The 272,213-nt window shown below is 40.5% G+C and overlaps 1 protein-coding gene and 1 long non-coding RNA gene across 7 annotated transcripts; one reads left to right on the top strand and one right to left on the bottom strand.

The window, feature by feature from the left end:
• Window positions 1-8,188: 8,188 nt before the first annotated feature.
• On the bottom strand, window positions 8,189-17,609 carry LOC113660878. 3 transcript variants are annotated; one of them, XR_007144697.1, is made up of 5 exons: window positions 17,539-17,609; window positions 14,328-14,484; window positions 9,325-10,011; window positions 8,876-9,174; window positions 8,189-8,715 (listed from the first exon to the last, which is right to left on the bottom strand). It is a non-coding gene; the product is annotated as an uncharacterized LOC113660878 (long non-coding RNA). The 3 variants fall into 3 exon arrangements; XR_007144698.1 differs by lacking the exon at window positions 17,539-17,609 and adding an exon at window positions 13,912-13,953 and having other exon boundaries at window positions 14,328-15,349; XR_003444935.2 differs by lacking the exon at window positions 14,328-14,484 and having other exon boundaries at window positions 17,539-17,597.
• A 12,334-nt stretch (window positions 17,610-29,943) lies between these two features.
• rasgrf1 (Ras protein specific guanine nucleotide releasing factor 1) lies at window positions 29,944-236,295 on the top strand. Of its 4 annotated transcripts, none has more exons than XM_047822462.1 (27): window positions 29,944-30,608; window positions 96,913-97,019; window positions 97,631-97,778; window positions 114,954-115,046; window positions 123,049-123,302; window positions 150,750-150,829; window positions 150,953-151,146; window positions 153,147-153,256; window positions 163,252-163,370; window positions 163,897-164,057; window positions 170,483-170,546; window positions 182,136-182,278; window positions 182,390-182,472; window positions 183,871-184,119; window positions 190,364-190,734; window positions 208,864-208,983; window positions 211,424-211,594; window positions 211,694-211,800; window positions 212,505-212,617; window positions 212,728-212,788; window positions 212,892-212,995; window positions 213,871-213,955; window positions 218,401-218,598; window positions 230,337-230,416; window positions 230,522-230,650; window positions 231,269-231,337; window positions 231,828-232,719. In XM_047822462.1, exons 1-27 carry the CDS (start codon window positions 30,333-30,335, stop codon window positions 231,976-231,978), a joined length of 3,840 nt encoding a protein of 1,279 aa, XP_047678418.1. In that variant the 5' UTR covers window positions 29,944-30,332; the 3' UTR covers window positions 231,979-232,719. The 4 variants fall into 4 exon arrangements, with proteins under 4 accessions (XP_047678418.1, XP_047678419.1, XP_047678417.1 ...); XM_047822463.1 differs by lacking the exon at window positions 231,828-232,719 and adding an exon at window positions 233,116-236,295 and having other exon boundaries at window positions 29,945-30,608; XM_047822461.1 differs by having other exon boundaries at window positions 29,945-30,608; window positions 230,522-230,639; window positions 231,828-232,718.
• The last annotated feature ends 35,918 nt before the right edge of the window (window positions 236,296-272,213 follow it).

The following is a 272,213-nucleotide window of genomic DNA, read 5'->3' as shown; positions in this document are numbered from 1 at the left end:
TTCACTGAACACTGTCTAAAAGTCCTCTTTCTCTAGTAGGCAAAAGCAGCAACAGTACCTAGCACTAAAGGATTCCACTAAACCAAATATGAAATGGACACCATGGTTGTCACCAGTAACTTGGACAATGGCTCCATAAACTGTATGCTCAAATAGGCAAGGCAAGGCAAGGCAAGGCAAGTTTATTTGTATAGCACATTTCATACAAAGAGGTCATTCAAAGTGCTTTACATAGAAATTAGAAAACAGTTTATAAAAGAGAAAAAGAAATATATATGTAAAATAAGAAACACGATAAAATCATAACAAAAACAAATAACAATCAAAGAAAATAAATGTGATTTTAATAAAAACAGTTTAAAATGTGTTAAAAAGAATAAAAGTGATTTGGATAAAAAGTGCAGTCAGTGTGAAGCAGCACAGTGTTCATTCAGTAAATGCAGAGTTAAACAGATGTGTTTTTAATCTTGATTTAAAAGTGTCTACTGTTGAAGCACATCTGATCTCTTCTGGAAGCTGATTCCAGCTATAGGTGGCATAATAACTAAATGCTGATGCACCTTGTTTTGAGTGAACCCTTGGTATCTCTAACTGACCTGATCCTAATGATCTGAGTAGTCTGCTTGGTTTATATTCAATTAGCATATCTGTAATGTATTTCGTCCTAAGCCATGAAGTGATTTATAAACCAGTAACAATACTTTAAAATCTATTCTAAATGTAACTGGAAGCCAGTGTAAGGACCTGAGGACTGGAGTAATGTGCTCAGATTTTTTGGTTCTGGTCAGAATTCTGGCAGCAGAGTTCTGTATGAGCTGCAGCTGTCTAATGGTCTTTTTGGGGATCCCAGTAAGGAGTCCATTGCAATAATCCACCCTGCTGGTGATGAAAGCATGAACAAGTTTCTCTAATTCCTGTCTTGAGACAAAGCATCTTATTCTGGCTATATTTCTGAGATGGTAGTAAGCTGATTTGCTTATCGCTTTCACATGACTACTGAAATTAAGGTCAGACTCTAAAATTACACAAAGATTTCTGACTTTATTTTGTGTCTTTAGACCCCTAGAGTCAAGGTGTGTGTTAACCTTGAGAGTTTCATCTTTATTTCCGAATACAATGACTTCGGTTTTGTCTTTGTTTAACTGGAGGAAGTTTTGACACAATCAACTGTTAATTTCATCAATGCACTTACATAGAGAGTCAATGGGGCTGTAGTCATTAGGGGACAGGGCTAAGTATATCTGGGTGTCATCTGCATAGCTGTGGTAAGCAATTTGGTTCTTTTTCATTATTTGACCAATTGGGAGCATATACAAATTAAAGCGAAGCGGTGCAAGAATTGAGCCCTGTGGGACTCCACATGTCATGGATGTCCACTCTGATTTATGGTTACCTATGTTCACATAGTAACCTCTCCCTTTTAGGTATGATTTAAACCATTTGAGGACCATCCCAGAAAGCCCTACCCAGTTTTCCAGTCTATGTAAAAGTATGGTGTGATCTACTGTGTCAAAGGCAGCACTAAGATCTAGTAGCACCAGCACTGATATTTTACCCGAATCAGAGTTTAAGCGAATATCATTTATTATCTTTATGAGCACTGTCTCTGTGCTGTGATGCTGGCGGAAACCAGATTGAAAATTGTTCAGGTAGCCATTTGAATTTAAGAATTTGTTCAGCTGATTGAAAACAAGCTTTTCAATGATCTTGCCTATAAAAGGAAGATTTGAGATTGGTCTGTAGTTGCTAAGTATGGTTTTGTCTAGGTTACTCTTTTTTAGGAGAGGCTTAACAACTGCCGTTTTTAGGGATTCTGGAAAAGTGCCTGTGAGCAGAGAGGTATTTACTATTTTTAAGAGGTCAGTTTCTAAGCAGTTAAGTACCTTTTTGAGAAAGGATGTGGGGAGAGTGTCAAGGCTGCAAGTTGATGCTTTAAGATGTTGTACTGTTTCTTCCAGGGTTTTTATATCAATTATGTCAAATTCTGAGAAAATGACAAATTTTTGAGGTTGTTGTAGTGAGGTCTGACTGATTGATTGCCATTCTGATAAATAAAGGAATCTGAATTCCATTGGTTTCCAGTGTTGAAATATCCTGGACAAGCGGCTCTAGTATTTTATCAAACCCATATATTTTGATATCTTGTGCATGAAATAAAGCGACTAAATGGATATTTAGTAAACTGGAGTTGTATTTTGGGGAAATATTTCTAAAGGTAAAATAGATAGCTCCTAACTTATGTATTCCTTGTTTTGATCCAAGGGGGTTTACGCATTCAAATTCATCAAAAAAAGTTGGATCTGAACTGCATGCCTTTGTTTTGAGAAGAGTTCATGATTCTCTCCATCGTGTATGTCATAAAGAAAATTTGATTTTTGTTGTGAGTCTCTCTCGCCATCATATCTTTAATTTTAGGGTGCTTATAAATGGACTGTGATGTCTCTAGAATGGGTATATATACATTTTTGTTCTTAACAATGATTTGGGAAAAAGTTCCAGTTGTTCGGTTATACCTTGTGGCAAATCTTGTTCTGAGAACATATTCAACAGGATCTATTTTTCCCCATTTCTCTTGATCTCAATGTTCATTGCCACAAAAGGATTTAGCATTTAATCAAAACACTGGTCAATTTGTGACTCAACAATACTTTAAAGATAAGCTGTTTTTTGGGCTCCTCTAAAGATAAGCTGTTTCTCACAGATTCTCGAATTTCACTATGATTGTCTCCAATCACTTCTTTTAAAGCACTAACAACATAGTCAATAGTTGTCTCTTCTACGCCATCAGCTTTAAATTCAGCTACCACTGTTGCACAACTGTCTACTATATTTGTTTTTAGGGGTACAGACTCACAGTTTGAATTTGTGTGATTCAACATCAGCTCTACGCCAAAGCTGAGAAATGCGATTTCCACAAGACCTCCACATCGTTCCTGGGGTATGTCATCTCAGCCGTGGGGGTCCCATGGATGACTCAAAGGTGGAGGCAGTGACCAAAATGCTCTACCATGCAAGGCCTCTAATTCACTTGCCTGTGTTGATGGGCTTGTCAAAGCTCACTTTGTCTTTGGCACCTCATACTGTCAGCAATTGACCAATGTGTATAGCTTTCTGCAAACCACTGTTTATGATCTAGATGTTGAAGTCACCAAGGTGAATCCCAGAGTGGCTGAGTTGAGAGCTAGAATGCTCCAGTAGTCAGATGATTTGTTTCATTTGTAAAAGGGGGCATGCCGATGCCAATTCCTTTATAAGGCACTATAAGTTAGTCCATGGCCTTTGTTCAGGTAAAAAGACTTTAAAGAGGTTGTTCACATGTTTACCATAGTTTTTCTGGATTACGAAAGCACCTCAGAAAATGTTGTGCAATTGACAGTTCATGCCTTGATTCTGGTGAAAGCTCATCCACTGCCAACTCCATTTTATTAGGGGATGTAAGTGATTTACCAAACACAAATTCAAACTGTGAGTCTGTACCCCTAAAAACAAATATAGTAGACAGTTGTGCAACAGTGGTAGCTGAATTTAAAGTCAAGTAAAGAATTTACACCGTCAAGTGTACCGGGCGCAGCTCTGAGTTCTAGCGGCGAAAGTGGTCACACTCACGAGCGTGCTCTGCTTCCTGTGTGGTATAACAGGGCTAGGATGACAGCAGGTGTCCGGGGTTGCCGCAATATAAGCAAAGCTGGAGATGCATATGACACGCTCTCTCTCTCCTCCACGGTGAGATGAGTGGAGGCGGGGCACCTGGGGCCGGGCGACCGCCGTGCTCTGATCAGATTGTCTATTCGAATGGACAGGTCCATGAATTCCGACAGGTCCCTCCCCTCGTCACGATACGCGAGTTCAGCTTGCACATCGCGATTCAGGCCCTTGCGATAGAGTAGCTTGAGGGGTCTCTCCCCCCAGCCCGCCTGGGCTGCGAGTGTGTGAAATGCTAATGCGTAATCCACGTTGCTGTGTCTGCCCTGGGAAATGCTCAGCCGGCGATCTTCGGCACTCTCCCCTCCGGCGGAATGTTCAAACACGCTGCGGAACTGGGTGAGGAAATGATTGAAGGAGGCGAACGCGGTGTCCTCCTCCTTCCACACTGCAGTAGCCCACTGTAGAGCCCTTCCGGTGAGTAGTGTGCATACGAGGGTTATGCGGCTGCCATGCGTGGGGTAGAGAGAAGGTTGTTGTGTCACGAACAGCAAACACTGCATCAGGAAACCTCTGCACCCCGCTGGGCCTTCCTCGAACTTCTCCAGGAAGGGGAGTCGTGGACCTGTAGCTGCGAAGATATTCTGTAGACCTCAAAGGGCTGAAACGAGTTCACCTGTGAGCCCGGTGAGCAGCTCCGTCGCAATCGGCGAGACAGCGGCTGGATCACTTTGTGGCGAAGTCTTCTGTAATGATAGGCCATGAGACGAAGGATCCATTTGCACGCTTTAATGAGAACTTGTGGTACAACAGGCTTGGGTCAGAATCAGCAAACACAACAACGTAGGCGAGACAGAAATCAGAATCAATAACACGGGCAGAAGATCAGGGCAGGCGGCAGACAATCGTAAAAAAGAGCAAAACAGAACATAGTTAAAAAAAAACAGGAAGCCACAGGAAAACAAACGCTCACACCGACAGCAGAGGCAAATCGATACTTCGCAGTGAAATGGAGTTCAAGTTCATGTTTTATAGGAAACAGGTGATTGAAAGCAGCTGGTGGTGCAATCATGACAGGAGCGGTGGTTTGTGGGAGATCTGGAAGTCTGGAAGCCGCTAGAACTCGGGCGAAGTTTCCCTCTGGTGGCGGTCGGGAGACGTGGCAGATGCTTCGTTCATAACAGTAAGGTATATAATGTAGTCGGAAACATTGCGAGATTTATTTTTCGAAAGTGCAGGAACTAAATTTACCTTCGTGAACATAGTTGCATAGCAACGGTGATGCTGGGTAATATCTCTTCACATTACCGCTTAACTAAAAAAACAAACAAACAACTTAATATAACATATATATATATATATATATATATATATATATATATATATATATATATATATATATATATATATATATATACGTATATATTCTGTATATCATTCTGTATGATTTATGATTTATATGCTTCCCTCATGGAGCCCGGGAAGTCAACGTTTGTTGGTATTACTATATTCAAAAGAGGGGGCAAAAGAAATAACACACATATAATTAAATATATCCCAATATATTGTGTTTTAATCTTATATTAATGTGTTACATAGAAACATACACAAGCAAAAATAAAGGTTGTTCCCATAAAGCTCATTCCAGAAAGATCATACTGGTTAACCGGCTAGACCAGCCCAGTTTTGCTTGATAACACCATGACTATCCTGGCCACTCATCTATACCAGCATGAACCAGTAAAAACCAGCCTGGACCAGCATGGAATTCATGCTGGTTTATGCTGGATTTTTCAGCAGGGTCCTGACACTGAAGTTCATCATTTAACAAACTATCTCCTTTGCAGGGATACCTTTCAGCAGTTGGCCCTCCTGAAATTAAGACAAAATGAAAACCACATTTGTAATTCTTTTTTATTTTTAAAGCACAACATGTCAACATCAAAGAAGATAAATGACAGAAAATAACATGGAAAACATTAATATATCCCAGAATGACATTTAAATTTGCCAAACATTAGAGATTATGAAAAACATGTTCACATTCAAAAAGAAAAGCAATTTTGTAGAGATACTAAAACAATTTACCATCAGAACGTTCTTTGCCTGGGATCAAAATTTCTAGGACACCAAGGTCTGGTCATGTCAACAGATATTCAAATGCTTCCTCATTAACCTCTGTCTTTGAGTCATCAAAGACTTTCACATCCATTGTAGGAAGATCAAATTTCTTTGACAAACCATTGCGCAAATTAACAAAAACCAGCAATGACAGGAAGTTAGAGTTATTTTTATACCCCATAAGATACAACCATAAACTTAGTGTTAAACTATTAAAATTTTTAGTAGGAAAAGTATTAATGATATTAACAATGTAAAAGGTGCATTGAATGCGTCTTAACACTCATTCGGGCAACAAAATTTGGCAGGACTCTTTTTGGTCAGATCAGTCAGAGGTGTAGTCAGTGATGCAAAGTTGGGAATAAATCGGCAGTACCAGACGATTTAACCGTGAAAAGATCTCACCTGCTTTTTAGTTTGTGGACGAGTAATGTCTTGGATAGCCTTAAGCTGTTCCACTTGGGGCCTGATCTGTCCATGTCCTAGTAAGTAACCCAAGTATCTCACCTCTGTCTGAGCCCATAAACATTTTGTGGTGTTGGTGAGCCCTGCTTCCTGAGGCTGATTTAGAATGTCCACAAGATGCCGTATATGTTCTTGCCAGGACACACTGTATATCACCGCATCATCAAGATATGCAGCTGCCGTAAAAGGTTTTGAAGAAAAAATATATTTTTTGATATATTTGAACTTCACTCTGACAACGTTGTTGGTTTGCATCCTGAAGGAGGCAAAAAGACGAACACAAGGCAATAATGAAGATGACATTCAACATGAATTATTTTTTCTTCACTGGTGTGTTTTTAATTTGTAATAACTGTTCAACAAAGTGCTAGTATGCTAGCCCTATTCAGACACCCTGGATCAAATTTTAAAGTCATCTAAAAGTTTGATAGCTAAACCACGCCCACAGACACCTGAAACAAAGGGAGTTTTCCCTTCAAAATCCTGACCGAAGTATTGGTCATCTTCCCAAAGATGGGTGGAGTTCGCGACCTTTAAATTGTCACAAACACCACTAATCCATGGTCAGACTTCTGGAACAGCTTGGAGACGATTCCATCTTCCTTCAAAGAAGTTCCAGCAAGCTTCACTTCCAAGAACGACAACTGCTCTGATCTTCAGGAGAACTTGGAAGAACGTCTGACCCCACCCTAACTGACTTTTCAGAGATTTCTCTGTTGCATCCGGACTCTTGTTCAGTAAGCCAATGCAAGTAACCGTTTCCTTTACCAACCAATTTTGATGCGTAATTTTAAGTAGGAATCTTTCATTGAATCTTAAGGTGAATTTAAGTTTCTGTGACGATTACCCAGTTAGGGTGTGATTAATTTTTGAGTCTAAGCTTGCCATTTCCTTTCCTTCCTTTCTCTAGTTTCTTCTTTCCAATCTCTTCCTCCCTTTCCCCAATTTTAATTTCTTTTGTTTTATTTTATTTTTCATTTTCGTTTTCCCTATTTGTTTTGTTTGTTTGTGTAGTTAGTTTTATGTTGTGTTTGTCTCATTCATTAAATGTCATAATTTTGAGCCACAGGTGATTTGTCTCTGAGTCTCGCTCACAAATTAAGGTACCTGCAACATCGGGTCTGAACTACATGCTCTATTGAGTTAATTTAATTTACGGTATACAGTAAAAGGAAAGCGAATCTTTCTTGGCCGGGAAGATACCGCTTTCATAGAATTAATAAAGGTACGCGGCCTGTTCGCCGGACTAACAGACCAAATAAGCGTAACCTTAATTCCAGTACCGTTAACTTCAACTTAGGTTAAGATATTTAGAAGCCACTATAACACGTTATAGTTACTTATAAATATTTACCTTGCTTCGCGAGCCAAAATCGCTACAAAGCTCAGGAGACATAGTTGTGATTCTCCTATGGTTCTTGATTAAGTGTCAGCTGTTTATCAGATGTTTCTCCTAAAATTCCTTAGGAGAAACAAATATAGACGTAAATGAGAAATGTCTGAGAGTCAAAACTGAGATTGTGGTGAGAGAAGCTTGAATTATCTCTTTATTGCCTAAATTACGTGTCAGCTTTGTCTTCCCATGTTTCTCCTAAAATCCATTAGGAGAAATAAGAGTAGACAACTGAGATATGAGAAATATCTGAGACTTAATTGAGATTCTTATTTAGCTCTTGTTGTAGTATCAGCAGTGTCTCAGATGTTTCTCCTAAAACTCTCTTTATTGTCTTGCTGTAATCTCTTTTAAGACTAATTAGAGAAAGTGTTTTCACTCAGAGATTGCTTTTACTAAGCTCAGCATTTATGGTTGTGATTCTCATCTTTAGGTTTCAGATTTGACTTCACATTTTCCTCATAAAATTGCCCAAGGAACATACAAATAAATGAGACTAAAGTAAATTTGGAGAAGACAAGACATCCATGAGACTGTATTAAAATGAAGATGGGAGAGCTCTTTAGTGTCTTGCAGAAAGTTTTATTGCTCAGACGTTAGGCTGCTTTTACTGTGCTCAGTATGAGGTTAACATTTTCTTTACTCATGTAGGTTTCAAGATTCATTTTACATGCTTAATACAATGGCAAGAAAATACAATATGGAAATCTTTTACTAGGCACTTCAAATAAAAAAAATTAAAAGAAATTAAAGTGTTAGATACTGCACATGAGTTATGTTTATACTTTGCAATCTCTGTAAAGACAGATTTTAATCTTAGAGGAACAAGTTTTCTACAATATCAAACTAAGATATTTAGATATTACACTTTATAAGCAACATTTCCAAAAAAAAGTGCAGCACAGCTACATATAGATACTTAAATACAGAAACAGCAAAATAAAAGACCAGTAAATGACAACATCATTGATGTAACACTACAATTACATAAACATTTAAGTTGATCTCATGCGACACTTGTTTAAGGGCTTTCTTCAGCTTTGACTTTTCAACTGGTTTCCATCCATGACATTTGCCGCAGCTCATGACATAAGCTACAATTGGGGAAAAAGGAAAAATGTTACATGAACTGGTCAAGGAAAATACTGTAACTATACTTTTAAAACCCATTGTTCCTATAACATGACCAAACATTAGATAAATGTATGGAACATGAAGTTGACAAATTTGATAAAAAAGGATTTAGGAACTTACTTAGTATTCCATTTACTTTACTTTTATCCAAAATTGTCTTGCCTTCAGGGACTTTGCCATGCTTTCCAAACACTACAGAGTTTGAACATTCTTCATGAGTAGGTGGAAAAGATGAAGACAGTCCTTCTTTGACTCTTAGTGAATAGCTGCTAGTTTGGTAGAGGACAAGAGCAGACCACTGTCTGGGTAAAGTTCTTGTTGGCCAGGTCTGGTTTGAGGCATCAGCACTCCACTTTCACATGATTTGTAGTCTTCCATCTTATCTATAAAGTCTCCGAGTGCCTGTAGGTGTTCAAGATCTGAAACAGAAAAGGTAGGAGTAAAAGCTTTTCCAGTGGATGAGGAATTATAAATGAATCAGAAATGTCCCTTTACATACAATCATTTTACTTAATCATGCCTGACAGCACATCTTTCATAATCTTATTCTCTTCAAGTAATGCCTGTACCTCCAGCTTGCATGTTTCAAATGGCTCCCATTGTTCATTTTCATAGGATGCGTTCTGTGATCTGACTGTGGGTTCTTCATACTCCTCCTCAGGCTCTAATCCAAGCTGGCCATCCTGAATTGTAACTTCAGCTGAGGGGTGAGGTATAGACGGGTTATACAGAAGCCCCAAAAATGTTTCTTTTGGGGTTGAATTATGTGTAATGGTTTGTCTTTGATGCTCATCTAAATCTAGTAAACCTGGCTGGTCTAGATTACAATACTCAGATGGTGTCATGGTCTGTGGATTAAAAGGCTTAACAGGGCATGGTAATTGCACAGATTGATGTTGGGTTGGTGGCAATCCTGGAGACGGAGGCTGGGTTAGTGCAGAGAAAGGACCATGTTCAGCAGGTGCAGAAGCGACCCGATTCTGGTTATAAAATGATTCAGCAGGTGCATAATTTCTTTTTATGTCCTTCTTTGCATCCTTTCTCGGGTCCAGCTTTTGGTCACAGTACCCAATGTGATCTACAGTGGCATCATAAAATTTGTTGTCTGACCATCTTGCAAGAACTCGAGTTCCTGGAATGAGTCCCTCAAAGCTACAGTAGTAATTGGCAACTCCAGGCAAATCCTGTAAGTATGTCGCAGGTCTTACAAATTCTTGCAGTATATCCATCTTCAAATGTTAGAAAAACATAAAGTCCTGTAATTGTAAGAATAAATCCAAAATCAATAAACAATCACTAGGAATACAACATTGAAGCTTTTTGATTCATAATAAAACCCAGTACATATTTGCACATTACATTTAACATCCAACCACCAAAAATTTCCCAAACACTGTAAACAAGCATATAGCTTAATTGGCAGAGTGTCAGTAATTCAAAAAGTCATGGGTTCAAGGCAAGCCTAAGGGACACACAAAGACCTATTGATGTACAGACTTAATTTAAATGAAGACTTTAATACAATTGACTGTCAAAACTATTAAACTTATTTACCCTCTTGTTCTTCATTTTGTAGGGCAGTGGCTGGCCCACTGACCTTTGTTTTTTTGATTGGGTTACGGATTCTTTTAGGTATCTCCTTCCCACTGATCTCTGTTCTCTGGACAAGACCAAATTATAATAAACAAATTCTCAGTACCATAAACTATGCCTACTAAAAAGATCTTTGTGGGCTACTTACCTTATCTTTCTGCTTCCCTCACTGTTTAGTGCTATTACACTTGGTGGTAAAGTGCCAGTTTTTATAATGGGCAATATAAATGTTGTGTTTATGGTTATTTGTATCTATGGTTTGAACCGTCTCCTACTTGTTTAAGTGCACCATGACATTCATCGCTCACAGGTGAACTGCACACCTGATGTAATCAGTGCAACACCTATACTGCCATGTGAGGCAAAATACTTTAGCTAACAATGTCAGATGTGTTTGGCTAATTTATAAAAGAAGCAGTGCAAATAAAATTGCCACAGTATTGTTTTTCATTTTTTAAGCAAGTAATTTGGTTGAGTAGTACAGTATATACTCTTGAGTCACAAGAGAAAGGATGGCACAAATAACCATTAATCAGTCTAGCTAGAGAAGGAAAATTAAGGACCGATCAAAAATCAAAAGATATAGAAGAAAAATCATCAAAGTGAGAATTTACCCTGCTGAAAAATCCAGCATAAACCAGCATGCTGGTCCAGGCTGGTTTTTACTTGTTCAAGCTGGTATAGTGCTGGTAATAGTTTTGTGGCCAGCATAGTCATGGTTTTATCAAGCAAAACAGGGCTGGTGTAGCTCGTTAACTAGTATGATGTTGCTGGAATGAGCTTTATGGGAACAACCTTTATTTTTGCTTGTGTATGTTTCTATGTAACACATTAATATAAGATTAAAACACAATATATTGGAATATATTTAATTATAAATGTTATTTCTTTTGCTCTCTCTTTTGAACAAAGAACTGAAATAACCAAACTCAAAAAGCTTTGAATAACAAAGAATAAAAAACATTTAAAAATCGTTCGTTATGGATTAAAGTGTCTCCACAAATTAAATATAGTAATACCAACAAATGGTGACTTCCCGGTCTCCATGAGGGAAGCAGCATATAAATCATACAGAATGATGGTTTTTTGAAAGATATATATATATACATCAATTAAGAGGTAGTTGTTTGTTTAAAGCGGTAATGTGAAGAGATATTACCCAGCATTAGCGTTGCTATGCAACCATTAAAGCAACTATGTTCAAGAAGGTAAATGTAGTTCCTGCACTTTCCAAAAATAGATCTCGCAGTGTTTTCGACTACATTATATACCTTACAGTGTTTATAGAAATTAGTATAAGTGTACGTGTTCCAGATCATCATGTTTTTGCCACCGTAATTAGGATTTTGTTTTGGGGTAAATAAAAAGCTTCCGGCGAATCTGCTGATCACTGGGAATCAGAATGTTTACATACGTGAGGTACCTGAATGACGGCTGCATGGCAGTTGTTTCAACTAGCGAAATTAACGACTTTAACTATGACATGTTTGACCAAACTCAGGTTTACTGGGTATGATGGAAGCAATACTTCTTCAGGGCACAAATACTAATGCTTAAAGGTCTGTAACTTAAGCAGTAGCTGTTTTATCGTAATCCTGCCTTGATGCCCGATGACGCCTGAGATAGGCACAGGCTCCCCATGACCCGAGGTAGTTCGGATAAGCGGTAGAAAATGAGTGAAATCATGAGTGAGAGTGTTTTATTGTAACTCGTTCACTGCACAATATAAAAAAATGAGGGATACATAGTTTTGTTTCTTATTTTGTTTCTATAAATTTTCAGTGAATAAAGAAGACATAGAGCAGGAGTTGTCTAAAGGCAAACGACTCCGGGTAGCACCTCTTAAAAAACATGGTCATCGCCACCACATACTACTTGCGCTAAAAGAGAGAGCGGAAGCTAAGACCGAAAATGTGTGTTGTAAAGGTTATATTGTGCAACATTATTTGTGCACGTGTGTGTATATTATGTCATTGTCCAACAAATATTTTAAACAAACTTATACATATATGTACATATACAATATGTGTATGTGTGTGTGTGTGTGTAATGTTTTTCTTTATTAAAAAGTGAATTGCAATTCTCTAGAAAATGGTCTTGGTCTTTATTTACCTATGAATATCCACTAAGTAGTGTGATATGTAACAAATGGGTTTTGTTGTGGTCTTGCTGGGATATATACTAGCATCCAAAAGACAACATGTTGACCAGCACACCAGCATCCCAGGCTGGTCGGCCCGCACACCAGCACCTAATGCTGGACCAGCATACCACCATCCCAAGCTGGTTCCAGCATGCAAAACATACCTTATGCTGGACCAGCAATGCTGTTTTTTTAGCAGGGTGGGAAATCTAAAAAAAAATTAAACAAATCTTTGATAATGCAGGTTCCTCATGAGCACAGTGAGTGATGTAGCTGAGATCTCTTATGAAGTTTAGAGGACATAAATGTGAGAGTGTGAGTGTCTCTATCTAAGGAGAATAATCTGAGCACAGTGAGTGATGTAGCTGAGATCTCTTATGAAGCTTTAGAGGAGATAAATGTAAGAATGTGAGTGTCTCTGTTTAAGGAGAATAATCTGAGCACAGTGAGTGATGTAGCTGAGATCTCTTATGAAGCTTTAGAGGAGATAAATGTAAGAATGTGAGTGTCTCTGTTTAAGGAGAATAATCTGAGCACAGTGAGTGATGTAGCTGAGATCTCTTATGAAGCTTTAGAGGAGACAAACATGAAAGAATGTCATTTTTTGTCTCAGGAAAACATGTGAGAAGCAGGAGACTTAGCCTTATGTCTCAGTTTGATGTTCACTTGATCTCATTTCTGTCTAGGAGAAAGATGTGAGTTTAGAAGGAGATCTCATGTTTGATTTTCCTTTCCTCTGGGTAAAAATATAATCCTAATGGCGACTCAGTGATAAAACTCATGCATTCAGATGGCGATTTATTCATGATTTAGGAGTGGGTTTTGTACGAATAAACGTGTCCATATAAAAAAAAGCGCAAGGTCATTGCACGGTGTTCCACAATAATGGCAAAATTGCACATTTGCTGAGGAGTATGCAAATTCAATGTGAGCGCCCTAACACTTGCAAAAAATATTCTTTAATCAATGTCAAAAGCCCAACAATGAGCTTGTGAATGAAAGGGTACAATATTCTGGATTGAGATGGCAAAAAAAATAACGAATAGCCCCTGTAAATATCGATAATATCTTACGTTACCGTGAGAAATTAGAGTCCGAATAGGGCTAATGCCCATCAAAATGGCCTCCAGCAATCCAGTTAAGGCTGTTAACTCTTCATCGAGTCAAGTACATATGGTGCACTCGATCCTCGCCACAATAATTTAGCTTACAAACATTAAATAAACAGTTTGCAATTTCACCGGTGTCATTTAAGGTTCCTTACATTTGTAATGTATATATTAACTATTTGCTTTCAAGATTAGTCGGACTTCTAAATTAAGCAAAGTTCTAAAATTAAAATCGATCCGGATATTGATATACAAAACAGAGGCTCAAAACTAAAATAAAAATAATTTTACTTAAAAATGTAGTTACTTACATCTCATAGAAATGCGCCTTCTGGGTTCCACAATCTGCAACGCTGGATGACCGTGTACAGTAATGGAGAATAAATTAAACTTTGTGATGAGACAATAGGGAGGAGTCTGTAATTACTCTGTAATTTTGCTCTCACTCTACTGACACATTTTACTCTGTACACTCAAAATATTTTTGAGGAAAAGAATATTGTCTCCAGAAAAATTACTCTGCCATTTTTCCTGTGTATATTATTATATCTCTGTTGTACTTCCCTACATGACCTTTATTCATATATCTACACTCCCACACCCAGTTACACTTACAGTTTTACACCCTGGACGGAGTGCCAACCTATCACAGGGCACACACACACTCATTCACTCACACACACACACACACTACGGACAATTTTTCCAGAGATGCCAATCAACCTACCATGCATGTCTTTGGACCGGGTGAGGAAACCGGAGTACCCTGTTCCCTGAAGCGGAGGAAGCTCTTGTTGAAGCTCAAGTAGGTGATGTGGAATTGGAAGCTATGATAGCGGTGGAGGCTGTGATGGACCTGTTTTATATGAGGGACGTGTCATATCCTGTGGTGAGAGCCAAGAGCAGTAAGGTGAGTACACTTTGGTGGTCCATTGGTGAAGAGTAGTTCGGGTCACCGATTTGCATTGGTGATCTGTGTCTATGCTACTCAATATCCAGAGGTCTACCCCTTGCATTCACTCCAAGTTAAACACATTGTGAGATGTTTGGTTGACTTGATTTCATGGGTGGGAGTTCCATCTGAAATTATCACTGATCATGGAACAAACTTTATGGCTAAAGTGATGAAGCTGTTGTATAAACATCTAGGCATTAAGGAAATCAGAACTACACAATTTCACCCTAAAACTTATAGTCTTGTAGAACGGTTTAATGCTACCTTGAAAACATGATTAAAAAGTTTGTTCATGAATCTGGGAGGGATTGGGATAAATGGATCCCTTTTCTTCTTTTCACCTACAGAGAGGTCCCTCAGTGTTCAACCAGTTCCTCACCTTCTGAACTTTTGTTTGGCAGGCAAGTTCGTGGCCCCCTGGACATGCTCAAGGAAGGGTGGATAGCAGAGGAACTAGCCCATCTTACAGATGTGGGACAAGTTGGAAAACTTTAGGACTCTGGCTAAAGAAAACCTATCTGCTGCCCAGCAAAGACAACACATGTACAACACACATGCCAGGGAAAGGGACTTCAAACCAGGACAGAACTTTCTACTACTACCACCATCAGGTACAAGCAAGTTGTTGGCCAAATGGCAGGGTCCATATGTCCTGACCAGAAAACTGGGTCCAGTAATATATGAGAGTTTGTGTCCCGAAAGAAAACAGCCTAAGCAGGTTCTACATGTTAATATTCTGATAGAATTCAAGGAGAATGTGTCTAATGTTACCTGTCGCCCCCCTTTTTCATGATTTTCGCCTAGATGACATACCCACCTAAAAAGTGGTACAGCTCCCATATACTTTGATACACAGAGGTGAGCTAGGTCTCATTGGAAAGAAGAGAGTCTCTAGTTTCCGACACAAGTGTCAGCTTGATTCTATGCCTTACTGACACAGAGTTATAGAGGCTAGAATGGAGGATTTTTATTTCCGTCTGAGTTGTTTACCTGATAAACTGATTACATACATTGCTGTATTTAATGATGGTTGGTAAACAACAACTGAGGGCCATAGCCACATGTCTTGGCTTTCACCAAAAAAAAAATGAAGTCAAAAGACTCAAAAATGGATTTTATATGAATATTTTTCTATGGACATGTCCGCCTGTTCAGGTTTTTCTTGTTTATTTTTTTTACTGTATAACTTTGTATAAAAGGACTGCATGCTTAGTTCAAAAGTCCTATAACAAAGAGAACCCCTCTGCCTATAACTCTGTTTTGAAAAAATGCCTGTAAACTGACACCCTGAGGTGTGAGAGTGTGAAACGTTCGAGAATTGCGCAATAAAGCTGAAAAAAATTAATATGCGCACGCTTATTGCACAGCCTGCCCTCACCAGATGTATCATGTTGCATCTCGTTGGAATCGTCTCCTTATTGGCTAAAGAGCTATGATGCTCGTGAAACATCAAATCGCTACTGGACGGAGCAAATGTCAGTCAAAGGGAGGGTCACCCACATAGCATGGAGAGACCTCATTGGTTTCTTAGCTGCCTATCTCGGCCGCACAGGCACTGGTTGGCTCATGCGAGGGCTTGTTTGATTCGTCAGATCCTCGACTACAAATGTGACGCGTTTTGAAATTTTGGTATGTGTCCAATGAGACGTAGGAGTCCAACAATGGGCGGAAGTGAAGCTTCATGTTCAGTTTCCGGTCAAACACATAATTCTTGTGAAGCGAGCAAAGCGTTTTGGATTAAAAGGATTACATTTTCAAGTTTTTTGGACTCTCGGGGATTTTTACAAGCATTTGTTTTGGAAAATACATTAACATTAGTGACAATGTGAAGAAAGGGAAATTTAAAGACCAGCGTTAAAGGTGACTAAACAGATCGAACTAGCGCCACCTAGTTCAATTTTCTATCAAATGGTTAAATTACTATAAATCATATTATGCTTTGTGTGTGCGCTTAATAAAATCCTGAGAGTCTAAGCTTTCAAACAATATATAATTTAACCGTGTATTTAGAGGATTTAATGCTTAAAAGTTACAATGAAGTTACAATGAATTTGATGCACTTTCGCCTCCTAGCGGTGGTGGCTCGGTACCGAGACGTAGACATGTAAAAGGTTAAGTTAATCTCAAAGGTCCCATGAATGCTAAAGACCAAGTGATGATAGTGAGGGCCATAGTGGGGGAGGAGGATGAACCAGATATGGAACCAATTCGGTCAGTACAGGATGCCTCAAAATGTTATTCACATTTGAATAACCAACAACAATGGCAGCTAACTGAGGTACTTCAATCTTTTCCCTCTCTTTTCCAGGAAAGACCAGATCAGACTGAGGTTCTCACACACAATTTCATCCCGAAAGACTCTACCTCTACAAACCTGTATTAAGGACTGTAAAAAGATGGACTAAGGAAGCGGAGTAGATTTACAAGACTGTTTTTCTCTCACTGACTGGTCTGTTTTTGTAGATGCTGCCACTGAACTGGATGAGCTCCTACCAGGACTCACTTTACTTACAACAATGATAAACCATGGTTGCAAAACTCAGCCAGCTCCGTCAGGCCAAAATCAATGCTCACACGAATGGGAATAGAGTCTTGTACAAACAGGCCAAATACACACTGGAAAAGGAGATCAGAGTGGCAAAGAAAAATTATTCTGAAAAGCTACAGACTCAGTTTTCCTCTAACGACTCAGCTTCAGTGTGGAAAGGTCTGAAAGCCCTGAAATCACTGGACCCTAACTGGACCCAGCAAACAGGTCTGTGAATGATGCAGTTAATATGGGACTGCATTATTTGGACACACAGTGGAGATGATCGTGGACTTCAGGAGAAACCCCCTGCTCTCCCTCTACTCACCATCATGGACAGCATTGTTACAACAGTGTAGTCATTCACTTTCCTGGGAACCACAATCTCGCAGGACCTGAAGTGGGACATTCACATTGACTCCATTGTGAAAAAGGCTCAGCAGAGGTTGTACTTACTTTGCCAGCTGAGGAAGTTCAACCTGCCACAGGATCTGCTGAAACAGTTCTATACTGCCATCATTGAATCCATCCTCTGCACCTCAGTGACTGTTTGGTTCAGCTCAGCCACCCAATCCGACCTCAGAAGACTACAGAGGGTAGTCCGGACTGCTGAGCGAATCATTGGCACAACTCTCCCCACTCTCCAAGAGCTGTACTTCTCCAGAGTGAGTAAAAGGGCAAAGTCAATCACTTTGGACCCCTCACATCCAGCACACTCCCTCTTTGAACTGTTCCCATCTGGTCGACATTACAGAGACCTGAGCACCAGAACGACCAGACATAGGAACAGTTTCTTCCCTCAGGCAATCCATCTGATGAACACTTAACATACATCTGATGAACACCTAACATACACAGAACAAACCCTATTCTTACATTGTTTACACATACTTTTATATTTGAATTTGCACATATATTTTTGAATTTGCACATCTATACTTCAATTTGCACATTTAGATTTCAATTTGCACATTTTTTTCCACTGTACATACAACTGTCTATTATATATGTGTTCATTTCTTATCATTGCCATTCTGTTTACACTGTGGAGCTACTGTATTACAACAAATTCCTCGTATGTGAAAACATACTTGGCAATAAAGACCTTTCTGATTCTGATTCTGATTCTTCCTCCCCCCATTCTGATTACATTATACAGATGGACCATTGAGAGCATTCTGAGCAGCTGCATCACTGTCTGGTTTGGGAACTTCACAGTTCTGGATCACAAGTCCCTGCAGTGTATACTGAGGACTGCTGAGAAGATCATTGGAGTTTCTCTTCTCTCTATCATGGACATTTATACAACAAGCTGTATCCACAAGGCCAACAGCATTGTGGATGTCCCCACACACCCCTCACACACACCTTTCACCCTCCTGCTGTCTGGAAAAAGGCACCGAAGCATTCGGGCCATCACGACCAGACTGTGTAACAGTTTTTTTCCACAAGCCATCAGACTCCTCAATAACTGAACTGTACCGAGCACAATACAAACACACACACATATGCACAATCAACTGTATGAACTGCAAATGACCCACACCAAATACACACTCTTCCAAATTTACATCCATGTCTACAGCACCATCATATAAAACTGATTACATGCTGTTTTGCACAATACATTTCAATACCTCATGTAACTGCTGCTTTAACACTAGTGTTAATTCTAGTATTTCTAGACACATAAAATTGATTGAACATACAGTATTTGCACAGGTCTGTGCTGTTTTTGTATATTGTTTTGTATTTTTTTTGTTTACATTGTCTTTTGTCCTGCACTGTCTTTTTTGTCTTTTGTCCTGTACTGTTTTCACCAGGTTGCACAGATGCAATTCATATGGCTAGGACTACTTGCAGTACTAAGTCCTTAGCTCTGTCTTTGTTTTATGTAGCACCATGGTCCGGGAGAAACATCTCATTTCACTGTGTACTGCAACAGCTATATATGGTTGAAATGACAATAAAAGGTTCTTGACTTGAAATATAATTACCAAGTTTAATATATTTGTCTGATTTGTTTGATTAAGTTCACTTAGGTTCAAAATCCTACTGGGAAAGGACTTTAGGACTAATGTTGGACTTTACTTTGACATAATGTATGTATTTGGTGTGATGAATTAGATTTGCTCTTTCTTTTAATGATATAAGGCAGGATGTGGTGGTTTTGTGAGGATTGGTAGAATGAGAGAGGGACACCACATTTGTTTTCCTCAGTGTAGAAATGTTTTTGATGAAGACATCATACAACTTTGATGTTTTAGGACATTTTAGGACAAGTTTTTAAGAATCTGTTTTTAAGAATCTGTGGATGGTTTGGGGCACAATTGATTCAGCCCAATAAACTTTGAAATTGAGGTTGAGTACACAGATAATTCCAAAAAGAAGGCAACATGCCTTTACCTTTGATGACTTGTTGGCCATCTACCACAATGCAGATGGGCTCTTGTTCACATACATACATCTTCAATGGGCAAGTGCTAAGCTTACTGATAAGCTTCGTTTCCTCACAGCTCTAATTTTGGGAACAAAGACAAATTTATAGTTTGCTTGACATTTAAAAACCTTTAAGAACTGTGCAAGCTATGGGTGGGAAATACAGCAGTACTGTAGGTATGGTACCTGCTAATCATATAATTTCTTCTTGCCTCTCCCCCAAGTACTCAATCATGCATATCAGGACCAGGTCTTTCCTCCTTATAACTGTGGTAGATAGATACTATAAAAATAAAAAAATCTGTTCAAAACATGTGCCAATATAAACTATAAAGCACCCATATTCAATATCCTTTAAAGCATCTAACCATTTAGTGTAAACCAATTAGTCAGGTCAACAATTGTAAGTAATATGATACTCATTTAGAATAGCATATTCATTTAAACAGACACTTGGAGCAGTTCTTTTTCTAGGTTGTTACATATCTTTGAATTTGAGGGATAAAGCTCTTAAATCTTAAATCTGTGAAAATTATTATGAAGATAAAGCTAGAATGTGCTTCAACAAATCACTGAGGCACCTCGATCTTATTAAATTCATATTTTTATGTGAACTATTTGCATGGTTATGGGCTTGATTCTTTGACAGAGAGCTCCACCTTTTGCATTGAATAGTTACAACATTTGTGGTGTGTGCTTGTCCAACTATCCAATTAATTTTGGCTCAAGAGATATGCTATTAAGACTGATTAAGACTTATGTGCTCTAAAGAGTCTCCCCTGTTGGAATAAGTGGTAGGTAAGGGTAAGATTCTTATTGTATAAGACTTGATGTTTAACATAATAGGTGACAATTCTATTAAAATATCTTCTACATTGTATACCATAAAAATGTAGTTCAATCTCCTACCTGAATCTGTAGCTATCTTTAGCAGTCAGTTAATCCCACAAAAATGCTTAGTATTGAAAACCTAAATGAGAAAAAGAAATAAAAACTATTACAATTTACTGTTGACATCAATATACAATATCCTTATATCCAATAATTATTTTATACCATGTTAGATAGTTCGAGGTCTAAGGACAAAAGTAGAGAGTAAACTGTATCAAATACACACCAAATATGTAAAATTTGTAAAAGTATTTGTCTACTCTGTCTACTGACAGAGAAAACAAGACTACTACCTTTCAATAATCATTACATTTGGAATCATAGTTGCCTATTCTGCTTATAATCCGCAACTTTGGGCTTCTTTTTCTTTGAAAAGAAATATGGTTGATTGGTATCTGACAAGCAACTTTAGGGTCTCCCTTCCCCAAAATAAATTGACTAACAATGTCTACTGTGTAGACACAGTCTTGCACTAATCAGCATTGTATTGCATAATTGGGTGGAATTGGGTGCAATTGGGTGCAAAAGTGCTATTTCAGGGAAGACCTTGTGTATTTCAGCACGACAATGCAAAACCACATACTCCAAATATTACAACAGCATGGCTTGGTCGTAGAAGAGGAAGATTTATACAGCTTTTAGGCAGGAGCTGGATCTCTGTTTATGTCTGCTGTGTTTGTGTATTGGGACAGTGAGACGAGCTAAAGTTGCATTTACAAATGTCCAAAGTTGAAACCTATGTCATGATGCTATAGTGCTCTACAAGCACTTTAAGCACTTATGTATGTCGCTCTGGATAAGGGCGTCTGCCCAAATGCTGTAAGTGTACATGTAAATGTACAAGATCCAGGGAACCGAACTGTACCTGCAGTTTCTTATACCCATCTTGCCTGAGTTATCTTATCTTATCAATTTATTTCACCTCAAAACTTTCAAAATGCTGGAAGTTTTAGTCATTTTTTCGTATGCTGGTCTCAAGAGTAATCACACTCAGTGATGCATCCGTTGTTGAGGAGGCAAAGCTTAACAGTATTTATGAAACAAACATGAAGAATAGATGCTGGGACTTTCTACTAGAAACAGCAAAGCAGATGCAGAGTAGCCTTTACATTTAGCCTTTCTGTGAATTTATCACAGAGCAAACCACAGTTAGTTACTATAACCATGTAGAAAATACACAAGTGATCTTGGGGTCATGGATGCACAGTATCAGGCAATCAACTTCCAGAAGTGGAAAACTAAAGATGAGGGTCAAGCAGAACAGTTCTGGGCTAAAGTTCTAAACTATAAGGACAGCATTTGGGAGCAGTGTTTTAAAGATCTGACTCTTTTTGTGTTATCCCTTATGGCAATACTTCTGAGTAATGCTGATGTTGAAAGGGTTTTTTTGCAGATAAACCATGTGAAATCAAAACTGCAGAACAGAATGGCCCAGAAGACTCTTGGTAGCATACTGCATTTGCTACAGCCTTGGAAGGCTGGGGATTTGCTCTAAGGTCGTCATTCCAAGAAAGGACATGTTGCAGCGATTTAATGTTGGGTTGTACAGAGATGGGAAGGAGAAACAGTGTATGGTGCATGGTGAAGGGGAGGAAGGGATGACTCCTTTTATAAGGTAAATATGTAATGGATATGTGCCTGCCCTTTCACAAATCAATTTGTAGCTGTTTGATTTTTCATAAAACTAAATAAATCTGTTTTGGTTTTGAAATGCTTAGTGGTTATAATTTAATATGTTGTTAATGTTTTAATATTAACTTTCTGGCTGCAAAAATACTATAGAAATATTGTGCTTGTTTTAGGCTTGTTTATGAAGCTGTAGTTGCTTATGTTTGGAATCTGTGGTGATCATGCTGTACTATAGTCTTATGCCAAAGAGCCAGCCAACATTAATTTTCAATAAAAATCACCTGTCCGAGTCATATCCAAAATTATGTTCAACATGTTAAAAGTGACAACATTCATTTCCTCTGCTGCTAACCTGGCTATTTAAATATTTCAGAGCTCAGACAGTATTAAAACAGTAATAGCACATGGCACTTTGGTTTTCCCAAATATTTTATTGAAGCACATAAACAGCATACTTGCAACTTCTGCTGCTTAAGAAGCTAGCTTGACAGCAAAATGTCTGCAGCTAACACAATAGCATACTGTATACTATAGAGCTCTGGCGAAAGGTGTAGCCACCACTACCCAGACTTAAATTTGAATCCTCAAAAGCACAAAAATATAACAAACCTTCCTTTTACTCCCCTGACAAGAGTCCAGTCCACAAGTCAAGCTGGCTGGTCATGACCGGTCTAAACCAAGGTTTTTTCCGTTTTTTTAGATTTTTTAAACACACTTTTATTGCATTTTATTTAAACGGCAACCTCAGGGACAAAAAAAAATTGTGTTTATTTAAAGTAAAAAAAAAAATTAAGGTATATATGGCAATGTTAATAATGTAAAGTGTTTTCCTATTTTTAATTATATAACAATTAAAATAAATTATACTATAATTGCTTAAAGTGTGTTAGATCTACTTTGTGAATGCAACACATTTTGAAGTTTATGCAGAAATATAGAAAATTCTAAAGAGTTAACAAGCTTTCAAGCGACACTGTATATGTGATTTTTGTATATGCAACTTGTTGTATCTTGCTAAAATTGACTTGTGTCATTTGCAATTTTTAGTAAGATAATTAAATGATTATTATAATCTATATATTGTATTTACCAATCCAGAGAAGAAATTCAGAATACATAGACATTAGTGTTTTGTACAGTATGTATTTTCAAATGTCAAAAAAGTACAGTGTTAAAGATGTCATGAAATGAAAAAGTCATAAAAAGGTTCCAGTTGGGAAAAAGAAAATTTGAAACGTTCCAAATGGAATAATCAGCTTTGTTTTTGTTATAAAATAAAACATTTAGTTGTCAGTAAATTGCCATGAATGCCTGATGTATCAAATATGATCCAAAACTATATTACATTTGACAAATCCAATAATATTATTGATTTAAACATTGGCTTATCATGTCAAATAAAATGTATTCATTTACTTTTTAATTAATGCCTACTTGTTTAGCCCAAATTAAAATGAATTTTAATAAATGTAAAGATGTGTCAAAAAATGCGGCAATAATTATGAAACATCATCTGATATCCAATGAACAATGAACATTTATTTTTTGTTTGTTTGTAAAAGATGGAATACTATATGTTCAAATTGATTTAATTCTGATTTAATTACTTATATGCAGTTATGTATTCATCAGTTTTTTTTAGATGTCGGTTAACTTTACATGTTTCAAGAATTATTTCTTGTAATTTGGTGATGTTTCTCCATGTTCAAGTCTACCATCAAAAATGGATTTAGGTCTTTGGTGTAGAAAACAACATATGAATCTGTCCATATCATCTGCCACCATCTGTCATTTGATTAGGTGATGGTGATGGATGTTTGCCTATGCACCAATTCCACAAATGTTGATAACTATTTTTAAAAACCCTAGCCCAGAGGTATTCAACTAAAATTTAAAGAGGTCCAGTAAGAGAAAATTTCTTGAAGCAAAGGTCTGGAAGATCATAATGTCTAACTAATTAATGTGATATATATTTAAGTAGCCTAGTAGTTGTATCAACATCTCCAAGCAATTAATACCTGACTGTCAAATCAAATAAATTCAGTACAATTCAAAAACATTTTGACAATATTTATTTTCACGTAACATAGAACTGAACATATGTATGATTATAGATATGTATAAAGTTCTCTCATTAAATAAAGTAGGGCTACATTTCAAAATAAGAGAAAATAAATAAAATGTTAAAATTGTGTATGTTTAAATAAAGTTCTTAACTTTCCCCTTTATATCTCAGTGAGAGAACTGAGCTGTACCTTGACTTGGCAAGATTTTAAACCTGGGATTGAATGGAGTCAGAGCCATTCTCATACACATGTGGAGGTGCTCATTAGTGACCCTGGAACGATATTTAGTTTTGATTATGTTAATTGTAGAGAAAGCTGCCTCGCAGTTGTATGTAGAGCCAAACATGGTCAGGATATATAGGGCTACTTCACTCAGACCTGGGAAAGCTGTCTCAGGGACATTGTCTTCAGATTTGAGTGGATATGTTTGTTCAAAACCTTTGTGTTTTGTCTCATAATGCCACTTTTAATAAGTGCCATGGTTTCTGAACATATGAGACACACTGGTTTAGTGCTCCGAGTGGGATGTTTGAACAGAAGTGAGTCTGTCCATTCTGGATTAAAAGCTCTATTTTCGCTGTCCACTTTTCTTCTTTTGGAGAGCGCCATTTGTTCTTTATTCTCCCTTTCTCCATCTCACTCATCTGTTCCTCTCCCTTTCTCCGTCTCACTCGTCTGTTTCTCTCCCTTTCTCCCTCTCACTCGACTGTTTCTCTCCCTTTCTCCGTCTCACTCGACTGTTTCTCTCCCTTTCTCCGTCTCACTCGTCTGTTTCTATCCTCGTTTTCTACATGTATCGCTATCTTTCTTTCATGTGTAACTTTACTCTAATTCTCTCTCTGTCTTGCACTGTTGAGTCACAGTAATGCACAGACTTGGCTGAGTGGTATCACGTGGGATGTCTTAACTCGCATGCAATTGGTCTGTGCGTTTCCACTAACACCATTGTAAAGATTGCAAAAGCTGCGCCGGATAAAATAGAAGCACCTCGTCAAGTTTTACATCATAACCTTTTGTTTTGGCTGTAGGCCCAGGTCCGTATTGGACAGCTTCTGGGTCCGGACCCGGACCGTGGTCCGCCTGTTAGTGACCTATGCCCTAGCCCCCCAAGCAGAATAAAGTTGGGTATACCTTCATAGTATTTGCTTTGATATCAAAGATGGATTATACATTTATGAGAACATGTACACATGTTTTATTTAACAAGGTTTACATTAATTTAAATTATTGTGTGGTCCTCAATACTGTAGAAATTATACTGCATGTGGAATCAGGATGCAGTCCCGAATGTTACACATTTAAGTCTGGTGATAAGTTCACCAGCCTCCCTGTGGTGTGAAGATGCAGGTCCTGTGAGGACTAATTTAACTAATGCCACTTTTACCCCTTTTCCACCAAAAAGAACCGGGTGCTGGTTCAGAGCTAGTGCTGGTGCTGGTTCAAAGTCCATCGCTTAGATAGCCATCACAGAGCCGAGTCTGACGTCACTGTATACGTGTCAACTTACACAGCAAGGTTAGCGAAGCAGCGGCAAACACAAACACATCAACAATGGCGGATGTTGCTTTACAGCTCATGGCTTTGTGAACCTACATTAGCATCCAAAGGTGGCGAATCCAATGTGTATGTGCAGCTTCATGTAAATTGTATTAATGGAGGTTTAATCGAGAAAGTACATAACGTTATTTTATCATTAACACAGAAAAAAGTTAGCCTTAACATGTAGCTACCTACTATCATGTGTGCCGATAATGTATCATACTGCGGTAAAGTAAAAATTTATTAAACATTAGTATACTTAAGGTACATTATCAAATGCGCTAACAGTAGCCCCGCCCACAGCACCTAACGCAAGCGGTTATTAAGTCTAGACCAGCAAAGTTTTGGTGCTACTTAAGAACCACTTTTCCTGGTTCAGAGCCGGTGCTTTGGCTGTCGAAAAAGAAAGAATTGGTTCTAAATTAGGCTCTGGCTCCAAACCAGCACTCAAACTGCCTCAGTGGAAAAGGGGCATATGTGTCTACTGACTCTAATGCATGTATTGCAACGAACACTCAAGGTAAATCAAACAAGAGTTAACACATTTCTTGCACAGCCTCCTCCTAAATTAAACTACACACACTGTTTTGTAGGAACAGGGAACATACCATTAGGTAATATCGTCAGACTTAGGTGCGCTCAATTATATTACCCGTATTCAGATGACGGGATCTGCCCACAGGCAGAGTGTTCCCCTTATTCATTGGTATACACTGTTTGGACAGTGGACTCCCTATCTATCAATGCTAATTCCAGTGAGTGTTAATTAATCTTATTATGTTTGTTTGGCCCTTGCCTTTACAAATGCGTTCATTACATTATAATGTCCAATCTAACGTCCAAACATTCGACGAAGACTGATTCAGAAACAGACTGTGACTTGTAGAGATGTAACAATGAGATTAATGCTTTGCCTTTAACTGCATTTTTAATGTATGAGTCCTGTCCCCACAAAAAAAAAAAGGCATATTGTCCACCGAAGATCAGGCATTTATGAAAACCCTATGGGGGAAATGATACACTGATGTGAGATTGTAAATGATTAAGCTTAGCTCAAAGCATACGTGAATATATTCGTAACTGATTAATTGATACTGATTAAGTAATCGATTAACAATGCTGTGGATTATTAATGCTGTGGTTGATTAATAATACAGCTGTGCAGACTGTTTAGAGTTCAGATTTTGTTACTGATTAATGATTAGTAAAATTTTGTGTATTGTCCCAGGGAAAAAAAAGGAGTGAACTGTGGTGGAAATCTTTACTGAAGCGATGTTTGTAAGGCCCTGTCCTTCTGTTTCTCGTGACTGTTAGTTGTTGTGACTAGAAATTGTTATTGCCTGTGCTTGTTTTTTTTTTGCCAGTGGACTGGAGACAAGTTGGCAGGGGACTTTGTAAGGACAAGAGACCTTAGTAAGGACAAGATTAGCTTGCTCAGGAGGTGAGCAGGCTTTGTGCATCTAAGCCAATGATTGATGATGTTATATGGTACATGTATTTTTGTTTGAATCATTGATGAAATTAATGATCAGGGCAATGCCTTACTCATGCTACACGAATAGTGTTGGGTCCTGTTGTGCAGCAGAACACAATAAAATGTGAAACATTTTTTCTGTTATTTTTTTTTTTGTATTTTTTTTATTGTAAGGGCGTCTCCTGTGCACAGTCTGTTGCATAGTATATTGATCAAAACATTGATTTTGATGTTCTTCTTTTAATTTAGCCATTCCTCTGTTGATTTTTTATGTTTGCTTTGGGCAATTGCTGAGATAAAAGGTGAAATCTTCAGTTACTAGCACACACAAATGTCTTGCAGTATGACTGAATTGCTTTTTTGCAGAGAGTAATAAATATTTGTATTTGTATAATACTTTTTATAAATTTTAGAGGGGATGTCATTCTTGGCGGTATCACTGTGGTGCTCAATTGTCTCTATCTTTTTTTTTCAGTGCTCTATAATACATATAATGTTTTGGAAACTCTTTTATACTCCTCTCTTGATCTATACCTTATAAGAAGTGAGATACTATGGATGCTTAATAACCTATTTGCCGTCTTTGATGGCTTCAACAGTCAGATGAAACCAAGATGTGAAAAAAATCTTACAGAAACAGCTGTTCTTTATTTGGTACATTCTGAGTTTGAGTTTGGTACATCCTGAATTGGGTTATTGTACTACTATTGTAACACTGTAATTTTCCACTTTTGGATTCACATTAAGGCTGGAAAAAATCCTATCTTGGATTCTCCTTTCTTTCCTTTTTACACCACAAAACCTGACATTTAGCAGGGGTGTGTAGACTTTTATATCCATTCTATCTGTTGCGTAGCACCTTGTGAGATGAATTATATTTGCTGTTGTCTGAATGCTAAAACTGTGTATGCTGTTGTAACCTACTGGACTGTATTATTTTGAACATACAGTGCCTCGGGTAAGTATTCACTATGCTTCACTTTTTCCACATTTTGTTATGTTACAGCCTCATTCCAAAATAGATTAAATTCATTATTTTCCTAAAGATTCTAAAAACAATACCTCATAATGACCATGTGAAAGACATTTGCATGAAAACTTTGCAAATGTATTACCAATAAATAATAAAAAAAAAATTTCATGTACAGAAGTATTCACAGCCTTTGCCATGACATTCTAAATTGTGCTCAGGTACATTCTGTTTCCACTGATTGTAATTGAGAGGTTTCTACAACCAGATTAGAGTCCACTTGTGGTAACTTCAATTAATTGGACATGATTTGGAAAGGCAACCACCTGTCTATATAAGGTCCCACAGTTAACAGTGCATGTCAGAACATGCACAATCCAAGCTATGAAGTCCAAGGAATTATCTGCAGACCTCCACTTCCTAGAGTGGACTGTCCGGGCAAACTGAGCAATCGGGGAGAAGTGCCTTGTTTAGGGAGGTGACCAAGACCCTGATGGTCACTGACAAAACTCATGCATTTCGCTGTGTAGAAAGGACAACCTTCCAGAAGAGCAACCATCACTGCAGCACTCCACCAATCAGGTCTGTATGGTAGAGTGGCCTGATGGAAGCCACTCCTCAGTAAAAGCATGTGATGGCCCACCTGGAGTTTACCAAAATGCACCTGAAGGATTCTCTGATCTGAGGAAAAAAATATGAACTCTTTGGCCTGAATAGCAAGCGTTATATCTGTATATGTACAATGCTCCATGCCTTTTTGCACCTCCCTTTCTTCATGCCTGTTTGCACCTCCCTTTCTTCATGTGTTCAATACTTTTTCCCTGTGTCATTTAACATTATTAAACATAACTTAATTTACGGACAACTATGGTTTGATTTCTTTGCATGTGTGGATTGAATGGGTTGTTAACAACATCTGGTGAAAATTTCATGTCAATAGCACCTTTAGAAATAAATCTACTGAGAAAAATGGTGACGTGTTCAATACTTATTTTACCCTCTGTAAGTATCAGTTACATTCTCAATTAGTGTGATATGGCTCTCCGATTAACTCTTTTATTTATTTATTTTTATTTTTATACAGTATATTTACATTGGAACAGGTATCTCATTGTGGCATATACAATCACCCATCATACAATCATCAGCTGGTAAGTCAAAAGATCAGTGAAGGGCAGAATAAACAGTAATCATAAAGTAAAGATAATCAGTGTACGTTCTCAAGAAAATTCCAAAGCAGGGACCAGATATGCCAGAAATAGATCTCTGACATAAGTCACAAGTCAATTGTTCCAAAGGATAAAGAGCTAGATAACTGGCAAAGGTTTTACTGATCTTCTGACCATTTTATGTACTTCTTTGGGATGCTTTTCGTGAACATGTGCCATAACAAACTAATTGAATAGCCATAATTTAATGAATTATTCTAATTATTAGAATTATTATAATAATTTAATTATTCTAATATTTTTTTCATTGCAAGTGTTATTTTTAACACTACACAGTGTTATATTAACACAAATATTTAACATTATAGACAGTATATTTTTTATTCTGTGTAGAGTTGGACCATATATGCTCACAAAGTGTTAAATGAACACTTATTGATTTTATGGCACAGTAACAGGACCTTGGTGAAGAATTCACTTATATGCAGTGTAATATTGATCCAAACGGGTAGAGGGGTGCTTTAGTTAAGCAGACCAGGCGACTCATGAGTTGACCAGGAAACTTTATAAAATCTACCCTGCCCCTTAGAGACGTTTTCAGTATTATAATATCATGAGTCCAGTTAACTGTTCTTGATGCTAGTCATTAACTTGTCAAACGACCTCTCTAACAGAAAATCTTCATAGATATGAAATAGAGCACTAATGCAAACTTCTTCGTTCGAAGGTTTTGAAACGCATGGAATCACGTGACACTTTCGTCAATCCCCTGTTATCGCTCAGGCGCAAGGTAATTTCTGGACAATTTCACGTTAGAACACCGCTAACCTTTATTTAATCAATAGCCTGACTCTCACATTAACGAGGTCGCACGCGTCCTCGCGTCAGTTCAGACGGCGCTCACGGCTAGGATGCTAATACACTTGGGTTTCTCATATTTCGCCGTGCTTTATCCCTCCGTGACGCCAACAAGCAGGCTGCGGTTTATCGCTCCTTAATCGTGTGGATCTCTCGCTCGAATAATAAAATGTAAGGAACCCGCCGAACCTGCATTTTGCATTTTGTCCGCGAAAATGCAGAAGGGAATGAGACTCAATGATGGCCACATCACATACCTGGGTCTTTTGGCAAAAAAGGACGGCACGAGGCGGGGCTGCCTAAGTAAGAAGAGCTCGGACAACACGAAATGGCACACCAAATGGTTTGCGCTGCTGCAAAACATGCTGTTTTATTTCGAGGGTGAGTCAAGCTCGCGGCCCTCAGGATTGTACCTGTTGGAGGGTTGCGTGTGTGACCGGTCGCCATCGCCTAAGCCATCGCTCTCCGCCAAGGAGTGCTTAGAAAAACAGGTATGTCTAAAAAGAGGACAATTTGCTGTTTTGCGTTTTTATCACTTTTTAATATCAATTCTGGATCCATGGTCAGGTAAAAATAAAATGGCTTTATTTCTAAACATCCTTTTTAGAGACCTTGTAAGAACGATAAGCAATTAGGACTGCTTTTTTATGTATGCAGTTTATTCAAACGCCACGTCTGGTTTTGTTACATCTCCCCTAACGTGGGGGTTGGGAGGGGGAACTATATTGCATTGGAGGTTACATAATAAGCACACAATATCTTAGATAAACTCTGTTATTTTTTATATTAAACAATTGAAAACAAAGATTGAAAACAAATTTGGTGGATGTATGTTTAAATTGTTGTATCAGATTAATTACTGTCAAGTTCTGACTATTTCCTGACCAAAATGTCCAAGAGTAAGCTTGATGCTGTTTTTTCCAAGAGAGAGACTGATGATAAGGAAGGCACTTGATAAATCCCAGAGTCGCCATCATGCGGAAAAGTGGTGTCGAATTAGTGTATGTTTGAGGGAGTAATTTTATTCCGGCACGGTTATTAATAGCAGCATACCTTGGCAACCGCATCTAACAAACCTTTCTGATATTGGGGTTTAAGACACACTCTTGGTCAGCATTTCTTCATTCTCACTAAAGCTTTGCTAATTTTTTATATATTTTTTTTTCTCAGTTGACAGACATACTTTATAAAACCCTAACCCTTTAAACCATTTTATGAAATTCATGCAATTCAGTTCAATTCTATTTATACAGTGCTTTTGACAATGAATTAAATTTATTAAATATAGATATTGAATTTAGATCCTGCAATGGTGCCAGTTCCATAGGGGCAGGGGACCAGGACCAGTCCCTAATTAACCATTCAACAAATGTTAATCTCCTCCTGATTCATAACTCTATTAATTTTAAATTCCATTGGAATGCAAATGCAAGCCACATCCCACTTTTGAGTGTGTGTGTGTGTGTGTGTGTGTGTGTGTGTGTGTGTGTGTGTGTGTGTGTGTGTGTACACATTCAGTTTCCAGTTTATTTGCTATTAGTTAACCTAACACTTAGGGCTGGGCGATAAGGCTGAAAACTGTATCACGATATCAGTGTTTCATATCGGTCGATATCGATAATTATTGACATTGTTTATGACCTATTTAAAATAAGGACCAGGAGAAAAATATTACATTTAAACATTTTTATTTTAAACTTAACCTTCCTCTGATCATAATCCCCTCAGTTATTAAGACAGAAATGTCAACAACCATGGAAAACAAATAATTAAAATGTAAACATAAGTTTAAAGTCACAATGAACACAACAATTATCTCAACATTTAAGGTGCAAATTGAAAGAAAATGTAAGAAATGGTTAATAAAGTGTAATAAAATAGGGCAAAGTGTTAAATATAAACATAGAGAAACCTGAGAATTTAGTGCAAGTTCAGTGCTAGGAAATTCACTAGCTGTTCACCTTCTGGTGAATAAAGTGTTTTAAAATATGTGCTTTGTAAACATAAATAAAACTGAGGTAGACTGAGATGCATCTGTAATATAAAAAAACAAACCTGATACAGTACAGTAACATTGTTTGAAATATAAAACCAGCAGAAATTTGAAAAAGTAGCTGACTTTTCGTCTTTTTATTTACAATTTCCTCGCTCGCTGCGGCGCTCATTTTCTGTTACTGAAGAGGAATGCACCAGCACGAGACAACGATATGGCACAACCAAACATGATACTGTTACATGATTGGCTGTTAGCGTTTCACTCCCTATGTTGCTAGGTTACTGGAGAGTGAGTGTTTTGTTAATGCAACCAAACTTGCTTCCGAACCTCTGTTTTCTTCTGACGAAGAATAAAAAATATCGAACGTTTTATCGAACACATTTTTTGTTGATATCTATCACTTGTCTATCGTGATACATATCGTTATCATTTTATCGCCCAGCCCTACTAACACTATATACATAACAGTATACGGTCAAATCTGGACACCTGACCATCATATCTACACATGGGCCTTTTTACAAACAGTGACAATGCCCTTGGCACAAAGTGGTCCCTAAAGACTCAAAGGTGAGGTGGAAATCCTTACTAATGCGCTTACAAAGTGCTCGTGCTTATGAAAAGGCACAATCTTTTCAGTCATATTTAAAAATCTACTGGAAAGCTTTCCCAGTGGAAGCAGTTATATCAGCTATGAGGAGACCAACTTTGTATTATTGACCATAGATTTGGAATGGCATGATCAATGAGCAAAATAGGTTTTGATTATCAGGTGTCCACAGACATTTGGCTATATGATGTAGATTCACTTTCTTGGTATACAGACAGTTTAAAGAGAAAAAAACAGTTCCATCATTTCCAATCTATTGGGGTAATAACATTACAGGAGGTTCAGAACACATAGCAAGAGCAATAGCAAAAACTCAGCTGGGTGGTAGATGTTTAAATATTTACCATGTAATGCACAGTAAGTAGTTACAAAAATGTGCAATTTGAGACCATTTTTCTAGAAATCAGAGACCTTATGTTCTCCTAGTCAACATTTTCACTGTTGTTGCTGATGATGAAAGCAAGAAAGCACACTACAAATATGAGAAACTGCATTTCTTTTTGTGTCTCACTCACATTTACAGCCTTCAACCCAACCCCAAAGTACAATATCCATTATGTAATGCATCTATATATTAATCCTTTATAACATTAGTGTATGCCAATGTTATTATTTCACTTTTTTTCTTTTTAGATTTTTTGGTTATTCAATGGTTTGAAAAAAATGTTCTTTGCAATGGTTTTGTGAATCTATTTTGCATTCCTCTTGCAGCTTCAATTTAGCACAAACTGTGTTGCATATAGATGTTAACATAAAAACTGTACATATTTGTGCATGCAAAAATTACAGAAATGCATTTCCCATAAAAGAAACAAAATAAACCAATGTTATATTTAACATATAAATGTTGGATCTAAAAATATTCATCCTCTTGATAATTGTCCTGCCAGGGTTCATTATCTGTTGTTTATACAGATCAACAAGCCTGTTCTATCCATTTAATGTCCCTATTTATTAGTATCTGCATTTGCACAACTTCTGGTTCCTATGGCAACTCCTATTTGCATTTGAAAAGGAAAACCATTCTGTTGATTCCTTCTCAATGATATTAACACTGCTTATGCCAAATTTGTTTTGTTAAGTAACTTGGAAAAGTTATGCTTCATTTTGGGCAGGTAAATATCTCTGTCTTGTTTATTTTTTGCATTTTTATGCATATTTGAATAGGTAGAGCTGCCTTTCTGTGAGTGCATACTGGAATCATATTAACATCTAGCCCTGTTTTAAGGCAGGTGAAACTATATATAAATCTGTATTAAAGCTTTGCTGTCGGTATAGCAAAAGCCAATGCACTGATAACTACAAATTTACTAGTACATCGCACTGTCTCATTGGCTGTTCTAGCATAGGTCTAACTCAAAAACAAGGTGTTATGGGTGTTGAGACTTTTTTTTTACCTTTGTCATATAGCCAAATTATGCATTTAGAAAAGTATTGTGTGAGTTGTGGAGTACAGTGATCCCTCGTTTATCGCGGTTAATGGGGACCGGAACCCCTTGTGATAGGTGAAACTCCACAAAGTGGATTTTCCATATATGTGTGTGTGGGTACCAGAATGTTTAAAATATGTATATTTATACTTTATTAATATATTTTACTTAAATCTACTTAATTATAAAATGTTAATTTTAATTTCAAAACCTAACTTCTGCCCTGTTTTAACATATCTAAAAGTTTGACCTTTTCAATTATGGTCATAATCATCCTCTTCCTCTTGGGCTCACTAGTGGAATCTGTTGCAAGCGCATGGCACTTAGGAGGCATTGAAAGGGCTTAACGAAAACACAATACGTGAGACACAGTTGACAACGTGAATGAGAGTGGCGAGATACAACAAGGGAAGAAGGTGGGAGAATGTGATGATGTGCAGCCAATCAGATCTTGCACCGGGAGCCAATCACGTGCCTTGTTTGATTGCCCGTGGGTATGTACAAAGCCTCTGAGAGAGTTTCTCTCTTTGTCTGGTATCCTGGGTTATTATTTTTATTTTTCGCTGAATAATCTTTAAAAAAAAATCACTGATGCACTGAGGCCGCGAAACTTGAACCACGAAACTTGAACCGCGAAGTGGCGAGGGATTACTGTAATGTATTATGAGTATTTTAATTAAGTTCAGGACGTATTTGCTTATAATGAAAATGACAATTGACTTTCTGGTTCATGAAAATGTAGCTTATAGCATTACAGAAAATGTTATAGATGGCAGGTGGCTGTCGTGACTCAGCCTGGACTTTGGCAACGTGCAGTTGTTTGTTTACGTTTCTCGTCACGTGTCTGCCCCGCCTTCGTCTGCTCCTCCCTGTGTACACACTTGTTATCCATTGTTATTAACCTGTCTATTTAACTGTGCTATATATCTACCTCTATCCCTAATGAGCCGGAGGTGACGATGGCAAGGAAAAACTCCCTAGGATGATATGAGGAAGAAACCTTTAGAGGAACCAGGCTCAGAAAGGAACCCATCCTCATTTGGGTGACACTGGACAGTAAATAATGTACATGTAAATAATGTCCTTTCTACAACAGTTTATAATTGTGCAACTGAGAGCTCCTGAGGAACTAATGGGCTAGCACAAAATCTTTGAGTTCAGCACAGACCTGATTGCTGATAAAGACTAACCCATACAGCTGACTGACAACATTGGTTCAAAGTAGGCATGACAGTCTCGGGTTGGCTCCATCCACAACAATCCCATGAGTCAGTCGCTGGCTGACCATGCAAATCAATCCGGTGGCAGGGTGACCCACGGGCATCAGGATTGACGAAGTATCGCCGTAAGAAGAGACGTTCAGCCTAAGAATTCAGAACACTGAGAGCTCGGGAGTTTCATAAATAGCTTGACAGAGAGAGAGAGAGAGAGAGAGAGAGAGAGAGAGAGAGAGAGAGAGAGAGAGAGATGGACTAGAGCCAGAAGGTGACAAAGACACGAGGGCTTCCTGGGAAGTAAAGCATTCCACCACTCCAGAGTCTGCAAACCTGAGCGACTTGCGAGGGTGCTAAGCCGACAGCAACCAAACATCCCAATTCACCAAACACTCATTACCCCATCCAGATCTGCTCTTTTACCTAAGAAAAGCTGTTCATAAAAAGCAAGGCTAAACAAATGTGTTTTTATGCTGGACTTAAACACTGAGACTATGTTTGAGTCCTGAACACTAATTGGAAATCTGTTCCATAACTGTGGGGCTGTCAGGACTCAGCCTGGACTTTTGGCCATGTGCTTTTGTTTTTGTTCTTTGTCATGTGTCTGCCCCACCTTTGTTTACTCCTGCCCATCTCTGCACACCTGTTCTTCCTGCATTTGGGTCTGATTTTACCACCGCACCACTGACAGAAGGATTCCGCCAGACCAAGACCCAGCAGGATAGCGTCAGCCTGGACCAGCTTTCTGTGGGAGTTTTTATTTTTTTTTCTCTCTCTTTCGGAATGTTTTTTGCTTTGGTTTTTGTTTTGTGTGTGACATGGGTCCGCATTTTTTCCGGTGAGGGACACCACTCTGCTTCCGGAATTCCGCGGGCCCTTCAGCTCGGCTGTGGAAGTCGTTCGGCCATTCAGCTCATTTATTTCTGCGCTATCCTGCATTTGAGTCTGATTTTACCCCCCGCGCCACTGACAGGGCTCTGTGAGAAAAACTCTGCCTCCTGCTGTATCCTTTTGTACTTGAGGTACTACCAAATAGCCTGCACCTTTCGATCAAAGTAGGCATGATGGATCATAAAAATCTACGTTTTATCGAACACAGCTACGTTTTATCGAACACAAGAACGAAGGTACTGTGGCGTGAGACTATTACATGCTTTATAGGTTAGTAATAGTATTTTATAATCAAGACAAAACTTGACTGGGAGCCAATACAATGAGGATAAGATAGGTGTGATATGTTCATATCTTTTAGTTCTAGCTATGGCTAACTGGAGCTTGTTTATGCTGAACTACAACCCTTTCTAGGATATTGGAGATAAAGGGGAGGTTTCATATTGGCCTATAGTTGGACAGCTGCCTTGGGTCAAGATCAGGTTTTTTTAATCAAAGGTTTGATAACCACTAGCTAAAAAAATGTCGGCACATAGCCAGTGCTAAGGGTTGGATAGCTGCTTGTAGTATCTGTTGTAGGGCACTCTAGGGAATCAGACACAGAAAAAGGCAAACAGAGATGGGAGATATTTGAAAAAAACTCAGTATTAAGGTTTTATTGAAACAAATTGGTGGTGTAGGATGTGGGAGGGGGAGTGACGGATACAGTGCAGTCCCCAAAAGAAAGGCGAACATGCAGATATCTCCAAAGCGTAGAGGGAGAGTAGGATTTCCACCCAGGAGCATGGCTCAGCAGGCAGGCGGCATGTCCTCTTCTGGCAAATCTGTGGGGAAAAATAAGGGACGCAAAGACAGCACATTAGTAGTCCTACTCTATCTTACCTACCTCTAGCTGCTGAGCCTGGCTCTCTGCTGTGTCTCCTAGCCAGAGTGTGAGTGCCACAAAGGGGCTGCTGATTCGGTGGGAATTCAGCCGCCCCACCTTGCACTCTGAACGGATAATATAAATTTAGGACTATTTTTGTTATCTTCAATAAGGCCGGAGAACTACACTGATCTAGCAGCACTAAGATCATTTTTGTAGCTATGAAGGCTTTCCTTCCATGCTAATCGAAATACTGATAATTTAGTTTGATGCCATTTATGTTCTAATTTCTTAGCTGATAATGTTTGTATGTTGTCAATGTATCAGGGTGCAAGTATTTTCTCTCTAATTACTTTCCTTTAAAGTAGAGCTACAATATCTAGGTTGTAGCGAAACACTAAACAGTCAGTCACCCGATCAAGTTCTGTGGGGACAGATGATTATCCAATCATATCCGATAATTATGGGAGACTGTTGGTAAATCTCTCTGCAGTAGTAGATGTACGTTTAACACAGTGACATGGCGAGTAAGCTCAATTTAAATGAAATGAGAGAGCTTCTGATTGAGGCAATGGGACTTTATTTTTTATATTTAATCCAAGGGTTAGAACGAGATCAAGAATGTGACCTCCATTTTGAGTGGGTCTGATTACATTCTGGTTAACCCCTACCGAAGCTAAGATGGAAACAATTGCTGTTCTCAGAGGATCTTTTAACTTATCAAAATGAAAAATAAAGTCTCTAACAATTACTGCTTTGTCTAACGAAACATTTGGGTTTGAAATTAAATCTGAAAATTCAAAGAGGAATTCAGAATATGGTCCAGGAATTCTGTATATAACAATTATAGTTACTGACTCAGTAGACTTTTTTTTTTATGGCTACGTATGTTATGTTAATATGAAGAACTTCAAATGAGTTTAACATATGTCTAGATTCTTGCTTGATGCCTAGCTTATCATTATGAATAACTGCAACACCTCCTCCCCTGCCTGTTAGGTGTGGCTGATCTATATAACTATAACTGGGTGGACAAGCTTTGTTTATTGCGACAAACCATTTTGACCCATGTTTCTGTTAAACACAGAACACTAAACTTCTGATCAGTAATCATTTCATTAGCCATAAGATCTCTAGATGCAAGAGATCTTATATTTAACAGTCCTAGCTTCAGATTAATGGTGCCGGCTGTGCATTCACTATGATCTAATTTTATGCTAATGAGGTTACTAAAACAAATTTTTCGAGTGTTTATAGTTTTTTGTTTTTTTGTCCTATTTGCACTAGATAGGTGTGTCAATGTCCAAACATTGGGTGCTTTGTGCATTTGGTGGTTCATCAGTGGCATTTTGGTGGATGACCTTATCCAGAGCAACTTAGATTTCAACCTCATTTAATTTCATTTTTATACAACAAAGCATTTGTGGTTTAAGGGCCTTGCTCAATGCCCAGCAGTGACAGCTGGGTGGACCTTGGGATTCAAACATTTTGAGTAATAATTCAACACCTTAACCGCTAAGCCACAACATCCCAAACATCCCTGAAAGTGGAGACATGTATCAGGATGATAATGCACTAATATACACAGCAGAACTGGTGACAGAGTGGTTTCATGAACATGGCAGTAAGGTTAAACATCTTCCCATAAAGATCTGCAAGTATGATTTTATTGTCCTGATTTTTACCCTATAATAGGAAGGTGATTGACAGGACATGTAATTGTTAGAGTATGGATGTGGTAGTTCTCAGAGGCATGTTTATAGACCACACTGGATTCTGAGATGTGTATTTGAATACCTATTCTGGTGTCAACATTAGGGTTGGGTGATATAGCTTCTAAATTTTATCATGATATTTCAAGAACATTTGTGATAATTATATTTATTATAGTATAGAAAAAGAAATATGGAGCAATTGCAGCTGGCAGGCAGCAGCATGTATTAGTGCAAACAAAATGAAGGGCATTTTCCATCCAATGAGCCATCACTGATGACAAACTACCTAATTTGAAGTGTAAATCTATTGTCGTAAAGTGGCAGCAGCAGCATTGTAGTTCAATAGTAGTGACAGTCACACAGCATGAGTCAAATTTAAACACAGTACAAACGTATCCTTGGTACGGGTTGGTAGTGTTTTCCCTATGTAACGTAACTCCTTAACACTAGTTTAACAGTAACTAAAGTAATTTAACCTTGTAACTTATCAGGAGCCTGTACAATATTGTCACCTAATAAAATTGAATTGCTAAAATTTTAAGTATAAATGTAAACAAACAGCAGCAAAATGTAAAACCTTCAAAATGTAATACACTTACTGCCTATAAAAATAAAATAAAAATGCTATCAAAACTTAAGTAACAGTTAAATCAAGTAAGGTAGAATGTCAGTGCTGAAACTGTTGCATTGCTTCTAATTCTTTGTGCAAACATAAAATGAAAGTCTGGTTAGAATGTCAGTGCTGGAACTGTACATGTAAACAATTTAAGAGTTAACTAGCCATCCATGTGGCATATACATTACAGTCAGAGCTTTAGATTCTTTGTCACGGACACCAGATATTCACTGATGTTGGCTTAAGAGCAGATCTTTAACAAGTTACTGTATTCACGTTAGTGCTGAATAGCCTCTCTGGGGCAGCGCTGGTGGCAGGGATGCAGAAGTATTTCTTGGCTAAACAGCTGATGTGAAGAAAGTTCACCTCATGTGTCTTCCACCACATAAGGGGATCACTCTCTCTGTCTGCTGGTGAACAGTTCAAGTAGCTGTTATTCAGCTGTGATTTTCTCTATCTCAGGCATGGCTGTTTTCTCTGTTGCTTCATTTGTGGTTGAGGCAAAATAAATCTATTGAAGATAGCATAGCGGCTAATTTGTCACGCATATCACAGGCAAAATTTGAGTCATTTGTTTACTTTTGGGCTGCACGTCACCAGCTGCTAGTATCTCCTCCTCGCGTACCTTCATAGCCTGTTTGTACTCGACCGTGTGTTTTTGTTTCAAGTGTTGAAACAAATTCCTTGAGTTTCCTCCTTTAGCGGTAACACTTGAATTTTTTGCAAAAAATTATGCTTTGTTGGAGGTCTGACCTCTTGTAACCAAACCACCTCCATACTATTGAAATAGCTTCCTTTTTCGGTACAAAATCTTCGTCATCGGAGGCTGACATGCTGCTCTTTTTTTTAAGTGTTGTTGCTGTGTGTGCAAGGGAACGTAAATGCACCATATGTCATTGCATCGCAGCCGTTGATATATCATTGATATCGTGAGAGGACACTTTTTTATCATGTAAAACATTACACCGATGTTATCATGGATGGTATGATATGGCACACCCCTAGTCAACATGGCAGGTGGCGTATTAATCAGAGACATTGTGTATTAGTATATGATACTACTGTACTATGCTATTACTGTTGACCATATACTAATTATACGCTACATGTATCATTAGTTTAAAAGATAACAGATCAAAAATATGCAGTTATATGAGGTTGGATGCTTGCAGCACTGCTCGGCTCATGTGCCTCTGTCTGACTTTCTGCTGCCTTGTTGGGGTGGAAAGACAATAGGTGAGGAGGTGTAAGACAACTTTTTTTAAAAAAAAAAAAAGCCATATCTTTTTCTGCCACTTTGCCACCCACAGTGTAGAACCCAAAATACTTCCAGAAGCTGCTTTTTATATTACTTGGGGTAGTAATTGTCTGCTCCTCTGGTTGCTGTTATCTTCCATTTTTGTATTTTCTGGATCACTGCATCCAGATCCCAGAAAATTGACCTAAGTGTGGACAAAGTCAAATTCCCCCACATAAATTAACAATAACTCAAACTCAAATTTAAGTTGGCAAAAAACTTTTACTACAGGAAAGTACTAAATGAGAACATTTCATTTCATTGTCAATTTTGACAGTTGACATATTACTGCTGTGTTTTAGTTCCCCAAAATTGGTTTGTGTGAATGTGACTCCATTTTTTAAATTCTAATATTCATTTGTAAAAAAAAAAAAAATGAATGAAACTAAAGAGGAGATTTGAAAATCTCCCTCCATCTTGGCAACCTCTGTGATTTTGAAGGGGTGAGAGGTGGTCTCCACAAGTACCCAGGCTGGTTTGAGCCACTGTATAGATTTGCACCGATTCAAACCTACAATCCTATATGACCATCCAGGCATTAATAGAACCACCAAAACTGTAGGTGCCAGGCAAACTAGTTAACCGCTAAAGCCACTGGGTTCTTATTCTTGGTTGCTCGTTGTGTTCATAGACTTTTTGACTGTTAAATATTTTTATTTACATGTTGATTGTGTGCAAAAAAAATGTACAAAGATGTAGGTTGTTCGTACAGCATTTTTTTTTCGTTTGTTGGAATAGAGCCTCCAGGTTTTAAGGGCGCAGGTATTGCAGGTTTGGTGTAGGCTGAAACAGTTATGGGGATGAAAATTGGAACTTCTGTACGTGTGTAAGTGAAGTATAGGAGAGGACTCTAGACTGCAGTTGAAGGTTCACTGCAGGGCATGAGAGGCATTGCTGCTTTTGTAGCATGTGTTTTTTTTTTTTGCATGAGTGCTGGCTTATTCTAACTGCTGCCATCAGCGATTGTTCAGAATTCCAGACCAAACGCAGTGGCGCTGTGTTTTTCCTTTGCTTGCTTGACAGAAGCTATGACTTTCATATACATTTTATTACCCTCGGGTGAGTGATCTAAAACATACAAAATGAGCTAGATGAAGCAGTCATAATATGTGCCTGTTGCCAGCCAAGCATTCATTTGCATTTATACTGACAGCAAAGTGTTGAAGTAAAACACTTTATTGCAAAAACTGAAAAACTGAAAAATGTTAGGCAATGTCAGGCTAACAGAAAAAAACCCACATTGTTAAGCATTTCAAGTGAAAAACAAGTCAATAGCTTTCCTTGAGCAACGCTGTTGTTCCTATGTGCTTCAAGACAACCATCATTGTCCCGTCCCAAAGAAGTCTACAGTGTCCTACCTCAATGACTATCGTCCCGTCACACTACACATTGTTATGAAGTGCTTCAAGAAGCTTGTCATGAGGCACATCAAGACCCAGTTCCTCTGCACATGATTGGGAAGCTGTGACTGAACACCTCCCTTTGCAACTGGATCCTGGACTTCCTGACTGGGAGACCTCAGTCAGTCAGGATTGGGAACATCATCTCCAGCACCACCACACTGAACACAGGAGCCCCTCAGGGCTGCATGCTCAGTCCACTGCTGTTCACCTTGCTGACTCACGACTGTGTAGCAATGCACAGTTCGAACCATATTATCAAGTTCTCTGATTACACGACTGTGGTGGATCTTATCAGCAAGAACGACGAGTCAGCATACAGAGAGGCAGTGCAACAGCTAACTGCCTGGTGTAGAGCCAACAACCTGTCTCTGAATGTTGATAAAACCAAAGAGATTGATGTTAACTTCCGGAGAGCACAGAGCAACCACTCTCCACTGAACAAGACCCTGCAGTGGATAGTGAGGACAGCTGAGAAGATCATTGGAGTTTCATTGGAATTTACACCACACGCTGCATCCGCAAAGCCAACAGCATTGTAGATGACCCCACACACCCCTTACACACACTCTTCACCCTCCTGCCATCTGGAAAATGGTACCGAAGCATTCAGGTCCTCACAACCAGACTGTGTAACAGTTTCTTTCCACAAGCCATCAGACTCCTTAATAACTGAACTGAACTGAACTGAACTGTACTGAGCACAACTCACACATGCACATCATCTGTATGGACTGCACAGACCTACATCAAATACACACACTTCCAAAATATATTCATACAACTTTTTACATGCTGTTTTTGCACACTAACTTTTCCTCTTTGCATATGTTGTCTCACATTTTATTCGTTTGCTGTTTTGCACAACACTGCAATATCTCAGGTAGCTGCTGCTATGATACTGTGTTTATTCCAGTATTTCTGCACATGCAATATTGTTGAACATACAGTATTTACACTGGTTGGCGCTGTTTCTGTTTATTGTCCTTTGTGTATTGACTTTTGTGTATTGTCTTGTATTTTTTGTTTGCCCTGTCTTTTGTCCTGCACTGTCTTTCTGTTTTGTCTGTCTTGTCCTTTGCACCAGGTTGCACAGTTGCACCTTATGTGACTAGGACTACGTACTAAGTCCTTAGCTCTGTCTTTGTTTTATGTAGCACCATGTCAGCAACACGGGGAGGAAAACAGACCCAAATGCAGGATAGTGTCATGATGTGACACGGTGAGACAAAGGCGATTGAGGATCCAAATGCAGTTTTAAGGTTTTAATAAACAAAACACAAACAAACAGTAGGCAGGCAAAACAGATCGGGACACTGAACAGGAACAGAGAACGGCACAGACCAGATACAAACACAAACAACGACCAACAACAGGGAAGTGAACAGACAGAGTAAATATAGTGGACAGGAGCCAATAACAAAGCAGAGACGATTAGAGACAAAGACAAGACACCTGGGGAAGAGATGGAATGTCTTCCCCCCCCCCACGAGCGGCTTCCAGATGCTCCCAAGTCCACAAAACCCAGTTCAGGCGGGTGGAGCGAAGGCGCAACCAGGGTGGGAGGGCGGGTCGGGTTCGTGTAGTGGTGGCGCCCGCTGAGCAGGAGGCCGGGGTGGCGCCAGCCGAGCCGGAGGCCAGGGCGGCGCCGGCAGAGCAGGAGGCCAGGGCGGCGCCGGCAGAGCAGGAGGCCAGGGCGGCGCCGGCAGAGCAGGAGGCCAGGGCGGAGCCGGGTGAACAGGAGGCCAGGGCGGAGCCGACAAAGCAGGAGGCCAGGGCGGAGCCGGTAGAACAGGAGGCCAGGGTGGTGCCGGAGGCAGAGCCAGAGACCAGAGCAGGACCGGAGACCAGGGCGGTGCCGGAGGAGGAGCCAGAGACCAGAGCAGGACCGGAGACCAGGGTGGTGCTGGAGGCGGAGCCAGAGACCAGAGTAGGACCAGAGACCAGGGTGGTGCTGGAGGCGGAGCCAGAGACCAGAGCGGGACCGAGGAGCAGGGTGGTGCTGGAGGCGGAGCCAGAGACCAGAGCAGGACCGGGGACCAGGGTGGTGCTGGAGGCGGAGCCAGAGACCAGAGCAGGACCGGAGACCAGGGTGGTGCTGGAGGCCTATGAACAGGGACAGGAGGTAGAAGGGCTGGCAAGTCCAGCGAAGCAAAACACAGGAAAACAGAAACATGCATAGGTTCAGGCCAGGCAGAGAGTTCAGGTAGTTTGGGTGTCATGATGTCGACCGCGTTCTCTGACTCAGTCATTTCGGTCGACCCGGCTGAGTCGGCTGGTTCCGTCAGCTCGGCCGGTTCCTTCGACCCGGTCGGTTCGGGCGAACCGGTCGGTTCGGCAGGTTCCGTCGACCCGGTCGTTTCCGTCGGCCCGGTCGGTTCCGCAGGTTCCGTCGACCCGGTCGGTTCCGTTGGCCCGGTCGGTTCCGTCGACCCGGTCGGTTCGGCAGGTTCCGTCGACCCGGCCGGTTCCGTCGACCCGGTCGGTTCGGCAGGTTCCATCGACCCGGTCGGTTCCGGCGACCCAGTCGGTTCCGTCGACCCGGCTGGTCCAGCTGGCGGCTTAGGGATGCCGGCCGCCCGAGCCGACCTCATCGGGGTATCCGCCAGTTTGGAGACCAGCCGGTCAGCACGGACCTCAGCCGAGCTCGCCGGTACGGTAGCCATGGGAACTGGCTCAATCACGGGTGTGCACGGGACTGGTCTGGGCGGAGGCACTGTGGAGCATTCGGGCGTCCGTGGCTGATTCCACTCTGTGGCCCACGGACCTCGATGCTTGCTGCCCCCCCCAAAAAATACTTACGGCCGGCTTCCGTCTCTACACTGCTCACGCTCAGCGTGGACCCGTCCAGGAGCAACGCCAAGTTGACGAACTCTGAGAATGTTTTTATCTCTCGAGTAGACGGCATCAGATACCGCAGGATGTCCTTTAGTCCGTACTTAAAAATGTCCTTGAGAGCCTTCTCCCCAAAGTTGACCTCGTTGCACAGGTCCAAGAATACCTCCGTGTATTCCTCAACTGGGGCGTCCTCCTGACGTAGACAAAACAGGATTTCTGCTGGATCCATGTGGTTGGTCGTTCTGTCACGATGTGACACGGTGAGACAAAGGCGATTGAGGATCCAAATGCAGTTTTAAGGTTTTAATAAACAAAACACAAACAAACAGTAGGCAGGCAAAACAGATCGGGACACTGAACAGGAACAGAGAACGGCACAGACCAGATACAAACACAAACACAAACAACGACCAACAACAGGGAAGTGAACAGACAGAGTAAATATAGTGGACAGGAGCCAATAACAAAGCAGAGACGATTAGAGACAAAGACAAGACACCTGGGGAAGAGATGGAATGTGATTAGTGTCCATGGTGAGCAATGAGTGGGCGGAGCAAAACAATAAACATCAGGGAGAGACGGCAGACAGAAACAAGGGGAAAACACAGACAGACACATTACAGATAGCATAAAATAAACTGAATTTATTAACTAAGAAACACGAAACAGGGACAAGGACTCGACAAAACATGGCATGACCAGACTACAAAGGACGACAAGGATTTCAGGCCGCTGTTGGCAATTGTTAAATATACAACACAATTAACACATCGGGAACAGGTGTGCAGTGGCGGGGAGGAAGAGACAAGGCACATGGCGAGGCAGGAAGGGGAAAGCAAGGCACATGGCGAGGCAGCGGGGGGGAAGCAAGGCACATGGCGAGGCAGGTGTGTGGAAGCAAAGCACACGGCGAGTGAGGCGGTATCCCCTGCGGAAACCGGAATTGGGGCGGTGTCCCCCCTGGAATAAATGTGGGGCGATGTCACACACACACAAAAAACAAAAGTCGAGGAGAAAGAAAAAAGGCAGGAAAAAACATGCTCCCACAATAAGCCGGTGTAGCGATTTTGGCTCGCGAAGCAAGGTAAATATTTATAAGTAACTATAACGTGTTATAGTGACTTCTAAATACTTTAACCTAAGTTGAAATTAACGGTAATGCAATTAAGGTTACGCTTATTTGGTCTGTTCGTCCGGCGAACAGGCCGTGTACATTTATTAATTCTATGAAGGCGGTATCTTCCCGGCCAAGAAAGATTTGCTTTCCTTTTACTGTATACCGTAATTAAAATTAAATTAACTCAATAGAGCATGTAGTTCAGACCCGATGTTGCAGGTACCTTAATTTGTGAGCGACACTAAGAGACAAATCACCTGTGGCTCAAAATTATGACATTTAATGAATGAGACAAACACAACATAAATCTAACTACACAAACAAAGGAAAGAAATAGGGAAAACGAAAATGAAAATAAAATAAAACAAAAGAAATTAAAATTGGGGAAAGAGAGAAAGAGACTGGAAAGAAGAAACTAGAGAAAGGAAGGAAAGCTATGGCAAGCTTAGACTCAAAAATTAATCACACCCTAACTGGGAAATCGTCACAGAAACTTAAATTCACCTTAAGATTCAATGAAAGATTCCTACTTAAAATTACGCATCTAAATTGGTTGGTAAAGGAAACGGTTACTTGCATTGGCTTACTGCACAAGAGTCCGGATGCAACAGGGAAATCTCTGAAAAGTCAGTTAGGGTGGGGTCAGACGTTCTTCCAAGTTTTCCTGAAGATCAGAGCAGTTGTCGTTCTTGGAAGTGAAGCTTGCTGGAACTTCTTTGAAGGAAGATGGAGTCGTCTTGAAGCTGTTCCGGAAGTCTGACCACGGATTAGTGGTGTTTCTGACAATTTAAAGGTCGCGAACTCCACCCATCTTTGGGGAGATGACCAATACTTCAGTCATGATTTTGGAGGGAAAAACTCCCTTTGTTTCAGGTGTCTGTGGGCGTGGTTTAGCTATCAAACTTTTAGATGACTTTAAAGTTTGATCCAGGGTGTATTAAGATGGTATGGTGCCTTTCATGCTCACATAAAATACACCAGTGCTTGAAAAATGAGTAACCGATAATTTTGTGGTCATTTGGATACAAAACATGAAGGGTAATGACGGTATGAAGGCAGCGGTACATTACATACATAGATCATTAATCAAAGGGTAACCGAGGTTAATACGATATTGTGTTCTTATAAAGGCAAAGAAACAAAAATGAAACATAAAACAAGATGCACTTTCATTAGGGAAGTAAAAAGAAAACGATAGCTTCGTATACATTCTAACATCAGACCTTAAAGGGGCATACGGCATTAGAACAGGTATACATTAACATGCCATGATCAGTAAGATATGATGATAGAGTATAACAGATTTTAAAATACAATGTTGTTTTCTGACACATGAATAAAATACACCCTTGTCAGGAAATTAAGGAGCAAATAATTTTAAGTCAGGCAAGTCTTAAAAGAAGAAACACATTCCAAAAAGGGTTATAAGAATGAGAACCTTAGAGTACCTTATCTTGGGTTTTATTAGTAAAAGGAATGTCTCATTGTGTTGTGTGTGTGTGTGTGTGTGTGTGTGTGTGTTCTGTTTGCGGGCCCCAATGAGCCGCATGGGGTTATCTGGTCTTTGTGATGACTCCAGACATTCTGGAGCCAGGTGTGGGTGTGTGACGCTATGGAGTGTAGCCCTCAATAAAATCGTAAAACGGAGTGGTCATCGGTTAATTGAGGAGTAGATGTTGAGATTTAGGGTGCCTGGGACATGAAATCTGAAATGACCGGTGCCAGACGCTACACCGGTCCAGGCTGACGCTATCCTGCTGGGTCTTGGTCTGGCGGAATCCTTCTGTCAGCGACTCTGGGATAAAAACAGACCCAAATGCAGGATAGCGTAAAATAAACTGAATTTATTAACTAAAAAAACATGAAACCGGGACAAGGACTTGACAAAACATGACATGACCAGACTACATAGGACGAAAAGTATTCCACGCCACCATAGGCAATGCGGCACGGTTAAATATACAACAAAATTAACACATCAGAAACAGGTTTGCAGAGTCGGGGAGGAAGAGACACGTAAAACAGAACATAAACAACATAAGCAAAAGCACGTGGCCAAAATCCAGGCTGGATCCTGACACACCATTGTCCTGTTGAAATGTTGTGTACTGCAGGAGCTATATATGGTTGAAACTTCAATAAAAGCTTCTTGACTTAACTTGAGATATGTTTGAAGAAGCTGGTTTTTAAAATATGTTTGACATATGTGTGCTTACAATCAAATCAAATCAATAAGGAATCTTAAATACCCTATCTGGACAGCTGAAATCGTTGGTGCCACAATTTCTCTCAGTTGTAACACTTTTGTGTTACACACAATTGTAAGCAATGAGATTTCATTTTTTTTTCTCGAAGGGGAGTACTGTCAGGATCATACCCAAACTTTTTGCCTGTTGGAACATTTGGGGCATTCCGGTAGATCGCTCTTTTGCCATTTGTTTTTGTTTACGTTTCTTGTTCACGTATTTACCCTGCCTTTGTCTTAATTTCTTCCCATGTGTACAGACCTGTTTCTCATGTGTCTAATTGTCTCCCTAATTATGCCTGCTGCAGTGCAGAATTCTTTTTATTGTATTTTCTGCGAGTTTTACTTTCAAATCAAGTTAATTCAAGAATCTTTTATTGTTATTTAAACTATTTGAAAAGTGATGTAACATACGGCTAAGTATGATGACCCATACTCAGAATTTGTTGTCTGCATTTAACGCATCCAATGTGCTCACATACAGCAGTGAACACAGACGCACCGTGAACACACACCCAGAGCAGTGGGCAGCCATTTATGCTGCGGCGCTCCTGTATCCTGCTTTGCACTGTATTTCTTTGCAAATTCCAATCAGGCTATAGGGTTCTTACTGCTCTGTGATTTGCATTTTATAGAGTTGCCACTTGCCAAGGTTGTGTCTTTTGTTTTTGGGTTTTTCTTTATAGCTCACAGTGTTTTCCTTTAACTGTTTTGTTTTTCTTGGCCTACCTGTTTGATGTTTGGTTGTTAGTAGTTGTATTGTCCATTGTGCAATGTCACAGATTTTTCCCTCTTTTCTCACTTTCAATGATCTTAGATAATTGCTTGGTCTTTGGGTTGGTTTTCCCTTTTTAAGCAATCAGTCTAAAATGACAACAAGAAACAACTGTTAGTCACAAATTCTAATATTTTGCACACTTAAAAATGGGTTGGTTTAAACAAAACATGGCGTGTTCGAAGTTGTTTAACACATTAAGATATAGATCAGGGTACTCTGTCACCTGAGCACAGATATTACCAGAGTGGTTGACTTGACTGCAGTATCAATAGGTATATACAAGGATGAAGTGTGCACTTGTACGTCCATTTAATAAAGATGCAGCACTTCCATGTGGTCAAGTAGTGTGAAACTGTACAAAGATGTTTGACATTATGAAAATCTATGAAATGCAATTAAAAATGAAAAGAAATCTAAAAACAGATGGGGAAGATTAAAATAGGTTTTGAGTCATGCTGTGCTCCTCTGATCATGTGACTAACAATGTATCTTTAAACAGCAAATGAGAATGAACACCTCAATGTCACTAATTCTTAAAATAACAGGAATTCGTGAAATTCACTTAATGGCCTATTGAGAATTGCTTGTAACATAAAACTGGGTTTCTGTTGGCTGGTAAATAATATTATTTGACCTGTAAAAGTCAAGTCAGATTTTATTTTCATTTTGTCTATATATAGCTGATGGAGTACATAGAGAAATGAGACAACATCCAGGCATCTATGCATCTTACAGGTGTCTGATGGCTTGAGGAAAGAAGCAGCTACACAGTCTGGTTTGGAGGGATCAGATGCTTCAGTACCTTTTTCCAAATTGCAGGAGGGTGAAGAATGTGTGTGATGGATGTGTGGGGTATTCCAAAATAATTATGGTTTTACAGATGCAACATGTATTGTAAATGTCCAGGACAGAGGGAAGAAGAAATTTATTGATCTTCCCAGCCTTCTTTGCCCCTCTCTTGTTGCAGATGACCTGATTCTAGGTTTCTTCCCCTGCCAGATAAACAATTGTTTCCTTAAGTGTTTCTTCCTGAAAGAATTGCTCATTTTTCTCATCATTGTTTGTTGTTTGTGTATTTAAAAAACAACTGAACAGTTTTAGGTTGATGGTATCCTAAGTCTGTGACCCAGTGAACCAGTGTTAATGCATCCATCAATAGAGACTTAAAAGCACTTTTGTACGTCACTTTGGACGTACAAAAAAAAGGGCATCTACCAAATGCCATAAATGTAAACAAGAAATCCTCTTGTGCCAGTCTTGAAATGTATAATAAGATATTTTAGCTTGAAGGCTTAATTAAGTATAATATAAAAAAGTATATTTGTTTCAACAGTTCTGAAAAAAAACATGTATAAAATTATTTTACCCTTTAAGGTAATGTAACATCAAAATATTTAATAGTGGTTGCCTCAGAGCTGATACTGTATGTGGCTTAAAACTATTAGAAATAGTGCGGGCATTACCTGGGTTTACTGTATATTGACTTTACATAGCACTTTGCTTCTTCCACATTTTGTTATGTTACAGCCTTTTTCCAAAATGGATTCAGTTCATTGCAACAATTCCCTATAATGACAATGTGTAAGAAGTTTGTTTTAAATCTCTGAAAATTTATTAAAAATAAAAACTAAAGAAATCACATGTACATAACTATTTACAGCCTTGGCTCAATACTTTGTTGAAGCACCTTTGGCAGCAATTACAGCCTCAAGTCTATTTCAGTGTAATGCTACCAGCTTGGCACACTTATTTTTGGGCAGGTTCTCCCATTCTATTTTGAAGGACCTTTCAAGATACACCAGGCTAGATAGGGAGCCTCTGTGCACAGCCATTTTTATATCTCTCCAGAAATGTTTAATCTGGCTTATCTCTGGGCTCTGGCTGGGCCCCTCAAGGACATTCATGGAGTTGTCCCATAGCCACTCCTTTGTTATCTTGCCTGTGTACTTGGTCATTGTCGTTTTGGAAGATGAACCTTTGCCCCAGACTGAGTTTCAGAGCTCTCTGAAGCAGGATTTCATTGAGGATGTCTCTGTACATAGTTGCATTCATTGTTTCCTTGATCCTGACTAGTCTTCTAGTTCCTGCCTCTGAAAAACATCCCTACAGCATGATGCTGCCACCAGCATGCTTCATTGTAGGGATAGTATAAATGTCAGTTACATAAAAAAAACATACAAACCTATTTATATACTGTAGCAACTCACACTGCAAGGTGGGATGCAAAGACAAGTCGGGAAGGCACTGGAAAATTCAGTTCAGAAAATTGGAAGCAGGTAAGGTGAGAGCAGGCTAGGGAGCAGTGCTGGTGGTCCATGTCCATAGCAGAGTGGAGGAGGTACAGCTGCAGTCAGTCAACCCAGGAAGCCTCTGGCTGGTGGCTGGAGAGGCTTCACTACAGTCAGGCCAGAGATTCTGGTGAAACACAGGGTAGGAGAGAGAGATATAAGGGGCGGTTTTCGTTAACTTGTCAGTTTTGAGCCCATATTTCTCTATCAGATCATATCAGCTGATATGACAGCTGTCATTAGCGATAATAAAATAGGTCAAAGTTTTTTAATTATTTTTTTTTTTTAATTATGATTTATTTATTTATTTGTTTGTTTGTTTGTTTGTTTGTTTGTTTGAAATTAGCTGTTGAATTTAATAAAAGGTTATACCTTTTGATCTGGTATATTTAAACTCACATGTTTGATCCGGGGGTGTAAAAGAAAATAATCTAGTTTTATTGCCCTGACAAGAAATAAGAATAAGAGAATAATAAAGAAAATGAATTAAGAAATTAATAAAAGGTTATACCTTTTGATTTGGTATATTTAAACTCACATGTTTGATCCGGGGTGTAAAAGAAAATAATCTAGTTTTATTGCCCTGACAAGAAATAAGAATAAGAGAATAATAAAGAAAATGAATTAAGAAATTAATAAAAGGTTATACCTTTTGATCTGGTATATTTAAACTCACATGTTTGATCCGGGGTGTAAAAGAAAAGAATCTAGTTTTATTGCCCTGACAAGAAATAAGAATAACAGAATAATAAAGAAAATGAATTAAAAAATTTGTAAAAGGTTATTCCTTTTGATCCATCATATGTATGTCTTAGTTCCAAATGAGCTAGGAGAGAAGTACTTAAAACTCACACGTTTGATCCGGGGGTTGGATTGTGGAGATCCCTTTTCCCCTCCTACTACACAATCTTTCATATTGTTTAACACCAGTTTATTTATTTATTTGTTTGTTTGTTTATTTATTTATTTATTCATTCATTCATTCATTCATTCATTTATTTATTTGAAATTAGTTGTTGAAAATGAATAAAAGGTTATAACTTTGATCTGTCATATGTATGACTTTATTCCAAAATGAGTTAGGAGAAGAACTTAAAACTCACATGTTTGTGAGAAGGGTTACACCCTACCCTCATTAGCCAACGGTGTTATCTACAACGTCACACACACACACCCCACACACCCAACCACATACACACACCCACACACGTGCCCCTCGGTTTTAGTTAACCAACAGTGTTATCTATAACGTCACACAAGCACACACGCCCCTGAGCACACACACACACACACACACACCCACAATCCCTTCGGTTTTAGTCTTTAAATAGCCTATCATATCACCCTACACATATAACTTGTATGATTCATAGAGCATAGCTATGGCTGTTTGTCCTGATGCACCAAAGAAAATGAAAAAATATACTAAGTCAAGATTTGCAGAGCTTTTAGTAGTCAGTATTGAATGATGTCAAATGGATGTACAGACGGCTTTTACTTCAATGCTGAATCAAACAACGTACCTGATCACAAACACTGGAGCGAAGCTACCGAGGCCATAACTTTTGATCGGGGTGAATGGAACAAATTTCATAAATGGTGTAAGGATTTTGACTACATTCTTCGAGATGATTTTTCACCAGTGGACTACAAATATAAATGATGGAGCAAATGCATCCCTAAGCAAGTATACAGCATAGAAGCAAGAAACCTTTCAAAGGATGATTTATCACTGTATGTTTCAACAATGATTAACGGTGACTTCACGTCTTATAAAAAAGAGCAATGCGAAGTGAGGTTTGAACCATTCAACAGGCACGATCTACATCACTACTTTAATCAAATCGATTTATTCCGGAAAAAAGTTGAATTCGATGGCGGAGTTAGAGTACAACTAAACTTTGATGCAGAGTGAGATCCGCCTTGTTTAGAGGATTGTTTAGAATGGCAATTTCGTTCCTCAAAAAGGGATTTGCTATAGTCAAGCCTCATTTAAAAACTGCGGCCAAAGGGGTTGCAGGCTATGTCATGAGCAGCATTATCAGTAAAACTCAAAGTCGAAATCAGGACGGGACAGGACTTGCATTGATTTCACGTGGAAAATCCAAAAGACCCCCAGGACAGCGACACGTGATTCCTAATAAAAGGCGTGGGGTAAGTAAAACAAAGCGTCAACCTGTCTCTCAAAAAAGAAAGCTGTTGAACATTTTCTAAAATCATGGCTTACTTACACGGGCTATCCGCGGAGTGTACAAAATCCGAATTGGATATTTTCACACTACCTTATACACAGACGAGTATTGAAAAGTACACTTATATCGAAATACCTCCGCTTTCTGCTCTGACTGACAACGGTCCTCTGGAGTGCTTCGTGGCTGGTAATGGTGAAGATTACCTGGATTTGAACAATACATTTTTGCACGTTACCTGTAAAATCGTGAACGCTGATGGCACCAACATAGCTAACGATGCAAAGGTGGGGGTTGTTAACTATCCTATAGCTTCTCTTTTTTCACAAGACGATGTTATGCTGGGGGATCGTCTTATTTCTCAATCTCGCAATACATATCCGTACCGAGCAATTTTTGAATGTCTCTTTAACTATGGGAAAGAGGCCTTGGAAACGCAATTTTGTTCAGGATTATTCTACAAAGACACAGCGAGATATATGGATGCCACTGACCCCACAGACCACAATGAAGGTCTTAAACAAAGATCCTGGTTTAGTGTTGAAAGCAACACTTTTGACCTCATCGGTCACATTCACTCAGATATATTTTTTCAAGATAAACTTTTACTGAACGGCGTCGATTTGAGGATTAAAATGGTTCGAAGTAAAGATGAATTTTGCTTAATAAAGGAAGGCAACATCAATTTCGCTCTGAAAATTCTCAACGCATCTCTTTTTGTGAAGAAAGTTTCTGTATCACCATCAGTGAAACTCGGACATGCGCATGCGCAGCTTTCTGCCACAGCTAAATATTCCTTAGAGAGAGTTTCTATGAAAACTTTCAGTCTGGCCGCTAGGAGTCACATTTGTTCGCAAGAGAATCTTTTCCTCGGACCTGTGCCTAAAACCATAATATTTGGTATGGTGGATAACGATGCCTTCAGCAGGGTATACAATAAAAACCCTTTTAATTTTAAACACTACGATGCAGAGTTTGTAGCTTTGTATGTAGACGGTACTCAATATCCTGCAAAACCTTTTCAGCCCGATTTCCAATCCGATAATGCGGTTCGTGAATTCTATTCTTTAATTTTGACATCGGGAAAGCAATTAAAAGATCAGGCATTGGCGATAAACAGAGAAGAGTATTCGCGTGGTTATACTTTGTTTGCATTCAATCTGAATCCTGACGATGACTGCGGTCAAAACCTGTCATTAAGAAAATCAGGGAACATGCGAATGGAACTCAGATTTCAACAGCCCCTGCCGAGAACGGTGAATCTAATAGTCTATGCTAGTTTTGACAGCATTTTAGAAATAAACAATCGAAGAAACATACTCATAGATTACCAGTAATGTATGGATACGATAGAACTAATTGATGTTATGAGAAGCTGCCGCCATCTAGAAAACATATTTCGAGGGGTTGTGGCTAGTGACGAATTACCTACAATTCCCATGAGAAAATTCCCAAAATGTTCATCGTGAATACACATCCGAGACACATGCCGGGTGAGCACTGCCTAGCGTTATGTCATAATAACGAGTTCTCCGGAGAGTTTTTTGACTCCTACGGAAACAGACCGGACTGCACGCTCTTTCCCGATTCAATTCAATACTTTTTGAGTATGAACTGCCGTGAAATAAAATATAACACCGTTCAAGTACAAGATTTTACTTCAGTTTGTTGCGGACAGCATTGTGTATATTTCTGTGTCACAGACCTAAAGGTTATAAGTTTAATAGTATTATGTCTATGTATAGCAAGGATTTAAATAGAAATGACAAAGCAGTTGTGTCTTTTGTGAAAAAAATGTATCCTAGAGTAAATAAAAAACACTCATTTAGTTGTATGCAGTGTGTAAACTCTCTGAAAATGTTTCATTCACCTGTGTAGTGTACTATTTAATCATGTTGCTTCCCAAGAAAATTGTTACAGTATAATTATTTTATTGAAATAAAAGTATACAATGGAGCAAACGTAATCGTCATAAATCATTTTAAAAAATCATGCCAATCACTACGAATAAGAACAGGTGTTGGGGAACCATAGTCTGCTTTTAGACGGTGAAGGTGTGATGCTTCGAGAGGAATGGGGGTCGTTAGATCTTTTGATGTCAGATATTTTGCATTGAACAGCGCCGTTAGGTATTGTTGAAAAGGGTATATTTAGTTTAGCTACAGTATGCAGCAATTCGGTCCAACCTATTTCGTAGGCTGATAATGAGTGACTTCTAGCTGATTCCAGAGTTGGGTCACACCATACTGGGGAATAAGAGCTTGCCAGAATGTAGTGAACTTAGTTTGTAATCGATGTTCAAAAAGATCACTGGTGGCTCTTTTAAGGCGAATGCTACGAGAATGACCCTGATGAAGTAAGGACATCTGTGAAGAAAACTGGGTGTAAGCACATACCCCTCCCCACTAGGTAAATATAAATACACAAATTTCCCACAAACCCAATACCAATCGTGTTTCCAGGTGGTGCCATTTATACCGGGGTGTACTATAGAGCAAATAGTGGAATTATGTGATCCCCGGGGGCAGGCCACATAAGTGGCATTTCAATTTTTTATCTGTTAAATTTCCTAGAGATATGATTCCCTCCCTCTTTACACACACACTATACTGATGATTCGGGCCATGGAGGGCTTGGAAAGTGCTAAGAAAGGCATTCTTTCCGAGATACATTTTTAGGGTGTTACGCAGGGCAATACAAAGAGATTTATCTGTGTTATTCTCACACCCGCGAGAACCGGTGTAGTTAAGAAATTATTCATGCACATTATTCATCATATTTTTAGAGGCATTAGAAGCGATACAGACATCAGATATCAGAAATACAGACATAGGCCATGGCAGTGAGAGTGTCCTGTATAGCATTGTTATGAGGTCTCAGAGTGGTGGTGGTTGTTGATGTCGGGAAGACTTGACACACGTAGCATGACTCGTCGGTATGCTGTCGAGCTGTCCAATTCGCGAACTGCCAGAAGGTATTATCGTGTGGATGAGCTTGGACGGGAATCCCTGTCCCAAGTGCGACGAGCAGTAGTAGAAGTAGAACAGCCATACTGGTCACTGGCTGTGTTTCCAGGTCCAAGAAGAGGTTGTCTTTCTGTCCCCAACAGCTTCCTCGTGCACCGTTTACACCATGGCAGATGTCCGAACAGGCGGCACAGGAGAGTGCGGGGTCACCACGCCGTTTCGCTCAATGATGTCAGCCTTTCGCAGAGAGATGTGTGTCGTCACCTGGAGCTCACCGACAGCCCCCTCTTTGTAGGTCAGCCGATCCTTTTATTTGGATGCTGGGAAGAGGGGACCCCTGAAAAGGTCGTCAGCTGTTGCCTCAGATTTCTGAAACACAAACACTGTTTAGACAGACTTTTTACTTATAATTCTTCTTTCCAATCCGTGCCTGGTTTTAGACGGGAGGTGTGGATCCACTGTGGAAAAAGATCAGTTAACACAGCAGTGCGAGTCACAGTGACTATTTCTGCAGGTCCACTATACGGGGTCTCACCCAAAGGCGTTTTCCAAATTTCTGACCAAGACACGATCTCCCACCTTAAAAGGGTGAGTATTGCCAATTGGAATTTGGGGTTGTTTTGAATTTACCCGCGCCCAATACTCGTTGAGCTTCTGAATTAACCCTGCAGAGTACTCGCTGAGGTGTACATCAAGGTCCCCCCGTTCCCAATGCCTGTTTGCCTCTTCGCCAAGGTTGGGGAAATGGTCTCCCCATCACGAGCTCATAGGGAGACAGGTGATCCAAAGCCACTTGTGCAGTCATTCTCATATCTGCTAAGACGAGTGGCAGTGCGTGTAGCCAATTTTTAGAGCCCGATGCATGCATAGCTTTGCGGATTTTGTCTTTTATTGTGCGATTTGCTCGCTCCACCATACCTGATGACTGTGGATGGTAAGGAATGTGGAAATGCCAATTGATCTTTAACTCTTTACACAGAAGCTGAGTGACTTTAGATGTAAATGGAGTTCCCTTGTCAGAATCAATTCCTACAGGGATGCCATATCTAGGAATTATTTCAGTAGTTAGCTTCTGTACCACAACTCTAGCATTTTCCTTACTACATGGGAAGGCTTCTACCCATCTGGAGAACTTATCCACTTTTACCAAAAGGTATCTGAAAGGACCCTGTCTAGGCATGTGTGTGAAATCGATCTGCCATTCTTGAAAGGGAGTGTCAGGCGTGTTGAAATGTTGTTCTGTGTGCATATTAAACATCCATCTAATATTCTATTCACGTCTGAGTATAAGCGGAAAAGACAAAAACCTCAGATAAGTCCTGTAACACCCCTCTTCGTCCGCGATGAGTGGGGCCATGAAACTCGCGGACGAGAAAAGGAGTACAATGTCGTGGTAGACAGACACGGCCCTTGTTATCTAGAATAACATAGGAATCAGTCGCACCCTGACTAGTCCAAAATTCATGGTCAGCAGGCGAAGCTGAAGCCTGCAGCGAAGGGAGATCCATGTCAGGTAGAACAGCACTGATCATGGTGTTAACAGAGACTATGGCTGGAGATAGATTTGGGGGAAGTGGCGTGAAGCCGCAGCCTGTTTAGCCATTCGGTCAGCGAAACTGTTCCCTCGCACTTCATCGGTGTCACCAGAGGAATGCGCCCTAGTTTTAACAATGGCCACAGAATGAGGCAGATGAGAGGCAGTGATTAAATCCTGCACTAACGAGGCATGGGAGATGCAGTGAAGCCACGAGATTGCCAGATGCGGCCAAAATCATGAGCTACTCCGAAGGCATAACGAGAGTCAGTGTAAATAGTGACATCAGCGTCCTCAGCAAGAACACAGGCACGAGTGAGAGCGAAGAGTTCAGCTGCCTGCGCAGAGGAGAAAGGGAGAGAAAAAGATTCAAGGACAATGTTAGGTAATCGACAAACAGCATAGGCACAAAGATAAACACCATCACTAGGTTTGGAGCAAGAGCCATCTACAAAGAGGACATCACCTGTCTGTAGGGGAACGGAGGAGAGGTCAGGGTGAATGCTAGTGGCATTGACTATTTCAGTAAGGCAATCATGATCACCCATACAATCATCCTGTGCATTAAGAAGGCGCTGCAGGGCATGCGCTACAGTGTCAAGAGAGGATGATGGACGTACAGTTAAATGATCAGTGGCCAATAACACAGTCTCATATCCTGAACGTCGCTGGGATGACATGAGCTGTGTGTTTAAATTGCGTAAAATTTGCCTTACCTGATGTGAGGTGTGTAAGATCAAAGGATGAGATAAAACGATCTTTTCAGCGTCAGTTACCATCAGAGCACAGGCGGCAACAGCACGTAGACAGGCAGGCAAACCCTGAGCCAGAGAGTCGAGGGATTTTGTAGAAACGCACAAGGTCGCATGCCCCCCCATGTTCCTGGGCCAGCACCCCAGAGGCTGTTCCTGGCTGAGTCACAACATACAGGTGGAAAGGGAGGCTGTAGTTGGGGAGTCCCAGAGTAGGAGCTGTACACAGGGCCCGTTTCAAGGCCTCAAAGGCAGCCTGCATTTCTGGAGTCCATGAGAGAGGTGCGGATGAAGGATCAGAATGCTTCACCGCAGCACGCAGACATTTGTCATACAGAGAGCAGTCTGGGATCCACTGGCGGCAGTAGTTGATGAGGCCGAGGAAGGCCTGTAAAGCCTGTTTAGTGGCAGGCCTCTGAGTGTCCATGATAACTTGTATTCGTTCAGCAGTTAACTTCCTTGAGCCCTGAGAGAGTTCATAACCCAGGTAGCGGACAGTGTTCTGGCAGAACTGGAGTTTTGACTTGGACACCTGAAAACCTTTCTCAGCCAGGTGTGTGAGTAGAGCCAGGGTCGCTGCTTGGCAGGTGTCATAATCGGCTGCAGCCACCAGGAGGTCATCTGCATATTGTAAGACCACTGAGTCCGGGGGAAGGCAGAGGCTTGACAGGGCGTTCTTGACCGTGGTCGCGAAGACCGCGGGGGAATCGATGTAACCCTGTGGCAACCTGGTCCACGTATACTGCTGTCCCCTGTGTGTGAAGGCAAAGAGTGGCTGTGTGTCCTTCCCTACAGGAACACTAAAGAAAGCAGAACAAAGGTCAATCACAGAAAAGACTCTATGTGTACATGGAATAGAGGCTATAATTGAGGATACATCAGGGACAATTGGAGCAACAGGAATGACAAGTTCATTTATTTTACACAGATCTTTTGTGAATCTCCAAGAGCCATCTGGTTTTGGAACTGGATTGTTGTAGGGACTAACACATGGCGTTACCACCCCCTGCTGTAAAAGAGAATGAAGAATAACGTCAATACCAGCGGCTTTCTCATGAGACAGAGGATACTGTTTAATATACACAGGTGTAAGGTGTTTAATTCTGGCCTCATAAGGAGGACAGGAAATGCAGCCCACATCATCCTTGTGTTCCGCCCACAAAGAAGGAACAGACTCTAGAGTGGGAGAGAGAGCAGGGAGAGAACAGACAGCGTTAACTGCAGCAGCGTTATGTGGAAGTACACAGTCAGAGAGAGTGAGAATATCCGGAACAGAGGTATCGAGAGTTTGTACAGTCATGTGGGAACCTCTAAAAGCTATAGAGAGTCCCAGGAGACTCATAAGATCACGGCCAAGGAGGTTAAAGGTTGAGCTCCATTCCTCCTAAATGTCGCCACACCTGGCTAAATCGAGTCCAAAACACAGAGGTGGACTCTCCCTTTTCCTGCTTACAATTAGTAACCTGAGAGAGATCACGATTAGCATGTCTAATATTAAGCAGATATTTAGTGAGCTGCCGACGCAATTGGTCTAAAGCATCTTTATTATCCTTCCAAAAATACGTGGAAACAACTTGAGTTTGAATTCTTTTTCTTCCTCCTTTTTTGTTATATTTACTACTTCATCATTCTGAGGTTTTAACACAGAAACTTGTTCAATTAGTTTCTCTTCATCATACTGGTCACCTAATTTATTCTGGAGAATAAATAGATAATCTGCTCCTGTAAACTGACAGTTACGAGAACTCTTAATTAGCATATCAACAATGTAATGGTTATCTGGCGAGGTAGGCCGATTAGAGGCCAACAGGACCTTTTTTTCTTTTTCTTTAGAGTAAGGTGGCGGTTCAACACTCCCACTGTTGATCTCCTATACCCTCAAAAATCATGCGGTATGCGGAGGCTAAATAACCAGCCAGCCAAATTCTCAACAAATGGTTGTGCATAATATCCTAAACCACATCGTATCATCCAATCATACGGTGTTTCAACAGGCATAGGCTTGGGATACGAATTCCCCATTATGAACAAACAAAATATTACAACAGGCAAAGAAAAGAGGCGTGGAGAAGTCAAGAGAGGAAATATATATATATAGTGCACTCTGCTTAGTTTTTTCTGCCAAAACTAAGGATAACCTTCTTGGCTTTCTCAAAGGAAACCAAGGATAACCTTCTTGGCCTTCTCAAACAAAGCCAAGGATAAATATCCCGTCAAAATGGGATAACTTCTTCCTAGTAATACTGCCGACCAGGTAGTCACTCAGACATGTCTTACCTGATCGAGACTATCACGTCGAGGTCACCAAACTGTAAGAAAGATTCCTCCTCACACTTGTCCGCGTCTCTTTACCTCTGCAAAACAATAGGAGCGCTCCGGAGCACTGAGAGAACAAACCACACGAGTGAAATCAAATCTGGTTTATTCCAAACAGCTGCTCAAAGAACTGAGCGACAGAACAGAATATATACGCAATGAAATACAGTAAGCTATGGTGTATGAGATAAGGCGGGAGCTAAGTTTTATCAACATAGATAGGGGTATGCCAGAATGCTGCTTCCTCACAACTCTTATCCAAGCATTGAAGGTCAGAAAGCCTGTACATGAGCAAAGAGTGTCCTGCGAGTAATCTCACAAGCAGGTCTTCATCCTGTCAAGACCACTAAAAAAACAGGATAGACTCAAATCAAGAACATTAAATCAGAAGAGGTGAAGATGACATATAACATATAACACATAAATACATTTTTCCTCGTTCTCTATTCCCTTCTTATTAAGGTTACGTTATCAGCAAGCCTTACCATCCTGCTTATGTTACAAAACAAGAAAACAAGAACACACTTATCACAGGTCAGCATGACCAGAGTGTGTGGGTGGGGGGGGTGGGGGGGGGCACATTTCTTTCGACAGAGAAAGAGAAAATGTGGAAAGAAAATGAAATAAGCACAAAAATTAATTACCATAAAGAAAATTCATTTCAGCAATCGTGTCCCCTTTAAAAATAAATTCGCCCTCGTCATTCCACAAAGCAGCATCACCTGATTATAAAAGTTTCCCCATAATGTACGAGGCATTTCTTTTACTCCTCGTTGAAACATTAGCAAGCATCTCGTTTATGATCTCATCACCGTGGGGGTATGAAAGTTCGGTCATGGATGCTTCTGATTTATTTTATTTTAGGGTCAGAGTCAGTTGAGCTGTTTCCTGATCACTCAGTTTAACCAAGTTTAAAAACTTTTGCGGGACTGATGTGTAGAGTTTTACCTTCTCGTATTCATTCAGATCTGTCCTTGACAAAATTTGATGCATTGCTACGTCTAAATTGCTTTCAACTGTGTTTCTTAAACTCTCTTTTTCTGTTGTGGTATTTCTAAGTTTGTCAAGTTGATGTTGAGGGACTAAATACATTTTCATTTTAACTGTCTCCATGTTAACTGTTACGAGATGCTATCAAGCTGCTTATAAACGGGATAGCAACGCTGAGTAGCTGTAAAAGAAAACCTCCGGTTTGATTAATTACTTTCTTTTTCTTTTCTACAGTTGCTCTTTTATCCGAAATAAGTTTTATCCATCTTTTCTGCTTTTTTAATGCTCTGTACTGCTTCGCTGTTAGAGGGATGATACCTCTGAGCACATTTAAAGCTAATTCACATATGCTAAGAATGAGTTCGGTAGATGCATCGCGCAATATAACTTTTCTTTTCCAGGGTGGACCCTTGTGTAACGCTTTCAAAAACGGAAGTGTTTTTTGTATAGACATTGTTTTCAGTAAAACTTTTTCTTCTTCTTCTTCGGAACATACACAGCTGATTTTTCCTGCGGTAACAAACCTGATCGGAGTCTGAATTCTTCTGGTGTGCTTGATTTTAGGTCAACAAATAAATAACCATATGGTCTGGTGGTGGCGTCTTGAAAACATTCTAAAAAGTATGTGATATTACCCGGATACATTTGCAGAGTTAGCACACTGATCTGTAATTTATCTCTAGGATTTTTAAAAAGAACCATGTAATTGGTGTTCAAATTGATTGTTCTACTAGACTTGCCTTGAAAAAACTAATTCTGAACCAGATACATAATGCTCAGATTTCTGTTATGTGTGTATTTAGTAAAAGCTTTTTCCACCTCCTCGTTTTTACTCCTAGATTCCATCAAGTCATCTATTATCACCAGGTTCGTTTTGCTGGGGGGAAACATTTCGTCATCACACAAAGAATAGGAGATTCCTTGAATAAAATTTATGTTTATTTTGGTCATCAATTCATCGTACAAAGGTTGCCAACATGAATAAATCCACACAATATTTTCAGGAACTTTGGACAATATCTCTTTACAATTTTCCAGCAGCATTTTGATAAAATAAGATTTCCCACTATTACTAGGTCCACATACAATACATGAAAAGGGCAGTTGCAGCCTCGTATCGACAGAAGTCACATTCATATTTTCCTTGACAAGTGTTCACAACTGTTCGACAACAACAATCAAAATGAACAACAACATACAGACATTCATACATATATACATAAAAAGTACATCGTTATAGGTGTCAATACCCGTAAGTGAGAGTTGTGAAATCAGGAAATAACACACGTTTATCGTACACAACCCTGAACCTTTTTACTTGTGTCTGGTTTCTCAAATGAAACCCTTTTTTATCTCGAATGATTTGTTTGTTTGACGTTATAAGTTGACAGGGTTTATCGGGGTATTTCACTTGATCGATCACCAGATCTGTCAATGATTTCAAATTTATAACTTTGGAATTGGTGTAATTTTGAGTGATACCCTTAGACTTCATCGATGTCTTTCCTTTTTTAGTTTTGTAACCGTAGGTTTTAGGACCAGCGCTTACAAACTATTTGATCACCATCGTCTAGTTCGCTGGTAAGACCCCCCAAATAATCGCTCAAAGGCGGCATCCAATCCCCTTCATTACTTTTAAAAATGACACTGGTGTCGGTGTACAAACAACGGCGGTTCAAACGTTCAATCAGATTGTACAGTTCAAGTCTAGCATACGCTGTGGTGGAAATACCTATGAACACGTTAGCATACCCCGGTATAATCATGTTATTGTTCACGTAACGCCACTGCACAAGAGCGACCTTATCAGACAAAAAAGAGAAGTGAGTAACATTGTAAACACCTGAGAATATGAAGTTTAAAAGTTCTGCAGGATCTCTGATCAGAGTTGTGTTTGATCTGTCCGGTCTTTGACACATCTTACCCCACAACAAATTCAGAGCTAGTTTAGCCACAGATCTTTTGGCAGGATTAGGATTAATTTTATTTTTTCCGCCAATTTTTTTTTGATTAAAAAATTGTAATTGTACACTCGTAATTTTGAATGTATTCACGTTTTGTGGATTCATCGACTACCCAGGACGGATACCCTGAACAACTGTGTGTGTCAGACTTAGACCGGGGATATGTTGTGTTCAGTACCTGGATTAGGATTCTGAATATCATGTCTAAGTGTCAGTCTTAAACTTTCGTTCAACTCATTGATTGCATCGGTTAAATAAGGGTTCAGAGATGTGTACGAGTCACGTTGTAACAGACTACTAGAAAAGGTGGAGGATTCACCAAAGCAGAAATCATGTGACTGTCACGATGTGACACGGTGAAACAAAAGCGGGTGAGGATCCAAACGCAGTTTAAGGTTTTTAATAAACAAAACACAAACAAACAGGCAGGCAACGCGGAACAAACAGGAAACGGGAACATGGACATGCACACACCAACACCAAAAACGACCAACAACATTGAAGTGAACAGACAGAGTATATATGGAGAACGAGAACCAATCACAAAACAGAGACAGACAAGGACTAAGACAAAACACCTGGGGAAGAGAATGAATGTAATTAGTGTCCATGGTAACAGATAGGTGGGCGGGGTCAACAATTAACATCAGGGAGAGACGGCAGACAGAAACAAGGGGAAAACACAGACAGACACATTACAGAGCCCCCCCCCCAACGAGCGGCTTCCAGACGCTCCCAAGTCCACAAAACCCAGTTCAGGCGAGTGGAGCGAAGGCGCAACCAGGGTGGGAGGGCGGGTCGGGTTCGTGTAGTGGTGGCGCCCGCCGAGCAGGAGGCCGGGGCGGCGCCAGCCGAGCCGGGGGCCGGGGCGGCGCCGGCAGAGCCGGAGGCCAGGGCGGCGCCGGGAGAACAGAAGGCCAGGGCGGCGCCGGGAGAACAGGAGGCCAGGGCAGCGCCGGCAGAGCAGGAGGCCAGGGCGGCGCCGGCAGAGCAGGAGGCCAGGGCGGCGCCGGGAGAACAGGAGGCCAGGGCGGCGCCGGGAGAACAGGAGGCCAGGGTGGTGCCGGAGGCAGAGCCAGAGACCAGAGCAGGACCGGAGGCCAGGGTGGTGCTGGAGGCGGAGCCAGAGACCAGAGCAGGACCGGGGACAAGGGTGGTGCTGGAGGCGGAGCCAGAGACCAGAGCAGGACCGGAGACCAGGGTGGTGCTGGAGGCGGAGCCGGAGGCCAGAGCAGGACCAGAGACCAGGGTGGTGCTGGAGGCGGAGCCAGAGACCAGAACAGAGTTGGCAGCCAGGGTGGTGCTTTGGGCCTATGAACAGGGACAGGAGGTAGAAGGGCTGGCAAGTCCAGCGAAGCAAAACACAGGAAAACAGAAACATGCATAGGTTCAGGCCAGGCAGAGAGTTCAGGTAGTTTGGGTGTCATGATGGCGTCCTCTGACTCAGTCACTTCGGTCGACCCGGCCGATTCGGCTGGTTCCGTCAGCTCGGTCAGTTCCGTCGACCCGGTCGGTACGGCAGGTTCCATCGACCCGGTCGGTTCCGTCGACCCGGTCGGCTCGGCAGGTTCCGTCGACCCGGTCGGTTCCGTCGACCCGGTCGGTTCGGCAGGTTCCGTCGACCCGGTCGGTTCCGTCGACCCGGTCGGTTCGGCAGATCCCATCGACCCGGTCGGTTTTGTCGACCCGGTCGGCTCGGCAGGTTCGGCAGGTTCCGTCGACCCGGTCGGTTCGGCAGGTTCTGTCGACCCTGCAGGTTCCGTCGACCCGGTCGGTTCAGCAGGTTCCATCGACCCGGTCGGTTCCGTCGACCCAGTCGGTTCGGCAGGTTCCGTCGACCCGGTCGGTTCCGTCGACCCGGACGGTTCGGCAGGTTCCTTCAACCCGGTCGGTTCCTTCGACCCGGTCGGTTCCGTCGACCCGGTCGGCTCGGCAGGTTCCGGCAACCCGGCTGGTTCCGGCAACCCGGCTGGTCCAGCTGGCGGCTTAGGGATGCCGGCCGCCCGAGCCGACCTCATCGGGGTATCCGCCAGTTTGGAGACCAGCCGGTTAGCACGGACCTCAGCCGAGCTCGCCGGTACGGTAGCCATGGGAACTGGCTCAATCACGGATGTGCACGGGACTGGTCTGGGCGGAGGCACTGTGGAGCATTCGGGCGTCCGTGGCTGATTCCACTCTGTGGCCCACGGATCCCGATGCTTGCTGCCCCCCCCAAAAAATACTTACGGCCGGCTTCCGTCTCTACAGTGCTCACGCTCAGCGTGGACCCGTCCAGGAGCAACGCCAAGTTGACGAACTCCGAGAATGTCTTTATTTCTCTGGTAGACGGCATCAAATACCGCAGGATCTCCCTTAGTCCGTGCTTAAAAATGTCTTTGAGCGCCTTCTCATCGAAGTTGACCTCGTTGCACAGGTCCAAGAATACCTCCGTGTACTCCTCAACTGGGGCGTCCTCCTGACGTAGGCAAAACAGGAGTTCTGCTGGATCCATGTGGGGTTGGTCGTTCTGTCACGATGTGACACGGTGAAACAAAAGCGGGTGAGGATCCAAACGCAGTTTAAGGTTTTTAATAAACAAAACACAAACAAACAGGCAGGCAACGCGGAACAAACAGGAAACGGGAACATGGACATGCACACACCAACACCAAAAACGACCAACAACATTGAAGTGAACAGACAGAGTATATATGGAGAACGAGAACCAATCACAAAACAGAGACAGACAAGGACTAAGACAAAACACCTGGGGAAGAGAATGAATGTAATTAGTGTCCATGGTAACAGATAGGTGGGCGGGGTCAACAATTAACATCAGGGAGAGACGGCAGACAGAAACAAGGGGAAAACACAGACAGACACATTACAGTGACGATGTAGGATCATTTTCTATTCTAATTTTTTTAGCTTCCGAAGAGGGAGAATTACTTGAACGCTTCTGAGCCATTTCTAAAGTAACAATGTCTTAACAATTCTTTATTCACCATAACACACCAATTTAAGGATTCCAGAGAATTACACAAGGATTGAACATACTCACTGTCAGACGTGTTTTGAAGTGCGCTGTAGACATGCTCAAAGTTTTCAGTTATTCTATCCCTTAGCTGGAAAAATAAATAAATAAAATAAATAAATAAAATAAAATAAATAAAAAAAATAATCTGCTGAAATGTTCTTGTCCTTCAGAGACACCACTGGCTTGAATGTAGTTATTTTCTTCTCCTTCGAAGACACCACCGCCAACTACGTTAGCACCAGCATCTAAATAGAATACAGATTTCAGAAAATGTGTGGAGGATGTTTTACTCTTAAGGGTTGTTTGAAAAGAGAATGCTAAAGGACTTACAAAAAACATCTGATCCATGACGTTCTGAGGCCTTGCATGTACGTTCCAGGATACTTGTTGTCGGAAATAATCTCAATACAACTGTCTAAAATTAGTTTTAAAAAATAAATAATAAATTAAATAAATATAACATTTAGCTTATAATGTAATTTATGATAAATGAAAATCACAGATCTAAGAGTCAGAATAAAATTACCCTGGAGGGTCTCGTTTTGTTTGATACGTTTTCATAGACAATTGTGTCAGATATGCTGGTCTTGTTCTGTAATTAAAACAGACTTATAATAAGTTATAATAAGTTATAACTCATTATAACTTATAACTAGTTAATACAACTAGTTATAATAAGTTACTCTTCTAAATATTTCATATTGAAAATCTCATATATGGTAATATCAAACGATAAGCATTTCTAATACTTATAAATTTACAATAAAGTTCATAATAAACCTGATAAAAAGGCCATGCTCTGTAAATGTTTAGAAGGAGATTGTAGAAGTTCTGTTCCGATGTGGGATTTCCAAAGACTTGAAGACATAGCCAACTTTTCGGAAATTTTCACTTTTTACCTACACGTGGGTGGACGTGTCTGCTCAGGGGTGTGTGTGTGTGTGTGTATGTTTTTTTTTTTTGTTTGTTTGTTTTTTTTGGTGCGAATTTCTAGTTTATTTCGGCAGATTAAACTTCTTACTAAGGGCACGTCAAGGTGTTTAACATAATACCCGCATAATACCTTTTTTTTTTTTTTTTTTTTCCTACAAACATTTAAGGCATATTTAACAATCATAATTCAGAGTTTCGTGTTGATATAGCACTCAAAGAAAGTCAGCACAAACAAAGAGAAAATAAATATATTCAATTAAAATAAAATAAAAATAAATAAATAAATAAATAAATAAATAAATAAATAAATAAAAAGGGGAACAACAAATCTTAATCTAAATCTAATAACAAGTCTCAATCGAATAACATATACGAGTCTAAAGCCGCAAGACGTTTCAGAGCATTTCTGTCCATCATCCATTGAAGGGATTTTGCAAACAATTTCAAATCACCCTTCCATCCTGTGAAATGGGGTTTGACCCTTAAATACTTGCATCTGTGGATAAAGTGTTTTCCTAACATAATCAGGTTATTTAACAAAAACTCTATATTTTTATCATTTATAAACACTCCAACTTTAATTGAGGTGATATTCAGAGGATGTATCAATATACCTTTAGCTTGTACCCAATTTTGAAATGAAAACCAAAATTCATTTACCAATTCACACTGAAAGAAGATATGCTCAATGTCTTTCTCACAAAATCCACATGAAATGTTTTCCCAATTAAATCTCTCATGTAAAAAGGAGTTGGATGGATAAATGTCATTTAAGATTTTGAAGGTCACTTCTTTAGCCTTAGGGAGAATTGGGTATGATAAATATCGTTTCCTTATTTTTTTCGCTTTTTCCACACTAAAGTCTTGTAGAACATATTTTCTTTTCAGTTGATTAGGGTAATACTGCTTAGATAAGATATTTCTAATAAACTTATTTGTAAACTGTCTGCTATTTAAATTAATACCTTCAATGCAAAGCGATCTCATTTCTGATTGAGAGTTAGAATATATTACAAACTGCTGAATCATTGTTATCAGGGATGCTGGGATGGCCTTTATTACTTTATTTTATTCTCTAATTCTAATTGGGTATTTGAAACTAAATTTATCACAAAAGTCACTGTAACATAGCAAATTACCAGAATTATCCATCAAATGACTTACTGCCCATATACCTTTTTCCATCCAAGTACCGAAAAACAATGATTTCCTATTACTCAGAATATATCTGTTGTTCCACAAAGGTGTATTGTGTGGTGTAAAGTTTAAATGTGTTTAAACATTAGTTTCCAGTACAGAAGAACTTGTTGGTGAAAATCAGATAATCTTACAGGTAATTTGTATACATCATAGTCACAACGCAAAAGAAGATCAATTCCACCCATCTTTTGAAAAATAGCATTTGGGATAGAAAACCAAAAAGCATCTTTGTGACAAATAAAGGACTTCAACCATTTCAATTTAAGTACACCATTCATCACAGAAAAATCTATGACATTCATGCCACCCTCTTCAATACTCTTAATCATGTCAGCTTTTCTAATGTAATGGCATTTATCCTTCCAAATAAATTGGAAATTTATCTTGTTTAATAAATTGGACATATTATCAGATATTTCTAAAGAGAAGGCAGGGTAAATAGCTCTGGATATACTCTCCATCTTGGATAATAAAACCCTACCGAAAATTGTTATATCCCTTTGTAGCCAGGAATTCAATATTACTTTACATTTATCAATATTTCTAAGAATGTTTTCTTTTTCCCTTACTTCCTTGTGTCTGGTGACCGTGATGCCCAAATATCTGACTTCTGTTTTAACCTGTATATTCTCAATTGTGCGAGCTGGATGATCGTGTAAAGCAAGAATTTCACATTTTTTAATGTTCAATGTAACACCTGATGCTTTTGAGAACTGACTGATTGACTCCAACGCTGTGGAGATCTGCCTTTCATCTTTTAGAAATAGAGTCGTATCGTCTGCAAACTGACTTATGACAATGTGTTTTCCCATGATGTTTAAGCCAACAGATTTATTAATTTTAATCATGATAGACAGTAGTTAAGCAACCAATATGAATAATAAAGGCGAGCTGTTGCAGCCCTGTCTAATGCCCCTCTTAACTCCAAACCGTGAACATGTGCCATGTTCCGGAGATACACAGCTGTTCATATCCTTGTAAAGCAGACTAATTAAATTTGTAAATTTCTGTCCAAAACCAAAAAGATTTAAAGTTTCTACGATAAAGGGATGTTCTACCGAATCGAAAGCTTTGTAGAAATCTAAAAAAACAATGAAACCCTGATCTACAAACGTATGACTATAATCGATTAAATCTAAAACCAATCGTATGTTATTATGAATAGATCTTCCAGCCAGGAAGCCAGATTGTGTTTCACTTATTATCTGGGGCAAGCCTTTTTTTCATTCTAGCTGCAATCATTCCTGATAATAATTTATAATCAGTATTCAAAAGCGTCTTAAATTATCTAGCAATCTTTTGTCTTTGCCATGTTTGGGAATAAGTATTATTAAGCCCTGTTTCATGGTAGTCATTAATTCGTTCTTAGCTATGCATTCTTGAATTGCCTTAAATAACATTTGTCTGATATCTTTCCAAAAGAATCTATAAAATTCGGCTGTGAGCCCATCCGTACCTGGGGATTTATTCAATGATAATCTCAAGATCACGTCATCCAATTCTTCAATTTTTAATTCTGACTCACAAAGTTCTTTAAATGAACCATCAATCTTGGGTATGAAGTCTTCAATTTTATTCAGAAAATTTGAGGAATGTTGTTGGGAATATGCAGAAGTGTAGAGGTTATTATAAAATGCAAAGACTGTCTTTTCAATGGTCTTAATATCCTTACACTCTGATCCATTTATCAGTAGGCTTGATATTGCTTTATTTTCCTGTGTGTGTGTATGTGTGTGTGTGTGTGTGTGTGTGTGTGTATGTGTGTGGGTGGGTGTGTGGGGTGGGTGTGTGGGTGGGTGTGTGGGGTGTGTTTGTGTGACGTTGTAGATAACACCGTTGGGGGAGTGTGTAACCCTTCTCACAAACATGTGAGTTTTAAGTTCTCCTAACTCATTTTGGAATAAAGTCATACATATGACAGATCAAAGTTATAACCTTTTATTAATTTTCAACAACTAATTTCAAACAAACAAACAAACAAACAAACAAACAATTAAATAAATAAATAAAATGAAAGATGGTGTAGTGGGGGGGGGGGGGGTTCTCCACAAACCAACCCCCGGATCAAACGTGTGAGTTTTAAGTACTTCTCTCCTAGCTCATTTGGAACTAAGACATACATATGACAGATCAATGGTTTGACCTTCATTTTAATTTCTTAATTCCTTTCTTTATTATTCTTTATTCTTATTTCTTGTCAGGGCAATAAAACAAGATTCTTTTCTTTTACACCCCCCGGATCAAATGTGAGTTTAAATATACCAGATCAAAAGGTATAACCTTTTATTAATTTCTTAATTCATTTTCTTTATTATTCTCTTATTCTTATTTCTTGTCAGGGCAATAAAACTAGATTATTTTCTTTTACACCCCCGGATCAAACGTGAGTTTAAATATACCAGATCAAAAGGTATAACCTTTTATTAATTTCAACAACTAATTTCAAACAAACAAACAAACAAACAAACAAACAAATAAATAAATAAATAAATATTAAAAATTAATCATAATTAAAAAAATATAAAACATAATTAAAAAGGTTTGACCTATTTTCTTATTGCTAATGACAGCTGTCATATCAGCTGATATGATCTGATAGAGAAATATGGGCTCAAAACTGTCAAGTTAACGAAAACCACCCCTTATATCTCTCTTAGGAGAGACATCCAGCATTAATATACTGAAATCAAATTGATTCTTACCTCTCCTAACACTGACACTACTCCAGGAGGGTGAAGAGTTGGAGGGTGAAGAGTTGCTCCTGTTCGGCTCCTACAGTTATTTCAAGCTTTCAGCATCCCCTTAGTTCGGAGACCTCATCTAGCAGCTGACGTACCCTTAGAGTGTAGCCAAGGGAGAAATTTTCCATGTTTCCATGTTGGGACCAGGCCCTGTGTTTGATTTAAACAAGAAGTGTTTCAATGAGAGGAACCGTCGAGTTACCCAAGCATTAGAGTCCTTGGCTTCTTTGAGGTGGCAGAAGGCCTGTTCTATTGCGTTGGTCCACTGCTCCCGTTCTGCTTGGCCCTTTTTGGTTAAATCCTAAAGGGGAGAGGCTACAGAGGAGAAGTTAGCATGTACCTATTTTTTGGTAGTGGAAGGGGGTTCTTCTTTACCGCTTCCACTTTCTTCTTCTGAGGTTTGAGGAGGTCTTGTCCAATGGTTAGCCCCAGATTGCATTTGTGGGTGTTATCTGTAGTCTCATTTTCTGGAAGGTGACCAGAACCTCCTCCCGGTGGAACAGGTGGTCCAAGTGGAAGAGTGTATTAACACATCATCCACGTACACTGTGGTGAATTATCGATGGGGGAGAACTTGGGAGAACATTAGATCTTGGTACTGCTGTCTTGGGCCAAGCATTAGGAACCAGTGACACCTGCCAATATCCTTCCATCAGATCTAGTGTGATTATTTAGCTGGAAGGGGATAGCTGTCAAAGTCCGACACCTGGTTGGGAACAGAAGTCATGCATAGCCAGACAGTACGACTATGGGGCTGGACCCTGAGCTGGCAAACTCTTTCATGATGCCATCTTGCAGCATTTTGGCAACTTCATCCTCTGTAGCTTGTATCATCATCCCAGGAGGGGTTTTGATCTTATGCTGGACTACATGAGTGTGACCTTGCATGGTTGAGAAGATTTTTTTCATGAGGTTTTGATGCTGACCTGCTGAGTGATCAACTCCCCTCTGCACAAGGGCATGTACTTTGGAATCTGCATTGACGGAGGCAAGGGCACACAGCCAACAAAATGGTATCCACTTTTTCAACAGATTTTTATGATACAATTTCGTGTCTGAACGCTTACCTGGTTGTTGCAGGTGGTAGTTCACAGGCCCAAGCCTCTCAAGGACAAAGTAGGGGCCCTGCTATTTCACTGGGAATTGCAGGCCGCATTGTGAAGGAGGAGTAGGACTTATCCTGGGCTGGGCTGTGCAGGACGATTGTTCTATCCTTCCCTGTCTACCACATTTTGTAGCATTCTCTTCAGCATTTGGTTGAACTAATCCACGGGTCGATCTGTCTGGAGGTGGTAGACAGACATCCTGAGATGCTTTATCTGCAATCTGGACACAGATCCAACATTAACCAAGACACAATGGGTATACCTTGGTCCATGAGTATGGCCTTGCATATGCCCACTCGATTGAAGAGAGAAATGAGCTTCCTTGCTCAATGTTCTGGTAGGTGGCTTTCCATAGTGGGACCACCTCAGGTTATCTTGTGGCATAATCCACAAAGATGAGGAGGTATTCATGACCCTGGGCTTGGTAGTTGCCTGAGATAAAGCCATGCTTATTCTTTCAATTCAAACAGAATGCCGAAAATAGGGAGAGGTATCAAGGGAGCAGGAGCCGGTTTGTACAGTTTGAGTGCAGCTGAGTTAGCTCTGCCATCACTATATATATATATATATATACTGTTCCATATAAGGGAACACTTAAGCAACACATCCTAGATCTGAATGAATGAAATAGTCTTATAAAATACTTTATTCTTTACACAGTTGAATGTGCTTACAACAAAATCACGCAAACTTTATCAATGAAAATCAAATTTATTAACCCATGGAGGTCTGGATTTGGAGTCACACTCAAAATTGAGTGGAAAAACACACTACAGGCTGATCCAACTTTGATGTAATGTCCTTAACTGGCGGGCCAGTCCATAGCATCAATGCCTTCGCCTTGCACGAACTGTTGACACACTCCAGCCACATGAGGTCTATCATGGTCTTGCATTAGGAGGTACCCATGGCTAACCGCACCGGCATATGGTCTCACAAGGGGTCTGATGATCTCTGGTACCTCATGGCAGTCAGGCTAGCACATGGCAGGCTCTCCAAACAAATGCCACCGGTCATGCTGGAGGATGTTGCAGGCAGCAGAATGTTCTGCACGGTGTCTCCAGACTCTGTCACGTCTGTCACATGTGCTCAGTGTGAACCTGCTTTCATCTGTGAAGAGCACAGGGCGCCAGTGGCGAATTTGCAAATCTTTGTGTTCCCTGGTAAATGCCAAACCTCTTGCCCAGTGTTGGGCTGTAAGCACAACCCCCACCTGTGGACGTCGAGCCCTCATACCACCCTCATTGTGTCGGTTTCTGACCCTTTTAGCAGACACATGCACATTTGTGGCCTGCTGGAGGTAATTTTGCAGGGCTCTGGCAGTGCTCCGCCTGTCCCACCTTGCACAAAGGCTGCTGGGTTGTTGCCCTCCTACGGCCTCCTCCACATCTCCTGATGTACTGGCCTGTCTCCTGGTAGCGCCTCCATGCTCTGGACACTGCGCTAACAGACACAGCAAACCATCCTGCCACAGCTCGCAATGATGTGCCATCCTGGATGAGCTGCACTACCTGGGCCACTTGTGTGGGTCGTAGACTCCGTCTCAAGCTACCACTAGAGTGAAAGCACCGCCAGCATTCAAAAGTGACCAAAACTGCATCCAGAAAGTATAGCAACTGAGAAGTGGTCTGTGGTCACCACCTGCAGAACCACTCCTTTATTGGGGTTTCTTGCTAATTGCCTATAATTTCCACCTGTTGTCTATTCCATTTGCACAACAGCAGTGTTGCTTCCTAAGTGGGCAGTTTGATTTCACAGAAGTGTGATTGACTTGGAATTACACTGTGTGTTCCCTTTATTTTTTTGAGCAGTGTATATATGTATATATGCACTGAATGACCAGTTTAATGGTAAAGGGTGATGTTTTATTTTGTGTCATAGAAAAATAATTTCTATGCAATTCAAATCCAATTATACAGAGACAAAAGTGAGGCATCTGTTCAGCAGCTTAAGCTGAGCAAAAAAAAATTGTCGTGCAACATGCACAGCATCAGCAAATCAAAAACTATATGACTGAAAAAGAAAATATAAAATAAAATAAAAAAAAGTGATGTTGGAATGTCCAAATCAAATTCCAAACCTCAACACAGCAATAGGATTTTTGATGTATTGAAACAGAATCAATTAACAATAGATGTATGGAAACAGAATCAATTACCCATTAACTATGAATCTTATGCTAAACTGAGACAACAGAAGAGTTGTGTGTGTGTGTATGATTGAGGAAAGGCATGCATTTGTAGGTCATGTGTCCACATGCATGTTTGTGCTGAACCTAAAACATATTATTACCATGGATTATACATTGCCATACTTTTTGGTACATCATAGAGGGAAAACAAAATGGGGACCTTAATATAACAAAAATGTGCACTAGGTAGGTGGTGTCGTAACTAAAGAGTCCGTCGACACATGACAGGGTGATCTCCACGCTTAGACTTTTTGGTTACTAAAGTTAGTTAGTTAGTTTAGTTAGACTTAACTGATAACTCTATAATTACTACAAAAAACACTGAGAAAACTCCTCAGACCTGGATGAGAATGAGCAAACTTCTTTATTGTGGTCAATCAGCCAACAATCTTTTAAGAGAAATTGCCAAATTGAAAGTAACAAATGAAAACCCCCAAAAAGAGCATGTCATGCAAAAATCAATCAAGAAAAACAAGAACTCTCGCGACATTCTTGCAAAAATAAAAAAACACGCACACACACCACACGCACACACATCACACACGCACACACACCACACACGTACACACACAACACACGCACACACAACACACGCACACACTCACGCGCACACACACACGCACAGACAGACACACACGCATACACAGACACACACATACACGCGCACGGGGCTGCTTCCTTCATCTGGCCAGAAGAATTTGACACCAACACCTTCGCCCACGGACACGCGCACGCGCACGCGCATGCACACGCGCCCACATGCACCCACGCGCACACACACCTTCGCCCACGAGCCCCAGATATCTTCTCAATATATACCCTGGCGCTCCTAACCTCCTTGGAGGTTTCTTGGAGTCCCACGGTGCCATATCACCTTCTTTACCAGAATAACCTCCTATGTTTTCTAAATACACTGACCTAATTTCCCCTTATTTCCCATCACCTTTCACCCATATGCCCATTTATGGATTTTCCTCCCCTTATTTTTCATGACCTCAGACTAAACACCTGGGCCTTCTTCAGTCTGCACAAAAAGTTATGAGCTAAGGTCTGGGCACCACATGCCCATTTATGGATTTACCTCCCCTTATTTCTCAGGGCCTAGGTCTGTGAACCAATGTCTTTTTCATTCTACATAACAAGTTATCGCTATGAGCTAAGGCCTGGGAACCATGGTCTTTTCCATTCTACATAACAAGTTTGTATTTGTTATTACAAATGTGCTCAGACTGACTAGGCCTGACAGCCCCGAATCTGGTTACAATAAACATCTTTGGCCTACAACATTGCCTACATATGTCTTATGACAGCAATTGTAATATTTTGCAAGGCCTAATACTGTACTTTGGTTATAGTATAATATTTTAATTATTTCTACTAAGATTTTTTACAACATTCCCCCCTATGAGACTGTAAAGTCTCACCAAACTTATGTTGCAGTGTTCTGGACTACCTTGTCATTTCCACTAACCCATATATCTATCTAATCACGACGACCTCTACCCCAACTTACAACTTATAACATTCCGACCACAACGAAAACAAAAAACCCATAATACATAAAACATAAAAACAATAACATAAAACAGAATATTACTCCTCCTCAATGAAAACAAAACCCATAATACATAAAACATAACAAACATAATAACCTACAACACATTACTCCCCCACAATGAAAACAAAAGACTCTCAACACATAAAACCCAACAAACACAGTAACATAAAACAAAACATTACTCCACTACAATGACCACAATTCACACGTATTCTTTCTCAGAAGGTGAGCCAGGAGTGAGCGAAAAACCCTCTAGATGCCAGATTTGAGGGAAAATTCTCACTCTGCCCGCATATATAGCGCGACAGTGAAAATTTTTTTCTTTTTGTCACCAGGGTCACCAAAACATACAGAATAAACATTTGACAAAATAAACAAGGAACAATTTCACGGCATGAGAGAACTTCTTGTCCCTACGACCACCACCAGTAATGATTGTGATGCATGGTTTGATTCCACTGTGGCAAGGGGGCCCAAATGTGACGGCCTGCACATAGGGATCCCCAAATGTCTTTGTGGCGATAAGCGTGGAAAGCTTGAGTTATGGGAACAACCGCATCCGAATCACCCCCTGCCCATGAGTCCATGAAAGTGGGTGGCCCTTGCATATCCTGTAGACCTTGTTGCACATCTTTGGTGTGAGATGTCCAGAGTTTATATCCACAAAAGAATAACGTACAGTACTGGCGTACAGCGGCCTGCCGATTATGGCGGGTAATAATATTTGCATGTTCATGTCCACGTCCATACGTCGAGGCCACACAAAAGGAACGACGTACCTCATATGTGTGTACCTGCAAAAGCAATCCCCTGTCCAGAGAATATTCATTCTGGTGGCACGAATGAACCCACAGTCCTTCAGGGAGGACTAGATCTGCATGTGCAAGGATAAGTGACACGGGGCGTGTGTCCTCAAGCAACGTGAACCAGGTGTCAGCCGTCGGCGGGGAAGGATATGTTAGCCAGGTGCGATGTGGTGCTACACCCAGGTCGAATTCCCCCCAGATGAAGTCAGACAGGTCCACCTCCTTGTCCAGTTGGATGCACGTATAACAGTAACCGGGAGCGTCGTCGAGGCGACAAGCAACACCCCGTGGGCTAGCCTCTAACCGGGCACAGGGGTCACTGGAATTGTCTCTGGTCACTCCGCGGGTTTGACTTGGCCTGCAACAAAGCCTTACAGACAACACAGAGACTGGCAATAGACCAGTAGACACAAAATACCAACACCCATTACATAAGCATATGTACAGAAAGGTTTGTGTGTAGTCAGTCTGGATTCAGTCACAATTAAGGCATAATTGTGTACACAACACTTATGAAAGATATACACATATAGGGGATACAGACAAACAGGGACACACACCAATATGTTACAGTCCTGTATATGCACCACTAGTTCCAGTCCGAATCACTATGTTTCTCGTCCAGCAGTGGGAACGGGTCTGGATCGATCCAATTAATCCGACATACACTGATCCCCTTGACTTAATACATAGTGAAAACGTCTGGTTAGGCCGCATCTGAACAGTCATCTGTAGGGATTGGCGAGGCTACCGGCTGATACGCACAGGATCTACTTATGTTGCCCATCCATTTCGGCCCATGTGTTCTGGCTGCTGAACCCAACAGGCAAAGTGCAGGACATAAATATGTATCATTATATGGGGACTTGTCACACTCGTCCACACCTCTAGTAGGTATTACATAGGGAGTTTGATTAGACCGGTCATGGCATATTACACAGGTACTGTTTGCTGCAACCTGGTGAGCGGTTTCTGTCAGCCACTGTCGATAGAGGTTTCCCTCGGTGCCGTCAGCTGTGGTATTGTATTGGTTAATAGTGGTCATTTTAATGTAATCCTGGAGTGCCCCATATTCCCCCTGCACCTTGAAGCGATGGGTTTTGCATTTACTATTACCTGAACCGCCACATTCAGCCCAGAAATCAATGCCTGCCTGACGAAACTGGAAGCCCGGACTCCAGGCAGGGACGTAGACATAGACTTCATATGTTTCAAGGAATGAAATTTTCTGCAATGAGGATGGATAAACCGAGTCCGCGTGGAGACTGTAATACCATAAGGCATGGATTAACTTACAATGTCCGCCGTCGTCACCACTGGTAGGTTGGCCATTGACAACAATGCTGATTGTTGGATCTTGGGTCACTTCCCCTGGTCGCTTAATTCAAATCTCTAGGGTCAGGGTGTAGTGAGACAATGACTGGTTTTTCGCCCACTGTATCGGGTCAGATACTACTGCCGGAAAGGGACCAGTGTAGTCAAAGGAATACATCATAAAATACAACGTGTCATTCCATATTTTCCTGTGCTTGCTAGCATGGGCGAATAATCCTAGAGCACACTTCATGTGACTTTCAATAGCTGTCTTGTCTGATGTCCTGTCAACTCCCACTATTACGGGATAGGAGCTTTTCCCCTGAAACACTGTGCGTCCTCCTATAGTGGCGGAACCTGTGCCTGTACGACGCCTGAGCCGTGAGCCTGATTCGGAAATGTTATAGGGCAGAGAGTCATTATGAGTGTCATTTGATTGTATGGTATAGGCACGAATTTTAACTGTAAGAATTCCTACTGTGATTGCCAGATTCAGAAGTATGCCTATCACACATGCCATATAAAAGATTTGTACAGTTAGTCTGTCCTTATATTGTTCATGTGTTCCATCGAGTTTATCTAGTGGTTTCTCGTCTCTGCTCTCCTTTTGGGGTACGGCTAGCTGCACCATGTTTCACAAACGTTCTGTTACAATTTTAGTTCTTGAACAAGGAGTTGAGTACCTCAAAGTCTACAGTTTTGAACTGACCAGGTGGTGGGCCTTGTTGATCCGTGCTTGGACCTGCTGCTGATCCTAAAGGTGTATTGTTTTAGCGTGGCTAGTGAGGTCGGTGAAGTGTCTAATCCCTCGCTGAGCTTGTGTAAACTCTTGGGTTACCCTCAACAATGTCGTCTACAGGGGCTAGGATTGATGTCCCGACATTCCTTGGCAGGTGGACAGTAATAGGTCCTTGCTGTGTGCACGCTCTAGCTCTGGCTCGTGTTCCAGCGGCAGGGCCTGTCACTATGTCAGGACCATAGGGATCACTATCATCCTTGTCGCCAGGATACGGGGTCCTGTATTGCTTTGATTTCAACAATGTCTCCCAGCCTTTTTCTTTTCTTTTTCCGGTGGGTGACTGACCAGTCAGCTGTTGTGCTGCCTCAGACGTGGAGGGCTGTTCCCCGGTTCTTTGTTCTACGGAGAGTGGCTGTGTTTGGGGCTGCGCCCCTGTCTTTGAGGTTGAAGGTTCTTCCCCAGTGTCTGAAGGGGGCTCTTCCCCAGTATCTGCTGCAACTGTCGCAGGACAACAGTGATTAAGGTGATACCAGTATTCCTTACCTTCAACCTTGACTGCAGTGGGGGTAGCTAACATTATTTTGAAAGGTCCTTCTCTCCTTGGTTCTTTCCAATGTTTTCTCTTGAATGTTCTCATGTACACGTAGTCTCCTACTTCTACCTGGTTATGTGGCTCTCCTACTGTAGAAACACCTGTGGATATAAGAGTCTGTGGACACAGGTTAAACCTGTTTCATAACTTGACATTTCGCCTTCCACTTGTTCCAGCGACGGGCCCTTATAGGGTCCTCGCGTAAATGTACGGTTGTACGGTTTGTCTGCGAACGCATTCTCATCAGAGCCAATGGCAAAGCCTGTAGCCAATTCAGGCTTGTGTTAGCGCATATTTTTGCAATTTTCTCTTTCAACATGCCGTTGGCTCTTTCTACTCTTCCTTATGAGCTTGGGTGATAGACACATCCCATCTTATGTTTGATGCACAACGCTTGTGCAAGTGATTCGATTACTGTATTTACAAAATGAGGTCCATTATTTGAACTCAACTGATCTGGGATACCAAACCTCGGGATTACTTCTCTACACAAGAATTTTGCCACTGTCTAGATACACCAATTTTCCCTGATTGTGTCTATTATCTCCCTTCTGAGGCTAGTGTGCACTTCAACATCTCGAATGCTGCTAATGCTTCTGGTGTCCTTGTCAGCTGTGTATTGGGTTTAGCCTGTTCTGCAGCTTTTATCATGTCTCTAAGTGGTTGTACTTTTAAGGCAAAATCGCATATCTATGGTCTGCTATTTTTCGTGTTGTTCCTTCTAGAACTCGTCCTAAATATTCCACCTTTCTCTGACAGAATTGTAGCTTCTCTTTACTAACCTTGTGCCCATTGTTTGCTAGGGCCTTCAGTACTGTTATTGAATCCTGTACGCATTGCTCTTTCGATTGGCTACAAATCAGTAAGTCAGGCTCTCCATTTGTAAATTCACCCGATCTCTGGTCAGTACTTGGTTGAATATCGATGGATTTTCACAATATCGTTGTTGCTCTTAATATGTGAATGCAAACAAGTGCTGAGAGTTCGGGTGCACTGGAACACTAAAAAAATGCTTAACACAGATCAATTACTGTATACCATTTTGTTCCCTCTGGAATATTTGATAACAAATTTTGTGGATCCGGGACCACTGGGGTCACAGCCACCACTATTTGATTGACTGGTCTTAAATCATGCACCAATCTCCATTTATCTGAATTTGGCTTCTGATCGGAAAAATCGGAGTGTTGGACTGACTTTTTGTGTGGATTAAAACTCCTGCTTCCACTAGCCCTTTAATAGTCCTATCCCTTCCTCTTTGCATGTTTAGTCCACAGTTACTCTGGGACTTGACTTAGTGCTTCGTCTAATTCTTTCTCTGTTAACTCTTCCTTATTTGCCACCTGTGGCATCTGTATCTCTACTTCTACTCTTACTAGAATTTATGTTTGTTTGCTGACTTACTAACATGGTTGTGTATGATTACATGATAACATGATTGTCCCCTAATCTATCCTTAAAATCTCTATTTTCTGACATATGTACTCTAGGGTCTTTAGTCATGTTCCACTTCGCTACCCTTTCTGCTTCTTTCATCTTAGGCCCGAAATCTTTGGATTCAAAACTTCACCCGATCATCAGGGAGATGTGGGAGACTGCATCTCCAACTTGATACCATTCTTGAATCTGCTCAGGGAGTACAGCATATGTAGCTACTCTTTGCTGGCCAATTATTATACTGTCCATGTTGATATCATATTGTTTTCCATGGTCCTCTAGCTTCACAGCAATCCGGATGTATGTAAGTTAATCATGGAATTCCATTCCGAGTATTTTTGCCATATTCTTGACGTGTCTTTGTCCTTGATTTCCATCCAATACACTTTGTCCAATTGTGTCATTTCCTCTTCGAGTGCATGCTGCATTCCTGACTGCCCTGCTCCTTGTTGAAACATTGGCGCAGGCATCTGTGCAGGCATCTGTTGTCTTCCTTGGCTTCCCATGACCCCTCCTAGTGCTCCATACTGTAAGTAGGGACAGTCTTGTTTCAGGTAACTTGGGTTATTGCACTTCCAGCAACTTCCTCCTTGGCCTCCTGTTTGCACAGCGCAATCTTTGTCATATCCATCTTCCCTGGAAAAGCATCACAAAAAAGCCTTACGCTTCATGTAATTCCATTATGAAGTCAGAGTATGTGGCATTTCTCCCGTTCTCATGATCTGGGGATCTGGGTGTCTCATGCACAGATTTTCATCCGGCCTTTCATACTTAATCCGCTCCTTCATACTTTGCGTGAGCAGCTTTTCCGCATGCAGAGCATGTTGTATGATGAGGCTCAGCTTTCCAGTGTCCCACGTGATGCATAGGTTCACCTTGTCAGATATTTCTGGAATCAGTCCATTCATGAAACTGTTTCTCAAGTGTGCCTCGTACGCTGTCACTTCCCCCTCACTCATATCCTGCTGGGGGAATGAGGCCGCTGTGCACGTTGTGTATGTCAGTGAGGCGATGGAGATATTGCGCAGCTGTCTCGCTGTCCTCTTGTTCCTCGACCTCAGCCTGGTCCCCAGCCACGCTGTTGAGGTGCATACTGAGGATTCATGGATAACCTTTTGGGTATTGCATTGGGTATTGCATCATAGTTGGAGGCAGTGGCTGTGTCATCATCACTTGTGCTACTCCTCCATTTTGAGGTGGCACAGCCTGAGCAGCGGTTGGAGCCACCATGACTGCCGCCTGTTTTGAGGCATACTCTTTATCTTCTTCTTCTTTTCATGGCTTTCTTGTTTATTTCTTGCTAGTTCTCCCAGCTGCGCCTTGTGCAATTGCACCACTAAATCTTCTGCAGCCTTCTTTGCCTCCCGTTTCCTTTTTCCTGTGTAGCTCTGTGTGTTGTATTACATTAGCTTCAAATGTGGCCCATGGCATAGTGTTCAGACCCACCACTGTTTCCAGTTGGTCCTTAACTTCCACTGGGGAGTGCCTGTTTTAACATGAGTTTGAACAGTGCCACGCTTGCCGGTGTCTCATCCCAGGGTGCTCCCATCTCTTCTCTCCAGGAGTCCTGAAGTTTCAGTTTGAATTGAGCAATTCCTTCTTCCTCGTCCAGTTTTATCTTTTCCACCTTTCCTGGGTCAGCTTTTAGTTGGGCACATATCCCTTAGCACATTCCATAGGGTATTCCTGTATGGGCCGAAGGCTATTCCGTCTCCCCTTGGATCGTCAACCATTCTTTCCAACCAAGCATAATTGAGTATTTCCAGCACTTTGGCTTTTCCTACAGTCTGGCATAGGATTGCCTTCAGATCGAGTATGGCCAAGAGTTGTCCGGTTGTTCATTCTTCAAATCTGGTAATCCACCTTTGTGCCCCCTCACACACATTTGGCAACCTTTGCATCAATCCAGTTATGTCCATGAATGTTGAAGGCACGTTGTGTGCCTCCTTCCCTTTGACTTTCTATCTTGGTCATCTGGGAGAGGGGACCTGGACTCCTCGTGTCTTCTCTTCATGTCTTTTTCTATATTACATTTTCCTAAGAAACTTACTAAAATGTAAAAATTTGAAAAATTTCTCATGCTTTCTCTTTTTACTTCTCCCCAGCATTTTATTCTTACTCTCATCTTCCTACATTTTAACTCATCAAACATCCCTCCTTCAGGCCACTGCAACTCTCCTTTTGTCCATTCTTGCCATGTACTTTTTATTCATTTTCAGCATCTTTGTGCTTTATTATTACAATTGCAGCTGGAGTAATTAAGTTATTTTACCTTTCTCCATCATGCACCCTTGTCTCGCCTTTGTGGCACTGTCACGTGGTTCTGTGACTATTTCATTTGACCGTTTATTCTTTTTCTGGTAAACGTGGTTGTGCAGGATTCCTTCTAGTATAATTCTCAAGAAAGACAAGGCAGATATTAGGATCAGAGTATAAGTCCAATAAGTACAACTTCAATTAAAATTAAAAATTTAAATTAAAATTGATTAAAATCAATCAACTGCACATTCAAATAATTACATACTCAACCAAGTATTTATCCATTCAATTAATTAACTCACTAATAAATCAAATAAAATCAAATAAACTATCAAACAATCAAATAAACTATAGTTAAATCACTTAGAGAAATAATCAAATCAAATTGTTAAGTTGTAAAAATTAAAAGTTACATTGTCAAAAAGGAAAGAATACAAATTAAAAAATAAAAGTAAAAAGAATAAATCAATTAAATTGTTGTTAACTTGTTGGTAATTGTCTCATCTAACGACTCACTTATAACATCATGTAACTCTACTCGGTTAGATAATGCTCCAAGTTTTCAGCTTCCAAAAACTTTGACACTCAGAAAAAAAACAATCTCACTGGAAAAAAAAACCAATCTCTAGTTTCAGATACGAGTGTCAGGGTGATTCTAGGCCTTACTGGCACCCAACTGGCACCCACCCAATTGGAATTTTACTGAAACAAACACTACATTAGGTTTTTATATATCTTGATTAATGTAATTATAAATCATATTGTATTTATGTCTAGTCCTGTTATGAATTAAAACCAGATTTTATGTATGTATGAGTATGCATATGTGTGGACCCCAGGAAGACTAGCTGATTGCGTAGACTTTCAGCTAATGGGATCCATATAAATAAACAAAAACAAAAAATAAAACAAAATAAAACAAAAAATAAAATAAAATAACCTACACCTGGTTTAACACTACGGAAAACATCGGGGCTAAAAAAACTTTCCCCAACAAAAACAATTTTTTATGAAGTCAAAAAGAATGGCCCAAGAATGGATTTGATTTTATATGAATGTTTTTTCCCACTAGGCATTAATATCTGCTCACAAAAAAGTGGAAAAAAAAAAAACACAGGAAAGCTATTCTGTGTGTGTGTGTGTGTTCAGCTTGGGAATTAAGTCATAACAGTCATGTTTTCACAGTGCTCTAACTGGCACAGCTGGCCCCTTGCCAGATGGCCCTTATCGCTCCTCGTTGGTATCGTCTTGGCTAAAGAGATATCAGGGTCTTGCTACTTGTTACTGGCTGGCCCAACTGCCAAACAAACGGCGAGTGTTCCGGATATTGGCTTCTAAGCTGTCTATCTCTGCTCTACGAGCACCTATTGGCTCACGTGAGGGCTGGACTACAAATATGACACCGAATTTGTAGTTCATCAACTGGGAAGTGAGAGCCGGAAAAAAATGGACAGGAGTGAACTCTGTTTACAGTCTTCGGTCAGAAAAATAACTATTGTAAGGCGAGCACAGCAGTTTGGATTAAAAGGCTTTGATATTTCTTGGACCCTTGGGGATTTATGAAAAAATATTGAAAATTATGAAGCGAGAGAAGAGTTTACAAGTAAGTAAACAAACTGAATTAGCGCCACCTAAATCAGGTAAATCTTATTTTCACTCAGTGTACCACTCTGTGTCTCATACGGTTCTCTGTTTATAAATGGATGTTCTGCTTGTTACTTAGCATTTCTTCTTTTCCATTGCAACTTATTTTCTAAGATTCTAAAAGTGTCTGAACTGAATCGTGTAGCCGTCCTCTATGGTCCGCAGGACCCCCCGGGAGACTCCTGGCAGCTCCTCCCAAGCTGTCAGAAAGTTCCTCAGGGGAACCAGCCCCTCAGGGCTGGCCTCTGACCCACTCAGAGCAGCTGGGGCCAAGCCCTGCAGCTGATGGCGCCTTGCGAGAGGCGGCGGACCCTCCCCCTCCACAACGAACCTTCGGGTGGAAAGGTGGGGAGCGAACCGCTGGAGGGAAGCCGCGCCCTGAAGCACATCTTGTGGCAGGGCAGACAGACCGGCCTCCATGACCCGAACGGCCGGAGCCACGTACTGCGACCGTTGAGACCTCCTGAGAGGCGGCGGGCCTCCCCCATCCGTACAGAGACTTTGGGCGGAAGTGGAGGTAGGTGCCTGCTGGAGGGGGGGCCGTGCTCTGAAGCACATCCTGTGGCAGAGCCAACGGCCTAGCGCCCCGGTGGTGCAGGGGAGGAATGGGCACCGTCACGTGAGGCGTGCCCCATCCCCCCAACCGTAGATCGTCAGGATCTATGCACCACTGCCCGTTTGTCAGAGGCGAGGGCGACCCTCAGGTCACCCTGCCACTTCCTGGGCCTAGAGCGTCGCCTTGAGCCCTTAGGCCCTGCCCGCGGAGATCGGGTGGCCACGCTCTGTCTCTGGGCTTCGCGGTGCCCGGAAGGACCAGGCTGGGGCTGCCGCCGAACAGCCCCACGAGATCGCCGAGGGAGGTACTGCTGAAACGCAGCCAACTGCTTCTTAGACTCCTGGAACTTGTGTACGACCACCGTCACAGCGTCGCCAAACAGTCCAGGAGGAGCCATCGGTGCGTCCAGTAGCACAGCTCGATCCTTGTCCAGGAGGTCGGACAAGGTGAGCCACAGATGCCTTTCTGTGGCCACCAGGGCCGCCATGGACCGCCCAACGGCCCACGCCGTGTGCTTCGTGACCCGAAGAGCCAAGTCGGCAGTGCGACGCAACTCCTCAATATCAGAGGTCCCAGAGCTAAGTCCCTCATCCAAATCACGTAGCAGGTCAGCCTGGTATGCCTGCAACACACCCATGGTGTGGAGGCAGCCCGCGGCCTGACCTGCTGCCACGTAAGCCTTCCCTAAGCCTTCCCTAAGGCTGACGTAGCACATAGCGGCTTAGTAGGGAAAACCGGAGCCTTTAGCGACGATGCTACGTTAGGGGAGAGATAGCTAGCCAGCGTCTCTTCCACACGTGGCATTTCCCCGTACCCACACGCCTTAGCCCGAACCACATTCGCGTAAAGCGAGGAGTGACTAGGAGAAGTGCGCGCAGAGTACGGGGTTTTCCAGGATCTGGACACCTCGGCGTGCAGATCAGGAAAAAATGGCAGGCTCCGGCGCCGAGGAGAAGTGCGCGCAGAGTACGGGTTTTCCAGGATCTGGACACCTCGGCGTGCAGATCGGGAAAAAATGTCAGGCCCCAGCGCCCAGCGCTCAGGAAGTGACACAGGGCGCAGGAAACGCTCATCCAGCTTACTGGGTGTGCGCTGCTTCTGCTGCTCCACCGGCCAATCTAAATCCAGTTTGGCTACGGCTCGTGTCACGACCTCGAGGAGCTCCTCATACAGCACAGGCTGTGAGGAGCCCACGGGCTCGCTAGCATCCATCAGCTCTCCTTCCTCGGAGGGAGACACATGTAATGCCGCGCTGCTCGCACCGGGAGAAGAAGCAGCCATCGGGCCTGCTTCTCCGCGAGAGCCAGAGCTCGATTCAGCAGACGAGGCTGAAGAGGACTCATCCGCCTCCAATCCCGCTGCTAAATCGGCCTGCGAGCCCCACGAGCGCTGGCGCCGCTTTGCCTCGGCAAGAGCGGGACCGGAGCCGTGAGGGAGAGCGCTCTTCTCGATGAGCGCTCTCCGGGAGCGAAGCGTGCGCATAGCCATGCGGCTGCAATGCGAGCAATGGACTCCCTCGAGAGCCGATTGTGCATGCTCCACTCCCAAGCAAACAACGCATCGATCGTGCGAATCCTTTCCGTTAATAAAACGGGGGCACGGAAAAACACACTTTCGGAAGTTCTGTCTGCCAGCCATCACTCGATCAGAAAAACACAGTATCAGAAAACAGCGCTTACCTGAACGAGCAGAAGCTAGCGTCTTGTCCATCTCGCAGCCATTTGTAGCTTCCTGTTTACGCGACGTCACCCGCCGATGACGTCATGTTTCAAAGCCTATTGGTCAGATTACACACATGGTTCAGAGCACGGTCACGCAGAGGGCGTTCCCATAGCGTTTCGACGCAGCTCGAGTTCCGAAAGGGAACTTTAGTTTTGCTTAAACACAGGATTTGAAACAACCAGCGCTTTATATTACAAACACATAAGAAATTAAATTTGAAATAAAAGACACATCAGTGTTGTTAATTTCTTATTTAAATAAATAAAATAAATTATGCCTCTCACTGTATCATTTTAAGTTCCTTTTTGAAGTAGATCTTTTTCAAAACAAAACAACCAAAAATAATAATTTTATTCAAAGAAAATCCAACTTTTTGACTATTAACAGTTCATGCCTTGGAGTAGAAAAAGTTCATAAAGAAAACACATATTTATACTCAGTTTGTTAAACTCTGATTTACTCTGCACATTGATCTGCACATTGTATCTTGCTTTTTATCTGTGCACACGATGTCGCAAACTTTGACCATACACTTTTTGACAAACTCTCCCTCATTAAAGAGCCAGGCAGATTTTGCAATCTCTGCTGCCACAATAAAGCTCGCCTTTACAGCAGCTTCACTTTTTGATTTTGCTTTCATGAACATAGTCTGCCGGGAAACCAGACTTTTTTCATCTCCTCCACCTTCTGGAGCTTCTGCTTTACGTCCAGGTCCTTATACTTCTCATAATGTTTCGTTTCATAGTGTCTTCTTATGTTATATTCTTTCATTACAGACACATTAGCGGATTTAACTTTCCCCATGTGACTGTAGCATGGTTGTTAACAACTGTCAACAGAGAATGAGGGGCGCTTGCTTTTCTTGACTACGCGTCAATACAGTGGCAAGGCATTCTGGGATTTGTAGTATTCGTGGAGCATGCGGCTAGCCAGCTGTAATGCATATTTGATATGATCTCCCGGGCCAAATATAATTACAGCTTTGGATCTACTGCGGAGCTGTTGAGTATTGTGACACCAGGTGAAGTTCTCAATGATGTAGGTTCTGATGTCTGGTTTCCTACTTTGACTCATTGTCTGTCTGTCAGGATGTTCAGCACCCAGTTACAGTGAGAAGGTGTCAGTCCAAGGGGGAGGAGCTTTTCAGAGAGCCTGGTATGCCGAGCTGTTGTCAATGAATAGCATTCTGACCCGACATATGTGTCCTTACCCTCCAATGTATGAGGGCTAGCCTGCACCTTTTGATCGAAGAAGGTGTGACAGATAATAAAAAGATCACTCAGGTAGTGTTGTGGGAGACTTGATTTGCATAGGTTGTATCTGGCCTTTTTGTATTTCCCAGTGTCTCCTGAGACAAATTCTGGTTGATCCAACTCACAGTTGATCCAAGGTTTATCACTGTGTTAGATCTTGTCGTGTGTTGTGGGAATGATGTTTTTAGTTCATGTGTTAATGTAGCTGGTTACATCTGCAGCATACTCCTCCATGTCCACAGAAGAGTCCTCTCTCAGAGCAGCAGTATTAAACACACTCTAGTTTGTACACTTAAAGCAGTTCTGATTCTTTATTCTACTATTTAACAGTCTTACTTTCTGTGGGGGCTTACTTGAGGAGTTCTTTTCTAAACTGGATATCGAAACGCTGAGATTTGGTCTGACTGTTCAGAGTGTGGCCAGGGTACAGCCTTATAATCGTCTTTTATGTTGCTGTAAACTTGGTAAAGAATGTTATTTTTCCTTGATGGAAAGCACATGTGTTGGTGGTACATGGGGTGAACATCCCTGAGGTTGCAGTGATTAATATCACTAGCCACGATGTACGCATCTGGATGTGCAGTCTCCTGTCTACTGATGACTTTGTGCAGAATTACCAACTCGGTCACGTGATCGGCTTCTGGCGGAATGTAAACAGCCAGCAGAAATACAGCGCTTAACTCCCTTGGTAAAAAAGGACTTCACTACACCAATAAAAATTTTATGTCCACAGAACAGTGCTTTACAACAACCCCCTGCTAAAAAAACCAGCATTGCTGGTCCAGCTTGGGATGGTGGTATGCTTGTCCAGCATTAGGTGCTGGTTGCTGGTGTGCTGGCCGACCAGCCTGGGATGGTGGTATGCTGGTCCAGCATTAGGTGCTGGTTGCTGGTGTGCTGGCCGACCAGCCTGGGATGGTGGTGTGCTGGCCGACCAGCCTGGGATGCTGGTGTGCTGGTGAACATATGTTGTCTATGATGCTATTATAATCCCAGCAAGGCCCCAACAAAACCCATTTGCAACATATCACATTTCTTAGTGCATATTCATAGTTAATTAAAGACCAAGACAATTTTCTAGAGAATTGCAATTCATTTTTTAATAAAGAAAAACATTCTGGATATTCCTAGCATTTACATGGCTTTATATATATATATATATATATATATATATATATATATATATATATATATATATATATAGATATATATATATATAATACACATATATATAAATAAGTTTGGTTATATATATATATATATATATATATATATATATATATATATATATATATATATATATATACATACATATATATAAATAAGTTGTTATATATATATATATATATATATATATATATATATATATATATATATATATATATATATATACATACATACATATATATAATAAGTTTGTTATATATATATTACTATATATATTATATATATATATATATATATATATATATATATATATATATATATATAAGTTTGTTTAAAATATTTTTTAAACAATGACATTTGCCATCACACTGTAATTTACACACGTGCACAAATAACGTTACACAACATAACCTTTACAACACACATGTTTGGTCTTAGCTTCCGCTCTCTCTTTTAGCGAGTAACAAGTAGTATGTGGTGGTGATGACTATGTTTTTTTAAGAGGTGCTACCCAGAGTCGTTTGATTTTAGACAACTCCTGCTCTATGCCTTCTTTATTCTCTGAAAAATTATAGAAACAAAATAAGAAACAAAACTATATATATCACTCATTTGTTTATATTGAGTTACATATATTAAGTTACATACCTTTAAGCATTAGTATTTGTGCCCTGAAGAAGTCTTGCTTCCATCGTACCCAATAAACCTGAGTTTGGTCAAACATGTCATAGTTAAAGTCCTTAATTTCGCTAGCTGAAACAACTGCCGTGCAGCTGTCATCCAGGTACCTCATGTACAGTATGCAAACATTCTGATTCCCAGTGATCTTTAATGCTTTAATCTCTCATGTGTATAGTTTTATTACCATATATTTAAGACAATTGCTAGGGTTGTTTGTTATTGTTGTGTTTGTGTTTTCTTAATTTTGAATATTTTTTTGACAGTTCTTTTAAAATATTCTATCTATATCTATATCTATCTATATCTATTTACATGAATTAGAACAAACCTGTTACTTGAGTGAAACATGAACTGTAAGAATTGGGTTTTGTTAAAAAAGAACGTTAAAAAAGAACTAGAACGTCTCTAGGTTACGACTAGACTATTACGTGTGTAATGTGACCAATAGGCGCTGGGACGTGATGTCATCGGCTGGTGACGTCGCGTAAACAGGAAGCTGCAAATGGCTGTGAGATGGACAAGACGCTAGCTCCTGCGAGAGAATGTAAGTGCCGCAGGGATGCAGGGAGTGTGGCATGGAGACGCAGTGTCTCGTTCCTCAGGGAACTAGGGTTACGGTCGTAACCTAGAGACATTCCCTTTTGGAACTCGAGCTCCGTCGAAGCACTATGGGAATGAGTGTCCAAACACACCACACTGGCCAGACCCTGCTTAGAGAGTGAGGGCCTCGGCACCTGCACATAGGACAGAGGAGCCCGGGGTGGCTCTGAGGTCAAGGTCATAGAACCTGACAAAGGTCAGCGGGGTGGACCAACCCGCAGCGTCACAGATGTCTTGGAGTGCCACTCCAGCAGACCCACCATAGAGGCCGCCACACCCTGGGTGGAGTGAGCTCGGAACTCGAGCGGTGCGGGGAGGTCAGAGGACTCGTGAGCCAACACAATCGCATCCACTACCCATCTTCTCTACGTCTGCTTATCGGCCGGAAAACCCTTCCTGTTAGGGCCGTAGCAGACAAGCAGCTGCTCTGACTTTCTCCACGGACTCATCCTGCGGAGGTAAGTGACCAGTGCTCGCACTGGACACAGTCGGTTCTGTCGCTCCTGTTCGGGGGCTGTAAATGGAGGAGGGCAGAATGCCTGCAACATGACAGGTTCGTGAGGGGGCCGAAGGCACCTTAGGTACGTACCCAGTTTCGAATAGAGAAACATTCTGGCCATGCCAGGGGCAAACTCCAGGCGAGACGGGTGCTATATGCCATCCTGGGGGGAATTTCCCACGGAGGGCCCTCGAGTAGGGACACCAGATCCGCAAACCATGGCTTGCCCGGCCATCGAGGTGCTGCCAGGAGGAGACGGACTCCATCCCAGCAAACTCTCTCCAGAACTCCAGGGAGCAGTGCGATCAGGTAAAAGGTGTACAGTCATAGCCTCGGCCACGACTGCACCATGGCATTCAGACCTAACGGGGCTGGGTGAGAGAGAGTGAACCAGAGGGGACAGTGCGAGGTCTCCTGGGTCACAAACAGATCCACCTGGGCTCTGTAGAACCTCTACCATATGAACTCCACCACCTCGGAGTGGAGACGCCATTCCCCAGGCCTCAGCCCCTGCCTCGACAGGGCATCTGCTCTGACATTCAACCGTCCCCGGGATATAAATGGCCCTCAAAGAGAGGACTCTGTCCCGAGACCACAAGAGGACCGCTCGTGCTAGCTTGTACAAAGGGCGAGATCATAGACCCCCTTGGTGAAAGCTGCACTCTGAAGCACATCTTGTGGCAGGGATGACAGACCAGCCGTTGACAGCTCCTGAGAGCCGGTTTCCCCCATCCGTACCGAGACTTTGGGCAGAAGTGGAGGGAGGTGCCCGCTGGAGGGGGGCCGTGCTCTGAAGCCTATCCTGTGGCAGAACCGATGGCCTGGCGTCGCCTTGGGCCCTTAGGCCCCATCCGTTGGGATCGGGTGGCCACGCCCTGTTTCTGGGCTTCGCGGTGCCCGGAGGTACCAGGAACAGCCCCACGAGATCGCCAAGGTAGGTACTGCTGAAACACAGCCGACTGCTTTTTAGACTCCTGGAACTTGTTCACGACCGCCGTCACAGCGTCACCAAACAGTCCAGGAGGAGCCTTTGGTGCATCCAACAGCACAGCTCGATCCTTGTCCAGGAGGTCGGACGCCTTTCAGTGGCCACCATGGTCGCCATGGACCGACCAACAGCCAGCACTGTGGGTTTCGTTACCCGAAGAATCAAGTCGGCAGTGCGATGCAACTCCTCAATATCAGCGGTCCCGGAGCTAAGTTCTTCATCCAAATCTCGTAGCAGGTCAGCCTGGTATGCGTGCAATACACCCATGGTGTGGAGGCAGCCCGCGGCCTGACCTGCTGCCACGTAAGCCTTCCCCACAAAGGCCGACGTAGCATGTAGCTGCTTAGTAGGGAACATTGGAACCTTTAGAGATGATGCTACGCTAGGGGAGAGATAGCTAGCCAGTGTCTCTTCCACACGTGGCATCGCCCAGTAGACGCACACCTTAGCCTTAACCACATTCGTGGTAGAGGGGAGTGACGAGGAGAAGTGCGCGCAGAGTACGGGGTTTTCCAGGATCTGGACACCTCGGCGTGCAGATCGGGAAAAAATGTCAGGCCCCAGCGCTCAGGAAGTGACACAGGACGCAGGAAACGCTCATCCAGCTTACTGGGTGCATGCTGCTTCTGCTGCTCCACTGGCCAATCTAAATCCAGCTTGGCTACAGCTCATGTCATGACCTCGAGGAGCTCCTTGTACAGCACAGGCTGTGATGAGCCCAAATTTTTGGCCATTGTTATTGTGTATATATATATATATATATATATATATATATATATATATATATATATATATATATATATATATTTACAATCTTATGCAGGCCTATATTTAGGATTTTTTTAACCACACAATAGATCTTGAATCAGTTTAGTGACTTGTAGATTTGAGGAAAACATGGCAGGTCTTGAAAAAGATCTACTTCTATCACTCTAATATTTACAGCATTAACTTTTTTACTCATTTTAGAGAATTCTGTTACAAACTCATCCATGTCCAGTTCATGTGTTATTGCTTTTTCATGAGCTAAAATCACAAGGGTTTTTTTCTCTCATGAAGCATTGTTCGGCGGAACGGTGTAAACATTCTTGCCAAAGTAGAGAATGAGCTCTCACATGAAGCAGTAGAGACACCCATGACCATAGCAGATACATGCAATTTATGAAGACCTGCAAATGCATCTTTGTATTCCTGCAAGAGTTTGCAAACAGCAGAACATTTAACAATTTAATTCTGGAGTTCAGTTTTTGCAACCCCTGAAAGACTACAGAGAGGTTCAAGCAACTGGATGTAAAAAAATTTGTTGGATTTTGGCTCAAGTTCACTAACAGTTCTAATAAAGTTACTGTGACTGTCGTTTATTGCTTCATAAGCACGTCCATTTACCTCAAAAATGGCACATGAATGTGAATGAATGAGCTAAGTCTGTCTGTCTGTCTAGGAGGGGAAAATAGGGGATTGGGCAGATATTAGAAAATAACGTATCTCCAGCTGAATTGAATATCGCACCAATTTTGTGATTGGCTGTTATGTGGTGTGGGGCCAGGGTGGGCCAAGCCTCTGATTGGGTGGGCCACTGTAAGACATATAATGTAGTCGAAAACATTGCGAGATTTATTTTTGGAAAGTGATGGAACTACATTTACCTTTGTGAACAAGTTGCTTTAAAGCAACGCAGATGTTGGGTAATATCTCTTCAGATTACCGCTTTACTAAAAAAGCTAACAAACAACTTAACTACTTAATTGAGACAAATGGATTATATGTATATATATATATATATATATATATATATATATATATATATATATATATATATATATATAAATCTTTCAAAAACCATCATTCTGTAAGATTTATATGCTGCTTCCCTCATGGAGCCCGGGAAGTCAACATTTGTTGGTATTACTATATTTAATTTGTGTAGACACTTTAATCCCTACGAATGATTTTTAAATGTTTTTACTCTTTGTTATTCAAAGCTTTTTGAGCTTTGTTATTTCAGTTCTTTATTCAAAAGAGGGAGCAAAATAAATAACACTTATAATTAAATATATTCCAATATATTGTGTTTTAATCTTATATTAATGTGTTACATAGAAACATACACAAGCAAAAATAAAGGTTGTTCAAATAAAGCTCATTCCAGAAAGATCATACTGCTTTACCGGCTACACCAGCCCCGTTTTGCTTGATAACTTCATGACTATGCTGGCCACCCATCTATACCAGCAATGGCCAGCATTATACCAGCACTATACCAGCATGAACCAGTAAAAACCAGCCTAGACCAGCATGGATTTCATGCTGGTTTATGCTGGATTTTTCAGCAGGGCCTGCACATCTCCACACTATCTGCTGTCAACATACATGCAAACAAGAGTACAAGAGTAGAGTCTGGTGCTTTGTCTGAGAGCCAGGTTTCTGTGAAAATCAGTGCACAACATTTCATTCTTGTTCTTAGCTTGTCCATATTATTTTCAAATGAGTGGCAATTAGCTAGCAGTAGGCTAGGTAACGGTGGTCATGTAGCTCTAGCCTTTAGCCTAGCATGTAGCTCGCATCGTCTACGCATTGGTTGTGTTGTTCATGGTCTGCGCCTCTCACACTATGCCGGTGCTGCTCTGTCTTGGTGTTGGTTTGGTCCAGACGAAGTAGAAATTTGCAGCCTAACAGGCACTTTTTAAGTTTGTGATTAAATTTACCAATGTACAGAAATCCTTCCCTGCTGTATCTTACTGTCGCTTGCATGAACTGTGTACTTAAGATGCATGACAACACTAATACACATACAAAATTATTTTTGTATCAGGATAGCATAGCAAAATCATCAGCCATGCTGGGCACCATGTTAATCACCCAGAACAAACAGTTACTTTACTCTAAGGTGCAAATATGGTGCTCTGCTTGGACTGGCTAGCTAAATAATCATGATGCCAGCTCCTGTGTTCTTGTGGAAAATGTGGATTCTCTATACTGAGGGGGTTTTTACACCTGGTCACTTCATGTGTTTTCTGTGATTCGATAGCTATCCAATGGTAAAAAGACCAGGTGTAAATGCCCTCCGAAAATGCAGCAAACAGTAAATGCTGTTTTTTGTAGCAACTGCATACACCAAAGCGTGTTCCATTTCAATTACCCCGGAAATGAGGTAAAATATATTTGCATGTTGGGCGGAAGTAGAAAGATCGGATTGATGTCTTATTCGCCAAGACCCGCTTACGTGGCCTAATGTAAATGGAACAGTTTTAACAAATCAGATAGCTATCGGATCAGAGAAAACATATGAAGTGACCAGGTGTAAAAAGGCACTGAGACATGATGGTAACTCCTTCAGCTGGACAGTATATGAGAACTCAGACTACTTTTTTCAGTTGGAAGGTGTTTTACAGCAGATTGGTATTTTACGTGTACAGTCCACAATTACACACTCTGACAAACATGCTCTCATCTTTATAGGCAGTGGCACAGACAAAACAAATTTACATTACAACTTCAGTTATCTTATTTATAATAATAAATTACAATTAGTTAACCATTGACAGACCTATTTTGACTGCTTAAACTAAACATGGAAGGCTGCCTCAAATATAATGCAAGGGTAAAACACAGATTTTTTTAAATTTATTTATTTAGTATGTTACCAGAGATTTTACATAAAACAATTAGTTCATACCTAAAATAATACTTAAATGAAAATACTTACATACTTGTAATTAAAAATAAAGGGGTTTTACCAGAGAGATGAGACACTGAAAGTTGCTTTTTTTTGTACATTTCAGTATTATTTCACAATCAGCTTCAATCATGAAAATCAAAAAGCTCTTGAGCTTCGCACTGAAGATGTAAAGGACTGTGAAGAATGGGTAGCAGCAATAACACATGCCAGGTAGGCTGATTCCACCATTATAATACTTTGACTCTTGCTAATCTCTGCTAACAAGTTTAGCTCTGATGGAATCCATGTTCAACATTGAGTCTCATGTGGACCACAATGAGAGAAGTGTGTGAAAATACCTTGAAGTAACATTTTTAAATTCACATTACTATATAGTATTTGATCAATCTCCAAAAGCCGTGCCATAATGATCTGTTAATGATCTAATTAAATTTAAAATCTAACTTAATTTCTACAACTTTATATGGTGTTTCATGAGATTTGTCATGTTATTTAGTTTGAATGTAAACGTTATTGATTTCTTTTCTCATATTTTGATTACTGAATTTAAATTCTAATTTATATCAATGTGTATGTATTGTAGTATTTTAGTATCACTGTAGCATTGTATTCCTGTCCAGTTGTCCTTTTGGTGTGTATTAATTGTTTTCATGCAAGTATTACAAAATTTTTAAAATGCAGATGGAGTTTGTAAAGACTGGATATTCATGACCTACGTATGACTGTTTGAATCATTTACACAGGACAACCTGTGTTGTTATAATAATGTTCCCACAATATGATATAGTTTGTACTTTGATTCTGTTTGTTTGCACACTCAGCTACAGAAACCTGGCCACAGAGCATGAGACTTTGATGCAGAAGTATCTCCATCTGCTTCAAATTTTGGAGACTGAGAAAACAGTTGCTAAGCAACTTCGACAACAGATTGAGGATGGGGAGATTGAAATTGAACGCTTAAAATCAGAGGTAAGGATCACTTGAGGTGCAACATCAGGTAATAATCATGCAATGTTAAGGAAACTGCATTTTTTGAATATTTCACAAAAGCAACACATACACTTAAAGGATATTTCTTTGATATCTTCACAAAAACATTTTCATCTGAGACCAAGAATCAAATTCCTGTTTGCACCTATTCTAATAAAAACGTCTCTAGGTTATGACCGTAACCCTTGTACCCTGAGGAACGAGACGCTGCGTTGAAATGCTATGGGAACGCCCCTGCTTGACCGCGCTCTGAACCTCGTGTGTAATCTGAGCAATAGGCATTGGGACGTGACGTCATCGGTGGGTGACGTCGCGTAAACAGGAAGCTACAAATGGCTGCGAGATGGGAAAGACGCTAGCTCCTGCGAGAGAAGGTAAGCGCCGCAGGGATGCAGGGAGTGTGGCACAGAGACGCAGAGTCTCTTTCCTCAGGGAACTAGGGTTACGGTCGTAACCTAGAGACGTTCCCTTTTGGAACTCGAGCTCCGTCGAAACGCTATGGGAACGAGTGTCCAATCACTCCACACTGACCAGACCCTGCGTAGAGAGTGAGGGCCTTGGCACCTGCACATAGGACAGAGGAGCCCGGGGTGGCTCTGAGGTCAAGGTCATAGAACCTGACGAAGGTCAGCGGGGTGGACCAACCCGCAGCGTCACAGATGTCTTGGAGTGCCACTCCAGCAGTCCAGGCCATAGAGGCCGCTACACTCCGGGTGGAGTTAGCTCGGACCCTGAATGGTGCGGGGAAGCCAGAGGGCTCGTGAGCCGACACAATCGCATCCACTACCCATCTGCTCAAATGGAGGAAGCTCTGGAGTGGAGAAGGGTCTCTACTACCTAGGTAGAGAGACCAGCATCTATGAACTGTGCCCCTTCAGGGCTACTAAGGCTGACGTAGCACGTAGCTGCTTAGTAGGGAACACCGGAGCCTTTAGCAATGATGCTATGCTAGGGGAGAGATAACTAGCCAGCATCTCTTCCACACGTGGCATTGCCCTTTTGCCGCACGCCTTAGACTCAACCATATTCACGTAAAGCGAGGAGTGAATAGGAAAAGTGCGCGCAAAGTACGGGGTTTTCCAGGATCTGGACACCTCGGTGTGCAGATCAGGAAAAAACGGCAGGCTCTGGCTCTCAGGAAGCAACATAGGGCGCAGGAAACGCTCATCCAGCTTACTGGTTGTGCGCTGCTTCTGCTGCTCCACCGGCTAATCTAAATCCAGCTTGGTTACGGCTCGTGTCACGACCTCGAGGAGCTCCTCATACAGCACAGGCTGTGAGGAATCCACGGGCTCGCTAGTATCCATCAGCTTTCCTTCCTCGTAGGGAGAGACATGTAATGCCGCACAGCTCGAAGAAGAAGCAGCCATCGGGCCTGCTTCTTCACGAGAGCCGGAGCTCGATTCAGCAGAAGAGGCTGGAGAGGACTCATCCGCCTCCAATCCCGCTGCTAAATTGACCTGCGAGCCCCACGAGCACCGGTGCTTTGCCTCGGCAAGAGCGGGAACGGAGACATGAGGGAGAGTGCTCTTCTCTCCGTGAATCCTTCCCGGTAATTAAACAGGGACACAGAAAAACACACTTTTGGAATTTTTGTCTGTATCAGAAAAACACAGAGCTTACCTGACCAAGCAGAAGCTAGCATCTTGTCCATCTCGCAGCCATTTGTAGCTTCCTGTTTACGCGACATCACCCGCCGATGACATCACATCCCAACGCCTATTGGTCAGATAGATTACACACGTGGTTCAGAGCGCGGTCACGCAGGGGCATTAGCATAGCGTTTCGACGCAGCTTGAGTTCCGAAAGGGAACCTAAAGTAGATTTGTAGTCTTTGCTGTGTTCCTAATCAGCCAGAGCAAATAGTTGTTACTTAACTCTAAAGTGCAAATATGGTGCTCTGCATGGACTGGCTAACTAAATACTCATGATGCCAGCTCTTGTGCTCTTGTGAGTTCTTTGTACTGAGACAAGATGATAACTTTTTAAGTGTGACAGAATATGAGAACTCTCAGACTACTTTCAGCAGTGGGAATGTGTTTTGCAGCGGACTTGGTATTTGCACAGCCCACCTGAAGAACGTGTTTTTGCAGTGCATCCGTAAACTATTCACAGCACATTACTTTTTGCAACTTTTTGTTATGTTACAGTGTGAGTGAATGAGAGTGTGTGTGTGCCCTGCGATGGGTTGGCACTCCGTCCAGGGTGTATACTGCCTTGATGCCCGATGACGCCTGAGATAGGCACAGGCCCCTCGTGACCCGAGAAGTTCGGATAAGCAGTAGAAAATGAATGAATGAATGTTATGTTACAGCCTTATTCCAAATGGATGCATTATTTATATTAATGCATAATTTTCCTCAAAATTTTACAAAAAATTTTTAAAAAGGTTTGAAATATTTGCAAGTTTCTTAAAAATCAAAAGTGAAAAAAATCATGTACATAAGTATTCACAGCCTTTGATATGACACTCAAAAGAGTGAAAGTTTCTCAAGAAAGTTTCTGCAGCATTGAAGGTCCCAACGACCACAGTGGCCTCCATCATTCATAAATGGAAGAAGTTTGGTACCACCAGAACTAACTTACTAAAGTGGGCCACCTGGACAAACTGAGCGATCAGGGGAGAAGGGCCTTAGTCGGGGAGCTGACCAAGAAGCCTATAGTCACTCTGACAGAGCTCCAGCATTTCTCTGTGGAGAGAGGAGAGCCTTTCAGTAGAACAACCATCTTTGTAGCCCATTATACCATACAGTAAATACATGCCATAGCTTATGCACAAATGAGCTCCTAAAGCATGCCAGTATGTCTGTGAATAAAAACAGTGATAACTTTGGACCAAATAAACAAAACTAATCCATAATAAATGCATATTTATGTATGTTTCAGACAATATAAAGGTATTCATGTGCACTATTCAGATGAACTGTTGGTTTTCAAACTCATCCGATTTGGATGCCTCATCCGATTTGGATGCTTGAACCTGCCAAAGGATTTAGCCAATAAAATCGTGTGGAAGGTTCACCAAAATTTATATAATTCAAAGCAAAATCCAATATTAAGGCAGAAAAGTTAGTGTATAAGGGGTGAAGGCCAATCGGCAATTAAAAAAAAAAAGTCTTACCAAAAGAACACCAATACTTATACTGCCATGCACCTATTGATGATGAGCAGACTGGGAACAGCACATCAATGGCCCTGCAGGACTTGGGACCCTGGAATGGGGTCCACATCTAGGTTATAGATCCTGTTAAAGGTGTGCAGAGAGGACCAACCTGCTGCAGCACAAATATCTTCAAGGGGGACACCTCTGGCTAAGGCACTGATGCCGAGAGGAGAGGAAAGACCGGGCACCTTATAGGCCTGAGTAATGGCCTCTACTACCCAGTGTGCCAGGTGCTGTTTGTAAACCAGATTAGCCCTGTTCTGGCTCCCAAAACAAAACAAAAAGAGCAGAGGAGTAGAGTGGTTTACATAAGTCCTCAAGGCCCTTACTGGGCAAAGCAAATGCAGCCTCTCCTGTTCCGTCTCGTGGGGCGGGGGAGAGTAAGCCTGCAGGATGACTGTACAACCTGCCATCCTGGGCACCTTAGGCATATATCCTGCCCTGGACATGCCAGGGACAATTTGTAGGAGGGTGGGGGTGATCACCAGGGCCTGCAAATCAACCACTCTTTTGAGAGAGGCCAAGGCACGGAGCAGAGCCATCTTCAGAGTCAGAAACTTCTCAGTGTCTTCTCTTCTCTTCTGACTTTATGGGCTCAAAGGGGGCTTCACACAACCCCTCCACTACCACAGAGAGGTCCCAGGAAGGAACGCATGGTCTACTGGAAGGTCTCCACCAACTGACACCACAAAGAAAGCGAGAGACCAGAGGGTGCCTCCCCAAGGAGGCCTCGAGGACAGGTTTGTGGTTTGCAGTGATGGCGGCACCTTTAAAGTAGGACAGGCCCCAAGAAAAGCAAGACTGCAGGAACTCCAGCACTGTTCCAACCGGGCAGTGAACTGGATCCTGACAGTGTTCATCGCACCAGAGGCAAAAAAGCCTCCACTTCAGAGCATACAGCTTCCTAGTGGAGGGAGTTCTAGCATTCAGTAGAGTCTCTGTCACCTCAGATGAGAGGCCTGCCTCTAGGAACTGGTCCTCCTCAGTTGAAGGATTGCCCCTGTGCATGAGAGAGGAGATCCTTCCTTATGGAAACCTCCCATGGATTGCTGTTCAGGAGGGAGACTAGGCCCGCGAAGAGGGCCAACGAGGAGCAACAAGTAGAAGGTTGACTCGGTAGTGGTGCACTCTGGCTAGGATTTGCAGGAGCAGAGCTACTGGGGGAAGGTGTACAGACAGAGCCTTGGCCACGTCTATACCAAGGCAGCAGTCAGTTGGTCGACTCCTTGGAAGCGAACAGATCCACTTCTGCCTGGCCAAAAATCTGCCAAATTTGCTCCACCATGTGGAAGTCTGCCTTCCGATTTACATGTCTCGGAATGAAAAACGCTCTCAAGGAAAGGATCCTGGACTCTGCCCAGAGCAAAATCGGTGGCGGCAACCTGTACAGGGGGCGCGAATACAGACCGCCCTGATGATTGATATAGGACACCACCACAGTGCTGTCTATTCACACTAAGACATGGCAGCCCCTGAGATTTCAATGCTCTGCCCCCATGTCCAGGCAATTTATGTGCAAGATAAGGGCCCTCCCATAGACTCTAAGCAAGGTGGCCATTCAAGGCCACTGCCTAGCTTGAAAGTGAGGCATCTGTCGAAAGAGTCCTGCGACATTGACACACCCCTAGAGTGGGACCCAAGGCCTGGAACCGGGGTATTTTCCACATAAGAAGGGTAAAAAGCCCACGTTGCATGAGCAAGGATGTCTGCAAGGATTAAAGCTCGCGCCCCTGAGCCAGAGCTTGAATGGCCTCATGTGAAGCAGACCAGAGGGATAATGTTGGCTGCTGCTGATATGAGGCCGAGCACCCTCTGTGCCTCAGTGACAGAGCGGCCTCAGTCCAGCCGAATAGCTATCCCTGCTGACAACATAGAAGCCACCTGGGACGGATGTGCTACCCCCAAACTACCTCCAGTAGTTGGTGGTTCTCTGAGAAGGAGAAAGCACACACTTATCTGGGTTTAACCTGAGGAACTTCCTGTGCTCTGGCAGAATGCCTACAGATGCAGCAGCTCAGAATTGCTGTTTGGCTACTGCATGATCACTGTGTGATTCTGCCAGACATCCACCAGGAGTGCTCCAATGGTCTTGTTCCCACGCTCTGACGTAGTTAATGAGTAGCTGCCTTATTCACGCCCCCTACGCATTGTCATGGATATAAATATAAAAATTTATATTTTTATGATATTTAAAATCCTTGCACAGTCTCTATTGCACTCCCTTGATTTTTCACTTTACACTTTACTTTTTGTAGTCATTACAGTACACTATAAACTCTCTGCTCGGTTTTGTAATATCTTTTATGGTCTTCGATCTTAGGGCTTTTTTACATTTCTATTGTTAGAATTCATTCAGCATTCCAGCTTTCACAGGGCACAGAGACACATCGTGAAGCCACTGTGCGCCAATACACAAATTCCAAGTGGCCATTACGTCACAAACAAATGCCTGGCTTGTCTATTGTATCAATGCCAGGCCATTAACATGTAGATGTAACGATCGTAAAATCTACAATGTAGTAATGGGAACTATTCATTGCGCTGAGCCACATCTTTCTACGATACATGTAGAAAGTCACAGTGCTGGGAAACGAGTCTATCAAATTGATCCGGTGACTTAAAATCAAGACAAATGAAAGTAACTTTTATTTGAGCATTGTTTTTAAACCAAAAAATGAACACAACAGCCAACCACAATAATATTGACTGGTTCTCGCATGTGCTGCTTTCAGCATTTTAGTGCAAAGTGCTTATGAGAATAAAGTTTTTCCCTTGTTGTTACTGGCTGTTCTGAACAGTATGTGAAGACAAACATGGACTTTCTCTTTAGAAGCTCCTGGCCCAGGTTGTAGTTTGTGAACAAAATGTTACAGGTTATGTTGTTCCAATCAAAAGTCATAACAAAACTGCATTTTTGCACCTTATAGCTGATGTCAAGACAATATAGGAGAGTGTGAGATTTAAATATGTCTCACAGCTGCAATCAAAAAAGTCCTACAGTATATGACATTTAACCCTACGACTGTAGGGAGGGTTGCAAATATGTGATGTTCACCAATTTTATGTTACATTTTTTTATTTTACGATTTGTTTATTTTTTAAAAAAATTGTAGGTCAATTTGACCTGCAACATACTTTAATAAGAGGGTCCTAGATGCATGTCCAGGTCCTAGATGCATGTCCTGAAAATATTTTGTCCTCGGTTCATATCACGCTCTAGGCATACAGTATATTTGTCTTAGTTTTCATTTTGGTAAGTAAAAATGCATCAAATTTTTAAGAATGATTGATGGTAATAAATGATCCAAAATCATTCTTTTTTAATTTAAGCATAATATGTCTGTGAAGATTCTTAGTCATCCAGGTGAAGTTTTCTGAAAGTTGTTCTCAAGGCACATCATTCTCCCAGAAGACAGAACAGTAGAAGGAGGATGGTGAGAACATTGCTGATAACACCCAGCTCTGTAAGCATGACAAAGGGGTGTTCTCTCCCTCACGTCTCACAGACAGATACTGTAGTTCAATCTGCAAACTCTGGTATTCACCTTTTGCAAATCTGAGGATTCCTATCAAAACTGATGTCTCTAATAGTGCAGTGTTGTTACGCTTGGTGATGCATGTTTTAATATATATATATGTAATAAAAACTGACTTTTAACTGACAGGTAAAAGGTGAAAGAGAAAACTGCTTCTATACTCTTGAAAAAATGTTGTCTCTGACCTGTAAAGTCAGGGTCACGAAGTGTTTGTGAGCAAATCCCCATCTTCTGGTTGTGCCCTGGAATTGCAATATAACAGCTAAAAATGGGGGTGGCTACATTAGAATATTCACACGTCCTTGATTGCCTGTAGAGAGAGGGGCTCATGACAACCGCCTGATAACCGTGTGATAAACATGTGATGAATGCCTGACTAACGTCAGCCAGACATAGAAAAAGAACAATTTTGAGCCGCTACATCTGTATGCGTCAGATACAAATAAGCGTCTTTGAGGTCGATCGTCACAAACCAGTCCTCGGACCTCATCTGGGGACAATGAAGTACAGCATAAGCATCTTAAACTTGTTAGTCTTCAGAGTACAGTTCAGAGACCGCAGGTCCAAATTCGGACACAGCCCCCGTTCTTCTTGAAAACAATGAAATATCAGCTGGAAAAGCTGGAGTCCCACTCTGGGTTAGGCACATGCTCTATGGCCCCTTTTCAGGACTGAGAGAAGTTCCTCTTAACCCTCTGGAGTCTGACCATTTTGGGACACTGGCAGAGGTTCTGACATGCTCTTACATTTGGTCTTTTTTCAGTTACTTCAAAACATACTAATGGCTAATATCACATAACATTGTATTCAGCACAAACTGGGCTACAATATTATGTAAGTAAAATGAATGTATGTACATGTTTGTATTTTTAAGTAAATTATGTTTATGCGTGGTTAGTAAAAAAAAGAAAAAGAAAAGTTGCTGAAATAAGGCCAAGAAACACATACTAAACATTTGTTCACAAACAATAATCATTTGCTACAAAAAAATGTAAAAAACATTTTACCCACTCATTCACATGAAACAATACATTGATTTAACTTTTGTAAGACAGTTTTTGTAGTGTAAAGGCAATATGCAAGGGAGGGTCAATGGTCATGAATATTGATGATTCACACCTGAGGAGGCCCAACCCCCTAATTGCTTAGTCTGGATTGTGTTGACAAAAGAATGAATGTGGGGAGACTTAAAGAGAAAATCTTTTGCTTGTAGTTTAATAACATAGTGTACAATGAAGTACAAAAGACTTAAGATTTTATTTATAACTGGGTTTGAGTCTCGGGCCGGCCACGACTGAGGTGCCATTGAGCAGGGCACCGAACCCCCCAACTGCTCCCCGGGCGCCGCAGCATAAATGGCTGCCCACTGCTCTGGGTGTGTGTTTACTGTGTGTGTTCACTGCTGTGTGTGTGTGTGCACTTTGGATGGGTCAAATGCAGAGAACGAATTCTGAGTATGGTTCACCATTCTTAGCCGTATGTCACTTCACTTCTTGACAAAATAAGACTTTTGTTTTACCAATGTTAAAAAAACACGAACAATACAATAGAGTCAAGAGTCAAGAAGCTTTATTGTATGGAATGATTCTAAATGTCAGTTGTAAATGTACAGTTTGGTGTGCATCTAAAAATACTTTACAATATAAAAAATAAGATATAAATTTGTAAGCCATCACACACTGTGAATCTTTGAAACTGGAGTTAAATGTCGTCATGCCATTGTTCATTGTGGATGTTGGTCTTGAGTCTCTTTGCAACAGGTGCATTATCACTGTCAGTGTTAAATCTGCAAATAAATAAATGGTTAGGGTTAGAAAAATTCTTAACTAAAAATAAAATATAAAATAAAATTATTACTCAGTATTTTACTGTAGCAGTGACACTTTAATAAACTGTACTTACACATTAGTCTCAGTTGCTTTGAGAACTGAAACGGCATGTGTAGCAGGTAAAGGTGATGCAGACACATTCCTACAAAAAGTTTTTAATAATTAATATAATGTATTTTCCACAGTAACAAACTTATAAAGCAATACCTAAGGCAGTTAAGCATAGCTGAGATAAGATAATTGGGTACAGAGATGCGCTGTATATTTGTTTGTTAACGGGCCATTATTATTACATATTTATGGCTAAACATTAACACATGACATATCTCCGGGCACATTTACAGCTCATCAACACCACATCGATACATTTATACCTGAACAGATAGTCATGTAAACAAGACTAGTTGAGGCATAAACATTAGTCAAAATATATTCTAAATAGTGATATTGCCATATAACATATTGTATATTCACATTACATTAGTCAGCATACAGCTTAATAAGAACTAACATTTTAAGGTAAATAAAAGTCGCCAATTATGAGACGTTTCTATAAAGTTGCTCTTAATATCTGCTTGCAAATAGTCTGTATACAGTACAGTATATAAATAAGCATTGTTTGGGGGCGTTGATCTTGTCCGCTCAGGTAGTTTTCATATGAATGGCGCGCACGCGGGAGGTGGGATCACATTAGTGCTAATGAGGTCGAGCCAGAAAAACTGAACGTGTTTCAGGAAGATGGTCAACACAGAGATGTCTGAATGCACACCCTGGTTATTTTCTTTAGGAGGATGTTGTGTGCGGCTGTACTCACTGCATTGCCGAACAAGCCCTGAGGTGAAATAGGGGCATCTTGGAGAGAGGACATATCCTTATCTTTAATACCAAATATCAAATTGAGCCACAATTGGCTCTCAGTGGCAACCAGCACAGCAATTGGATGGCCTATGGTGATGGCTTGGTGGAGCTCAGTTACCACCTGAGGTCCCAACCCCTTGCCAACATCAAGCTCTGTTAGCAGGTCAGCCTGGTAGGCCCGCAAAACTGCCATGGTGTGCAGGGTTGCACCCGCTTGGCCTGCTGTTGTGTAGACCTTACACACAAGGGCTGAAGTAGTTCTACAAGGCTTGGTTGGAAGGGCAAGTTTCCTCCATGTGGGTGATGTAGGTGTAGGTGAAGGTCTCTTCAGTCCTAGGCATCGCCCGATTCCCATGACTTTCAAGCCCCAAAATGGCTGAATAGCAGGGGGAAAAAGACGCACTGAAAATGGATGTGCCCAAGACCTCCGCATGGAGGTCTGGGGAAAATGGCAGCTACCTGTGTGAAGGTGGCCTGCGGCCTGAAGAATGGCTAAGAACAAAACACTAGACTACAGTGATCCCTCGTTTATCATGGTTAATGGGGACCAGAACCCCTCGCGATAGGTGAAAATACGTGAAGTAGGATTGGCCCTAACTTTGACCTTTTCACTGATGGTCATCATCTTCCTCTTCCTCTTGGGCTCACTAGAGGAATCTTTCGCAGGGGCACAGCACTTAGGAGGCATTGTAAGGGCTTAACAAAAAGTTAATTTCGAACACAATACGTGAGACACAGTTCACAGCGTGAACGAGAGTGGCAAGATACAACAAGGGAAGAAGTTGGGAGAGGACGCGATGATGCGCAGCTAATCAGCTCAGATCTCGCGCCGGGAACCAATCATGTGCCTGTCAGTGCACAAACCTTACACCACACACTGCATCAGATTGGTCTGCATGTCATTAAGGAAACCATGAATGTCAACATGTACTGTGACATACTGAAGCAGAGCATGATTCCCTTCCTTTGGAGACTGGGCCGCAGGGCAGTATTCCAACATGAGTATGACCCCAAACACACCTCCAAGACAACCACTGCCTTGCTAAAGAAGCTGAGGGTAAAGGTGATGGACTGGCCAAGCATGGCTCCAGACCTAAACCCTATTGAGCATCTGTGTGGCATCCTCAAATGGAAGGGAGGAGCGCAAGGTCTCTAACATCTACCAGCTCTATGATGTTGTCTTGGAGGAGAGGAAGAGGACTCCAGTGGCAACCTCTGTTGAACTCTTTGCCCAAAAGGCTTAAGGCAGTTCTGGAAAATAATGGTGGCCACACAAAATATTGGCAGTTTGGGCACTCACTTTTGTGGCCAGCGCTTTAGACATTAATGGCTGTGTGTTGAGTTATTTTGAGGGGACAGCAAATTTACATTGTTGCACATGCTGTACACTCACTACGTTACATTGTAGCAAAGATCTAATTAAATATTTATAAAAATATGAGGGGTGTACTCACTTCTGTGAGATACTATATATATATATATATATATATATATATATATATATATATATATATATATATATATATATATATCAAAAAAAATAAATTGAATATAGTGACATGCCAATCAGCTAATCAGCTCAAAACACCTGCAAAGGTTTTATGAGCCATCAAAATGGTCTCTCAATTTGGTTAATTGGGCTACACAATCATGGGGAAGACTTCTGATCTTACAGTTATATTGACACCCTTCACAAGAAGTGTAACCCACAAACATTCATTGCCAAGGATGCTGGCTGTTCACAGAGTGCTGTATCTAAGCACGGTAACAGAAAGTGTGAAACAAAAAGAAAAAGTGTGAAACAAAAAGATGCACAACCAATCGAGAGAACCGCAGCATTGACAGGCTTGTCAAGCAAAATAGATTCAAGAATTTGTGGGAGCTTCACAAAGAATGGTCTGAGGCTGGGTTCAAGGCATCAAGAGCCACCACACACAGATGCGTCAATGAATTTGGCTCTCCTGAACCACAGTCAATGTCAGAGGTGTCTTAGCTGGGCTAAGGAGAAGAGGAACTGGACTGTTGCCCAGTTCTTCTATAAAAGATTAGAAAAGATGGCAAGGAAACAGTTTCGAAAGTGCATGCATCTTTGCCCCCGCTACATTACAAGGGGTCACTTACACATTTTCTGTGGTGTTTGTTTGGTAGAGGAATGTGCGGAACTGTGAAACATTTCCTCTCTGTAAGCTTCACTCCCACTTTGCTCTTTCTCCAGCCAAGCATCTGCCCCTCATGGCTCAGGTCTAGTGTTTGCTGAGTGTGTCTGCTGAGAATCAATGTGATGGCGATCAAAGTAAAGGGCAAACCTTTCTTTTAGGTGCCCAGATATCTTTGAAGGGCCTGTACTTTCCTAGCTGCAACGAAGAGCTGCCAATGTCCCCAGCCGGGCCTGCTGAGGCAGGAAAAATATGGTTAGTAGATGACCAGCCAGAGGGGCAGGCCCGTTATGCGAGAGAGGAACTTGGTTTGGTCCTTTCTGCCAGGCAGGCCAGAAAGGAATCCTAATGCCAGACGGCTAGGCTTTCTAGTGATGTTCCATCTCCATTGATGCCTGCCTGGCCACCTGTGGTGATTTTGGTGATCAGCCATGCCCACTCATGCTTCTACCACCTTTCCCATGGTATTTGGAAGGGCTCCTGTCTTTCATAGCACACAGTTCATCTGAAGATGGGGGCCATGTTTCTAGTGCTGAAACACTTCTTTCCAAAACTCAGTGGGTTCCTTTGGTCATCTACTACATGATTTATGAGGGTGGTCGGTGTTTGCACCCTCTGTTCTGGTTGGCATGCCAGATTTTTCCTTTTGCTGAGGCCGATTACACACACATTATGCATGTGTTTTGTTAATCAGAATCAGGTTTATTGGCCAAGTGTGTTGACACACAAGGAATTTAGTTCCAGCTGTTTGTGACTCTCAAAAGTACAGACATGAATAACATTATACTAAACAAGACAAGATAATACAGACTATACAAGAAAATGCAGATGTTGTGATACAATATAGACAGTATATTAAATATGAATACAGAATATATGACTGGGCCGTTATGTACATAAAGTGTGAGAGGTCCATGGTAGTGCAAATAACAATATTGTGTAATATTTTGTTTTGTGCAATATACAGCAACAGTAGAAACTAGAATGGTACATTTCCTAAAGAAAATGTGAATGTGCTTGCACGTGACAAGTTCCCCTCATCAGTGTTTTGATATGTCACATGTCCATGTTGTGCTAAATTTTTTATTTCGCTAATTTTGGGGGCGGGGCTACACGTGACGTCAGTTCCCCTCATCGTGTTGTGTGTTTTGATATATGACATGTCCAATTCACTGGTGTCTGCTGCCCTCTGTTGGATGTTAGCACATCTACAGAGAGAATTAAGAGTTCCCCATTCAAGTCTATGGGGAAAAAACACCCTTTGAGCTTCCGTACCGGGAATTCCGGAATTCCGATCGCTTATAAAAGAGATAGCACACCTCTCCTTAATGAGCCGGTCAATTTGACACCTCATCCATGGGTCTGGGAAAAAAGCTGCGGGACAAGTTACGTGCTGAAAAAGTGTCCGGAAGAAGAATAATAATAACTAGAACGATACATTTCCTAAAGAAAATGTGAATGTGCTTGCACGTGGCAAGTTCCCCTCATCGTGCTGAGTGTTTTGATATGTCACATGTCCATGTTGTGCTAAATTTTTGATTTAGCTTATTTTGGGGGCGGGGCTACACGTGACATCAGTTCCCATCAGCGTGCTGAGTGTTTTATGTTGTGTAACTGAGATATGGCTTCTTTATATTGCAATATGGTTCGTAAGGTGCACTACATGGTTGCTAGGGTATGGCTGCACAGTTACTATGGTTATATTTGCAGACTAGTTTCTCACCTGCAACAAAAGAGCACACCTGAAAATCCATTTATCTTTTCCTGAAACAAGCGCTATGAAGATTTTGAACTAAAGCATCGATCAGTGATTTTACTGGGAAAAAATGTAATCACATTAAAATAAGGATCATTAGTTCAAATTTAATGTATTAACTAACATTTACTAACCATGAGCAATAAATTATTGTATGTTGTAATCTTTGTTAAAATAAAGTTTATTCTTTGTTCATGTTAGTTCACAGTATATTAACTTATGTTAACTCGGTGTTAATAATGTATTAGTAAATGTTGAAATTAACATGAACAAAATTAATAAATGCTGTAGAAATGCAGTTCATTATTAGTTCATGTTAAGTAATGTGGTAACTAATGTCAACTAATGAACCTTTATTATAAATTGTTAGAAAAAATAAATACTGTCCAAGGATGGATTCGAACCGCAAAACTCTTGCATGCTAAACAGAATCGCCTACTCCATTCAGGAACATGAGAAAGTCTTTGCGGTTTTATGTATTAATTCACTAATGTAAAGAATGGCGAGTCTAACAGTACCCAAGCTTTATTATATTAAAGTCATTCTTATCATTCTTTGTGATATACATGTGTCGTATGTTTAAAAAATAATTATGTAATGTGAGGAGACAAAGAAAAAATGAGCTTAATTTGAATAAATGGGTGGCTCTTAAAAGAGCCGTTGCTGCTCTTAAAAGGACATTAGTTTAAAGTGAAATAAAAAATTATAAAAACTACACTGATAGTTGAAAACAACAAAAAGTTATACAAATGGCAGAAACAACAACATATGTGACTGCCGTACTGTGCACGGCACGCCACCACTCGTTTTAAGCATTAAATCCTCTAAATACACGGTTAAATGTTATATTGTTTGAAAGCATAGACTCTCGGGATTTTATTAAGCCCACACACAAAGCATAATATGATTTATAGCCATCATACTAATTTAATCCAAGTTGATAGTCATCTGAAATAGGCGGCGCTTCCCTTTCTTCACTAGGGTAATATTTTCCAAAACAAATGCTTGTAAAAAATCCCCAAGAGTCTAAGGAACTGGAATATGTAAGCCTTTTAATCCAAAACACTTTAATCCAAAACGCGTTTCTGACAGAAATGTGTAAACAACAATCCACTTCCGTCCTTTGTTTTTGGCTCTCACTTTATTTTCCAAAACAAATGCTTGTAAAAAATCCCCAAGAGTCTAAGGAACTGGAATATGTATGCCTTTTAATCCAAAATGCATTTCTGACCGAAACTGTAAACAGCAGTTCACTTCCGTCCTTTGTTTCGGCTCTCACTTGTCCTAGGAGGCTTATAAAACTACACTGAGGCGTCAGATTTGCAGTCCAGGGCCTAACGAATCAAACGAAAATCATGAAAATAGGGGGCGATCCCACAACATATATATATGAAATGAAACTAAAGCTCACCAATTCTAACAGCTGTGAAATATAGCAACAAGCTTTAAAGACCTTTACACAGATTCACTGGTGTCTGCTGCCCTCTTTTGGATGTTAGCACATCTACAGAGAGATTCCCCATTCAAGTCTATGGGGAAAAAACACCGCTTTGAGCTTCCATACTGGGAATTCTGGAATTCTGATCGCTTATAAAAACTATAGCACACCTCTCCTTAATGAGCCGGTCGATTTGACACCTCATTTATGGGTCTAGGACAAAAGTTGCGGGACAAGTTACGCGCCGAAAAAGTGTCCAGAAGAAGAAGAAGAAGAAGAAGAAGACGAAGAAGTATGCAAGAGAATAAGAATGTGCTTTGGTAGCACATTAATAATAATAATAATAATAATAATAATAATAATAATAATAATAATAATAATAATAATAATAATAATAATAAGTATGCAAGAGAATAAGAATGTGCTTTAGCAAGCACATTAATAATAATAATAATAATAATAATAATAATAATAATAATAATAATAATAATAATAATAATAATAAGTATGCAAGAGAATAAGAATGTGCTTTAGCAAGCACATTAATTATTCTATTTATTGAACGATTATTGAAAACATTTAAAACTTTTAGTGACAAACCTGACATCACTAATAATGATGTCAGTTTCAAATCTGCTTTGATTAACCAAAGTGATCCACTCACTCATTTTGCTGTGACAATGTTTGTGTACCATCTCTAAATACAATAGCATTGCTAACTCAAAGAGATCCCATCCTGTGTCAGCAGTAGGTATTAAACAGCTCAATGTGTGGCCATACAGAGTTTCAGTTTACAAGCACCACTAAACTAAAAAAGGTAACCTTTTAAGCAATGGTTCAACATAAATCAATTAATATCATTAAAAGTCTGATGGCAATCATGAGGGCCATGTAAATAGGTGAGTGATGTCCTCACGTGTATTTGGAGTGAAATCTGGGTGCAGACAATCTGTTATTTCTTACAGTCCCCCATTGGGCCTGAAGCATTACATCACTTCCTTTAAACTGATTACACCTTCTGTCTTGGGCAGGTACCAAGTGGCAGAAGGGGCTAAGAGGTTGGGCCAGTTTCATTGTTAGTTATAATTTCTACTGAGGGCAGCAGCTCACAATTAGTTGAATTACAAGTTCCAATGACTGCTAACTAATGGTTACTTTGCACACGCTGTTTGGTTTCCAGCAAACACCAACTGCAGGTATGTTGGTGGAAATCCAGGTTGTCCATAAATTTCTTTTACTTAAATATATTGGTGGCTACCCAGGAGTGATTCTTTTTGCATATGTGATATGTATATGGAAGTGGTTAATACTTATTAATCCATTTTTTTATATATTTATTACCAGACACTTTTGCTTGGATTAATTGGTAATAATCACAATCATTTTGCACATTTCATACAGAAGTTATTATATGCTATTATATGTTTACATATGTTTACAAATTGTCTTATTTGCACAAAGGTCAATACAGACTGTACACTGGTCAGCACTATTTCATGTATCTGTCCTGTAGTGCACTGTAGTGCATTTTTCAGTCTTTTACTCTGGCACTGTTATCTGACACTATGCATTTCATGTTGTTAAGACAACTTTTCATTTTTTTCTTCAAGAGATACTCTTAATGTTACTACAAGAGCTTAACATGTATTTATCATTATACATGAAGGCAGCAATAAATTCCATACCCTTTTCAAAACCACCAGTAAGTGTCTTTGTCTTCAGCTCTTATTTGCCATTGCTGGATGTATGGTATTGCATGAGAATCGCACTGGACCACTAAACATGAACTCATTTTACCCAGTCTCTTGCTCTCCAGTGCCTACAAACCTCCTGTTTACATGACTCTGACTTCTGAAAACTGACACTGTCAATTGTAGATACCTATTTGAGTTATCCTGTCAGCTGTCACTGGATGTTTTTTTTTTGTTGTTGTTTTTTCTATTTTTTTTTTTTTTTGTTATACTCTCGGAAAATTGTAGAGTCGACTTGAAAATCCCAGGGAATTAGCAGATTCTTATATACTGTACATAAACCAGCCCCAAAAACCATGCCACAGTCCAAGTAGGATGTGAACATTATCTGAAGCTCTTGACCTGGATCTGACTGATGATATGTATCATGGTGTTCTCATAGCAATAATGGCAATAATGTGACACCAGCACAGTATATAAAGTCAGCTTACATCAAATAAGATCATTTCATGAATATGGAGGTGTGCATATATTCATAATAAAGAAGATTGGGAATGTATTAAAGTATGTTAAAAGAAATATGATTTTTCTGAAAATGTCTTTTATTAAATAGTTTAAGACCTGTGACTCACATACCAATAAATAAGTGCATTTAGCCATGTAAGAGGAGTGAAAAATATATGTCATTTTTATGGCTGCATGGTTACTCTGTTATTTGCTTTGGCAGATTGCTGGAATGCTTAAAGACAACGAGAAGATCCAGTCCAACCCCATTATTGCCCCCAGCGAAGAAGACTCTGAAATCAAGAAAATCAAGAAGGTAAGGTTTTTTGACCACCTTTTTTTGTATAACACAAATTTTCAAGGGTCGTATGAGAGATATAGTCACATGCAAACTTCATATTTTTTACTTTCAATCCTTAGTTACCAATAACTCAAAAAGCAATCATAGCAAGCTAAACCTAAAAAAAGTCTACAACCTGAAAGGGTAGGAAATTGGTCATGTACAATAACAAAATGCAAACTTTGCTGTTTGTATTGTTATATATTTTAGTTGAAGACATTTCTTTGGTGAGAATCAGAAAACTGCCTAGGGTGGTAAGAATGACCTGTGTACCTTCTTCTAAACATGATGAGGCCTTTAACCGCATCACAAAATTACCATATGACTTGATCTTTGGCCATAAATATGGCCACTTTTCCATGCAGCCTTTTCTTCACATTCCTGATGGCTCTGTGCTAGTTTTGAATGACAAAGAAACCCTGTCAGTCATCAAGTGTTCTTGATCAACAATTACACACATAGATTCATTATTAAATTCTGTTTCAGCATTTCTCATTGCCATAAGTGTTAAGAATCTCCTGGATCACCTATGCCACAATGTCATTAGGTCCCAAAAATAGACTGAATGGAAATATGTGGAAATGACTTTCATAGAACTGATGTAAAGGTAATAGCAGTGCAGTGCTTCTTGAGCAGAATTATTATTTTTATATTTTCAAAAGATTTCCTGTTGATTTCTTGATGATACAGTGCATTCAGAAAGTATTCACAGCTCTTCACTTTTTCCACATTTTATGTTACAACCTTATTCCAAAATAGAATAAATTCTTTATTTTCTTTAAAATTCCACTAACAATACTCTATAATGACAATGCGAAAGAAGAACTCTTTGCAAAGTTAAAAAAATAAAAGCTTTTTACCGAGTAGTGGTTTCGGTCTGGCCTCTCTACCTTACAGGCCTGTTTGGCTGGGCGACCCTCTCTAGGGTGTTCTGGTACTTCCAAACTTCATTCATTTATGGATGATGGATTCCACTGTGCTCGTTGGGACATGCAATGCTGCAGAGATTTTTCTGTACCCTTCCGCAGATCTGTGCCTCGTTACAATCCTGTCTTGGTGGTCAACAGGCAATTCCTTGGACTTCATGGCTTACTTTGTGCTCTGACATGCACTGTTAACTGTAGGACTTGATATAGACAGGTGTGTGCCTTCCAAATCATGTCCAATCAAGTGAATTTATCACAGGTGGACTCCAATAAAATTGTAGAAACACCTCAAGGATGGTCAGTGGAAACAGGATGCAACTGAGCTCAATTTTGAGTGGCATGGCAATGGCTGTGAATACTTATGTACAGTCGTGTGCAAAAGTTTAGGAAACCCTGATAATTTCCAAGATTTTTATTTATAAATATTTGGGTGTTTGGATCAGCAATTTCATTTTGATCTATCAAATAACTGAAGGACACAGTAATATTTCAGTAGTGAAATGATTTTTATTGGATTAACAGAAAATGTGCAATATGCATCAAAACTAAATTAGACAGGGGCATAAATTTGGGCACCCCAACAGAAAAATCACATCAATATTTAGTAGAGCCTCCTTTAGTAGAAACAACAGCCTCTAGATGCTTCCTATGGCCTGTAATGTGTGTCTGGATGAATGTACTTTGGACCATTCCTCCTTACAAAACATCTCCAGTTCAGGTTTAGGTTTTATGGTTGCCGAACATGGACAGCCCGCTTCAAATCACCCCACAGATGTTCAATGATATTCATGTCTGTGTCCTTCAGTTTTTTGATAGATCAAAATGAAATTGCTGATCCACACACCCAAATATTTATAAATAAATATCATGGAAATTGTCGGAGGTTCCTAAACTTCTGCATATGACTGTACATGTGGTTTTTTTCGTTCTTTTATTTTCGATAAATTTGCAAAGAACAAATTTCTTTCACATTGTCATGATATGGTGTCATTAATGTATTTAATCCATTTTGGAATAAGGTTGTAACATAACAAAATCTGGAAAAAGATGAAGCACTGTGAATTTTTTCCTCAGGCACTGTGCAATAGGACTGGGCAAGTGAGACACTAACTGTTTAGACAGTTTTACTCTCTGGTTAGCTTTTCATGAGTTGACATCTGCCATCCTGTGTTTCCCTAATGATATACAATGTTGATCAAGTTGCTGTCATCTTGCCTGTACACAGGGTGTATGCTTGGCATACACAGGGGCATGCTGGGTACAGCAATCCATATGATTCATACAGTGGTGCTTGGAAGTTTGTGAAACCATTAGAATTTCTTATATTTCTCCAAAAATTATAACCAAAAATTTTTTTTTCAGAACTTCTAAAAGTAGACCAAGTGATATCAAACAAAGGATACAAAAATATTATACTTGGTAATTTATCTATTCAAGACAATGATCCAATATTACATACCTGTAAGTGTGAACAGTACAGTATGTGAACCTCAATCATTGGCAGTGATTACACTGTTTTCTTCAAAGAACAGGGATCTATAAAATATCTATAAAATATAAAACTCCATGTGTTTGTGGAAGTATATCATGGTATGATCATTGGAGATTTCTGGGGACAGAAAAAGAGTTGTTGCTCATTAGGTTGGAAAAGGTAACAAAACTCTAAAGAATATGGAGTACACAAACCCACAGTCAGATTTGTACAAATGGGGGAAATTTAAGAACATTGCTGCCCTCCGCAGGACCAGTCGACTAACAAAGATCACTTTAAGCACGGTGTATAATTGTCTGTGAAGTCACAAAAGAACCCAGAAAAATCTCTAAGGAACTAAAGCTTTGTTCATGAGTCCATCATTAGCAGAGCACTGAAAACCTTGGAGTAGATGGCAGAGTTGCAAGGAGAAAACCACTATTTTACAAAAAGAACATTGCTGCCCATCTGATGTTTCTAAAGATCACGTGGACAAGACAGAAACTATTGGAAAAATGTTTTGTGAACTTTTTTGAAACCAAAATAGAACTTTTTGGATTAAATGAGATGCATAATGTTTGGAGAAAATCTGCGTTTGAATCTGTGAAACATCATGGTTTGGGCTTGTTATGTTGCATTTTGACCAGGACAGTTCATTCAAACAATAAATTCAGGATTAAACAAGTGAATTCTCAAGCACAAGGACATCTGTCTGTGAACAGCATTCACTAAATTCCAGGGGATTTTACCATGACGTAAAGTGGGCGTGTTTCAGGAGGTCTTGGAAAAACGCCCTCTTTCAAAGAAAAGAGAGCATACCTACGATGGATAATAAAGGACAAAACAGTCATACAGGTAGATTTTATATTTCATATCTATTATGCTTTATTATTTTACAGTTAAGCTATTTTCAAAAACAAATAAACAACCAAAAACTATGGTTAGGGTTAGATTATCAAATAGGCCACGCCTACCGAATGACGCAATACCTGTTACGCTGTTCTGAAATCCCTGGAAATAAGTTCATCCCATCTGTGAACTAAAACTCAAGAGAAAATGGGTAATGCAGCAAGACAACCAAAAACTTCAAGCACACAAGTTAGTTTGCCAAAGAATGTTTAAAGATGAAGTAAGGTATACTTAATCCAAAAGAAATTTTGTGGATGGACTTTAAGAACAATTGATGTGAGGAATCCCACCAACATGCCAGAGTCGAAGCTATTATTTACTGAGGAGTAGGCTAAAATTCTGCTAAGCCATTGTGCAAGACCCATCATAACTTTTTGCTGCACAAGGGAGTCATATCAAATACTGAAAGCAAATATTCACATACTTTTGTCAAGTATGTGAATAATTTTTCTCACTAAATAAATGACCAAGCATAATAGTTTTGTCTCATTTGTTTGACTGTGTTTACTTTGTCTACTTTCAATTATTTTTAAATCTAATAATGATTTGGGCCATATGCATGTAGAAATCTAAAAGGGTTTACAAACTTTCAAGCACTATGGTAGAATTAGTGCACAGTACACAATGCTGATACTTGTAAATGGGGGAACGTTGGAGGCAGTCATGTGCCTGCTTTAGTCATGCTATTTTGATAGCTGATTAAAATGTTAATCTGGGGTTATAATAAGGCTGATGAAACCTTTTTAGGTATCGAACTGTTTGTTGTGATAATTTGAGGGAAAGGTTTAGCTAGTTTATTTGGCTGGGCTAGTATGTAGTTGGAAGGTATGTTGTAGTTATGGCTTCTTTGGCTACAGCCCCAAAGAGCAACCCTGTCACATAGGATAGTTAATTTGCCATTTTCAAAAATACTTGGTGTGGTTACACAGGTGGAGCAAATCTATGTTAATTCTTTGTTATTCTGCCAGGTGTGACATTCTATCAGTTCTGTCAAATAGGGGTTGATGGTTGCACATTGGAGCGATCGTTCCAATGGAAGCAACAAAATTGCTTCATGTGCACCATCCACATGGTAACAATATAGGACAATATAATATAGCTCATGAGCTGCATAAACCTATGGCATACATGTGGCTTATGCAGTTGAATATGACAGTTAAAACTGGACCTACGGTTCACTGTCAGGCAGTATACAGGTGCTGGTCATATAATTAGAATTTCAACAAAAAGTTGATTTATTTCATTAATTCCATTCAAAAAGTGAAACTTGTATATTATAGTCATTCATTACACACAGACTGATATATTTCAAATATTTATTTCTTTTAATTTTGATGACTATAACTGACAACTAAGGAAAATCCAAAATTCAGTATATCAGAAAATGAGAATATTACTTAAGACCAATACAAAGAAAGGATTTTTAGAAATCTGGTCCATCTGAAAAGTATGAACATGAAAAGTATGAGCATGTAAAGCACTCAATACTTAGTTGGGGTAATTTTTGCCTGAATTACTGCCGCAATGCGGCGTGGCATGCAGTCGATCAGTCTGTGGCACTGCTCAGGTGTTATGAGAGCCCAGGTTGTGCTGATAGTGGCCGGTCTTCTGCATTGTTGGATCTGGCAAAACGCATCTTTATCTTAACAATACCCCCATAGATTTTCTATAGGGTTAAGGTCAGGCAAGTTTGCTGGCCAATTAAGAACAGGGATACCATGGTCCTTAAACAAGGCACTGGTAGCTTTGGCATTGTGTGCAGATGCCAAGTCCTGTTGGAAAATAAAATCTGCATCTCCATAAATTTGGTTAGCAGCAGGAAGCATAAAGTGCTCTAAAACGTCCTGGTATACAGCTGCATTGACCTTGCACCACAGAAAACAAAGTGGACCAACACCAGCAGATGACATGACACCCCAAACCTTCATTGACTGTGGAAACTTTACACTGGACCTCAAGCAACATGGATTGTGTGCCTCTCCTCTCTTCCTCCAGACTCTGGGACCCTGATTTCTAAAGGAAATGCAAAATTTAGGACCACTAAATTTGGACCACTCAGCAGCAGACTAGTCCTTTTTGTCTTTAGCCCAGGCGAGAAGCTTCTGATACTGTCTGTGCACTTCATGCTTCCTGCTGCTGACCAACTTTATGGAGATGCAGATTTCATTTTCCAACAAGACTTGGCACCTGCACACAGTGCCAAAGCTACCAGTACCTAGTTTAAGGACCATGGTACCCCTGTTCTTAATTGGCCAGCAAACTCGCCTGACCGTAACCCCATAGAAAATCTATGGAGTATTGTGAGGAAGATGCGATATGCCAGACCCAACAATGCAGAAGAGCGGCCACTATCAGAGCAACCTGGGCTCTCATAACACCTGAGCAGTGCCACAGACTGATCGACTGCATGCCATGCCACATTGCGGCAGTAAATCAGGCAAAAATTACCCCGACTAAGTATTGAGTGCTTTACATGCTTATATTTTTCATGTTCATACTGTTCAGTTGGCCCAGATTTCTAAAAATCCTTTCTTTGTATTGGCCTTAAGTAATATTCAAATTTTCTGAGATACTGAATTTGGGATTTTCTTTAGTTGTCAGTTATAATCATTAAAATGAAAAGAAATAAACATTTGAAATATATCAGTCTGTGTGTAATGAATGACTATAATATACAAGTTTCACTTTTTGGAATTAGTGAAATAAATCAACTTTTTGATGATATTGTAATTATATGACCAGCACCTGTATATACCCCATGTAGCTACGGATATAGCATCTTTCACAATTCAGATGAGATGCATGAGGCATGCTAGTGTCACAGGGGATAGGACTCTGCAGAAGGGCACCTGATTCTGTACATGGCTTCAGTTTCTGGATCAGATATTAAAGTTGAGCCATATCTGATGCCTGGCATTTACACTATGTATAAATGCTTTTGCAGAATCTTAATATACTTACTGGAAACATCCATAGCCAGCAATGACTGATACGTAGATGAAGAACTGTCAGACTCATCTGTTATCTCCTTGTCCCGTCAGTAAAGGGATATCTAAAACAGAGACTGATAGTGCATGCTGTCTCTTTTCACGTTCTAGGTAGTTGATATGTTGTTTGTCCCAGCATGAATTCTGCAGCATTGGTCATTATCCACAAATGGCCAGAGCTGTTTAGCGGAAACCTATGGTGGCCGAGAAGTGCAAAACACATTAACAAATACGAAAACAAATGAACAAATCTGAAAACACATTAACGAATCTGAAAACACATTAACAAATATGAAAACAAATTAACAAATCCGAAAACAAATGAACAAATCTGAAAACACATTAACAAATCTGAAAACACATTAACAAATCCGAAAACACAACTACAAGTCAGACAACCCGGAAGAGGTTGGTATAGTTTGTGAGTGGAACACGTACCAATCATTGGACAAGACACCTGTCACTCAAGGTAAACATGAAGTTCAACAGTATGCCGCGGGGAAAAGTTGGAATGGATAGATGGAATGGGTTACTGTGGATTAATTCTGTTATTTTCTTAAATGGAGAACTTTACACATTACACATAAGATTGTATACCTGTATATTCTGAGTGACAGATGTCTTGTCCAATGATCAGTAAGTTTCCATTCAAAAACAATACCTACCGTTTCCCGGTTGTCTGACTTGTCGTTGTGTTTTCGGATTTGTTAATGTTTTCGGATTTGTTAATGTGTTTTCGGATATGTTAATTTGTTTTCAGATATGTTAATTTGTTTTCAGATTTGTTAATGTGTTTTTGGATTTGTTAATGTGTTTTCAGATTTGTTCATTTGTTTTCGGATTTGTTAATGTGTTTTGCACTTCTTGGCCACAATAGAAACCAGCTAATTGGGTGGCTAATTCTGAGGAGCATAAGATGTGGGATGGAAGCTGATAAATGGATTGCAGGAGTAGGAAAAATAAACAAATGAGAGAAATATTGTGTTTTTAGCAGTCTGGTAATAGATTATATGAACAGTTTTTCAACACTCAGATAATGCTTAGCCACAGGATCTCAAATCAGCTAGATAAAGAGGGAGATAGAATATGGGGTGCAGAACTAAATCTTCAAGAGAGGCTCCAGTTAGTTTTTTAGTGTTACACAGCGAAGTATAGTTGGTGGCATGTCAATTGCAGACAGCAGGTGATGTGAAGAAGTCTGTAAGGAAAAACACACCTGGGTATGGACCGAGAAGCAGAACAACTGTTTCTGGCTAATTGTTAAAAAGTCACATTGTTAACAGGTCTAGCAAACTAACAAAGTAACCAAACTCAAGATGTTACTCAACGCTCCAAAAATTACAAAACACACAACCATAGCCATGATGACATAAAATATGACAGAAGATTATGAAAGTTTATTGCTAAAAACACTCATAATCACAAGTTATGCTTATACTGTAATGTATGAAGCTATAAGGAAAATAATTAAATTATGACTGTAACATTTATATAAAATACTGATATTAGACAATAATTTTGTGACTTTATTGAAAGTTTTCTCTCACACATACAAAAAAAGTATCCAGGTGTTTCTCAGTGCCCATGGCAAAAAATATATAGACAAAAATTATTTAAGTGCCTATAGCTACATGTTGTAGTGTCCTTAACTTAACTGATGCTAGACTGCCTTACAAACTGTTCAGGTACAGAGTTTCTTGCGTGGTTGGATGTGTCGGAGGAAGTGGAAGACCATTATCCAGGATTACATTCGTTCACCGCATGCCGAAAGCATGAGGAAGAGAAACCAGGTGGTATTTAGCATGCTGGAAGCTGAGGCCGAGTATGTCCAACAGCTTCACATACTTGTCAACAATTTCCTTCGACCACTCCGCATGGCTGCCAGTTCCAAGAAGCCACCTATTACTCATGATGATGTCAGCAGCATTTTTCTCAACAGGTACTTGAATAGAGAATTTGCATTGAGAGTTTTATGTAACAACTTTATCCACTATCAGATGATATATATTTTTTTATTTTTACGGTGTTTAAAATTGCAGTTTAAAATCTTCTTTTTACACAATGTATATATATATATATATATAAGAAGAAATGCTCTTCTTTCATCAATACGAGATGAGGTCAAAGGTGAGCCATCATCCATCTCAAGTTTTTTTTTGTGACATGAGCTGAAATACTGTGAAATTTGGCATACAAAAATTAATATAAACAAAGTTTTCCTAACATTAAATCACATAAAAATTTGTGCTCATTCAGTCAAGTTTATTACTTTACTCAACCACACATATTGCATAAAAAAAGAAACTTGACTGAATGAGCACAAATTTTTATTTCATGTGAATAAAATACAAAAAAGATGAACAGTTTTAAATGATTTGGATAATATGTGGAGACTGTACTGAAAAAAACATAACATTTAATATCAAAAATCTTTTTATTTTGCACAGACAAAGCACAAACAAAATGATGTGGTTTTGTTAATTTTATGATTTTATGTGAGAGGCTAACTTCACAGTCCTTTTACTTCCTATGTGCATCACTGAGCCTTAGGTGCTCATGATTTTGTCGATGGTTCACTGGTTGAAGTTTCACGTTTTGATTTTAATGTTATATACCAACCTAGTACCAAAAACCACCATATTCCAGTTAGTACACGCCTTGCCCAGCACTGACAATCCTGGCCAGTTTGCAAGCTGATGGACAGGCAGAATGACTCATTCAAGATCCACTCCACTGGCTTCTGGTAGCTGCACATATCAGATTCAAAACTAATGCTTGCCTACAGAGCCAAAACTGGACCAGCACCCTTTTAGCTCATTCTTGTCACTTCACGATGCTAATCTAAGTAGATAAGAGGTAGGAATACAAAGTCTTTTCTGTTTTGGCACTGAGGTCATGGAATGCACTTCCTGTAGAAGTCCAAGCAGCTGAGTCATCTTCATACGGTGGGTGAATACCTACCTCTTCCACACTTAAACTAGCACTTATATATGGCGTTCTGGAAAATATCTGCAGGAAATTTCTTGAGGTTTTATAAGAGACAAGGCAGAAAACTAACTGCGGTTAACCAGCTGCTCTTTCTGAAAGCACAGTTAATCTAGCCTCATTTATATTGTAGGATCGCTGCTTGTAGATACTTAGTGGGAATAGCACTGAAAAAGGAAAGTGGGCATCCACAAACTCCTACAGCAGAGTAAAATACCGTACTACAAAAATATTGTATAAAATAAATACTTAAAAGATTAATCACAGTATAAATGATAAACTTTTTATAACCTTCTCATTTTAAGAATCAGGGAAATAAGATATAGGATTTAATTTATTTCTTTAAGAGAAAAAAATAAATATAATAATAATGAAAAAATAATGATAAAAAAATTAATATATACAATTTTAAAAATTCTATTTTTTAATTTAAAATACTGTATATCTGTCAGGACTCAACCCGGACTTTTGGCCACGTGCTGTTTTTGTTTACCTTCTTCGTCACGTGTCTGCCCCGCCTTCGTCTGCCCCTCCCTGTCTTCACACCTGATCCTTATTGTGTCATCGTGTCTTTTTATATTTAAGTGAGCCGCGTTGCCGAGTGCAGCACGGAATCATTAGTTACGTTTACCCCTCGTCATGTCTAGTCTATGTTACGTGTCTTCATTTGTATTACTTTTGTTATCTTCTTTATGTCGTTGTGTTTATCATTTATTAAACCCCCTTCCTTTGAAGCTATCCTGCTTACGGGTCTGTCTCCTTCCTCTTCCGGCTGTGACAGAATGATTCCGCCTACGAACTGAGACCCAGCAGGATAGCTTCCAGCTCGGACCGTTTTTTTTTCTTCTCCCCCTGGACTGTTCCGGCAGTCCTTCTGACCCTTTTTTTTTTTTCGTGGCATCGCTCCGCACTTTTTCCGGTGAGGGACGCCGCTACACTTTCGGTTCCGTCCGAAGCGGTCGTCGCCTCACTTCCTTCGCGGAGGATGCCACCATACAGTTTTTTCCCCTTTTTTATTTTTTTGGTGCCCTGCGGCATCGCCCCGCATTTTTTTTCGGTGAAGGACGTCGCTCCACTTTCGGTTCCGTTCCGAGGAGGGCGTCGCTTCACTTCATCCGCGGGGGGGTGCTGCAGGCCCAGGGCAAAGGACTTTTCCCACCCTCCCACCCTTCATATTTGGGTCATCGGGACGTGGATCTGGCAGCGGTGCGTCGGGGGTTAGGTGCGGTCCTCCAGCTCGGCTGTGGACGTCGCTCGGCCCTCCAGCTCGGCTGTGGACGTCGCTCGGCCCTCCAGCTCGGCTGTAGACGTCTCTCGGCCCTCCAGCTCGGCTGTGGATGTCGCTCGGCCCTTCAGCTCGGCTATGGAAGTCGCGTGGCCCTTCTGCTCGGCTGTGGACGTCGCTCGGCCCTTCTGCTCGGCTGTGGACGTCGTTCGGCCCCTCTGCTCGGCTGTGGACGTCGCTCGGCCCTCGCTGGCTGTGCCCGCCGTGTGCCTTGCTCCCCCCACCTACCTCGCCGTGTGCCTTGCTCCCCCCCACCGGCCTCGCCGTGGACCTTGCTCCCCCCATCTGCCTTCGCCGTGTTCCTCGCTTCCCCCATCTGCCTTCGCCGTGTTCCTCGCTTCCCCCATCTGCCTTCGCCGTGTTCCTCGCTTCCCCCATCTGCCTTCGCCGTGTTCCTTGCTCCCCCATCTGCCTTCGCCGTGTTCCTCGCTTCCCCCATCTGCCTTCGCCGTGTTCCTCGCTTCCCCCATCTGCCTTCGCCGTGTTCCTTGCTCCCCCATCTGCCTTCGCCGTGTGCCTCGCCCCCCCCCGGACCTTGTCGGGGTTTGGCGCTTCGGGGGGGGGGGGTATTGTCAGGACTCAACCCGGACTTTTGGCCACGTGCTGTTTTTGTTTACCTTCTTTGTCACGTGTCTGCCCCGCCTTCGTCTGCCCCTCCCTGTCTTCACACCTGATCCTTATTGTGTCATCGTGTCTTTTTATATTTAAGTGAGCCGCGTTGCCGAGTGCAGCACGGAATCATTAGTTACGTTTACCCCTCATCATGTCTAGTCTATGTTACGTGTGTTCATTTGTATTACTTTTGTTATCGTCTTTATGCCGTTGTGTTTATCATTTATTAAACCCCCTTCCTTTGAAGCTATCCTGCTTACGGGTCTGTCTCCTTCCTCTTCCGGCTGTGACAATATCTATCCCTATCTCTAATGAGCTGGAGGTGACGGCGGAAAACTCCCTGAGTTGATATTAGGAAGAAACCATGAGAGGAACCAGGCTCAGAAGGGAACCCATCCTCATTTGGGTGACAATCTACAGTAAATAATGTAAATGTAAATAATTGTCCTTTCTACAACAGTTTATAATAGTGCACCCCAGAGCTCCTGAGTTACTAATGGGTCATCATAAACTCTGAGTTCAGCGTAGACCTGATTTCTGATAAAGATCAGACCATACAGCTGACTGACACAACAGTGGTTCAAAGAAAGTATGACAGACAGTCTCTGCCTCTGCAATCTATATGTCGTTTTTTACTGTGGAACTTTTTTTTTCTTGTAGGCCTGCAATAACAGCAGGATTATTGTTAGTTGATCTACAAACAGACAACAGGACGCATCTCTAAAAACCGTCAATGCGTCCTGATATAGCTTTAGTTTCTCATAACCATACTCATATCACTGATAGTTTGGACCCATTGAGTTATAATGTTGAACAAATCTATGCCAGTGTCCCTTATGGATTAAGTTCTTTTAGCAACCACACAATGTCATCACTTTTAACACACAACTGGCATTTCAAAGTGCTAACATTGTCTGTCTGGTAACTGAACAACTCTCCTGGTCCATGCAGCTTTGCTCTTATATCATTTATTCATTCCATCGTTTAACCTGGGATAGTTTTGTTTTGGAAACATACCTTTATTCCTCAAGTGTGTTTTTTTTTTTTTTTTTTGAGATTGCAAACTTGATGAAAACATGATATGCTATCACCATATTAAAAATCTTGGCATATGAATGTTTGCTTAGATTTAAAGTGAATGCAGAACTCCATACATAAGTAATGCGCAGATTGTGGTTATATATGTAGGTGCTGTGGATAATCTGTGGGTTGGGTAATAAAAAATATTAAAATATTAACTACATACTCTAAATATCTGTAACATATGTTTTGTGTTTTACTTGTGTTTGGTTATCTATGTCTTTTATTTTGATATGTTTCTTGTCTTGCTTCCCTTGCCCCCATGTCCACCTGCCTTGTGTATACGTCATATTCTTATTGGTTGTGCTGTCATGTGTCATTCTGTTCCTGTTTTCATTGGTTGTTCTTAGTCATGTGTTCTTTTTTTTTTTTTTTTTTTTTTTTGCGAAGTCTTTTTATTGTAAACAAAGTCAAATAACAATACAATCCCATTTTAGTTTTTCATCAAAAAAAAGGAGTAAAGTAAATGTATTACAACAACAACAATAATAACAATAATGGAAAGAAAGTAAAAAAAAAAGAAAAAGAAAAGAACAAACCACCCCCCACCCGCTTACCCCAGGTCCTGTCCCTTTTTAACTATTGAATACAAGTCATTTAAAATTTACAAAAGAAGAAAAACCTAATCCGGCAAAACCCGAAGGCCCATGAAATATGAAATAAACGATTGCCATTTATGAAAAAACTTGGAGGTATTACCTCTTATCGTATATTTTATTTTCTCAAGCTTAATAAAAAATGCTGTATCCTTTAGCCATTGTGAGTGAGATGGTGGGACAGAGGACTTCCACTGAAGAAGAAGTCGACGTCTGGCCAACAATGATGTAAAACTAATAACTTCTTTTTGGATGTAGTTTAACTGAGATGCTTCATCTGGAAGTCCAAATATAGCAATCAATGGGCAGGGCTGCAAATGTACTCCCAGAATAGTGGACATCGTGCTGAAATAACCCGACCAATAATTATATAGTTGTGGACAGAAGAAAAACATGTGACTCAGGTGGCATTGTGCGTTAGAGCATCTGTCACATTTGTCCTCGACATCTGGGTAAATTTGAGACAATCTATATTTAGAAAAATGCACCCTATAAATGACCTTAAACTGGATAAGTGCGAGACGGGCACACGAAACATTACCAAAGCCATTCACAACACTATCCCACCACCCGTCCCCAAGCTGAAGTCCCAGCTCTCCTTCCCAAGCAGCCTTTGTTTTGGAGGTAGTTTGGTCACAGAAATCCAGAATATGTTTATAAATCTCAGAAACAGCACCTTTTCCTTGTGATTTATACGTAAGCAAACCTTCCCAGTGTTGGAGAGGTGGTGCTGAGGGAAAGCCAGGAAAACATTTTTGAACAAAATGCCTAACTTGAAAATATCTAAAGAGGTGGCTGGCAGGTAGCCCATACAATGACGACAAATTAGCAAAACTGTGAAAAAGTCCCTCTGAATATAAGTCAAGAAGACAGTGTATACCTTTACTATACCACACTAAGAAAAAAGAATCCAGACACGAAGGGGGGAAAAGATGATTGCTACATAATGGACCTAAAGGAGAAGCAGTTACAAACTTGAAACGTTTCCTAAATTGATACCAGATTTTTAGAGTATTAAACACAACAGAACTTTTAACATACAAAGAAATTTTTATTGGAAGAGAAGAGTATATAAGAGCAGGTATAGAGGATGAGGAAGAACATGACTGGGCTTCTAACTTACACCATGCTAAATGAGGTGACTCAACCCAGCACCGTATCTTATGGATGTGTGCTGCCCAGTAATAAAACTGAAAATTTGGTAGTGCCAGACCACCGCTAGACTTACATCTCTGGAGTAATGACTTACGCACCCTGGGACATCCCCGGACCAAATGAAAGCATTAATCGTTTTATCTAATGAGTCAAAGAAATGTTTAGGTAAGAACAATGGGATTGTTAGAAATAAAAAAAGAAATTTAGGCAGAACATTCATTTTTATAGCATTAATCTTCCCAATCAGAGACAAAGGCAGACTATTCCATCTCTGAAGGTCAGACTTCATCTTAGTTACGAGTGGAGTAAAGTTTACAGAAAAAAGACCTGAAAATGTACGTGTCACATTAATACCAAGATATCTAAATCCAGAGGGACTGATTTTGAAGGGCATGTCCAGATGCTTAAGTTGCAAAGCAGTTGTGTTAATTGGATAGCATTCACTCTTCTGAAAATTTAATTTATATCCAGAAAAGGAGCTGAATGTATCAAGAGTGGACAAGATACCAGGTAGACCAGACACAGGGTCTGATACATAGAGCAACAAATCATCTGCATACAATGATAGTCTGTGTTCGATGCCGTTCCTAGTGACGCCTTTAAATAAAGTAGAGGATCGTAATGAAATGGCCAATGGTTCAATGGCCAAGGCAAATAAAGATGGAGAGAGAGGGCAACCCTGACGTGTCCCACGTTTTAATGGGAAATACTCTGAACGCACATTGTTTGTTTGAATGCTGGCTTGAGGTGATGTATAAAGTAATTTCACCCAACCAATAAACTTATTACCAAAACAAATTTTTTTTAATACAGCGAATAAATACTCCCACTCTACCCTATCAAATGCTTTTTCGGCATCCATTGAAATCACAATCTCAGGTACCGTTTCGGAATGTACAGTATGAATAATATTTAAAAGAGTGCGAGTATTAAAAAATAAATGACGTCCCTTAATAAAACCGTTTTGCTCCTCAGAAATAATGCTGGGCAACACTCTCTCTAAGCGCAGAGCTATAGTTTTTGCCAGAACTTTAACATCAGCATTTAACAAAGATAGAGGCCTATAGGAACCACACAAAGTTGGATCTTTGTCACTCTTCAAAAGAAGAGCTATCGAAGCTTGGGTCATAGTAGTTGGGAGCAAACCATTTTCCAAGGATTCATTAAACACTGACAAAAGTAGAGGTGCTAATTTATTAACAAATTTTTTAAAGAACTCAATAGGATACCCATCAGGTCCCGGGGCTTTATTGGACTGCATCGCTTTAATTGAGAATTTTATTTCTTCAAGGGAGAGTGGGGCATCTAGTTCTTGTACATGGTCAGAATCAATGGTAGGGTTTTCAAGATTGTCCAAAAACTGATTCATAATATCAATATCATCCGGAAATTCTGATTTATACAAAGAGGTATAAAATGATTTGAACGTGGCATTAATTTCTACCGGGTCTGTAACAATTACATTAACATTATTATTAATTTTAGGTATCAAACGTGAGGCAGATTGACGTTTCAATTGGTGAGCCAATAGTCGATTCGCTTTATCCCCATGTTCATAGTAAGTGCCGCGTGTCTGTAATAACAATCGCTCTACTTCCTTAGTGGAGATCAAATCAAATTCTGTCTTAAGGTTAAGACGTTTCTTAAACAGTTCTGGAGAGGGATTGGATGCGCATTCTTGGTCAAGGATACCAATGGCAGAAGTGAGTTCTGTAAGCTTGGTCTTGTGTTTTTTATTATAATGTGAAGAGTATGAAATAATCTGCCCCCTAAGGAAAGCCTTCAGTGACTCCCAAAGTAAAGACGATGATGTAAGTTCGTTCTGATTGAAAAGGAGAAACTCATCAATAGAAGTGGACAGAAATTCACAAAATTTGTTATCTGCCAACAATAGAGAATTAAATCTCCAAAGGGAGGGAGTAGATCTCTGTGTGGACAGCTGAATATCCAGAAATAGTGGTGCGTGATCTGATATTAAAATACTTGAATAATCAATGGCAGTAACAGATGAATTCAAGCTGTTATCTATGAAGAAATAATCTATTCTTGAGTATGACTGGTGAACCTGAGAGAAAAAGGAGAATTTTTTAGTTAAAGGGTTACGAACTCTCCAAGGGTCAACCAACCCATTCTGATTCATAAAGTCAGAAAATGATTTTGACATAGCCGACTGAGATATTGGTCGTGAACTAGATCTATCTAGTACTGGGTCAAGTACACAATTCAAATCACCTCCAAAAATCAATAAATGAGAATTTAAATGAGGTATGCTACTAAGTAATCTGTTGGCGAATTCAACATCATCAAAGTTAGGTGCATAGATATTTACCAGCAGCACCTTTGTTTGCATTAACATGCCTACAACCATAAGATATCTGCCATTTTTATCAGCAATAACATCAGTAGGTAGAAACTGAATATTTTTATTGATCAAAATAGCAACTCCTCTTGATTTACAGTTAAAGTTAGAATGAAAGACATGCCCTATCCAAGAAACCTGCAGCCTATAATGATCTTTAGATTTGAGATGAGTTTCTTGCAAAAACACTATGTCGGAATTAAGCCGTTTCAAATGGCTAAAATTTTTACCAGGTTTAGATGGGCTACTCATGCCACGTATATTCCAGCTAGTGAAACGAACAGATGGGCCTACACCAGGATTACCGGAATTCGACTTAACAGTACTCATTTAAGTGCACATGAATAGTACCAAATGGCCAGGACACCCCCCCCCCACACACACACACACACACACTCCCATGAACATATACACACCCCGAAAAAAAGAAAGAAAGAAAGAAAGAAAAAGTAAAAAAGGGAAAAGAGAGAAAAAAAAGAAGAAAAAAAGACAACTATACAAGAACAAGAGAAAAAAACATTGATGCCACGTGATTGTGACATCAACTCGGAGAATAGCCTGAGACTAAGCTGCAGTAGAGAGATAGATAACTCCCACAGAGTCTTAATACTGAACATTAGGCAATATTATTAATGTAAACCCCATAATATAAACAGGAAGTAAACACACACCGATATTGCCGTATTACTGCAAACTGAAACGCTACCCAATGTTCATCATTTTTATATACTTCTTGGCCTCTTCTGCAGAGACAAAGTCTTTTTCCACGCCTTTATATGTAATCCGCAAACGAGCCGGAAAGAAAAGACCATAACGAACCCCCTCCAGGCCGCGCAATTGCCTCCTGACCTCATTAAATGCAGCTCGATCCCGGGCCACCTTGGCCGTGTGGTCGGGGAAAACGGACATCTTTATTTCACCCACAGCCTCTTGTCGTCTCTCTCTGGCACGCTGTAGAACATTCTCACAGTCGCTATAATAGTGAAACCTGGCAATAACAGTGCGCGGTCGCTCACCTTGTTTGGGCTTCGGCTGAGAGGTTCTATGTGCTCGGTCTATCAGCGGTGTTTCATCAAGTTTAAAAGTTTCCTTAAGTAGGGTAGAGACAACTGTATGGTTAATGACGGTATCCTCAGGAATCCCGACTATCCTAATATTATTTCGTCGCGACCGAGATTCGAGGTCCTCACACTTATTTTGCAGTGAAACAAACTCCGCGGTTAAATGAGCGAGTTTGTTTTTAAGCTCTGCTACATCATCAGTACAGACGGAGAGAGAATCCCCCATTTCTCCCACTGTACCTCTGAGTGCGGCCAACTCTGCGTCTGAAGCGGCCTTATCGTTCACCAACTGTGTTTTTACTGACTGTAGGTCAGCTCTAATTGTGGACAAATCATCACCCAGTGCCGCACGAAGTTCGGTCTTAAAAATCTCAGCAATGTCTTGCTTTAAAGAGATTAGCAGTTCTCGCTTCAGGGACTCCGCATCAATTACCTGGGCGACTTCCCTGGGAGAGGTGGAGCTGCGGGGTGAAGACAGAGCCCCAGGGTCCGGGGTCGCTACCTGTGTAGCAGGCCTCAGTTGTTGGGTCGTGGTGGCACGGGTTTTTGCTGTTTTACCAGCCATGATATTATGTCCAAGTGGTGAAAAAAGGCTTTAACACAATATCCCAGGGGTGAATATATCAAAAAGGTAATCCAAATTGCGATATAAAATAACAATTACCATAAACTCTGCAGGAGTCTCAAATCACACGTCTTACTCCATTGGCTGCTCAACAGCGCCCCCTAGTCATGTGTTCTTGTTTTGGTTTGTTACTGGATCCTCTGCCTCTTTGTTCTACAGGGATGCAATTATTTAAAGTGATTTCAGAACAGCGTAACAGATATTGCATCATCAGGCAGGTGTGGCCTATTTGATAATCTAACCCTAACCATAGTTTTTGGTTGTTTATTTGTTTTCGAAAATAGCTTAACTGTAAGATATTAAAGCATAATAGATATAATATATAAAATGTACCTGTACAACTGTTTTGTCCTCCATTATCCATTGTAGGTATGTTTTTTTATTTGAAAGAGGGCGTTTTTCCAAGACCTCCTGAAACACGCCCACTTTACTTTGTTGTAACGAAACCCCTGGAATTTAGTGAATGCCTTGTTCTATGCACATGACAGAACGAAGAGGCAGAGGATCCAAGTGCAAGTAAAGATTTTAATAAACACAACACAAAGTAATCCTGGGCAATGCACTGACAAGACGAGTTGAGAAACACTCAACAGCACACGCAACAGCAATAAATGGACAACAACCGACAAAGAACATGAGAAACACTCTGGGTTAAATGCACACGAGGAACCCAAAAATACTGGGGTGCATTTCTGCATCAGACAGCTTGGTGGGATGTAGTAAATCAGCATGGATTGAATAACTAGAATAAGTAGCTTTTAGGTCATGCGTTTGAAGTGTGTAGATGATTTTGTCTGTGAAAAAGCGTCTTAGAGCAGCCACACTGGTTTCCACTTATTTCAGGTAGCCAAATAATGTTTTTTTACTTGATAGTTCTCCATCCTTCAATGTTTAACCTTCCTACTTTCTTTGAGTCTATTTGACCCTGCTGGAAGGTTTAATGAAAGTTTAATGTGCCATAACTTGGGTTATTTGCCTGAAATTTACCAGGATTGTTCCTAATTATGAACTTTGCAAGTAAAATTAATTTTGTCTATTTTCACTGAACTATGTGTTCAGACCAATATATACTATGCGCTTTGGATCCTCCTGGGTCAGTTAGACCCGGCCACATTTATTGGGGCAATAGGTCACACTTTTGCCCTTTTCAGTGCAATAAACATACATACAGGCACAAAAATGCACACATAAAATGTCCACTAACACACACACCCAAAACACACGCTCACACACATGCACACACAAACACAATTTGGGCATTGCATTTTGTTAGGCCTCCAGAAAAAAAAAAGCCAAACATTTGTAAATATTTTCAATTCAATTCAAGTTTATTTGTATAGCGCTTTTTACAATAAACATTGTCTCAAAGCAGCTTTACAGAACATAAACATAGAGCAGAAGGTAAACATAATTAATGATAAAGGAAATAACGAATAATAAAAGTAAAAGAATTGACAGAATAAAAAATTCTAGATTATTATTAGATATAAATAGGTCACAATCTGTATGTATTTATCCCACTATGAGCAAGTCTGAGGTGACTCAGGCAGCAGTGGCAAGGAAAAACTCCCTTAAATTGGTAAAGGAAGAAACCTTGAGAGGAACCGGACTCAAGGGGGACCCATCCTTATATGGGTGACACTGGGGGTGTGATTGTTATATACAGTCAGATAAATGTTGTATTGGTGTAAGGATCATGGACTTCGGATCTCCTTAGTATCACAGAGTCTAACTGGAGATGTCTCAGGATTCTTAGAGTCGGCCTCGGCTCAGTGGACGTCCAAAGGCTACGTCCCACAGAGGACGTTGGGAGCTGGTACAATGTCTGGATGCCTCGGGATGGGTACAAAGAGAGAAGCAGTGGAAAGGGATTAACATATCTGCTGTTCATAAAAATGTGCAGGTCTGATGTACTAGTGCATGATACTATAGGATGTATTATGTGTGTACGCCTGACTAAAGAGATGAGTTTTTAATCTACATTTAAACTGGGAAAGTGTGTCTGAGCCCCGAACACTATCAGGAAGACTATTCCAAAGTTTGGGAGCTAGATAAGAAAACGCTCTACCACCTTTAGTAGACTTACTGTAGATATTCTGGGATCTAGCAGAAGTCCTGAGTTTTGTGATCTCAGAGAGCGTGAAGGATTGTAATGTGTTAGAAGACTAGTTAGATACATGGGAGCTAAACCATTAAGAGCCTTGTATGTAAGTAGCAGCAGTTTGTAATCAGTTCTAAACTTCTCAACAGGTAGCCAGTGTAGAGATGATAAAATTGGGGTTATATGGTCATACTTTCTTGTCCTAGTGAGAACTCTGGCAGCTGCATTTTGGACTAACTGTAACCTATTTATTAACCTTTGTCTTGTGTCAGGGTCGGCACTGACCTGTTTTTAGGTTTTAAATGCTTAAAAGTACCACATAAATTTGTTAATTGCATCAAGGCTTTTTGACTTTGCCAGGAACCTCAATTTAAACAAGATAAAAAAAATAATTTTTTTTACTAAATTATAAAATGCTCTGGTGAAAATTATGACCTTTGTGTGGTTAGGGTCGGTTTTGACCCAGTTATAATATAATATTATAATACTATAATTAGTGCCGAATCTGAAATCATAAACACACTGTGTCAGCCCACTGACAGCCAGCTTCTCTTCCAAACCTGTGAGCTTTAGTTAGGGGCTTCTCTCTTTGCATGTTTGTCACCTTCCCTGAACAAACAAAACAAACAAACAAAGACGTATACGTCCAGACACCTAAGGCATGCATAAGACCAATTCAGTTTGGAGTTAGTGACTTGCAGAGTACACATCGCCATCTTGGAGCATGCAAAAATGAAAAGACAATTTACGACAAGAGAAGCTCTGGATCATATCTTTGCTGAAAATGAGGCAGAGGAGAGAGAACAGCATAGTGATATGGACAAGCATGTTTCTGATGATGTAAAGTATCAACGGAAGACACAGACACATCTAATGAGTCTGATGAGGTGGTTGCAAGTGCTGAAGTAACATATATTGGAGCTCAGTACCTCCTGATTTTCATGGCAGCAAACGTCATCAAAATCTACAGATTTACACAGGTAAACCTGTGATTGGTATCCCTGAGAAAAAACAGCGAAAATGTGTAGTCCTCGGTATGACTACTGGACTGTGGGATCACATCACGTGTGACAATTTTTTACTTCTTAGAAGGAAACTTACCATGGTGGGCACAATAAAAAAATAAATAAATAAACCTGCGTTGGGGCACACCAGCTTTATGTAACACTTCTTTCAGTAGTTTAGTTGGGATGGGGTCTAGTGAACATGTTGTTGATTTAGCTGTAGTAATAAGTTTATCTAACTCTTCCTGTCCTGTACTTGTAAAGCTCTGTAAAGCCTTAGGTGAGATTGTGTCACTAGTTGCTCTCATATGTTGAGCGTCACCTATTTTATTCCTTATACTTTCGATTTTATCAGTGAAGAATCTCATAAAATCCTTACTACTGAACTGTGATGGAATAGTGTGCTTAGATTTCTGTTTTTTTGTTAAACTAGCCACTGTGCTAAATAAAAACCTGGGATTGTTCTGGTTATTTTCTATTAGTTTGCTCAGGTGCTCAGCCCTAGCAGCTTTTAGAGCCTGTCTGTAGAAATTCTAAAAACCTCTAATTTAGTTTTTTTCCATTTCCGTTCGAGGTTACGGGTCTCCCTCTTGAGGGTATAAGTATAACTATTATACCACGGTGCAAGTGTTTCATCTCTAACCTTCTGTAGTCTGACTGGGGCAACAGTGTCTAATGTGCTAGTGAATATAGCGTCTATGCTTTTAGTCATTACATCTAGGTCGTTTGTGTTTAAGGGTACAGTAAGAAGTCCAGACAGTTCAGGCAGGTTATTTGTGAAACTGTCTTTAGTGGTCAGAATAATAGTTCTATCGAGTCGATAACGTGGGGAGACATAGATAGTCTGTTCTACGGGTAGTGTGTACATTATGAGGTAATGGTCTGTGATGTCATCACTTTGGGGAATGATATCTATATCAGTGACATCTATTCTGTGTGATATTATTAAATCTATTGTGTGATTATGTCGATGAGTTGCACTAGTGATGTTTTGTTTGAGCCCAAGTGAGTTTAGTAAGTCCATAAATGTGAGTCCTAAAGCGTCGTTTGTGTCGTCAACATGAATGTTAAAGTCTCCTACAATTAGTGCTTTGTCAAAGTTAACCAATAGGTCTGAGAGAAAATCTGTGAATTCTCTAAGAAAAACTGTGTAGGGCCCTGGGGGTCTGTACACGGTCGCTAGAGCAAGAGACATCAGGGATTTCTTCGTGTGCATGTGCGATAGTGTAACATTAAGGACAAGCACTTCAAAAGAACTAAATCTATGCTGTGTTCTCTGGGTAACAGTAAGGAAATCACTAAGGATAGTGGCGACACCACCTCCAAGACCAGTCAGACGAGGCTCGTGCTTATAGATATATCCTGATGGTGTAGACTCGTTTAGACTGATGTATTCATTTGGTTTAATCCAAGTTTCGGTGAGGCAGAGTGCAGTAAGGCTATTTTCTGAGATCATTTCATTTACAATAAGTGCTTTGGGTGCAAGCGATCTAATGTTCAAAAGTCCAAACCTTAAGAACTGTTTTTGTTTGTTTCTTTGGCAAATTTCTGGTCTAATTACAGTAAGATTATTTCAAGAACTTCTCACGTATTTACTTTTTGATCTCACTGCTCGGGGAACAGACACAGTTTCTATAGGGTGAGCTATGTGTGCATTTTTTGTGTCAATGTGCTGAGGTGAAGGATGGCTATTGAGATTTAAATTTAAAGAGTAGTTTACCAGTCAGAAGGTGTTCAGCGCCCTGGAGATGTGGTTGGAGAGGATCTCCGCTTCATTCATATTTCACACATTTGATATGCCTTTGCCTAGCAGAGGGCAAAATATGATCTACTGAAATGATGCTACACACACACACAGACACACACACGCACACACACACAAGCATTGGGCAATGCGATTTATTAGGTCTCCAGAAAATACAAAAGCTACTCAATTGTAAACATTTCACACTTGTTATATGCATTTGTCCAGCTGGGGGCAAAATCTGATCTACCAACAAGCTTCTCTCTCACACACACAGACACACAGACACACAGACACACACACACACACACACACACACGTACATACACACACACACACACACACACACACACACACACACACACACACACACACACACACAGAGAGTCAAACACTGTTCAAAGAATTGGGCATTGCATTTCAGTTACCCTCTAGACAAAACAAAGGCTACATACTTGTAAATGTTTCACACACAAGCACACACACATACATATTTCTATAAAGAAGTTCAAAAATAAAATACATGTGTTTTGCAAATCATATTTGTTTCCTCTCTTATTTATAAATTTAGTTGCATCAGTCAGCTTTGGCCTGGAGATATGCTGAGTAATGTTTGACATGTATTAGTCAGTAGTTATCCAAAATAATATTTAATAATTTCTGCCTATTTTACTCAAAAACATGGTATAATTGCATAAGGTTTATCGTTCATAAATTAAGTATAATAAAAAAATATGAGTGTAAAAGAAGTTTTATTCACATGAAATTATGCCATGTTCTTGAGTGTGTGTGTGTGTGTGTGTGTGTGTGTGTGTGTGTGTGTGTGTGTGTGTAGCCTGTTGTTGGTTGATCAGATGACATCAGGTGGGCAAAATAGATATTACAAGTGTAAAATAGATATTATACACAGAATGGTGATCATTGTAGAATTTTTGATTTATAAGCATTCAAGTCAATTTGGCCTGGAAAAAAAAACAGGTTTTATTATTTGCTGACATTAAAAATGGTCAAAATGGTTTCAAAACAATCTCCTGCCTTTGAAATATACCAGCCTATAATTGTGCATCAACTTTTGTGCCTCTATAGTGAAAATAATTCAAAATTTCTGTTTTTTTTTTTTACTAAAAAATGAGGCATTTTGTATATAAATAAGGTTTATTATACCAAACATATTTTTATTTTTGCAAAATATATGTTAATATGTTGGAAACAAGTTAGACTAAAAAGATGAAAAATAAAGGCTATCATATATACTTCTTTTTTTATAAGCAGTCAAAACAGACAAGGTCAAGTTGACTCGACGCTCCTAATTTGTATAGGAGGACAATAGGAGGGTTGGTTTGTTGGTTTGTAGTTGGGGTGGAAAATGTTATGTATACATTTGAAAAAGTAGCTCAAGATCTAGGCAATATTCATGAAAATTCTTAGAATTTAGTCAACTAAGGTAATTTTTTACATAAGCGTTTCCTCTTAATTTTGTACCTAAGCGTTTCCTCTTAAATTTAAATAGAGGATCCTAGTAAAGATAATAGTATCCTAGCAAAGATAAAAGTTATTCACAAAACATCTTAACCCTTAAAGGGCTCATGAGGTCAAAAAGTGTTAAGCGTAGGGAGAAGGACTTTGGTGTAGTACTGGTGAGCCAGCAGATTTTGTGGTCTCCCCACAGAAAAAAGCATCAGGACCATGACCTGGCCATCTTTTAGACTTTGGTGCTGATGCTGAATTCATGGACGAGGGATTGTCCCACTAGCTGGGACTTGAGATTGAAACCCTGCCATCTGCTTTCCTGGTCCAATGCCTAGATGGTCACATTCTTTAACAGGCCCTCTGCCGTACTAGATCCCTCCTCATCTTGGTGGGGGAACAACACCAGGATGGGAACATACAGATGGACCCAAACCAGATCAAAGCCATGAAGGACTGGCCAAGACCTGTGACATGAAAGCAGCTGCAGCAGCTCCTGGGGTTCTCCTACTTCTACAGATGATTTATCTCTAACTTCAGTCCTCTGTGTTGCCTGATGCTAGTAACCGAGAGTGGGTACAGCAAAAACATTGCTCCAGGAAGAGGAAGCACAGTAAGCAGGCGGGTGTCCATGCTAGGCTAAACACAATCCCTAGACAGCCAGCTCTCCAATACATTTTATTCTCAAATTTTGCTCGCTGGACAATAAACTGGATGACATTCTACTTGAGTGGACCACATTACAAGAGTTTAGAAACTGTTAATTATCTTCGGAGATTTCAATCATGCATCAGTGCTCCCTAAATTCCATCAGCATGTGGACTTTGCAACGAGAGGAGCGAACATGCTGGATCTTGTTTGCACAAACATCCCTAGTGCATATTGTGCATAGCCCCAACTCATCTTGGCTATTTAGACCACATCTCTGTTTTGCAAATTCCAGAATACAGACCACTCATCAGGCGCTCTTAACCGGTTCTGATGCAGGTGAAAACCTGGCCAGCAGGAGCCATGTCTCCTCTTCAGGACTGTTTTGAGTGCATTGACTAGAACGTCTTCAGGAAGGCTGCAACCAATGACGATTCCATCAACTTGGAAGAGTACACAGCATCAGTGACCAGCTACATTGACAAATGCATTGATGGTGTCATGTCTCCAAGACCATCACCACATGCTCCAACCAGAAACCATGGATGACTGCTAAGGTATGTGCTTTGCTGAAGTCTAGGGACTTAGCATTCAAAGAAGGGGACAGGATGGCCCTAAGAACAGCAAAGGCCAAACTGTCCAGAGCCATCAGAGAAGCAAAGTGCGCACATGCCCAGAGAATCCACAGCCACTTCCAGGACAGTGGAAACACTCAGTGCATGTGGGAGTGCATTCCGGCGATCTCAAACTACAAGACATCTTCACCTGTCTGTGACAGTGATGCCTCCCTTCTAGATGTGCTGAAAGACTTCTATACTCAGTTTAAGAACAATGTAGCATTGCGGAAGACCATCCATTCCCCCAGTGACCAGGTACCAGGGTCTTTCCATGGCCAAAGAGAGGAGAACTCTGTGTTAACCAGTGGAAGGCTGCCAGACCAAACAACATGTTCATTGTTCCTATGTGCCTCAAGACATCCGCCATCGTCCCCATGCCAAGACGTCCACCAAGTCCTGCGTCAATGCCTATCGTCCTGTCACACTCACACCCATTGTAATGAAGTTCTTCGAGAGGCTCATCATGAGGAACATCAAGACCAAGCCACCACCGACACTGGACCCCTTGCAGTTTGAGAATCGTCCAAACCACTCCACAGACAATGCCTTGACCCTTTATCTGGCACTTACCCTCCCAGATAATATAGATACATATGCATGAATGCTGTTCATAGACATTAGTTCAGCATTCAACAGATTCATCCCCCAGAACCAGATTGAGAAACTGAGACTGCTGGGACATAATACCTCCCTTTGTAACTGGATCAGTATGATTAAAGTTTATAATCCCAAATCTCATCTGAATAATAATAGAGAATACCTTATATAAGCTGAAAGGTATGTAAACACAGATCTATTATGGGTCAGTGCTGGCTTGATCTCGGAGCGCACTTTAACTCTGAAGCATGGCATGACGCACATTACTGTATTTACTGCATGCTATGGTAGGGAGATTCCAAAACAAACCCTAAATAGTTATAATTGGGTGGATTGAACGCTTTAGTGACATATAACTCAAATAAATTATAATAGATAAATGAATCATAAAACAGTTAATGGTGTGATGTTATAAAATAGATTTCTTGGATTTTTATTCTTTCAGTGCATGAATTCAAAGAGATATACTCTATAATTGTATATTTGTACAATTTACAATTGTATAATTACAATTTTGTCAGGCAGAATTTTTTTTTTGCTGTTTTATATCTTCTCTTACTCTGACCTGGTAATTTATATATATATATATATATATATATATATATATATATATATATATATATATATATATATATATATATATACTTATTCTAACACTTGCAGCAATCTCATGTGTTACCTTTATATTTTACAGGAAGTATTGAAATACACCTTGTAGTTTTGATCATGTTGTTTTCAAGCAAGAGGCTCAACAATAGGCCTAGAGTGGAAGAGGTCAAATAAGCCACTTGGAAATCAGACCAAAGCAAAGCTGGCTACAAATCGGACCAATCAAAGCTGGCTACAAAAACAAGAGTCTGAAATGCTGAAAAAAGACTCACAGTGCTCAGTTCAGAGATAGTCCAAAGAGCTTATGTAACCTAAAGGAGAGAAAAATGACTCAATTCAGATTTCATGAACAATCACAGTGCAAGAATAATCCAAGGAGAAAATGGGTAATCGACAGTAAACGGACAGTCAATGCAATGGGAAAACGAGATCTGGTGCCATCAAAAAGGATGGCAAAAATACACAAACCAGTAACAGTGGGATTGCGAAACAAACTTGAGGGACTATCTTGCCGTGTATAACTAGCGTAGACATGGTTGAAACAAAATCGTGCTTCGTACAAAATGGCCATCGACCCAGAAGTGGGCGTAGCAAATCCAGGGAATAAACTGTCAGCTGACAATTCCTTGGACTTCATGGCTTGGTTTGTGCTCTGACATGCACTGCTAATTGTGGGACCTTATATAGAGAGGTGTGTGACTTTCCAAATCGTGCCTAATCAAATGAATTTACCACAGGTGGACTTCAAGCAAGTGTAAAAACATCACAAGGATGCTCAGTGGAAACAGAATGCACATGCAGTCAATTTTGGAAAAGGCTGTAAATACTTTTTTGATACTTTTTAATTTTTTATATTTTTGCAAATATTTCTAACAAACCACTTTCACGGTGTCATTATGGGGTATTGTTTGTTGATTTTTGAGGATGTACGAATGTAAGGATCTAGTACAAAATTTGATATTAGTTACTTATTAGTTAATTATCAGAATTTAAATGAGTGGTATAATAATTAAATAATAGTAATACATTTTTTCAAGCTATTCTCATTTTTGCCATTGAAATATTTCTTAAAGTCATTGTTGCTGCATATGCCATGCATATTCCTACAGTGGTTATATTCCTAGTTAAGTTTGCTACATATTATATAAAAACTTCCATATTGTTTGTATTGTGTCCTTCCATTGTTTGTGTTGTGCATGTACATGTGTTTAATTTTCCATGTAAAATTACGTTAGTTAGTGTTTTATTTGAATATGTGCCATTGTGCCATGAATGACCACTCTAAACAAACTAAGGTTCTGTTTTAGGCCCATTGCTTTTCACAATATATATGCTACCTAATGGTGCAATTATTCAGAAACATGGTATTGGCTTCAACTGTTATGCTGATGACACACAGCTATATGTTTCCGCTAAGTCAGATGTGAGTCACCAGCTTAATAATATTGAAGATTGTTTGAAGGACATTAGACACTGGATGCTTACTAACTTCCTCCTGCTTAACTCTGACAGACAGAAGTGCTTTTACTAGGTCCACAGACAGCCAGAGGTAAGATTTCTGATTACAGAGTAACACTGTATGATCTTTCAATTACATCACGTGCAGCAGTAAATGACCTTGCTGTAATTATTGATACCGGTCTCTCATTTGAAACTCACATAAATAATACCACAAGGGTAGCCTTCTTTCACCTCAGAAATATTGCTAAGATAACAAATATGATGTCATTACATGATGCAGAAACACTAGTTCATGCAATTGTTAACTTTAGGTTGGATTATTGTAATGCTTTACTGTCTGGATGTTCCTGTAGGTGCATTAACAAGCTCCAGTTAGTCCAGAACGCAAGAGCTAGAATCCTATCTAGAACCATAGATAGTTCTAGAAGATATGAACATAGTTCAGAAGATATGAACATATCACCCCTATCTTATCCTCATTGCAGTTCCAGTCTTCCAGTCAAGTTTTGCATTGATTATAAAATACTGTTGTTAACATATAAAGCACTTAATGGTCTCGCACCACAGTACCTGAGAGATCTTTTGTTTTTTTTATGATCTGTCACACCTACTTTGAGTGCAGGCTATTTTATAGTACCTCAAGTACAAAAGGCTGGAGGGTTAATATGCATAGAGTGTTTGGTGAATTGGTATGTCTGGATGCTGTTGGCTTACCACCTTTGCAAGTCACTCAGGTTTGCAGACTGTGGAGTATTGGGACTCTTTACATCCCAGGAAGCCTTAATGTCTGTCACGCCTTCTGGCTCTAGCCTTTTAGTTATGCTGTCATAGCTAGTCTTGCCGGAGTCCCTGTCTGCACTTTGCACATAATTTACATTGTCCATAACCTGAATACTGTCAAGCTATATATGCCACTCCCAAGCTCCCGGTGATCTGAGTTTCTAGCCTGATCACCTCTTCTTACGGAGCTGCTTACTGCTGGCTGGAGTCTCGTCGCCCGGTGGTCACCTTGTCAGGAATTTAATCCTAATGGTCAGCCAGCATGGTGTTGTGGATGGAGCCGCCCGAAGGCTGTCATGCCTTCTTTTGAACCAATGTTGTATCAGCTGTATGGTCTGGTCTTGATTTAACATTAGTTATTTAACATTAATTAATTATAAGGTCATGAGTTAATGATGACTCATTAGTTCCTCAGGAGCTCTCGATTGCACTATTATAAACTGTTGTAGAAAGGACATTATTTACATTTACACTATTTACTCCCTTCTGAGCCTGGTTCCTCTCAAGGTTTCTTCCTCATATCATCTCAAGGAGTCTTTCCTTGCCGCCGTCGCCTCAGGCTTGCCCATTAGGAATAGGGATAGATATATAGTATTTCAAATTTTAAGTTAATCTCTTTTAAATTAATTTTAAACTTTAATTGTATATATGGGGGGCACAGTGGCTTAGTGGTTAGCACGTTCGCCTCACACCTCCAGGGTTGGGGGTTCGATTAACGCCTCCGCTTTGTGTGTGTGGAGTTTGCATGTTCTCCCCGTGCCTCAGGGGTTTCCTCCGGGTACTCCGGTTTCCTCCAGCGGTCCAAATACATGCATGGTAGGTTGATTGGCATTTCTGGAAAATTGTCCGTAGTGTGTGATTGCGTGAGTGAATGAGAGTGTGTGTGTGTGTGCCCTGCGATGGGTTGGTACTCCGTCCAGGGTGTATCCTGCCTTGATGCCCGATAACGCCTAAGATAGGCACAGGCTCCTCATGACACGAGAATAGTTCGGATAAGCGGTGGAAAATGAATGAATGAATGAATGAATGAATTGCATATATATTATTATGCTTATTATTATTATTATTATTATTATTATTATTATTATTATTATTATTATTATTATTATTCAGTATATTTTTTTTCTCTCACTTCTGTTTCCATACTTCTTTAAAGCTGCTTTGAGACAATGGGAATTGTTAAATGCGCTACACAAATAAATTGAATTGAATTGAATAAACCTGTAGAATCATATCCTGCATTTGGGTCTGGCTGTGACACTCCCTGTGAGAAGGTGATAGATAAAGGATGATAAACAAAGACAGACACAAAAAGAGAATATAAGTAAGACAACACATTAGGCATGACAAGAAACAGGTGGGCAAAGACACCTGACCTCAATACCAGAATCTCTGCCAGTACCCACTCTGGTGGCCTAACAGAGAATTATTCCAGATGTTCTTGACAATGGGACAGTGGTAAAATGGGTTTTAAGAGCACTGAATGCTGTTTGTGTTACTATGGTCCACTGAACCTTATTGGGTTTAGCTTTGAGGAGTGATGAACTGCATACTGTATTGGAGTTTCTGATAAATTGTCTGTAAAAAATTATTTAACTGTGGATGATTATGACCATTGTGTGACTGCTTTTACTTGAGATGAATCCATCTCCACCACTTGATGGCTGATATCCCACAAAGTTAGTGGCTGTGGTATATAATTCACATGTCTCTCCTTTGACATAGAGCTGGATTTCTAGTAATTGTGTTAGGACTGCTTTTCCTTATTCTGTGAATAAATTAAAATGTAAAGTTTTACATTTATAAAAGGATTCTTGGATTCTTGGATGAAGACACAACAAAGAATAAAATCTACCCTGTGCTTATTTTTTAACTGTTTGGTCTGTTGAGTGATACCATTCCTTGGGTTTGACAGTTTTCATTTATGGAAGGAATGAAAGTATGCATATTTAGAGATTCTTAACTAGTCCATGTATCTCGAATTCAGTGTGGCACCAGAGTCCACTAATGCTTTTAAGAATACATTGTGTGATATGGTCACAGGAAGAATAAAGCTGTTATTAGAGAACTTTATTTTGCAGTACTCACAAGGGATCTAGGCATGTGATTCTCATTTGGCTTGTTAGCGCAGGACTCTCATTGATAACACAGTTGGCCACAGTAACAGCATAGCCATTGTGCTCATTCTTTGGTGGATACTCAAGTGTATATAAACTGCATGGCTTCCATGTGTTCTTGGGCTGTGGGTTTGCTAATTTATTTTTATTGCATTGATGGAACATGAACTATATAAAGCAGATTATCAACTTCGACAACAGTTGTCAGAGAGTTTCTTGTACTGTTTATGTATTGTGCTGGATGCTTGTAGGTGGTGTGAAGACTTTAGAATTGGCCTTGAAAATCCTTTAATGGGATTCATCCATCCATCTATTCATTTTTTACCGCTTATCCGGGGCCGGGTCGCAGGGGCAGCAGTCTAAGCAAGGACTTCCCCAGACTTCCCTCTCCCCAGAGACTTCCTCTAGCAATTCCGAGGCGTTCTCACCCTATCTCTAAGGGAGCGCCCAGCCAGCCTGCTATCGGCCGCCTGTATCTGGGATCTTGTCCTTTCGGTCATGACCCAAAGCTCATGACCATAGGTAAGGGTAGGAACATAAATCGACTGGTAAATAGAGAGCTTCGCCTTATGGCTCAGCTCTTTCTTCACCACAACAGACCGGTATATCGAACCGCATCACTGCAGAAGATACACCGATCCGCCTGTCGATCTCCCGCTCCATCCTTCCCTCACTCATGAACAAGACCCCAAGATACTTAAACTCCTCCACTTGAGGCAGGAGCTCTCCACCAACCTGAAGGGGACAAACCACCCTTTTCCGGCTGAGAAACATGGCCTTGGACTTGGAGGTGCTGATTTGAGGAAGCCAACAGGACAACACCATCTGCAAAAAGCAGAGACGAAATCTCGTGGTCCCCAAACTGGACTCCCTCCGGCCTCTGACTGCACCTAGAAATCCTGTCCATATAAATAATGAACAGAACCGGTGACAAAGGGCAACCCTGCCGGAGTCCATCATGCACTGGGAACAAGTCTCACTTACTGCCGGCAATGCGAACCAAACTCCTGCTCCGGTCATATAGGGACCGGACAGACTTTAGCAGAGGGCCCTGGACCCCATACTCCCAGATCACCCCCCACAGGTCACCACAAGGGACACAGTCGAATGCCTTCTCCAGATCCACAAAGCACATGTCGACTGGTTGGGCATACTCCCATGAACCCTCCAGGAACCTGGCGAGGGTATAGAGATGGTCCAGTGTTCCACAACCGGAACGAAACTAGCATTGTTCCTCCTGCATCCAAGGTTCGACTTTCAGCCGAATTCTAACCCCCTGTAGTTGGAACACACCCTTCGGACCTTAAATTCTTAAACAGCGGGACCACCACCCCAGTCTGCCAGTCCAGAGGCACTGTCCCCAACCGCCATGCGATGTTGCAGAGGCGTGTCAACCAAGACAACCCCACAACATCCAGAGACTTGAAGTACTCATGGCGGATCTCATCACAGAGACTGTAACACCATATATATCAGTTTCTGTGAAGATTTGTGTATGATAAACTACACCAGGTTACGTATGTAACCCGGTTCCCTGAGAGGGGAACGAGACGCTGCGTCAGTGCTGACGCTATGGGAATGCTTCCCATAGCGTCAGCACTGACGCAGCGTCGAGTTCCCTCGAAAGGGAACCATGGTTCACTGCAAAACTCAGCCAGCTCCGTAAGGCCAAAGTGGATGGTTACAGAATTGGGGATAGAGTCTTGTACAAACAGGCCAAATACACACTGGAAAAGGAGATCAGAGTTGCAAAGGGGAGTTATTCTGAAGAGCTACGGATTCAGTTTTCCTCTAACGGCTCAGCTTTAGTGTTAGGGTGCAGGGGGGAAAGGACCCAAAAATGCAGAATGCAAACGACTTCCAATCAAATAAGTTTAATAAGGGGAATGTTCGGTGATAATAGCAGGGATAATCCAACACAGAAATAAACAGTCACAAGGCTAAACAGAAATAACAGGTCAAACAAAATGCTCCCCAACAAGATTATATGATTACGGGAATCCGCAAAACAAAAAACAGACCTGACAGAAAATCAAGAGGAGCGAGTCTCCAAGAAAACAAATGAATAATCCAACAAGGTCTTTTAGTCTACTGAAGTAAAAAAAAAAAAATCCAACAAAGATATCCAAAAATAGATAATCCAGAAGGAAACAAGTTGAAATACAAAAAAGGTCTCTGGTCGACCAATGCAAAAATCCAATGCAATCCCAAAAGAACCGAAGAGAACAAAAAGTAAAATCCACGATTTGAAACACACCCGGCCAAAATTCAACACGGTAATCCGTAAAAACAAAAGTGAAACTTATGGGTAGAAAAAGGCATGCACGAGGGGTAACATGATACCATGATGAGACAATATGGCAAAGAGTGTCCACAGTCAGCAAGCTTAAATAGTCTGGCGGAGTATAAAATGGTATTAACCCGGAAGTGCCACAGCCAAGATGGCTGCCGCCCCGGAAGTGGCTGTTTTACACCCGAGCGAGCAGGCAGAATATGACATTCAGTGTGGAAAGGTCTGAAAGCCATCACCAACTACACAACACCATCCCCCGCACTGTGATGAATCAACAACTGGTAGACGACCTGAATGAGTTCTATTGCAGGTTTGAAAAAGCCCAATTCACACCTCCTGGTACCCCTGACTCCGCCACAGCTATTATTCAGTTCAGTGAAGATGATGTGTGCCAGGTCTTCAAGAAGATCTAGAGAAGAAAGGCACCAGGCTTAGACAGCATTTCGCCAGCCTGCCTGAAATCCTGTGCTGATCAACTGGCCCCCATCTTTAACATGAATCTTCAACAGATCACTGGAGCTGTGTGAAGTATCCTCATGCTTCAAAAGCTCTACTATCAACCCCGTCCCAAAGAAATCCAAAATTACCGGACTCAATGACTACAGACGTGTGGCTCTAATGTCTGTGGTCATGAAATCATTTTAAAGACTGGTTTTGGCTTATCTGAAGGACATAACTGGACCCTTACTGGACCCTCTGCAGTTTGCAAACAGGTCTGTGAATGATGCAGTCAAGATGGGACTGCATTATGTTCTGCAGCATCTGGACAGACCTTATGTGAGAATTATTGTGGACTTCAGCTCTGCTTTTAACACAATCATCCCATCACTCTTCCAGCCCAAATTAACCCAGATCTCCATGCCCTGCTCTTAGTTAGTGGATCACCAGCTTTCTGACAGACAGGCAGCAGCTGGGGAAACTCAAATCCAGCACTTGCATCATCAGCACTGGTGCCCCTCAGTGTTGTGACCTCTCCCCACTGCTGTTCTCCCTGTACGCAAAGGACTGCACCTCTAATGACCCCTCTGTCAAGCTCCTGAAGTTTGCAGACGACACCACACTGATCGGCCTCATTCAGGACGGTGACGAGTCTGCCTACAGACTGGAGGTGGAACGGCTGGCTGTCTGGTGCAGTCTTAACAACCTGGAGCTGAACACGCTCAAGACAATGGAGATGATCGTGGACTTCAGGACAAACCCCCCCTGCCCCCCTCACCATCACGGACAGCATTGTTACAGCAGTGGAGTCATTCAGATTCCTGGGAACCATATTCTCCCAGGACCTGAAGTGGGACATTCACATAGACTCCATTGTGAAAAAGGCCATCATTGAATCCATCCTCTGCACCTCAGTGACTGTTTGGTTCAGCTCAGCTACCAAATGTGACCTCAGAAGACTACAGAGGGTAGTCTGGACTGCTGAGCGAACCATTGGCACAACTCTTCCCTCTCTCCAAGATCTGTACTTCTCCAGAGTGAGCAAAAGGGCAAAGACAATCACTCTGGACCACTCTCATCCAGCACACTCACTCTTCAAACTGTTGCCATCTGGTCGACACTAAAGAGCCCTGAGCACCAGAACAACCAGACATAGGAAAAGTTTCTTCCCTTAGGCAATCCATCTGATGAACACTTAACATAAACGGAATACACACTATTTACTTAAAACACATACTATGTATTTTTCAGTTGCTCATTTCACACTTGTACATACGTACATACAAATTGCCTATATTGTATATTTCAATTGCACATTTCACACTTGTACAATTGTACATACAATTTGTCTATATTGCATATTTCATTCTTTTACACTGTGGAGCTGCTGTCACTAAAACAAATTCCTCGCATGTGAAAACATGCCTGGCAATAAAGCTTTTTCTGATTCTGATTCTGATCCTCATCTCAGGCTTGCTGGCACCATCTTTACAGGATTCCTGATTTTATGGCTCAAATGGTCCTGGAGTGTAAATGTGGGGCCTTTCATGGAATTCTGCATATTACTGTCGCTGTACAGCTTTATTTACTCCTTCACTGCCTTCAAAGGCAGACAATCAAAAGTGCTGGAATAAGGAAATTTACAATGATTATTTTTTTACTTTTTCCTATCAGAGTACATCATTATCCCATTCCACTATTATACCCACAAACTTAAAACAAATTCTTATTTTTGTGGTTTTGTGTTTGCAGTGAAACCATCATGTTTTTACACCAGATATTCTATCAAGGCCTAAAAGCACGAATAGCAAGCTGGCCAACATTAGTATTGGGTGAGTGCTTTTCAAACATAAAGTCAAGTATACAGTCAGCCAAATTTCTTATACATTGCTGATAAGGTTATGACTAAATTGTGACCAGAGATTACTTATCCTTTTATTGTCTTTGACCATCAGCTGACCTCTTTGACATTCTCCTGCCCATGCTGAACATCTATCAGGAATTTGTTCGCAATCACCAGTACAGCCTGCAGATCCTGGCACATTGCAAACAAAATCGTGATTTTGACAAGTTGCTGAAGCAGTACGAGTCCAAGCCTGACTGTGAGGAGCGCACTTTGGAGACCTTTCTCACGTATCCCATGTTCCAGGTGATGATTTTCTTTCTTATCTATCTTTCATTACTCTCCATTTCTCTTTTATTATAAACTCAATTAAAGCTGTAACCAGAGATATAAAACCAAAACTGTCTATTTTAACTGATACTAATTCATGCAGTTATCCAATCAGTCAGTTATGTGGCAGCAGCACAGTAATTCTTGAAGATTCAAGACAAAACTTCAGTTAATGTTCATATCAAACATTGGATTTAAGAAAATCTCTATGATATAAATTATGCATTTTTGATAACTAACAATGACTCTTTCACATCAATGTGGAAGATTTTCACCCACTCTTTTTTGCAGAATTGTTTATTTCAGCCACATCGGAGGGTTATGAAGCATAAATGGCCTGTTTATTAGGTTATGGCACACCAGCTCAATAAGATTTAAGTCTGGACATTGACTAGGTGAAACCTTTCATTTGCCATTCAGAGGTGAACTTGCTGGTGTGTTTCAGAATGTTGTCCTGCTGCATAACCCGAGTGCGCTTGAGCTTGAGGTCATGAACTGATTGCTGAATTTGCTCCTTCAGAATTTATTTCTAGAGCATGTAATTCATGGTTCCATCAATTATGGCAAGTTGTCTAGGTCCTGAAACAGCTTTAGACCATCCCACAACCACCACCATGTATGACTGTTGGTATCATGTTCTTTTTATGGAATGCTGTGTTGCTAGATGTAACGGGACGGACACACTCTAACCAAAATATTCACCTTTTGTCTCATCAGTCCACAGAATATTTATAATATAATCTTAAAATATAAAATTATGCCATTGATGTCATTGTTTACCAGTCACTTTCAGCTTTATTGTTGAATCATGAACACTGGCATTCACTGAGGCAAGTGAGGCCTGCAGTTCTTTAGAAATTTGTTCAAGATTCTTTATGAGCTCCTGGATGAGTCATTGTTGCTCTCTTGGAGAAATTATGGTAGGCCAGCCACCAGTCCAAGTCCAAGTTTTCTCCATTTGCGGAAAATGGCTCTCACCATGGTTTGCTGGAGTCCCAAAGCCTTAGTAATTACTTTTTAATCTTTTCCAGACTGATCCATGTCAATGACTTTGTTTCTCATCTGTTCTTAAATTCTCTGTTTTAAAAATTCCTGTTTTAATATCCCAAACATTTAACTGTGTTAAACATGCAAAAAAAGTTTTTTTTTTTATAGCACCATATATCCATCCTGGCTGCTAAAACATAACTCTAACCCTCTGAACTCTCTTATCAACAAGGCATTTCCATCTACAGAACTGTCACTTATTAAATCTTTATTTATTTATTTTTTCCTTTTCCCAACACCAATGTGTGTAAATTCTAGTGAAACACATTTTCTTTGATTCTGATTTTGAAACTCTTGACTTGTATTTGCATGGTTTTATGCATTGTGCTGCTGCCAAATGATTGATATGGTTTAACTGTAATTCAGAAAAGATGTACTGGTGTTTCTATTAAAGTAGATGGTGTGTGTGAATTTGTTCTGATAAGTATAACTGTATGTAGATATCTTTCTCTTTTTCTCATCGTGTGTTTTCATCTCATTTTTAATTGATTTTTTAAAATGATTTTTGTCACTGATGCATTACAAATAGAATTATTGTTAATGTTATTAGGCTAGCATTATTACAAGTAATTACAAACAGCTATGTTATATGTTATAATAAAATGTATGTTGCATAAACCTCAATGAGAATTTGATAGTGTCCCATGAGAGCTAAAAATGAAGGATGATTAAATCTATGGACAAACCTAAAGCACCAAGCTGCTGTGTTTTGTCAGGAATCAAGCACCACTACTTTTTTCTTCTATAGTAAGCTACAAGCTGTCACAAAATTATTAACCCATTTCTGTTTCCATATTCAATGTGACAATTTTATATTTTAAAAATATAAAATCTGTTGAGGTCCTGACCTCACTGTCCTCATAGTTAGTTATAGGCTCTGCCCTAAGCACAAATAATTAATTTCATTTTATTTTATTTTTTCCACACAGATACCACGCTACATTTTGACTCTCCATGAGCTGTTGGCACACACACCTCATGAACATGTGGAGAGGAATAGTCTGGAATATGCTAAATCCAAGCTTGAGGAGCTGTCCAGGTAGAAACCATATGTACCACTCACTGAAAACTAAATATGATATTTACATATGATGTTGTCTGTGAGCAAGTGACATGTATAATTATTAGCATATGTCATACAGTCATGTAAAATAAAATCATTTTTTATTAAATGACGACATTTGACAATAATGTAAAATATTATTTATAAAAGGAAAGCTGCAAAGTAATGCCCAAATAGTAAGAATAAAGGATGTCATTTTAAACTACAAATAATGAAAAGTGAAACACTTCAACTATCCTGTTCTTTAACCTGATGTCTAGATTGGTTGCATAAAATTAGTTTTGATCAAGCAACAATGATAAGAAATAATAAACCAAATATTGTTGCATGTTTTTTTTACCTGACTTCAGGAACGTATTTATTACACACACTCAGTTCTGCATGAATATTAGTGAACCCCTTGAGCAGTTCACACACATTTGGGTGCTTAATTAATCAGTTTAGCAGACCAAACAAATTAGACATCCTTAGGATTGCCCAGGTGTACCCACAAAGTCCAACATAATATATTCCATAATTAATATTCTATAATAGATTTTTTTGGTCATAATCATGACATAATCATAATAAATGTTTGGAGAAAAGCCAACACTGAATTCCATGACAACAACCTCCTCGAACAGTGATGTTGTCAGCAATGTGGGGATAAAAACAGACCCAAATGCAGGATAGCTAAAATAAACTGAATTTATTAACTAAAACACACGAAACAGGGACAAAGACACAACAACCAAAGACATGACCAGACATGACACGAGACGGCAGATGACAACAGATGACAAGGGTTCCGTGCTGCAATAGGCAACACGGTGCGGTTAAATACACAACTCAATTAACACATAAGGAACAGGTGTGCAGAGGCGGGGTGGAAGAGACAAGGGTGGGGTAGACACGTGAACATAGAACAGAAATAAAAGCTCCTGGATCCCGACAGTACCCCCTCCCCCCCAGGCTCCCGACGTGCCAATCCCGTCTTAATGACAATCCCAACTAGGTCTAGGAGGGGGGAGCGAGGCACACGGCGAGGAAGGTGGGGGGGAGCAAGGCACATGGCAGCGCAGCCAGAGAGGGCCGAGCGATGTCCACAGCTGAACAAAAGGGCAGAGCGACGTCCAAAGCTGAGCAGAAGGGCTGAACGACATTCACAGGCGAGCAGAAGGGCCAAGCAACGTTTAAAGCCGAGCAGAAGGGCCGAGCACAACCCCCGACACACCGTGGCCAGACCCAAGTCCAGAAAACCAGAAAAGGGGTGGTGGGCGGGAAAGTCCTCCACCACGGGGCAAGAAAAGAAACAAAAATTTCTCTGGGGGCAAAACACAGGCCTGCAACACCCCCCACAGACAGGAAGCGGGGCAGTGTCCTCAACAGGAAACCAGGAAGTGAAGTGTTGTCCCCTACCGGACAGGTGCGAGGCGATGTCGCAGGACACCAAAATAAAACAAAAAACTCAGGCTCAACCGCAAGCAGGAAGTGAGGCGGCATCCCCTGCAGAAAACCAGAAGTGGAGCGGCGTCCCTAACCGGACAAACCTAACACATATTAGGTGTGCAGAAGTGGGGAGGAAGAGACAAGGGCGGGGCAGACACATGAACATAGAACATAAACAAAAGCATGTGGCCAAAGTTCTGACAGATGTATGGTGGTGGAAATGTGAAAGTCTGTGGCTGCTTTTTGGTCTCTGGGCCTGAATCACTCCATATTATCCAGGGAAACATCACCAAATTCTTGATGGAATCTCCTGCCATAGGTCAGGGAGCTGAAGCTGGGACGAAAATGGGTAACGCAACAAGACAACCCAAAGTAAAATCAGCAAGGATTGGGTTAAATTAAGAAGATTCGGACACTGGATTGGCCTAGTCCTGACCTCAACCAATCAAAACGTTGTGGCTAGACCTGAAGCAGGCAGTACATGCCAGATGTCCCTACATACTTTAATTTAAATTTCCAGTTCAAGGGAACTTGACACTGTATGAAGGTGGATTTGAGGAAGTTGTGTCCAAAGTTCTGTGTGCACACACGCCAATTTCATGGAGGATAGGACTCGAGACAAAGGGAATACACACCAGTTCGTCCATATAAGGGCATCTATGTCACATTACTCCAGCTTCTTTGTCTTCAGGGAGCACTATTTGTATGTTTATGTCAATTGTTTGTCCTGTCTGTGTAGACTAAGGAAAAAAGTATATTTAAAAAGTGGAAAAAAGACATTGTGGAGAGCAAGCATTTTAAAAAGTGTATGCATCCATGCCCCTGTTATATAAGGATAGGATGACATGCACTCCCTTTGTGTTATTTGTTTGGGAGAGGAGCAAGCCCATTTGGATCTCGAGGGAGACGGCTGCAGGCATTGTGGGAGCATTTCTCTTCATAAGTTGTGATCATGAGGTTAGCAGTTTGAGTTGGCAGAAGTGGAACAAGAGATGGGTACTTCTCTTTCTCTTGCTACTGGAGATGAGGGTTGTTTGTAGCATTGAAACACTTTCTCCAACACCTCAGGGGCTACCATGTGCTAGTAGGCACAGACAGCACTGCGCTGGTTCTTCCAGGACATACGTATACTGTATTCAACACTCTAATTCTTGAAACTGACAATCAGTGGATCTGTGAATCTCTCTCAGACCCACTGTGCAACAAGCAGCAGAGCACATTAAGCATTGCCAAGCCTAGTTAAAGTTTATTGCACTATACATGCCATAACACATGAATTGTTTATTTAAAACTATTAATATAGTCATCATGTTTAGCTGTCTATGTATTTTGGAAGAAAATATGAAATCTTGTAATTGATTTTGAAAATGTCACTGATCCTGCAAAGAATACAAAAAACTCCTGCATTTTATTTTAGGATAGTGATCATATGAAGCCATTTATTATCACCCAGTAGTTTGATGCTTTTTATATAGCCTTGAATGATTTCTCTTATTTCAGACACACAAGGTGGCACACAAATTGCAATTAAATGTTAATTCCCCACACCTGTGGCTTTTTAAATTGCAATTATTGTCTGTTTATAAAAAGACAATAACCATGTTAGCTCTCACTGTAGCGATTTTGGCTCGCAAAGCAAGGTAAATATTTATAAGTAATTATAACGTTTTATAGTGACTCCTAAATATTTTAACCTAAGTTGAAATGAACGGTCATGGAATTAATGGAATCCTTAACGTTACACCTATTTGGTCTGTTTGTCCGGCGAACGGGCCATGTAACCTTTATTAATTCTATGAAGGAGGTATCTTCCTGGCCAAGGAAGGTTCACTACCCCTTTTACTTTATACCGTAATTTAAATTATATTAACTTAATAGAGCATGTAGTTCAGACCAGATGTTGCAGGTACCTTAAGTTTGTGAGCGATACTCAGAGACAATCACTTGTGGCACAAAAATATGCCATTTAATGAATGAGACAAACACAACATAAAACTAACTACACAAACAAACAAAAGAAATAGGGAAAACAAAGATGAAAATAAAATAACACAAAAGAAATAAAAATTGGGGAAAGGGAGGAAGAGACTGGAAAGAATAAATTAGAGAAAGGAAGGAAAGGAATGGCAAGCTTAAACTTTAAAATTAATCACACCCTAACTGGGAAATCATCACCGGAAACTTAAGTTCACCTTAAGACACAATACAAGGTTCATACTTAAAATACGCATCTAAATTGGTTGGTAAAGGAAACGGTTACTTGCATTGGCTTACTGCACAAGAGTCTGGATGCAACAGAGAAATCTCTGAAAAGTCAGTTAGGGTGGGGTCAGACATTCTTCCAAGTTCTCCTGAAGATCAGAGCAGTTGTTGTTCTTGGAAGTGAAGCTTGCTGGAACTTCTTTGAAGGAAGATGGAGTCGTCTCCAAGCTGTTCCGAAAGTCTGACCACGGATTAGTGGTGTTTGTGACAATTTAAAGGTTGTGATCTCCACCCATCTTTGGGGAGATGGCCAATACTAGGGCCTGAGATTTCAGAGGGAAAAACTCCCTTTGTTTCAGGTGTCTGTGGGCGTGGTTTAGCTATCAAACTTTTAGATTACTTTAAAGTTTTATCCAAGGTGTATTAAGACAGTATGGCACCTTTCGTGCTCAAATAAATTACACCATTGATTGAAAAATGAGTAACCGATAATTTTGTGGTCATTTGGATACTAAACATAAAGGGTAATGACGGTATAAAGGCAGCGGTGCATTACATACACAGATCAGTAATCAAAGTGTAACTCATGTTAATACGATATTGTGTTCTGATAAAGGCAAAGAAACAAAAGTGGAACACAAAACAAAATGCACTTTCATTTGGGAAGTAGAAAGAAAACAATAGCTTTGTATACATTCTGACATCAGACCTTAAAGGGGCATACAGCATTAGAACAGGTATACATTAACATGCCATGATCAGTAATTAGAGTATAACTGATGTTAAATACAATGTTGTTTTCTGTTTTCCTTGTCAGGAAAGTAAGGAGCAAATAATTTTAAGTCAGGCAAGCCTTAAAAGAAGAAACACACTACAAAAGGGTTATAAGAATGAGAGCCTTAGAGTATCTTATCTACGGGTTTTATTAATAAAAGGAATGTCTCATTGTGTGTGTGGGTGTGTGCGTGTGTTTTGTATTGAGGGCCTCTCTGAGTTCAATCAGAGAAGCTGCATGGGGTTATCTGGTCTTTGTGTAGGCTCCAGTCATTCTGGAGCCAGTTGTGTGTGTGTAAAACTGGGTTGATCATCGGTTGATTGAAGATTAGATGCCTAGGGTGCCTTGGACATGAAATCTAAATGACCTGTACCAGACGCTACATCACATTGATGCATTAAGCAGGCTAGATACTGAGCCACGAGGAGCAGAAAAGAACTGTTAAAATACCCGTGTAACAAGGTAGTGGAATTCTATAAAGGTGTATAAGGATGTAAAAAATATCCAAATCCTTGAAAATGCCAGCCAATACTGTTCAATTGCTTATTTAGGATTTGAAAATTTAGGGATCTCTTGATAACAAACTGAGGTCAGGTAGACCACTAAAGATATTAACCACAACTGTTAGAAGAATTGTTTTGGATGCAAAATTGTGTGGTTGTTTCAAGAGCAAAATAATGATACTTGAACAAAAATCATCTGCACCAATACCACAAAAAAACTGGTTACAGTATGTCCAACAACACCTTGACATGTCTCACACATTCTGGCACACTGTAATTTGAAGTGAGGAGGCCAATAGTGAAAAGAGTACCATCTCCACTGTGAATCATGGTAGTGGCTTGCAGATGTTTTGGTGGTGTGTGAGCTTTAAAGACAAAGATAATCTTGTGCTAATTGATGGCAAGATGAATGCAGGATATTATAAGAAAATATGTGCAGCCAATTTACATTTTTCTGCATGAAAGCTGTACATGGCACACTCTTGGACTTTCCAGCACATCAAAGACGCTAAGCTGAATGTTCTGGAGTGGCCATCACATGTCTCCTGACCTTAATATCATTGAGCCACTTTGGGGAGATCTCAAACATGCGGTTCATGCAAGACGACCAAAGACAAATGGGTAGCTATACTGCCTGCAAGAATTTGGGACCTCATAGACCATTATTCCAAAAGACTGCATGCTGTCATTGATGCTAAAGGGGTCAATACACAGTAGATAGAACTAAGGGTATGCAGAGTTTTCAACATAAATCATTTAATTTTTACTTTCTTGCAAATTTGCATATTTTTTGCAGATACAAGTGTTACTGAATTTATGTTGTGTATGAATCTGATTAATCAACATTTTGGGTGAGTTTTTAAACCACTAGTAAAGCGCTTTATATTACTGGTTTTACTTTCTATCTTTTAAAGCTTCAACCCTTAAATTGTTGACTGAGTACATTGTGACAGTTACATTCTTTTCAGATTTCTTTGCAAAAAAACATTGTTAATACAATATTAATTGTTTATCTTTGGTGTAATGGTTTTGTTCCAGTATGTACAATTTAGAATAATAATAATTATGATCTACAAGGGTGTGAAAGTGTTTGCCCACTTCCTGATTTTCCTTGATTCGTTTAAACACTTTAATGTTTCAGATAATCAAACAAATTTAAATATTTAACAAAGATAACACAAGTATACACAAAATTCAGTTTTTAAATGAAGGTTTTTATTATTAAGGTAAAAACAAAATCCAAACTCACATGGTCCTGTGTGAAAAAGTGTTTGAACCCCATATAAAACATAACTTAACTGTGGTTTATTACGCCTGAGTTCAATTTCTCTAGCCACACCCAGGCCTGATTGCTGCCACACCTGTTCGCAATCAAGAAATCACTTAAATAAGATGTGACTGTCAAAGTGAAGTAGACCAAAAGATCCTCAAAAGCTATATATCATGCTGAGATCCAAAGAAATTCAGGAACAAATGACAAAGAAAGTAATTGAGATCTATCAGTCTGGAAATGGTTTTGGGACTCCAGTAAACCTCAGTGAGAGCCATTATCCAAAAATGGTGAAAACATGGAACAGTGGTGAACTTTTCCAGGAGTGGCTGGACGACAAAAATTACTCCAAGAGCACAGCGATGACTCATCCATGATGTAACAAAAGACCCCTCAACAACATACAAGGAACTTCAGGCCTCACTTGCCTTAGTTAAGTTCAGTGTGCGTGACTTTACCATATGAAAGAGACTGGGCAAAATGGCCTGCATGGCAGAGATCTAAGACAAAAACCACTGCTAAGCAAAAAGAACATAAAGGCCTATCTCAGATTGCCAGAAAGCATCTTGATGATCCCCAAGACTTTTTGGAAAATACTGTGGACTGACGAGTCAAAACTTTTTGGAATGTGTCCCCCCCCATTACATTTGGAATAAATGTAACACTGCATTTCAGAAAAAGAACATCATACCAACAGTAAAATGTATACTATCTGTATACTGTATACTATCAGACATCTGGGTGCTCTGGGCCTCCATACATGGCATTAATATTATTAGTGTGGACAGTGTGTTACAGTTATGCTGAGCAGTAAAGAAGAAAGGCAATATTAAGAAGAAAAAATAATAATATTTTGGGATACTTTTTGGATATTCTTGTATTTGTTAATCACTTGTTGTTTGGCTACAAGGGTTAGGGTTAGGCCTCATTGCAAATTGGTACGTTATCAGTAGTAAGAATCTGATATTCCAGTACTTTACAGATGTACAGTGCTTTCCAGTGCATCAGTAGAAACAGTCAAATAGCAAACACTTAATATGTTGTTGGATTTCTGCCCCTGTGTTTGTCTTCTCTTACGTATTACTGTCTTTTGGATATCAGTGGAGTGGATCATACTTTGGAGACTGTAAGAGCTGGCTATGTCCATGAGGTTCAGGAATATACTCTGTAAATTAAAATTCTTTTTTCTTCCCTTTACAATTGGAAGACTGCAAGATGACTTGCTTTGCTACCCAGATATACCTATGATATGTTCTACCTGCCTCTTTGCCAACAAGCCTGTCCATATTTTACCATTATTACCGATGGGAATATTTCAGACAACGTTTTTATGATTTGTGGCCAGTATTCTTTGATAATTGAATGAATGCTTCCAGTGTCAGTTTCAGCATGGGAGTATCATGAATTAACTACAACAAATAAAATGATTAATGTCGATTGGGGAGTGAGTATAGAAGCATATTGCCTGCTTTATTTATTCTTATTGCAGTAAGGATTGGCCTATGCCCAGTAGGTATTGCTCAAACTCAAGATAACCCCTCCCACAGTTTTTTGATTGCCCCTCATCATACTGGACAGACTTGGGGTGCAGTTGCAAATACCTTGAAGCATTTCTATTGTTCTAGCACTTCTTGTTCTAGTGTTTTCTTCATTCATTCATAGTCCTTTCCTGGAGGTATTACCATTTATCATTGGCATTTTTTCATATTCAGTGTATCTTTTCAATTTTCCCTTCATTTTTTGATATCTTCTCCTATAGTGAATCAAGTCCACTTCTAGCGATTTGACCACAAACATGCATGACATTCACAAAGATAACACCCTAACACTTTTGAATTATAATTTTGTCTGAATTTTATCTATTTTTTATATCCGATGTGATTTGTGAAAAAATAAGACTGACGCTATGGGAACTCTTTGAGGATGTGTTTTTTCTTTAGTTGAGGAAGTCAATTTAAGGGCTCGGAAAGGACACGTGATGAAGGGAATATGCACCAGCAACTCCGTATAAGGACATCTATGCCACATTACTTGAGTTTCTATTTGTATGAAGCAAGTGTGAATGGACACCCAGGGTGTGGCAAGCAACGCTGCATCTTGTTCCCTTCTCAGGAAACCTGGTTAAATATGTAACTGGATATAGACGTGCAGAGTGGACCAACCGGCCACAACACAAATTTCTTCAAGGGCCAGGGCACTGGACGAGGTGATAAGTCATAGTGTGAGGCATCATAGGCATTTGTGATGGCTTCTACTACCCAGCACACCAGACACTGGTTTTCTGAAGAAGATGAATAAAGTCGAGAACTTGCGTCACAAGCTCGAGCATGGACATAAGTGCTTAACTCTCATACCAGGCAAAGCAAGTGCACCCTTATGGGGCAGAGGACAGTAGGCCTGTAGGATGATTGGACAACTGGCCATCATTGGCACCTTGGAGATATATCCTGCCCTGGGGTGCAGGAAAACCTTGTACATCCCAAGGTAGGCAGGGGTGACTGACAGGGCCTGCAAATCTCCCAATCTTTTTATGGAGACCAAGGCTAAGAGGAGAGTTGTCTTTAGACCCAAAGCTTCCATATTTCAGAGTGGGGGTGTAGTATTGCCCCCTCATCTCTAGCATTTGACAGGGGGGCTTGTGCTATAACACTTGCTCATTTCTTCACTCTGATTGAGCTACGAGGGGGCTGGGTGTGGTGGGAAGATGGCCGAGGCTTCTGACTGTGGTGAGTGATGAATTACCTGAATGTTTGTCTGTCTGCTTTGTGGCAGGGAGCACAAGATCTGTGGCTCAGCAGAGCTCAAATACTGCCTCAGGGTTCAATCTCTCGCCTAATAGGCCGGCAGGACTGCTATAGAGTGCATATCAGCTTGGCCAGCTGCCATGTAAGCCTTACACACAAGGTGGCTCTAAACGGCTCCTTGAATGCCACTGATTGTGGTGGCAGATCAGAAGAAGCAAGCACGAGCCTGGCGCAGCATATTCTCTTCCGAGTCGAGAGAAATCGCCACATGATTTGAAACAGAGAGACAGAAGGGGAAGACGAGAAAGGGAAGGGCCTCTCTTGTTCTGCTTTTGCTAACTCAGCCGGTGAACCCGGTGATCAACAGAAGTGGGACCTAAACCACCAGGCAAAGTCACTTGGCTAGAAAATACAGCAATGCACGCATTATAATTACCCTAAGCCACGATTCTACTTTTTAAGTATTCTGACTAAATTCAAGCTTGACATCTTATACTGACAGCTAATATTGGTTCTTTCCAGAAATAAAATAGAAAGATTATCTGATTATCTAAAAAGCTTGATATTTTAAGCTTGAAGTTTGCAAAAAATGTCTAGAAATGTTTTGATAATGTTATAACTGGATTTTTGTAACCTTATAATAGGATATACTAAAAAAAAAAAAACAAAGATTTTATAGTTTCACTTCTATGATATATTTTATTGTGGTACATGACCTGCAATAGCATTTTGGAACCTGATTGTTTTGGAAGCTTTTAATTTTTCTAGCAGTACATATTTTAGTTTGCTTTCTTTAAAAATTCAGTCAAGCTGCTACACTTCCAGGTTTTGTCCACTTTGTAAAAAAAAAAAGTGAATTCTCCAAACATATAATAATAAAGTGTAGGGCATTTTTACTCAATAGTTTGTCTGTATATGTTAAAATAATGAGTCCTACAATTTTTAAATGCACTGTGGAATGCTGTCATTTTTAACAATATCATGATTTGAACTACATTCATCATTGTTATATTGTGATATGAATGTGATAACTAAATACTTATTTTAAGAATCATGCATGATGAAGTAAGTGAAACAGAGAACATCAGGAAGAACCTGGCCATTGAGCGCATGATTGTGGAGGGCTGTGAGATTCTCCTGGATACTAGCCAGACTTTTGTCAGACAAGGTAAATCTAATCCCAAATACACTTCAAAGAAAAGAGCTCTGGAAAGGAAACTTAGATTAAAGCTAAGAGCTCACAGTTGTATTCAGATATAATTCACATTAAATACAATAAAAGTCTGTCTGTCACTTTTCTGTACCTGTATTTTCATTTTTCAAAGACAGTGAAACATTAACTGTTTATTGTTGATTGTTTAATCTCATCAGTCTCAGAAAAGCTCTGTCATGGAATGACAGACAGGGCAATGTTATCATTTAAAAATATATAAATTAAATAATCAAATGAATATATATTTATACAAGTCAAAAATACATTTATTACAAGTCAATCCGCTAAGAAGCCAGGGATTGTGACAAGTTGCATATTAAAACACCCATTTTCTGACAAAAAAGTGTACTATGCTATCTCCTGGGGTTTTTTTTAAACTGTAATTGGAATGGCCTGTTATCTAATACCAGATCAAACTGAAAATTGGAAAATAATTTTACCCTTCTTTCTATTGCACCATCCTTCACTACTCAATTCCAAGGATCACTTATCCAGGTGCCCATGAGTGAGAAAGGGAAAATCACCCGTGGCCGTTTGGGCTCCTTGTCTCTAAAGAAAGAGGGCGAGAGACAGTGTTTTCTGTTCTCCAAACACCTCATAATCTGTACCAGGGGCTCTGGGGGGAAGCTGCACCTCACAAAGGTAAGGTCTAGGTTTGTATGGATCATGGATTACTTCCTAGGGTGTTTTCTCAAACTTTTCTGAAAAATCTTTTTAAATCATATTGGTGAATATATTCTCCACAAAAAAGATGTATGCCAGAGTAACAAAGTTTTATAGGGGTGGTAAAACACGTTTTTTCGAAGGCTTGATTGTGTTTGTGGGGTGCAATGTAACGTGTTCATGCTTCGTTTTAAAAAAAAAAATCATTATCTTTCATATATTTTACCTTTATTCTACACTGCTCTGTCCCTCCTTGTAAAACGGTCTGATGGCTTCCGGGTTCTATGAAGCCAGTCTCTCAATAATAGCAATGGGCTTTGATTGGTTAGCTGGCCCAGTGTGTTGTGATTCGCTAACCGCCTAGTGCACGTTTTTCGGAAACTTCACGCCCCTTACCTTTACCAGTAGTCTGTGCTTTGGTGGTATTATAAACAATGGCGTCAATCAAACCATATCAATTTGAGCCCGAATTGGACCCAGAAAATTTTAATGAAGATGATCGAGCAGAACCTGTTCAAGAATGGGCCAAATATCTGTCGCAAGAACTATTAACCCAAAACCAACACTAAACATTGGCTTTACTATAGTAGCCAAATCAAACACAGAACCATGTTTAGCATGCCTGCAGATAAACAAATGTGTAGCTAAACAATACATAAAAACTCTAATCAAAGAATAATATACACTAATTCCAAGTTCGCTGTTGAGATTTAAAAAAAGTTTGTAACATTAGGTGTTTGTCAGATAACTTTAAGTATGAGTATTTAACAAACTGGTTTGCAGAGTCAAACAGCGTTGTCATTTGTCACTTCCTTGCTACAATGCACAATTATCAATACAAACTATTACAGTAAAACACATCAACGAAAAATAAATCATACTTACAGGTTGTGGCCCGTGAACAGCTTCTGTTTTTAAAGTTGGAACTGCTCCATCTTTCAGGACAAGCCGTTGGGCGAATCCTGCATTGAACTCGTGAAATGTGCAGCACAAAGAGCGAGATTTGGGCAATAATTATGAGGGACTGAGATAAAAAATAAATTTTAACCATTTGATCCCTAACTTCCCCATCCCTAGGAAGGCTGAACAAAGTGGACCTGCAATCCGGATGAAAATAGCAGTGTTTCGTCGCATCGCAGCAACGACACAGCAATTTAAAATGGCCACGCCCCCCTTTTATTTAATATTCACAGAGGAGGGGTTTATGTAAATATCGGGGTTAGTGACATCAGCAACCCTGGAGGAATGTCGTGTAGTCCTTACCGGCCGTTTGCTGTAGTCCTTAGAAATGGATTTCTTTTAAAGCAAATATCCCCCTTTGCTTAAAACTTTGAACGTTGTATCTTTGCAGATGTTATTTACAACAGGAACATTACACACAAAAGTTAGAAAAGTGAAATCGTGTTTTACCACCCCTTTTAATATTTTTATTTTGAGATATTGTATAACAAATTATAAAACTGTGATGCTTATTTCTTGACAATAAATTAAATAAATTGCCTCCCAAAAAAAGAGAAAACTTGAAATAAGTAAATATCTTGAAATGGGATTACTTATTTAAAAATTTTTTATAACTAATGTAAAAATAGAAAAAAATAGAAGAATCATTAATTTGCCAATGAGATACTTTTGTGAAGAGTGTCTTTCTTACTGTAAGATGGATATAGCTATATTTGTGTGAAGTGTAGCATAAAAACAACCACATACTGTAGTAGCATGCATTGACAGTATACCTTCACCAACAAATATTCCAATAAATCCAAATAGCAAGAGGTATACAGCTACAGAAAAAAGCAGAAATAAAAATAAAATACCTTCTGCATTTCAACTATTTGGACACTTGACTATCCCATGTGGGGCTTCCCCAAATGATTACCAGAAATTCAGTGTATGCTGCACTATTAAGGTTTAGCTTAATTGAAACAAAAGACCTGCTTTGTTAAGACAGTGCCCCTGTGTGTAAAACATGGTCCATGAAGAGATTATTTGCCAAGCTAGATGCAAAAGAACTCCATGGTCTGAGCCCTAACCTCAACTCCACTGAATGGGATGAATGCTTTTGTGCCTGAATTAGCAGAGATCCCTATAGCCAAAATAAAATAGCTAAAAATCTAGTAGTAATATTTCCCAGAAGACTGGAAGCTGTTGTAACAGTGAAAAGTGGGGACCACCTCCATGTTAATCTTATAGCTTTAGAATAGGCACAAATGAGTATGACGATCAAGTGTCCACATACTTTTTGCCATATAGTGCAGCTATAGAAAGCATTGTGGAGTGCATCTGTAAAATGTGCACGTTTTATATTTACCTATAGTCTGTCAAATGTAAAAGCTTTAACAAAACAAAGATTTTACATATATTTTTATATATAACGTTTTATTGACCTGCACCAACCATAGAAAACAACTAAGAGAGATTGCTGAAACTATTAAAATTATTAAAACCTGGAAAGATTAGTGGTAAACCATTATCTTTGAGAAAAAAAGACAAAAAAAAACATAAGAACTGTTTAGTAACTGTGAAAGTAAAAGGTTTACCATACAAAAATTCAAGGGAGCGAGACAAAATTGCTGTGTAGCCTTAATAAGGAACCACTTATCAGTTTGCTAGGGCGCATAAGGCTTGTACTCACCGTACAAACCTGTTGGGGTGTTATATTCTGTGGTTACTACAGTTTGTCCTGCTAAGGTTCAGCAACATTATGTGCCCAAAAAATTAGGTCAGCTTATTAACTGAATATACCAATTGACCAGTTGTTTTTTTTTGTTTGTTTGTTTGTTTGTTTTTTCCATCAATGGATTATTTTCCCTATGATGGCATGAGCATATAACAAGACTTCAGTTCCAGGATTCAGCAGGCTGAAAATGTGAAAGTGGTTGAGGGGGTATGGGATTTTTGACACATGGATTGGCTACCACAATTTCCAGACTTTAACCCCATTGAGAATATTTTGAACGGTGCTGGAGAAGACTGTATGCAGTGGTCTGACTTTCTCACTATCTAATACAATATCTTCATTGTTGCATTTCTCAACTGTAGCAGCAGAATAGATTTTACATCTTATCCAGTCTTGCAATCCTACCCACCTGCACATTGGATCCATTCTCTTCCACTATGCTCGGGAATTAAGACCTTCTGCCCTTCATTACCACTATCATCAATAGATCCATAGCATCTGGTCAGGTACCAACTACTTTCAAGAGAGCAAGGGTTATTCCCATCCTAAAGAAACCTTCTCTGGATCCATCAGACATCAGTAACTACAGACTGGTATCACTTCTCTTGTTTCTTTCAAAGATTCTTGAATGCATTGTCTATAATCAACTGTCTGTTTATCTCTCACAGAACAACCTCCATGATCCCAGCGAGTCTGTCTTTAAAGCAACTCATTCCACAGAAACAGCCCTTTTAGATGTCTCAGAGAAGCTACATGCTGCTAGATCAGCCAAACTGTCATCCGTCCTTATTGTCCTTGAACTTTTAGCAGCGCTTAATATGGTCAACCACAAGACTCTCTTGTCCAACCTCAGGAGTCTTGGTATTTATTTAGCTTGGGAATGGTTCGCTTCCTACCAGGAAGGACGCTTATATCAGGTAATATGGAGGGGGTGACTTCTGCTCCACGCAGACTCTCCATCTGGTGTCCCACAGGGCTCAGTACTTGGTCCTCTTCTCTTTTCTTCCTGTATGCTCACTTTCTTGGAGAATTTATTTCCTCACATGGGTTTTCTTACCTCTGCTATGCTGATGATACACAACTTATCTTCTCTTTCCTACCCTCAGATACCACAGCTTCTCATCGGATCTCAGCATGGCAAGCAGTCATCCATGATGATATTTCTGCCAATCAGTTAAAGCTCAATTCTAGCAAAACTGAACTGCTGTTCATCCCAGGTGATTCATCCCCAGGTCATGACCTTGCTATACCCCCAACAACAATCTGATCTCCCCTTCAGCCACAGCTTGCAACCTTGGGGTAACCATGGACAATCGACTGTCCTTTTCCTCTCATGTTGCTAATGTGACTTGCTCATGTCAGTTTCTTCTCTAAAACATTAGAAGGATTCGGACATTTTTGTCCACATAGGCTGCTCAGGTACTTGTTCAGTCTCTTGTCATTTCAAGACTGGATTACTGCAGCACACTGCTGGCAGGTCTACCTATAAACACAATTCGTCCTCTGCAAATATTTCAAAATTCTCACATACCACCCTGCTGTTGCAATCCCTCCACTGGCTTCCGATAGCTGCACGCATCAGATACAAAACACTGATGCTGGCCTACAAAGCCAAAAATGGGCCAGCTCCCTCTTACCTCAAAGCCCTCATCACTCCTCACACTGCACTTGGCACCCTCTGATCTTCCAGCACTGCTCGGCTGGTTCCACCATTTCTCAGGGTAAGAGGCAAGTATACTACAAGACTCTTTTCTGTTCTGGCACCAAGGTGCTGGAATGAACTTCCCCTAGGATTCTGGACAGCTGAGTCACTCGCTATTTTCAAACGATGGTTGAAGACCTACTCCCTATTTTTTTGCATTAAAAAAAAAACTTTCATTGTAACTTTGAACAATGTTTTAAACTCATGGTATCTTAAGTATGTAACCTAGTGAACCAGCATTAATGTATCCAATGATAGAGATTTAAGCACATCTGTATGACGCTCTGAATAAGGGAGTCTGCCAAATGCTGTAAATGTAATCTTGGGGAGAAATTAATGCAACACTGGGCAGAAATGAATGGAAATTAATGCTTATCAAAATGGTATCATTGTGAATGCATGCTGTAAGATAGAAGAAAACAAAATATTAGATTGTATGACTGATTATTTAAAAATTGCCAGGTAGTGTATATACCAAAACTTTCTCAAAGTTATGTATAACTTGTTACCACCTATATACTATTTCAAGGTTTAAAAAAAAAATAATAATAACATATTAAACATAAGATGCAGATTTTACGAAGATAAATTGATTAAACTGAGTTTATACCTTAAATTTTGAAAAAACACCCACAGTCTTTGTTAATTCAATGAAATATGTTTTTATCATTGGAAAATACTCATGAGTAAGTTTGACAATCAAAGTGTTTTATCAATGGTTATTTGGTCAATTTTGGCTAAGCAATAATTTTGGTAATGACTCCGTAGTGTTCTCTGAATTGAACTTTTGTCCCTATATATTTTATAAAATATCATCATACACCTGTCTATCACATCTATATGTGGCAATTGCCCAAATTTTAGGCACTAAGCACACAAATGCACAGGATGTCTTTGTATTCTGTATCATTAAGGTATCCCTTTACTTGAACTTAGAGGCCTTGTTCAAACATGTTACAGAATGGCAATATCCCATTGCAAAACCATGAAGAAGACATGCTTTGCAAAGTTGGAGTGGAACAACCTACAATGGCCCTCACTTCAACCCCACTAGACATATTTGGGATGAGTTGTGCCCCATGCTTGACCTCATTAACTATTTTGTGGATGAAATAGCAAATGATTTCTTAACTTCTGTTGGAGCCATAATCCAGAAGTAGGAAGAACATCATTTCATCATAAACTGGCCAAGACCAGGTGCTTTTTAAAGATTTCTGACAGAGCAGTAAAAAAAATTAAGTTGTAACACTTGTGGAGAGCTTCAGAAAGACCTGGAATTAGCAGGTACAATTGTTTCAAAGAACAAAATAAGCAATGTACTCAACCGCCATGGCCTGTATACATGCTCACCTCACAAGACTCCATTGCTGAAGAAAATTGTACCAAGACATTCTTGATAATAAAAATCTGCTGTTATCCACCAAGATGATGAAGATGAAATGAGGGTGGGAATTTCAGCAAGAAAATGATCCCATACCAACAGGCAAGTAAATTGTAAATTGGTTTCAAAGAAAAAAATAATAAAGCTGCTAAAATGGCCCAACCAATCACCTAACTTGAATTCAATAGAAAATCTATGGAAAGAACTAGTTCAGAGTTCATAGAAGAGGCCCACAGAACCTTCAAGATTTAAAGACTACAATGGGCTAAAATCACACCTGAACCTGAATTTTCTCCATATTGGAGGCATCTTAAAGATATCAATACCAACAAAGGCTTTTGAACGAAGTATTAAATAAATGTCAATAATTGTGTTCAATCCCTGTGTCTTTCTATTTTATTACACATAGCATCTTAAATTATTTTGTTTTCTTTATATGTCTGGATTACATTACATGGTGACATGTTCAATATTTATTTTACCTGCTGTATGTCTGAAATGGAATGTTCAGCCATATGGATGTCCACAAACCTTTGACCATACAATTTATCAAAAAATGACTAAGTGGTATTAACCAAGAAGATTTTTTTTGCCTGAATTTCTCAGGGTAGCAGCTGATTTGTCTCTGTGTCTGTGGCCAACAGAATGGAGTGGTTTCACTTATTGACTGCACGTTGATTGAGGACCCTGAAAGCACGGATGATGAGCGTAAGTATTAGAGCCATTAACTTCCATTTACCCTTACAGGCAATGTGATATCTATTAGCTGACAATGGACTGAAAGCTATTATTATACTTATGAAAGCACTAAGTATGTAAATAAAGTAATATAATGTAAAGCTCTCTTGGCAAAACTAAAATCAAAATACATCATTCTCAGTACATTTGCCCAAGGGGGTGACTGAGCTCCTCCACAGTATACCTACTTTCTGTGACAAATGTCTAACTAGTGGAAACAGTGCTGGAATTTCAAATAAATTAGTACAGCCTACAAGTTGAATATAACCCTTGTGCAGACCTGGGGTCTATTTGACTCATCTGGAAAGTTTAATGTGTCATAACTTGGGTTTCCTTCCACATATTTGCCTGAAATTTACCAGGATTGTTCCAAATTATGAACTTTGCAAGTAAAAATCATTTTGTCTATTTTCGTTTAATTATACGTTCGTAAAATAAATACATTACTCCTCAAGTCCTCCCGATTCAATTTGACTCATCCACATTTAGTGGGGCAATAGGTCACACTTTTACCCTTTTCAGCGCATTGAACATACATACAGACACAAAAATGCACACACAAAATGTCTACTAACACACGCACCCAAAACACACACACACACACACACACACACACACACACACACACACACACACACACACACACACACACACACACACTTTTTGAGCATTGCATTTCATTAGGCCTCCAGAAAAAAAAGCTACACATTTGTAAATATTTCACACTTTCGATATGCCTTTGCCTAGCAGAGGGCAAAATATGATCTACCGAAATGATGCTACACACACACACACCCACACCCACACCCACACACAAGCATTGGGCATTGCAATTCATTAGGCCTCCAGACAATACAAAAGCTACTCATTTGTAAATATTTCACACTTGTTATATGCATTTGTGCAGCTGGGGACAATATCTTCTCTTCTCTTCTTCTTCTACCAACAAGCTTTACACACACACACACACACACACACACACACACACACACACACACACACACACACACACACACGTTGTGTTTTCATATTCAAATCATATTATGCCATGTTTTTGAGTGAACAGATGGCATCTGGTAGGCAAAATAAACATAACAAGTGTAAAATGTTCACAAATGTAAGCTGATCACACAGAATGGTGATCATTGTAGAATTTTTGACTTATAAACATTCAATTGACCTGGTAAAAAACAGATTTTGTTATTTCCTGACATTAAAAATGGTCAAAATGTTTTCAAAACACTCTCCTGGCTTTCAAAGAGACAATGCCCCGAGATAGATTCATTTCAATTATGCAACACCTTCTAACAGACAAATTTGCTGCTGTATCTGACATCTGGACACACTTCAACAAGAACTGTGATGACAGTTTCACTCCAGGAGAACACATGACCATAGTTGAACAGCTGTTCCCTTCCAAGTTTCATCCATTCACACAGTATATCGCAACCAAGCCTGACAAATTTGGGATCAAGTTCAGGATCAAGCCATGGATTTCGAGACCAAATATGTCTGCAATGCATCTCCTTACTTGGGAAAGGACCCCAGTCGTCAGAAGGGAGAGAGTCTGGCAGAGAGCATGGTCATGAATCCGATGGAGCCATTTTTGGATGATGGCAGAAATGTCACGTCAGTCAATTTCTTTACTTTACTGTCACTGTCGCACAAACTGCTGTAAAGTAAACTGTAAAGTTTGAAACACTTTAACATAAAAGTGTATCCATATTTTGTGAATGTGTTTCTTTTGTATAAATATGGCAGACATTTCTGAAGGTTTCCATGTCACACACAAAGACTCTGTGGGTCCAGCTTGCACAGTGAAGCATGAGCGATTTGCTACTGCACTGGGCATTCCAATGTCCTCCTCTACCCACACAGTGCCGTCTTTTGCCGTCTGGCTCAGACAGGGCTTCCCAGTACCATGGTGCATCTTCTGTGGAGGCATGTTGGGTTCTTGTTTCGTCTCAAAATTCACTTTTGGTGAGCTGTAGGTGTGCTAGTAGGTGTGAGGTCCGGGGATTTTATGCAAATTTGCGCAGGGATAGTAAATCTAGTGCTAAACTCGGCGGCTATTAGAGTTTAAACCACAAGCTATCTCCTTTTGTGTTCGCAATGTGGAACTATAAGAGGTCATGATTACTATCAGTATACTCGAGCCAAGGGGAAGTTTGAAGAGGCTTTGAACTTATGGTAAATTGGTACGGAGCGCATGTTCATGTATAATGGTGCGTTTGTTGAGCCTGAAGCGACCTTAGGGCTGGCTGTTGTACAGTCTGTTATGCTATGCTACATTAGGCTATGCTTTGCTATGCTATGCTATGTATGTTATGATATGCTAGGTTATATTGTATGTTACACTATGTTATAAGATAAGGTTATGCTATGCTTCTGCATTGCTTGTCACGATGGGTCATGACATGCTTGCTATACTAGGCTAGATTACCTCATGCTAGGTAATGCTATGCCTCGATGTGCCTGGCTATTCCAGCTCGTTATGTTATGCTAGGTTATGCTATGTTATGTTATGCTAGGTAGGCTACGCCTAGCTAGGCTATGTTGTGTTATGCTAGGTTAGGCTTGCCGGTTACACTAGGCTGTTATGATACGTTATTCCATGCCTAGCTAGGTGTTATGTTACGTTATGCTATGCCTCGCTAAGCTATGTTATATTATGTTATGCTATGCCTCGCTAGGCTATGTTATGTTACGTTATGCCATGTCCTGCTAGGCTATGCTACGTTACATTATGCTATGCCTCGCTAGGCTATGTTAGGATACTTTATGCTATGCCCTGCCAGGCTATGTTACGTTATGCCTCGCCAGGCTATGTTAGGTTATGTTATGCTATGCCCTGCTAAGCTATGTTAGGTTACGTTATGCTATGCTCTGCCTCGCTAGCTTATGTTGGGTTACGCTATGCTATGCCCTGCTAGGCTATGTTACGTTATGCTTGCCTTGCTAGGCCGTGTTGTTTCGTTATGCTATGTTAGGCCTTGTTGGCTGTTATGATATGCTATGCTATGCTTTGCTAGGTGTTATGTTGCGTTATGCTAGGACTCGCTAGGCTGTTATGATGCATTATGCTATGCCTCGTTAGGCTGTGTTATGATGCGTTGTGCTGTGCCTTGCTGGGCTATGTTGTGTTGCGTTGTGTTGTGCTGTGCCTTGCTAGGCTGTGTAAGGTTACATTATGTTGTGCCTCGATAGGCTGTTGTGATACATTGTGCTGTGCCTTGCTGGGCATTATGTTGCGTTGTGCTATGCCTCCCTAGGCTGTTATGATACATTATGCCGTGTCTCGATAGGCGTTTGTTACGTTATGCTATGCCTCCCTAGGCTGTAATGGTACATTATGCCATGCATTTCTAGGCGTTATGTTACATTATGCTATGGCTCGCTGGGCTGTGTTTGTGTTATGATGTGCTGTGCCCTGCTGGGCTATGTTGCGCTGCGTTGTGCTGTGCCTCGCTGGGCTGTGTTGGGTTACGTTGTGCTGTGTCTCGCTGGGCTGTGTTGGGTTACGTTATGTTGTGCTGTGCCTTGCTGGGCGTTATGTTGTGTTGTGCTGTGCCCTTCTGGGCTATTTTTGTCTGTTTGGGGGATTTTGTCTTGCTGCTTTTCCAGTTAAATGGGAGATTGTCCCCAGAAGCTGCTGCTGTTCCCTGACTAGCTTTCATGGAGCTCATGAAAAGGATGGGAATTCAGAACAGAGCCATACCACCAAATGTAAATTTTATAAGCTTGCAAATTAAAAATTTAAATATGTCAAAGAATTGTCTTTATTTTGACTCAAGTGGTCCTGACTGAAATAATGTTTAATGCACAACAATATTGAGGTGCAAATAGTGTCTGCTACTATTTATAAGTACCAATAGCATATAATTATTCACACTTAATATTCCCAATAAATGCTATAAATCATTAAACTTTAATAAATATTTAAGGAATGATAAAGTTAACAAAAGGTGAAGTTATATCTGTAAACAGGGCTTGATACTGTGGCTAGTGGTATTACAAACTGAAAAGACTAACTAATCCTACTCCACCAGCTTTGTGTGTGCCTCGAACCAGCGTGACCAACGTAGGTCCGTTACTTGAGACAGGCGCCTTAAAGATGACACTAAGCATCTGTCAATTGAAAACATTTAAAGTCCGTGCTTTTCCGCCTCTCTCTCACTCGCAGCAGCGCTGGCCATGGTCCTGAAGTTTGAGAGTGAAGGTGCTGAACCGCCACCTTTTACACACTCTCTCCACTTGGCTGACCAATGCAGAGGGTGAAGAGTGCTTTTTTTTGCATGTGCCACTATATATAAAATGGTCATGGTTTTAGATGTACAGAATAACATGTCTGCAGAGGAGGTCAAAAAGATTTTTAAATTCGACAAAAGTATATACTCTAAACATTGAGAGAATTAAAGAAACGTCTTTTATTACTGTCTTCAGTATATGTGATAGAGAATTACACACGACTGCCCTCTATTGCCCATGTGTTTTCGGCGCCAGAGAATCAAACACAGTTATGTGAAATCACAGGAATGAGAAATCGCAGGATCCTTTTCTCTGTGAGGTTCATTCTTACTTGCCACATCTGTATCCCAGGTCAGGATCTTGTGCTATTCCTACACAACAATCTGCTCTCCTGTTTGGCCACTGCTTACAAGAAGTACCCAATGACAATCAACTGTCCTTTTCCTCGTATGTGCCACACTCATGTAGATTTCTCAAAACATCAAAAGGATTCAGCCATTTTTATACACAGACTGCTCAGGTGTTTGTATAGTCTCTTGTCATTTTGAGACTGGACTACTGCAAATTACTACTAGCAGGTCTACCTATGTATGCAATTTGTCCTCTGCAAATGATCTAAATTGCAGCTGCACAAATTGTTTTCAACCTGCTTAGGTTCTTCCACAGCACCCCACAGCTGCGCTCCCTCCACTGGCTTCCGGTAGCTACATGCCTCAGATTCAAAACTCTGATGCCGGCCAAAAAATGGACCAGGACCCTCTTACACCAGAGCTGTTTTCACTCTTGTACCTCACTCCCTCCAGTCTACTATCACTGCTTGACTGGTCCCACGATCTCTCAGGGTAAGACTTAGGTATTCATCAAAACGTTTAATGGTGTCATGGAGTCACCAGGTCCTTCTCTCACTCACCAGCACTCACATTCCCCTGAGTACTAATTAGCACCACCTGATCCACATTCTTCAATCAACGCACACCCTATATAAACCACTCTCAGTTACTCAGTCATTGTCTGGTCTCGTATGTGCTAACGTGATTCTTCCCCGCAGTCATTCAAGCTCCAGACTCCCGGTTGCTTCACAGCTATCGGCTCTCCTTCCTTCTCCCTCGCCTTCGGTGCTACCGGATTATTCTCCCCGTATCCACCTACTCCTGTCTAGGATCCTGTCTCTCTTCCTCCTGTGTTCTCCCCAGCGTGTGTGTGTGCGTGTTTACGCTTTCTGCAAACTTCATAGTGCTTCATACAGTTTCGAATTCGATACATCTGCTCACGGACTTCAATAAAGATCTCTTTGGTTTTGCTTACCCTAGCCTGTGGCTTGTGTATCATTACAAATGGCTATCTTGTAGTCACTGGCTATCTTTAAATAAGGGGTAAAGACCTACCTATTCCTAAAAACACTTAAATTAGCTCTTATTTTCCCTCCTTTTTATGTATTTGAAAAAAAATTAAAGGTCCCAACAGAGTTTTAATTTTATGGTATCTGTTGTCTTTAATCTAGTGAACCTGTTTGTCTTTTCAATTCAATTTAGTTTAGTATTCGATTTAATTATTGAGCAGTATGATGGCTTGAGGAAAGAAACTGTTACACATTGTGGTTTTGATGGACCAAATGCTTCAGTACTTTTTCCCAGACAGCAGGAGGGTGATGAGTGAGTGTGTTTCGCAAACTTGATGATGTGTTTTAGCTGTGTATTGCTACAAAGTCTTAGGTCAGCAAACAGAAGTAGGCTGAGTATGCAACTTTGAGGGGCCCCAATGCTCAGGTCAGTGGTGCTGTAGATGTTGTTGTCAATCTGTAGAGACTGGGGTCTCCCAGTCAGAAAGTCCAGGATACCGACTCAGGTTATCTATCAGTTGCTAAGGGATGATTGTGTTGTGCCCAGTGTTGGGTAAGTTACTTTAAAAAAGTAATTAATTACTAATTACTAATTACATCATCAATTTTGTATTTAAAATACTTTACTAATTACTCTATCTGAAAAGTAATTTAAATACTCAATAAGTAATTTAACTCATTACTTCTTAAAATCCCTATAAACCTTGACCAGATAGACAGTAGCAATTAAACTCTTAATAATTCCTCAGTCATACATGAAACAGTTTAGCCTTTAGCTTTTTAAAACATTTTAGATTTATTAAAACATACTATACTTCAACATTTTAGTGACAAATTTCAAACAGAATTCCTCTGCAAAATATCTGAATAACAAAAAATAGATTTATTCTGCAACATATCTGAACAATAAAAAAAACAATCTCAGCTTAAGAGAAGTTAATTAATGTATCAAGCTGTAAGCATAAAACTTACTTTCAAAGTAATGAGTACCATATTTCATAACGTAGTCATGTGTGTTCAACTAAATGAACTATTTCATTTCTAACTCACTGTAACCTTTAGTTAACGAACAGTATTCCTCTAAAATTATCTGAGTAACAAAAAAATTTAATTATTCTGCAAAATATCAAGGTGAAAATATTCAAAACAATGTGGACCACATTTCATGCATACTGTATGCTGTCATGTTTTTCAACAAACTCATTTTTGAAAATGTGGGTGTATCTCATTAATGTAAGTATCTCAAAAAGTTTGCTTGAAAGTCTGTTCCCTCTGGGGGTGAGCACAAGATTGCCCAGGCTGAAAAGCCTTTCTAATGGTGCGCTTGATGGTGTGGCTGTGTTGTACCTCAGTGAAATGGCCTTAATCCTGGGAAACTGTCTAAGAACACTAGGCTCAGACCCTGCAGATTTCAAATATTCCATGACCTCTGTTTCAGCAGAGTAGGAAAACTCCTTCTCCTCAAATGAAAAAAAGTCATCTGTTGAGTCAGCAGGCTTGTTGTGGTGTTGAGCATTATGCTGCTGGTCTTCAAGAGGCAACTCACAGCACTCTGTAGTAAGCATTGCCCGAACTGTGTCTTTTTTCTCTTCTTCTCTGATCCAGCGTAATTTAAATTTGGGCAAAGTGACAGCAGCCAGGAGAGCTTCTTTATCGTCCATCATAGAAGAAAAGCGTACCTTGATCGCCTATGAGTGAAAAAAATATATCAGACACTTCACTTTATTACAAAAGTATGACAGATAATATAATATAAAAATGTATTTAAGTCATGGGTAAATATAAAAAAGTAGCAATCTGTATAAATATCATGTTACCTGAACAATGACATCAGGGAGACATGCGGTCATCCTAAGTTCATCCCGCAGTGCTAGTGTCCTGGGCATTAAAATCTCCAGCGTTGGAAGAAGGGTTCCGAAAAAGCAGTTCCCTTTCGAGGGAACTCGACGCTGCGTCAGTGCTGACGCTATGAGCATTCCCATAGCGTCAGCACTGACGCAGCGTCTCGTTCCCCTCTCAGGGAACCGGGTTACATACGTAACCTGGTGTAGTTATCTTCTCCTTGCAATATGTCTAGCGCTACAGTGAGTGGCTTCAACACAATTCAATATTCCTTTATGAACAGATACTCCCGATCAGTGAAGCATTTTATTCCAAACTGAGAGCAAACAGTATTTAACTCAGCAACTGGAATGTCAGTGATCCTGGACAGGGCGTTGTGAAATGAATTCCATCATGTTGAAGTAGGCACTATGAGTTTTTTCTTGAAAAAATTCTCTACCAACTCTGAAGCCACAGAAGAACGGTTCACTTTTGTCCACAGTGCAGAACACTTTGAAATAGCACTGTTGTAGATGAGTTTGTACTCGTTTGCTTTAAGCCATTTCTCAACATCATGAAAAATTAAATTCAGTGTGTGATGCGCAGCGTAAATGTGGAGGGAGGGAAAACTGTCCATCAGAGTCTGTGGAGAGAGTCTGCTCAACATCAGTAAATGTCACTTCTTCATCTTCCTCTGACTCCTCATTAGAATCTGGGTCTGCGAACATTTTAAAAGCTTTGATAAAATTGGACCCGTTGTCTGTTACAGTAGCTGTCACTTTAGAGTTAAGTCCATAAGCTGAATGGACTTGCTCGATTTCACTGGCGAGTACATCAAATGTGTGTCTCCCTCTAACTCTTTTGCAAGCTAATGCAGCATGTCCACGTACAAAAGTAGAAGGATCAATCCAATGTGCCGTCATTCCGAGAAAACTTTTGTTATGGCTCGTCCAAATGTCGGCAGTCGTGGAAATATATTCCAAACTGTTGAATGTCCCTTTAAGCTCAATTTCCATGTCGTTGTAGCACTTATCTAAGTAAGATGAAAAAGTTTTTCGAACAGGCAGGGCTGCTTTTGTGCCATACATAAAAAAAGACGGAGATTCCACAGTGCGCAGCGGTAGCATCTCTTCCACTATGTAGCCTGCAATCATTTTTTTAAGCTCACCTTCAGTCACTTTCTGCACTGCCGATGTAAAATCAAGTTTTGCCTGCTTAACAGGGGTTGCCGCAGTGTTATCTGTCGATGAACATGGATCACTCAAAAGTGTTCGTCGATGCTGTCTATTCAGGTGCTTCAGTAGATTACTTGTACTATTGACCGCGGCCGTCAGTTTTTTCTCACCAGGACATAGTTTACATTTTACTGTAATGTTCTTGTCTACCTGAGACAAAAATGTGAAGTAATTTTAATATTTCCATTTGGTAAAACAGCCACTCGGTTCTGCCGACATCTTCTGCTTCAGACAGCTTCACAGGCAACTGGCGCGAACTCGCGCGCAGCTGTTCTACGATTTTAAAGAGGCCGCTTTCACGTTTACATTTAGACGATACATTTAGATTTTAATTTCATTATTGATTTTATACAGAACTGTTGAACTAATTTACAGTATGTAACACAAGCACATTACAAGTAACTGTAATTAAATTACGTAAAAATGAACAGTAATCCCTTACTATACTTTTTCAATGGATAAGTAATTTAATTACAGTAACACGTTACTTAGTAAAGCGTTACACCCAACACTGGTTGTGCCTCATGATGAGCCTATCAAAGTATTTCATAATGATAGTGAGTGCAATGGGACAATAGTCATCGAAGCAGGACCCTGTAGACGTCTTCGGCATGAGGATGATAGTGGTCGACTTTTTGTATGTTTGAAATCTCTGGCAAAAATTAACAGTCCGTTAGAGTGAGCATTCTGCAGTTCATCGATAGTCCTATAGATTTTGTATATTGTGTCCATAGCATTAGTGCTGGGGGGGGTGTACAATACAACAATGAAAAGAGTGGTGAATTCTTATGGTAAATAAACCGTCAAAAAATTCTAAATTCTAAAGATGAGCAGTAACTAGAACCAAGCAGAGAGTTCTTGCACCATTCTTTTTTAATGTAGACACACAAGCAACCACTGCGAGTATTACCACACAGAGTTTTAAAAACTACAGAGCTAAAAACTGACAGAGCTTACACCTCATCGTAGGTGCTAGGAATATGCATATAGCCAGAACATTGGCAATTAACCACCATTGGCAATTCTTGACCACCCCTTGTCCTACCTACTTACTAAATAGGACACATAAGGGAAACACCATGGGCTCACACTCGGAATAACTAACCAATTATCCAATTAATAATCCTGCTTCATAATTGCATGATTTGAAGGTTTTACAGTATGTAGGTGTTATCTAATTGGTTTATGATCACCCATCTCAATGTCATAATCAATGCCTGTAGTATGGGAGCATATAAGCAGTTTTGGAAATTTACTTAAATCTTTAATGTCTTCCTGAAACAATGGAGGCAAACTTCATAACTTCTCTGGAAGCTGCTGTAAGGCTTCAGAGTTGACCAAATGAAGGGAATACATGCAGTTTCTACCAAGATGTAAATCCTCAACCTCAGGGAAGTATTCAGTAGGAAAATCTGCCCCTCTACTGAGAGAGTAACCACTGGCATAACAGCTGGGACAGGATAGGGTTAGCATGATACTGTTTCAACAGGTTAATGTGACACACGCTGGTATTACATCTACGACTAGGTGAACTAAGTACATAGTTAGCGGGACTTAACTTTTGCTTCACCTCATAAGGTCTAGCAAAACGGGTCTGGAGAAAGGATCTATAGCACTTACCAACAAGGACTCGGCTGAAGCAGGCAATGGGAAACGGGGAGGTTGCTATCAAGGAACTGGACTTCAGTGGTAGTAGCACCAGCTTCCACTGAACTGCCAGGTTGAGCTTTTTTCCTTCTATATACAACTCCTGTTCCTGAACTCTCAAGCACTGAGTTTGGTACTCTTGCTGCTTAATCTCCACTTTAAGCACTTTTTGGGTGAGCTAACACGGAGCTACCGCACCAGCCAGAGGCTGTGCAAGACTTACCTCAGCATCCTCCGGCTTTGTCATAGCTTCTGCTGTCTCGGGAAGGTTGGGTAGGCTGTGCAATGGCTCTCAGAAGTGGTTCCTGCTCAGGTAGTACCACAGGTTGAGCCACAAGTGCCTCTTATGATGCCACTTTGACCCTTTTTGCTAGCTTTCTGGCAAACTGACACATTGAAAAAATAAGCAATATGGAGCAGATCAGCCTTCCAGCACCTATCCAAATCTTCCAATGAAGGACACAGCGCAAATATAAATAAATCAAATGCCATGATACCACAGACAAAATACACCAACACAGAATACACTAAATATGAAGATATCCCCCAAAATTTATTACGACCCATTCATGGATTGAGTCTAGAGTGATAGCTCGGGATTTAGTGAGTTGATACTTGGGGTAAGGAACAGTCAGTTGTTCAGGGAGGAGGTCTTTGCTTATTTATCAACAAAGGCTGGTGCATAAACTATTATACACAACCACTGTTTTGAAGCAGATGAGAAATGCCACCACTTTCCACTTTAATCATTAACACTGGTAAAATGTTAGTCAGAGCTTTTCCTAGAGCCCTGGAGTCTGTGTTCAGGTCTAGTGATGAAAATGCAATGAGAGCAGCAAGGAGGAATTTGACTGCAGGCATTCAAAGAACCAAAGCTGCATTAATGCATACTCCACTAATGACCCCCCAAGCACGTTGACGGGCATGAAGACAATCACAAATTTCAAAAGAGACACTACATGACTTAGGCACCAGTCATTTCTGATTCTGTAAATACTTTGATGGTACCTTTATCTATAACCTAGTCAACCAGTGTTAATATATTCATTGATAGACACTTTAAAGCACTATTGTACATACGCACTGGATAAGGGCATCTGCCAATTGCTGTAAATGTAAATACAATGGCACACATACAATGGCACACTAAAGCTGTTCTGGTGGCTTGTGGTGGTCCTACACCTTCTTAAGGCACTTTCTATTAGTTTTCCTTAAATTAGTCTATAGTCACCATTATAAAAAAAATATTTTTACCTGTCTTTTCTACAGCAAAACCAGAGAAGAATACACAAGATATGGAGCACCTGGACTTTAAAATAGTGGTGGAGCCTAAAGACAGCCAGTCCTTCACCGTCATCCTAGTTGCTTCCTCAAGGCAAGAGAAGTCAGCCTGGACCAGTGACATAAGCCAGGCATGTTCACCTCATGTTTGTTAATCCACACAGCTTCAGGATGTTATTTTTCTTTTAACTCCTGTGGTTTAAAATCAGTACTTATATTCTCCCTCTCTCTCTTTCCCTCAGTGTATTGACAATATTCGTTGTAATGGCCTTATGATGAATGCTTTTGAAGACAACTCAAAAGTCACTGTGCCACAGATGATCAAGTATGACTAGTATTGTAATGCATTCATAAAAACATCCAATGAGCTAAGTGCAAATAATTGTAACTCTTTAAATACACTATGATTATACTGATGTTTATATGACTGATACAGCGGTGTGAAAAAAGTGTTAAAGATAAAGTGGTGTTTGCCTCTTCCTCATTTTGTATTTTTTTGCATGTTTATCACACTTTAATGTTTCAGATCATCAAAGAAATTTAAATATTAGTAAAAGATAACACAAGTAAACACAACATGCAGTTTTTGAATGAAGGTTTTTATTATTAAAAACAAAATCCAAACCATTAAGGGCCAAGCACTTTTTCACACAGGGCCATGTGGCTTTGTATTTTGTTTTTAAACAATATTTAAATTTGTCTGATGATCTGAACCATTAAAGTGTGAACAATGTGCAAAAAAATTAATTAAATAAAAATCAGGAAGGGGCAAACACTTTTTCACACCACTGTATATACATATTGCCTGTAACAAACTTTAACTTAATCTTTAAGAAACAATAAATGTTTCACCATAGATTTAACTTTTCTTGCTTAGTTTCATACCTTGCCTATCTTTGGCAATCATGTTGGTACACATTCATCAAGAGGTTGTGTAACTGTTTGCTCTATATAAAAATATATATATATATATATATATATATATATATATATATATATATATATATATATATATATATAACTAATCAGGTTTTTCATCAGTTACTAACTGTGCCATGGTGAAATTGAACTGGAATCCCTTCAATAAGGGTATTGTTACAGATTTTAAATCCATTTTAGAGATGGATCATGAATGTCTTTGTGTGGAAGCAGGGCCCAATAATTAATAACAAAAAATAATAATTAATAACAAAAAATAAAAAGTTGTATTTTAATAGATTCAACAAAAATAAAGATAGTGATGCAAGACAGAGTAAAAAGATCATTTGAAGTGTTAGATATCTCTCCCATTAGAATCAACAATCATAATCAGTGAATGATACAAACCATGTTCTGTAAATAGCTTAGGCATTTTTATATTAATAAAAGTATCAGTTTACTAATAGCTGTTTGTAGCGCTTATAATATCTATAATATTTATCACAAGTACCCAAAGATTAAATGTTAACAGAGTATTAAGATACATTATGGCCTGTTTGTCATTTTTCCTTCCTATTATTTTTTGGGTCACGATGTTAAAATGCTTGTAATTAAGATGCAATAGAGTTCAGGAAAGTTACCATCACATATTTATAATTGATACTTCTATTGGCTTATAATTGTAAAAATATTAAATCACAATGTAATACACTGTCACACACACGTACACTTTAATGTTATGTATACTTACACATGCACTGAATGTTACATGTAATTTTAAAATTTTTACATCTTCTGGTTTTAGATCTGATGCCAGTCTTTATTGCGATGACGTGGACATCCGCTTCAGTAAGATGATGAACTCATGCAAAGTGTTGCAGATCCGCTATGCCAGCGTGGAGCGTTTATTGGAGAGGCTAACTGACCTGCGCTTCCTGTCGATTGATTTTCTCAACACATTTTTGCACTCATACCGTGTCTTTACTACTGCAGATGTTGTACTTGACAAGCTCATTGCCATCTACAAAAGGCCCATCAGTGCCATCCCAGCTCGGTGGGTCTCACATTTAGACTGCTATTGCTGTAATGTGCCACCCAGAAAGTGCAAACAGTTCTGATAATTAATGGAAGCCTGAAAGTATTGCATTATGTTGTAGTTTGAGTAAAAGATGCTGTCTCCTAGAGCTTTTTTACAGCTCATGAGCTGTCTGAAAAGAAATATATTTGAAAAAGAATGTTAACAAAAATCCTTTTAAAAGAGTCTAACTTTAAAGGTGGGGTCTCCGTTGTTTGAGAAATGCTTCAGAAAACTGCGTTGGGCCACCAAACAAAACATAAACAATACCAACGTGTAGCCAATGAGCAGAAAGCAGCATGTCTTGTCAATATGGGCGGAGAGAGTGTTTAGTGCTCATGTGTGACATTAGCAGAAAGTGGTTTTAACATTGACATGGAGGATAAAAACAAAGAAAGAAAGTGAAGAAAGGCTTACAATAAGGCAAGAAGCAGGACCCGTGTTAATATAGGATAGTTTTCCACCAGTGAAGAGAACTGAATGTCTTCCGCGTGAAACGGAGATAAACCTTTCACGGTGCAACACACAAAAAAAAATACCTGTCTGGTGTATGTGTGGGGTGGGGCTATCAAAACAGAGGTGGGACCCATTTGGGTTGAGGGCATGTTTGTTTTGGTGATTTCAAATGTCAACATTGGCTTTCAAACAACGGATACCCCACCTTTAATGTCTGTGATTAGTAATGAACATCCTGTCATGTGAGGTCATATATAAATTGTTAAAATTTTATTTATGAATCAGTTCTATGGTTTAACTTGAGTGAGCCGAGTTGCTGTTACTGATCTTGGATCAGCAGTCTATATACGTGAAATATCAATGCAGTAAGGGCAACATTTCAGAGTTTAGTAGCTTCATGCTGTACTTACTTTGATACATTTACTTAAGTAACTTTTCTAAAGAATAAATTAATATTCTTTAAGTACATTTATGAGATCAGAAATGAAGTTTCACTTGATTATCATTGTTTGCATTCCTCTCATTAAATTTGTAAATATTTTTATTCAGTGCACATTCTATGCATTTTGTTGAAACTCGCATATCAGCTGTATCTTGCATGACTGTTTTACCAATCAAACACATGTCAAACACATGCCCAAATAAGAAGGGACAAATAAGAATGCCCTCTCCTGCAAATTTTGGTTTTAGCTTGCTCCCAGCACACCCAATTCAACAAATTAGTTCATTATTAGTCATTCTACTAGTTGAAAGTGGGTATGGTATAGTTTTGAAGCTATAAAAATTTGCAGGACAAGGGGTTCTCCAGGAGCACATTTATGCCCCTTAAGGCAGTTTGAGTGCTGGTTCAGAGCCAGAGCCTAATTTAAAATTAGTTCCAATTCTTAAGTAGCATCAAAACATTGCTGATCTAGACTTAAGAACCGCTTGCTTTAGGGGCGGGGGGCAGGGTTACTGTGACCAACAAGACAAAAGACAACATCCTTAGCACCATTTAAATCATTTTAAATCAGGATTCAACATGTTTGTATGCCAATGTAGATTTGCAAAGCCATTGCAAAGCCATGAGCCTCCTGGGCCATGCAGACCTTCTGCACCCGTGATGCTTGGGCTCTTGATTTACAGACAAATGTATCCATAGTGGTGCTGAATCCTGTCTAGTTGTGTCCATGTCGGACTTGCACTGGTAGGTCAGGAATGGCCACTCATGAGTGGCAGGGAATTCATGGACATAGACTTGAACAATTGAGACCATTAGTGCCCCTGCTGGCTTGACTCACTGAGGTAGGATTGCATGCTGGGTGTACTGACGGGCTTTGGGCAGTGTGTGGGTGTGGAGTCTGCAACCAGTAAGCTAGGGCTTGTTGTCCTGAGGCTGGGTGGTGAGGTCTGGCTGAGTGGCATGGGCTTGTCAATTGGTCCTGGGGTCTTCTCAGGCCTCCTCCTCTCCCCAGTTGAATCTGGTTCTGGCCAGCAAAAGGTTTGGTCAGTGTGGGGCTGTGTGGCTCTTTTGCTTTCCCCCCCTGCTGATTCCCAGGGTCATCAATGTACAATCTAGTGTGTTCAACATTTCTCTGCAGGCTCCTTAAAGGCCACTGGCCTTCCACTCTTCTAGCAGGAGACCCCACAGAAACCAGTCTATGGCCACCCTCTCAGTGTTCTCCGTGGGGCTGATGGGGTTCAGCTGGAGCCAGCATTTTGTTATCCTTAAGAGAGTGTCCATTTGGGAGGGAGGGTTGGGGCTAGGTCTGCCACCTTGTCTCAAATGTGGAGGAAATCCCCTTCTTTAAAATATAGAAGAAATATATAATTTAAAAAAAATCTTATTACTTGTGAGTAAATAGGATACCACCACATAGTAATATAAGTATTTTTTACTTAAAATGGATAAAATTACTGACAGGTATATTACATCAGGTGCAAATGATTAGAACATTTGTTACAGAGCATTTTGAAGAAGTCTTGCCTTATTTAAACTGCAGATATTTAGTTTGATATTTGCTCTAAATTGTTGAAGTCAGAGGTATCACATGGGTGAGATCCAAAGAGCTCTCAGAGGTCTTCAGAAATAAGATTGTTGATGGTTATAAGTCTGATAAGGGATATTAAAAAAATTTTATCAGCCAAGCATGAGTGAATGAGAGTGTGTGTGCGCTGCGATGGGTCGGCACTCCACCCTGGGTGTATCCTGCCTTGATGCCCGATGATGCGTGAGATACAGTAGGCACAGGCTACTCGTGACCCAAGGGAGTTCGGATAAGCGGTAGAAAATGAGTGAGTGAGAGAGAGTGAGTGAGTGTAATCAGCCATTCCGCTGTCCAAAATCATTTGTAAGTGAAGAACATTTAAAACAACTACCAACATTGTTTTGTCAGGCCATCCAAACAAATTCACTTCAAGAGAAGACTGCAAGATGCTTAAAGAAGACCCCAAAAAACCTAATCTGTTTTGACCTCTACAGTTGATGTCAAAGTGCATGAATCTACAATCAGAAGGAGACTGCACAACTTTAATTATCATGGGAGGTGTGCAACATGGAAACCTTTGCTGTCTTAGAAAAACATGAGGCCAAGACTGAAGTTTGCCAAAAAACACAGAGACAAAGGCCAAGATGTCTGGAATAATATGCTTTGGACAGATGAGTCTAAAATTTAATTTTGGGGAGGCTTTCCACTATGAATCCACTATGAATTCTACATTGTATTAGAAGGTGCTTGAGGAATATTTGAGACCATCTGTCAAAAAATTAAACTGGACCTTTCAACATGAGAATATCAGAATGGCCATGTCAAAGCCCAGATGTAAATCCTATTAAAATCATGTGGAGTGATTTGAAACAGACTGGGCCTGCAAGATACCCCTCAAGCACACAGCTGAAAGAATTCTGCATTGAGAAGTGGGGGAAACTTAATATTAGTTGACTGATGCAAGATGAATGTATGTATCTTAGCTTGGCAATATTTTTAAGGTGGAAGAAGGCTGTTTTTGTAATATGCGTGATATAATTTTCAAAACGCAGGTTACTGTCTAATATAACAACCAGGTCTTTTACTGTTGAGTTAGTAGTAACAGTACTTCCCTCTAAATGGAAGTTGAATTGTGAGAGCTACAGTGTACTGGTTTTTGTAACAATGAGTAATATTTCTCTTTCATCACATTTTTATATCTTTAACGCACTCGGTTAACCTGGACAATTTAGATATTTCATCTGGTTTTGATGAAATATACAACTGGTTATCTTCAGCATAACAATAGAAGGTAATCCCATGCCTTCTAATGATGTTTCCAGAAGGAAGCATGTATATTGTGAATGATGTAATATGAGTGATGCTATGCTAGCAATAAATTGTGATAAATTGGAGGATTCTCCATTTAAATCTACAAAATGGTATCTAAGATATGATGGGGCCAGAAACCTGAATGAACCTCTTCAAAGATATTGTTCTCCTACTAGAAGGAGCACAGTTAAACAGACACAACAATATTTTGGACATAAATGGAAGTTCTAAATGGATCTGTAATTTGATAGTTTATTAGGATCTAAATTAGGTTTCTTAATGAGTGGGATTTAGGGACATGACCTAAAGATAACGAGGAGTTAATAATACTGAGAAGAGTCTCACCAGCTGTATGTAAGACTTCTTCCAGTAATTTAGTTGGAATGGGGTATAGCAAACATTTATCTGCAGTAATAAGGTAATATAGTTCTTCCTGTCCTATACTTGTAAGGTACTGTAGTTGTAAGTGTAGAGCTTTAGGTGTGACTGGATCATGAGAAGCTGTCACGGGTTGAATGTCAACTATTTTGTTCCTGATACCCTTTAATTTTACCAGTGAACAATCTTATGTCCTCACTACTGAATTGTGATGGAATAGTGTTTTCAGATCTGATTTTTTTGCTAAATAAAAGCCTTGGATTGTTTTGGTTATTTTCTATGAGTTTGCTCAGGTGCTTAGGCTGCTATAGCTGGACATACTGTCCTTGTAATCATTTGTACAAACCTCTAGTTTACTTTTTCCTCCACTTTTGCACAAGGTTACAGGTTGCTTTCTTAAGGGCCTGACTATGACTATTATACCGTGCAGGTGTTTTATCTCTAAACTTACAGTGTCTAATGTGCTAATGAAGTGCCTATACTATTAGTCATTTCATTTGGATCATTTGCGTTTAAGGGTATAGATCAGGCAGATAGACAGACCAGGCAGGTTATTTGTGAATCTGTCATTAGTGGTCAGAATAAAAGTTCTACCGAGTCGATAACTTGGTGAGACACGATTAATCTGTTCTATGGGTAGCGTGTACAGTATGAGGTAATGGTCTGTGATGTCACCACTTTGAGGTATGATATCTATATCAGTGACATCTATTCTGTGCGATAATATTAAATGTAGCATGATTAAGATGATGAGTTGGTCTAGTGATGTATTGTTTAAGCCCAAATGAGTTTATTAATGTGAGTCCTAAAATATTGTTTGTATTGTCAATGTGAACATTAAAATGTCCTACAATTAATACTTTATCAAAATGAACCAAAAGGTCTGAAAGAAAATCTGCAAAATCTCTAAAAAAAATTAGCGTCAGGCCCTGGGGGACTATACATGGTTGCTAGTGCAAAAGATGGCATGATTTTTTTTTCTTCTCTATATCTGTATTAAGTGAATGTACATGGGACAGGTGAATGTCCATCCTGGAAGATTCCAGCAATGGGCCTGCCCCAACTGGGCCTGCTTTATCTGTAGGTCACGGATCTGCTTCTCATTGGCTCCAGCTCTAATTCCACAGTGTGCATCTTGAGTGTGTCCTTACCTACACCCAAGGGCAAGTAAAGCATAGGTAATTGGTGTGAGGGGGTGTAAACAACTAGCGGCAACCAGGCTAGAGATGCTAATTGGCTCACCAGCTAGAAGCGGATACTCAGAAAAATAAATAAAATCATCAGTATCAAAAAGCATTTCGAGCGAGTATATTTTAAGATACTATCGACGATGTGTTCACACTTTGCAAGAAGGAAAATGTTCTAGTTTAAACTTAAAATGAATCCAAATAAAAACCAAATCCAAATACTCAGCTAAGCAAATATATGCTTAGTGTACTTTCTCGTTTTCCATGTCTTGTCTACCATTCCAGACCTTACAGCTTCCTGACCTCAATATGATTGAGCCATTTTGGGGATATCTCAAACTTGCAGTATTTGCAAGACAACCAAAAAATTTGCAGGAACTGGAGTCATTTTGCCAAGAAGAATGGGCAGCTATACCACCTGAGAAAATTAAGGACCTCATGCACACTTATTACAAAATACTGAATGCCATCATTGATGCTAAATGGGCAATACACGATATTAAGAACTAAAGGTATGCAAACTTTGGAACAGGGATTATTTCCTTATTTTATAAATAATTGATTATTTTGTCATTATGTTATGCCTTACATGTTAACTTGAGTCCTATAAGTAATGAAATAATTTTGTTTTACCTTCTCACTCACATTTTATTTAAAAATGGTACACATCTTGCAAATTCTCCCAAGGTATGCAAACTTTTGGGCACTATATGTGTTATATATAAAATGTGTGTTGCATCTCTACAATACATTTCCAGACACTGTGGTACTTCGTTCTCTTCCAAGTTCCATAATGACTATTGCTTAATTATGCTTATGATGTTTTTTAAAATTCTTAGTAAACATTTATGAATATGAAATATATCTATTTTCTTTCTTTCTCTCTCTCTTTATTTCTCTTCTCCTCTCTTTCTGACTGTACAGCTCTTTAGAGCTGTTCTTCGCCAGCAGCCAGAATACTAAGCTGCTATATGGTGAACCACCCAAGTCACCTCGTGCCAGCCGTAAGTTCTCTTCACCTCCTCCACTGGCCCTTGGCAAGACATCTTCTCCCAACCGGCGCCGCAAGCTCTCACTCAACATCCCCATCATCACAGGTGGCAAGGCATTGGACCTTGCTGCACTTACTTGTTCCTCCAATGGATATGCAAGCATGTACTCCACCATTACACCTTTCAGCAAGACCACACTGGATATCAACAAGCTCTATGTGTCCAGCCCAATTACAAGCAAAATCACAGATGAGGCTGAAGGCAAATCTGAGCGAGCAGAGGAGCCCTCCCTTGGTAGACAGGGTGAGTGTACAGTATATGCCAGAACAAATTTAACTGAGTCTTTAACTAAGGATTAGATTGTATTTTGTATTCTTTTGTATGTTTGTTGCAAAGAGTTGCTGTAAGTAAACTGCATGGAAATTCATACACTCCTGTTTTCTACACTGCAAAAAAAAGTAGGGGACAGTGAATGTCTTGAATACGGACGAATTTATCTTCACATTAAATCAGAAAAATCTTATGAATCAAAATAAACCTTTTTCAACCTAGGCCTCCAGCCTATTTTTGAGACTTTTGCTTGAAAATGACATGCTCAATTTAAAATGAGTTTATCTAATTTGTATTTGAATAATTTTGGTTCCAAAATAAAGGTAGCACATGTAAGATAGCTTAAAAAAAAATAAGTATATATATTGGATATACCAGGTCAGTGTAAGAGAAGATGGAACACAGCAAAAAATAATAATAATAAAACTTCCACCTGACAACATTTTACAATTTTAGAAAGTATATCTCTTTGAATTCATGCAATTAATCTATGTTATAACATCTCATCATTAACTGTTTCAAGTTTAATTTATATATTGTGAAGCCAAGGTATTATAGAAAGGATTTTGTTGAAGAATGTTTAGAAACACTCTCCAGTGACATGTTGGCACACTGCTGTATCTGAGTTTCCTCAGCTACTAAACAATAAAACTGAAATTATTTGATTTATTGGTGTTCATCCCACCCAAATATAACTATATATTTTTTTTGTGTTTTTTTTTAAAAGCCTTCATACACAATTATACAATTGTCTTATACAATTGTTACAATTATCTGCATCAGGCTACAGTTTCAATTGTCTGCATACTTATCCAAGCAAAAAAAGTGTTTTTTTTATTTTTTTTTTATTCTGTAGATAACTGCTTCATTTAATTTAAAGGTCTGAGACATTTACATGGGATTTAAATGTTGGTTTGTTTCCAAACATAGTTTTCTGGAGATTTGCTTGGCTGATTTGGATGCTTCACCTGCCTATAGAAATATTTCAGGAAATAGATTCAAATGCAAGCCTCAATTTCACATCATTCAAAGCAAAATCCAATAGTAAGTCAAAAAAAGTTGATGCCCCATTGCCTTCTTTGTTTTGTAAGCTTCTCCCAGACACAGAATGGAGCGCAGGCAACAGCCAATAGTTTTTTTTTAGTGACACAGATATGTTTACAAGAAACAAGTGGAGTTTTTTTTATTGGAATATGATTTATAATGTCAGATCAAAAGATCAATTTAAGAGCAAATTTAGTGTTATGATTTTTGCACTAACTGACACCTGGATATCTCCACAGATCACCACTACACCTCTGTTTCCCTTTTTTCCCTTCTATTTGGTCCCCTAGGAGAATTTCTAGAAGAAATGGACACACTGCTCAATGCTTTTCCCATCTGACAGCACCCCTCTGACAGTGCTTGGTGATTTCCACCTCCATTCTGACAAGCATTAGTCTTCTTGCATCCTGACTCTTCTGGAATCCTTCTCCCTGATGTTCAATAGCTGGCTCCCCACACACAATGGAGGAAATGTCCTGGACCAGGTTTTCACCTGTCCTTCCCCAGCTACAGACATGACTGCCACCACATTTCATATCTCTGATCGTCACCTAGTATTCTTCACTATCACTCTCCCTATCCTACCTAAAAGCTTTTAGCATTTCTCTCTTTCCCATCGTATCATCCACTCTATATCCCCTTCCTCTGTAGCTTCTGTCATTCTTTCTCCTTCTCCTCCCTAACATTGGACCACAGAAACTTTCCTCTCTCCTCTTTTCTCAACAATGGACCTTCTCTGTACTCTGTCCAGTAAACCCAAGAAGACTTCTTGTTCTGCTTCTTGGTTATCAGATGTGTTGTGCAGCAATCAAATAAAACTTCCCTTTTGGCTGTCTATGAGAAACTACATGCCGTTAGATCAACCAAGTGATGTCCTCATCCTCCTCAACATGGATTCTCTTACCACTGCTATTCTTTTGCCACTCAAATTATATTCTCCTTTCCTTCCTCGGATAGCATGGCTTGTGTGTAGATCTCCACAGATCACATCGAAATTCAATCCCAGCAAAACTGAACTGCAGGTCAACCCAGGTCATTCATCCTCATGTCAGGATCTTGCAGTATCCCTATATAACAATCTGGTGTCTCCTTCAGTCATGGCTCACAACCTTAGAGTAACCATGGAGAATGAACTGTTCTTTTCCTTTCATGTTGCTAATGTGATGTGCTCATTTTGTTTTCTTTACAATCAATTCCAAACTTAACAGGTAGCCAGTGTGGAGATGATACAATTGGGGTTATAAGATCATATTTTCTTGTCCTGGTAAGAACTCTGGCAGCTGCATTCTGGAGTAACTGTAGCCTATTTATTAAAGATGCAGGACAACCACCTAGTAATGCATTACAATAGTCTAGTCTAGAGGTCAGGAATGCATGAACTAGCTTTTCAACATCAGAAACAGACAGGATGTTTCTCAGCTTGGCAATATTTCCATGGTGGAAGAAGGCTGTTTTTGTAGTATGGGCGATATGATTTTCAAAAGACAAGTTGATGTCTAATATAACACCCAGGTCTTTCACTGTTGAGCTACTAGTAAAAGTACATCATTCTAAATGGAAGCTGAATTGTGAGAGCTTCTGTGTACATTTACATTTATGGCATTTAGAAGACACCCTTATCCAGAGTGACTTACAACTGAGCAACTGAGGGTTAAGGGCCTTGCTCGGGGGCCCAGCAGTGGCAGCTTGGTGGACCTGGGGTTTGAACACATGACTTTCCGATCAGTAGCCCAACATCTGAGCTACCAGCACTGTACTGGTTTTTGGACCGATAAGTAGTATTTCTGTCTTATAAAAAGTACAATAACAGAAAATTATAGCTCATCCAATCTTGGTTAATTTGGACAATTCAGCTATTTCACCTTGTTTTGATGAGATGTATAACTGTGTATCGTAAGCATATCAATGGAAATTAATCCAATGTCTTCTAATAATGTTCCCAAATGGAAGCATGTATATCGAGAAAAGCAGGGGTCCAAGGATCCAAGGATGCATAATTAACTGGCAATAAACTGGAGTATTCACCATTTAATTCTACAAAATGATATTGATCAGACAGGTAGGGTCTAAACCAACTTAAAGCCTGTCCATGAATACCTGTGTAATTTTGTAAGCGATCTAGAACAATGTTATGATCTATAGTGTCGAATGCAGCACTAAGGTCAAGTAGAACTAACAGGGACAAACAGTCTTGGTCTGAAGCTAGGTACAAGTCATTTGTAACTTTAACAAGTGCTGTTTCTGTTCTATGATGAGGCCTGAAACCTGACTGACACACTTCAAAGATATTGTTCTCCTGTAAGAAGGAGCACAGTTGAGCAGACACAACCTTTTCTAGTATTTTTATACATAAATGGAAGATGTGAAATAGGTCTGTAATTCGATAGTTCATTAGGATCTAGATTAGGTTTCTTAATGAGTGGTTTAACTTGAAAGATTTAGGGATGTAACCTAAAGACAGCGAGGAGTTAACAATATTAAGAAGAGGCTCACCAGCTTTATATAACACTTCTTTCAGTAATTTAGTTGAAATGGGGTATAGTGAACAAGTTGTTGATTTAGCTGTAGTAATAAGCTTATCTAACTCTTCCTGTCCTGTACTTGTAAAGCACTTTAGGTGAGCCTGGGTCACAAGGTGCTCTCACATGTTGAACATCACCTATTTTTGTCCAGATACTTTTAATTTTATCAATGAAGAATCTTATAAAATCCTCACTACTGAACTGTGATGGAATAGTGTGTTCACATTTCTGTTTTTTTAGTTAATCTAGCCACTGTGCTAAATAAATACCTGGTATTGTTCTGGTTATTTTCTGGTTATTTTCTGAGTTTGCTCAGGTGCTCAGCCCTAGCAGCTTTTAGAGCCTGTCTATATCTGGACATACTGTCCTTTTATGCAATTCTAAAAACCTCTAATTTAGTTTTCCTCCACTTTCGCTCGAGGTTACAGATTTCTTTCTTGTGACCATGACTATTATACCACAGTGCAGGTGTTTTGTCTCTAACCTTCTTTAATCAGATAGGGGCAACAGTGTCTAATGTGCGAGTGAGTATAGCACCTATGCTGTTACTCATTACATCTAGATCGTTTGTGTTTAAGGGTACTGTAAGAAGTCCAGACAGATCAGGCAGGTTATTTGTGAATCTGTCTTTAGTGGTCAGAATAATAGTTCTACTGAGTCGGTAACGTGGTGAGACATAGTTTGTCTGTTCTGGGATATCATCACTTTGAGGTATGTTATCTATATCAGTGACATCTATTCTTTGTGATATTATTAAATCTAGTGTGTGATTAAGACGATGTGTTGCTCTAGTGAAGTTTTGTTTAAGCCCAAATGAGTTTATTAGGTCCATAAATGTGAGTCCTAAAGCATCATTTGTATTGTCAATGTGAATGTTAAAGTCGCCTACAATTAATGTTTTATCAAAGTTAACCAATAGATCCAAAAGAACATCTGCAAACTCTCTAAGAAAGTCAGTGTAGGGCCCTGGGGGTCTATACACAGTCGCTATAGCAAAAGACATCATGGATTTTTTCGTGTGCATGTGCAAGAGTGTAACATTAAGAACAAGCACTTCAAAAGAATTAAATCTATACTGTGTTCTCTGAGTAACAGTAAGGAAATCACTAAAGATAGTGGCAACACCACCTCCACGACCAGTCTGACGAGGCTCATGCTTATAGATATATCCTGATGCTGTAGACTCATTTAGACTAATGTAATCATTTGGTTTAATCCAAGTTTCGATAAGGCATAATGCAGTAAGGCTATTTTCTGAGATGATTTCATTTACAATAAGTGCTTTGGGTGAGAGTGATCTAATGTTCAGAAGCCCAAACTTTAGGAACTGTTTTTGTTTGTTTCTTTGGCATTTTTCTGGTCTAAGTACAGTAAGCTTATTTTGAGAACTTCTCATGCATTTACTTTTTGATCTCACAGACACAGTTTCTATAGGATGAGCTATGTGTGCATTTGTATCAATGTGACAAGGTGAAGGATCGCTATTAAAATTTAGATTTAAATCATAGTTTACCAGTTAGGTGGTGTGCAGCACCGTGGAGATGTGGTCTGAGAGGATCTCCGCTCCAACTCTGCTGGGGTGCAGAGTTGCATAACATAAATGCTATGTTTAAGTAAACAAGACCTATGGTTAAAAGTACACCAATCCCACAATTAGTCATGGTTGTGGAGCTGTTATGTTTTATGGCTGTGTGAACTCCAGTGACACAGGGAAGTTAATAAAAATTGATGGCAAGATGAATTCAGCCTGTTATCAGAAAATACTGGAAGACAATTTGCATTCTACAGCATGAAAGCCCCTCATGGGAAGCCCTTGGCGGTAACCCTTCAGCGTTTACAGCAGAAAAAGTTTCTGGAGTGACCATCACAGTCTCCTGACTTCAATATCACTGAACCACTTTGGGGAGATCTCAAACATGCAATATGTGCAAGAAAACCATAATATTTACAGAAAAATAAATATTAAAAGTTTTTTTAAGGACATCATGCACAGTTATTACAAAAGACTGCATGCCATTATTTATTATTTATACTTAAGGGGGCAATACATGATATCAAAAACTAAAGGTATGCACAGGGATTATTTCCTTATTTTCTTTTTTATGATTTGTTTTTATGATTGTGCCATTGTTATGACTTAAATATTTCCTTGAGTCCTATAAGTGTAATGTGTCTGTCTGTGTTTTCCCCTTGTTTCTGTCTGCCGTCTCTCCCTGATGTTAATTGTTGACCCCGCCCACCTATCTGTTACCATGGACACTAATTACATTCATTCTCTTCCCCAGGTGTTTTGTCTTAGTCCTTGTCTGTCTCTGTTTTGTGATTGGTTCTCGTTCTCCATATATACTCTGTCTGTTCACTTCAATGTTGTTGGTCATTTTTGGTGTTGGTGTGTGCATGTCCATGTCCCCGTTTCCTGTTTGTTCCGCGTTGCCTGCCTGTTTGTTTGTGTTTTGTTTATTAAAACCCGTAAACTGCGTTTGGATCCTCACCCGCTTTTGTTTCACCGTGTCACATCGTGACAGAGGTGAGTCGTTGTTGGCGTTTGGTGTATTCTGTTGTCTGTTCCTGTTCCTGGTCAGTGTTCTGACCTGTTTTGCCCGCCTTTTTCTGTTTTGTTTATTAAATTGGTAAAACTGCATTTGGATCCTCACTTGCCTTTGTCTCACCATGTCACATCGTGACAGAACGACCAACCTCCAATGGATCCAGCAGAACTCCTGTTTTGCCTACGTCAGGAGGACGCCCCAGTTGAGGAGTACACGGAGGTATTCTTGGACCTGTGCAGCGAGGTCAATTTCGATGAGAAGGCGCTCAAAGACATTTTTAAGCACGGACTAAGGGAGATCCTGCGGTATTTGATGCCGTCTACCAGAGAAATAAAGACATTCTCGGAGTTCGTCAACTTGGCGTTGCTCCTGGACGGGTCCACGCTGAGCGTGAGCACTGTAGAGACGGAAGCCGGCCGTAAGTATTTTTTGGGGGGGGGGGCAGCAAGCATCGGGATCCGTGGGCCACAGAGTGGAATCAGCCACGGACGCCCGAATGCTCCACAGTGCCTCCGCCCAGACCAGTCCCGTGCACATCCGTGATTGAGCCAGTTCCCATGGCTACCGTACCGGCGAGCTCGGCTGAGGTCCGTGCTAACCGGCTGGTCTCCAAACTGGCGGATACCCCGATGAGGTCGGCTCGGGCGGCCGGCATCCCTAAGCCGCCAGCTGGACCAGCCGGGTTGCCGGAACCAGCCGTGTCGCCGGAACCGACCGGGTCGACGGAACCTGCCGAACCGACCGGGTCGACGGAACCGACCGGGTCGACGGAACCTGCCGAACCGACCGGGTCGGCGGAACTGACCGGGTCGACGGAACTGACCGGGTCGGCGGAACCTGCCGAACCGACCGGGTCGACGGGACCGACCGGGTCGATGGAACCTGCCGAACCGACCGGGTCGACGGAACCGACCGGGTCGATGGAACCTGCCGAACCGACCGGGTCGACGGAACCGACCGGGTCGATGGAACCTGCCGAACCGACCGGGTCGACGGAACTGACCGGGCCGAAGGAACCTGCCGAACCGACCGGGTCGACGGAACTGACCGGGCCGAAGGAACCTGCCGAACCGTCCGGGTCGACGGAACCGACCGGGTCGACGGAACCTGCGGAACCGACCGGGTCGACGGAACCTGCCGAACCGACCGGGTCGACGGAACCGGCCGAGCTGACGGAACCAGCCGAATCGGCCGGGTCGACCGAAATGACTGAGTCAGAGGACGCGGTCGACATCATGACACCCAGACTACCTGAACTCTCTGCCTGGCCTGAACCTATGCATGTTTCTGTTTTCCTGTGTTTTGCTTCGCTGGACTTGCCAGCCCTTCTACCTCCTGTCCCTGTTCATAGGCCCAAAGCACCACCCTGGCTGCCAACTCCGTTCCGGTCTCTGGCTCCGCCTCCAGCACCACCCTGGTCCCCGGTCCTGCTCTGGTCTCTGGCTCCGCCTCCAGCACCACCCTGGTCTCCGGTCCTGCTCTGGTCTCTAGCTCCGCCTCCAGCACCACCCTGGTCTCCGGTCCTGCTCTGGTCTTTGGCTCCGCCTCCAGCACCACCCTGGTCTCTGGTCCTGCTTTGGCCTCCGGCTCCGCCTCCAGCACCACCCTGGTCTCCGGTCCTGCTCTGGTCTCTGGCTCCGCCTCCAGCACCACCCTGGTCTCCGGTCCTGCTCTGGTCTCTGGCTCTGCCTCCGGCACCACCCTGGCCTCCTGCTCTGCCGGCGCCGCCCTGGCCTCCTGCTCTGCCGGCGCCGCCCTGGCCTCCTGCTCTGCCGGCGCCGCCCTGGCCTCCTGCTCTGCCGGCGCCGCCCTGGCCTCCTGTTCTCCCGGCGCCGCCCTGGCCTCCTGTTCTCCCGGCGCCGCCCTGGCCTCCGGCTCTGCCGGCGCCGCCCTGGCCTCCGGCTCTGCCGGCGCCGCCCCGGCCCCCGGCTCGGCTGGCGCCACCCCGGCCTCCTGCTCGGCGGGCGCCACCACTACACGAACCCGACCCGCCCTCCCACCCTGGTTGCGCCTTCGCTCCACTCGCCTGAACTGGGTTTTGTGGACTTGGGAGCGTCTGGAAGCCGCTCGTAGGGGGGGGGCTCTGTAATGTGTCTGTCTGTGTTTTCCCCTTGTTTCTGTCTGCCGTCTCTCCCTGATGTTAATTGTTGACCCCGCCCACCTATCTGTTACCATGGACACTAATTACATTCATTCTCTTCCCCAGGTGTTTTGTCTTAGTCCTTGTCTGTCTCTGTTTTGTGATTGGTTCTCGTTCTCCATATATACTCTGTCTGTTCACTTCAATGTTGTTGGTCGTTTTTGGTGTTGGTGTGTGCATGTCCATGTCCCCGTTTCCTGTTTGTTCCGCGTTGCCTGCCTGTTTGTTTGTGTTTTGTTTATTAAAACCCGTAAACTGCGTTTGGATCCTCACCCGCTTTTGTTTCACCGTGTCACATCGTGACAATAAGAAATTAAATGAATTTGTTTTGCCTTTTCAGTCATGTTTTCTTTAAAAAATATTACACATCTTGTTTGCATGTATGCAAATTTTGAGCACAACTCTATGTCCAATTTTGGGCTTTGCAGAATAAAAAGCTTGCTAATCAAGAAAGAGATTGGGAAAGATGAGTTTCTCAGATTTACCTGAGACTGTCATGGGTAAGAAAGTACAGCCTTCAGAATTACCTTCATCAATTCTGTGAATTTATTTATCTGTTCCTAAAAACACAACTTTCAATATCTAGCCATTTTCTCCTTAACCTCCTAAGACAGGAGCTTTGGTTTGGCCTTGCATTTTAGATGCAATGTGATGTCCACGTATGTGGACACCAGGTTGTAGGAGGTTAAAGGTAATCGGAAACCACATAAGTATTTCTTTCCAACTTCAACAATCATTAATAGAGTAATTTACAGCCAGATATTGCCAATGAAAGGCACATGATTATTTAATCATCTAGAAGTCTGTCTCTCTAAACCTAAAATCAAATGAAAGTATTAGTGTATGCATAACTTTTTTAATCCACTTGCTCCTTAAAAAGTCAAAAATAGATTAGAGAATGAACTTGAGAGCAATGGGCTTTTGGACCACACACAAATGAGGACAGAGTCACACAGAGACAATATTGCTGAGTTTCAGTAGTGTACTTAATCTGAATTCCTCTGACACTTCGGATTTTAGGGCAAGCACTTTGTTGTGCAGAAACCCTTCACTCATTGACTTTATGCTGTATGTTTGTGCTAAGATCCTGAACATTAGAAATATTCATCAACAAATGCAATGTATGCCCCTACATACAAAAAGTGTTTTCCCCTTACTGATTTTGTATTTTTTGCACATTTATCACACTTTAATGTTTTTGATCAACAAACAAATTTAACCCTTCTGCAGACCTTGGGTCTATTTGACTCATCTGGAAAGTTTAATGAGTCATAACTACACCAGGTTACGTATGTAACCCGGTTCCCTGAGAGGGGAACGAGACGCTGCGTCAGTGCTGACGCTATGGGAATGCTTCTTTGAGGAAGTTGTGTCTGAAGCTCTGTGTGCACACACGCCATTTAATGGCTCGGAAAGGACACGTGACGGAGTTAATTACTCGCCAGTAAGTCCATATAAGGGCATCTACGTCACGCTGCTCCAGCTCTCTTTGTCTGAAGGAAGCGCGAACGGATGCCTGGGGCGTGGCCAGCAACGCAGCGTCTCGTTCCCCTCTCAGGGAACCGGGTTACATACGTAACCTGGTGTAGTTCCCTTTCGAGGGAACTCGATGCTGCGTCAGTGCTGACGCTATGGGAATGCCAATACCCACGCCGCCACGCACCAGTCGATGACTGCGCCAGAGGCCGTGAGAGAGCACGAGCAGACTGGGAACAGCACATCATAGGCCCCGCAGTACCTGGGACCCTGGAGTGGGGTCCAAGTCCAGGTCATGATAAAGGTGATAAAGGTGTGCGGAGAGGACCATCCTGCCGCAGCACAAATATCTTCAATGGGGACACCCCTGGCCAAGGCACTGGATGAGGCGATACCCCTAGTGGAGTGGGCCCTGATGCCAAGAGGTGAGGCATGACCGCGCACCTCATAGGCCTGAGTAATGGCCTCCACCACCCAGTGCGCCAGGCGCTGTTTGGAAACTGGATTACCCCTATTCCGGCCCCCAAAACAGACAAAAAGGGCAGAGGAGTTACGCCACGAGCTAGAGCGGTGGACGTAAGTCCTCAGGGCCCTTACCGGGCAAAGCAAGTGCAGCCTCTCCTGCTCCGCCGACTCATGGGGCGGGGGACAGTAGGCTTGCAGGATGATTGGACATCCCGCCATCCTGGGCACCTTAGGGACATATCCTGGCCTGGGGTGCAGGATAGCCTTGGACATACCGGGGGCAAACTCTAGGCAGGCGGGGGCGATCGACAAAGCCTGCAAATCCCCGACTCTCCTGAGAGAGGCCAAGGCAAGAAGCAGGGCAGACTTCAGGGTCAGAAACTTCTCAGAGGCTGACTCCAAGGGCTCAAAGGGGGCTTCCAACAGCCCCTCCAGGACCACGGAGAGGTCCCAGGAAGGAAGGCGTGGCCTAGAGGAAGGCCTCAGCCACCTGACACCACGCAGAAAGCGAGAGACCAAAGGGTGCCTACCCAAGGAGGCCCCAAGGACAGGTTCGTGGTTCGCGGCAACTGCGGCCACGTACACCTTTAGAGTAGAAGGGGACAGGCCCCGAGAAAAGCAAGACTGCAGGAACTCCAGCACTGTACCAACCGGGCAGTGAACTGGATCCTGAGAGTGCTCGTCACACCAGAGGCGGAAAAGCCTCCACTTCAGAGCATACAGTTTCCTAGTGGAGGGAGCCCTAGCATTCAGCAGAGTCTCTGTCACCTCAGTTGAGAGGCCTGCGTCTAGGAGCTGGTCCCCCTCAGGGGCCAGACCCAAAGCTTCCACATCTCGGGGCGGGGGTGATGAATTGCCCCCTGCGCCTGAGAGAGGAGATCCCTCCTGACGGGAACCTCCCATGGAGTGCCCTAAAGGAGGGAGACTAGGTCCATGAACCAAACCCGAGCGGGCCAACGGGGGGCAACTAGGAGAAGGTTGACCCGGTCGTGGCGCACTCTGGCTAGGACTTGCGGGAGCAGAGCTACCGGGGGAAAGGCGTACAGACGGAGCCTCGGCCACGTCCATACCAGGGCATCCAGGCCCAACGGGGCCAGGTGAGAGAGGGAGAACCACAGCGGACAGTGGGTCGACTCCTCTGAGGCGAACAAATCCACTTCCGCCCGGCCGAAAATCTGCCAGATTCGCTTCACCACGTGAGGGTGAAGACACCACTCCCCGGGCCTTAGCACCTGCCTCGACAGGAAGTCTGCCTCCCGATTTACACGCCCTGGGATAAAAACCGCTCTTAGCGAAAGAAACCTGGTCTCTGCCCAGAGCAGAATCTGCCACGCCAACCTGAACAGGGGGCGTGAACGCAGACTGCCCTGATGGTTGATATAGGACACCACTCATCTCCAGGCAATTTATGTGCCATGAGAGACAGGGGCTCTCCCATAGACCCTGGGCCGGGCGGCCATCTAAGGCTGCGCCCCAGCCCGAAAGCGAGGCGTCCGTCGAAAGAGTCCTGCGACGGTGACACGCCCCTAGAATGGGACCCAAGGCCAAAAACCGGGGTCTTTTCCACATAAGGAGGGTACGAAGCCCACGGCGCGTAACCCGTATAACCCTGAGGGGATGCCTGCGAGGATGAAAGCCCGCCCCCTTGAGCCAGAGCTGGAATGGCCTCATGTGAAGCAGACCCAAAGGAATAACGTTGGCTGCTGCTGACATGAGTCCGAGCACCCTCTGTGCCTCGGCAACAGAGAGGCTGCGGCCTAGCCGAATAGCTTTCACCGCCGACAAGATGGAGGCCACCCGGGTGGGAGACAGATGTGCCCGCATCGTGGTGGAGTCCCAAACCACCCCCAGAAAGGTGGTTCTCTGAGAAGGAGAAAGCACACACTTTCCTGGGTTCAGCCTGAGTCCTAAGGACCTCATGTGGGCAAGCACAGCATCTCGATGCCTGGCTGCCATAGCCTCCGACTGGGCAAGAATGAGCCAGTCGTCCAGGTAGTTCAGTACACGGATGCCCTGGAGACGCAATGGTGCCAGGGCAGCATCTATGCACTTCGTGAACGTGCGTGGTGAAAGGGCAAGGCCAAAAGGAAGGACACGATACTGGTACGCTTCGCCCCCGAAAGCGAACCTGAGGAACTTCCTGTGCTCCGGCAGAATGCTTATGTGGAAATAAGCATCCTTGAGGTCGATCGTGACAAACCAGTCCTCGGATCTGATCTGGGACACGATCATCTTGAGCGTGAGCATCTTGAACTTGTAAGTCTTCAGAGTACAGTTCAGAGCCCGCAGGTCCAGAATTGTCCTTCTTGGGAACAACAAAATATCGGCTGTAAAAGCCGGAGTCCCGCTCTGGGAGGGGAACATGCTCTATGGCCCCTTTCTCCAGGAGTGAGAGGAGTTCCTCCCGGAGGAACGCCGCCTGGTGCCCGCCCACATTTGTGGGCAACACACCCTGGAAACACGGAGGACGTGAGGAAAACTGGATCCTGTACCCTCTTTCCACAGTATTCAGGACCCACTGAGACACCCCTGGCAGAAGTTTCCACGCTGCCAGGCTGCCTGACAGTGGCGTCAAACTTGTGCAGACCTCCCGGGCGCCCTGAAACAGCGCACCGGCAGGCGCGAACTCGGGAAGATCTGCACAAGAAAGGGGAGCCGACACAGGCCCCACTGCCCCCCGAAACGACAAAGGCGGCGGGGCTGGCAGTAGGGGGAGCGTCTCTGAATAGGGCGCTCCCAGGAGCCCCTGCCCTCGGGCATCAGGACTCCTTCATGGCCCGCTTGGCTGAGAGGACAGACCTAAGGTCCTCTCTCACCGGACGGGTCCGGGTCCGGGCATGTGAACCGGCCTCCCTAGTTTTAGACAGGGGGGCTCGGGCCGCCACACTAGCTCTTCTCACTGCCCTGAGTGAGCTAGAAGGGGGGGGGGCGGCTAGATGATGGCCCAGGCTGCTCCCCGCGGCGAGGGAGAAACTCCTTGAACGCCGCTGACTGGCGTTTCACCTCCTGATGCCTGTCGACGACAGTACTAACTGCGTCGCCGAACAAGCCCTGAGGTGAAACTGGGGCATCCAGGAGAAAGGACTTATCCTTCACCCTTATGCCTGTCAAATTAAGCCACAAGTGCCTCTCCGCGGCAACCAGCGCAGCCATAGTACGGCCTATAGAGCGGGCCGTCTGCTTCGTGGCACGGAGCGCGAGATCAGTGGCGCGGCGGAGCTCGGACACCGCCTGAGGTCCCAGCCCTTCACCGCCATCCAGCTCTGCTAGCAGATCAGCCTGGTAGGCCTGCAAGACCACCATGGTGTGCAGCGCTGCACCCGCTTGACCCGCTGCCTCATAGGCCTTACCCACAATGGCCGAAGTGGTCCTACATGGCTTGGATGGAAGGGCAGGTCTTCTCCATGCGGGCGATGCAGGGGAGAGATAACTGGCTAGCGTCTCTTCAACCCTCGGCATCGTCCTATACCCATGGTCTTCAAGCCCATTAATGGCTGAATAGTCTGACATGGCTGGAGAAAATACATGCTCCGAAAAGGGATTTTTCCAAGACCTCGATACCTCAGTATGGAGGTCTGGAAGAAATGGCAGACGCCTGCGTGCAGGTGGCTGACGGCCTGAAGTGAGAAAGCGGTCGTCCAGCTTAGAATGGGCGACACCAACTACCTCCTCAGGCCAATCTAAATTCAGCTTCTCAACAGCCCGAGTTATTACCTCGAGGAGCTCCTCGAACGCGACTGATTGCGTCGGCCGTTCTGAGGTGGAAAGCCCCTCCCCTTCGACATCGAGCTCCTCAGAGCCGGATGCGGAAAGCAGCATGCTCTCTTCCGGGTTGGGAGAAATCGCAGCGCGAGCTCCCGAACGCGAAACCGAGCGATCGGAGTCAGGGGAGAGGGCAAGAGAAAGGGGAACACCCGTCTCTTGCTCCGCCTCCGCTAACTCAACCTGGGAACCCCATGATTGAAGCCGCCGCGCTGCCTCGGCAGACGCAGGACCCGAACCACGAGGCGCAGCCGAAGCTGAAAACACAGCCAGGCGGGATCGGAGCGTGCGGAGAGGGAATCCCTCACAATGCACGCAGCCGGCTCCCTCGAGAGCCGACCGGGCATGCTCCTCTCCCAAACACACCACACAAAGAGAATGCGCGTCGTCCGCCGTGATAAAGCGGGGGCAAGGATGCACGCATCTCTTAAAGTGCTTAGACTGCAACATTTTGCCTAGTCTTTCCCTATTTTTTTTCTTTCCCTGCACTTGACGGACAGACAAACGACACACATACACAGAGCGCTTCCTGAAGACAAAGAAAGCTGGAGCAGCGTGACGTAGATGCCCTTATATGGACTTACTGGCGAGTAATTAACTCTGTCACGTGTCCTTTCCGAGCCATTAAATGGCGTTTGTGCACACAGAGCTTCAGACACAACTTCCTCAAAGAAGCATTCCCATAGCGTCAGCACTGACGCAGCGTCGAGTTCCCTCGAAAGGGAACTTGGGTTTCCTTCCACATATTTGCCTGAAATTTACCACTATTGTTCCAAATTATGAACTTTGCAAGTAAAATTATTTTTTTCTATTTTCTATTTAATTATTTTATATTTTTCTATTTAACTATGTGTTCGAAAAATAAATACTTTCCTCCTCAAGTCATCCCCAGTCAATTGAGTCAATGACTCAGCCACATTTAGTGGGGCAATAGGTCACACTTTTGCCCTTTTCAGCACAATGAACATATATACAGACCCAAAACTACACACATAAAATGTCCACTAACACACACACAAAAAAAACACACTCTCTCACACACACACACACACACACACACATAGACACACACACACAAATTGGGCATTGCATTTCATTAGCCCTCCAGAAAAATAAAAGACACACATTTGTAAATATTTCACACTTTTGATATGCCTTTACCTAGCAGAGGGCAGAATATGATCTACTGAAATGATGCTACAAACACACAGTCAAACACTGTTCACAGCATTGGGCATTGCATTTCAGTTGGCCTCCAGACAAAACAAAAGCTACACATTTGTAAACATTTCACACAAACACACACGTGCGTGCACACACGTGCGTGCACACACACACATACACACACACACACACACACACACACACACACACACAAACACACAAGCATTGGGCATTGCAATTCATTACGCCTCCAGAAAAAACAAAAGCTACTTATTTGTAAATATTTCACACGTGTTATATGCATTTGTCCAGCTGGGTCAAAATCTGATCTACCAACAAGCTTTACACACACACACACTCACACACAGACACACACACACGCACACACACACACACACACAAGCATTGGGCATTGCAATTCATTGGGCCTCCAAAAAAACAATCATTTGTAAATATTTCACACTTGTTATATATATATATATATATATATATATATATATATATATATATATATATATATATATATATATATATTGTAGGGCTCTTAGAGAGACGGGACACGGAAGAAGAGGCAGAGAAACTGGATCAGGGTTTTAGCAGAAGAGTGAGTTTAATTGTCCAACACTGAAAGCATAAGGGAAAAGTAGGAAGGCAGTGAAAGCAAGAATAGTTCCCTGTAGGGGTCGCTGGGCAGGGGTCCAGGCTCTCTGTCTAGACAACAGGAGAAGGGCGGCAGGGTAGATCTCTCCATTCACGTTGTGCAGGCGCAGTTGGCGGTAGGGAGTCCTGAGTCAGCTGGATGTCTCTGTAGAAAGATATGAGAACAAATAACAAGCATTAGTCTCGGTTAGGCCACACCCCCTTTTCCTTCTCCTTCTTTTCCTTTATATATATATAAAATTTTTTATTTAACCCTTATTTTACCAGGAAAGAAGCACATTGAGATTAAAAATCTCTTTTACAAAAGTGTCCTGGCCAAGACTAACAGATGCAAGCACGTTTGAGATTAACAAATAACATCCAACAATACACACACACACACACACACACACACACACACACACACACACACACACACACACAAGCAAATCCTTCAAATTCCAATATCAATCAAAATCTAATTAAAACACCTACAGCCCTATGTTTCTTTCTCCAAAACATGTAAAAGTTTTTTTTTAAAAATGTCCAACGGAACCAGTGTCCTCAGATTCAATGCACTTTGCAAACAATTCCAGGCGGATTTTAAATTTCCCACATTCAGTACATTCAGTATATGCATTTGTCCAGCTGGGGACAATATCTTACACACGTGTTTTCATATTCAAAATCATATTTGTTTCCTCTCTCTTATTTATAAATTTAGTTGCATCATTCAGCTTTGACCTGGGGATGTTTGACATACACCAGCCAGTGTAATATTTAATAATTTCTGCTTATTTTACTCAAAAACATGGCATAATTTTGTGAGGTTTAATGTTCAGAAATTAAATATAATAAAAAGCATAAGAGGTGTAAAGGAAGTTTTATTCACAAGAAATTATGCCAGGTTTTTGAGTGGTGTGTGTGTGTGTGTGTGTGTGTGTGTGTGTGTGTGTGTGTGTGTGTGTGTAGCCCGTTTTTGGGTGATCACATGGCATCTGGTAGGCAAAATAGACATAAGTGTCAAATGTTCACAAATGAAAGCTGATCACACAGAATGGTGATAATTGTATAATTTTTGATTTATAAGCATTCAAGTCAATCTGACCTGGAAAAAAACAAGTTTTATTATTTTTATCATAGTTTTATATGACATTAAAAATGGTCAAAATGGTTTCAAAACAATCTCATGGCTTTGAAATATACCAGCTTGTAATTGTGCATTAACTTTTGTGCCTCTATAGTGTAAATAATTCAACATTTCTGTGCTTTTTTTTAACTAGAAATTGAGGCAATTTTGTATATTAATGAGGTTTATTATACCAAATATTACAACACTTCTGAGTTCAATTTCTCTAGCCACAGCCAGGCTTGATTACTGCCGTACCTGATCACAAATCACTTATAAGACCTGACTGACAAAGTGAAGTAGACCAAAAGATCCTCAAAAGCTACACATCATGCCGAGATCCAAAAAATTCAGGAAAAATGAGAGAGAAAGTAATTAAGATTTATCAGTCTGGAAGAGGTTCTAAAGCCATTTCTAAAGCTTTCTTTGGACTCCAGCGAATCACAGCCTGAGCCATTATTCACAAGTGGTGAAAAAATGGTACAGTGGTGAACTTTGCCAGTAGTGGTCGGCCGACCAAAATTACCCCAAGAGCACAGCGACGACTCATCCAAGATGTCACAAAAGACAAAAGACATCCCACAACAGCATCCAAAGAACTGCAGGCCTCACTTGCCTCATTTAAATTCAGTGTTCGTGACATCCCTATAAGAAAGAGACTGGGCAAAAATGGCCTGCATGGCAGAATTCCAATACGAAAACCGCTGCTGAGCAAAAAGAACATCCTCCTCTCATCTTTGCCAGAAAACATCTTGAAGATCCCCAAGGCTTTTGGGAAAATACTCTGTGGACTGACAAGAGAAAAGTTTAAGTTTTTGGAAGCTGTGTGTCCCATTTTATCTGGCATAAATGTAACACCATATTTCAGAAAAATAACATCATACCAAAAGTAAGATATGGTGGTGGTAATGTGATGGTCTGTGGCTGTTTTGCTGCTTAAGGACCTGGAAGAATTTCTGTGATAAATGGAAGCATGAATTCTGCTGTTTACCAAAAAATACTGAAGGACAATGTTCGGCCATCTGTTCATGACCTCAAGTCTACCTCTAAATGGCTGAAGAAAAACAAAATGAAAACTTTGGAGTGAATTTGTTTGATGATCTGAAACATTAAAGTGTGACAAACGTGCAAAAGGTTTACAAAATCAGGAAGGGGGCAAACGCTTTTTCACACCACTGTATATTCAACATTAATGAATGCTTTTTTCCATAGATATTTCAGTGAGGGAAGAAAGTGACAGTGAACCGGTCCAGAGTGATGAGGCTGATGCAGAGGCTTCACCCACCAAATCGCCTACAACTCCAAAAACTGTAAAATGCAAAACGTCTTCAGGTAGAATGCATGCTGTCTTTTATTTTTATTACCAGCCACACAAGTCATCTTCTCTGATCACACTCTCTAGAACTGGCCAAATGGCCTATAAGCACATGACCCTTCTGAGCTTCTTGGTGTGATGTCACAAAAGACATCCCACAACAACAAAAAACATCAAAATATCAACATTAACAATTCTTAAGTCAAAGTAATGCAACAATACAAAAAATTAAAACAATAATAAATCAAAAGAATTATTAGCAAGTTAAAATGAGATGCTAAGTCAAAATAATCACATAAATCAGAAAAATCAGATATTAAGAATAATGAGTTGTCAAAACATTTACTTACAGTGGTTAATAATGGATGTAATTACAAAGCAAGTGATCAAGTCAAAATAATCAGATATCAACATGTCAACATGATGGCATATAAATTTTGGGGGGGGGAAATCATTGTGCACTTGCAATTGCATCCTTAACTGATTATTGACAGAATACTTTGCTGCTCTATGGATGCAGCAGCTAGAAATGGATGGTGACAAACACTAGTGGGCCAGTGCCACTTGATTGTTGAACCGTAACAACAAATTAATACGTTTATTGAACCTGTAGCTTAGCTCCTCCGTAGGTGGAACCCCTATGTATATTCCCACTTGTCACTTGTCCAGAAAAGTGTTCTGGTGACCCAAGCATTTGTAAAGGCTTCATGCTGGTCAAGAGGGCACCCAGACAACACCAGAATCACAGTTTGTCAGCATGTTGAAAGACAAGCTTCTGGAATGGGCTACAGTCACATGGAATCAGGAGAAAGAGCTACTATGCTACTATGACTGTTTCTTGCAGTGGTTCCAGTAGTCCCTGAGGGGAAGGAGATAGGTGACCAACTCATCATTTTTAAGCAAGGTAATCAGAGTGATTCCAAGAAGTGTGATTTTTAGCAATCCTTTGAATTTGCCAATTTCCTTTGATGGTTTGTAAGGAAGCTAAGCAGCTGCATTTGTACATCACAGAATTAAAATAAATTTTATTTGTTTGGTCTAAAATTACGTACACTGTCGTCTTTAACTTATCAACTGTTCATGAATGCAGAAAAAGGAGTGCAATGTTGACCATGGCGATTTCATACCCAAATCCCCTTGGTTGCAAGATAATAATAATCACAGCATTCCCAGACTGTTTATGTGCTGCAAAAATAGCAGCAGTGAGTGGCCTCTAAATGATAACATCCCAGGAGTAGCATGTGTAGTTTGACAGAAAGACAAAAGAGAGAAAGTAAGTGAGAGAGAAAGATAACTATTTATTAGGTGTCCTTTTTGTCCAGGTGGGTGAGGGCCACATAAAGGGTGGTGGCAATGGTATCATCTATTGAGCAGCTGGTAAGATACACAAACTACAAAGGGTCAAGATATCTTGAAGAGACTCTCAAGGCACTACATGATTGTGTGTTTGAATGCAATGGGACAGTAATCATTGAGACAGGACACTGAAGAATTCTTAAGCACAGGGACAATGATGATGGCATTGAGGCTGGTTGGAATAAAACTGCTGCTTAAGAAGATATCATTGATGTTATGAAAACATCTGCCATCTGGTCTGCATATCCTCTGAGTCCTCTGCCAAGAATGTGGTCTGGTCCAGCAGATGTCCATCACTGGTTCTGTGTATTTCTCACATGATTCATAGTAATATACAATTCCTGGTCATGTGAGGAGTGGTGGTTCTCACAGGCATTTTGTTTTGTGCTTCTAACCAAGTCAAAATAATCATGATATACATATAGGTTATAACAACATTAAAGTTACATGCTTATGGTCACCTGACAAGGTGTGCACAGTAAACTTGTGACAGGCAGTGGCTTGTGGGTGATCGATTACATGGGTTTAATCCATGATCAGCCATATTATCTCATTCTCAGTCATGCAAGGAGGCATAGAAAGTGTGCACCAGAAAGTCATAACAAAATCCCCAGTTGAGTGGAAAGACTGAAGAGGAGTGATGCTATTAGCTGCAAGCTATAATGGCATTCTCAGTGGGTTGGGGTGGCAGATGATCATAGTCTGGTCAAGAGCCTAACCAGATGTTATGAAAGGGGCATCTAGCTTTGAGTCATGACAGCATGGCATTGATCAATTCATTCTTTTACTGTTGCTTCTTCTGCATCCCTGCTGCATTAATGATTTGGTCAGTCTGTCAATGTGGATGCAAATGAAGTAAGTCATTTATTTACAGTGAGATGAAAGACAACTGAGGAGTGCTATACAATATAACGTAATTCAACATAACATTACACAGGTGCTTTTCGTCACATACGATGGTAGTCCAGCACTTTGCTGTGCTACCATGACATTGAGAATTTTGAAAGAATTTTAATTAGTTTTTTTATTTATAAAATGTCTAATTGCATGTAATAACTTTAAGATACAGTAAGAGATTATTTTTGCTCCACCTTTGTGTAGATTTCTCCCTGTTTTCATATAATAATGGAATGATGATGTCATCTTGCCGAGAAATAGACAACAACCGCAGCGCACTTTCAGCAGCATCTGCTTTTGCTATTGCCACGGCTGGGGCCAATGAAGGCACACCCACCAAGGAAAAGTACCGCCGCATGTCCTTGGCTAGCACAGGTAAAAATTGTTATGTTTAGGCTGCAACAGTGCAACATAATAACAGGATTAAAGGCAGGCATTAGTTAACATTCAATTAACATTGTGATTGTTTACCAGGATTTCCCACAGACCAGAGGAATGGAGATAAGGAGTTTGTGATTCGCCGAGCGGCAACTAACAGAGTACTTAATGTCCTAAGGCACTGGGTGTCCAAGCATTCCCAGGTGAAATTTCACATGGCATACTCTCATTTAACCTTCTTTCGACTACTTATCAGTGGTTGTCTTATTGACCCAGCCAGGCACATAGAGTTGGGTTTATTTTGTTTGTTATTACAAACACCTTTTGCTCTTAAATACCAGTGATTTTTATGGAGATGAAAAAATATGAAGTCGGAGGAAAATGCATATTTCAATGCTTTTACTATCCTTTATTTATGGGTTTCCCAAGAAAAATTTAGTTTGGTCAACTTTTTTTGCATTCTCATTGTGCAAAGATATTTGCATACTCTAACAATGTATTTGCTTTCTCTTGCAAAGAGTTCTGTATACATAGAAGAGTTCATATATACAGTTCTTCAGTTTTAATTTCAAAGGTGGTCTGTATGCAAGGGCCACAAATCTTTGAGAAACCTTTGACCTCTGATCTCATATTTGTTTCATCATGTCCGCTAAGGTGCATCTAGTTCTTAGCATGGTAATTAATAAATAAATACATAAATAAACAAAATCTGTAAAAGAAACAAAAGTGTGTAATAGAAAATGAAGCCATATTTGAGCCATGCTCACAATGTTTGCTTTGAGGAAAATAATTGAATTCATATTAGGAAACATGGGGTAAAGAATTTTTGGAAAGTGGTGAGTACTTGGCTGCTGTTCAAAAAATAACTACACTCTCCCTCCCTTTCTCATTCCCTATGCATATCTAGGATTTTGAGACTAATACAGAATTAAAAACGAATGTGATATCCTTCTTGGAGGAAGTTATGCATGACCCTGAGCTTCTAACTCAGGAAAGAAAAGCAGCGGCCAACATCATAAGGCACGGCACACCATCATTATATACCCAAACTGATTTCTATCCCTCTAATACATTTATAAAGCTAATTTCTTCTTATGCTGTATAAAGACTCTTAATGATTCATCTAATAGGACGCTTACACAGGAGGATCCTGGTGACAATCAGCTTTCTCTGGAAGATGTACTACAGGTGGTGAGTGAGATGCTATTGGGTCATGTTAAAAGCATGAATGATTTTACATTTTAACTAATATGCAATTTCAGTGTATGTGTTTATGTACATGTGTATTTGACAGGCCAAGGGTGATAAAGCAGAGCCTTTTGAGAACCACTCAGCTTTAGAGATTGCAGAGCAGCTCACCCTGCTGGACCATCTTTTTTTCAAAGTTATCCCATACGAGTCAGTATATGTTCAGTATTTTTAAGCATGAGTATTAGTTACTACTGTCTATAGACGTTTGAGAAAATATGCATGTAATAAACCTTGCCTAATTACATTCTATATAAATATTTTGAAAATTTGTGAGTCAAAGCCACTTCTTGGAAACAGCACCATGACATATTTGCAGTGACACAATTTACAGACTAGTTTTTGTTGTTTTTCTTATTAGGCTTCATCTAATAATTGTGTACACCACACTGAACATTATGGTCTAACATAATCTTAGATTAGGTTATCTAAGTGTAGGTTCTTCTTCCTCAGCGCAAAACACTTTCATGACATTATGATGTAGGAATCTTTTACAGTGAACATACATAATTTGGTAACATTAATGTTTCCAACTACCAATGCCTTTATTGTATTGGGTTTTAAGTTGATGTATGTAAATGAATGAAATTCTGCTATAGTGAATTAAAGCTGTAATTAATCTATTTTAAACTGTTTCATAAATATTACAAAATACAAAAGTATATTTAAACTCACAAGTTAGTAGTTCACCATTATCTAAGCAATCATTGCTTAGTCTTAAGCAGTGAATTTTTTATTAATACAGTATGATAAGTACAAGTGAATTTATAAATTTAATGCATTCATTTCTAATAATAATAAAAAAACACCTTTTATGCTTGTTATGGGGGCTTAATCAACAAATATGCCTGTAACATGCAACACCCTGGACATTTAACAGGGTACATTTAACACCTGATGTAATATAGTATAGGGAGGAAATCCACACATACATGGGATGACAAATACAAAACTCCATACTGTAAAGTATGTTTTAAAATGGCTATATTATTCTCTGAAAATAACACTGTCACTATTATTTCTAGGGAGTTCTTTGGCCAAGGCTGGATGAAGAATGACAAAAATGAAAAGACACCCTTCATCATGACAACGACAAAGCACTTCAATGATGTATATATGCATCTATGGTGACTCTGTCATGAACATTAGCACTGAAATTGTAGTTCTCTTTCACCTGTCTTAACTGCCATGTGTGGTGTGGAATCACCTGACTGTCACAAATTTCCATTTATTCTTCTCACTTTATATACATTGAACATCATGAAAAACACATCACCTATCTGCATAACATTCAACTTGTATTCAGCTGCATAACATTCAGCATTGCATCAGGAGTTTGCACTGCTGAAAGATGCCTATCATATTTTTGACCGTGATGAGCATATTTTGCTATCTTTGTGTCAGGAATAGCTGGGACTATTCCCTACTTGGACACTAGGGGGGCATTCTGGCAGTTTTGTGTCTTCTGCCATGTGCTTTTTTTGTTTTGTGTATCACCTGTGTTTGACTCACCCTATCCTTAATCCGTTCCCGCCTCTGCACACCTGTTCCTTGTGTTTCGATTATTATTCTGCTTATTTATACCAGTTTTCTTGTGTTCCCGTCTCTTGGTTGTTGTCTTTGTTTGCTTCTCTTTCTGTGTTTCCATTTTTTGTTTCCAGTTTCCTTGTGTTTCTAGCCCTTTATTATTTTCCCCCTTCAATAAAACCCTCTTTTTATGTTATCCCTGCATTTGGGCCTTTTTATCTGTGGAGACACCCCGTCCCTTGACAGAAGGACTCAGACTCAGTGGGATAACCCCAAGCCTGGCATTTTTTAAATTATGGAGCATTTACTCTCTATAATTCTTTGGCCTTTTGGGATTTTTTTTATGGACCTTTTTTTATGTGTGGACTTCTCTCCGCACCTGTTCCTATGGGGGATGTCGCTTCACTTCCTGTTTTCCCATGGAGGATGCCACCTCACATTTTGCCTGCGGAGGACTTCACAAGCCTGCTCTGTTTTTTTTTTAGTTTTGTTTTTTTTGGTTTTCCTCAGTGCCCTGCCACATTGCTCCTCATATGTTCCTGTGGGGGATGCTGCTTCACTTCCTGTTTTCCTGTGGAGGGTGCTGCCTCACTTTTTGCCTGCGGGGGATGTTGCAGGCCTGTATCTTTTTGCCTTTTTAATATTTTTTTGGTCTTTTTCATGCTCCTGGGGTGGAAGTGGTGCTTTCTGATCAATTGTGGATGTCACCCAGCCCTTTTCGATTCTGTTGTCTTTGTTTGCTTCTGTTTCTGTGTTACCATGTTTTGTGTTTCCAGTTTCCTTGTTTTTCTAGCCTTTTGTTATTTTTTCCCCTTCAATAAAACCCCTTTTTTGATGTCCCTTCATTTGGGTCTTTTTTATCTGTGAAGACACCCCCGTTCCCTGACACTTTGAGCATAATAATAATAATAATAATAATAATAATAATAATAGCATTTGAGCATAGAGTGGAGTACACTATTGAATCTTACAGTTTGCTATTTTCTCATTAGCATTGCTAGTCCTTTTGTGTATAACTTCCTGCTCTGTTGACAAGTAATATCAGTTCCTTTCAAGGGAACTTGATGCTATGGGAATGGTTCTTTGAGGAAGTTCTTTGTCTGAAGCTCTGTGTGCACATTGCCAATTAAATGGGTTAGAAAGGACATGTCATTAAGGGAATGCATGCCAGAAAATCCATATAAGGGCATTTATGTCACATTTATTACAGCTTATTTGTCTTATGGAAGTGCTTTGTGTATATGTGCATCAATTGATTGTCTTGTCTGCCTAGTCTAGGGGGAAAAAGCATTTTACTGTAAGAGGTGTATGCATCCATGCCCCTGCTATATTATGGAGGATGACATGCATGCTCTTTGCATTGTCTGTTTGGGAGAGGAGCATGCCCGGTCATCTCTCGAGGGAGCCGGCTGCATGCACTGTGAGAGGTTTCCTCTGCGTAAGCTTAATATTCTGCGTAATACACTTTGCTGTATTTCCAAGCCAAGCATCTGTGCCTCGTGGTTCAGGTCCATTTGTTCATGGGGTTTGCAGGTTACATTGGTGGAAGCAGAACAAGAGATGGGTCCTCCCTTTTCTCTTGGCCGCTCCTCTGACTCCGATCTCTGCATTTTAGATTTGGCAGCTTACATGCCGATTTCCCTGACCTGAAAGAGAGCATGTTGCTGTCCACATAGGGAATTGAGGAGCTCGATGTAGGTGAGGAAGGGCTTGCTTCTTTTGATTTGCCACCACAATCAGAGACATTATAGGTAACGTGTCCTGTCCCTATATTAAATTTTAATTTGTCTGAGAAGGAAGTTAATTAGCTTGAACACCATTATCTCCACACACCATCATCAGGTTGTATAACCTAGACCTCACCCCAGAATCCCACATCCTTCAGAGTTATAGTTGTTCTGTTCCTAGTCAACTTGTGTTGTCTCATGGCCTCTGGCACAGTCACTGACCAATGTGTGGCAGTGTGTTTATTGATGTTTCTATAGCATCAGCCTTGACCTAGCATCCAGTTCCATTAAAAGGGAACTAACACAATGTTACATATGTAACCCAGTTCCCTAAGAAGGGAATGAGACACTTCTTTGCTTGACACACCACAGGCATCCACTTGCACTTCCTTCAGAAAAAAACAGAAGCTGGAATAAAGTGATGTATGGAGATGCCCTCATATGGTCTCACTGGCATGTATTTCCAATCCATTAAATTGGTGTGTGCACACAAATCTTCAGAAAAGACTTCCTCAAATAAGCATTCCCATAGTGTCAGACTTGATGCAGCATCTCATTCCCTTCTTAGAAAAACGGGTTATATACATAACCTGGTGTTTTGCCAGGTCATGTTTCCCACTGTGCACCACTACTGAATATGGTATGTTATTTGAGTTGGATTTGGTTTTCTCTCTATTCTCCCCTTGAATAATTTGTGGGTCAGGTTCTCATTCAATGCTTTTGCTCTTTCACAGTTTAGTGAGTTGCATCCCTGTGGCTAAGCATGGCTAATGCATCGTGATCTGTTATTTATAGGCCAGTTTATTTTGTGAGATCCACTGACATAAAACACCAGGGCTGGAGTTGGTATTCTATACATGCACCATTTCCATGGTGTATAGATAGAATTTACATGAATGACATTTTCATCATTTCCATATTCCTTCCATCTCATTCTACCTGTCTGGCATTCCTCTTTGGCATATCATCTTCACATACCCTGGCATCCAGCTGAAAACCTGGTCTGTAGGTCAAAGAATTTTGTAAGTCATATTAAAAATGGTTAGTTCTCAGACAGAAACAATTACCATCATTGCATTTCACTTTCTTTTGTTGCCAATTGATTGACCGTGTAGTATTTCAAGAAGTGACACCTGCAGAGCATTTTTTGGTGTGACTAGTATGTGCCTTACAGTATGTCAAACATTGGGTGCTCCCCTGTCTAAACAGAGGCTGGGCCATGAGTGGTGGATATTATTTCCCTGGCTAATAGACATGCCTTTCTATAAGGAGCTGTTCCACTTTGTGGTCATTAACTATATTGGGTATATAATTCCCTTCCCAAATGGATTAATGTGGCTTTCCTTTCCATTCTGTCATAGGGTTGGTTAATTTATCTGACTTGTTGGTATGCCAGGGTCATCACTAGACCAAAATGATTCAGGATGGTTTTAGTATTCATTGCAAAGCCCAATTATTGGTTAGTGATCTTATTGAAATGTCTGTAGCATGCAATAAGGTATTCAATTGATTCTCACCAGTTCTGACAGTAATCTTATGTTCAGAGAAGCAAAGAGCAATACATATTGTTTTTTTTTTTGTTTTTTGTTTTTTTTTACCAATTCAGGGGTATCATTTATCAGCCATCTGTATTTATAGTTTTATCCATAAATTATAAATATACACATATCTATCAACACATATGATAAAATGTAAGAGGATGTCTGTATATTTGCTTATTCTCCAAACCATGTGTGTTCCAATATCCCTAGTAATAAATGGTGACAAACTGATTACAAAAGGCACATCTAAAGATTCATTCATTCATTCATTTTCTACCGCTTATCTGAACTTCTCGGGTCACGGGGAGCCTGTGCCTATCTCGGCGTCATCGGGCATCGAGGCAGGATCATATAAAGATTAAAATGCTTTAAAATTTTACATATTTATACTTGTATTTAGAGGATTGTGGGCACTTTTGTTCAATGCAAGGTTCGTTGTGCACAAGGGCACTTCTTATGCACAGATTTACTTGTTCTGTACAGAATTTAATAAATGAGACCTCTGGTCCTAGAGTGGTGTTTCCCCTGCTCTATCACTAAATTCATAATAGGCTTGTTGATTCATTAATAAATTTGTAAGTGTCAAAAAAAGTTGAAGCTTTATATTAAAAGAAATGTGCACAGAAATATTGCATAGTTTATATCATATAGGTATTAATCACAATAATTTATATTGTCATAAAGCATACTTGACATTTTATAGTAATATGCTTCATATAAATATAACATAGATAATTTATATATAATTTTCCCTTTTAAGGTAAGCAACCTTATTGCATCAGAAATCCTACGCTGTGAAGATATGAACACACGGGTGGCTGTGATAGAGAAGTGGGTAGCAGTGGCTGACATCTGCCGTTGTCTCCATAACTATAATGCTGTCCTGGAGATAACATCATCCCTCAACCGCAGCGCCATTTTTCGTCTCAAAAAGACCTGGATCAAAATTTCCAAACAGGTAGGGTAATACATTCTGCTTATTATGAATAATTGTGTTTTAATCATGACTCAGCATGGAGCATCTGAATTTGGTAACACCCATTCAAAAATGTACAGAAATAAAATTCTTCTTCTTCATCATAATAATAACAATAATAATAACAATAACAATAACAATAAACAAATCAGCATTTTAATCTTCATCCAACATTATCTTTAACGTTACTTAAAAGTGTTAGATTGAATATTTGTTGTTAAAGTCAAAATATTTTGTTCTGGTCTAAACGATTGTTTTTGACCAATTGTAGTATACCCGAAAATTATTCGCTTACTATGACAGAAAGTGAGGGCATCCTATCAGCATCTTTAATTGCACTCATTGTGAAATTACATATTTACAACTACAGAGTTGTAGTTGAAACTCAGTTTAAGTCGAAAACAAATAGAAACTATTAATGAGGTCCTAAGAGAGGCTATGGATCACTATGCCTAAACCACACTTACCTTTGAGACCCGAGGGTCAAAGACATTTAAGTATCTTAAGAGGAGGCTTCCAAGCTGCCTGATCACCCAGTTGCCTGATCTTGAAGAATTTTATATGTTTAGGTCTCTGGCGTAGGCTTAGGAGTGGTTAATTCTGGCCTCAATTGCCTCATTTATCATCAAGCAAAGTATAAAATAAAGTGTTTAAATATTAAACACTTTATTTTTGGCAGGTGCAAAGTACACAGTTGCAAAGATTAGTAAATCTTAGTTCTTTTTCTTCTACTGGATTTCCTCAGGTCAAGATCTGTAACCTATTACTATAATCTCAAAACCTCGATTTGTGAATCCATTCAGCTGGGCTGTAGAGAATGTCATCATAGAAGCTTTATTTGTAGACCCCAAACAAGGAGGCAGAGTCCCCTTCCACAACATGGGACCATGCATTTTGCAGACACCCAGGAGTGACCAAGTCAAGGAGTTTCTTAGGTGGATGTTTTGGGACTTACATATACACTGGTAGACATGCTTTAAAATGATTTACCTCAAGCAATCCATCTGAGTGGGCAGACCACATTATATGGGAAATAATTTACCAAGAACATCCTTGGCATCCATTATTCTACTTCCAGTATAATGCTGGTAATGTAGGCTGCTGTCAACCATGCTTTGTTTTGTTGAAGGTTTTTTGTTTAGTTTTTTTTTTTTACACTTTTTGCCACTCGAAACACTTCCATCACAGACACAATCAGTTATGACAGAGACATTCTTATTTCTATTGGTATACAATCCACACTGCTAAAAGCATCATGAATCTGGAGAGTGCCAGTGTGCCATCCTTGTCACTCTGAAAGAGAACTTTGACTCCTCATCTCTGCCACCTCCATCTCTACCTCCTGTCTTTTCCTCGGTACAACAGTCTCTAACCCTTACAGCATAGCTGGCCTCACTACTGTCTTGTACACCTATTTTCCACACTCGCCATTGCACTGGACAGTTGACACCAAATGATCCTGCACCAATCTTCTGCACCTTCTTGACCTCAGCCTCCATAACCTCACTGTTCTATTTCCCTCACTCTTGTTCATAAACATGTATTCTGTCTTACTACAACTGACTTTCATTCCTCTTCTGTACAGGTTACAATGTCATCTGCAAACATTATTGACTACAGAGATTTCTGTCTGACTTCATCTGTCAACCTGTACCTCCTTCTTACTATCTCTACTTCTCCATTAATATTCTCAGAGCAAAAATTGCCTTAGTAGTGCTTTTTCTGGGCATGAAGCCATACTGCTGCTCACAAATATTCACTTCCTTTCTTAGCCTAACATCCACTACTCTTTCCCATAGCTTCATTGTGTGGCTCATCAACTTTATACCTCTGTAGTTGCTACAACGCTGCACATCACCCTTGTTCTTAAAGATCGGCACTAGAACACTTCTCCGCCATTCCTCAGGCATCTTCTCACTCTCTAAAATACTTTTGAACAATATAGATAGAAACACCACTGCTGTCTCTCATAGACACACCACCACCATAGTTATGTTATCTGGACCAACAGCCTTTCTACTTTTGATTCACCTCAGAGCCTCTATTCATCTCTTCCTCCCCCCTTCTTTCCCTCTCATTTACCTTATTCATCAGCTTCTCAAAATATTTCTTCCATCTTCTCTGCACACATGCCTCACCCTGTTAGCACCTTCTCATCTCTGTCTTTAATCACCCTTATCTGGTGCTCATCCTTCCCATCCCCATATCTCTGTCTAACTAATCTGTACAAGTCCTTCTCACCTTCCCTCATGTCTAACCTAATCGTTTGCTTTCTGTCTGGGCTTTGCCATGTCCCTCTTCACTCTGTGCTGCAATTCCTTGTAATCCTGTCTATTTTCTTTGGTCCTATTTACATCCCGCTTCTTTTTAGCTAGCCTCTTCTTCTGAATGCTGTCCTGTACTTCTTTATTCCACCACCATATTTCATTATCTTCTTTTCTCCTTCCAGATGAAACACCTTTCACCCATCTTCTATCATTTCAGTTATAGATCCCAGTCATCTAGGAGCTCTTTCTGACCACCCAAGGCCTGTCTCAGCATACCAAAATAGCGGCGTAGCAGTAGCACGCAGCGGCTACTTTGTATTCGATATGGTGCTATTTACAATTTTTATGGTTTTCTTTATGGTTTTTAGCCTCACTTCTACCAGTACATGGACACCAGAGACAGCGGTGTTTATGTATATAACCATCAGAAACTAATAAAGTACAGATATCGGTAAACAACCAACCTGCACAATGATGTGCTGGGAAGGCTTCGTAACCTTGGCTTGCTGCAGAGACCAGGCCTCTAGTCCTCTGCATTACCTTATACTGGGGACCAGGAGATTGGATGCCGAAAGTGGTGCACGAGGAATCGGAAGCACGGTAAGCAGGCGGGTGTCCGTGCTAGGCTAAAAACAATCCCTAGCCGGCCGGCTCTCCCATCCATTCTACTCTCCAATGTTTGCCCCCAGGACAATAAACTGGACTACATCCGACTCGGACGCACTACACGGCAAGAGTTTAGAAACTGCTGCATCTTTGTTTTTACAGAGACGTGGCTCAGCGACAGAGTTCTGGACGCCGCCATTCAGCTGGATGGGCTAACCTCATTTACAGCCAACAGAAATGCAGCTCTGTGTGGTAAGACTCGCAGTGTTGGCGTGTGTGTTTACATCACCAAAGAATGTTGTAAGAACTGTGCTTGTTTCTAGTTACTGCTCATGATAAAGAGGTGCTAAGTGAACTCTACGGAGCTATTAGTGATCTGCAGAATGTTCACCTCGACATACTGTTTAACATCACCTGAGATTTCAATCATTTTCAATCTCAAGTCAGTGCTCCCTAAATTCCACCAGTATGTGTACTTTGCGACAAGAGGGGAAAAAATACTGGATCTTGTTTACACAAACATTTCCGGCATGTATCATGCAGAGCCCTGCCCTCCACAGGGATACTCAGACCACATCTCTGTTATGCTAATTGCAGCATACAGACCACTCATCAGATGCTCTAAACCGGTTCTGAAGTAGGTGAAAGCCTGGCCAGCAGGATCCACCTCTGCTCTTCAGGACTGCTTTGAGTGCACTGACTGGAACATATACAGGGAGGCTGCAACCGACGGCAACTCAATCAACTAGGAGTAGGGGTACATGGCATCAGTGACCAGCTACATCAGCAAGGGCACTGATGACATTACCATCTCCAAGATCATCACCACATGCTCAAACCAGAACAGCTAGTGGATGTCTTCACTGACATGTTTAACATTTCCCTGAGCAGCGCCGTTGTTCCAACGTGCCTCAAGACAACCACCATTGTCCCCGTCCCAAAGAAATCTAGAGTGTCCTGCCTCAATGATATCATCCCATCGCACTCACACACATTGTTATGAAATGCTTCGATAAGCTCGTCATAAGGCACATCAAGACCCAGTTACCACCCTCACTGGACCCACGACTGTGCAGCAATGCACAGATCGAATCATATTATTAAGTTCGCCGATGACACGACCGTGGTGGGTCTCATCAACAAGAACGACGAGTCAGCATACAGGGAGGAGGTGCAACAACTAACTGCCTGGTGTAGAGCCAACAACCTTTCTCTGAATGTGGACAAAACTAGAGATGGTTGTGGACTTCAGGAGAGCACAGAGCGACCACTCTCCGCTGAACATCGACGGATCATCTGTAGAGATCGTCAAGAGCACCAAATTTCTGGGTGTTCATCTAGCGGAGAACCTCACCTGGTCACTCAACACCAGCGCCATCACCAAGAAAGCCCAACAGCGTCTCTACTTCCTCCGAAGGCTGAGAAAGGCACATCTCCCTCCCCCAACCCTGACCATGTTCTACAGAGGGACCATTGAGAGCATCTTGAGCAGCTGCATCACTGTCTGGTTTGGGAACTGTACGATCTCGGATCGCAAAACCCTGCAGCGGATAGTGAGGACAGCGGAGAAGATCATTGGGGTCTCTCTTCCCTCTATCATGGACACTTACACCACACGCTGCGTCCGCAAAGGCAACAGCATTGTCGATGACCCCACACACCCCTCACACACACTCTTCACCCTCCTGCCATCTGGAAAAAGGTACCGAAGCATTCGGGCCCTCACGACCAGACTGCGTAACAGTTTCTTCCCACAAGCCATCAGACTTCTCAATAACTGAACTGTACTGTACTGAGCACAACATACACACACATCATCTGTATGGACTGCATAGACCCTCACAAAACACACACACTGTTTTGCACACTTTTCTGCTGTTTTTGCACATATTGGACAATATCTCAGTCATCTGCTGTTTTTTTTGCACAACTCTATATATAATCCAAAGGACCTGCTGCTAAGAACCTGCTGCTGTTCATTTTTTTACTGCACAAAATATTGTTTGAACATTCAGTATTTACACCGGTCGGTCGGTGCTGTTTCTGTTACTGTTTATTGTCTTTTGTGTATTGCATTTTTTGTACTTTTTGTATTGTCTTGTAACTTAATGTCTGCACTGTTTTTTGTCCTGCACTGTCTTTTGTCCTGCACTGTCTTGCTTGTCTTGTCCTGCACTGTTTGCAACAGGTTGCACAGTTGCACTTTATGTGGCTAAGACTACTTACATGTCCTTAGCCCTGTCTTTGTTTTATGTAGCACCTTGATCCTGGAGAAACGTTGTCTCATTTCACTGTGTGCTGCAACAGCTATATATGGTTGAAATGACAATAAAAAGCTTCTTGACTCTTGACTCTTGACTCTTGACTTGACCCCCAAAATTTGCGTATCATCTAAATCACTCCACGGACATTGCCATTGCCACGGTTCTTCATTTAGCTTTCACCCACCTGGACAATAAAGACACTTACGTACGAATGCTGTTCATAGACTTTAGTTCAGCATTCAATACAATCATCCCTCAGCACCTGATTGGGAAGCTGAGCCTGATGGGACTGAACACCTCCTTCTGCAACTGGACCCTGGACTTCCTGACTGGGAGACCTCAGTCAGTCAGGATTGGGAACAGCATCTCCAGCACCACCACACAGAGCACTGGAGCCCATCAGGGCTGCGTGCTTAGTCGACTGCTGTTCACCTTGCTGACTCACAACTGTGCAGCAATGCACAGATCGAACTATATTATGAAGTTCTTAGATGACACAATTGTGGTGGATCTCATCAGCAAGAACAACAAGTCAGCATACAGGGAGGGGGTGCAACAGCTGTTGTGCTAGTTACTAAGAAATAGTAACTAGTTACAGTTACTAGTTACTTCATTCAAAAATTACTTTGTTGATTACTTGCACCAAAAAGTACTTTTTTTAAAGAAATAATGAGCATAATTCCACTTTGAGAAACTCATCTTGCTCTCGACATTGTCTCAGGGACCTGCTGCTATAACACTGTGTTCATTCTAGTATTTCTGCACGTAATATTGTTGAATGTACAGTATTTACACTGGTTGGTGCTGTTTCTGTTTATTGTCTTATGTGTATTGTCTTTTGTGTATTATCTTTTTTGTATCGCCTTGTAATTTTTTATCTGCACTGTCTTTTGTCCTGCACTGTCTTGCCTGTCTTGTTTGTCGTGTCCTGCACTGTTTGCACCAGGTTGCACAGTTGCACTTTATATGGCTAGGACTACTTACTTAAGTCCTTAGCCCTGTCTTTGTTTTACAGTATGTACCACCATGGTCCTGGAGAAACGTTGTCTCATTTCACTGTGTACTGCAACAGCTATATATGGCTGAAATGACAATAAAAGCTTATTGACTTGACTCGACGACTTGAGCTTCTGTCTGAGTTCCTCACAACATTCTTCCTCCACTTGGTCTTATTTTCTATCTTTCCTGTCCTCTTATTCCTGAGAGAGACATCATGCACCAGAGACATCGTGCATTATCCTACCAGCTAGCAGTCATTAAAAGAATAATTATAGGTAAATTTAGGTCACTCAGCCCCCCCACCTGCTCCAAATTTACCCAAAATAGTCTTGTTTGTTTGTGCTTCATTTGTGCTGGTTTGTGCTGCTAAAAGTTTCATTTGTGCTGTTTTGGTTTATTAAATATTAAGCACTTTATTTTGTGGTCATTCTAAGGTCACTCAGCCCCCCACATGCTCCAAATTCAACAAAAACGGTCTTGTTCCTTTGTGCTCCGTTTGTGCTGGTTTGTGCTTGTGTTTTAATATTGAACATTATAGGTGAGTTCTACATGCTGGTGTTACATTGCTGGAATTTTGGTAGTAAAATAGATCATTTAGCTTTAGTCACAAATTTTTATTTCAGGTTTGTCATTTTGCAATCTCCAACCAACATATTTCATGTTAGTAAAGGTGTTTTAATAGAACGACAACTCAACTGTCAAGACTATTAAACAAATTAATAAACAATTATCTTTACTTCCCTGGTCTCTCCTGACTTTTTATTTTATTTACAAGCATTATCTGCTACACTTCGCTGCCACCACTAGGCACAAGTGACACTTCTGTTCAACATGTTCTTGTGAAAATCAGTGTAGAGTTCGATGAGAAAAGATAGATACAAATAAATCTACAGAAGTCATTACTAAATCAAATTTCTGGCCAATGTAAGTACAAAGTTTTGACACTGTCAATTACAACATTATTAGTTAATAAGAATAGTACAACATACAAGAGAGCTAAGATTGTCAATGTTTACTGAACAGAAAACTTGCATAATATAATACTGCTAATGAAGCTAATTACAATTACAATCTGACCCATGTTAGATTTTTTTTAATACATTGTACATCTAGGGGTCAACATTACCATATTGGTCCTAATATAAGATCTATTATCCTTATATATTATTACTATAATATGTATTCAGACCAATATAGTAATGCATGAAAATGACATGTACATGACATTTTTGAGTCAGGATTATTTAAGTGGGTAATGTTTTGCTTATCCCAGATGTCCAAGTAACCAACAGATGACAGGGATTCCATTTTCACCGTCTTATGTTCAGCAAAAGAGACCATAGTCCAAAATGGAAATAAAGCTAAGCCTAATCAGAAAACAAGATCACTGCAAAGGCTCTATACACCTTTGTTAAATTAAACTGACACAACATCTGGAATGTTTTACGATTTACTCATGAAAGTGATCATGAAACAAGTGGCAGAAGTGATGACACTGATTTTGAGCCAGGGTCCCTTCCCCCAGATTAAAAGATTCCTGGACTTTTGATCTTGAAGTTCCAGAAATGGAATGATTTCATGCCTGAAACAGTACAATATAAAAACAAGTTCTCTAAAACACAAAAAAGGGAATACACAATTTTGAAGCTTGGCACCTGGACACGTGATAAATCATCAAATTTGGCAAGAAGTGAAATACTCCTGCACATTTGCCTTTAAAAGAGCCAAGGTCTATCCATCAGCCACTGAGAAATACATAATCTGCCCAGTGGTGCTCAACTGTTTAATTAAAAACACTGATGTTCCCATCACACTGGCTGTTCCAAGCCTGCAATTTCTGGTAACTTTCATGTGCAGGTTTCCAAAGAACTGTGTGAGGGTAGATTCGAACCCCATGTATGGAGGGCATCAGAGACAACCAAGCTGATAGATTTTGGAGATCCTGAGCCAAGTCATCTGCCTAATTTGGCCACCCTGCGCAAAGCAAAGCAAGAGAGAAATGACTTGGAGTTAGGCGACATGGATTCCATTTTGTCTCTGCAAATGGTAAAATACAGTGAACCTCACAGTGGCAGCATTTAAGACATTGGACTGATCAGATTTTTCTGTTACTATTGGAGTCAAATACAAATGTACATGTACAAATCCTTATCAAAGACGTCTACTAACCCAGTGAGTTTTGATGCAACTGGCTAGTAGTGAGGAAACTACAGAGACCAATTGGAAAAAACAAATCTTTTGTATCAGGGTGTTCTGGTAGGGGATGGACACTAAAGTGTCCCAGTGGTGCAATTGCTGTCAGAGAGACATGATGTTTAACGCAATAACAAATTGGCTGACAGAATGGATATGTGCAGGTGCACCAACTCCAAAAGAGGTTGTGAGTGACTTTTCTCTGGCTTTGCTCCTCATCCTGATCTAAAGACCTACATCAATGAGTGTTGTGGTGTCTTACTTTGTTAAACAAACAGCAAAAGCCACCTTGTTTTGTTTGAGTTGATGTTGCACATTGCCTCAAGATGATCTGCCAGTGGGACTACTTGAAGAAAAAACTGCATCGCATAAAGGATTTCTTTGTGAGGTCAATGCCACAGCTTCTCATGTCACAGTCCATGGAGGATGCAAGAGAGCTACTACACAATATTATTAATGTGGCTCTCAGTGAAATGACAGCTCGGGAGCCCCCAACATATCAGAAATATGCAAGAAATACCTGAACGCTCGAATTGCAGAAGAGTGTGTCATCATTCCAGATATAGAAGGTGAGGACCTGGAAAAAATGGATCCATGTAAGCAAACACAGACAGACCTACGGCAGTGGGTGACAGACATATGTGAGGAGAGCAGGTCACTTGCCATGGATAACGGTGATCATAACAATATGCACGTCCTCCCTGAGATTATTCCAAATGTAATCTGCTGATTACTTGCCACTCTGGACAGGAGTAATTATCCCTCACTTCCGAAGCACCAGCCTCACAGCAAGTTCTGCCAATTTTGAAGCAATTTTCAAAAACATCAAACACTGACTTTTCAAGCATGAAAACTTGCCTATTTGGGTGGATCGATTTATTGCATGACATCTGTCCTTCATTGAAGGCAACATGCAGATTTGTTCTGCAAAACAAAAAGATAAGGAAAAAGGTGAAGAGGATGCAGCTTTTGGAACAGTGATTGTTACAGGAGCCAATCCACTACCCACCACAACTTCCAGTATAGATGGAAAACCAGAAATGGAAGCTTCCTGTTCTGTGAAGTCTGATACTGTCAAAGGGTCCATCTAACAAATGAAGACACTGTTGAAACCTGGAGAGGCCTAGCAGTTCCAGCCAAAAAGAGTAAGATAAATTCTTACCTCTCTCCTTGTCCTGAATGGCTCCATGCAGATCCATCTGTGAGGGGGAAAAGATTCAAAGTGGAACTGTTGAAAAATCAAGAATCTCTGTGTTGAACATGTGCATTTGATGCTCTTTGTCAATGCTTATTTTGTGCTTTCTGCGTTAGTGTCACTTTTGAAAATATTGTTTGCAGTGAGGATCCAGTTTGTGAAGTCCATCACCACAAAGGGTCTGAATGCACAGGCCTACATAAAGAGGGCAGAGCTGCTGAGTGGAATATTCAAAGCTGTCCAATTGTGTTACATATAATTATTCTTTTAATATCTAAAAAAACCAACGCAGCACAAATGAACATTTTTGCAGCACAAACCAGCACAAACGGAGCACAAATGAACGAGACTATTTTGCTGATGTTTTGCGTTGGGTGGGGGGCCAACTTAACGCTGGTACATTGAGTCCCTATTCTCATACCTATACTCCAGCCTTTCCTCTTCTTTCTCTGTCTATGAACCTTTTTCCTTCCTCTTCTTCCTTGATCAACAATAGTCCAAATTTCACCAGCACCCTGTAAGTCAACAATGCTGGTGGCAGTTGTTATCATGGGACTGACCGATCCAGTATGAAATTTCCTCTGATGTTTTGCATGTTTAAATTTGGTACATTTTACTCCAGATGCTCTTCCTGATTCTACCCTCCTTATTTATCTGGGCTTGAGACTGGCACGGAAGTCACTGGCTTGAAACCCCTGTGGCTAGAGTAGTGGAAAATTCCACATTTTCTATACATCAACCTAGAGGATTAGCCATTGGTCCCAGCATGCCATTGTTGGGACCTGGATTTCATCAGAATTCTTGCATAATATTGCCAGGGCAGCAGCAGTGCAGTGTGAGATATGTCATTTCAGAGAACTCTTGGTTAACCTTTACTTCCTGCATCTTCCTGTCAGGATATTTAAGGCCAGACAGGCTGTCACTTCATTGTCGAATGTTGACCGCATATACAGAGCATTTACAGGGCTTGTTTGAGGTAAACAGAAAGAAGATGTAACAATTCAAATTGATTTGTGCCTAATCTTATAAGATTCATTTAAAATTAAAAATCTCGCAATACATGGCCCCGGTCATCCTCTCCTTAATACAGTGCAGTCGCCCTGTCCCATGTGCAGAAAAACACCCCCAAAGCATGATGCTACCACCTCCATGCTTCACAGTAGGGATGGTGTTCTTGGGATGGTACTCATCATTCTTCTTCCTCCAAACACGTTTAGTGGAATTATGACCAAAAAGTTCTATTTTGGTCTCATCTGACCACATGACTTTCTCCCATGACGCCTCTGGATCAACCAAATGGTCATTGGCAAACTTAAGACAGGCCTGCACATATGCTGGTTTAAGCAGGGGAACCTTCCGTGCCATGCATGATTTCAAACCATGACATCTTATGCCCCTTTTCCACCAAGGCAGTTTGAGTGCTGGTTCGGAGCCAGAGCCTAATTTAGAACCAGTTATTTCTGTTTCGACAGCCAAAGCACCGGCTCCGAACCAGGAAAAGTGGTTCTTAAGTAGCACCAAAACGTTGCTGGTCTAGACTTAAGAACCGCTTGGGGCGGGAGCTGGGGGCGGGGCTACTGTTAGTGCATTTGATAATGTACCTTAAGTATACTAATGTTTAATACACTTTTACTTTACCGCGATATGATATATTATCAGCACACATGATAGTAGGTAGCTACATGCTAAGGCTACATTTTTTTCTGTGTTAACGATAAAATAACGTTATGTACTTTATCGATTACAACCTCCGTTTATACAGATTACACGGAGCTGCACGTACATGTTTTATTCGCCGCGTTTGGATGCCAATGTAGGTTCGCAAAGCCATGAGCATTAACAGTAAAACAACATCCGCCATTGTTTTGTTTGCCGCTGCTGCGCTAACGTTGCTGGGACACGTGACACGTATACAGTGACGTCACACTCGGTGCTGTGATGGCTCTCTAGCCGGTGGAAAGGCAAACCGGTTCTTAGAAGGTTCGCCAGTGGAACCAACTTTGAACCAGCACTGGCGCTAGCTCTGAACCAGCACCCGGTTCTTTCCGGTGGAAAAGAGGCATTAGTGTATTCCCAACAGTAACCTGGGAAACGGTGGTCCCAGCTCTTTTCAGGTCATTGACCAGCTCCTCCTGTGTAGTTCTGGGATGATTTCTCACCTTTCTAATGTCTTTTTGATTTTGATTTACTCCGCAGACCAAAACAGTTATTGACAAGCTGCAGAAGTTGGTCTCATCAGAAGGAAGGTTCAAGAACCTAAGAGAAGCTTTAAAAAAGTAAACTTGATATGGCTTAATCTCTTGTGACATGCAATTATAAATACTTCAGCCAAATATGAACTTTCTTTGCATTATCTAATAAAGTGCTAATGTCCCTTCTAGTTGTGATCCTCCATGCGTGCCGTACTTGGGGATGTACCTCACGGACCTGGCATTCATTGAGGAAGGAACACCAAACTACACAGAAGACAACCTGGTTAACTTTTCCAAGATGAGAATGGTAAACAAAAGGTGTTTTATTGAGCCATCGTTTATGTGATTTCAAGAAGACAAATCTAATATTCTAGAATGAGAAAATATAACTAATAAATTGACTTCACTGTTTCACAAACTCCAACTCCTATTTATTAGCACAATTTACTCATTCTAAGATATCTGGAGAAGGTCTCTATACTTTAGAAGACCTTATGCCTGTTTACAATACCAATTTTAAACTTCTCCAACCCTTTCAACACTAAAAGGCATTATTAACATGACGTAAGCTGAGTGTAAACAAGTTAAGGTAAACAAGTGGTGTTTTTGTTGAGGCATCTGTTCTGTGATTTCAAGAAAACAAATATAGAAGTTATTGCGAAATCTGAGTTTTTGGTGTGTTTAAAAGCAAATCAACATGACAAACTGTGTTTTATGCTTTTGTTGACATTTATTACTATGGTTTAAACTGTTTTAACCAGTCAGTAGTCCATTTTTGTTACTAGATTTTGTTTACAATGTTTACATTTGTTTTAAGAAGAAATGCATCATTATGTTTCACTTGGTTGTACACAAACTCAAAAAAATTACATAAAATATAAAATTGAACATTTTTATTTTCAGGCCAAACTAACACTTATTTGCATCCTGTTCTAGATCTCTCATATCATCAGAGAAATACGGCAGTTTCAGCAAACCGCATACAAGATTGAACATCAGCCAAAGGTATGTAAAACCATGTATACGTATAAAAATACAGCATGCAGTCTTACAGCCTGTAGTTTTAGACTTACTTTTGTTCAAGTTACTTTTGTTCAACATGTAAATATTCACCAGGTCTTACCAGTAATTCCAGTATAACTACAACTAAAAACAAAAAAAAAAAATACATAAAAGTAGACCAAAATTTTGTGAATTGGAAAGAGACATATTTTGCATAACAAAAAAGTAGTGTATTTCACATGTATTTCTTTGTGCTTTGATTACAATTCTCTTATACTAAACATGGTGCCTCATGGCAAAGAACTCTCTGGTGATTTGAGAATTAGAATTGTTGCTTTCCGCAAAAATGGCCTAGGCTCTAAGAAGATTGGTAACACCATGAAATTAAGTTACAGTGGCCTGGGTCATACAGATGTTTTCCAAGACTGGTTCCACTCTGAACAGGCCTCGCAAAGGTTGATTGAAGAAGTTGAGTCCTTTTGCTGTTTGTCAGGTGCAGAAGCTGGCTTCAAAACAGATGCATGAGTGCTGCCAGCATTGTTTTAGAGGATGCAGAAGGTCAACTTTCAGTGCTCAGACCATATGCTGCAGGCTGCAACAAGTCGTTTTGCATGGCCATCATCCCAGAAGGAAGCCTTTTCTGAAGCTGGCTCAGAAGAAAGCCCGAAAATTTGTTTGCTAAAGACAACCTGCCTATGAGCATAAATACTGGCTAAAGTATAATTCATCATCTAAGGAACTTAAATGTTTTTGCATAAAAGTTTGAGATAAAATAACAGAGTCCGATTAAGTAAAAAAAAAAAAAAAACATTCCTAAAGAGTTAATTTTCTAATGAATGCAAAACCACAAAGTATTCTGTAACCAGGATTGTAATATTTTTTTTTCAATTTTTGAATGATTAAGCTGTAAATGTAAAAAGAGGCAAACTAAGCAAAAATTGTGCATTGCCTTACATTTGCCTGTTAATGTTTTTTAATCTATTTAAAGACACTCTAATACCGCAACTGATCGTCTCACACATTAACACATTATCAATGCAGCAGCATTATACAATGTTGTTTGAAAGTTTGTGAACACTTCTAGAATTTCTATATTTTTATATGCCAATATGATCCAAAACAACAACATCAGACACTTACTTTCAGAAGACCTGAAAGCACAGAACAAAAACTGAAATATTCTCAGTAATCTTTTATTCAGGAAATTCTTTGGCAAAAATATGTGAACCTCTAGTATTAGAACTTAATTTTTATTCTTAATCCAAAACAAATTTTGTGGAAGGCCCTGAAGCAAGTTACTGGAAATTTTACTTGCAGTTATTGCTGCACAAGGGGTCACAATGGATACTTAAACAAAGGTTCACATAATTTTGGTAGTATCAGATATGTAATGCTGGAATAATTAAATAAATAAGTATAATCATATAATGCATATATCATTTTATGATAATGATATCATATAATCATATAATCAAATAAGATCATTTGTTTGATTGGTTTCACTTGGTCTACATTTTGGACTTGTGAAAATCTGTTGGACTTGTGATGATGTTTTCGTTCATATTTATGCAGAAATATAAAAATTTCTATAGGGTTTACAAACTTTCAAGTGACACTGTATGTCTTTTTGCAAAAATTATTTTCAGTTCCTGTTCATGACTCAACAGAAATTTGTTGTAATTTGTTTTTGCCCCCTTCATGCACAGAATCTTAAGTTTTAAAAATGTAACAAGAAATAAATATAAACTGAAACTCTCTATTTGTTTTTCCTTGTTTTCTAGGCAGCACAGTATTTGCTTGACAGTAGCAATGTGTTGGATGAAGAAAGCATGTACGAAGCCTCACTCAAAATTGAGCCCAAAGTGCCCAACTGAGAACAAGGCTTCTGTGAAACTCAAACAGTTGTATAGCCTATAATGTATTCATACACAGTATGTCAAGTTATATATTATATGTTATTGTGCCTGTATCTGTAACATTTTATTTCTAGAAGTTATTAAAGCACTTAAACATTCTATTATAGAGTTGCAGATATTATAACATAATTTTCCGCTTCCCAGTACCAAAAAGAAAAAAATGTGTATGCATATCAAATATTTATTTGAGATAAATGTCAATTTAAATTTTATTTGTGTTTTTATTAATAATTCAGGTTACACATAAATTTTGATTCTCCCTTTATTGCTAGTAATTATCTGATGTGAAGTAGACATGTATTTTTACTGAACCATGAAATTTTATAGCTATATAATGTAACATTGAAAAAAAAGTGCATTGGGCATTTTTACATAAGTGATATTCCAAGGTGGAAATTAACTAACATCATATTTAAAAATCACTATACACAATATACACATATAGGTATGTGATTTTTAAATATAAACTACCTGCAACAATTACAATATTTTATGGTATATGGAACATTTAGGTGTTATTTTGTGATAATCAAATCAAAAGTATAGTTTGAAAACAAAGTTTATCCTGTTGTGTACAGAATGTCATTATAAACTTAACCTTCCAATCTAGTGGAATAGCTCTTTTGATGAGAATATAGGGCTCAATTTTCATGCTAATATGAGCATGATTTGCTGGTTAATTCTATTATATTCCCATTTTATAAAATGTATAAAAATGTAAAAAAAACTGAAACTGAAATTGTTATTTGCTGTTGGAGCTGGTTTGAAGCAGTTTACCTGGCTAAAACTCATGTACAGGACTAATTGTCCTACAATATGTAACAATTGTTATACAGATGTAGCAAAGTTCACTTTTTTCCATTAGCCTTTAGTTTCACTGAAAAAAATATAAAATAAGAATTTGTCGATTTAAATGTTTTGGAATGTGATTAATAAAAATTATTAAATGTTGTTCATATACCCAGAATATATATGCTCAGAAACAACTGTGAAGTAAATTAAGTGAGATACAAGTGCCCTGATGGTCTAACACCACTATTTGTGAGGCTTTGGAACCTTGTATCTGGATGAGTAATAAGTAGAATTGTCACTACTAAGAATATGGTTATGTTTTCCTTCTGGTTTACCATCTATATGTCAAACTTGCATAGAATGGCACGTTATCTAAATTTTTTACACAATATTTTGGTTGATACCATTATTTTGCATAGCAGGAAGCATTGACACCTAACAGCTCAAGAGTTTTCTCCTAGCGTTTGCTCTCTGGTTTTATCAAACCTCCCAAATATCCATGTTAGTGGACTGGATAAATTACACGAACAATAATTTGGTTGGCATTGGAGATGGTTTTCAAGCTCCTAAATCTGGTTACTCCTTCCTGGAGGTTCAGACCTGGATATATTTGAAGCCAAATATTGTTCATCAAATCAAAAATGGTTTAGAAAAAAGATAAGGAAAACAGATGCATATATAAGTGGTGGTAAAAATGCTTATACACATAATGGATGGATATGCTTGCTCTCCATAAAGTTCTAGAAGCATATGGAAATTGTATTATTAAAGCATTAAACAATTAATCATATAAAAAAGATTATTTAAATGTGAATAAATTATTAAAGTTGATTGGGGTTAAATATAAGATATAATAATGGAGACTAGTAAAATGTTCAGTCACCTCACTAATCATAAATGTTAACCATTGTCTGTCAATGTCAGCCTTTCATTTTCATCAAAATTGTCTGTGTGTCAAATATTCTGCTTCCATTCTGAATGAGACTGGGGTTATCTAGTCTCTGTGTATTGTTCTCCAGCCACAGTTAATGCCAGACAACCTTTTCAGGCATTAGCACAGAAAAAGAAAAAAAATTACTTACTTTTGCTCATTTATGATCTGATAGTCCACCATGAGTATCCAGCCGCCTGTGATTTTTTCACACACAAAAAAACATGCCTATTATACTGTACATGCTGTGCATCTTCACTAGGATTCCCTTCTCCTCAAGACTGTGTGGGGAGAATTCCATTGATTGCTGTCATGCAGATGTTTTGTATGTTTTGTGTTTGGTCAGACTTGGTCTATATCACTGGTTTTATTAGCAATATTCTCCAGTTTTTTTTCCACCTGCATCAGCTTACAAATTATTTTACCTTAGTTAGTTCAGGCTGCCTTTAAATGTCTGCAGAATGTCTAGGCGAATAAATCTATGATGTTGCTCAAATGATTTTTGACCAAATGAAAATTGCATTTGCATGGTGGTGTTGAACGCCAGCTGAGGATGGAGAGGAGGTGGGTTGAACCAGCAGGTAATGTGATGATTTTCACCTGTGTGTAAACAAGGCAAAGTTACTTACCCTTTAGTGTAAATTAAAAGGAATAGAAGTGAGTATTGACATTAAGAGAGGTGAAAGCCCCAAAATATTGGGATTGTATTTATTATTTTTTTTGCAGTTTTAAACAGCATGCTTAAAAATGCTAGTGGGAGACTGAAGCTCTGTAAAAGGCTGGCTATTTACAGACTCCTTTCCAATCACCTTCACGCACAGTGGGTTATATGACATTGTTATTGTCACACTTTCTTGAAGATAGATGGCAATTCATCCTGCCAAAACTACTCTTTGATGTGAATTGAATTACATCTTGACTTTCTTGTTCTTCTACATCCAACTTTTCCTATTAGAGGTTGCCACTGCGAATCATCTGTTACCACCTAATTCCATCCTCGGCATCCTCTACTCTCGCACCAATTAACTTCATTTTCTCTTTCAACACATATATACAGTAGTGTGAAAAAGTGTTGGCACCCTTTATGGTTTAGAGACTGTAGCACTGAGGGTACAAAGCACAAAGACTTGAGTCAGAGATGGAGGTAGCAGAGATGAGGATGTTGAGGTTCTCTTTAGGAGTGATGAGGATGTACAGTATTAGCAACGAGCATATCAGTGGGAGACAGTTTAGGTTGTCAGAGAGGCTTGACTGAGATCTGGTTTGGACATATGCAGCTGAGGGAGCGTAGTTATATTGTACTGTTTATTATTATTATTATTATTATTATTATTATTATTATTATTATTATTATTATATTGTATTAATAAATTATATTGGTATAAGGATGTTTAAGATGGAGCTGCCAGGTAAGAGGTCAAGAGGAAGGCCAAAGAAGATATATATACAGTATATATATCTTCTTTGGCCTTCCTCTTAACCTTTTAACTGGCAGCTCAACATCCACATCTCAACCCTATCTCTGTCTCATGTATTTTCCTCTGTGCTACAGTCTCTAAACCATACAACATAGCTTTTTCACTACTTTCTTGTACACCTTTCCTTTGTTTCTTGCTGACACTCTTGTCACGCAAAACTCCTGACACTTTTCTCCAACCACTCAACCTAGCTGCACTCACCTCTTTATCTCTTTTCCACACTCCCTTCGCACTGGACAGTTAAACCCAAATACTTAAACTTTCTTGACCTCAGTCCCCTGTAACCTCACTGTTCTACCCCCCCCCCCCTCAAACATATGAACTCTGTTTTACTGTGACTGACTTTCATTCCAGTTCTTTCCAAGGCAGACCTCCACCTGCTCTCCACTGCAGATCACAATGTCATCCGCAAGCATCATTGTCCACTGAGATTCCTGTCTGACTTCATCTGTCAACATGTCCATCACCATAGCAAACTAGAAGGGACTCAAAGCGGATCCTTGATGTAGCCTAACCTCCACCTTGAACTCCTCTTTCTGACATACAGCACATCTTATCGCTGTCTTACTTCTCTCATACATATCCTGAACTACTCTGACGTTTCTTGTCTGCCACTTCTGACATCCTAAAAATGGCACTGTACCATAGCTCCTCTCTCGGCACCCTGTCAAATGCTTTCTCTAAATCGACAAAGGTGAAGTACAGCTATTTCTGACCATCTCTTTACTTCTCCATTAACATTCTCAGAGCAAAAATTGCATCAGTATTGCTCTTTCTGGGTATGAAGCCATATTGATACTCACAAATACCCACTTCCTTTCTAGCCTTTCACTACTTTTTCACATAGCTTTCTTATGTGGCTTTTCAATTTTATAACTCTGTGGTTGTGACAAATCTGCTCAACACCCTTGTTCTTAAAGATTGGCAATAGACCAGTTCTCCTCCATTACTCAGGCATTTTCTCACTCTCTAAAATCTTGTTGAAGAAGATAAAAACTTCACTGCAGTCTCTCCTAGACACTGCCTCACCTCCACAGGAATTTCATCTGGACCAACAGCCTTTCTACTCTTGATTTGCCTCGGAGAATTCCTAACCTCATACTTTCTAATCTTTGCTTTACAATATTCACCTCTTCCGCCCATCTGTCCCTCTCATTTTCCTCATTCATCAGCTTCTTGAAATGTTCCTTTATTCCTTGCCTGTTAGCACATTTTCATCTCTGTCTTTAATCACCCTTATCTGTTGCACATCCTTCCCATCTCTATCTCTCTGTCTTGCTAATCTTCCCTCATGTCTAACCTGGCATACAGCTCATTGTATGCCAACTGTTTGGCTTTTGGCACATCCCTCTTTACTCTGTGCTGCAATTCCTTGTATTATTGTCTATTTTCTTCTGTCCTTTCTAGGTCCCACTTCTTTTAAGCTAGCCTCTTCCTCTGAATGTGCTCCAGTACTTCCTTGTTCCACCACCATGTTTCCTTATCTTCTTTTCTCCTTCCAGTTGACATACCTAGCACCCTTCTAGCTGTCTTCCTAATCATTTCTGCTATAATTTCCCAGTCATCTGGAAGATCTTCCTGACCACCCAAAGCTTATCTCAGCTTCTGTCTGAATTCCTCACAACATTCTTCCTTTTTCAACTTGCACCACTTGGTCTTCTTTTCTATCTTTCCTGTCCTCTTATTCCTAATTACCAGAGACCATCACCATCTGATGCTGTCTGGCTACACTCTTTTTCTTAGACCACTTTGCAGTCACTTATCTTTTTCAGATTGCCTTGTCTTCATAGAATGCAGTCTACCTGCATATTTCTACCTCCACTCTTATATGTAACTCTATGTTCCTCTCTCTTTTGGAAATGAGTGTTAACTTCAGGCATTTCTATCTGCTTAGAAAAGTCCACCACCATTTGTCCTCCAGGGTTCCCATCACCTACTCATCACCTCTATTCCCCTCACCAACATGCTTGTTGAAGTCTGCTCCAATCACTACTCTCTCCCATCTGGGAATACTCTCTATCACTTCATCTGACTCAGTCCAGAATCTCTCTTTCTCTTTTAACTTACATGCTACTTATGTAGCATAAAGACTGAAGCACTGACATTCAACATTACCCCTTCAATTTCTAACTTCTAATTGATTACCCTGTCTGACACACCTTTCACCTCTAAAACATTCCGCTTGCACATCTCATCCTTCAGGATCACTCCTACCCCAATCCTATTCCTATCCACAATATAATAAAAAAGTTTGTATTCCCCTCCAATACTACGTAATTGCTCCCCTTCCACCTGTTCTACTGCAAGTGTATGTGTATCTAACTTCCTTATGACTGCCAGCTCTATATCTTTCCCTGTCATTGTACTAATGGTAAGACTCACTATTCTTAGACTTATACACCTGCAATTCCTTTTCTTTCTTCTCTCCAAACCTTCTCCCTCCTCTCCTTCCTCTTCCAAAAGTAGTCCAATTTCCACCGACACCCTGTCAGTCAACAGTGCTGATGGTAATTGTTGTTAACCCAGGTCTCCACTGGTCCTGCATAGAATTCCCATTGATGATTTGCATGTTTAAGCTGATGCAACCCTCTCTATCCATGCATCAGACAGAAGTCACTGGCTTGCAAGCCCTGTGGCTCAACTGACTTACAACTTGACCAAAGTCAAGTTATTTTTTCCTGTCACACACACACAAATTTGTTGGTACCATTAAGGGAAGTAAAAATCATAATTTTTACTGAAATAACTTGAAACTGAAAAAAGCAACTAAAATGTATACAGTTTATTTAAAAATAAATAAAAATTTACTGAAATTTGAATAATGGAAATCTAACATTGTTTTTGAATTTTGGTTTAAAAGAAAGATTTAAAATCAAACTAATGAAACTGACCTGGACAAAAATGTTGGTACCCCTAGAAATGATTAAAAATAATTTGACCATAGGGGCATGTTATACTGCAGTGTGTCATGTAATTAGCATCACAGGGGTCTTCAAACTTGTAGTCACTTTGCTGTTTGGTATCATGGTCTGCACCACATTGAACATGGACAACAAAAAGCTAAGGAGAGTGCTGTCTCAGGAGATTAATCAAAAAAATTGTAAACAAGCATGTTAAAGGTTAAGTCTATAAGACATCTCCAAGCAGCTTAATGTTCTGGTGACTAAAGCTGCACATATTATTCAGAAGTTTTAGGTCAGTAGCCAACCTCCCTGGACATGGTCACAAGAAAAACTTTGATGACAAATTAAAGAGATGGATAATACAAATGGTAACCAGTGAGCCCAGAACAACTTCCAAAGAGATTAGAGGTGAACTCCAAAGTCAAGGTACATCAGTGTTAGATCACCAAAAATTGTTGTTTGAGGACTTAATGGAAGACGACCGAAGAGGGCTCCACTGTTGAAAGCAAATCATAAAAAAACAAGACCTTTGAATGGTTGAAACACATGGAGCTTTTTGGCAAGTCATATCAGCTCTATGTTCACATATACAAAAATGAAGAGTACAAAGAAAAGAACAATAACTACTGTGAAACATGGAGGAGGCTCAGTTATGTTCTGGGGATGCTATGCTGCATCTGGCACAGAGAGTATTGAAACTCTGCAGGGTACAATGAAATCATAAATAATTATATATGAATTATAAATAATTATTATAAATAATTATTATTAATCATAAATAATTCTCTGAATCATGTTTCAATGTTTATTTTGTGCCTTGGATTGAATTTAATTTTCCCAAATGATGCCTGCATTTGTTAAATGATGTGTTCTCAAAGGCAGTCCATGCTGCTACTAAGTTTTGATTGTCCAGAGCTGTGACAGTACTCAAAATCATCATATAGTGGTAGTTCACAATTAGTCAACATAGTTTATAAGATATCATCTCTAGGATATTTCATGTCTTTGCTCCACTTGTCATTGTCAGCTGGTGATGATACTTGATGGCAATTCTCTGTATCTGGTTATCTCAGTCGGGTTCATTTGGAATTCATCTGAATCACTAGAAATATCCCCTTCATCTAGCTCTGGCATATTGGAGAGAGGTATATTGGATAGCAGGTGCTATATGTTTCATTCTTCATTGCTGTAACCACAGGGGGACAATCTTTATCATCAGTTTAGAATGGATATTGATAGAGATGGAGAGAATGTAATAAATGAATTAAATATAAACTACAATTATGGTTCATGCTGTATTTCACAATCACTACTTGCAATTAAATCAGAACTTTTTTTTATTTATTAATGATAAATGTAAATTTGTGCTTTTATCAGTGGAACTAAATGCTTATGGATCTCTACAGGTCTGATAGGCCTTATAATCAAATGTATTGTTTTATTGAGTTGACCATCTGATTTCTTTGCTAAATAAGAATGAAATCCCTGTCCAATAGTTTTATCTAGGTCATTATCTTCACACCAACTCCAGCAACAAATTCACACTTTTTAATGTAATACAGTAAATTCCATATTACCAGATGTAAAGTGCAAAACAAACTAATGTTATCTGTATTCTATCAGCACCTATTTCACTGAATATTATGTAAATGTACTTGTTAGTTTAATACATTAATGTTATTTTGGAATTTCAATGGATTTGGATTAATTCTTTATTCATGTTTCACTCATGAATACATAAAAAAGAATGAGTGCATGCTTCAATGGTGCATCTTGTCATATGTGCAATGGTGCATAATTAAATAGAAGCTTATATGGGATGAATAGTACAAATTTAGTTTCCACAGCTGAATTGTTGGTTCTTTTTATTTTTAAAAGCATCCATATAAAATGATTAAGACTGAATTTTGCCATACTTATGTTTGACAGGAGGTGAAAAAAAAAAAAAAAAAAAAAGGCTTTTAAGATAGTACTTTTTAACTTCTACTTCTCTGTGCTATTAGGGTACTTGGAGTAGCTACACACAATTTTGATCCAAAAAGTTTAAATGTCAGCAGATATTTTAGTTTTTTCTGTCACTCCATCCACATCATTATGGCACATTAATTTATGACCATGTAAACAGCAACAGTGCACAGCCACAAAAAAAAAAGAAAATTATTGTGATCATCCAGAATAAAATTCATGCTTGTGTTAGCATGAAAATAGACCCCTTTACATTGTTTTATGCTTTTTTCATGTTTTTATTAATTGTCCACTGTAGAAAACACAATATATTTATAAACCTAAGACTGCTAATCTTCTGTTCTTTCCTTTTCACTCAAAAGCCACTTATCTGCATTTGCAAAATAAGGTACATGAATTAAAAAAAGCAAACATTATAGGGATGCACCAGAATATTCATCTATTGTACATTAACAGACAATCTTATTTTGCACTGTTCCAGTGATTGTGGAAAAGTGCACTGATGTTTAAATGCATGATCAAAAAAAAAAAAAGAAAGAAGAGCACAAAAATATTTTGTATATGCAGACTTGTATATTTCTTAAAGTGTACTAGTGTAAAACACACCTCTGTAAAGCACCATAAACCTTTACATAGTTAGTGCTAAGTAATTTCAATCGATTTGGTTGTATGCCAGTAATTAATTAAATACTCCAGATTTAAGTAATTTCAATTGATTCCCATGAGCTAGATGTAGAATACTTTAAAGTCTTTTGCATATACTGTGATCCTGACTACAATTATAAGGAATATAAGAATTTTATTATGTGCTTATTCTGTGAATATTTGTATTTCTTTTCACTATGTGCAATCGCAGAAAAATAAAAAGGCAAATTAAAGGCATGCAACACATGCAAAGACATGTTGACCAGAGGGTATATGGATGTGTGGATGTATGTATTGAATTAAGTTGGGGGCATGGAAGCCTTTATTATCACCACATGTACATTATAGCACAGTGGAATTCTTTCTTCACATATCCCAACTGTGGAGGTTGAGATCAGAGCACAGGGGTGATACAGTGCCCCTGGAGTAGAGAGGGTTAAGTTTAAATACATACATACTGTACAGAAGATTAAAGTGTGCAAAAACAAAACACAGATGTGCAAAAAAAAAAAAAAAATCAGGAAGGGGCAAAAACTTTTTCACACCACTGTAAGTAAGTAAGTATGTATGTATGTATGTATGTGTGTGTGTGTGTGTGTGTGTGTGTGTGTGTGTGTGTGTGTGTGTGTGTGTGTGTGTATGTATGTATGTATGTATGTATGAATGTATTTAAATTACATATCCACAACAATCAGCCATATCTTTAAAATCACTGAGCAAAAGAGCAGTCAGTCTCCAAAGATGATGTGTTAGAAGCAGGAAAAATGTGCTGGTTTTCTTAGAACTAAAAGGAACATGACAAAGAGTTGAAGATTTTGACCATGCCCCCAGATCTCAGTCTGATTGAGCATCAGTGAGGCATGTGGTACAAAAAAGCATGGAGAAGAATATCTTGGTGCAAAACATCAAAATTTTGGGTCCATAGCCAGAAAGCACCCCAGACTTAAAGCCTGGCTCACACTATGTGATTTTGGCAATAATTTGGTCATCTGAGACAAATTTTGAAAATCCTAAAAGATTTCTAGCATCCTCGGGTAAAACCTGTAGTCTTCGATCGCTGGTTTGACATGGTGACAGATAGCCAGTTAATGGTCATTAGGATCATTTTTTTTCTTTGAAGAAGTTCTGGAAGTATCAGTATGACTGAATGGGCATTTGAGTAATTGGAAGGCTTCAATTTCTGGAAATAAGGGGATTTCAGAAAGCTGGAAATTAGTTCATAAAAGAGGCATATGAGACAATTCTGGGAATTAAGGGGAATTCTGAGAAGCCATCCAATTTTATAGGAGGGGCTTCAAGCACAACGCTGAGAAATAGTGGGAAATTGCCTGAAAGTATGTAAATTAAAAGTGAAGGCACCTAGTGGTGCTTAGGTATAAATAGAGGGGATTTTTCATGGATCTCATCTAGATCAGCAGAGTCCCTTTTTTGCTTTGTTTATAATTTGCTTTAGTTAGTTTAGTAAAGTGCTTAACAGTATAGTGGCAGCTTGGACAAAGACAAAAGACCATATGTATGTGTATGGCCATGTACCATCTTTTTACTTCTATAGAGCACATAATACTGTTTGTAGCGATAATGTTGTGCTTAAGTGTGCTTTTAATCTGTGTAAAAAAATTTCAGTTCATATATTGTATGTCTACTCTCAAGTCTTGCTTTCCCATCATCTAGCTGTTCACATAAGAGCACTGGAGAATCATCATGCTTCTACACTCACTGCCTCTCCTCCTCCTTCATTCTACTGCATCCTGCCCCATCATTTCTCTCTGGCCATTATCCGCACATTCAGCTGAACAACTCCACCCCACACATTTATTTCTTTAATAAATTGTATTTTTCACCAAACTCTGTGTTGTGTGTTTATTTCAATTTATTGAATGTATTTCTACTGAAATGATTGATGAGCGATTTAAATCCAAAGAAAACACAAACACAAATACCGTACAGCACCTTCAGGTTCTCTCTGAACTGGTATAATTTAGATACAACACTTAAAGAAATTCTTAAAGAACTGACAAGATTTTAAATTGTTAACTGATAGTAAATTGATAAGTTATTCAAAGTTTTCCTTTGTGGACCTGTGTATGTAAACATGTTAGGTTAGTTTTATACATGTTTATACAAACTGTGTTTGAGCGGACTGCTGTTACATTGAAATGGCCATGGAATATTTGGCCACTGTTGCTGCAATGCAAACTCGTAGGTAAAGCTCAAGAAGTCTGCTCCGTGTTGACGCTTGAACAGAGCTTAGGGGCAGCATTTTAACCTGTAATACATAATGTTCCTAGTTGAGTGTGTACTGTTAAGGATACTGCTGTGGCGCAAGGGAAGTGTAGTCAGCAAGGAAAGTCGCGAGTGTTATTATTGTCATGAGGTTGGGCACCTCATTTCTAATTGTCCCACTTTGAAATGCAAAACCACTCTTCAAAAAGTGTTGCATTGGTTGAGAGGTCAGTTTTGCCACTCGAGCAAAACGAATCTGTAAATTCGTCAATTGAGTCAACTTTTGAACCATTCATTTATGATGGAGTAGTTTCACTGTCTGAAACCAGTTCGCATTCTCAGGGATACTGGCTCCGCTCAGTCCTTTATCTTGCAAAGTGTGTTGCCATTTTCTGAACAGTCTAGCTGTGGTTCTAGTGTATTAATTCGAGTAATTGATCTCACTATAATTAAAGCTTCTTTGCATCAAGTGTTTCTACGTTCAGTAATTATTTCAGGCAATGTTAAACTGGAACTTCGTACACAATTACCTGTTAATTATGTGGCGCTCATTCTTGGGAATGATTTGTCAGGTAACAAAGTTTTCTGTCTGCCCGAGGTAATTGATGTCCCTGTTGCATCTGATGGTGATGTTTTGCGTAAGCGATTTCCTGATGTGTTTGGCACGTGTGTTGTTACTCGATCTCAGGCGTGTAAATTTAGAGATACTGTAGATCTCTCCAATTCTTTTCTGTATGCTGAAAATTCAGATAGTGTAAAGAAAAATGAGGATACATTTGATGTGGAAGTGTGTGAACTGCCAAATGTCGATTTACCCATTAGTAAACCAATGTTGATTGAAGCTCAACGTACTGATCAAACTTTGGGTCATTGCATAAAAGCTGCCATCACGTTGTCTGATTTGCCCGAGCACTCAGTCGTGTATTATTTTGAGGATGATGTTTTGATGCGTAAATGGTCTCCACGTCACGAAAAGAATGAATGGAACATTGTTTCTCAAGTAATTGTTCCGAAACCTTACAGACAGCAAGTGCTGAGCATAGCACATGATCACGAACTGTCTGGTAATTTGGGCATTCGTAAAACTTACGATCAGCTGTTGAAATGTTTCTTTTGGCATTCCATGAAATCAGATGTGGCTAAATTTTGTAAATCTTGTCACGCATGTCAAATTGCTGGTAAGCCAAACCAAGTACTTCCTCATGCACCGTTGAAGCCAACACCCATGTTAGGAGAACCATTTGAGCGAATCTTGATTGACTGTGTAGGCCCATTACCAAAAACTAAGTCTAGTAATTCTTATCTTTTGACGCTAATGTGTGCATCTACTAGGTTTCCTGAGGCAATACCCTTACATACTATCAAAGCACATGCAATTGTCAAGGCAGTTGTCAGGTTTTGCACTACTTTTGGAATGCCCAAGTACATTCAGTCTGACCAAGGTACTAATTTTATGTCTAATGTGTTTGCCAAAGTAATGAAACAGTTGGCTATTAAACAGAACGTGTCCAGGGCATACTATCCTCAATCACAAGGTGCCATTGAGCGATTCCATCAAACTTTGAAGTCAATGCTCAGAACCTTTTGTGTAGAGCATGAGAGTGAATGGGATGAGCATGTCCCACTCTTGTTATTTGCAGTTCAAAACACGACACAAGCAAACAAGATACCTAAAGCATCTGATCTGATGCTTTTTTCTTTTCTTTTTCTCTTTTTATGGCCTTGCACTCGGTGCCTATCCTTTTCATACAGAGACAAATAAATGAATGTTATTTAAATTTTAATATTTTCTTAAACACATTACATGTTATCACACCTCCCTTACTGTACATCAAATTGTCCCGATTCTGGCATTGATGATATGCTTGGTGAACTCCCGGGTCTTCTTGCACTCTGAGTCAATCCTGCAGTCAAACTGAAGTCACTATCCTCTAAGGAATGCTGACTTTCAAGCATGCAATCCTGCAGACTACGCCAGCTTCTTGTGGAAGTTTTGAGTAAATAGCACACTGGTAGGCATAGGCAAATGATTCACAGTTTATTGTATTTCTGGGAAACATGAGAGAGGAATGGCCCTAATCATTTGTTATATTGAGTATTTATAATCCTGATTGAACACCAGAGAAAAGAAAACATTATCAATCATTGGCTACTGTCAGTGATGGCAGGTGAGGACCCAAATGCAAGACACAGAACAGATTTCAAATTAAGAGGTCTTTAATGTGAGCTGGCTTAAAACAGCATAGGCACAGTTGAATATTGCAGACAGTCCAATAATCCAAAGCACAGGTAAACAGGGCAAGTCAGGGCAGACGTCAAAAAAATACTGGCAAAGAAACATCTGTGGCCCCCACCCTGCAAGTGAAAATCCAAGATGGCTACCCTGCATTGCCCTGAAATGCAGGGCAATGTTAAAAAATTATCTAAAATTCTGATCTAAGATTCAGTTCCCATATTAATTTCCATAATAAAGTGAAGAAAAAATAATTTCTCAGCAGCAGAGTCATAGCTAAAATATGACAATTTCTAAATAAAAATAAATGCAGAATTGATTCATGCCTTTCTTTCAACACAAGTCAACTACTGTAATGTTTTTGCAGAATGTCTGAGAAAAAACAGATTTCAAAACTCTGGAGCTCAGCTTTTAATCAGAACCAACAGGAGAAATCAAATCGCTCCAATTTTAGCTACTCTGCACTGGTGTTCTGTAGCGTTTAAAATTGATTGTAATGTATTTATCCTTATATAGGAACAAGTAACAATGATAACTCCCTTGTTACCTAGGTTCATTCAAGAATATTGAAATCATCTGCTGCTTGTTTATTTAAGCATCCCAGAAATGACAATCAGGAATGTAGCCTTTGTCGATTACACTACAAAGACAAGGAAGAAACAACCCATGGATATTAGGGAAGTCAGTTCATTAAATATTTTTAAAAGAAATCTAAAAACTAAATAATGGGACTCTAGCTTTTAACTACAGATGTCCCACTTCTTTAAAAAAAAGTTATTTTACTTGTATTATATGTATTCTATATGTATTGTAGGGCTCTTAGAGACATGCGACACGGAAGAAGAGACACAGAGAAGGGATTAGACAGTGGGGTGGTATTTATTTTCTTCTCAGATTTTTAGTGCAGCAAAAAGTCAGGAAAAGGAGAAAAAATAGTTCCTCCCTTTAAGGGGCTGTAGGGGCTTTTGGGCAGAAGTCCAGGTTCCAAACCTAGGCAGCAGGAGGGGGGTGGCAGTGCAAAAGTGCAACAGTCCGATACAGGAGCATAGTGTAGGCTCAGCCGGCTGGATGTGTCTGGACACTGGATGTGTCTGTAAAAAAGTATCAAAGAGACAACAAGCAGTGTTCCATTAGGCATGCCCCCTTTTCCCCTCTCTATCTGCTGAGCCTAGCTTCCTGCTGTGCTTTCCTTCTGGAGGGTGAATGCTCCAGTGGCGCTTCTGATTGGCCCATGCTTTTCGGCGGGAGTTTCAGCCGCCCCGCCTCACTCTCACTCCCCGCGGTACTGGCCATGGTTCTGAAGTTAGGGAGATTGCACTTAGTGCCACTGGCCAAAGTGCTGAACCGTCGCCTTTTACATTCTCCCGCTTCTTAGCTGCCGATGCAGCGGGCAAAGAGTGTTTTTCTCTCCATGAATTTGCGGTGGTGCATGTGCTGCCATCACTGTATATATATATATATATATATATATATATATATATATATATATATATATATATATATATATATAATGAACTCATGAACACATGACAAGAACGCAACACAATACAATGATGAACAAAGACATATACACAAGAAAAAGTATATATAAGGCAACACATTTGGCATGACAAGCAGCAGGTGGGAAAGAACACATGACCTCAACACAAGTCAAATGCAACTCGAAAATATTAAGGGAGAAAAGAAAAAAATTGAATAATGCAATATATATCCCTCCTTGAACCGCCACCTTATTGTGGTGGAGAGGTTTGCATGCCTGAATGATCCTAGGAGTTATGTTGTCTGGGGCTTTCTCCCAAGGCAAACAGGTCCTGGGTGACGGGCCAGACAAAGAGCGGTTCAAGGTTGACATGCCTCTGCAACATTGCATGGCAGTTGGGGACAGTGCCTCTGGACTGGCAGACTGGGGTGGTGGTCCCTCTGTTTAAGAACTCTTGTTCATGAGTGAGGGAAGGATGGAGCGGGAGATCGACAGGCAGATTGGTGTATCCTCTGCAGTGATGCGGTAGATATACCGGTCTGTTGTGGTGAAGAAAGAGCTGAGCTACATTCCTACCGTCACCTATGGTCATGAGCTTTGGGTCATGACCGAAAGGACAAGATCCCGGATACAGGCGGCTGAAATGAGTTTCCTCTGCAGGGTGGCTGGGCACTCCCTTAGAGATAGGGTGAGGAGCTTGGTCACTCGGGAGGAGCTCAGAGTAGAGCCGCTGCTCCTCCATATCAAGGAGTCAGCTGAGGTGGCTCGGGCATCTGTTCTGGATGCCTCCTGGACACCTCGGTATTCCCTCGGAAGAGCTGGAGGAAGTATCTGGGGAGAGGGAAGTCTGGGCGTCCCTGCTTAGACTGCTGCCCCCGCAACTCAGTCCATGCAGTAGAATATGGATGGATGGATGAATATATATATATATATATATATATATATATATATATATATATATATATATATATATATATATATATATATATATATATACACCATTCACAGTCTCCACTAATGACTGTACTTGACAATAGGTAACTTGTAACGATAACCGTTCCATGTAACGATGCAAATGAAAAGTCTTACCATTCCATTAAGAATGACATTCAATCTATAGGTTGAAAAATAAAACAGAAGACTGAAGAGCTGATGCCAGCTAAAAAGTCTACCTGAAAGAATTTGCCCCAGACGAAAAGAAAGTTTGCAAAAATGTACTTTGCAAAATAATTACATCAACAACAGAACTTTTAACCAATCCATAATGAGAAATTCCATGTACTTTAACTGATATCATGTCTTTTTCTGATGAAACAGTGAAATAAATCCGCTTGGATCCTTTTCTGGTAAATGATTACTAAGAATGACACCTTTATATAAATAAAATAACATAATACAGCAACATCCCAACTCAATATAAAAAAGGGAAGAAAATTGTAATAAGCATTGGCATTGTGTACCGCCTGCTACAAGCTAGCATTATAGCACTGCACTTAGCCACTCTCTAAACAACTTAAAGTAAATCACAAAAAAATACAAAAAATAAATACAAAAATATTTCAATGTTTACTTCAATACAACCACATTCTGACTGGCATGGTTTAGATAATACAGTATAACAAATGAATAATATATTTGGGAATGGGTTTCACTGGGTGGGTAGCATGGAACACCCTCAGGAGTTCTGGGTCCAGAATGTTGTCCCGAAGAACCCAAGAACATTCCTCAGGTCCAAACCCCTCCCAATCGAATAGATATTCAAGCTGTCCAGCTCGACGTCTGGAGTCCAGTACTCACGAACAGTGTACACACCGATGTCTTCTTCGAGAGGGGGGCTTCTTCACCAGGCTCTGTGGAGGGAGAGGGAGTGAAATGGTTTAAACTGAGAAACGTGGGAGACTGGGTGAATCCGAAAGTGTGGGGGGAGCTGAAGTTCAAATGCTACCGCATTGACCTCTTGATGATTGTAAATGGTCCGATGTATCTGGGACTCAGAAGGTTCGGAGGAATCGACTGACTTAATGAATCTTCTGTTTTGTTTGGCTGTTGGTCTGAGGGTGGTAACCAGAAGAAAGGCTTATGGTCATATCTAGGAGCTTCATAAGAATTTTCCAGATTCTAGAGAACTGTGGATCTCTATCTGACACAATATCTTCTGTGATACCGAAGTATCTGAGCACATGCTGGAAGAGTAACACTGCGCTTTCCATGGCAGTGGGTAAACCCTTGAGGGGGATTAGTCGAATCGACTTAGAGAAACAGTCGACAATGATGAATATGCACATGTTACCTTGCGAAGCTGGGAGGTCTGTAGCAAAGACCACTCCTAGATGTGACCAGGGATGGTGTGGAATGAAAAGTGGACGAAGTTTACCGGTGGGAAGATGTCTGGGAGTTTTGGAGATGGCACAATCCTTAAATCCACTCAGAAACCTTCTGATGTCCTGAGCCATGTTGGGCCACCAGAAGTGATGCTTCAGCATTGAGAGGGTTTTTTGTATACCGAGGTGACCAGTACCTGCACCTTATAGATGAGAGGATTCAAATGATGCTGAGGTACATACTTATGCGTTGCAGGGCAGCTCAGCAGGATGTTTTGTGTTTCCGGGATCTTGTCCTCCTCACTCCAATCAATTGGGCAAACAAACAATCTTTCTGGGAGAATGGTGTCAGGGATACATCCAGGGAAAAGAGTCGGGAGAAAGCATTGCTTTTGTAGTTTTTATTTCCTGGGCGGTAGGTGATGTTGAAGTTGAATCTAGTGAAGAAGAGTGCCCATCAATCTTGTCGGGTGTTGAGTCTCTTAGCTTCACGTAGGTTTTTGTGGTCAGTAAGCACAGCAAATGACTCCAGTCTTCAAGGGATAACTTGCTGGCAAGTGACTTCCAGTTTCCAATGTCATAGGTAGCTTCCGCTGGGCTGAATTTATGAGAATAGAAGGCAAATGGGTGGAGCAATGTACGCTTTCCCTGCTGCTGTGACAGGACGGCTCCGAGACCCTGTAAATGAAGTCAAAATGGAAATGGAATCTACTTCCACGATGAAAGGTGTGTTGGGATTGGGATGGACGAGGATGGGTGCAGAACAGAAGACAACTTTCAGGTCCTAGAAGGAGTGGTCTGGAGTCCAGGGTAGAGTTTTGGGTTTCCCTCACAGATAGGTGGTAAGTGGTTGAACCACTGTACTGAATTGGTTAATGAAACGACGATAGAAGTTCAAATATTTGCAGGTCTTTCACAGTGAGAGGGGTTGACCATTATGTTATGGTTTCCACCTTCCTCTCATCTATACTCACTCCCTCCTGAGCGACATTACAACCCAGAAACTGAATAGAGGATTTGTGGATCTCACATTTTTCTGCCTCCAAATACAGATTGTTCTGACGGAGACAGTGGAGAACTTCCTTGACATGCCGGGTATGATTAGATGGATATTTGGAATAGCTGAGGATATCATCAATGTAAATCAGTGCATTCAGGTTAAGAATGTCTCAAAAGATGGTGTGCATGAAATCCTGGAGGATAGAGGAAGCGTTAACTAACCCATAAAGCATGACCAAATATTCAAAGTGGGCAGTAGGGGTCACAAAGGCAGTCTTCCACTCGTCTCCATTGCAAATTCTGATGAGGTTGTAGGCACTTCTGAGATCCAGTTTCGAGAAGATCTTATCTCCTCAAAGCTGTTCTAGGGCTGCTGGTATGAGAGGAAAGGGATAACGGAATTTGGAGATAATCTTGTTGAGCTCCCGGTAACCGATGCAGGGTCGAGGCTGCCGCCTTTCTTGGCAACGAAGAGGAAGGGTGATGCAGCAGGGGAGGTTGAAGGGCAGATGTATCCCTGAATAAGCGCTTTGCTGATACACTTCTCCATGGCCTCCTGTACTGGGATGATAAGTGGATAGATCATATATCCTTTAGGCACTGGCTCACCCAGACAGAGGTCAATCGTGCAGTCCCATGGCCAATGAGGTGGTAATTTGGAGGTTCTCTTGGGACAGAACATATCCTGAAACTCTGTGTATTTTTCCGGTATGGTGGTTGACATATCTGCCTTCGAGCTTTCGATGGTGGTGGAACATACTATCATGGGTGAAGAAGGAAAATGGTGAGGAATGGGTAGTTGTGCAAAACATGATTGGAAACAATGATCACCCCATCTTCTCACCTCACCAGTATCCCAAGAGAGCTCCGGATGATGGTGCATTACCCACGATCGCCCTAGTATGACATCCGTGGTGGAATTCTCCAGAACCAGAAATCTGATGGTTTCCCCTTGTAGGACTCCCACAATCAGATCGAGCTCACATGTCTTGGAGTTAATGGAGGATCAGTTGAGGGGTTTGCAGTTACAGACTGGACTTGGAGTTTTTGAGGGATCCGTTCCCTTTGGATCTTAAGGTCCGATCATATTTGCGAGAAGATGAAGTTGCTGGCTGACCCAGAGTTGAGATTCTGACTGAACACTCCTGGCCAAGTTCTCCTCAGATGTGGCTTCTACCAAGACTTCCTTCTACAATAGAAAGCTTGAAGCTTCGTCACATGACCCTCGGAAGCTCCACAACATAATCTCTTCTCTACTCAACCCCCCCGGCTCCACCTTCTTCATCCTCCCTGACTGCAGAAGACTTTGCTTCTTTCTACTAGGATAAGATTGAGGAAATCTGCCGGACCTTCAAATTCAGCCAAGAGTAGCTCTTCACTCACGATCATTTCATTGTCCACTCCTCTCAAAAAAAAAAAATCAGTAATTTGGGCAGTGTCTGATGCGTCCGTACTTTCATCACAAGCTAACGGAAAAAAGTAAAACTTCACTGCTTTTGCCTCTAATTGCCTCTTAATATCCGATGAAACGTCTTCAATTCTCCGTACAACAGTGTGTAGCGATTTTGGCTCGCGAAGCAAGGTAAATATTTATAAGTAACTATAACGTGTTATAGTGGCTTCTAAATATTTTAACCTAAGTTGAAATTAACGGTACTGGAATTAAGGTTACGCTTATTTGGTCTGTTCGTCCGGCGAACAGGCCACGTACCTTTATTAATTCTATGAAGGCGGTATCTTCCCGGCCAAGAAAGATTCGCTTTCCCTTTACTGTATACTGTAATTTAAATGAAATTAACTCAATAGAGCATGTAGTTCAGACCCGATGTTGCAGGTACCTTAATTTGTGAGTGAGACTCAGAGACAAATCACCTGTGGCTCAAAATTATGACATTTAATGAACAAGACAAACACAACATAAAACTAACTACACAAACAAACAAAAGAAATAGGGAAAATGAAGATGAAAATAAAATAAAACAAAAGAAATTAAAATTGGGGAAAGGGAGGAAGAGACTGGAAAGAAAAACTAGAGAAAGGAAGGAAAGGAATGGCAAGCTTAGACTCAAAAATTAATCACACCCTAACTGGGAAATCGTCACAGAAACTTAAATTCACCTTAAGATTCAATGAAAGATTCCTACTTAAAATTACACGTCTAAAATGGTTGGTAAAGGAAACGGTTACTTGCATTGGCTTACTGGACAAGAGTCCGGATGCAACAGAGAAATCTCTGAAAAGTCAGTTAGGGTGGGGTCAGACGTTCTTCCAAGTTCTCCTGAAGATCAGAGCAGTTGTCGTTCTTGGAAGTGAAGCTTGCTGGAACTTCTTTGAAGGAAGATGGAGTCGTCTTGAAGCTGTTCCGAAAGTCTGACCACGGATTAGTGGTGTTTCTGACAATTTAAAGGTCGCGAACTCCACCCATCTTTGGGAAGATGACCAATACTTCGGTCAGGATTTTGAAGGGAAAAACTCCCTTTGTTTCAGGTGTCTGTGGGCGTGGTTTAGCTATCAAACTTTTAGATGACTTTAAAGTTTGATCCAGGGTGTAGATGAGTATGGCGCCTTTCGTGCTCAAATAAAATACACCAGTGCTTGAAAAATGAGTAACCGATAATTTTGTGGTCATTTGGATACTAAACATGAAGGGTAATGACGGTATGAAGGCAGCGGTACATTACATACATAAATCATTAATCAAGGCAAAGAAACACAAATGAAACATAAACAAGATGCACTTTCATTAGGGAAGTAAAAAGAAAACGATAGCTTTGTATACATTCTGACATCAGACCTTAAAGGGGCATACGGCATTAGAACAGGTATACATTAACATGCCATGATCAGTAAGATATGATGATAGAGTATAACGGATTTTAAAATACAATGTTGTTTTCTGACACGTGAATAAAATGCACCCTTGTCAGGAAATTAAGGAGCAAATAATTTTAAGTCAGGCAAGCCTTAAAAGAAGAAACACATTACAAAAAGGGTTATAAGAATGAGAACCTTAGAGTACCTTATCTTGGGTTTTATTAGTAAACAGAATGTCTCATTGTGTTGTGTGTGTGTGTGTGTGTGTGTGTGTGTGTGTGTGTGTGTGTGTGTGTGTGTGTGTGTGTGTGTGAGAGAGAGAGTTCTGTTTGCAGGCCCCAATGAGCCGCATGGGGTTATCTGGTCTTTGTGGAGACTCCAGACATTCTGGAGCCAGGTGTGGGTGTAAAACTGGGTTGCTCATCGGTTAATTGAGGAGTAGATGTAGAAATTTAGGGTGCCTGGGACATGAAATCTAAAATGACTGGTACAAGATGCTACATGTGTTACGAGCCAGGCAAATATTGGCAAACTCTTGCTTCTTCTCAGGACAAATGTGCTCCACCATATTCATCAGGCAGTCTTATTAAATAAATTCGCCCTCCATGAAAGGTTTGCAGTGCTTGGTAATCAGCTTTGCCACCTCATAGCTCACATTTTTGGCATTTTAATTTGACTCATGGGCTTGTGTAAAAAATAAAACGCTGCTGTGCCATTAAAACAGCTTCCAGTTGCTTTATTTTTTTCATGAAGTTTGTTCACAGTTAGCTTGTCGTAGTTAGCATGTTTCGTCTGGTAGTGCCTCTTGATATTGAATTCCTTGAAAACAGCCACAGTCTCTTGGCAAATCAGGCAGACACAGTAGTTTCGTATTTCAGCGAAAATATATGCCAATTTCCACTTGTCCTGGAAGGGATGGCCCTCTCTCTCAACTTTCCTTTCCTTCATTACAGTCACTATTTTAGAAATGGGCTACAAAGTGTCATGCAGCGAGATGCCATCTTCTGGTGAAGTATATAAAACAGTGCTGACACACATTTTTAATTTTATGCCAGAGCCTGCGGGCCGATGGAAATTTGAACATGGGCCACAATTGGCCCCCGGGCCGGACTATGGACATGTCTGGCATATAGTTATCAAAGCCCTCATTAAAAAACATTTACTTATATCAGCTGTCCAGCTATAGGCTAATATCAAACCTCCTCTATCTCCAGGACCATAAAAAAGATTGACACCAATTATGCTACAGAGGAATAACATTTATATCTAAATTTATATCTACAGAGGAATAACATTTCATGAAATAACATGTAAATTGCATACTACTGACTTTTGAATCATGGTTTCTGGTGTTGCTTGCACTAACAGAGACCTGGATAACCCCACAGAACACTGCTACACCAGCTGCTTTATCCTCTGCCTCTGCTTTCGCTCACTCACCATGAGAAACGTGCAGGAGTGGTGGTACAGGTTTATTGTTGTCAAGGATATGGTGTTTTACATCTCCTCTTATCTCATTTAACCATCTCCTCTTTTGAATTCTGTGCCATTTCAGTTACCTCTCCAATCAACCATGTTATCCTTGTTGTCTACCACCTTCCTGGTCCCCTTGGAGACTTCCTGGAAGAAATAGACACATTGCTTAGTGCTTTTCCATCTGACAGTACCCCTCTGACAGTGCTTGGTGATTTCAGCCTCCCCTCTGAGAAGCTTCAATCTTCTTTCCTCCTGACTCTTCTGAACTCATTCACGCTGACACTCAAAAGCTACATCCCCACACACAAAGAAGGCAATGTAATGGACCTGGATTTCACCCAACCTTCCCCAGCTACAGACATGACTGCTACCCCACTACACATCTCCGATCATCACCTGGTATCCTTCACCATCCCTATCCTACCTAAAACTACCTCTCACCCCCTTGCTCTTACCTGCCACAACCTCCACTCTGTCTCCCCTTCTTCGGAAGTTTTTGGCACTCTTTTCCTCACTACCCTTGGACTCAGCCACAGATACTTTCCTCTCCTCTCTTTCTTCAACCATGGACTTTCTCTGCCCTCTGTCCACTAAACCCAAGAAAACTTCTTGTTCTTCTCCTTGGCTTTCAGATGAGTTGCACAACAATCGAAGAGAGCTGAAAAAAAAAAAGTGGAAGAACTCACAACTTGACTCAGATCTTGATTCTTACTGTACACCCAAGGCCAAGTTCTCCTCAGATCAAGGTCAAAAATCTTTTAGTGTCATTTCAACCATATATAGCTGTTGCAGTACACAGTGAAATGAGATGTTTCTCCAGGATTGTGGTGCTACATAAAAAAAGTCTGGGCTAAGAACTTAGAAAGTAGTCCTAGACACATAAAGTGCAACTGTGCAACCTGGTGGAAACAGTGCAGGACAAGACAACAAGACAGACAAGACAGTGCAGGACAAAAGACAGTGCAGATGAAAGTTACAAGAAAATACAAAAAATACAAAAAAGGCAATACACAAAAGACAATAAACAGAAACAGTGCCAACCAGTGTAAATACTGTATGTTCAGACAATATTGTGTGCAGTAATACTAGAGTGAACACAGTTCCTTAGCAGCAGGTCCCTGAGATAATGTATAGGATTTGTGCAAAAATGGAAAATGACCAAAATATTGTACAGTATGTGTAAAACGATGAAATGATTAGACAGTGTGTGCAAAGAGCAAAAAAGTCAAGTGTGGAAAACAGCGTGTAAACAGTTTGATGGATGTAAGCAGCATGTAAACAGGTTGATGGGTGTGTATTGGAAGTGTGTGTATTTGATCTGTGCAGTCCATACAGATGATGTGCAGTTCAGTTTAGTTATTGAGAAGTCTGATGGTTTGTGGGAAAAAAATTGTTACACAGTCTAGTCGTGAGGGCCCAAATGCTTCAGTACATTTTTCCAGACGGCAGGAGGGTGAAGTCTACCGATGATTTGCTGATGTTCAGCGGAGAGTGGTCGCTCTGTGCTCTGTGATGTGCCAAAACTTCTTTCTACAAGGAAAAGCTCGAACCTTTGGCACAAGACCCTCGAAAGCTCCACAACATCATCTCTTCTCTACTCAACCCCCTATCTCCTCCGGCCTTCATCCTCCATGACTGCAGAAGACTTTGCTTCTTTCTACCAGGAAAAGATTGAGGAAATCTGCAGGACCTTCACTTCTGCCCCAACTACATTTGCATCTCATAGTCTGGATTCCCCTACTCATAGTCTGGATTCCCCGTTGTTGCATTTCTCAACTGTAGCAGCAGAAGAGATTTTACAACTCATCCAGTATTGCAATCCTACCACTTGCCCATTGAATCCACTCCCTTCCACTATGCTTCTGCCTTTCATTACCACTATCATCAATAGATCCATAGCATCTGGTCAGGTACTACTTTCAAGAGAGCAAGGGTTATACCCATCCTAAAGAAACCTGCTCTGATTCCATCAGACATCAGTAACTACAGACCGGTATCACTTCTCTCATTTCTTTCAAAAATTTATGAACCCATTGTCTATAATCAGCTGTCTGTCTATCTCTCACAGAACAACCTCCAAGATCCCAACCAATATGGCTTCAATGCAGCTCATTCCACAGAGACAGCCCTTTTGGATGTGTCTAAGAAACTTAATGTTGCTAGATCAGCCAAACTCTCATCTGTCCTTATCATTGTCATTTGATACCCTCAACCACAAGACTCTCTTGTCCACCCTCAGGAGTCTTGGGATTTGCAGATCAGCTTGGGAATGGTTCGCTTCATACCTGGAAGGATGCTCATATCAGGTAACATGTGACGCAAACGCAAACTCTCCACTGGTGTCCCACACGAGTATTTGGTCCCCTTCTTTTCTCCCTGTATACTCACTCTCTTGGTGAAGTTATTTCCTCACATGGGTTCTCTTACCACTGCTGTGCTGATGATACACAACGTATTTTCTCCTTCCCACCCTAAGATACCACAGCTTCTGATCAGATCTCAGCATGTCTGGCAGAAATATCACCATGGATGACTGCTCATCAGTTAAAGCTCAATCCTAGCAAAACTGAACTGCTGTTCAGCCCAGGTGATTCATCCCCAGGTCATGATCTTGCTATATCCTTGCACAATGATCTGATCTAGGGGGTGCACAGTGGCTTAGTGGTTAGCACATTTGCCTCACATTTCCAGGGTTGGGGGTCCGATTCCCGCCTCGGCCTTGTGTGTGTGCAGTTTCCATGTTCTCCCCGTGCATAGGGGGTTTCCTCCGGGTACTCCGGTTTCCTCCCCTGGTCCAAAGACATGCATGGTAGGTCTATTGGCATCTCTGGAAAATTGTCCTTAGTGTGTGATTGCGTGAATGAATGAGAGCGTGTGTGTGCCCTGTGATGGGTTGGCACTCCGTCTAGTGTGTATCCTGCCTTGATGCCCGATGACGCCTGAGATAGGCACAGGCTCCCCTTGACTTGAGTAGTTCGGATAAGCGGTAGATAATGAATGAATGAATGAACAGCTGGCAACCTTGGGGTAACCATGGACAATCAACTGTCCTTTTCCTTTCATGTTGCTAATGGTACTCGCTCATGTAAGTTTCTTCTCTACAACATTAGAAGGATTCAGCCATTTTTGTCCACACAGGCTGCTCAGGTACTTGTTCAGTCTCTTGTCATTTCAAGACTGGATTACTGCAACGCACTGCTGGCAGGTCTACCTATGAACGCAATTTGTCCTCTGCAAATGATCCAAAATGCAGCTGAACTTCTTTCCCTATCTTTTATTTAAAAAAAAAAAAAAAACTTTGACATTTTTTCATTGTAAATTTGAAAAATGTTTTAAACTCATGGTATCTTAACCCTCTGAGGTCTAAGGGTATTTTTAGGGTCTGAAGAAGTTTTGTCATACCCTGAAATTTCTGCTTTTTTCAGTTGCTTATAAATATATAAATTGTTAGTCATATCACTGTAATCAGCACAAACTGGAATACAATAATATGTGAGCAGCATGTATGTACATGATTGTGTTTTTGAGAAAACAATGTTTATGCTTGGTTAGTGATAAATGAAACATTTTAAATCACTTGAATAAGGCCATAAAACACATACAGAATATTGGTTCATAGGACTTTTGAGAACTGGATCTGGTAGCCTAGAGTTTTTGTTTCAAAATTATGTGAAAATCATCTTGTTGAAAACAATATATTGATTTAAATTTTCTAAGACACTTTTTGTTTGTAAAGTGTGTAGCATCTGGTACAGGTCATTTAGATTTCATGTCCAAGGCACCCTAAACTTCGGCATCTACTCTTCAATCAACTGATGAGCAACCCAGTTTTACGATTTTTATTGAGGGCTACATTCCACAGTGTCACACACAACTGGCTCCAGAATGCCTGGAGCCTACACAAAGACCAGATAATACCATGCCGCTTCTCTGATTGAACTCATAGGGTCCCTCAACCAGAACACACACACACACACACACACACACACACACACACACACACACACACACACACACACACACACACACACACAGACACACACACACACACAACACAATGGGACATTCCTTTTACTAATAAAACAAGTAGATAAGATACTCTAAGATTCTTATTCTTATAATCCTGTTGTAATGTGTTTCTTCTGTTAAGGCTTGCCTGACTTAAAGTTATTTGCTCCTTACTTTCTTGACAAGGGTGTATTTTATTCATGTGTCAGAACACAACACTGTTTTAACATCAGTTGTACTCTAATTACTGATCCTGGCATGTTAATTAATGTATACCTGTTCTAATGCTGTATGCCCCTTTAAGGTCTGATGTCAGAATGTATACCGAAGTTATCGGTTTTTCACTTCCCTAATGAAAGTGCATTTTGTTTTGTGTTTCATTTTTGTTTATTTGCCTTTATCAGAACACAACACTGTATTAACATCAGTTACACTTTGATTACTGATCTGTGTATGTAATGTACGGCTGCCTTTATACCATGATTCCCTTTCATGTTTAGTATCCAAATGGCCACAAAATTATCGGTGTATTGTGTATTTTATTTGAGCACGAAAGGCGCCATACCATCTTAATACACCTTAGATAAAACTTTAAAATCATCTAAAACATTTATAGCTAAACCACGCCCACAGACACCTGAAACAAAGGGAGTTTTTCAATCCGAAATTTCAGGCCGTAATATTGGCCATCTCCCCAAAGATTGGTGGAGTTCGGGACCTTTAAATTGTCACAAACACCACCAATCCGTGGTCAGATTTTCGGAACAGCTTAGAGACGACTCCATCTTCCTTCGTAGAACTTTCAGCAAGCTCCACTTCCAGAACCATCTTCAGGAACAACGTCTGACCCCATCCGGACTGAGATTTCTCTGTTACATTAGTCTCTTGTGCTGCAAGCCAATGCAAGTAACCATTTCCTCTACCAATCAATTTAGATGTGTATTTTAAGTAGGAATCTCGCATTGAATCATAAGGTGAATTTAAGTTTCTGTGACGATTTCCCAGTCAGGGTGTGATTTAATTTTGAGTCTAAGCTTGCCATCACTTTCCTTCCTTTCTAATTTCTTCTTTTCCAGTCTCTTCCTCCCTTTCCCCAATTTTAATTTCTTTTGTGTATTTTTATTATTCATCTTTGTTTTCTCTATTTCTTTTGTTTATTTGTGTAGTTAGTTTTATGTTGTGTTTCATTAAACACCATATTTTTGTGCCACAAGTGATTTTCTCTGAGTAAAATTTTCTCGCTCACAAACTTAAGGTACCTGCAACATCTGGCCTGAACTACATGCTCTGTTAAGTTAATTTAATTTAAATTACGGTATAAAGTAAAAGGGAAGTGTGTCTTTCTCGGCCGGGAAGATACCTCCTTCATAGAATTAATAAAGATTTGGTTCGGCGGACGAACAGACCAAATAAGTGTAACGTTAATTCCTTTACCGTCAATTTCAACTTAGGTTAAAATATTTAGGAGTCACTATAACATGTTATAATTACTTATAAATATTTACCTTACTTCGCAAGCCAAAATCGCTACAAGTGTATATGCGAGAAGGCATCAACTATCATGCATATTAGTGTGATTCACACCTGAGAAGACAAAGGCCCGCATAATGAGCTGCATAATAAGCCTTTCAGGCAGGTATGTGACTGACAGAGGGGGTACAAGAAAGAATGTGAGGACAAAATAAATGTGTATGTTTTTTGTTTGTAGTTTATTTAGAATAGTTAACTATCACACAAAATAACTTTAGAAGTTAGTAAATCACAGAAGACACAATCAGGGCAAAACTATGCAAAAAAAAGTGTCAACAGGAAGAGTGCAAGATAAAAAAAAAGGGTGTAAGGTTTGTAGAAGCCCACTAACCTACTCTGTCACATAGTACCCAGAATTGAACAGTTATACATCTTTGTGGCTCTCTAGGAAACAGTTCCTTTTCAGCTGAACACACAAGTGAACATTACATGCCTGGCTTTTCCAAGGAGTGTCCTGCCTCTTTCCATGCTTTGCCTTGCAAAGCACACAGGTCCGGGGACCAGTAGTGGCATCTGAGGCATGCTCAGCTCCTTGAAAAGGCACATGGTCAGCACTGGTCCATTTTGTTGGTATTTTTTGTGACACACCACAGAGCTCTGCAATTTGTTCTTCCATAAACTCCTTGTGGCTCATGGTGCCATAAAGCTCTTTGTGTACAATTAAAGCATTGTTGGCAGCAATGTCCAAGAAGTGTAGAAATAGCTTTCTCTTCCACTTCAGAATCAGAATCAGCTTTATTGCCAGGCATGTTTTCACATGCGAGGAATTTGTTTTAGTGCCAGAAGCTCCACAGTGTAACAGAATGACATATACAGTATAATTGTATGTACACATTTACAGATGTGAAATGTGCAGTTTAAATATACATGTGAAATATAGACAATTGTATGTACAAATTTGCAAGTGTGAGAAATGTGCAATTGAGGAATGTGCGGTTGAAGTAACAGTAAACATTTAGACAATATGTATGTATGTATGTATGTATGTATGTACAGATGTGCAAGTATGAAATGTGCAGTTGAGGTATACATAGTACAAATATTATTTGTTGTTAATTGTTCATTAGATGGATTGCTTGAGGGAAGAAACTGTTCCTATGTCTAGTCGTTCTGGAGCTCAGGGCTCTGTAGCGTCGACCAGATGGCAACAGTTCAAAGAGTGAGTGTGCTGAATGTGAGGGGTCACACAGGAAGCTCTCGCATCTTCCAATTTATATGCCTGGCTGAGTATTTTTTATTCAATTCCGAGTTATCTTGAGTCTACACTTTAATTCTTGACAAAGTATTTACTTGTCCCGCAGCGTCAGCTTTTAGCCAGCGAGCATAACTAGCTTGTTAGCTCGGCTACGGCTAGTACAAGCTCTCGCATCTTCCACATTTTCATTTCACAGACTGGAGTGAGAGGCAGGGAGTTGACCTGCTCAGTCCAGTGGCTCGCTCCCACCCTGCTCTCCTCCATGTCCTTTCTCATCTTTTAGAATCAAGTGATTTACAATAAATAAATAAATAAATAAACAGGTTAAATAGTCCGCATCTAGCCGGCTAGCACAAGTAGCCCATTAGCTCGGCTACCACTACTACAATCTGTTGTACTAGCTCTGTAACACCATGCCGGTTACGTCTCTGTCTTTGAGTGCAGGTGAGGACACATTGGAGCTGCACTTGGTAGAACTCCAGCTGGTTGCTGTGGAGAAGCAGATCCGCGAACTACAGGTGAAGCAGGCCGAGCTGCGGGAGCGGAATGCCGCGCTGGAAGCTCCCCGGTCGGTCGCTCACCTGTCTCAGGTAAACTCCCAGGATGTAACTACCACTCCCTCCAAATCTACCCCACGTGTTTCTCTGTCCAGGCCCAACACACCGATGAAGTGGCCTGCCCAGGAGCTGTTCACTCCGGCGCCAGGACACCGCAGGCCCTGGGTGCAGCAGCGGAGGACGCGTGCCGGTCCCCGGCCTAGGACCTCTCCCCCTCCACCACCGCCGGTCTTCGAGATCCCCACCCGGAACCGCTTCGCCCCCCTTCGCAAGACGGACTGCGACAACGTGATCATCGGAGACTCCATCGTCCGCCACGTCCGTGCTACGGTGGCTAAAGGTAAGGCTCGCACTCACTGCTTACCTGGTGCTCGTGTTCTTGATGTCTCTGCACCCCAGCAGAGTTGGAGCGGAGATCCTCTCGGACCACATCTCCAGGGCGCTGAACACCTTCTGACTGGTAAACTCCTCTTTAAATTTAAATCTTAATAGCCATCCTTCACCTCAGCACATTGGCACAGAAAATGCACACATAGCTCACCCTATAGAAACTGTGTCTGTTCCCCAAGCAGTGAGATCCAAAAGTAAATACACGAGAAGTTCTCGAAATAATCTTACTGTAATTAGACCAGAAAAATGCCAAAGAAACAAACAAAAACAGTTCTTAAAGTTTGGACTTCTGAACATTAGATCTCTTGCACCCAAAGCACTTATTGTAAATGAAATGATTTTAGATAATAGCCTTACTGCACTCTGCCTCACCGAAACGTGGATTAAACCAAATGAATACATCAGTCTAAACGAGTCTACACCATCAGGATATATCTATAAGCACGAACCTCGTCTGACTGGTCGTGGAGGTGGTGTCGCCACTATCCTTAGTGATTACCTCACTGTTACCCATAGAACACAGCATAGATTTAGTTCTTTTGAAGTGCTCGTCCTTAATGTTACACTATCGCACGTGTACACGAAGAAATCCCTGATGTCTCTTGCTCTAGCGACCGTGTACAGACCCCCAGGGCCCTACACAGTTTTTTTTAGAGAATTCACAGATTTTCTCTCAGACCTATTAGTTAACTTTGACAAAGCATTAATTGTAGGAGACTTTAACATTCATGTTGACGACACAAACGACGCTTTAGGACTCACATTTATGGACTTACTAAACTCACTTGGGCTCAAACAAAACATCACTAGTGCAACTCATCGACGTAACCACACACTAGATTTAATAATATCACACAGAATAGAAGTCACTGATATAGATATAGATCATACCTCAAAGTGATGACATCACAGACCATTACCTTATAATGTACACACTACCTATAGAACAGACTAACTGTGTCTCACCACGTTATCGACTCGGTAGAACCATTATTTCGACCACCAAAGACAGATTCACAAATAACCTGCCTGATCTGTCTGGACTTCTTAATGTACCCTCAAACTCAAACGACCTAGATGCAATGACTAATATTCACTAGCACATTAGACACTGTTGCCCCAGTCAGATTACAGAAGGTTAGAGATAAAACACTTGCACCATGTTATAATAGTCACACTCACACCCTCAAGAGAGAAACCCGTAACCTCGAACGGAAATGGAGAAAAACTAAATTAGAGGTGTTTAGAATTGCGTATAAGGACAGTATGTCCAGCTATAGACAGGCTCTAAAAGCTGCTAGGGCTGAGCACCTGAGCAAACTCATAGAAAATAACCAGAACAATCCCAGGTTTTTATTTAGCACAGTGGCTAGTTTAACAAAAAATCAGAAATCTGAACACACTATTCCATCACATTTCAGTAGTGAGGACTTTATGAGATTCTTCACTGATAAAATCGAAAGTATCAGGAATAAAATAGGTGACGCCCAACATATGAGAGCAACCAGTGACACAATCTCACCTAAGGCTTTACACAGCTTTACAAGTATAGGACAGGAAGAGTTAGATAAACTTATTACTACAGCTAAATCAACAACATGTTCACTAGACCCCATCCCAACTAAATTACTGAAAGAACTGTTACATAAAGCTGGTGAGCCTCTTCTTAATATCATTAACTCCTCGTTATCTTTAGGTTACGTCCCGAAGTCTTTTAAGTTGGCAGTTATTAGGCCACTCATCAAAAAACCTAACTTAGACCCTAATGAACTATCAAATTACAGACCTATCTCACACCTTCCGTTTATGTCTAAAATACTTGAAAAGGTTGTGTCTGTTCAACTGAGCTCCTTCTTACAGGAGAGCAACATCCTTGAAGAGTTTCAGTCAGGTTTCAGGCCCCATCATAGCACAGAAACTGCACTTGTTAAAGTTACAAACGACTTGTTCTTAGCTTCGGACCAAGACTGTATGTCACTATTAGTTCTACTTGACCTTAGTGCTGCATTCGACACTATAGATCACAACATTCTTCTAGATCGCTTACAATATTACACAGGTATTCATGGTCAGGCTTTAAGCTGGTTTAGATCCTACCTGTCTGACCGATACCATTTTGTAGAATTAAATGGTGAATCCTCCAGTTTACTACCAGTTAATTATGGGGTCCCTCAAGGATCAGTTCTAGGACCTCTGCTTTTCTCTATATACATGCTTCCATTAGGGAACATTATTAGAAGACATGGGATTAGTTTCCATTGTTATGCTGATGACACACAGTTATATATCTCATCAAAACCAGATGAAATGGCCACAGTGTCCAAATTAACTCAGTGCCTTAGAGAGATAAAAGACTGGATGAGCTGCAACTTTCTATTGTTAAACTCCGATAAGACTGAAATACTACTCATAGGTCCAAAAACCAGTGCACATAAACTCTCACAACTTAACTCCCATTTAGAGGGATGTACTATTACATGTAGCTCGACAGTGAAAGACCTCGGTGTTATACTAGACAGTAACTTGTCTTTTAAAAATCATATCGCCCATACTACCAAAACAGCCTTCTTCCACATTAGAAACATTGCCAAGCTGAGAAACATCCTGTCTGTATCTGATGCTGAGAAGCTAGTTCATGCGTTCATGACCTCTAGACTGGACTATTGTAATGCATTACTAGGTGGTTGTCCTGCATCTTTAATAAATAGGTTACAGTTAGTCCAAAATGCAGCTGCCAGAGTTCTCACTAGGACAAGAAAGTATGACCATATAACCCCAATTTTATCATCTCTACACTGGCTACCTGTTAGGTATAGAATTGACTACAAACTGCTGCTACTTACGTACAAGGCTCTTAATGGTTTAGCTCCCATGTATCTAACTAGTCTTCTAACACGTTACAATCCTTCACGCTCTCTGAGATCACAAAACTCAGGGCTTTTGGTAGTTCCCAGAATATCTAAGTCTACTAAAGGTGGTAGAGCATTTTCTTATTTAGCTCCCAAACTTTGGAATAGTCTTCCTGATAGTGTTCGGGGCGCAGACACACTTTCCCAGTTTAAATGTAGATTAAAAACTCATCTCTTCAGTCAGGCGTACACATAATACATCCCATAATATCATGCACCAGTACATCAGACCAGCACATTTTTATGAACGGCAGATATGTTAATCCCTTTCCACTGCTTCTCTCTTTGTACCCATCCCGAGGCATCCAGACACTGTACCAGCTCCCAACGTCCTCTGTGGGACGAAGCCTTTGGACATCCACTGAGCCGAGGCCGACTCTAAGAATCCTGAGACATCTCCAGTTAGACTCTGTGGTACTCAGAAGATCAGAAGTCCTTGAACCTCACACCAATACAACATTTGTTTGACTGTATATTACAATCACACCCCCAGTGTCACCCATATGAGGATGGGTTCCCCCTTGAGTCGGTTCCTCTCAAGGTTTCTTCCTTTACCAATTTAAGGGAGTTTTTCCTTGCCACTGCTGCCTGAGTCATCTCAGACTTGCTCATAGGGGAATAAATACATACACACTGTGAACTATATACATCTTATAATAATCTAGAATTTTTATTCTGTTAATTCTTATTTCTTTTATTATTCGTTATTTCCTTTATCATTAATTATGTTTACCTTCTGCTCTATGTTTATGTTCTGTAAAGCTGCTTTGAGACAATGTCTATTGTAAAAAGCGCTATACAAATAAACTTGAATTGAATTGAATTGAATTGAAATGTGATTGACTTTGCCCTTTTGCTCACTCTGGAGGAGTACAGATCTTGGAGAGTGGGGAGAGTTGTGCCAATGATTCGTTCAGCAGTCCGGACTACCCTCTGTAGTCTCCTGAGTTCAGATTCGGTGGCTGAGCTGAACCAAACAGTCACTGAGGTGCAGAGGATAGATTCTATGATGGCAGTGTAGAACTGTTTCAGCAGATCCTGTGGCAGGTTGAACTTCTTCAGCTGACGAAGGAAGTACAACCTCTGCTGAGCCTTTTTCACAATGGAGTCAATGTGAATGTCCCACTTCAGGTCCTGGGAGATTGTGGTTCCCAGGAATCTGAATGACTCCACTGCTGTGACAATGCTGTCCATGATTGTTAGTGGGGTTAGAGCAGGGGGGTTCCTCCTGAAGTCCACTATCATCTCCACTGTCTTGAGCGTGTTCAGCTCCAGGTTGTTAAAGCTGCACCAGACAGTCAGCCGCTCAACCTCCAGTCTGTAAGCAGCTCGTCACTGTCCTGGATGAGGCTGATCAGTGTGGTGTCGTCTGCAAACTTCAGGAGCTTGACAGAGGGGTCATTAGAGCTGCAGTCATTCGTGTACAGGGAGAAGACCAGTGGGGAGAGAACACAGCCCTGGGGGGTGCCAATGGTTTTGCGCCAATGGCTTCATGGTTTGTGCTGTGTACTGTAATACTGTAACAGCTGATCAGACAGGTCAACGCTCCCCATGTGCTGGTTGTAGGCAGTCACAGGTGCAGGACATGGAAAACTCTTTGTCCTACATCCATTTTGTGTTTTCGCCCTCCTCTGCACATTGTCTCCTGTATCCTCAACATGGATGGTGGAACAGACTGACACGTCTCATGTGTCCAAAAATTTCACGAACTCGAGATGTTTGTCTCGAATCCACCTGATGGAGCCCATCGCAGATTTTTTGGTTGAGTAAGTTAGCTGCATTCTGAGGGCAATCTTTCCTGTTGTCTCTGTAAGTCCCACATGCACCAAACTTCAAAGCAAACAAGTCTCTTTGGAGCTTGGCACTAGTGTAAAAATTATCCATGTATACATGGTACCCAGAGCCCAAAACTGTACGGTCTAACAGAGATGACACAGCATCAAATGACAGTCCACGGCCTGTGGGAAAGTTGTTCTTTCCTGTGTAAACAGCAAAATCTACAGTATGTCCATTTGATAAGTCCGCAAGAACTTGAAGCCCCACCTTGTTGGCTTGGCTTTCATGTCCTGAGTCATTCCTGTGTTTGCTTTGCATGCCACCATTGTTTCATACACTGTCAATTTTTTTCTTGGATGATAGATGGCTTTACATGCAAGCCAGATAGTGTCCATGAGGAGTCTGACCTTGAAAAGACGGTCTTGTTCAGCTTTACCCCTCTCTTTCTGTCATTGTCCTGTTCTGCATCTGTGTCTCATTTTTCAGATTCCATGAAATGGCCCTGTATCTGTCCCTTGGCAGGAAAAGGAACAGAGAAAAGATTGTCCTGGCACCAGTAGTCTGTGATGGAACTCAACTTAACCATGGCAATGTAGAAGAGTAGCCCAATGTAGCGGTACAGCTCACTGATGCCAATGTCTGTCCATTTATATTTATAGCCCTTTGAACATGCCCTGGCAACCTGAGCATTTGTGTTTCAACACAGAGTTGACACAGCAGTTTGAGAAAAAAAACGTGCTTCACATGGTCTTAGCTGTGGTCCAGGTCGGCAGGAATCTCAGCACCCGTGGAGCAACATCAACATCAGCCTCTGTTTTCCATGACCAAGTGGGATGCTTGTTTGCTTTAGCTCTCTTTGCCACTTGTTCTTTTGCACTGTTATAAAATAGGCTATAGCTGACACGTGATACCCACAACTGGCTCCAGAATGTCTGGAACCTACACAAAGACCAGATAACCCCATGTGGCCCTAAACGACTCATAGGGGCCCTAAACCAGAACACACACACACACACACACACACTCACACAATGAGACATTCCTTTTACTAATAAAACCTGAAGATAAGGTACTCTAAGGTTCTCATTCTTATAACCCTTTTTGTAATGTGTTCTTCTTTTAAGAATTGCCTGACTTAAAATTATTTGCTCCTTAATTTCCTGACAAGGGTGTATTTTATTCATGTGTCACAAAACAACATTGTATTTTAAAATAAGTTATACTTTGATTACTGATCTGTGTATATAATGTACTGCTGCATTTATACCGTCATTACCCTTCATGTTTAGTATCCAAATGACCACAAAATTATCGGTTACTCGTTTTTTCAAACACTGGTGTATTTTATTTGAGCACGAAAGGTGCCATACCGTCTTAATACACCCTGGATCAAACTTTAAAGTCATCTAAACGTTTGATAGCTAAACCACGCCCACAGACACCTGAAACAAAGGGAGTTTTTCCCTCCAAAACCTTGACCGAAGTATTGGTCATCTCCCCAAAGATGGGTGGAGTTCGCGACCTTTAAATTGTCACAAACACCACTAATCCGTGGTCAGACTTCCGGAACAGCTTCAAGACGACTCCATCTTCCTTCAAAGAAGTTCCAGCAAGCTTCACTTCCAAGAACGACAACTGCTCTGATCTTGCAGGAGAACTTGGAAGAACGTCTGACCCCACCCTAACTGACTTTTTAGAGATTTCTCTGTTGCATCCGGACTCTTGTTCAGTAAGCCAATGCAAGTAACCGTTTCCTTTACCAACCAATTTAGACGCGTAATTTTAAGTAGGAATCTTTCATTGAATCTTAAGGTGAATTTAAGTTTCTGCGACGATTTCCCAGTTAGGGTGTGATTTAGTTTTGAAGTTTAAGCTTGCCATTCCTTTCCTTCCTTTCTCTAATTTCTTCTTTCCAGTCTCTTCCTCCCTTTCCCCAATTTTAATTTCTTTTCTTTTCTTTTCTTTTAATCTTCATTTTCCCTATTTCTTTGTTTGTTTGTGTAGTTAGTTTATGTTGTGTTTGTCTCATTCATTAAATGCCATATTTTTGTGCCAAATAAGTGATTGTCTCTGAGTATCACTCACAAATTAAGGTACCTGCAATATCTGGTATGAACTACATGCTCTATTGAGTTAATTTAATTTAAATTACGGTATACAGTAAAAGGAAAGCGAATCTTTCTTGGCCGGGAAGATACCGCCTTCATAGAATTAATAAAGGTACACGGCCTGTTCGCCGGACGAACAGACCAAATAAGCGTAACCTTAATTCCAGTACCGTTAATTTCAACTTAGGTTAAAATATTTAGAAGTCACTATAACACGTTATAGTTACTTATAAATATTTACCTTGCTTCGCGAGCCAAAATCGCTACAATATATTGGAATATATTTAATTATAAGTGTGTTATTCCTTTTGCTCCCTCTTTTGAATAAAGAACTGAAATAACAAAGCTCAAAAAGCTTTGAATAACAAAGAATAAAAAACATTTAAAAATCATTTGCTAGGGATTAAAGTGTTTCCACAAATTAAGTATAGTAATACCAACAAATGGTGACTTCTTCCTGGGCTCCATGAGGGAAGGAGTATACAAAATCATACAGAATGATGTTTTTTAAAAGATATATATATATATATATATTTACCTTCACCTTACAACCTTTACACCCTTTAAAGCAAATATGTTCACGAAGGTAAATGTAGTTCCTGCACTTTCCAAAAATAAATCTCGCAATGTTTTTGACTACATTATATACCTTACAGTGTTTAAGTGCACGTGTTCCAGATCATCATGCTTTTGCCACCGTAATTAGGATTTTGTTTTGTGGTAAATAAAAAGCTTCCGCTTCTACACAACGAATCTGCTGATCATTGGGAATCAGAATGTTTTTATACGTAAGGTACCTGGATGATGGCTGCATGGCAGTTGTTTCAACTAGCGAAATTAAGGACTTTAACTATGACATGTTTGACCAAACTTTACGTTTATTGGGTACGATGGAAGCAAGACTTCTTCAGGGCAAAAATACTAATGCTTAAAGCTATGTAACTTAAGATGTAGCTCTTTTATCGTAAGTCGTTCACTGCACAATATAAACAAATAAGTGATATATAGTTTTGTTTCTTATTTTGTTTCTATAATTTTTCAGAGAATAAAGAAGACATAGAGCAGGAGTTGTCTAAAGGCAAACGACTCTGGGTAGCACCTCTTAAAAAACATGGTCATCGCCACCACATACCACTTGTTACTTGCTAAAAGAGAGAGCGGAAGCTAAGAACAAAAATGTGTGTTGTAAAGTTTATATTGTGTAACGTTATTTTTGCACGTGTGTAATATTACAGTGTGATGGCAAATGTCATTGTCCAATAAATATTTTAAACATACTTATATATATATATATATATATATATATATATATATATATATATATATATATATATATATATATATATAAATATATATATATATATAAGAGGGATGCAACAATACAGTTAGCCCACGGTTCAATACATACCTCGGTTTTTTAACCACGGTTTTCGGTTCGGTTCGGTTCTAACACATAAAAGTGTTTTTTGTTATTCTATGCTTAGGCAATAGGAACAGTAAGAGGTTAAGAAGAATTAAATAAAAACGATTTATTGCGATACTCCTTTATTTTACTTAAAAGCAAAGAAAAGTCCACTAGTTCCTAGTGAACAGTTACAGTGAGGTAACTCACGGTTGCCCGCGAGGTCCAACCATCTGTGGTCAGAGCAAGGCTCTGTGCTTGAGCCAATCCATACACAGTATTGTTGCATGTCTTTTCATAGAGGTCGGGAATTATCTCGATGCTGAAAAAAGTGCGAGTTTTAATAAGATGACAAAAGTCCGCATCTCCAATCACCGGAAACGGCTGCAAATCTTTGGCAATGAACACCCATACTGCCTTTGTTATTTTCATCAGTGTTGTATAAAGTATTAGAAAGCAATAAAAGTACAAGTATTGTACTAGAAAAAGACTTTGGTAGAAGTGAAAGTCACCTTTTAGAATATTACTCAAGTAAAAGTCTTAAAGTATCTGATATTTACTGTACTTAAGTATCAAAAGTCATTATGCTATTATTAAATGGCAAAAGTGGACACCAGAATGATATGCATGATGTAATGATGCCAGTCTTGAATCAAATCAGTTCATGTATGTGTGCATTCTCTACAAACTGTGTACAAATATTCACAAAACAGAGACCAAATAAATAAATGTTATTTTTATTTAGTATTGATATTGCATTAATATTTTGTTTGTGCTATCAACTCTGGTAATAAGAATAGTGACATTTCACTGCTTTTGGTTGCCGTC

This window comes from Tachysurus fulvidraco, chromosome 13 (assembly GCF_022655615.1).
Source record: "Tachysurus fulvidraco isolate hzauxx_2018 chromosome 13, HZAU_PFXX_2.0, whole genome shotgun sequence".
Classification (NCBI taxonomy): domain Eukaryota; kingdom Metazoa; phylum Chordata; class Actinopteri; order Siluriformes; family Bagridae; genus Tachysurus; species Tachysurus fulvidraco.
The sequence above is the reverse complement of the archived record's forward strand: the minus strand, read 5'-3'. Positions and strand labels throughout refer to the sequence as shown.

Bases quoted from the DNA above. Each gene is read 5' to 3' on its own strand.
- rasgrf1 (XM_047822461.1), top strand. From the start codon at position 30,333: ATGCAGAAGGGAATGAGACTCAATGATGGCCACATCACATACCTGGGT. The intron at 212,618-212,727 runs GCACGGCACACC...TTCATCTAATAG, and splicing joins GCAGCGGCCAACATCATAAG to GACGCTTACACAGGAGGATC. The intron at 212,789-212,891 runs GTGAGTGAGATG...TGTATTTGACAG, and splicing joins TGGAAGATGTACTACAGGTG to GCCAAGGGTGATAAAGCAGA.